Source organism: Armigeres subalbatus, chromosome 2 (genome assembly GCF_024139115.2).
Source record: "Armigeres subalbatus isolate Guangzhou_Male chromosome 2, GZ_Asu_2, whole genome shotgun sequence".
NCBI classification, from domain to species: Eukaryota; Metazoa; Arthropoda; class Insecta; order Diptera; family Culicidae; genus Armigeres; species Armigeres subalbatus.
This window is the reverse complement of record NC_085140.1, coordinates 183,458,300-183,746,657: the sequence shown is the minus strand read 5'-3', so window position 1 is coordinate 183,746,657 and position 288,358 is coordinate 183,458,300. Positions and strand designations below refer to the sequence as shown.

Below are 288,358 nucleotides of genomic sequence, written 5' to 3'. Positions count from 1 at the left end.
GCCTGAGCCTCTTGAAAGGAGGCTTCTGAGCCTCTTGAAAGGAGGCTTCTGAGCCTCTTGAAAGGAGGCTTCTGAGCCTCTTGAAAGGAGGCTTCTGAGCCTCTTGAAAGGAGGCTTCTGAGCCTCTTGAAAGGAGGCTTCTGAGCCTCTTGAAAGGAGGCTTCTGAGCCTCTTGAAAGGAGGCCTGAGCCTCTTGAAAGGAGGCTTCCTGAGGCCTCTTGAAAGGAGGCCTGAGCTCTTGAAAGGAGGCCTGAGCCTCTTAAAAGGAGGCTTCTGAGCCTCTTGAAAGGAGGCTTCTGAGCCTCTTGAAAGGAGGCTTCTGAGCCTCTTGAAAGGAGGCTTCTGAGCCTCTTGAAAGGAGGCTTCTGAGCCTCTTGAAAGGAGGCTTCTGAGCCTCTTGAAAGGAGGCCTGAGCCTCTTGAAAGGAGGCTTCTGAGCCTCTTGAAAGGAGGCTTCTGAGCCTCTTGAAAGGAGGCTTCTGAGCCTCTTGAAAGGAGGCTTCCTGAGCCTCTTGAAAGGAGGCTCTGAGCCTCTTGAAAGGAGGCTCTGAGCCTCTTGAAAGGAGGCTCTGAGCCTCTTGAAAGGAGGCCTGAGCCTCTTGAAAGGAGGCTTCCGAACCTTTGATAGGTGGCTTCTCAGCGTTTTACAAAGAGGCTCTCTTGAAAGAAGGCTTCCGAGTCCTTTGAGAGGAGGCTTCTCAACCTCTTGAAAAAAGGTTTCGCAGCTTCTTGATAGGAGGCTTCCGAGCCTCTTCAAAGGAGGCTTCCGAACTTCTTGAAAGAAGGTTTCCGAGCCTGTTGAAAATAGGTTACAGTTTCAGGAAGCTTATGAGTTTTTGGTAGAAGCTTCCAAGCCTTTTCAAAAAAGATCGGAGACCCATAGTGTTATATACCAATCGACTCAGCTCGACGAATTGAGGTGATGTCTGTATGTATGTATGTTTATTCTATATGTGTGTGTATGTGTACAAAAATGTGAGCTTTGGCCATACAAGTTTGTACTTTGAAGAAAGCTCTTAAATATATCTATCTGCTGATGGTATTAAAATGTATATTGGTGTTAAAATCGATCCTTACAAAATTACCTAAGAATTTAAAAAAAAAAAAAAATATTTAATAAGTCGTACGGAATGATTTTAACACTGATATCTGCTTTAATACCTCTGTTTCGAGACGAGCCAGCATTGGGCTGAAAGTCTCGATAATAAAGACAAAAAAAAATGCTCTAATACCATCTGCTGATAAGTATATTTATAAGCATTCGCCCAAAATGCTGAGCATCAATGTTCTAGAGAATTCCTAAATGATTTTCGAGAAGAATGCTTGGAGGAATTTTGGAAGAAATACTTGGAGGAATTTCCGAAGGAATACTCGGCAGCCTGAATGGGAGGTGAGTATAGCGGAATTCCAAGTAGTTTCACGAGAGCTCTTGCTCCCGGAGGAATATGTGGAGGAATTCTTGGATGAACTTTCGGTGGAATTTCGAGATGGAGTTTGATGCATATCATTAGCCCACGCTGCCACACGCCGCCGCCGTTTATCACCAACGGTGTGACAAAAATGATTTATCACGCCACCGCCGATACAATTTCAATCGACACACAGATCTATACGACAGGCTATCCATTGGTAAGAGCGTGATGGGGCATCTACTGACTTGACGTGACTTGAAATTATTTAGTGTAATAGGACCTCCGCAAAAACAATCAAAACCAAACTTGTTACAGATGGGTTGGGCGAAAAATTTACAATCAACTTGAAATAATATAAACCATAACTTTGACTACTAGTCAAAGCCGGTAGTCCTCTACGGACACGAGACCTGGACGATGCTCGTGGAGGACCAACGCGCACTTGGAGTTTTCGAAAGGAAAGTGCTGCGTACCATCTATGGTGGGGTGCAGATGGCGGACGGTACGTGGAGGAGGCGAATGAACCACGAGTTGCATCAGCTGTTGGGAGAACCATCCATCGTTCACACCGCGAAAATCGGACGACTGCGGTGGGCCGGGCACGTAGCCAGAATGTCGGACAGTAACCCGATGAAAATGGTTCTCGACAACGATCCGACGGGCACAAGAAGGCGAGGTGCGCAGCGGGCAAGGTGGATCGATCAGGTGGGAGATGACTTGCGGACCCTCCGTAGACTGCGTGGTTGGCGACGTGTAGCCATGGACCGAGCCGAATGGAGAAGACTCTTATATACCGCACAGGCCACTTCGGCCTTAGTCTGAATAAATAACAAATAAATCAAATCGTCCATGAGGTTTTCCTCCTATCATCCTACAATATCCAGTATGATGCTAATCGCTCGATTTCATAGAAGTAAAATCCCAAAAATCTGTTTTTTTAAAACATATTTGAAATAAGACATTATTTACAATCTATACGTCGTTTATTTTCTAGTTATATGATGTCATATACAGTTGAGATGAGAGTTCGATTTCCGCTTTAGTCGGGAAAGTCTTTGATAAAGGAAACATTCTTCATTGGTCTACTGAATGTTGTCCGTTGTCCATTGTCTTATGTAACTATCCAACTGAACGTCCGTTGTTCAGTAAACCCTCTAAAAAGATGACTTAATTATAATATGAATAGAATATCTCCTGCACTGATTTTGTACAAATAAATCTCGAAACAACTACCACTGAACTAACGCCATGTTTTGCTTTCGATTTTTGAACTACTATACAGTCGTAAAAAAATATTTTCAAGAGTAAAAATATAAAAATGAAAACAAAATAAAAATACCCTTAACCATAAATAAAAAACATTTCAATTGATGTGATGGCTGTATTGGTAGCACACATGCATTATGATTGTCGGATGAGATTAAAACCACCACCATGAGTAGGACAATGGCCACCACAGTGGTCCTAAGGATGGCGACCAGGCTTGGAACTCAGCAGCGTGTGCAGACCAACGGCACACTCTCAGCAGTAAGCACAAAGGTTACAATTCAATAGATTCCTGCGTAGAAAGCGATCATCTGAGGGATTTATTTGTTTTCGCAATGCGGCATTAAAGCACCGATTGATCATCCGACTCGTGGCTATAAAGTAATCATATGTAGATTTAAATCTTGAGTGTTTTATGGTTGAAGTGGTGGCTCGATATTTCTTCCTCGTGCGCGAGTCTGCTGCCGGTTGGAATGACTCCTTTCACTAAGAAAATTCCTCCTTATTACAATGTCTCTCGGGAAACATTCAAAATTGTCACGTTGATTCGAATACACTCTGATTTTCCTCGATTGAGTGGCGATACTGTCGCCAGCAAGGTGACAAGTACTACAACTCCGAAACAGACGGAGTACCCATGAGAACGCCTTGTTGATGGCTAAGATACAGATTGTTTGCCTACATATCGTGTGGACCGTGTTGGACACCACAATGCGACATGCTATTCGATTTACGACCGCGACATGCATCCTTCACAGGCCGATCGACCTGTTATTATATGAACTTGTTTCTAGACTAGTTCTTTGGGTTCATAAATTTGAGGTTTCACTTTCGTTCAGAAAGGTTAAGTAATACGAGATAGCGAGCTGCATTTTCCAGACAGGAAGCGTTCGAATTGCGAGGATTAGATAACGCTGATGTTTAGGTAACGAATAAGTATTTAACTAGTACTAAGCGATTGGATAAAGTTTATTACGCATTTGATTTTCATACAGATTTGATATATAACTTATTTTGACTATTCAAGAATAAAATTGTCTATAAACCATTTTTAGCTCTTGTTGCAATTCTTGACGTCAACACTTAACATAATCGATAAGATTTTAAGCCGAAGACTTACTTGATATCACAGCTTACTGTCATATTATGTTACCAAACAGCGTCTATTCCTCCAGTTCCACTCCCTCCACTTACGTAATATCAACCAACATATTATCGCCACCGGTTCCAATAAAAATACAAAATATATGCCATAAAAGGTGTACAAACTGAGTCAATATTGTGACCAGTGTTGTAAAATGTCATTTGCATTCGTTTGTATAATTTTTCCAGAACTTTTTTCAGAAGTTAGCTATTGATTCTTGATGTATGACGAACTTATAGCGCTTAAATGTGCCTACAACTTTGTCTAACAAGACATTGCTGTAAATATGTAATCTGAGGCGTGGGAGGCAAAATGACATTCAAATGACATTATGTCAAATGACACGTGACATTTCGGAAAGTTCTCACTCTCCAGCCTTAGATGTTATATTTAGAGCAATGTACCCTTGAATAAAAATATAGCCCTACTCAAGCTTTATGAGTACATCTAAAATTATGATGTATATTTTACTTCTGAAGAAAGTTATTAACAAATTAGTCAAATGACATGCAGATGACATTTTACAAGCCTGATTGTGACAGTTCCGAATGAAATTTTATGATACATAGCGTGCCGCTGCATTTTCATTCAGAAGAGCTTGCACTAACGTAGAAGGTGATGCTTACATAAATTAGATTCATCACTATCGGTCATCTGGGAGTGGTGATTGAATTGGTGGCTAAATGAATTCAAATCCGTTGATCAATTGATATGCTAATCAATCGATTTTGGTACAGTATTTATCAGCATATCGATACCTTAACGATACATTTATTTACATACTGATTTTTTCTCGATATTATCAATAAATTAAAATTTCCGTGTTAGGCACATGTTTCCAGATGAGCTTGATTGACGCTGGACACAATGTTTTGGATGTTCACATCACATCCCCGCTAGATGCTGGATTTTCCAATCTACGCCTCTCGTAGATATAAGTTTCTATTTAAGCAAACGATAGTACCATACAGAATCAATCGGTATGACGTGCAAACATGCTCTACCCAACCAATGCGGCACATAATTTATCGCGTTGCCTCGTCAAAACATGAGCAGACATTTAAATACATTTGTACAACACATTTCACACCATCAGCTTAGTGCGATGGGAGCTGCAGCGGCATCAGCCAGTAATCTCCGGTGAAAGAGATCGTTTCCTTCCTTGCTAACTGCTGGTTAATTACTGGACCACAAGAGCAGGGACGCCAGTTCATTTTTTTTTGTTTTCATTATGATCGTACAATTAGTAGTTGCTACTTCGTGAATGACTAGAACTTGCGAAATTGTACAGCAAACCAAATGAATTGGGCATGGAGTTAGCTATCCGTTCTCAATGTACACTGAAGTTTTTTTACGCGGTTATTTTTACGCGGTACCGACGTAAAAGTAAACCGCGTTATTAAAAAAAAACGATGTAAAAAACGAGCAATGGGTAATGTTTTCAACATAACCGTGAGTAGACGTAGGACTTATATAAACGTAGTGTTTACATTTAGCTTCTAACTTTTGGATCTATGGAGTTTGATTATAGTATTGAATTGATATTGGAAACGACAATTTGCAATGTGACAAAAGCAATTTGTTTATTCAAAACTTCTGGAAATAAAACTAATAATTAAATAAATAATTAGAATTGCTTTGTTTCTAACTTTTAAGCCCTTATTTACTCAAGCAAATGTAGGGCATTTGATTTATTGATGTTGGTTTTTGAAGTTTAAAAATTCTATTTATGAACTTGGGCAAAATGTGCTATTTTGGGGGAACTATCCCATTTTCCAAACAAAAAAATACAGCACCAATTTCGTTGCTTCTTTTTGCTAACATGCGTGCTTACTGCTGGAAAAAATCACAACAATAAAAAACAAGTCAAGGAGCAGTAACCCTACTAAAATAGAGGAGGTACTGCTAACACATCAACGAAAAATTATTTAATGTTTTGATTCCAAACTCCGAGTCTACATCAAATTCAATGAATAACAAAGAATAAGATAAAGTTTATTGAAATATTCTCCTGGAAATTATTTTTTGCGGCCTTTTTAAAAGATTTACATGTAATACAGCTAAATTTTCTAATCTTAAATGGATATTAACACTATTGCAGATTGTACATCTTTAATTGCTAAATGCTAATGCTAATCATGTGGATTATGAAACCAATCACTTTTCGTGGATTAGCAGACCAAATGTCTCTAATTTTTTTCTTCTCCATCCACCACCGCTGCCCCAACCATCATCGGCCTCTAGCCATGAACTCCGAGCGATGCGATGGACGATTGCATCCATCGCAACCGACACGCGACACCACTGCATCCGACCATCATCAAGCACAAAACGACAAAAAATACGCTCACTTCTTTTGTGCATATTCGGTGGGTCTGCGAATGGGTCTGCAGTTCTACCGCTGGTGGCTGCATGCTGTCGCTGTGCAGGTCAACAGCAAACGAACGAACGAAACAAAAAATGCGCGAACAAAAAGCACGTCAGTACGCGCTACTGTCAAGAATTGAAATGACTCGCACACGGCAGGCATTGCTTCTTTTATACACAAAAAAAATCTTGCGGTGGACCCAAAGGCCCGTGGCATACTGCATTCTGATGTCCGTGTTAGGAATGCACGGGATTGGTTACATATGAAATTTTACTTTTTACTGGGTAGCGTTCAAAATCTTCCCTTCCAGCGTAACACTCTCGATTTCCAAAAATCTAAATGGTACCCATTATAGTAAAGATAGACGTAGGTCCTAGGTCAACAAACCACGCTATTAAAAAAAACGACGTAGTAAAAACCTATTGGGGGACTTAGAAAATTTTATATGTTGGTGCCTACTGGGAACTTAGAAAATTTTAAATTGGTACTTATAATGGACGGGGCTTCTACCTATTTGTTCGCAGGTCATAGAATGCTAGTATGGATCATGATATGGTACATGGTTATTGTGACATGAAACCAGGAATGTGTTCCGATCTATGCTCAAACCCATCCAAGAATTTCCTGAAATAAGGCCTTGAGATCTACACGCGTAACTAAAGATCTGTCCGCCTGTTTCAAATATGGTACATGCTCTGTATGACTCATAGAATAGATTGTGTTCAAAGCCTAAGTTCTTGGTCATCCAAAAAAAATCCGAAGAAAGGCTTTTAGATCTATACGCTTAACCAAAGATCTATCCAACTGTTTCAAATATGGTGCATGCTCTGTGTGGTTCATAGAATAGATTGTGTTCAAAGCAGTGGCGTAGCCACGGGGGTGGTTTTGGGCATAAACCCCCCCCCCCCTGAAGACAAAATTTTTGGAAGTAATTTTTTTTTCGAAAAAAAAAATGTTCAGAAAACCCCCCCCCCCCAGACCAATTTTCTGGCTACGCCACTGGTTCAAAGCATAAGTTCTTGGTCATCAAAAAAATTTCCGAAGCAAGGCCTTTACTGCCGTAATCTAGAAAAGTGACGTAACAGCCATTTTACAACATGCATGTTTTCCATTTTTCTGTTAAAGAGCTCGATGAGTAATACTCATTAACACCATTTTTGGAAAATGGCGTATACGTTACTTTTTCAGATTACGGCAGTTTAGATCTACACGCGAAACCAAAGATCTATCCGACTGTTTCAAATATGGTGCATGCTCTGTGTGGTTTATAGAATAGATTGTGTTCAAAGCATAAGTTCTTGGTCATCCAAAATATTTCAGAAGCAAGGCCTTTAGATCTACACGCGTAACCAAAGATCTATCGGCTGTTTGAAATATGGTGCATGCTCTGTGTGATTTATAGAATAGATTGTGTTCAAAGCATAAGTTCCTGGTCACCCAAAAAAATCCCGAAGCAAGGCCTTTAGATCTACACCCGTAACCAAAGATCTATGCGACTGTTTCAAATATGGTGCATGCTCTGTGTGGTTCATAGAATAGATTGTGTTCAAAGCATAAGTTCTTGGTCATCCAAAAAAATTCCGGAGCAAGGCCTTTCGATCTACACGCGTATCCAAAGATCTATCCGACTGCTTCAAATATGTTGCATGCTCTGTGTAGATAATAGAATAGATTGTGTTCAAAGCTTAAGTTCTTGGTCATCCAAAAAATTTCCGAAGCAAGGCCTTTAGATCTACACGCGTAACCAAAGATCTATCCGACTGTTTCAAATATGGTGCATGCTCTGTGTGGTTCATAGAATAGATTGTGTTCAAAGCATAAGTTCTTGGTCATCCAAAAAATTCTGAAGAAAGGCCTTTAGACTTATGCGCGTAATCAAAAATCTATCCGACTGTTTCAAATATGGTGCATGCTCTGTGTGGTTCATAGAATAGATTGTGTTCAAAGCATAAGTTCTTGGTCATCCAAAAAAAATACCGAAGCAAAGCCTTTAATTCTACACGCGTAACCAAAGATCTATCCGACTGCTTCAAATATGGTTCATAGAATAGATTGTGTTCAAAGCCTAAGTTCTTGGTCATCCAAAAAAATTCCGAAGCAAGGCCTTTAGATCTACACGCGTAACCAAAGATCTATCCGACTGTTTCAAATATGGTGCATGCTCTGTGTGATTCATAGAATAGATTGTGTTCAAAGCATAAGTTCTTGGTCATCCAAAAAAATCAGAAGTAAGGCCTTTAAATCTACACGCGTAACCAAAGATCTATCAGCCTGTTTCAAATATGGTACATACTCTGTGTGACTCATAGAATAGATTGTGTTCATAGCATAAGTTCTTGGTCATCAAAAAAATCCCAATGTAAGACCTTTACATCTACATGCGTGATCAAAGATCTATCGGCTTGTTCTATATATGGTACATGCTTCTTCTTCTTCTTATTGGCATTACATCCCCATACTGGGACAGAGCCGCCTCGCAGCTTAGTGTTCATTCAGCACTTCCACAGTTATTAACTGCGAGGTTTCTAAGCCAGGTTACCGTTTTTGCATTCGTATATCATGAGGCTAACACGATTATATTTTTATGCCCAGGGAAGTAGAGACAATTTTCAATCCGAAAATTGCCTAGACCGGCACTGGAAATCGAACCCAGCCGCCTTCAGCATGGTCTTGCTTTTTGCCGCGCGTCTTACTGGCACATGCTCTTTGTGGCTTATGGAATAGCTTGTAATCAATTAAGTCGAGCAACAGGAAACATGTTTTTCGCCGATATATCTGTCAAAGTTGCTGAGAATCAGCAAATAATTTGCCGAAGCCCAGCTAACAAACTTCATTTTTGACGGAATATCAGATTTTTATTTTGCTGGGCACACGGCTGTGCGGATTTTGTCGAGCTACAGAAACAAAAACTGAATGTGTACAGTTCACGGTGGGTCGGCTAATAACCTTTAACTGATCGATTTATCTTGCTCGTTGTGTACCTCGCCTCCTTGTCCCCATAGTGATGGGCGATATTCAAAGGCGCGCGATTTGGTGGTGACCGATCAATGAGATAATGTGATCTAAAGATCTAAAGCCCTTACTTTGGAAATTTTCTGGATGACCAAGAACTTAGGCTTTGAACACAATCTATTCTATGAGTCACACAGAGCATGTACCATATTTGAAACAGGCGGATAGATTTTTGGTTACGCGTGTAGATCTAAAGGCCTTACAAGGGCCTTACAAGCCCTATAAATTTAATCAAACCCAAAAAGAAATCACCTGTACATTCATTATACCTAACGCATTTATTCCAAACGCTTTGTTAAATCCAAAGGCCATAAATAGCCGAAAACAAACCGCGTAAAAAGCGATTTCAGTGTAATGTCTATTTATTCATTAACATTTATAATACCCATGCTTGACTTTTTCGATAACGCGATTTGTGTATCTTCAAACAACAGGGCTGTTTCTATTGGCGATGTAGGTATAAATGAATCATGTGCTAGTTTAATCGCATTTTCCAGGCAATATAAATCCCAATGGTTGGTTGCAGCAACTCAACTGGTTATAGAGGTGTGCGCCGATCCGAAAATCGGCGGCGGCGTTTGCCAGAATTTTGGTCGGCGGCGGCGTTTTCGGCGTCACGCCGAATGCCATTTTAGCCGGCGGCGGCGGCGGCGTGAATCGGCGTGCAGTTTTTTAGGTCCGTTTCTAGAAGAATTTTTTTTCTGCATTTTTTCAGGATGTTTTCAAGACTTGAACGAAAAAATCTTCTGAATTTCGACGGAACAATTTGATGAACTACAATTCTTTGAGCTTCTTCAAAATATTTATTTGAAAATTATTTTCCATGGCTACTACTTTGAAGTTTTGAGAATTCTTTGGAATTTCCAAGGAAGCACTTTGGAATTTCTGAGGAAAATTGTTTCAAGTTTCCACAGGGAATGTTCGGAAATTCCACGGAAAGTTTCTGTTAATTGTTCTTCAAAATTTACACAGAAAATACCTCAAATTTTCCGCGGGAGATTGGTCAAAATGTCGACATTAACTTAAAAATTGGATTTCAACGGCAAATTGGTCGAAATTTTCATAAGAAAATCATTGGAATTTGCATGAGATTTTTATAATTTCCTATAAAAAAAATCTTCGGAAACGGTTATACAACGGAAAACAGTTTGGCCAAAAATTTCATTTGGTCAATGTGACATACTGGCGAATTGGTAATTTGGCCGAAAAAACACTCTTTTCTAACACGTTGTATGGCTGAAACGATCATTTGGCCGAATTGGTTATAAGGCCGAAAATGTCGAAATGGTTGTTTGACAGAAAGGGCCATTTGGTCGAAAATGGCATTTGGTCCAACAACCAAATGTTGATTACTGAACTTACTTACTGAATATGGTCAAAAATATCCACCATTTTGCCCAAATAACATTTTCGGCCAAATGGCCTTTCTGACAAACGACAATTTTGGGCAAACAACTTTTTGACCAAACGACTTTGCGGAAAAACTGCCAGTCGGCTGAATGTCATATTTGGCCGTATGTAAATTTCAGCTAAATAAAATTGTCGGCCAAATGAGTTTTGGGCTAAAGGCTACCTTACACCTCGGGAAAATTTTCCGCCGGATTTTGGTCCCCGTGCATTTTAAATGAGGCCGGTATTTTGATTTTCCGTGCGCAAATCCCGAAAACAACACATATGCAAAAATACATGGGGAAAAATCCGCGGACCAAATTCCCGAGGTGTGAGGCTACCTTAATGGTTTGTTCGGCCAAAAGACATATTCGACCGAACACCGTTCAGCCTTGTGTCTATCGGCAAAATGGCCCTACCTGTCGTTTGGACAAAAGTCAAGAATAACAGGTTAGGCCAAAAGTCATCTAACCAAATTCCATTAGGCCGAATTAAACGTTTGTCCGAAACGTTATTAGGTCGTAATGGTTTGACCGAAATTAAAAAAAAAAAACCCAATTTGGGTCTTAAAGCCCTACATCGTTTATGGTTGAAAACGATAGTGCATCGGTTAGGAATACAACCGATATTATAAAAATTCTGATAATAGTTAATAAAGTCAGTAAAAGTGACATTTTTATGTTTGAGACTTTTTAAGACATGTTTTGGACTAAGCAATGTTTGTTGCTAAAAAGGCAACATTTCAGAACGAATGAATCATCAACCCAAAACGTCAGGCCCATATATTTACTGTCAAAGGTTGAGTCAAGTGCCCTGTGTTTTTTTGCTAATGCGTTTCAATCATATTATTCCGTACGTCAAACAAGACCAAAAATGCCGAGGAAGCATTTTCCATCTATTTTTAAATTTCAAATAAAACAATGTTCCTTTCGATTTTTGAGTCATCGTTTCCTGAAAGAAAATCGAATTTTTATTCTTCATTTTAGGACCCAATCTGTCGAAAGGCTCATTCTGCTGAATTGATGAATTGACCGAAAAAGTTGTTTGCCCTAACAGTTTATTTGGCTGAAATTGTAATTTGGCCGAAAATGCCGTTTTGTAGAAATGGTCATTTGGCAGAAAGAGTCATTTTGCTCTGCAAAACAAACATTGCAGCCGAACGGCTTTTTCTGCCAGATAAACGGCTTTTTTGCAAAGTGACCAATTCAGCCGAGCGACTCTTGCCAAATGACTAAATTGCTAAATGAGGGGGGGGGGGGGGCGTACCCCTTCCTAGAAAAAAATAGCCCCTTCCTAGGTTTTGAAAAGATAATTAGTAGTGATATATATTTTCAACATATAGCATAATGAATTACTGAAAAAGTTTGAAGACATATTAAGCTTATCATTATGAAATGATTGGAAGACAAAAGAGTTTTTTTTTTCATTTCTATGAAAGATTCCTGTGTGGCAGTGAAATTGCACTTTTTGATAATTATGAAAGGCAATATCTAATTCATTTGAAAGCATTGATATGAACAACAGCGGAGAGCTACTAAAATATCAATCAAAGCAAACGTGATACTATGTCAGCAGTCAAAGACATGTGGTCAACCATCACGGACTGGAATGACAGTTTTCCAAAAGACTTCCGCTTGCCTAGCAGCATGATAATTTACACTGATCCCAACAGCATCCGAGAAGAATTCTCATAGCAATCTCTAAAGAATTCCTTTGAGAATCATCGAAGTATCCTAACCGGAATCCAGAAGAATTCACACTGGATTCCTTTCGGTATCGTTAGGGGATACCGTTGAGACTCTGTGGGAGATACCCTTTATAATCTATGGAGGATTTGTTTTAGAGTCTCTCGTTAATTTGCGTTGGAATTCCTTCGGAGTCGTTCGAAGATCTGTTTCGAAATTGTTCGGAGATTTGCTTCGGAGTTCCTTGACGATTTGTTTCCGAATACTTCAACGATTTGCTTAAGTATCCCTTGAATATTTATTTCGGAGTCTCTCGACGTTTTGCCTTGCAATCCCTGAATGATTTGCTCTGAAATCCCTTGACGATCGGAATCCCTCTGACGATTTGCTTCGGTATCCCTCGACGAATTGCTTCTGAATCGTTCGACAATTCGCTTCGGAATACTTTGACGGTTTGCATCGGAATTCCGAGAAAATTAATTTCGGACTCCCTCGTTGATTTACTTCGGAATCCCTCGAAGATTTGCTTCGGAATTCCCCGAATATTTGCTTCGGAATCCTTCAACGATTTGCTTAAACATACATGGAAGATTTCCTTCGGAATCGCTGGAGAATTCTTTACGGAATCTCTGGAGGATTGATTCGGAGTCCCTCTACGATTTTCTTCGGGATCCCTCTAAAGATTGCTTCGGAATTATTCGACGATTTGCTTCTACATCCCTGGAACATTGCCTACGAAATCCCTGAATATTCTCGTCGGAATTCCTGGAGGATTCTATTCGGAATCTCTAGAAGATTCTCATTGGAATTCCTGAAACATTTCCGTCGGATTCACTAGAATATTCCCGTTCAAATTCCTGGAAGTCGAAGTTCCTAGATGGTGTAGGATGTTCATAAGATTCTCATTGGAAGCCCTAGAACATTCCTGTCGGAATCCCTGGTGGATTGCCTTCACAATCCCTGGAGGTACTCTTCGGTCATCGAAATCCTTGGAGGATTCCCGTCGAAATCCCTGGAGGAACGTCGCATTTTTTCTCATTTAAGATAGATAGTATATTTATGAAATATGCAAAAATTTCAACTGCCTACCGGTGTGACCCGTAATATATTGTCCTTTCAGTGTGCGGGACAAACCGAGCGCTACTACCCTTGGATGCAAAGCCGTACGCTATCAACTTGAGTCGTTGTAGCAATCATCGGCTAGTAAACAAACATACTTCGATACTATACTGCCTATGGTTTCATAGTTGACGTAACAACTATTGCACTTTTGCACGTATTTCGAATAATTTAGGAACAAACATCACACATTTAAAACATTTCAACCCGTAAGCACTAAAATTAGGAACAAGCAACGTATCGATATTGCAGCGGCCGAATTACTTTAGTAAGCGCGTAATAAATCAAATTCGCTAAAATTTCGAAGGGTTGATACGTCAACTATGAAATCATGGGCAGTATGGGCTACAGCAGAAAGCACATAATTCAGAAAAAAAAGAATATGGATTAGTGTGATTGATCCGCAATTATCTTAGGTTTTGTGCTTAGGTGGTTGAAACGTATTTTATTTATCACATTATCAATAAGATAGCTTAATGAGGTGGTAAAATGTTCGAGAATTTTTGAAAAGAAGCTCAAACTAGAGAAAATAGATGCAATAGTTACGCCAATGCGGAAAAATCTACGCAAATTTCCATAAATCGTCATAACTTTAACGGGAAATTCTGCGGACTTCTTTAATTTTGAATCGGCGTGGAAAATTATAGACCAACGTCGAAATGCAAAACCAATTATAGACCAACGTCGAAAACGTCGATGCAAAAATACCGACGGAGGCGGCGTACCAAAAACTGTCGGCGGCGGCGCTAACCTCTAACTGGTTATAGATGAGTTTTGGAAACTGATTATGATTAAATATGTATATGAACTCTAAAACTTACCGTTAACAAAAGAGATGTTAATTTCGATTGAATATAAAGTAGTTTAAAGTGGACTATCAAACTAGTTCAAATGTTTAAGAAAAAGAGATTTGCCAATTAGATTTTATATTTACATTTAAAATTCTTTAACATTTGGCATCACTGCACTACGTGTACTCATCTCATCTCGTTGCACATGCGAGCTAACCAGCGGATGGTCTCTAACCATAACCATCCTCCACATATGCGAAGACCAAGGCGATAAGGTACCAACGGTTTGCCGTTTGTGCCTCTAATGGTGGGACATCCACACGGTTTCGCTAATTTTATTAGCCTAATCGTGTGCTGTCTCAACAACGCGGTCTGTGGGAAGCATCTCCTGCTGGTGATGCTGGCTCCTAGACTACAAGAAGCGGTAGCACCGGAGAGCTGTTTAGCGGGCGGATGTAGGATTGGCCACTGCAGCATCGCCGACGTGAACGTGGTGCGTGCCAAGTCAACCAACCAGCATCCACCCGGTCGGAGGCGATCATCGTCCACGTAATAACGACGACAAGAGACGAATCGGATCTCGGAGACATGCTCCACACATTACACCGTGTTTATGGGCATGTTTAGGTGGTCATTTTCTCAGCTTGGTGATTTCCAGGGATGCGTTGACTCCAATTAGGATTTGTAGGGTGGCGGTTGCTTGCATGCGATTAGGCCGTTAATGTATGTTATTGCTTGTTTATGGAGAAGTTATTATCTGTTTTGTTAACAATTATAGTTGATGGAACGAGACCAAATTGATTTTTTTATGTTTTCCGCAAGATAAATTTTAAATAAATCTATGAACTTTTTTCAAATGGGCGTAATTGATTCCGACGTTGATTTTTGAAACGTCGATTGTGCTCCTAATTCAAACTATTTTGTGCCCAACAGAAAGATTAGATTCCGGTCTGTCTGGTACTAACGTCAGTTGTTCGAAATACACTGAATGGTCGTTTGAAATTTCAAGGTAAAAAAATTACGCCTTTTTTGAAAAATGTTCTTGGAAATGCGTTTAGTTATGCATTTCTATGAACTGAGAAGGTACTCAGTTAGAGAGCCTCTAACGCAGCATGACATCATTATTTTTATCAATTGCAAATTTAGGTTTTAATTATTTATCTCTAGACCTGTCTACTCTTAAGCTGTTAATTAAACCTAAATGTATCCTATCCCCTAAACCCAATTTATTCTGCATATCTGGAAATATATAATAATAAAGAATAAAGAAAAAGAGAGGAAAAAATTATACTGCATTACTGTTGAAATCAAAACTGGTATCAGGTGCCATCAATATGCATAATCACCATTATCGTCAGAGGACTTTATATAGCGAGCCTCATAGGTCAATAACAGTGTCGGGACTATCTTGCTCAATGTTTACAATTCATGACACTCTGAAAAACTAACACCGGATGACGCCGATACACGCTGCAAACTGCCAAACTTTGTAGATTTCTTCTCATTTTTTCCATTAGCACCAGGTTTCCTCAAGTTCAAACCAACAGCTTTAATGAACTCCTTTCTCGGGGATTAGCCGGACAGGATAGAAGACCTTTTAACGTCACTCATCACAATTGTTGACCGTCACCTTGAACAGACAGAGGTCCCACCCCTATATGGCAATACCTTATCAGTGTCCGATCGCCTTGATCTGTTAATTGCTTTTCTACTAGTGTGCCGTATCAAATAAAAACTTGGTCAAGATCGATGAAGACATCTTCCTGATCGATCGATTGATTCGCGTGGTGCGAGTGATCTAGAGTAATCAACCAACACGGGTGTAGATCGTTATCTATCCTTGTTATCGTTGATTGCTGCCGGCCATACCGCTCGCTCGCCTGTTAACAACGCCTTTGAGTGAGATTGAACCTCGGGGCATTCAGCATTGCCGCCAATCGGAGATCGATGGGCCGTCCGGCAAAACAAAGCTGAAACGACGAACGAGAACTAGTTCAAACGAAAGTCCATTTTGTCCATTGACGGACGGTTTTCTCTTTCGGATCCGGCCGGAACAGACAACACGAAAAAATACGCTGGCTGATCGTCGTAACACACAAGAAGCGTAAACCTTTGCTGTTCATTGACGTTCGCTATCAAGTCTGGGTTTGGTTGATCAGAGTAAAGCTGATTGGCAATGATAACTGGTTCATCCTCCTGATTGGTGTAAATTAGCCATTTCACTGATTAAATTATCGCCACAATTAATTGAGTAAGGTCGCGGTCGAATGTATGAATGAATATGTATGATATGTATGAATGTAATATTCAGTAGAACTAATTTGTTCAAAAATTTCAAGCCGAGTCAAGTGCCAAACACTTTAGACGGCCTTACTGTTAAGATCGAGATACGAATCAAATGGTCAAAATAAAATGGAATAGTACTAATTCGTCTGGTGACAAGTGAAGACATTCCACTATATTATACGAATAATAATAGCTGAATTTAGCTGAAATTGGCTTAAACTGTGCAATACTTGAGATTTTTACTATCATAGGGTGCATTTGCTAATGTTGTTGGTCGTGTCGTGACACAGACAAGTAGGGTAAATCACTACTTGGCCCTATGGACCCGATTCCCGACTCACTGCACAGAAAACTAATGATTTATACTGTTTGGAAGCTGTGGGTTTATGTTTGATAATTTTTAAAAAGTCTCCCATTTATGTCGCACAATACTCAATATTTTTCAGCCATTTATTTTACTTCTCTTCGTTGCCACACCACTGAGCCGGAGTGATTCTTTCCAATTTTATAAAACGGTATTATCAAATAAACACCTACCTGAAAATCGACGATACAATCATTGCTTGAAGCATTCGAAAATGAATCATCAAACCGAACAAAAAATCACCTCGGCCCAAGATCTTCTAGCCATACCGTGCTGCCAAAAGGCCATGAGTATGAAAATAATTCTTCATCGTTGATAGGAAAACTGTCTAATACATTGACGCTATCATGTTATTTATAATTCTCTCGATTTCAAAAAGTGAAAAAAATATTGTTTTTAAGTGTTTGGAAGGAATTTGGATGAGTGAATATATCTTCTCAACCAAATAAAAATTATTATAAATAATACCACGTTGTCGTCTAAACTGCATATTTTTGTTTATGTCGCATTTTCTTCCGTCCCGAGAGAGAATGAGAGATTGAGATGTTGAGAGATTGAGTGAGAATCCGGGAATGCCGGGAATTAAATTCAAGTATGCCGGAAAAGCAATAGCTGTGACTGAAATACGTGCTTCTTCTTCTTCTTTTTCTTCTTTTTCTTCTTCTTCTACTTCTACTTCTTCTTCTTATTGGCATTACATCCCCATACTGTGACAGAGCCGCCTCACAGCTTAGTCATTAAGCACTTCCAAAGTTATTAACTGCGAGGTTTCTAAGCCAAGTTACCATTTCTGCATTCGTATATCATGAGGCTAACACGATTCCTTAAGGGAGAATTCAGGCAATTAGTTTTCGGGGAATCGGAAAATCTCATAGAACCTCGGATGAACTAGAGAATGGGGAATTTATTATGCCTTACGTTCATTATGTTTACAATGTTTTGAAAACTCAGATGTGAATATGTAGATTATGTTAAAGATTTTGATTTGAAAAATGTATTGGAGGTAACCACTTTCCTGCGATGGGACTTAAACCGATAACCCTCAGTACGCTAGACTGGTGCTTTTAACCAACTAAGCTACGAAGGACCTCCGTCGGCCTTCATAACAATGTGGTCGGGTATGAGCTTAACAACCGACTGGCAAATAGCACACACACAACCTCTACTTGATAATTGCATTTGCTGATGAAGAATGTGTGTAGCTGCCAGATAGTTTAAATACTTACGGTCACTCTAAATGTAAATGTGTACTACACACATGTGGAAGCGTTAGTTTGGAATATGGATTGTGAGTGCTTCGACTATGCGTCCGATTTGACTTAGCGGCTACTGGCTAAGTTGCGAAGGCTGACGGAGGTCCTTCGTAGCTTAGTTGATTAAAAGCACTAGTCCAGTATAGCGTTCTGAGGGTCGTGGGTTCAAGTCCCATCGAAGGAAAGTACATTAATACATACATTTCTCAACTCAAAATCTTCCATAACAGTAACGAATTATTCATTATTATTATTCAGCTTTAAGAATATCAAAATTTTACAAATTTCTTTTGCTTTGACTTTGATTTCCACAGTTTTCTTGTTGCAGCGATCATTGACGCTTTCTTGTGTTCTTTCAGGGCGGTTTTTTTTCTTGTCTGCTTCTATCTGAGCTTTTTGTTCTGCCTTGATCTTATGATACTCTAGCCCCGTAACGCTGGGTAGACACCTTTGCGTGGTGTGTTACGGTGTAAGATCTACCACGGTCACATTGTCAGCTACAGGCAAATCCTGACCCAACGAATACCTTCCCCTATTTCCAACTCCTTGGTACTTATGAGGGTGTCGCTGAGTCGGGGCCTCTCATTAAGTAAGTACTACATCAACACTTCCTTCCCCTCCCAAGTTACGGTGAAGATGGGCGTGGCCAGGAGTAGTAATCCTCATGCTTTTGTGATTTTTATCCTAGATTGAAATCAAGGACCACTCCCACCTTGATTTCTGATAGCAATCTGAATAAGGATTTCAAAAGAAAAACATGGGTATCACTAGTGTCCAATCTACGAAGTACACCGTAACTATGCTATGCCGCTATGCTATACTATGCCTTGATCTTATGATACTCTAGCCGTCGTCAGGACGTCAGGACTTTCGCGTTCCCTTTCTGTGTGGTATTTCAGAAGTATTCGTTTCCAGAAAGTCAACGAGTGATGCATTGTAATGTTCTCCTGGCTCGTTTCTGATTGAATGATGTATAGTAGGGGGTCAATGGAGCACATTGGGCCACGGGGCGGAGCTAGCCCGAAAAAAATACATTAGAGCTTAGGGGAAGCGTAATTTTGAGTCGGTGTCTTCGGAAGAGTGTCGTGTTTTGAAAAAATATGAATCCCAGCGTCGAGCATTAGTTCAAATTTTTGCCGCATGGGGGCGCTGCGATACAAACTTTTTTGTTTTACGGTTTAGAGCTTTGGTATCTTCAGCAAAATTGTAGAACGTGGAAAAATAATTGTAGTTGCCGAAGACACCTAAGCTGTATACCTTCTAATTGCAGTGATATAGTAAAAATCGTAAAATTTCATTTTTTTCGATTTTCTTGGACTATTTAAGAAAAATGTAAAAAATAACATGTTAAAACCTAGTAATCTGTCACAGTCGATCGTGCTCATGGTTTATGCAACAGTTTTTGATATTTCATCAAGTTGAAAGAGAAATATTAACCTGAACATTGAAACATATCATGTTTTTTTAGTATCAAATATAATAAATAGTTTTGAAGTTTGGATTAAAGGAGCATTAGTGGGTCAAAGCAAATAATGCATGGCTAACCAAGAAAATGAGTTTGCAAACACAATATACTGCTTCTTAAGAAACAACTCGACAATTGTTCGTATGGTGATACTGGATACTGATATACTAATTAATGTATGATATGTATAAACTGAATAAAATAACTTACCTTGAGCTATATCGATTATCGGATAAAAGCAAAAAAACACATTCGCTATAATAAACCACAATTAAAGAAGATGAAATGTTTTGATTTTGAAATCTCACCTGCATAACCATCGGTAAATATGTATACTAAGATCAACAGCATTCGCTTTGCCTACTACGATTCCTTATCGATATGTTGTGGCAAAGATTTGCAGAACACGTTACCGTGCATCGATTATTAACATAAACTATAATGGGGTTGTTTAGGGGTATATATGTTTTTACATATTCTGAATCTGCATAAAAAACTGAGCCTAACCTCAATATTTCAGAATTTTTAGAGCCCCGGAACTATTTTTAATTTGCATATTAAATTTATATGAGATTAAAAAAATGTTCTTATGCTGCATGGGCCAACTGTCATTCTATGAATGTGTGTGTCTATATGTCATTCTATCGATTGAAATGGCTTATTGTTTGCTGTATAAAAATGTAAATAAAAGGTTTAAAAACAAAATAAAAATTTGTGGGAGATCAGCTAAGCATGCTCTTTATGTTAGATTATAAAAAAATATCATATTTTTCTTTGCTAAACAACCCAATTGAACATCCTAGTAGTAGGACTGAATTTCTCGTAAACAAATATATATGACTAAAAATGTCAATTATGTTATGCCGGAGACGAGCCAGCCTCGGGCTAAAAGTCTCCTTCATTTCATTTATTTAGTTATCATCTAAACAGATAACACTGAATCAACAATTTGACGACACAATACACGGTTCGAGGCCGCATCTCTCCATCCTCGAATACGCCCCACGCTCGCCAAGTCGTTCTGCACCTGGTCTGCCCATCTCGCTCGCTGCGCTCCACGCCGTCTCGTACCTGCCGGATCGGAAGCGAACACCATCTTTGCAGGGTTGCTGTCCGGCATTCTTGCAACATGTCCTGGATACTGGGTTCGCCGTAGAGTTGGGCGAGCTCATGGTTCATTCTTCGCCGCCACACACCGTCTTCTTGCACACCGCCAAAGATGGTCCTAAGCACCCGTCTCTCGAATACTCCGAGTGCTTGCAAGTCCTCCTCGAGCATTGTCCATGTTTCATGTCCGTAGAGGACAACCGGTCTTATAAGAGTCTTGTACATGACACATTTGGTGCAGTGGCGAATCTTTTTCGACCGAATTTTCTTCTGGAGCCCGTAGTAGGCCCGACTTCCACAGATGATGCGCCTTCGTATTTCACGACTAACGTTGTTGTCAGCCGTTAGCAAGGATCCGAGGTAGACGAATTCCTCGACCACCTCGAAGGTATCCCCGTCTATCGTAACACTGCTTCCCAGGCGGGCCCTGTCGCGCTCGGTTCCGCCCACAAGCATGTACTTTGTCTTTGACGTATTCACCACCAGTCCAACTTTTGTTGCTTCACGTTTCAGGCGGGTGTACAGTTCTGCCACCTTTGCAAATGTTCGGCCGACAACGTCCATGTCATCCGCGAAGCAAATAAATTGACTGGATCTGTTGAAAATCGTACCCCGGCTGTTACACCCGGCTCTCCGCATGACACCTTCTAGCGCAATGTTGAACAACAGGCACGAAAGTCCATCACCTTGTCTTAGTCCCCGGCGCGATTCGAACGAACTGGAGTGTTCGCCCGAAATCTTCACACAGTTTTGCACACCATCCACCGTTGCTTTGATCAGTCTGGTAAGCTTCCCAGGAAAGCTGTTCTCGTCCATAATTTTCCATAGCTCTACGAGGTCTATACTGTCGTATGCCGCCTTGAAATCAACGAACAGATGGTGCGTTGGGACCTGGTATTCAGGGCATTTTTTGAAGGATTTGCCGTACAGTAAAGATTATGTCCGTTGTCGAGCGGCCGTCAACGAAGCCGGCTTGATAACTTCCCACGAACTCGTTCGCTAATGGTGACAGACGACGGAAGATGATCTGGGATATCACTTTGTAGGCGGCATTAAGGATGGTGATCGCTCGAAAGTTCTCACACTCCAGTTTGTCGCCTTTCTTGTAGATGGGGCATATAACCCCTTCCTTCCACTCCTCCGGTAGCTGTTCGGTTTCCCAGATTCTGACTATTAGTTTGTACAGGCAAGTGGCCAGCTTTTCCGGGCCCATCTTGATGAGCTCAGCTCCGATAGCATCCTTACCAGCTGCTTTATTCGTCTTTAGCTGTTGAATGGCATCCTTAACTTCCCTCAAGGTGGGGGCTGGTTGGCTTCCATCGTCCGCTGAACTGACGTTGTCATCTCCTCCGCTGCCTTGACTTTTACTGCCTGTACTCTCAGCGCCATTCAGATGTTCCTCGTAGTGCTGCTTCCACCTTTCGATCACCACACGTTCGTCCGTCAAGATGCTCCCATCCTTATCCCGGCACATTTCGGCTCGCGGCACGAAGCCTTTGCGGGATGCGTGGAGATTCTTATAGAACTTGCGTGTATCTTGAGAACGGTACAGCTGTTCCATCTCCTCGCACTCCGCTTCTTCCAGGCGGCGTTTCTTCTCCTGAAAAAGGCGGGTCTGCTGTCTCCGCTTCCGTCTATAACGTTCCACGTTCTGCCGGGTACCTTGCTGCAGCGCGACCGCCCGCGCTGTGTCCTTCTCCTCCAGAATCTGTCTGCACTCTTCGTCGAACCAATCGTTCCGTCGACTTCGACCCATATACCCGACGTTGTTCTCCGCTGCGTCGTTAATGGCTGCTATGACAGTATTCCAGCTCACTCTCTTCCGGCAACGCTGCCTCGGGATGCTGCGCGTATGCAAAGGCGACATCAGGTTGCTTCAGTCGCTCTAGGTCGTACCGCGGCGGTCGTCGGTACCGAACATTGTTGATGACGGATAGTTTTGGACGCAGTTTAACCATCACCAGATAGTGGTCAGAGTCGATGTTAGCGCCACGATATGTCCTGACGTCGATAATGTCGGAGAAGTGCCGTCCATCAATCAGAACGTTGTCGATTTGTGATTCTGTCTGCAGTGGTGATCTCCAGGTGTACCGATACGGGAGGCTGTGTTGGAAGTAGGTGCTGCGAATGGCCATATTCTTGGAGGCGGCGAAATCAATTAGTCGTAGGCCGTTTTCGTTCGTCAGCCGGCGAGCGCTGAACTTTCCAATAGTCGGTCTAAACTCCTCCTCTTGGCCAACCTGAGCGTTCAAATCTCCTATGATGATTTTGACGTCGTGGCTTGGGCAGCTGTCGTACTCACGTTCCAGCTGCGCGTAGAATGCGTCCTTATCATCATCAGTGCTTCCGGAGTGTGGGCTATGGACGTTGATTATGCTGAAGTTGAAGAACCGGCCTTTGATCCTCAACCTGCACATTCTTTCATTGATCGGCCACCACCCGATCACGCGCCTTTGCATATCGCCCATCACTATGAAAGCTGTTCCCAGCTCGTGTGTGATGCCGCAGCTCTGGTAGATGGTATGATTACCTCCCTCTAAACGTTCGCACCATTGATCCCTTCCAACAAACCTCCTGCAGCGCTACGATGCCGAATCCACGGTCCTTGAGCACATCGGCGAGTATGCGTGTGCTCCCGATGAAGTTGAGAGATTTGCAGTTCCACGAACCGAGTTTCCAATCGCTAGTCCCTTTTCGTCGCAGTGGTCTTCGCCGATGGTTCCGGTCCGTACTCTCTTGTTGATTGTTCGTTGCTTATGATTTCTTAAAGGCTGGCTTGCAGGGCCTGACACCAAACCCCCTAAATTTCCGGAGGACCATTCCTCCTTATTTCCGGTGGACCATGGTGCACAGTTTCACTTAGAGTCCCTCGCTGGCACTCGGACGATGATCAGCCGCCCCTAACATGGAGAACAGACGCTGTTGTGAGCCGATCCTGAAATGGAGAACAGACGCTCAATAAGATTTGCACCTCCGGAGAGGAGTTCCCACCGGGGTTGGTTACCCGATCTTCCCTAAGGTTGCTCGTATCCCGGCCAGCACCGCGGGGAGGTAGGGATAGGAGTTGCTGGGTAAGAGGCTAAGGACCGCGAGATGGGGTCTATTTTATTCCTTCAGGTACGCGAAGTACCAATGGTACGCTTTACCCAGCATTTGCCGTGCCAAAAGTCTCCTTAATAAAGCCAATAAAAAAATGTATGTTATGCGTTTAGATTGCATTAACTCATTGAAATCGAGTGTTTAATTTTTACCCGATGATTTGTAGCTCAATGTGTTTTGTTACTCGATAAAAATATGGACTACTCTGATCGGTTATTTATCATATTATGATAGTTTAATGTTTCGAATTCAATAACTTCCCTAACTCTATGATACTTTTGTACCAAGTTACAGTAAAAACAACTCAAGCATGGACCATAACCATACTCAGTTGTGTTAATCAGTTAGTTCTGTCGCGTGTTATTAGTTTTTTTTACAATTTTGGGTAAAATAGTGCGAGAAATATAAAAATCAATGGAATTTTACAATTTTAACTATATCTCAGCAATTTGAAGACACAGAGTTTAGGTGTCTTCGGCGACTACAGTTATTTTTTTACGTTCTACAACTTTGTGCCACCTATGCGGCGAAAAATTGAACTGTTGCTCGACGCTGAGCTACATATTTTTTCAAAACACGACACTCTTCCGAAGACACCAACTCAAAATTACGCATCCCCTAAGCTCCAAGGTATTTTGTCGGGCTAGCTCCGCCCCGTGGCCCAGTGTAGAATGTAGGGGAAGGTGGAGAGACTTGATGCCCGGAGAGACTTGATCACCCCCATCCAGTTTTATCGAGAACTAAAGTATTTTTGTTCTAGCGTATTTTTTAGTATAGAACCTATAGACAAATGACCTTTATGTGGTGAGTTATTTATTGGATTGACAACCTTATTTCTCGGGTACTTATTCAAAAGGACGTATGTGATTTTGTTTGTTTGACTGTTTTGGAACTTCGAAAATTTATCGAAATCAATTTTTTGTGCCGAATGTTTTAGAAATACATGAAACGTCGAGATCTGGTGTTATGTCAGAAAAAAAAATGTTTGAAAAAAAGTGGCTTTTTGGGAATTAAAAAAATTTTGGAACTAAGCAAATTTTTCGAAATCATTTTTTTTTTCGATGCCTAATGCCTTAAAAATTCATGAAACGTCAAGACAACACTAGATCTCGACGTTTCATGCATTTCTAGAACATTTGGCATAAAAAATCGATTTCGATTTTTTCCCATAGGCCCCCTCACCTCGTGTTTCAAAACAGTCCAAGTTCGACCGCTTTGGTCAAAACCTTAACGAAGTCCGATTGAGCTGAAATTTTGCATAGGGACTTTTCCCGTTTTTGAAATTCGAAAAGACGATTTTCATTGGCACGCTAATGTATTTTCGTTCGGCAATAACACCATTTCGAACGGATCATCATTCAAATCTGATCGAGGATCAATTTTCGGAGAATTGTCAAACGATTCTCAATTATCACCGAAATAGCAGCTTTTATCAAGATGCAGCGACTGTTCATCGTCCGAAGAATAGTTCAACTCTTTTTGAGCTGGTTCGATTTCGATGTCGTTGTAAATTTCCTTCAAGCTTTCCTCCGATGACAATGGTTGTGACTATTCATCTTCTCCACAAATTCGTACGGTTTCCACATGTTATGATAACTCGTTCAAGGGTTCATAAACATGAGATTTCAACGGTTCGCGCATGGTAAATAAGTAGGTAATACAAAATCATGTCGTGATCAGATGGTAAATTCTCTAGACTTGATGGTTTGCAACGTGATATGCGATCCTTGCCCAGCATCCGCATTCCCGGGTAGAGGTGAATAACAAACAAATAACATAATAATAACAAATTTTGCTATGATATCAGATTTAGTTATTCCTATGTTATTTATTAATAACATAAAATAGCATCCCAACAACAAATTTTGTTATAATAGTAAAATTAGTTATTTATATGTTATTGTAAGAAGGAGCAGAACAACAAATAAAGAACAAATTTTGCAATCATAGCAAAGTTTGTTATTCATTTATCATTTGCATTTTCAACATATCAATAATAACTGATTTTGATATTTTCTTTTCTTCAAATATTTTGCTATTGGTTTGTTATTATAATAGCAAAATCAGTTATTTATGAGTTATTTTCTAGAGCAATGTCTGTTATTATTTTTGCTATTTTAGCAACTATATCAAACAAACTAATATCATATTTTGCTATTCAGTTATTCATATATTAATAGTAAAATTTGATATTATTTTGCTGTTTTCTTCTACCCGGGTTATTTCTTTCGCTATGGATAGCAGAATGGGGAAAATAGCGTGTTTTCCGGAGCCAGAAACAATCTTCCTTGTGCAGTAGAGTGATTCAAATTTTGACTTTTTTGCCCCCCGATGCTTAAACGATTGTATTTGCCATTTTAATAATCCTCCTAAATTTTAAGCAATTTTGGATGAAATTTGACTGTGCACACGTCATTTGAAGTTTGTATGTAAATTACTGTGAAAACTGGCCTTATGTGGAAGACCGTTCCGTGAGGTGACCTATGAACTATTTAAATATAATCAACACATTGCCTACACAGAATACTTCTCAAGCTGAAAGGCAGTTGTTGTTGCGAAGCGATTTCTTGTTTGGAACCAAAGTTATGAAGAAAACAAAAATGCTCATTATTGATATTGATGTTATTCTTTTACGTGTTAAATTGAATTTCCCACGATTCAGTATTTTCTTAATAACTTTTCTTGTGAGGGTCAAATCGTTTCGCAACAAAGACGGCCTGTTTCCCTGTAAAATTTCTCAAACTTCAAACCGCGCGTGCTCACTCAAATTACATCCAAATTAGCTAAAAATTTAGGTGGGTTAATAAAAATGCAAATGCAATCGTTTAAGCATCGGGGGGCAAAAAAGTCAAAATTTGAATCACTCTATGTGTGCAGCCTCCTACATCGATTCCATTAGTTTTCATCACTGAATCCGCTGAGATTACTTTGGCAAGATATTCTACTCTACTACAATCTACCGTGGATAATCAAATTTCGGACACACTCAAACTTCGGACGCTTCAATTCGTATGGGAAATTTTCTGAAATATTTCATCGAAATGTTTCGTCAAGCTGAATCGGAAGGACTAATAGTTTTAGCTTGTTTTAGTATAGTCGCATTAAAATAAGATATGTTAAAACAATAGGACGAAATGATTAAAAGACAGTCTGAGCTGTGCAGTGAGAATTGTTTTCATTTATTCTTCCCGGTACTGTGTAATCAAGTGTCCGAAGTTTGAATCTTTGTGTCCGAAATATGAATCCAACTTCGCCGATGTCCGAGGTTTGATTCAAACAGAAGCCGGACATTTTCATAAATTGCAAACATTCTGCGCAATATTTTGCACATATTAGATACGAAGCTCAAAGATGAATACTATGCGTACTATGCTTTAAACGGTGTGATTTAAAATGTGAGTGAACAGGATGATTATATATCAGAAAGTGCTTAAGCGTCCGAAGTTTGAGTTTGCACGGTACTCTGTCCTCATTCCAAGGTAATATACCACAAACTTCAAAACCAATTTTGATTATTCGTCCATCGACGGCTGCCATTGCGGAATTAAGCAGAGGAGCAAAATTTCTGCTCTTCAAATATTTATTTGGGTTCGTACACTTCCAATAATCTACAGTTTTGAGCCATGTTCAGTGGCTTGAACATGGTGACGTCCAGTGGTTAAAGGACTCTAGTGCAGTTTGCGGCAGAACACATTGATCTACAAGCTGGGGATGGAGAATTTGTTTGACATCATCTTCATATTTAAGGAAAGAGTCCTTATTCATCCAACCGAAGTCTGTTCTTCCTATTCCCCACTTGCCAGGAACTACTGCCAGGTCTAGATAAAAACAAGCTTCATCACCATTAGCACTCCGTGAGTCCGTGGATCCTGTAGAACATCCGTGAAATCATATTCTTTAAGGATGGTGTGGACTTCTTTGAACCAACATCTTATATATATTCCTGTTCCGTTACATTTGCACTCGCACTCATAACACTCTCCGGTTTCCGAATGAGGAGTTCTTTAAATCGGCCCAGAAAACTGCGAATCCATTGTGAAGCTGTAATCAAAATAGAAATATTCTTTTATGTAAAATAAGTTTTATATTTTAGCACAATATTACTTACACGGCCTTCTTTTTTGAAGGTGTTGCTTGGGTGCTTCTCTAAATAAGTGGTGACGACATTTATCAAACGATATTTCGTCACAGGGAATTCTTTGCGAGCCATATTCTGAATCCATTGCGCCAAGGTTTTTTCTTCCTCCTGCTGTAGTACTGTAGGAGGGCCTGACCCAAGCAGCACACATGTTCCACATAGATCATAGCAACTTATATATGACCAGATTCAGTCACAATTAAGTTGCTGCGACCAAATTCACTTGACTTGTGCTGCTCGGGTGATCTGGGTTGGCGCTTGCACTTACTACTAAGCATGAATTTCACAGTGGATCGCGGGATCCCGTACCGCCGACAAGCAGTGACAAGGCATCTTGTCCCGGATCTCTCAAAAGCAGCTCTTTAAGGTGATTATACAATCAAGCCATGTGGTGAATTTCAAATTCACCACACGGTTTTCTACTCATATAATCAAAAGTTCAAATTCAGGGTAATAATTTTTGTACAATGCTGAAATTAATGTCGATTGCTTAACATGAGTAATCAAACGATCTACGGATGTTTCATCCTCATGGGCGTTGTTGTTCTCTCAATTCGTGCGTTTGAAAAATCACTAGAAAAAGCACGTGGTTTCCAAGATGGCCGAATTGTGGCTTTGTTGTATAACCACCTTAATGCTTCCTCCAAATATTTTTTCTTTCCCTGTGGTTTCAATATTGTTTCCATCTGAAGGTCAAAATTAAGATCAGTTTTAAGATAAATGATAAAACTAGATGAAAACTTACGGTGTGCAGCTGAGGTTGATCAGGAAAATCGGAAAGATTCTGAATAATTTGATTTTTTTGAACCGATCACCTCACTTTCTGGTTGAATCACATAAACAGAGAAATGTCAAAATAAATAAAACTAGACGTACTTATGAAAAAGTCCTGTCTGAATATTGTAAATGAGTATTTTTTCGTACCGTTAGATATTTTCAAAAAACTATTAATAAACTTATAAAAACAGCAGTTTTTTTTAAAACATTTTTTCAACAATTGTTGTATATTTTATTTTATTTATTCCGTCTTTGACTGGGTCGTATAGACAGAGATGTCCTACACAGTTGGCAAAAATTCTGCTCTTTAATTTTTCACAATTTTTAATTATTAAAAATACACGCGGGCGCGCGCACAGCCAATACACTGGCGTGTATTACACATGAATAGAAACGAGCTTTTACGCAACTGTCAATGGCGCGCGACATAAGATTGCGCCAGTGCCCACCATGTGCAATTACCGAGAGGGGAGTTTGCTGACAGACAAGACTATGGTGGCAGTTAGGTGGAAGAAGCACGTCGGTGAAAATGAAGGTGTATTAAGGAGCAGGATGAACATAGTCGGCGATGGTCAAGCTGTGAAACCACCAACGCTGGGCGAGGTAAAGAAAAACAGTAAAGCTGATGAGAAGGACGAGATCCAAGTCGAGCTTATCCAGCAAATATGGAATAATCTATAAGAAAGAGCACAGAATAGAGTGTGCCAATTACAGAGCGATCCTCCTTATTAACTCGGCGTAAAATTCTGTCGCGTATCCGGTTTAACAGACTGAGAGCACTTGAGGAGTCCTTCGTTGGCGAATAGCAGGCAGGTTTTCGTGAGGGCCTGTGTTTAGCCTGCGGATGATGCTTGATTAATTCCTGAGTACAACTTGCAGACTCACCATCTGTTCATTGATTCAGTACGATTCAGTAAAAAAAATGAGCTGGGCAGATAATGTCCGAACATGGTTTTCTGGCGAAACTGATAAGACTGATACGTGAAACGCTTGATGGCTCAAAATCAAGTATTCGGATTGCAGACAAAGTGTCAACCTCGTTTGTGACCTTAGGTGGATTGGAGCAGCGTGATGCACTTTCGAATTTTTTGTTCAAAATTGCACTTGGGGGCGCTATTAGGAAGGAAGGAAGGAAGGCCACAAAAACGCTGGCTCGGACCTGAGGACCATAAACGTTTGGGGAAACTGGAGGAACATCGGCCAAGAACGAAAAGCACACAATCGCTTTGGCGGATCCATGCAACATTTTATGAAAGTTTACTTCCCATGATCGCATATTTGTAACATTTGCATTTTGGTTGATTTTGTAAATCGTTTGTCAATCCTCCCCACAAACCCAATAATTCCCAGCTTACCTCAGATAAGCAAAAGCAAATTATGAAAGCCTATTTTAATGTTGTGGTGGGATTGAGCTTTCCGAACGATTCACAGGCTTTCTACGAAACGAACAAAAATGCGAGTGTTGCAGATATGCGATCAAGGGCAGTTTAACAGAGCCCACTATGTTAAGAAAATTATTTTGAGCTTTTTAGTGGAATGTCTTCACTTGAGTCGAGTCAAGTACAAGACACTGCAGACGACCTTACTGTTGAGGTCGAAATACGTATCTGTCAAGGTAAAATCATGTGGTGGGATTAAGAGGGATGGTACAAATTCGTCTTATGACAAGAGAACCCACTATTAAACTTCACCACATCCTAGGCAGGCACCACAACTCGCAGATAATCTGTGGAGGGGTCGTTAAGCCCTTGGACATAGTCCCTGCTGTCCCCAATCAATATGCCTCGAGCTTTGAAGGGAAACTAACAATTCCAAGTTTCTCATTATATTTTACACCGAAATTTTACACATTCATGTGAAAAAAAATCTGGCTCGCCAGCAGGTGTTAATATTCAAATTTGGCCCTTGCTAGAAAACGCTAGACAGGCCTGCCATAAAGTATACATTGCACATCCCAATAGCATGTAATCCAAAAGTTTGCAATCGTTTCAACGGACAACATTACTGAAATGCTCTCCAGCTTCCATCGCAGATAGTACCAATCACTCTGACAGCAACATTTGAGTTTGCTAATTAATGATTTAGTCTGTACCGATGCCAACTGTTGGAGATAACGAAAACAAGAAAGCCCAGCTTATAATGTGAAAATAAATATTCATCAACACCGTTAATTTACTGAATACAGCTACGTCCATAGAAGGACTACTTGGAGTCTGTGCGGAACGAGTTACACTTTTACTCTTCAACATCGGCAGCTTGAATTGGTGGTGGGCCGAAGCTTTCGGCAGGTCGTCACTTCACCGCATCAAAAGTGAACCATATACATAACATGTAGCACACTTTGCTCAACCCTCTGCCTCTTCTCAAGTTTCCCAAAAAGTCTCAGAATAATTAATTACCACCGTTGGTTTAAAATCAACACCGGAATAATCGCTACCAGTGGCAGTGGTTGCAACGGAAGCACGTTGTTGGCACTTTTTTTGCGATGCTGTCGACACGCGGTCGAGCGACCTTTCCAAAAGTGGGAAACATATTCGTTGGTGGTCCCCTGAGATATGAACAATGAACACGAATGGGTAAGCAGAAATTAAAAGGATACGGCGTTGGGTTGGAACCCATTTGCCACCGCTCTTGTCAGATTAATTAGCGCTTTCAGGGCGCAACGCAACATACATGTGATAAAGTTTTATGATTCCTGCTAGTTGCGATCGACCGGCTAAAGTGTTATTGGTACTGCACTGACTCACGCAGTCCAGTGCATTATCCACCGCAATCTATAATTTAATAACTTTTCTGACTATTTTTTTTTTCATTGCAGGTAAGCAGAACTTTGACTGCCGCATGCTCGAGATATCCTTGTGGGCATAATAATCATCAACATACTTGCCTCGAAGAGTCGAGTAAATAGTAGCCGTAAGTACGCATATAATGTGTGATTCAACCTAAAATGGAACTCAGACAACTTGGCAATGAAACCTCTTTCACATAGATACATTTTTCGAATGACAGGAGGAACATGAGAAATATTATTTGCCCAAGATCTTGACAATTGCAATTAACATGATTTAAGTCGATAATTCTTTAAGAAGGTTTTTACAAGCTTATGAAATAAAACCACACTTGCATCGATTTCTCGCTGAATTATCTCAAACGCCGATTAAACAATATGTTGGCCAAATTTTACCAATTAAGGTGATGTCCGTACTTTTCGTTTCGATGATTTTTTCGAAGTTTGTAGTGAAAAACATCTTTCTCCCACCCCTCTTTTCTCTAGAGCGAACCGAGAAGATAAACGAAAATCGTGCCTACTTGATGAATTTCATTTTTCAATTCTCGCTTAACTTTTCAAAAGGACCTAAGTAACATTTTTTTCATGAATTAATTTGAATAGCGCAATCAACAGAACAACATGAAAGCTTTTGATTGCAGTACTCAAATTAATTCATGAAAAAAATGTTACTTAGGTCCTTTTGAAAAGTTAAGCGAGAATTCATCACTTTTACACCTCACTCACTTTTCGCGAAAATTTTCGGTAAGTAATTACAAAAAAATTTATGACCAAAAAATTTATTACCACGTGGAATCGAGAGAAGAAAAATGGAACGCAGAATCAAAACAAACCAGCAAAAAGATCAGCCAGAAACCAGTTTTTCTGATGCTTATAGAGTAACCAGAAGTTCAAATTAAAAATAAACCCCGTTAATTAGAATGAGGTACCGTTAAAATTATCGGGGGTCTACGGTAGGGGAAGAGGCCCCAAAACGACCCCCCCCCCCCGGGGCAAAACGACTTTCGGGTATTCACTTATATTTGCCATGTTTGAGATAGCCTTAATGAAACTAGACGTGAAATTATGTAGGTTAGGCGAAAAAAGTGTCAAAATAATAGATAAGAATGTAGGAAAAACTGAAACTTTCCACATTTTGATGAAACATCTAACATTTCGGCGAGGCAAAACGCCCTAGTTGAACTATCCTACAATGTACTCGCGTCTCCACGCACTGTCCATACCAGAATGCTGATGTGCCGACGCGTGGTACGTTGTTCCGTTGTTCCCTAAGAGCTGCCGGCGAAAAGGCGTATTGCCTCATGAGTTTTTCGACAACGAAATATCACCACTCTTTTGAAATGTGAATATTATTAATATGATTGAGATTTCTAATTTTAATATGGCATCAGCTAGCTATATTGTTTAACTGTTGCGTGAGGTAGAAACACCCGTGAAAATCGTTATAGCTAAGGCATAAAAGCAGTCTATGCTTAGCTAGGGCATATTGCCCCTCCTTCCCCTAATTGTTTGAAACCGACAATGACTTAGAGACATTTGTGGAATCCGTAATATCTGCTGGAAGCTTGTAAACATGTTCGACAATCAGAAGCTTTCCCTGAGTGGATCGTGCATAGCATAATGTTATTTGTTTTGAAATCTCTATCAAGTTTGCGTGTGGATAATGAAACGAGTGTAATCCTTAAGTACAAGTAGTTGAACACAATTGCATTTGTAACACTCCATCCCACACACTTAAAATAAATCGCAGATTTCTGTGAAATTTCACCGAAATCTCAACAGCAGAAATTCGGTAAAAAAATTACAGATTTTTTGGTGGTTTTGACAGTTGAACAAAGGAAAATACCGCAGAAAATCGGTGAAATATTTACCGAACAAATCTGCTGTTGAGATTTCGGTGAATTGAAGCAAAATTCACCGAAATCTGTGAAATGATTTAAGTGTGCAGTAACATTTAAGTTTTATGTTGGTATTCAAAACCCTTGTAGAGCAAATAATGGTTTTCAAGAGCGTTATAAAACTAAAATTGTTACTTGGACACATAAAGGTGTCTACCCAGCAGCGTTACGGATACGATCATTCCTGTATGGGCCGTGGGAAAAAAATTAAGGACAAAACGTCGAAGAAGTTAGATGATGTGGTACAAAAATTCGAATGAACAACATTTTTTAATTTTCAATATTACAAACATGATGACCGAGGCAACATTTTCAATAGTAATTTTGAAAAAAAAATGCTTCTAAAGCAAAACCTTGCTCTTAACGTTCCTCGTAGAAATTCGTTAACAGTAAAGATGAATAATTAGTGCTTGACGGATCGTGCACTTGTATTACGCGTCGCTTCTGTCGAAAAAAGTGCAATTCTTCACTATGCTTATTAGAAACTAGCTTTATGTACCCGGCCTTGCTCGGAATTGCCAGTTTGGTTTGCAGTTTTTTTTTTCACAATCGGAAAATAATAAAACCAAATGGTTAACAGGGTAACTGTGTTTACTTGTTGATACTTCATCATTTGATTAAAAGAAGGCTTTTGGAAATATTGACTGATTTTGAAGAAGGGATTGTGGGTTTGAATAGCCTTATTCCGGGCAAACGTCTATTTCTAAAGAAGGGATAACATCTACCAATGTCTTATTCCGGGCAAACGCATATTTTTAAAGAAGGGATCATACCCACCATTGCCTTATTCCGAGAAAATGCCTACTTTTAAAGGAGCAATCACATTCACCATCCAGAAGGAAACACATTATTCATTACTTTTCAATGATGTTCAGCATTATCCCAAATTCACTTCATATTGAATGACCTTAGGCCAAATAGTGTTATGTTAATGGCCTGCTTCATTCAGGGATATTTCATTTTCAGGGAAATGTTATTGTCGAGGATTTGCTATTTTTGAAGAATTGTTTTCGGAGCATTGTACAATGTCAAAGAACCTCGGATGAACTAAATAAGAGGGATTTTAAATTAAGTCGTTTTCTAAACAATACCCAACCCCAACATCCTCCTGCATTTCAAAAACTCCTCCCAGCCTCTCTGAAATAATTTCCTTTGGGTAAACAATACGTGTTTAAATATTTGGTTTGAATTCACCCATGCGATAGAAAGGTATACTAAACTGTTCGTTTAATAAATATGCCCTCTCTTGTTCAGCTATGACAGTCCTACCTAGCCTGATATAGTCTTCCTTAGACAGAGAATATGGGTTCCAAATTTGGTGGACATCGGTAAATGGGTTCAGAAGTTATGCTGAATTGATCGCTAACTAAACAATACCCCTCTCTCACAACCTCCCCATTTTAAAAGGACCTACCAATATCCACTAAAATCGGTTCCTTAGGACAGACAATATTTGATACAAATTTGGTTCAAATCGGTCATGGGGCTCAAGACTTACATTGAGTTGATCGATTGCTAAACAATACCCCTCCCCACATACCATCTCTTATTTCCAAAGCGCATGCCTAACCCCTATCGTCTTCTCCTTAAGATAAAGAATGTGTGTTCCAAATTTGGTTGAAATCGGCTAAGGGGTTCAGAAATGACACTGAGTTTATCGATAACTTAGCAATACCCCTCCCCCTTACCCTCCCCCTTTTCCGAAGAGCATCCCTAACCCCCCTATCGTCGTCTTCTTAAGATAAAGAATGTGTGTTTCATATTTGGTTGAAATCGACCAATGGGTTCAGAAGTTACACTGAGTTGATCGATGACTAAGCAATACCCCTCCCCCCACACCATCCCTCTTTTCCGAACAGCATCCATAACCGCCCTATCGTCGTCTCCTTAAGGTAAAGAATGTGTGTTTTAAATTTGGTTGAGATCGGCCAAGGGGTTCAGAAGGTACATTGAGATGATCGATGACTAAGCAATACCCCTCCCCCTTTTCCGAACAGCATTCATAACCCCCCTATCGTCGTCTCCTTAAGATAAAGAATGTGTGTTCCAAATTTGGTTGAGAACGGCCAAGGGGTTCAGAAGGTACACTGAGATGATCGATGACTAAGCAATACCCCTCCCCCCACACCCTCCCCCTTATCCAAACAGCATCCATAACCTCCCTATCGTCGTCTCCTTAAGATAAAGAATGTGTGTTCCAAATTTGGTTGAGAACGGCCAAGGGGTTCAGAAGGTACACTGAGATGATCGATGACTAAGCAAAACCCCTCCCCCCACACCATCCCCCTTATCTAAACAGCATCCGTAACCCCCCTACTGTCGTCTCCTTAGGATAAAGAATGTGTGTTCCAAATTTGGTTGAGAACGGCCAAGGGGTTCAGAAAGTACACTGAGTTGATCGATGATTAAGCAATACCCCTCCCCCCACATCCTCCCCCTTTTCCGAACAGCATCCGTAACTCCCCTATCGTCGTCTCCTTAAGATAAAGAATGTGTGTTCCAAATTTGGTTGAAATCGGCCAAGGGGTTCAGAAGGTACACTGAGATGATCGATGACTAAGCAATACCCTCCCCACACCTCCCCTTTTCCAAACAGCATCCATAACCCCCCTATCTTCGTCTCCTTAAGATAGAGAATGTGTGTTCCAAATTTGGTTGAGAACGGCCAAGGGGTTCAGAAGGTACACTGAGATGATCGATGACTAAGCAATACCCTCCCCCACACCCTCCCCTTATCCAAACAGCATCCATAACCTCCCTATCGTCGTCTCCTTAAGATAAAGAATGTGTTCCAAATTTGATTGAGAACGGCCAAGGGGTTCAGAAGGTACACTGAGATGATCGATGACTAAGCAATACCCTACCCCCACACCATCCCCCTTATCTAAACAGCATCCGTAACCCCCCTACTGTCGTCTCCTTAGGATAAAGAATGTGTGTTCCAAATTTGGTTGAGAACGGCCAAGGGGTTCAGAAAGTACACTGAGTTGATCGATGACTAAGCAATACCCCTCCCCCCACACCCTTCCCCTTTTCCAAACAACATCCATAACCCCCCTATCGTCGTCTCCTTAAGATAAAGAATGAGTGTTCCAAATTTGGTTGAAATCGGTCAATGCGTTCAGAAGTTATGCTGGAACATACATACAAACATACATACAAACATACATACAAACATACAAACATTGAGTTTTATATATATATAAGAAATAAGAATATATAGATATATATAAATATAGATAGATAGATAGATGCAACATTTTTTTCACAATTCTGTTTGAAAGGTCCTTAGAAGTCCTGATTTTTGATATTGAGAACTGATTATATGTATAATGTGCATAGATTCTTAAACACCTGAACTGATGCCCTACTCAGCATTTTCCTTATTTGTCCTACCCACGATTTGCAACGTGGATACGCCTCTGTTTTCCAGTTATTTCCATCTTTCTGTAGAAAGTTAGAAGCATTTCTCGTGAAAACTCTGAAGAACTTTCTTGGGAATTACAAAGAGCTTCATTTGGAAATTCCAAAGAATTTCCAAAATGTCAAATTACCGTGGGGCATTCAAATCCGTACACTAGCACATCAGTATATAAAAAGTTCTCTAAAAAATAGGAATCGAATGCAACTGGAACGTTTATCGTTGATACAGGAGTACGAAGGTCTGTACTTTTGAAATGTTCCACATTTACACATTAAAAATACGAAAAACATTGTGTTATAATAAAATAAACCAACACATTTTGAACTTACATACTTATGGATCCTGTACACCTCCGGTGGTGCAAAGGGCCGACTTGAAAGATCTCCATCCTGAGCGTTGCCCGGCTATCGCTTTAACCTGTTGCCAGGTTAGATTTCGGTCGACTTCTTTTATTTCTTTATTGAGGTTTTGACACATTTTGAAGGTTTAAATCAAAGGTTTAAAATCCGCACAGCTATTTTTTTACTAATTATTCAAATTGAAGTATACTGATTGACTGAACTACAAATAGTTCAATACGCACCTTGAGAAGCGGTACCTTTAATATGTATTCCGCTTATCTCACTTAATATTTTGTAGTTTTCATTTGGTGCTTATGATCTACAAGCCAAACAAATAGCGCCAGAAACTCCGCGTTTGATGGGTGGTGAATTGTTTTTGATTTGTGTTATTTTAATTTAAAAGTCAATTTTTCGTTTTGATCTCAATGGTCGAAAAGCTTACTGTCAATTATAATGAAGTGGACGGATTTCGGTCCACTACGGTAGGTCCCGTGGAAAATCCGAAAATAATTTCCGAAAATGAATACTTTGAAAAAAAAAACTATCTAGAATAGATTTTTCCAACGATGTCTTTAAACTATCCCAAAGCAATGCAGAAAAAAAATCTTTTAGAAGCAAAATCTACACGCTGATTTCCGCCGCCGACCAATATTTTGATAAACATTACGCGCCGGTAATACAATGTAGTGAAGGGAAATACATTGAAAATATTGATTACCACAACATTGTGGATGTACACTAAATCGTTTAGTATTATCGCCCAATTTATTAGTTATTTAATCAGTTACCGGAAAATTGAGCTGCGCGGTGAAAATATCATTTAATTATGCATTTCAGTAATATATTCCATTGATTTGGAAATGCTTCTCCGTTTTCAATATGGCCATCATGAATTTAATTTAGAAAAATGTTGCGCTTATTGAACACCATCATAAAGTTTTCACAAAGCAATTTTTCTTATGGGGGTAATTGATTTGGCCACATTATGACCAAAAGTTAAGGCTTTATTCGAACGTTGAAAATTGGATTTAGGGTTTCTTACCCCATTCCCGGCCTAACATGTATACGATTGCATTATTTAATTGATATTTATAACAAGAAGCAACTTTTCCTTAATTTTGTGGGCCGTGCAATACTTCAATGGGGTTCACTTCTGCTTTAAAAAAAAGCTATTCCCCTGAAAAAATATTGTAAGCTCTTTTTAGTGGAATGTATTCAACCGTCTAAGAAGAGTTTAGTGCTCTCCATTTAATTCCACTACGTTTTGTTATCTTTGCAGATACGTATTTCGACCGCAACTGTGTGGTCGTCTTCAGTATCTCGTACTTGACTCGACTTACGACTTAGTCGAGTCAAATACGAGCTATTCTTACTAAACATCGTTTAAAAAAGCTTTTATTTTAGTTAAATTAACGAGGTGCTAACGAACAAATAGGAAGGATTGAAGAGCGCTAGCAATGATTCTATCGCGAACTGTGACGATTTCCAGGTAGGTGTTTATATGATGATACTGTTTTGTAAAAGTGGAAAGACTCACTCCAGCTCAGTGGTGTCCTAAAACGCCCTCCTTTTTGAATATTTAAAAAAAAAGTTGAATTAACAACTTTTTCTGTGGAAATTATAGTTTAATAAACAATACTGCAACTGAGATCTATTCGCAAATTAATCATGTTGCACACATTTGCGTTTTTTGCTTTTCAATATGGAACATTTTCCTTTAAGTTTTCGAATAAAATCAATGTTAATATCGAAAATTAAATGCTTGAGTTATAGTTGTGTCGAAGAGTTACACAGGTGTCGAAGATAGCAGAAGAATCGGAATTAGGAAAAATGGATTGAGAAAAATGCAGATGCCTTTCAAAATTTTCTTCGAGTAAACACCCATCGAATTGCCTTTGGAACACATCGCACGGTACGTTTCTTGAATATGTGAGGCAAAAAGCAGTCTCTATGCCATGCCTAGAATGGAATAGACATCTGAACAGTTAGGTTTCTTTAGTTTTAATCTGAAAAGTTTTGAATTTCTTCTGTCGAGAACTTAGTGATACAGTTAACGATATCATTATCATTCACATGACTTAATTTGTGATTCTCAATGGCATTCAAAAAAAAATCGGTCCTTATAGTACCTAATGTTCACTACCTATTGTCAAATGTTCAAAATTATATGCAATGTGCTTTTCTTATTAAAATTCTGTGGAATATCGCTGAAAATGGCAGGATAAAACTATTCACCATTTGTTGATTTTAAAAATAGTTGAAGCCAAAATCTTACCATTACAAAGAAGGTGCTTGCAGTTCAAAAACTAGAAAGTGACTAATGTAAACTATACCGACAATAGGAAATATAAGATGTAATGTTAATAAAGTAGAAGAAAATGTCATATCTCCCAGCATTTGCTAGCGAGTAAGTGTACGAGGTGGAGGCGATAAAGGTACATTCCTTTATTTGATTTCACACAAAGTGTACGTATATGAGCTCCACTTTGTGCACTTATTCGCATTGATACACGGTCTCTTGTTTTTTTTTAATCAAAAATCGATCAATATTTTTTATGTCCTCCTTTTTAGCTACTATTTGGGTGAATTGTCTTCTTTTGGGAAAAATTTATATGATCACCCTATACTAGTCGAACCTGCCCGATCTCGCTCGGGATGATTTTATTTTACCAAATTGACAATCCTTTTTTTGATTGTAGCATCGCACTCTAGATCGATTTCAGTTCGAGTTTGATGGCTTTCTTCAGAACACATGAAAACATTGCATCATGACATTAATTTTTCATTCAGCTGAACTTAAGACGAATCGATTATTAAGCAAATCGGTCTATCCGTTCGTGAGTTATATTGCTTCAAAGGAAATGCAAACTAATTTTTATATATAGACTATTCGAACCTGACCGATCTCGCTCGGGTTTTATTTTCAATCTGTCAATCATTTAATTCATTGCAGCGTCGTACTCTAGATCGATTTGAGTTCGAGATTGATGGCATGCTTTAGAAATCATGAAACCGTTGCACTTGAACAATGTATCAACTCTCCCCATAAAATTGATCTTAGTATATATAAACCTAGCTGAGTCCATAACGAATCGATTAGTGAGAAAATCTTGCCAATTGGCCCATCCGTTCATGAGTTATATTGCCTCAAAGGAACTGAAAGGTAAAGTTCAAGTTTTGCTGACAGTATAGCAGCGGCGCTTTATAATGTTAACCAACCAAATATTGAAAGTTTTATTACATTTTTAACTTTATGAATTTTACTATTATTTCCATTATGTAACACAAAAATAATTCCACAATCGCATAGTCTGATGGTTTTACAAATATTAAAAGGTACCAACTGAGTTCTAACTAGACCTATGCGTCGCCGCCGCTGACACTAATTGACGTACGCCGACGCCGGTCATGGTGTCGGCGGCGCGCCATACGCCGGTTGGCTCCACGCCGCCGAATTTCGTATTTCACGCCGATGTTTGACCAACACAAAAATCACATAGTGCGTTCGCATCTGCCGAACCAAGGGAAATTATCAAGCATTAATTAAATAGCTATTTTACCTTTAGCAGATTTGTTTGCTTTTATCCCTGTCACTTTAACCCGGTTTGGCGTGTTAATTGTTAGGTCATCCAAAAACTTCTTGGCTACAGATCAACAAATCAAGAAGCGTTTCGATGAACTTCTAATCTTATATGTAACTTCATGTGGAATAACCTCATTCTGGTCGCATTGGGTGGTTCATCATCTTTTTAAATGTTTGAATGTCACATATCTTAATAGGTCCAGTGCTTACAAACGCGGCTACAAATCAACACCATAATGAATGTTGGATTTGGATTCCCAGTCCCGTAGGATTGTTTAAGGTTCTCTGGGCATGAAGTATCATTGTGTTAGCCTCATGATATGCGAATGCAAAACTGATTTTTTGGCTTCTGGAGCTGGAGCACGATGGGGCACGTGACCCACCAAATTAAACATTTCCCTCACTCTTTTTTGTAATTGCTAGAATTGTTCTGAAAAAAAAAAAACATGTTTCGATTTATTTCGATTAACAATTCCCAAAGACATTTCTTGGTTTTAATCTTGCGTTTATTTGGAAGGCTCAATTGCCATTTGGTGTTACGGAGCCGGATTTTTTTGTACAACTTATTTTACAATTTCTACAATCTTCTTATAACTAGAGTTAGTTTGGGTAACCGACGTACACGCGGCTGACTCGAGGTTAGGGATTACAAATACTATTTCTTGGTTTTCTTAAAAAAAAAATCCAGGAAGTCCTGGAGGAAGTTCTGAATGAATATCTGAAGAAAATTCTTAGAGCTTTGAGGAATTTCTGGATTTATCTCCGTTGTAATTTCTGAAGGAATCTCTGGAGAAAATTCTGAAGGAATTCTTGGAGGAATGTCCAAAGAAATTCTTTAAGAAATTTAAGAATGTCGGTAATTCCTTTAGGAGGTCCTTTGGAAATTGCTCTAGGAATTCGTACGGAGATATCTGAAAATTCGTCCTAGAGTTTTGGAAGGAAATGGCGTTGGAAATTCCGAAAGAATTACTAGATTAATTTCCGAGGGAATGGAATGTCTTATGGAATACCTGGAAAAATTCCAGTGGAGTTAAAATAATGTCCAAAGGAATTTTGTAGGAATTTTAAAAGTATGTATGTGTGTATGTTGGTATCCATCACCCTGGCTTTTTGAGCTTTCCGAAGGACGGGTTCTTTGAGGATCACGTCGAATCCATTACTGTGGGGAAGTGTACCCATCTATTATTAGAAGTATTCCAAAAAAGAATTTCTGAAGGAATTCCTGATGGAATGGTCAGAATGAATCTTATAAGAATTTTTGAAGGACTTTGCAGAAGAATTTCTTAAGGTCCTAAGAAGTTCCGAAGCAATTCGTGAGAGGAATTTCAAAGAAAAGCCTGGTTTCATTTGTGGAGATTTTTTTAAAGGACATCCTGAAGAAATTCTCGAACGGATTCCTAACGGTATTTTGAAGGTGATGACTTACCGAATTGATTCCTGAATATTTTTCCTAGGGAACTATTTAAGGTATTTATGAAAAAAAAAATCTGTAGGAATTTTCGAAGGAACTCGTGCAGTAAATTCCCAAAGAATTCTTGAGAATACCGAATATCTGGATATTTTGGGAGTTTTTCTTGGCATGTAGTCTTGATTTTAGAGCCAAAACTGAGTTTGTTTTACTACTTTCCGGACTTTCGAAGAAATTCCTGTAGAAATATAGGAATTTCTGTGTAAATACTAACTAATAGCTATTTGTTCGGAAAATCCATTAAACATTTCTTCGTAAATCACTTTCAGAACTCTTTTGGATATTCCTTCAGAAATTCATTTTTTTTTATTCTTTATTATAGAGTTGATGTAACACTTTAGACTGTTGTGCTCAATTTTGTTTGACTATTATCGGCTCTTTCAGTCATATAAAGCCGCTGAAACGTTGTTGCGTCTATTTTCCGACGTTTCGGTGTATATTTCACCTTCTTCAGGGACTTAGAGCCTACTTTTTGTTATATATGTTTGTGTCCTGTATGACATAACGTTGTCAATTAAACAGGTAGATGCGACATCATTAGTGCGCGGGCGATAAATTCAGAGAAGCTTTTATCGAAAGTGTAGGTGGGAAATAGATTGAAACATTTCAGAAGCCACAGTGAAGTGCGAAAAAAAAATAGACTTGTGAACCTTAGTGGAACGCCATTGTTAATTGACAACGTTATGTCATACAAATACAGGTAGTAAACTATAGAGGACGGTTGTCGCTGAGGTTTCCTTTCTCGTTCCCAAACATGTTGGGTACATATCTGTCAAAACGTACTGAGTTTTTCTTTGTTGACATTTAGCACCCTTTCACCACCAGCAAAAGATGTTTCGTGACGACAGCGACAGTCTTCCTCTATAGTTTATTAGCTCTATTGTCATACAGGGCACAAACATACCCAACAAAACCTCTAAATCGCTGAAGAAAGTGAAATATACACCAAAATGTCGGAAAATAGACGCAACAACGTTTTAGCTGCTTTATAAGACAGGAAGAGCCGATAATAGTCAAACAAAATTTATTATAGAGGTTTTCAGCCCTTGACTGGTTCACCTCTTTAAAATTCATTTAAAAATTCTGTTAGAAAATCTTTTCAGGTTCTCTTTCGGTTATTCCTTCAAGAATTGAGTCGAAAATTCCTCAAGGAGGTAATTTTTTCAGAAATTCCTCCAGGAGGTCCTTAGGAAATTCCTTCAATAAACCATACAAAATTGATACAGGAATAATTCTGGAAAGAATTCTAATTTGGAGGAATTTTCGAAGAAATTTCCTAGGGTATTTGAGTGTTAAACTTATCTTCAATTAAAAAAAAAAACTTTAACAACGGTTCAAAAAATTAAAGGAATTTACAAACGAAATTCGATTTCCCAAACGATTTCCCAAAAGAATTTATGAAGATATTCCCGAAAGAATTCTTAAAGGAATTTTCGAAGTTCCACCGAAATTTCTTGAAGAGTTGCTAAAGAATTTCCGGAGGAATGTCCGAAAAAAATCCTATAGGAAATTCAGAAAGAATTCCTGGAGAAAGATCTAAATAGATTCCAGAGGGAAATTTCGAAAGGATACCAAAAATATCTTCTTAGAGTTTCCGAAGAATTTCTTTAAGGAATTACTGGAAGAATTTCCTAAAAGAAATTCTTGAAGGAATTAAAAAACTAAATCAAATTCCGAAGGATTTCTCCTAAAGAGATTTCCGGATATATTCCTATAACAGTGTCCGTAGGTATTCCGATGGAAATTCATGAAGGAACTTTTTGAGAAAGTTTGGAAAGAATCTCCGAAAGAATCTCAAATAAATTTTCAAGGGAATTCTTGGGGAGAAAGTTCTGAAAGAATTGATAGGCTGATTAGTTTTCCTAATTTCTTTTTCGAATTTTCTGAGAAATATCTTAAGGAATTTCCAAACGAATTTCTGGATTTATATCTGAAGTACTTTCCAGTGAACTTATGTGCTGTGATGCGGCAATATCCTAGTGTAGGATGTAATGTAAAGTTTTGCTGTGGAGATACAAGCTATAGCTATTAGCATGTTCACTCTATCAGTCTGTCTGTAGCTAGCAATTGACAAAAACCCTAAAATTCAATAAAAGCATGATAAGCCTTGCTGTGTGATTTTTTTTCTCATCTTAAAATTATTCACGCCGATTCACGCCACCGCCGCCGCCGAACATTGTTTACGGCGTGACACCGCCGACGCCGCCGCCGGTGTAAAAATGGCCTTACGCCGCCGCCGTTCTCAAATACTGCGGCGCACAGGTCTAGTTCTAACTTTAGTCAGATATAGTTTGCTAGAAATCACACAGGGACCTTTTGGCCAGGGGAGGCACATTACACCGTTTTACCTTAAATCTCTTTTGAAACGATTTCTTGCTTAACTTTTCAAAAGGACCAAAGTAACATTTCTTCATGAATTAATTTGAATAGCGCAATCAACAGACCAATATGAAAGCTTTTGATTGCAGTACTCAAATTAATTCATGAAACAAATGTTACTTAGGTCCTTTTGAAAAGTTAAGCGAGATTTGATAAGCTTTCAAAATATATAATTCATAAGGTGTCCTGGATTGGCCCAAGAATAATCTGGTCACTATTGTAACAAATTTCAGGACTTTCGCTTTTCAAAATGAATCATCGATTGATTAGCGCCTATCACTGAAGTACTTTTGAAACTGTAGAATCCATTGATACAAAGGCAGTTCAAAATAAGAAAACCAAAAATTTAAGAGCAATAACTGTAACTGAATGTATTGGATGTAACTTATGTGCTTATATCCTTTTATCTGCTATTATTGGCTTTTCTGTATATCCAAAAATGAAATGGTCTGTGTTCTTATCTGCGAAACTCGAAAACGGCTGGATGGATTTTCTTCATGCACTCAGCAAATAGGTATGTTTGTTATCGTCTCCGACGGGTTTATGTGATATTTCATCATGCGAAAATGACGTGTAAGGATGAATAAATCGTAGAAAACTAAAATAAAGAAACAACACGCATTTTTGCCTACTATGCAGGATAACGATTGCCGGGTGGACTAGTCTTTTATACATTTTACCTTAAAAATTTACAGAAAGTGTAACACATAGCAGAACATTTTTTTCAAAACTATATAGTTGACTTGGAAAACTAGTTTAGATTACTCATTCGCCAAGACGTGGAAAACCTAATTCGAAAAGCCATAAATTGCTCATAAAGCAATAATACTGACAGCAACAGAACTCATAAATTTGTTCTTGTCTACCTCGAAATTAAATTGCATCCTCCGCAAAAAAAAAACATCTCCCGCACAGCGGAAACCAACTAATTGAAAGCGAAATGCAGCAAAAATCATCAACAACCATTAGTTCCAGATGGTTAGCATTTGTGTTGTCATTTCTTTTTTCGCCGTGCTAAAATAAGAACAACTCACCGGGTCGGTGCAGTCACCATAAGCCCGAAAAAAAACTGCATTCCCTTTTCGACCGCCTTTCATCGTTTATTTATTTTCGTCAAAAAGTTATTTACCGCAACTAATTACCCGCCAATATGGTTTCTTCTTCATGTTCCCTCGCCGCCCGTCATGTCGGCTGCAGCGGACGTGTGCCTTATGTTGTTTATGCTTCTATGATTTTTGCAGCCAGGATTAGCCCACAGATGAATGCAAGCCTGTCTACACATCATAAACATCTCGATCTTTTGCGTCTGTTTTTTTGCATGCATTTTTTTATGGTTATTTAAAAGGTTGCAACGTATAATGTATGTGGCAGCAAATGCTGTTCGATGCTGGGTACTTTTCGCTGATCGTAGGGGAAATAATGACTTTGGCAGGTTTTTTAGTTCTATTGAAATAGTGTTTTAAGATCTATTGCGCTTACGCTTTTTAATTTAAATTTTTAAATCATTCGTCAATAAAACTGGCCATTTCCGGATGACAAGTAAGAATTGTCGCTGTAGGAAAGCGATTCAAATTACAATTGTTATACATTTTCAGTTATATACATCTAGATAAACTATATTTTTGGGGCCCTCCTTAGCCGTGCGGTAAGATGCGCGGCTACAAAGCAAGACCATATTGAGGGTGGCTGGGTTTACGGTTGCCGGTCTAGGAAATTTTTGTTTTAGAAATTGACTCAACTTCTCTGGGCATAAAAGTGTCATCGTGTTAGCCTCATGATATACGACTGCAGAAATGGCAACTTGGCTTAAAAACCTCGCAGTTAATAACTGTGGAACTGTTTAATGAACACTTTAATAAACAAGCTACAAGACGGCAATGTCCCAGTGGAGATGTAATGCCAATGAAGAAGAAGAAGAAGATATTTTTGGAATATTCGAACTACTAAGTTAAAGTCAAACAAATCAACTTGGAACACCAATCTATGTGCCACAAACACAACTCATATCTGTCTACCTTCAGTGTAAATTATCATTGGTGCTCGCATAATTCATCGGTGTTGCAAAATGCTCACCGCGCACCGCCACGAACCCCACCTTAGAGCTGGAGCACGTTCGCGCAGCGGAACCCACACTTTCAATTTAGCAAATGAAGTATCCACCGGTAATTTATTACAACCCGATAACAGCTATTTCCCACATCTGACCCACCCGGAGACTTCCGCAGCGCTAACCGAACGAATCTGCCACTTGTACGTACGTAGCACAATGTCTTATATGACTGAGCTGCGACCAAGCAGCGAAGCGGTAGCCGCTAGATTTGCTTAGTTTATTGTTAGACTCTGCCCAGTTGGCTGGCGGAGCAGGTATTCAGATATTATCCGTCTTTTATCCTGGTGAGGTTTTCTGTTTTACCGTGGCAGCACCTTCAGGGTTGGTTTAAAATTCGAGGGTATGCGATTGATTTTTTCTGCACCGATGACGATGTCGTCAATGGTAAATTTTATATTGAAAAGGCTATTATGAGTTAACACAATGCTAAAAATTACTCCATTCGAATATTTGAGCTGGGAGCTCAAAAATTAAAAAAAGTGCCTTTAGCACAAACAAAATGCCACATACCCTTCAGACAAATACCTGTGGTCTACGGTGGATGGCGCACAATACGGTAATGAACAGTCTGCGGTCGGTGTGCGGCTGTTGTTCGCCATAGCCAGTCGTATGAGGAATACGTGGTCGAGCTGTCTACTTTGGCCAGCCTAGGTCGTCCATGTATTTCACGAGGAGAAGACACATGCATCCGGTCGGACTGGCTACAGCCAGAGAGGATGACGGGTTCAAGTGTTTTCTTCGCCAGTTTGTGATACATAAGCTGCTATTTGCCAGGATGGAAAACAAACGATGAATGCCTCTCTTGGTCTTTGCGCGGCCGTAGTAAGATAGATGGTGTTCTATTCGAGAGCTCTTGCAGGAAGATTAATAAGTTAATTATTATAAATAATTAAAATTATCAACCACGAAGAATTATTGGAATTGATTATGTGTTGTAATTGAAATTAACGAAGATTTATGGAGTAACAAGTTTTCCGCAACGAACAATGATAGAGATTACGAAAATAACCAGCTACCGTAGACTTATTGATTCCAAGGTGAGTCGCGTAGCTGATAGTGAGATGAAAGTGAGATGAGTTTTCGAACAATAAATCAAGCAGTGATACTGAACCCCATGTTTGGTACACAAGATATGAATTTCTATAATGAGATGAGTCATAGTTTAATACCTCTATTTTAAAGGCTTCCGAGATAAAAATTCTAATCTATCTGCAAAACACTTAAACTCAATGGACCAGATTGAACACAACCGTCGTTCCAAAAATCAAGGTCATAATCTATTTATATCGCTTATTTGAAAAAATATCGTATAATTCTGAAATAAAGATAAGAACACTTAATCTGTAATGCAAGACTTGGAAACAGAGAAAGAGAAGCACAAGAAGGTGTTTGACACTTCAGTATGTGCATTGAAACATGATTGGCAAACTCGTTCTCTTTCCTCCATACGTCGCACTACGGAGCAAATAATCGGCTTCGAAGATCAAAGTAATTGAATAAGTGAGCGCAAGAAATCCAACGGAAACAAAACATAATTTGCATATTGGCGCCCGAGCTGCTCAAATTCAATTACAGTAGCAGAATAACGATCGGTTGATGCATCTACCGAACACCAATTGATCGTTTGTGTGGTTAGGGGAAAACACACGTTTCCGTTGCCACTCGCTGCTGCTTGCTGGTTATCTGCTACTGCTGCTAGGCTGAGTGATGTGAGCTCATCCTTTGACAAATGTGCATTGCCTTGATGTGCAGCACGTCGCCAGTGACTATATTTTTGCCTTTCTTACCTAAATGAACCGAAAGGCTACATAATCACTTTCCAATCGAAATTTTATTGCATGTCTAATTGTCTACCCTTGCCTTTCTAATACAAATAATAAAACCAATAACGAATGTTAATCCTAATGATATTTCAACTTTGCTAACTTTTTTTATCAAACCAAGCAACGATTGGATTTAATTACAAAACTAAGAAACACCAGCCCAGTATGCTAGACATATTAAATATTATACCTTTTGACTTGCTCTTACGTAAAAGGCTAAAAGTCACTCCAAAACCACTCCACTTTTGTATATAGCTCAAATATCTATAGTAATTAATATCAGTCGACATCGACGAATTGGCGTGATGTCTGCAAGTTTGTGAACGGGTGAGGGGGGCTTTGTGAATGTCTGGAAAAAATATGTAAATATCAAAGTGAAATGTTCACTTCTCTATGTGTTATTCTTTTTCCATTTTATGATGCACTAGAAAGGCAACACTACCACAATGTGGATCAATCTGAGTTTTTCTTATGCCTTTATTATATTAGCTACATCCTACTGCATTTTTATACTTTCTGCACTATTACCACATTACTTTTCATTTTTTCTGCGGTTATGATTGACAGAGGTGCAGCAAGTGCTTGCAAAAAAAATCACTTAGAAATTTTTCAAACAGACCGATTTTCATACGAATCTTTATTCTAGTTTTTCACGATTTACTTTACTTTACTCGCCATTTTTGCATAAGTAAATAGAGTAAATCACTACTTGGGCCTGTGGATCCGATTCCCGACGCACTGCACAGAAAACTAATAATTTATACTGTTTGGAAGCCGTAGGTTTATGATTGATAATTTTTAAAAAGTCTCCCATTTATCTCGCACAATACTCAATATTTTTCAACCATTTGTTTTACTCCTAATTGATCCAATTATAGAAAATAAAAATGTAGATTTCAAAATTTCGCTCTTCGTTGCCACACCACTGAGCCGGAGTGATTCTTTCCAATTTTACAAAACGGTATCATCAAATAAACATTTACCTGAAAATCGTCGATACAATCATTGCTTGAAGCTGTTAATCACCACGCCATAATGCTACACACACGCACTTCAATCTTTTCTAGGGTAAGACGGTATAATATGCCCCCCCTAAGGCAAAACCTTGATAACTTTTTACTTTTCATCGCAATTTATGCAAACTTTGTGTTATTTGGTAGTGCAAGAAGTCGCAAATGCATTGTCCGTGAGTAGTCATATAAAAATATTACAAATAACACGTAATAATGCTTTTTTGAAAAGTCGTGAAAAAATGGTTTTCAAAAGGTGCCTGGGCAATACGCCCCACCTTAGCCAAAGACGTTCCATAGCTCTTCATTAGTATTTCATCAATCCCATAATAAAAGGTTACAAATCCTTATGTGCTCGACATTAAAAACTAACATAAGTCCATTTAATCAGGTTTTAATTACATTTCAATAATTTCCATACAATTTGGAAGCAACTGCTGCAAGCTCACCGCGCTTGTGTCCAGTTGGTAAGGGCATATCGTCCTGCCTACACTGGGGCGTTTTGGCCAGTAAAACATATTTTCGAAAATCGTTACGTTTTTGAAGATGGAAGCAATTTTATATCATATTAACCACTGAGAAAAGTTATTTTGTTGCCCAACTGAGTGTTCCCGTGCAAGTTTTGCGGACAGTATGCTAGCGTCGCTCCAGAATGTTGAGCAAACAAACACGAAAAGTTACATCAAAACTGTCACTTTTTGTATTTTGCTATTATTTTCATTATGTAATACAAAAATACTTCCACATTCACATAGTACGATGGTTTTACAAATATTTATAGGTACCAACTGATTTTGACCCTTAGTTAGTTATAGTTTTCTAGAAATCAAAGAGGGGCGTTTTGGCTAGGTGGGGCGCATTATACCGTCTTACCCTATATGTTCAAAAGATATTTTAGTTACAAGATAAAGATTGTCGCTGTCCGGAACATCTTTTGCTGGCGAGGATAGGATACATACGATTTGACTGTTAGGTACCACACAAGTTTCGGACAGCAGAACAAATGGAACCGAAGCGACAATCTTTATCTTGTAACTAAAATATCTTTTATTTGTTCGTATCACTAGAACTTATATAAACATACATTTGAAAATGTATCCTCAAACAAAAAATCACATCTTCCCAAGGGCTTTGGGACAGTTCGTCGAATGACATTTCGTCGAATGACGTTTAGTCGAATGACATTTAGTCGAAAGTACATTTGGTCGAAGGGACATTTAGTCGAATGGACATTTAGTTGAATGGAAATTTAGTCAAATGGACATTTGGTCGAAAGGACATTTAGTCGAAATGACATTTAGTCGAAAGGACATTTAGTCGAATGTTGAAAGTGTTTATTCGGTAATAGGTAATTAGTTAAATGGATTATTCGTCAATAGATTTTTGGTTGAATTTGAATAAATAATCCACAAGATTCATGGATGAACTTTTAAGAGGAATTCAGTCGACGTGAGGAAGTTCAATCAGCAGCGGAAGAAACGAATGTGGATGTCAATGAGGATTTTTCATCTGAGCTAAAGAAGCTTCTAAAGACTCTGGTGTTTTATAGAAAAATTGAAAACCTACAGAAATAGAAAAAAATATTAGGTACTGATGGTGAAATACCCTCTATTTTATTTTTCAGCACATTATCAAAAAACAATGATATACTTCATCGTAGTCGGCTTTGGAACATTTCTAATGACATTTGGTCAAATGACATTTCGTCGAAAGGACGTTTAGTCGAAGGGACATTTGGTCGAATGAAAATGGTTTTCTTATTCTTTTCATTGAAACTCTTTCTTTCACTCAATATGTATACAATAATTTGTTCAGAATAAAAATGTCTTCCAACCATAATTCGTTTATTATTGGCTGAAAATTCAATTCCGACCTAATGGTCATATGAATTTCTGGTGAAATGGTGACTAAATTTCTTTTGACCAGGTGGTATAGATTCATCGCAGTCGGTTAGAGGGGTTCGCTAAAGTCAATATCCAGTCGGAAATACTCTCGGGATATTCACCGTTTTCGTATTATTTATTCTTTTTATGGACTCACCATTCTATGGACAATATTGGAGCAATAATTATGTGACTTTTAGAAAACCCGAATAAATCATTTATTGTTTTATTGTTATTGACTAAAGTTATTTTCTTTCAAATAGCCATTCGACGGTACGTTGTTAGACTAAATTTACCAAGATTTTTAATTTGAAAACTCGCTTTCGACCAAACGTCATTCGACCAAATGTACAGATTTCGACTAAATGTCAATTCGACCAAATGTCCTTCCAACCCAACGTCATTCGACCAAATGTCCTGCGTATCTAGTGGATTAAAAAAAACATTTTCGACTAAATGTCTTTTCGACCAAATGTCCATTCGACGAAATGTCTTTTCGATCAAATGTCATTCGACTAAATGCCATTCGACGAAATGTCTTTCGACGAAATGGTAAAGATTCTTCCCAAGAACTTCTAGCCAAACCATGCTGCCAAAAGGCCAGGAGTATGAAAATGATCCTTCATCCTTAATAGGAAAACTGTCTAATACGTTGACGCTATCATGCTATTTATAATTCTCTCAATTTCAAAAAGTGAAAAAAATATTGTTTTTAAATGTTTGGAAGGAATTTGGATGAGTAAATATATCTTCTCAGTTAACTAAAAATTATTATGAATAATATCATCTGGCATCTAGTTGTCGTCGAACGTGCAAATTTTTGTTTCTAACTTTTTCCGTCCCGAGAGAGAATGAGAGATTTATATGTTGAGAGATTGAATGAAAATCGCTTATGCCGGGAATTGAATTGAACTATGCCGGAAAAGCAATCGCTGTGACTGATATACGTGCTACACCTTGTTAATTTAAATCAAATAAAAGCTTTTTCATGCAGCCTAACATGCAGTCGTACGCATGTTAGGCCGAGAATGGGGTAAGAAACCCGTCAGAATCTATAACGAATGTTTCAGCCGAAGGAATGAAGGAAATCCATCCATCGAGTTATTTTTATATATGATTCCATAAAATACCGATATATGTAGTGGGTCACAGAATATCATGAAAATTGGTAGTTTTGTTCGTTATCACAAAATATTAGACACGTATTTTTTTATTTGTGCATTAGGTTCTAGAGCTGTTTCAAAAGTCGATTTTATCCAAAAATGATTTTTTTATCAATCATAACTTTTGAACCACTAAACCAATTTAAAATGTTAAGTTATGGAATGAATACTTTAGACCAAAAATATGATGGCATTGAAAAATTTGAATTTTGTATTACAAAACATGGATTGTATTTGTATTTTGTAATTTTCATGATATCTGACTAGAGGGCGTATATGATTTTATATTTTGTCTTGAAAATTAAGACTGTTTTACATAACATAGGGAGTGAGTGCTAGTAGTGGACCCCGTGCGTATAATGAACCCCTTGAACAAAATCCCAAACTAAACGCTGAAATCGACTATTTTCTGCAAACTTCTGTCGGGTGAAGTCGCTTCATGTAACAGGAAGTTATAATAACTTATTTATAAATGTAAATATGCTAAAGGGTCCATTACTAGCACACAAGGGGGGGTCCATTATAGACATAAGGAACATGTGAGAATAGAACATGTAAATCAAATGGGGTGAACATAATACGTATAACACTATAACAAACTCGACCTTGCGTATTATGGACCCGGGGGTGGCCATAATAGGCATGCTAGCTACATAATTTTAAAATGCTTTCTTTATTGGTAAAAATGAATGTTTTGTCTCGTTTTAGGCTCGCTCTAGCAGAGCGACTGAAGTAACCTTTTTTCGTTAAGGGGTCCACTACTAGCACTCACTCCCTATCTACACTTTTTTTAATTTCAGATTCTAGACTAACCTGAGACTTTTGTAAACAAAGATTCAAACGTCGATTAGACGAATCTGATAGGAAGGTTTCATCTACCTGTTGATGGTATTGGTTTGCGTGGGAGTCTCGCACTGCGTCAAATTCGTCAAATAGCATTCATTCGTCGACGTTTGAATCTTTGCTTACAAAACCAGACAAGTCGTTTTAAAAATGTTGTCTCGAAATAGAGTGAAATATGAAATTAACTTTATAGAAAATGCATCTTTCACGGACAACACTACACCTCAAATGCAAAAATGGTGCAGGAACCCCAAAAAACTAAAACGACATACGGGGAAGGATGGCTTTGGCAGGTTTTGTCTATTATTGTCAGAGGAGTTTTTGTTGACCAAATTTTATTAAATTTAGCCACAATATTCTTTGATATGCAAATAGTTTTTAAGCCAAATTTGAGCATAATTAGTTATAGAAAAACCCCTGACAATAATAGAGCAAAACCTGCCAAAGCCGTCATCTCCCCTACATAACTATTATGATTATACATATTCTACTTTTGCTTTTATTATGAATACTTCAACAAGTCAATTAGCATCGATTAGCATCACAGAAAAAAATAATGAAAACTAATCAGCGCGTAAAAAATACAGACGCGGAAAATTAAACTATTCTGAGCATACATGAATCTTTTCCATCAATTTCACCCTAAATGTATGCAATTTGTATCGCATTATACCACTTAATCGAATAAATATTGGCATAATGCTATACAAATTGCATACATCCAAGCGAAAATATCGTTTAAAATTACGCTCTTTTTCGCATTCCCTTTATGTGCATTACTTTCGTGTAAATTTCAACAACTTTTTCTATCTGTGATCGATTAGCATTTTGACTTTTATAAGACAATCTTATGGTTTCCAACTGAACATGTGTGTAGTTTAAAATAAAGCTGGGTTATTTGTTGAGGTTTACACATATTTTTATTTGTATAGACACAAAACACGCTTAAACCCCCTCACAGTTTGTGAATGTTCTCCTTCCTAAAATAAAAAAACATTTGACAATCATATAATTTTCATTTTGTGGCCTAAAACTATTATGTGTTCCGGAAATTTACTTTACATGATTATAACGGGTTTTGACTTTGCTTTATAATCTGATTTGGAGAAAAAACCAATCACATATTATTATACATTCCATTGCCTTCAAGTTGTTATTTACATATTTCAAACATTTTCCTTGTTGTTCAGCCATAAAATTATGTGGTAACAAGTCAAATAACTATTTCAAAAAGCGAAATCTTGAGTTTCCAATTCTACCAGGGTCCGCGACGTTAGGCGTAAGTACGTTAGGGATAATGAACGTTAGGCATAATAGACGTTTGACATAATTTTGCCTTCTTTATGTCATGAGGTGTTCTTTGGGTCATTTTATGCCTAACGTCAATTATGCCTAACGTCCGTTATGCCTAACGTACTTGTGCCTAATGTCCTTATGCCTAACGGGGTATACCCATTCTACCAAATCCATAGTACAACGGTCAACTTGACGCCATTGTTTAAATTGTAAGCATTCCACATTTTCATCGATCAGGATTTTTTTTCATCGGCTAAATACGGCTAAAGACGTCCTACCTAGCTTTCTTCTTTATCCTATACATTTAGAAATAATGATAGAAATCTGCCCAGGTAGTTATTAACTTATCTAAGAATTCATAACAAAGCCTATAACAGCCGAAGTAGAATACTTGAGTACATAATTATTACGTTTGTCGTTTCCATTTTTTGGGAGCCTGCACCTGCACCTGTTTGTGCACCTGCATCCCCTAAAGTTAATTTCCTAATACTCTATTTGGTACCCTATCCCTATGTATCTTTATTTACAATTCTATAAGTCCCTTTGACAATTTATTATTCTCAACAGCACAAACAGTCTAGAATCTGAAATTAGAAAAAGTGTAGATAAAAAGACTTTTTTGCAGTCACCATAAATCAATGGAGACACATGGTAGTTTAGCCCCACTGCCTTCGGCTTTCAGATTCTTCGAACGTTTAGGGTCCCCAGGACGATTCCACAGCGTGTTTGTGGCGTTCCACAAAGTCACTAACACTATCCGGTTCTTTGATGAATATTGTTTCCTCTACTATTTTTCCGGCATTCACACTAATTTACCGGGAGGGTGGGTCATTTGGCATAAAGGCCATTTAGCATAACGATCATCTGGCATAATTGCGAAATTGCGTCAAAAGTTAGGGTCATCTGGCATAACGGACATATGGTATAATTTTTTTGTGCCCACTAAATTAGTTGTTTGACTAAGTGGTGCGGAAAAAGAACGGAATAACATCGATCGATACTAATATTAAAGAGATATAATCATTTCGAAGAAAGCATTGATTATCCGAGTATTAATCAATGATAATTGTTATTCCTAAAATAGATGGCCAGTGAAAGCCAAGAATTATTATGTTTTCGTCTTACAAAATAACGCCTATATTTGGATGCGCTCGTCTGGTTTAAGACAATGACGGATGTGACTAAATGTGGCTGCCGTTGAAGATAAGGTTTAGCTCGAAATATGGCAATGGAGAATGTGATCACATCTGTAAATGTAAGCGCTTGCCCATATTAAGGCAATGATGGATGTGACTTCTTCAAAAGTAGGCATATGTCCGGGTTAAGGCAATGGTGGGTGTGAGTCCTTCTTTAAAAGTAGACGCTTGCTTGGTTTAAGGCAATTGTGGGTGTGATTCCTTCTTTCAGAGTAGGCGCTTGGCCGTATGATAACAAAAGCGGATGCGAATCCTTCTTAAAATGTAAGCCTTTTGCCACATTATGGCAATGGTCGAAGTAAATCCTTCTTTAAACGTGTACACTTTCTCGGTGTAAGGCAATGATGGAAGTTATCTCTCCTTTAAAAGTAGAAAAGGCAATGTTGGCTTTGATACCTTCCTCAAAAGTAGGTGTTTGTCCGGCTAATGTCAACGGGAAAAAAGATTTCTTTTTTGGAAATATCCGTTTGCCTGAATTGATGGATGTGATCCTTTCCTCGGAAGTAATTCTGCCGTTTCATTTGTCCGTCTACTACATCTGTGTGAAAAAATACCTCGAATAACCCTTTTTCTTTCAAAGTTCCAAATTATGCCAAATGTCCGTTATGCCAAATGACCCACTCTTTTATGCCAGTTTAAATTATTCCAAATGCCCGTTCTGCCAAAATGGCCCTTATGCCAAATGGCGTTATGCTAAATGACACAGACTCGTTACCAATCCGTTGGAGCCTGTCGTATTTTGTACGATTCACAATATTTTTTTCTTTGTACACTTGACTACAACATGCTTGTTTCCCCCTTGTACCTAAATATTTTGGTTTGAAACACATGTTCGCAAAGGGAAATGCTAGATTGCCATTTTCCGAAGAATATATTTTATGATGACATTGCACAATATGCAATCGGAAGTTTTTCTCCGAAGCTTTAAAAATGCTCTCGAATTTTTAAAAGCAATCAATCTGGCCTATTGTCCGGGCTGTCCAGGATGTTCTGTTAGTATTTTTCTATGGTCAACCAAACATAAAGCTTTGAGAGAGATAGCAAAGAATAACCTGAATTGGCTTTTCCTTATCTCCGGACATACGCACGAATAATTATTCTTAAGCATCTGTCAACGTTCCGGCCGTAGATATTCAACCAATTTTGGTTTTGGTTGCTCACCATATACCATCATCGGTAGATCCTAAGTTACACATCCAGTATTCAGTATTCAGAAGAAGGGGAATGGTTTTCTAATAGATGGTAGCCATATCACACTTTGTCCAGTATCTTTTATCTCAATAGTTTATATGTTTTGCCTTCTTCGTACACCAAGGTGTAACGAAAAGGCTATATATTCACTTCCAAGATGATTTTGTGATAGAAGGTCCGGAGACCCATAGTGTTATATACCAATCTACTCAGCTCGACGAATTGAGATGATGTCTGTGTGTATGTGTGTGCGTGTGTGTATGTATGTGCGCAAAATGAAACTCACTCAACTTTTAGGCACTTATCTTGATTTGTTTGCGATAAGTTGCATTCGACGGGGAATCTTGTCCCATTGTTTTCTATTGAAAATTGGCCAGATTGGACAATGGGATCAAAAGTTATGGCCAAAATACGATTTATATACAAAAACACGCTAACAAAATCTAACTCGTTTTTTTTAGTATATCTTATGTACGAGAAAGGCACAAACACCACTAGGTGGATCAATCAGGGGTTTTTTATGCGCTAGATTTAAATATACTGTCTTATTTAATTTCAATTTGTCATAATATTATATAGGAGATTTATTTTGAGCTCTTAGTGGAATGTCTTTACTTGTATAAGACGAGTTTGTACAATTCCATTTAATTCCACCACTTTATTGTACATTTGACAAACACATATTTCGACTTTGTGTCCGCCAGGGGTACATTGCACGGTGGCCTTTTGATCAATCCCCCTAAAGGTGAGATGAAAAATTAATTTTTTCATCTTTACAACGAGAGAGTTGTAGCAAAAATTCTCCTGAAAAACTTTGTCGAAAACAAGTTTGTAAATTCATTACTTTTGGAGATTTATTGCTTTTATGTCAACAAGCTTTAAACATGTTCGACGTATACACATACAAGCATATGGAGACGCATGGTGCATTGGTTCATCAACTCCTTGTGATGAGAGATTGATTTCTGCTTTGCATAGTAGGAAAGTAGGCATAGTAGGCCCTCCTTAGCCGTGCGGTAAGATGCGCGGCTACAAAGCAAGACCATGCTGAGGGTGGCTGGGTTCGATTCCCGGTGCCGGTCTAGACAATTTTCGGATTGGAAATTGTCTCGACTTCCCTGGACATAAAAGTATCATCGTGCTAGCCTCATGATATACGATTGCAAACATGGTAACTTGGCTTAGAAACCTCGCAGTGAATAACTGTGGAAGTGCTTAATGAACACTAAGCTGCAAGGCGGCTCTGTCCCAGTGTGGGGATGTAATGCCAATAAGAAGAAGATAGTAGGAAATGGTTTTTGATGAAACATTTGTTACATTCGCTTACAACTCTACAGTTCAGGTATTAATTTAAAGTTCATTACTTGTACTTTGTTATGCGTAGAGATTGATTGCCACAATTTGCCCGTTATCAAGTTGCAGTTAAATCAAATATGGCTAAAACTTCCAATAAAACTGTTATACAATTTTTATTTTTCAAGTTTTTAAGTCGCGATAGCCTTGATGGCGTATTATAATATTATGTCTCGAATTTATTATTATGTCTTTATTTGTGTGTTTTTTTAAGTTTTACATTAAGTTCAACACAATAATTATGTCTCGAAGGCACCATAATGCTAAATAACATAATAAAGGTACTATTAAATAAACGTGCTAAAAACACAATTTTAGCTAGTGTGCAGTGGTTGCGAGGCGCTGTCCTTGATTACCAGCAGTGGTGTTGCCAAGAACTCCACAGTACCCTGGGATCCGGGTAAACTACATACATGTTCGGGCGTTTGTCCGGTCCCAACGTCACAATATCGGACAGTTTCCTAGCAGCTGCAGCTGGACCTGTGATGATAACGTAAGCCGTATACAGTCCGATTCACAGAGCAAAACGTCTGCTCACTTCACGGGAAACGTTGTTCTCCCATGATTTCCAAGTTGAACAATTTATTCAACATCTTCAAACAGATCTCTATCAAACACTACCTCAATACCATTGTCACTTGGTTCACCTCTGTTTCTACCCGCGACCATGTATTTTATATTAGCAGAGTTAATCTTCACCGTCTCTTTCTTCAGTAGGACAAAAGCCTTCATCACTGCTCTACATTCGATCCCGATGAGGTCGATATCATCCGCAAAGCCCAGGAACATTTGCGATCATGATGATAGTGATGACATCCTTAACCGATTCACTCAAGTTGCAATCTTGTTGTTTCCTATTGAAAACCGACCCAATTTTTTCTCGTAACAAGTTCCATCCGACGCAGAATCTTTTCCCATTTTTTTCTTTTGGAAATCGGCCCGATCTCCCTATAGGATCAAAAGTTATGGCCACAATCCTTATCCTAAGCAAATTGTTCAAATAATTCATTCATTTTTAGGACACTTATTCTTAACTGATTTACTCGCAACAAATTGCATTCGAGGGGGAGTTATGTGCCATTGATTGCTCTTAAAAATCGGCCATATCGGACTATGGTCACGAAAGTGATGACCAAAATACATTTTTTATACGCAAAACTCGTGAAAAAAAAATACTCATTTTTCGGAAACTTAACCTAAACCCATTTGCTCGCGACGGGGCATCCTGTCCCATTGTTTTCTTTTGAAAATTGGGCAAGTCCAACTATGAGATCAAAAGTTATGGCCAAAATACACATTTCAAAACATGCATAGGGGAAATCACTTTTTTCGGCACTTACTTTCATCCGATTTACTTGGAATAACTTGCGTTCTAATCTAATCTAATCTCGTACATGCGTAGCCAATAGCATCCTGGAAAATGACGGTTTCTGAATTCCGTCATTTTTCTTTTCATATGGCCAGGCCAACTACGCAGTATGTACCGCAGAGATGACTCCTAGATATTGAGTGACTTCAGAAATACCTAGTCACTCAATAGCTTGGAATCGAGAGGAAAGGAAGAAAGCTTGGACCTCCCGTACCAAACGCTTCCAATAATATAGATACCTAATATATAATAAAAATCATGAACACGTACATTATGTATGATGTATATGAGCGTGTATGTGTATATCTGTGTGTATGTGTGTGTATATGAGTGTGTATGTGTGTTTATATGTCTACACTGATAGACGAAAGCGTTCGTCATGTTTTAATAGAGCTCCTATGAAAACATGACGAACACTCATGCCCATCAGTATATGTATGTATTTGTGTCTGTATATGTATGTGTGTATATATGTGAATGTGTGTGTGTGCTTTTGCGTGGTGCGCGCATGTTTAAATAAATTTATAGTTTATTAAAACCTTACCTATCCTCAATAATTCTGACGCTGAACATGTTCGAGCATTTACATAGGCTTGATCGCAATATTAGCAAGGGCATTGCCCTTGATAACATTCGATCAGCCCTTGCAAGCACAAACATGTGCACGTCTTCAGGATCTGCAGCACTTTTTTTAATACACTACACATTTGTTTCGACCGCGGTCACTGCACTGGTTCTATTGTTCTACTTTTAGACGAATCACCGCACAAAAGTAGAGCGCAAAAACCAACCGCACTGGAAGACGGTCGAAACGAGACTCTTTACTTGGAATAAGTTGCGTTCGGCAGGATATTTTACGATGATTAATTTGAATATTGCAATCAACTGACAAATATGAAAGTTTTTGATTGCAATGATCAAATTAATTCTTGCAAACAAAAAAGTTACTTAGGTTGTTTTGAAAAGATAAGCGAAAAATATGAAAAATAAACGCTATCTATCAATATTTTTCAATTATAAATAATTAAGCTATTGCTTTAACATGGTATTATAGGGTTTAAACGCTGTTCGATCTCTTGACACGCTTCTGAACGACAACAACTCACGAAACTCTTTTGTGCTGCTGCCTTATTTTATGACTTATTCTGTTTACACACCATTTGATCCAATCTATACTTTGTTTCGCACCGCTTGCCCGCCAGACGTCTTGATGACATCCTTCGTAGATACTTACAACTTCCTTTGTTTGCAGATGTGATTCAATCGAAGAACTTTTTGCGGTTTCGTGGAGTAAATAATAGTTTGAATTGATATTCCCGATCCATCATCGTCTCGCCACGCCAGTCATCAAGTTCTTTAAAAAATCAATCATCCCGGTGACATATGAGCTTCCGCACACAGTTAAATTACTTTGACTTCCTAAAAAAGGAATCATCCCTATCTGCTCCATGAAATCTCCCCTCTCAATCTGCCATATTCTAAGAATGGAACGGATCGAAATCCCTTCCGAAAACAGTCATCATCGGGGTGCATCCAGACTTTGAGTATCAAACTCCGAGATCTCATTTCCACATCCTCCATCGCTCACCTAACCCTATGATAGTTAGTTCAAACATGAGGATAAGACCTACCCACCTAACGAATGACATATCGCACCGTAACGATCTGCTACCTCCCAGCCTGTGCCCTACCTCATGCTCAACATATCGCTTACACAGCAACGTTTCATTTGTTTTCATTGGTTTCGTTTTTCATCGAATCTTATGCGGAGTACCAACCAAATTGATACCGAAGCGTACCGAATTTGTTCCAAGAACGTGTCCGAGAACGAAGAAAAAAGAGCAAAATGCATTAGAAAAACATACGCCGCACGCCACCGAACAAACGCCGGACGACGCGGAGACAATTTCTACGTAGGGTACAAACAACATAGCACAAAACATAGTGTGGCCCGAAGGTGCATTAAAATTATGTGAGTGAAATATTTATCTGTTTGTTGAACAACAGCACGGTAGGATCCGACTTTGTGAAAAGGTCCCCGCGCGTGAAGTAAAAATAAAACCAAAGGCCCAAAAAGGGACAAATATTGTAAGTAAAGACGATGATGGCAAAGAACTTCCACTTGGTTCGCTGCTGGGAACAACGCAATGACGGTGAATTTATTGAGGTTCTTCATGCGTTTGTTGTAGACGCCACCGTAAAGCAGTTGTTTCGGGATCAGTTTGGGATGAAATCTGACATGATATATTGTTTAGAATATAAAAATGTTAGAAAGTACTGAGATCAAACCGAGCACAAAATCAATTAATAATGAAAACGTTAAACGTTTGAAGATGTTCAGTAAAACATTCATATATGAATCAGACAGAAAATTCTGATAATTATAGTTCAAACACCCTTTTTTGGAAAAAAATACCGTGATTACCGAGCAGCTTGAGTATTTTATCGTTCAACCAAATCGATGAATCTTGCTTCCACCAGACTACAGTATATTGAAAATACGCCGCATCATATAGATATCACCCAAAACCTAACCACTCCTACAATGGCACTCGAGTGAACTTGAAGTGTGACGTTTTAATTGCGTGTAGTGCCGGTACGACTTTGGTGGTTTTACCAGAGTCGAACTGAATTTTGTTCAGTAAAATATGTGAATAAATGCCATACCCTAAAGATAGATTAGTTTTTACAAAAAAATTACATGCCAAATGGTAAAAGTATAGAAAAACAATTTATATAAGCGTTAGATAATTCAATAAGAGTATTCTAGCGAAACTGAAGATTTTCACAAAACAAGTGTAAATAAGAGGTTTTTGGCGTCACGCCGCTGCCGCTATTTTTGCATCGAAGTGCAGCCGATTTAATTTCTTGCTTAATATTTCCAAAACATTCTAAGATTTTTTCGTGGAAATACCAATGATGTTCTTGACAATTCCACACAATTTCCGTTAAAATTTTGATAAGCTCTCGTAAAAACTAAGAGAAGCTTCCAATAGAAACTTCTAAGAGTTATTCGTTGAAATCCAAAGAATTTCTCGAAAGTGTCGAATGTGTCGTTTGGCCGAACTGGCGATTTCATCGAAAAAGTCGTTCAGGTCAATTAACGGAAAATACTGTTTGGCCGAAATGTTCGTTTGGTAGAAAGGGCCATTTGGCTGACGGGTACATATTTTTGGCCATAGAAATCGTTCAGCAAACGAGATTTAAGGCCTTATGGCTCGTTCGACCAAATAAGAATTTTGCTAAATGGCCATATCTGCCAAATGATGTTGTGTAAAACGACCATTTCGTCCAATTGATCTGTTAAATCAATCAACTTTTTCGACCAAAGTATCAGTTCGGCCTTACGTCACTTTCAGCCAAATGACATTTTTGGTTATTAGTGATTCGGCATTCGACTAGATGACTTTCGGCTTATCATGTTATTCAACAATGTAGGAGTGCCGGTTTTGTCGTGTATCTGCTCAGTTAGTAGATCGAGTAGATAGCTCGCGTGGGCCGATACTGTTGTTCTGTGCAGCCGAAATGAAAATCAATCTGTGCCTGTTTTGTAGAGTTTCTGCTCAGTAAAAGCATCATTATGGGCGCGAGTATTTTGATCTCCTTCGCAGCGCTGTCATTTTAGTTAGTCACTATTTTACGTACCGGTCATTGTTCTCGACTATCAATTTGATTGCTGCATTTCGTGCCGGTGAAATTTGACGTTTGACAGTTAATAAAATAGCAGCGCTCTTACCACCCACAGCGCCACCAAATTTAGTCACCTGTCAGGTGCGCTACTGCCATAGCAGCATGTTTAGTAGCGACCGGTAAAGTGTCAAACGATGATATTGCGCTGCCAAACAACTAATACTCGCACCCGTTAATCTTGCTCTAAGCAAATAGTTCGCGCGGTCGAGTGACTAAATAATTGGTGTGCTATCGGACGTGTTTTAGGTAGGACGCAGAACATTCGTGGAATCCGAGTTTGTGGTTCTGTTTCTAACGTTCGGTGAATATGTGTGCGATTGAACGTGTTTTGTATTTGGTGTGAAATATTTGAAAGATCCGGATTTCTTTGATCTGTTTTGGACGGTTCGTAAGTAAATTAATGAATATATTTAATTTATATTGTCGAATAGCTCCCTATTATTCACCTTACCCACTAACACTAATTTTCCTTCCCGAGACATCTAAGAAAGTAGTATGGGTTCCCTGCATCTTCACTAGTAGATGTTGAATTAACATTCCTTCCGTGATTGTAAGGACGTGGCCAGGTATATAACTGCTACTGTATAGGAAAAGATACTAATCCCAAGTACCAATGCGATTGTAGATTGCTCAGTTGAGCTTTGTATAGCCACCCACGATTTGTACAATCACATATGCTATGCTATCATGTTATTCAACAATGTGGCATTCATTGTTTGGCTGGTTATGTTATTTAGCCGAAATGGACAACTGGTTATATGGCAGGTCGTTTGGTCGAATAGGTCATTTGGCCGTCAAGTTCATATGTTTAAAAATTGTTAAAAAACCGCAAAACCAGCACAAAAAAATCGAAAATTAAAATCCGTTTGGAGCGTGTCGAAGACAAACGCATTCGCCAACCACTCGCAATGGAATCTTGTGATTATGATTACACAATGGATCAACTAAACAGCTGACTGGGATTGTGTAAAACTGTGCACGTTTCAGTAAATCAATAAATACAAAGAACAATAACGGACCTACAGTCAGTTAGGAAAAAGGAAGAATATGAGTTGATGATTTTTGCTATTTTGAGACCGTGTATACCTCTGCGTCTCCATGAAAATCACAGGAAGGAACAATTGTCCATAGGTAGGTATTGTTGATGATGTGACCGTCAGATCTTTTGAACATTAATAAGAACACGCAATAACCAAGCGATTTATCGACCGCATTTAGCAGATCAAAACATCGTTCTCGGAGGTGAACTAGCCTTGGGCTAAAAACCTCTTTAATAAAGATTATAATAATAATAATAAGATCAAAACATTATTATGATAAGCGAACGTCAAAATAAAAAAAAACGAGCAAACGCTAACTGACCGCTTTACTTCCTAATTAAAGCTCACCAGCACAAAACAGAACCGAACACTTTTATCGGAACCACGTTCATTCCCGCACTGATTAGTTTATTTTCCAATCGCATAAAACAGAACTAATAACCGGGGTTCGTGTCCAATACGAAACATGTTCAATCGCGGAATATTTAATTTACCTTCCAACCGCAAAAAAACGAGCAAAAACCTGTATCCGCGTCTGATACAAAACACGTTAAATCGCGAACTAAACAATTTACTTTCCGACCGCACAAAACAAAACTAAAAATCCGGCTAGGCGTCTGGCTAGGCGTCCGGTACGAAACACGTTCAATCGCGGACTACACTTCTAGTTTTGTGTAAATTGGCATTGCATTAGCATTATCATTGAGCAATTCGCACAAATTCGTAGGTGGTACAAGCCAAGACTGTTGTATGAGAGTAGAGTCACCTTCATCCGTTACCACAGATATTGATTTGGGACTAATCACTATCTCTTAGATGGGAGCAATGCACTCTCCAATAGTCGAGATCTGTCCTGGCCACGTCCTTGCGAATGCTGAGGAAGAGGAAGGATGGTTGGTTGGACACCTACTTAAGAAAGATGCAGAGAACTCTACACAGATAGAAAGATAGATAGATAGATAGAAATATAAATTAGAAAAGGGACGAGTCTGGAATTGAACCCACGACCTCCTGTTTATAAGACAGAAGCGGTAGACCACCGAGCTCGTCTAGTTTTGTGTAAATTTACGTTTATTATGATGCACATATGTGTGTGTGTCTCCAATCTAACCCCACTGTCTGGCAGTGATGTTTGGAACAGTCCGATTTAATCCAGGAGCTAGCTCTATTGCAGCTCCAGTGACCCGTTTCAGACTGCCTGGTATTTCATAACCAGTCCGAGTTCACATTTGCTTACAATAAGCCCCGCCTGTTTATGCTACCATTATCAATTGGATAATGGAACCATAAACAAACTTCCGGATTGCCGAATCCAGCGCGTATTTGGTTTAGAAATAAAAATTCGTTGAAATGAAATAGTAGTAAATCCATAATGAAACAATCTCACCAAATTCGGTCGCAGGTTGCGACTGCGAATCCTGATTTTACATGCGGCGCATTATGACAAACATACGACACTCATCAGCCGAAGTAGATAGATATTCCTCGGAAATAGTTTAATTTTTCACTAAAACAGCGTACCACCACAATCACAAACGCACGTTATAATTCGAACTATTGTAAAACATCACTACACAAATTGGCTTTCGTTTTCTAAATAATCAGCCAAAACGGAAAAAAATCAAGTAGTGAAAAAATGACATCCATCGTGCGCGGCACACTACGATCCTTTTTCATTTATTATGACGCACATATTTGCTTTAGCTTAGCTTAGCTTTGACTGACTACACATATCTATGGTTGCTACTCCGTGATTGATCAGAATCAGTGAAATTGCACAAAGAATCAACTGAATGATTGACTGGGATTGTTCAAGCATTCTCAGTGTGCAAGTTTCAGTGACTCTAAAATTCAAATGATCAATAACGGCGCCGGCCACGTCCTTGTAGTCAGTTAGGAAGAAGGAAGGAATATTAGTATGACGCACATATTTGAAGCATCAATAAACATCTAAAATTTGGTTTGATGTTAATTTCACATGAATTTGAAATTTAATCAAGATCGTTGAGTTTTACATGTTTACATGGACACATTTGTGCCCATGTAGTTGAACGGCAAGCGCTCTGCTCTATATCTGAAATCTACGGCCGGCTGGGCAAACATAGCTGTAAAAATAAAAAAAATTAACTGCACATATTAAACAATTACACTTTTTATTTCTTACCATGAATGTAGCTGATCCATCGTTTAACCTTATCTTAAACGGATTAAAATGTAAGAAATTCTGAGTTTCGAACATACTTGTGCAACGTCTCACAATTTTCTTCGTGTAAATTATGTCCATTTTTACGAGCCTAATGCTCCTTGTTCTGAAACAAGTGTTGCATTTGTGCTTGGAGTGCATTATGGTTGCCGTGGGGGCCACCTTACGAAAAATCCATGAGTCGGGATTTTTATTCAATTCAATTCTTCTGATGCGGTGCATAGTCACCAATAACGAATTTTCTTTAGTTAGGAAAAAGTGAGAAATTCAGCCGAGAAAACGAGTGTACGCTACACTTGACTGGATGTGCCACCACCATTTTGTTTGACAATTAAACGATGCTGATTGAAATTTGCATGACCGTGTAAAATTAAAGTTTTACTAAAGGAAAAACTAATGCATATTAACATATTTTTACATAAATTTTAAAATAGGTGAGAATTTGTTTAATTTTATATCTTTTTTTAATGCTCTGAATATGTGCATCGATTTTAATGGAAAATTCAATCAAATTAAAATTTCAAAAACTGTTTTATTACAGAGAAGCCTGTTCGTCGTTTCATTCTAAGCTTTTGTTTCCGTGTAATTGATTTATTTTTTAACCCCACAAAACAAAACTAAACACCGGGATCCGCGCCCGATACGAATTCACTGGAAAAATAATTGATTTACTCTCTACTACAAAACTAAACTAAAATCCCGTTTTTGCGTCCGTTACGAAACACGTTCGCGAACTAATCAATTTACTTTTAAAAACAGAAGTAAAAACCACACCAGCATCCGATACGAAACACTTTCAGTCGCGAACTCTTGACTACATTGGTCGTCGTTTAACCAAATAATTCATAGGTATAGTAGGTCCGATACAAAACACGATCAATCGCAAACTAAATGATTTACTCTCCGACCGCACAAAACAGAACTAAAAAACCGGACCCACGTTTCGCCGAAAGTATCATTTCGCCGAGTGGGTCGACATTTCTGGCCATTTTATCCGTTCAGCATAGGTCACTCTCGACCATGTACCGAGCAGCACAAGTCAGACAAAATTGGTTGCAGTAACTTGATTGTGACTAAATCTGATGACATATGAGTATCAGTAATCTCTATGAAACATATGTGCTGCTAGGGTTGACTTGTTTGGCCAAATGAGCATGAGCACGATTGGCCTTCTACGGTTGCTACTCCCTTCAGCTGAAATAACACAGAGAACCAACAGATGAAGTTTGGGAATAACATCATCTTCAAAGTGTAAGAACTGGTAACCTAAAAATAAGCAATACCAGCGCCGGCAGTGTTCGAATTAGGTCAATTACTGAATAGGTAGAAGAATGGTGGCATGATGCTCGCTTTGATAGAAGCCGACGAATCATCTACACTTCCACGAGAAATCACTGGGATGTTGAAAAAATATGTCCGATTGCTCTACGTCCAGCACAAAACACGCACAAACTTGCACTCATCATTTGGCCAAAAAAGTCATTTGACCGAATAGGTCATTTGGCCCAAAAAGTCATTTGACCGAATAGGTCATTTGGCCGAATAGGTTATTTGGCCGAATAGGAGATTTGGCTGAAAAGACAACAGCTAAATGACTGTTTATTCCAAATGGCCATTTCGGCCAAGCGGTTTTTTGGACAAGCGGCTTTTTCGAGAGAATAACTGGTTTGTCCATTCGGCCGCATGTCGCATTCGGTTGAATGGCATTTTCGGTCAAACCATTATCCACTTTTTTTCAATTCACCCAATTTGAATTCAGCTTCATAACGTTAGGCTTAACGTGTTATTTCGCCAAGTAACAATCGGCCAAATGGTTTTCCGATGAATGTCTATCGACCAATTGACCCTTTCTCGTTTTGCACAATTTCACGTGGTAATTGTCTCGACTTCCCTGGGCATAAAAGTATCATCGTGCTAGCCTCATGATATACAAATGCAAAAATGGTAACCTGGCTTAGTAGAAACAACGCAGATAATAACTGTGGATGTGAATGAACACTAAGCTGCGAGGCGGCTCTGTCCCAGTGTGGGGATGTAGTGCCAATAGGAAGAAAGATTTCCGAAAAAATCCGGTTGAAATTCCGAACAATTTTCTGTAAGATTAAAAATTTCTCTTGGAAATTCTGGAGAAAAATTTTCTCCAAACCGAGTGTTCTCAATAATTTTCTTTGGAAGTTCCAAATACTATCCGTTGGAAATTTCGAAGAACATCCCCTGGAAATTCTGAACAATTTCACATAAAAAATTAGAGAGCAATTTCCCGAGGAAATCCTAGAGATGCTTCCTTGGAAAGTTCGTTTTTTTTTGTGAAAATTCCAAATAATTTTCCTTACATATTCCAAACATTTCCATTTGGAAATTTATATCTCTTATAAATTAATATCTCGGATGTGCATAAGAAAAGAACATGTTTCCGAAAAGGACAAATTAAAATTTCAAAGAGAATTTTCACAGCATTAATACAATTTGTCCAATTCGAAAACATGTCGTATGCATATGCGCAGAAACGATATTATATGCAAATGATTGTTCGTAAGAGAGAAAAAAAATAGCCGGGGATATTTCCTTGGAGGAATCCTGATTTACTAAAGTAAAAATTGAAAATTCGCTCGAAAATAATTAATAGAACACCAATTCTACAATATGATGTGTGCAGAAAAATACAAAAACATTATCAAGAAGCTACTATACTCTATTACCACAAAACTAAATCATTTTGAAGAAAATATTTTGATAAATTTAGAAACAGTTCTTCTGAATCCCTGTCTGTTCCAGAATCAACCGGTTGACAATGGCAAGGGAAAGATGAAAAACTAATTCCATCTTACCTTCTTCTACAGCTCGAATCATAAGAAGGAATCGACCACGTAACGAAACGATTGTCGATCTGATCACCGCCGACATCGAAACTTCATTCTTTCTTGCATTATTATTTTATTAGATTTATGCCGCGTATGCACCTTCTCAATGGCTGCACCAAAGAAAAAAAAATCCGAAAGATGCATTAGAATGAAACATTTTTGTGCATTTGTATCGTGCGTACAACACAAACACACGCAGTCACCCACATACACCCGTTATTAGAACCAGAGAGGGAAAAAGGACGCACTGTGTTGTCGGGTGCCGATTGCGACGATTGTTCTGTGTGGACGTGTGTGGTGGCTTTGAAAGCGAGAACCTCGCCCGGCCAATTCCGCATCAGCGTGTGTCGTTGCTACCATTCCCAATCAGGATAAGTTTATTTTCGTAAGCGGCACATTCTCGCTCAGTTTGCGATCGACTACGGGGCGGGCAGGACGATGATTTATGCTATCGCTCGAACAAGGCGCGGTTCGGGATCGGTTAGTGGTCACTCAGTTGGAACAACGGATATGACTTTTGGTGGCTCAGCACAGGACAAGCGAATCGCGAAGCGAAATTGTGGAAAATATCAAATTACCCAATGATTGTCCCGACTGGTAGAATAAAAGTCAATCGAGCCTCATCGAACCCGGTCGTGATAGTGAAAGTAAATTTAGACGACTGACCGGCCGGCTGGTCATCGGCCGACCTGTGTGCTGTGTTCGGTGGCAAGGATAAAGCCCGAAGGGATAAATTGGAAATAATTTTGGATGTTGGCCTTGTGGTGTTAAAGTTAAATTCGGTGAGAGGTTGAACCTGACGTGTGTAATATAGTGCTGTTGGAAATTTATTGAACTGTGAAGCTTTCAACGGAGGAATTCCCGATGATTACTATCACTGGGTGGTCCAAGTCGTGCGAGCATCGACCTGAAATTGCACGTTGCATATCTTAATAATCAACGTTCATAATTCATTTAGTCGCAATGCTGGAGGTGTGGAATTATAATGATCGGGGCAGTAAATTAATAGCCGATCGATAATTGAGGTAACTGGTATCACTTGTTTAGCTGAACTGTTGGAGAGTAGTTGGAGACTTGAATTGTTTGAATTGAATGTTCATTTGAAGGTAAGAATTTTTATCCATTATTTTTACAAGTAAAACTGAATGTTTTTCATTAAATAATGTGTTCTATATAGACTCATTAGAAATCTACCAATTCTCTTTTAAAATCTTCTTCATTGGCATTACATCCCCACACTGGGACATTGCCGCCTCGCAGCTTAGTGTTCATTAAGCACTTCCACAGTTATTAACTGCGAGGTTTCTAAGCCAGGAAACCATTTCTGCATTCGTATATCATGAGGCTAACACGATGATACTTTTATGCTCAGGATAGTCGAGACAATTTCCAATCCGAAAATTGCCTAGACCGGCACCGGGAATCGAACCCAGCCACCCTCAGCATGGTCTTGCCTTGTAGCCGCACATCTTACCGCACAGCTAAGGAGGGAGGGGCTCTTTTAAAATGTTTCATCTTAAGGTGACTCGGGGAGGCACTACACACCGTGATATTTTTCCTATCTTTTGTCTCTTTCTAGCATTTCCACCTCGTAATTTTGGAGCGGCGTATCTCGGGTTTCAGCTGTTTGATATAACTGTAAAAGTATCAGCATGTAGATTACGAGTAAGCACGCGCCTGTGATACTTTTTCAAAGTCATATTTGTTGTAGAAAAAAAATTAAGCATTCAATGATGAAATGATGACGATTTGATGATTGTTTGTGCTTCCCGTGTCACCTTAATAAAAATCAACTGTTTGTATTTATACTTTGATAAAGCAAATCTGCAATTACACGTGAATAATAAATAAAAATTTGAACATAAAGCCCCGATTTACCACTCGAGCACGCACGTTATTGCATCTTGTACAACACGGGTCTCCAGTTAGTCTTACGAGAAAAAGCGTAGGATTGCCAATCCGAAGATGACGAGTTCTATTCTCGGTCCAACCTAGGATGCTTTCGGGTTGGAAACATTCTTGGCTCCCTGAGCATATAGTGTATCCATTTTACTTGCCACACAAGATGCATATTCATGCAGTTGGCGGGCATAGAAAATCTGCTAATAGAATATGCTAATAGAACAGTTAAAAACATTTTTCTACGGAATGTTTGTTTTTTCATATTTCATAATGAATTTCGATGAAAATGAAATAACTGCATGACAATTAATCTAGAGTACAACGTCTCTATCTGTTCGGCGTTTGATATGAGAACTGAAAAACTAATTGGCGGTGCCGAACAAGGTCGGACATATTCAGGCTAGTTTTAAATCAATTTAGCAAACATAGAAAACATTCCTAAAATGGTTTACTATTTAATTCGTTGACTTATACAGATTTATGACTTAAAAATGTTTTATTTCTCTGAATAGTGTAGTGCACTCACGTGCACGCCAAAAAATAAGTCGGTAACAGGAGTTAACACCGTTGAAACTCCGTCCCCGTTGAAAAATGGAAAAATCAGAAGGGTTGAGTAAAAAAAACACAACCCCAAGGTAGCCGTTGGACAACGTATGGCAATCGGTGCGATTGATCATTCTGGCGTCACTAAGCGATTGTGTTTTGTACTTTGGAAAAAAAATCTTTTCGGCTCAACTGTCTTTTAAAAGATGGTCTTGAAATAAATCGATTTATTTTCAACGATGCACCTTTCCAACCAGCACGGGCAGCAGGGACTATGTCCAAGGGCTTGACGATCCCTCCCCAGGCCATCTGCGAGTTGTGGGACTTGCCTAGGATGTGGTGGGGTTTGACAGTGGACCCTTTTAAACCTCTATAAAAAGCTGCATGTATCCGCAAGTAGGCCCCACCAAAGCGACCGTGTGCCGCTCAAGCCCAAGTCCTGGCGCACAAGCCCAAGTCCTGGTGTTGGGTGGGACGCTAAACAGCCCTGACACGACGGCCTTCCGACGAGACAGGAGGTTTGCGCAGGCCCAATAAGCCGCCTGGAAAACCAATCATTACGAACAATATAAGAGATAATGCGACTCGATATAATCGGCAAATACCTAGGCGACGAATACAGGATCACGATTGGAAGCTTGGAACATGGAACTGCAAGTCGCTAGGTTTCGCAGGTTGCGACAGGATGATCTACGATGAATTACATCCCCGCAACTTCGACGTCGTGGCGCTGCAGGAGATTTGCTGGACAGGACAGAAAGTGTGGAAAAGCGGGCATCGAGCGGCTACCTTCTACCAAAGCTGTGGCACCACCAACGAGCTGGGAACCGGCTTCATAGTGCTGGGTAAGATGCGCCATCGTGTGATTGGGTGGCAGCCACACGAAGCGGGACCCGACGACGAGAAAGAAGCGTTCTACGCACAGCTAGAACAGACATACGATGGATGCCCACTGCGGGACGTCAAAATCGTCATCGGTGACATGAACGCACAGGTAGGAAGGGAGGAAATGTATAGACCGGTCATCGGACCGGATAGTCTTCGCACCGTATCGAATGACAGCGGCCAACGATGCATAAACATCGCAGCCTCCCGCGGAATGGTAGCCCGAAGCACCTTCTTTCCCCGCAAAATATCCACAAGGCCACATGGAGATCACCTAATCAAGAAACGGAAAACCAAATCGACCAGGATCTAATCAACGGTAAATTCTTCTCAGACATCACGAACGTCCGCACTTACCGCAGTGCGAATATTTAATCTGACCACTTCCTCATTGCAGTATGCCTACGCTCAAAACCCTCGACGGTGTACAACACGCGTCGAAGTCAGACGCCGCGGCTTTACATTGGGCGGCTACAAGACGGTAGACTAACCCAAGAATACGCGCAGCAGCTGGAAGTGGCACTCCCAACGGAAGAGCAGCTAGGCGCATCGTCTCTTGAAGATGGCTGGAGAGATATTCCATCCACCATTGGTAGCACCGCGGTTCTTACGCTCCACCACAGACCAGGTGTTCGCCATTCGCCAAGTACTGCAGAAATGTCGTGAATACAACGTGCCTACACATCATCAGACGCCGTGCTTGATCGATTTGTTCGGCAACAGGAGGTGGAGCGGCGGTCTGAATTCAGTGATGGGAAATGTCAAAAAAATGTCATGGGGTTGCTATTACTAATTTGCTAATAACTTTTTTCAAAAGTCTTTTACAACTCGGATTTTGTTATTAACATGTAATGCTTAAAGAATCCTACAACTTTGCCAAACAGGTCATTGTTCTAAATATACAGTGTGAGGCACGATATTGAAATTAAAAATATGCCACGGAATGTCATGACATTAATGTCATTTGACACTAATTCGGCTCTCACGCCGCCAATTTCAGTTTTAGAGCAATAACCTATTAGAAAAAGTTTTAGTATCCTTTGAGTGCTTTATGTTTATATAAAACATACGCTTGTAAATTACTTGTGAAAAAAGTTATTAACAAATTAGTCCCATGACATCGATATGACATTTCCCGTCACTGGTCTGAATCGTAAGGCTAGTGATCGTTGACCTTGTGTTGTAGTGCGCCAGACGTAAAGCTTTCCGCTTCGGCTGTTGTCGAGCTTGACGATGTTTTTCTACCGCCTCCTCGTCTACGTTTCCTTTTCGCTGCTTCGCCGCCGCCTGCTTTGGTGCCATGCCTCACGTCATCTCGTATCAATCCGGTGCAGTCCGTTCGGTTCAATGCGCGCGTGAAGAATGTCTCGCGCACGGCAAGCACTGCTTCTTTTATACACAAAGAAAATCTTGTGGTGGACTTACACCCTAGTAACACAGTTCAGTCCGATCTGGTCTCAGCAACTCCTATGTGACCTGTTTTGGTTGTATATAAGTCACATAAACTGCAATGAGACATATGTGTTGCTAGGGCATCGATCTGATGTCCGTGTTGGAAATGCATTAACAAGATTGGTTAGTTCTGAAATTTTTACTCGGTTTGACAAGAATATAAATTTTCAAAAGTTTATCGTAAAAAATCTTGAGTTTCAATAAAATTGAAAAATGGCTGGAGAGTTCCAAGACGATTGCGATATATAAATCTCCTAAATCCATCGAAAGAAAAAGGTGCTATTAACGTTCAAAATCTTACATAATTTCTTGACGGTCTCCAATTCCGATTCTGATTTGGCACCCAGTACCTTCGGGTAAGACGTTGTCCAACGTCAAAAAAGGTCAATGCCCAAAACTGTCAGAATTTCCAAAAATGTCAAATTTATTTTACTACGGTGCATCTGTATGGGGATGACAGCTACGCTATATCCCTGATTTTTACAATTTCTTTAATTTCTACCACTTGATTGTACCGTTGACAGATACATATTTCGACCCTAACAGTAAGGCTGTCTTCAGTGACTCGTACTGGACTCGACTCGATTCTGTCAATGGTATTGGTACAATCAAGTGGTGGAATTAAATGGAATTGTACGAACTCGTCTTATGACAAGTAAAGACATGCCACTAATAGCTCAAAACAATTTTCTTAACACTTTTTAAAACTTATCTGAATGGTCTGCAACAATTTGCGTACGACAGAGATTCTTGTAATGTGTATAATTAAATACGAATAAAGACAAATAAATTGCCTACATATCAGTGTTTTTTGTCGTTTATCGCACTGGGATTAGTACCTCAAGGCGGATTTCTTCTCAAAATTCTATATCTACGTATCTATCTGATTTTTTGCCTTTCTCGTATACTAAGTAGGGCAAACTGGACACAGCGAAACCAGCGCGATCTTCAATAGTTTGCAGTATATCGAGAAAGTATGTTTTACAGTGCGTGTTTCAAGCGTCGCGAAGTAGTTAAGATATCGAATCAGTCTTCGGGAAAATACGTTAGACACGCGTTGCTTTTCCGTTTTTGTATCATCATAAATGTGGCGACGTTCAAAATAAATAATTAGTCGCTTACCAAGGCGATATCCAAAAGATTTCCTTCCCAACTAACATATTAGGGGAGAATGGTCCAAAATGCACCCCTGGGGCAAAATGGCCTCACTCATAAAATCACTCATATAATCTGTTGTAGTACATTTATGAACGAATATTACCATTACAATTCATAATTAGTTATCCATCATTGAGCTCCATTGGAAAAAAATAGCAAAATCCCTTCATATTTACTCAAATTTAACGATTTTCTATTTTTCCACCACATCCGTAAGATTGTAGTTCAATCCATTAGGAAAAACAAATGCGTTACAAAGTCATGAAAACCTTATTGTTTTGAATAGGAGATCATTGTGAAATGTAGCTGGGTTTGTAAATTTTGCACCTATACGTTGAAATGGTTGGGTATTTTTGTTTATATGGACAAAAACATCGAAAAAGCTTAAGGGGTGCATTTTGGACCGTTCTCCCCTACTTATTTCCATGGAGATGCAGAGGATTCCTCGGTCTATTGTAGCAATGAGTGTCGAACTCATTTTTCTCCCCTTGTCCTAATTGGATGTGAGTACGTGGCCGGCATCGTTATTGGTCTTGAATTCAAGAAACTCCAAAGCATGTACTGTTCGTATACGACCAAAGGCATCAGCAGTGCTCCCTATTCGTCAGATCCAGCAAACTTCAAATTAGGTCAACTGCTCTCCGGAATCTACCATTTTGCCGTTGCCTCCTACACTTTCCGGGACGACCTGCATTGTATAGACCAACTATAAAAGGCCTCGACGATCCAGTGAGACTCTTCTTATGTTCCCGTGTTTTGCTACTACCATTCGTCAGTGTTGATTATTAAAAATAAGTTGAAATGTAGTTAGTAAAAGAAAATTAAAGGTTTAAAGTAGTTAGTAAAATCATTAGTAAAATAAAAGTGTTTTTCAAAGAACTCAAATAAACTATGTGCATGTGTGGAAAAGTGTTCTGAAAAGAAAATACTTACCTGAACCTGTAATGTGACGAACCTCGCCCGAGAAAGAAACTCACCTGTGCATGAAGAATCTGCAAGAAGAAAATTAGTTACCTGGGCAGTATTGTGGAAACCTGATCCTGCTGCTCTCGCTGATACTATCATGTACAGTGAGCAGGGTTTGCAGAAATCATTCTCAATAGATAACGAAGAAGGATAAAAGAGAGGCAAAAGCTGTTCCGATTCATAACAAGTCATGATAACAAATTTATCAAACTTCTATACAAGAGCGAAAAAACAGAATCGGATAGGAAGTCCCTACAGAAAAATGGTGATTTTCGCTTTGTTTTCGCTCATTTCGTGTTGGTTACTGCACAGCTGTGTAGAACAAGTTGAAATGCATCATCAGAGCTAGTGATCCCCGCATTTGGAGCTTTCTTAAAGAAATTTATCATGGGTTATAGACTCCCGAATTAGTTCTCCACCATGACAGCTTGCGAAAAAAGTCTCTCGCGGTATGCTACATATCGTATATGTATACAGAGATGATAAGTGAGAGACTTGTTCATTCTCTTTAGGATTCAATCCCTGACAGTGAGTCCCAAGAAACTATTCCATTGGTAAGCTGTGCATTATTTGTTGTTTCTCGGTCAATCACGACTAGTAACTACGATGTGTACACATGATATTACGGTTGAATGACATTCTACCAAGGCACCTGTGTATGCAATGATTACTTTGTCTCAACATCTCAGGTCCCAACTAAGATGAATACAGTAGTAGGTGCACCAATCTACCAAGTTTGTGGAAGAGAAGAAGGCGGGGTGAAAAATTCATTTTCAGTGCAAAACGAAAACAAACCGGCTGGCTCTCCCATACTAAAATCCAAGATGGCTGAATCGTGAATTTGGCAGATTGAGACACCCAGTGGTGTATTTATCTTGATCCCAACCAAGATGAATACACCACTAGGTGTTCCAATGTGCCAAATTCACGCTTCAGCCATCTTGGATTTTAGTATGGGAGAGCCTGCCAATTTGTTTTCGTTTTGCACTGAAAATGAATTTTGACCGTACAGAAAAACCGTAAATGAATTTGACCGTAAATGATTTGACCGTATCGAAGTATGGGATGGAAAGCTTTGGCCAAATTCGTTTGTTTACGCTAAAAACAAATAAAAAAGTCTCGCCAATTTTTCTGGCACTTATATTCAACCGATTTGCTCGATACAAACTGTATTCGGCACAGTATCCTGTCCCTGTTTCTTATTAAAAATTGATCGGATCGGACTATGGGATAAAAAGTTAAGCCCAAAATTGATTTTCTTACTTTCTGGCATTTATCCTTAACCGATTTGCTCGCAACAAGTTACATTCGACGCGTTATCCTGGCCCAATGGTACCGGATCGGACTATGGGATAAGTTATGGTCAAAATTCATTTTTTCCTTTCTCGTACACTATAGACCGTTCCGATAATAATAAATACACTTTGTTTATTGAATAATTCCAATTTTTTTCAAGTAATCTAATGGTTACATATGGCCCAAAATTTTATTTACTTTCATATAGCATCGAGTATTCGAGAATGTTTCGAATATTTATCATGTTCTATGAATTTTTACTTCCCATTGTTTTGAGGATTTTGCACAACATGTTTTTCAGGTTTTGTTCAGAAAATTACATAAATATTTCTACTTACTCCATACGATCTGTTTTTGGCACTCATTTAACAAGCATTATGGGTTTCGAAAATTAAATAATTGCAATCGGACGAGAATTAGCCTAAAAAAACATTAAAAATTGTTTCGAGCTCTCTTTTTAACTAATGCAACCAGTTTTCTAGTTTTTGAAGCAATATGGTCTGATGCTTAAACCATATCTGCACTCATGAGGGTTATTTCATTCTCGAAATATTTTTCGAGGTTTTTCGGAATTTTTAGGTCATTGAAATCATTTTTCGATAGTCGTTGCTCATTCAGACAAGACGTGTTGCTACTTACTGTGCTTCGTAAAGTAGAAATATGAGTGTTCGGGAAAATACTCTTGTGGTGGATTTCAACGTTCTTCCAGTACGACCTGATGTTGCCAAAGTCCATCAGTTTCTGGAAAACGAAATCAAGTTGAATCTCGCCAGACGTCAAAAGTATCCAGCTCCACAACACTCGAAATTGTGTTTACATTGAAATTGTGGACAATGATACGGCACTACGCTATCAAAAGGCGCATAATATAAAACGTGTTTTCATCAGCAACGGGAAACTGTTCAAGATTCCCGTGTATGTGGATAGCGAGGCAGTGACTGTGCGAGTACACGATCTTCCTCCTTCCACACCTCACGCCTCTGTAGGTTAATTCATGAAGAAATTTGGCGATGTGATGTCCATTCAAAGCGAGCGCTGGAAACACTACTTCCCCGGCGTTCCAAACGGAGTACGAGTGCTGCAGATGAGGCTTAAACAACCTATACCGTCGTACATCACATTCGGAAAAGATGTTTGCTTGGTGACTCATCCAAATCAGCCAAAAACATGTAAACGATGTTCTAAACTTGTTCATCCCCAACAAAAATGTTCGAACTTTGCCGTACAGAACAATATCGAAACATCCACCACCACCTAACGAAAAAGTATTCTCTGACGTCGATTTCCCGCCGATGAACAACAATCATCCCAATCCATCTACTTCTGCCCCGTGCGCACCTGCTGCAGCAGAAGACAATAACGACGATGATGACGACGACGACAAAGCATCAGCATCTAGCTCAACGACTGAATTGGTTTTCATCGAAGCAACGAACAAAAAGCGGCTATCAAAACGGATAGCAAATTTAAATAAAAAAAAGTTTTCACAGAGCAGTGTGTCCAGACCACCAGTCTTTCAGACAATGGTTCTGGAAAAGCATAATTATATTGAAATTGAAAATTGTAAATTAAAATTTCAAAGGAAGTCGGCTCCGTAATGCCTTATGGCGCATGAGCCTGTTAAATAAATAAGAGATTTAAAAAAAATCATTTTTCAACCAGATCTCGTCGCTTATGCAGAAAGACAGAAATTTTTATGTGTTTGTATTGAAAATTATATTGATTTAACAGTTATACGGTTTTCTCTAGGTAATTTACCAAAAAACACGTTCTAAAAATAACTCACTTTGTGCCAAAAAAAATTTGGTCGAAAATAAAACCTTCATCTTTTTTTTTTAATTTTCAGCAAATAAAAATCGGAACTAATATATCACGTGAAGGAGTAGGATGTAATGCAACGTACACACCAGTCAAGCAGTTTGACGAACATTGACTCCACCCCCAAGCAAACGCTTCGGTTGCTGCTTTGTTGGAAATGTGTGAAGTTGTTCGAACAACCATTTGACAGTTGGCAGCTCGGTTGGAAAAAATTAAAACGTTTTGATTTTGGTTTGAGTTGTCGGGGTGGAGTCAAGGTTCGCGGAGTCATAATCTATAATGAAACGTACACACGGTCAAGCAGTTTGACCAACATTGACTCCACCTCTCGTTTATTCAAACATCAAGTTTTACCAACAGCGACACGAACAATCAATTTATTCGACCAACAATATCCCACACGAACGACCGAAGCACCAACTCGAGCACCAACCATCAAAAAATATATGGGGGTTTGTTCAACAGCACTACAAATGCTCAAATGTTCAAACAAAGCAGCAACCGAAGCGTTTTCTTGGGGGCGGAGTCAATGTTCGTCCAACTGCTTGACTGGTGTGTACGTTGCATAAGAGGAATCGACATTTTGATGAAATATCAAGCGCCATTCTGATTGCCGACTATTTCTTAGTGTATTTATAACTATCGGAACGGTCTATAAGTACTAGCGTAATATTTGCTTCAAAAACAAATCTATTATAGGAGGGTCTAAGACCCATAGTAACCAAGACCCAAGACCAAACGACTCAGTTCGACGAATTGATGTGATGCTTGTGTGTATGTGCAAAAAAAGTTTCGATAATTTCATTGATACTTACCATTACCCGATTTAATCGCAACAAGTTGCATTCGACGGGGAATATTTCTTATTGGAAATTGGGCTGACCGAACTATGGAATCATAAGTTATGGCCAAAATACATTTTTTGACGCTTGAAAGACGCATACAAAAGTCTCGCCATGTTTAAGGCACTTGCCATTAACCGATTTACTCGCAATAAGCTGCGTTCGACTGGAAATCCTGTCCAATTGTTTCCTATTAAAAATTGGACTGAACGGACTATGAGCTCGGAAGTAGCAGTCAAAACAAACTTTTTATACGAGCCCCGGATTGCCGTAATCTGACAAAGTGTTGTAATTTGGCGCATATGTCACTTTTCAGATTACGGCAGCGGAGTCCTATTCACCTATTATAATTATTTTAGACTTTTCTTATATGTTTATCAACCTTTCTAAACGAGCGAGAAGGGCATCAAGGTGGATCAATTAGGTTTTTTCCTTTATTTTCATGAATTTTAGTTTTTAGAAACTAGTTCTTCACCATTGTTTTGAATGAAAATTCTTATTTTCAAGCAGTGATTTTATTACAATCGCAATTTAGTAGATTGACTTTGTGACTAATTTTAACCAATTACATACATTTAATTATCTCGCATCAGACCACACCTTATTGTATACAAAAAAAACCTGGACATGTGTTCTCGATCTTGATATGCACTTCACCACATTCGGCATGCTTCGGCAAAAGTAGGATGCTATAAAAGCACTCTCAACGCGTAACGCTTGCCCGGAGTGGCCTGGTCAGCGTAATCTTCACTCTCCCTCCCCGCCAACTCGGCGAAAACAGATGGTTCTACAACGCACAGCAGCGTCCACTCTGTGGCAGCGGTAGGGCAATAGGCCGTAACTGGAAAATGCATTTTTCGTGACTTGGTAATCGAACGAAATTAAAACGTTAAACCCGAGATGCGGAGTATGCTTGTAAGCTCGGTCCAGTGCAGGAAGCTAATTTGCTATGAGCGAAATTTGCCATCTATTATCCTTTGTACTTCTGTGGAACGTCAGTGGACGCAACCTGGAGCGGTGATTGAACGATTAATCTACGCACCAACTGCTACTATTGATACTGGTACCTCCTTCCTCATTACAGCGCGAAAGCAGTTACCAGATCCGATCAGAATGTCTTCAATATAATTTTCACATATTTAAACAGGCAACGGAGAGGGAACGTTATCGGCTCTAGTTGATATTCATGCGTGAATTGTTTGCGGCTATAAATTGATTTTAGAGCCTTTAGTGCTTTCACGCTTTGCCATTTACGGCCCTTGCTTTAGTCCTCTTCAACCCTCCCCTGATTCGGTCCCCTGCGGATCTCTTTCCCTAATTGAGGCCTATTATTCAATTTTGAAGGGTGTGCGTGTAGAATGCATCGTGACTTTCAATTACTCGAAAATAGCGTTCTTCTTGTTAATCACATGAATATGTATGCTAATGAATGCGTCCGATATGACGACTGATAACGGACCGCGTGCGGTACGCAAAACCATGCTGTGCGTTGCACGCTTGATGAGCTAACCTTCTTGTAAACATCGGTTCATTACAACGAAAGCCGGAGGGGTCTTTCTCAGACCAGCCTTACAAATTTAGGCAATAAGTCAAATTAACCGCGGCCTCCGCTGACCGACTCCACAAATTAAGTTATTGTCGACTCGGCTTGGGTGAGTTATGGATGTCGACCTTTGAGCGTCTGTATCGTACAGACGAAGGTCAACTTCCAATGTCGCCAATGCTCGATCATTTGCAGCGGTCAGATCCGCAGTCAATGACTCATGACAAGAAATTACCCGGGAAAATCTCGACCTTTATCCTAACGTTCATCAATTGCAGCAACTTCCGATCCGACCGTTTTGTTGTTGGATGGACGGAGCGGCTTGTCTAGTCATCCGCGGCACAATCCATCTCTAGCAGCTTGCCTGTGACTCGGACGGTTCAACCTGAAGGCACTCGACACCGTCTATCGACGTCACCAGCCGTGAAGCCGCGTCAAGCCAAGGGAAGAAAGTGAAAAATTTAATTTATGATTCCCCTATAATTATCATAATTGCTAATTTCAATTTTCCATTCATGCGCGCCCGGCTGCGCGTACTGCACCACTGTTCCAAGACCGCGCTGCGGAGTTGAGGTGTGTAAGGTGATACCTATTGGGAAATTGTTTTGAACTGGACATGGAGTTCACGTCTTGCAGGCGTAGGTAGAGGTAGAGCCGGGTAAGATGATGATGATGATGATAAGGTGTAAAACAATATACACATGTTCGGATAAGGAACATGGCAGAAGCCACAGAAGCATATACAGGAGGAACGTTTGGACGTTACTCCTCGCGCGCGAGGTCGTAATTAAGTAATGCAATGGTGGAGCAGCTACCTCGGATGAGATGACGTGACTGATGGGATAAGATGAGCTGGGTGTGATTACAAGCTGGAGTTGTGTAATATTGTACATTGCGTAATGGTGTTTGTGTATTAAATGGAATGATTCATGCACGTTAATGTTAGACCGACAGATTTATCTGACTCCTTGTATAAAACTGTTTGCTTTCTCCAGGCTTTGAAACTGGTTGGTTTATCGATATCAATTTATTTCAACATTAACCTTTGTGAATAACTATTTTATGGTACGCAACTATTCTTGGAATAATGGAATAATTTTTTGAAATTTCAATATAAACTAAAATATTTTAAATAAAACTTTTAAATCAATATCAGAAGTTATCAGTTTCAACAATCTTGAACATAAATTTCACCCCTCATGGTTCATTACTTGCTTCTCACTCCTCACTTTTCACTGTAAAAATTGATAAGTGGGAAGTGCCAAGCGATAAATGAGAAATAAGAAGAGTGTTGGTTCTCAGACCACCCTAATCAAACTAATTTCCAGAGAAGTGCTTCGTTTATACAACAGCTTGAAACTATTTTATTTCATTTTTTGTAATAAGCGAAATTTCATTATCTATATATATAAAAATGAAATGGTCTGTGTTCGTATCCGCATAACTCGAAAACGGCTGGATGGATTTTCTTCATTCCTTCAGCAGATATATTCGTTATCTGTTCCGACGGGTTTATATGATATTTACTCATGCGAAAGTCAAGGGTAGGATTGATTAAATCGTGAAAAACTAAAATTAAGATTCACACACTCCTATTCTTTCGCTACCCTATCGTCACGACAACATTATTTGGCTCGAAACGAATGCGTCATCGTCGGTAGGTTCGCCCAGTTCGGGACCTTGACCTTCCAGCACCGCTAACTTCGTCAATGACCTCCCAAACCTACCCTTGAGGCTACCAGGCGCTCGTGGTGGCGTTTCTTTCCGCCACTTCTGATTGATCAACAATAAATATTTGGACATCCACCGTACCAGTAGTTTGTCCGCCAACAATTGCGACCGCTTGTAACGGCCCCGCAATGCTTCGCGTTCGCTTGTTTGTGGAATGGCATGTTCCACGTTCATCGTTCTGACGCCGCAGATGAAATGATTTCTGCCTCAACGTGTCTCCTGCCTCTGATTCCATGACAATGACACGATCGCTGTCTCCCACTCGGATCCAGACTTCTTGGTTTCATCCATGCTTATGTACTGATTTTTCTTTCGCCTCTATGAATTTTTCGGTATTGGAGACCCAGTTGAGATCGAAAAATTAAAAAAAAGTTCAACAGCGGATTTGAACTCGAGTACACTGAGTGAAAGCCCGACTTGCTATCTATCAGCTGTTCTTACTTCTGGGGAAAAAAGTGTTCGAAGTATAACTGGTTATGCAGTTTATCGATTGATGAAGATTGCGTAGTACCTTGAATTATTATAATCATGATTTCATGAACTGACATGATTCATGATTGTGGGTATGCAAAAGTGGGTTGTGGTGCTCTTTACACCCATTGAAATTAATCGAAAATTTAGCTTGCAATTAGCGGTCCCTCGCTCGTTTAGGCACAACTGGCACAGACTCCATATGCGAACTGCTTCCCACCGATCAGTGTAGTGGAGTCTTTGGAAGTTCGCACAGTTTCGAATCCGATGATCCAATCCGTGCACGGAGTTCTCTCCCTAGCGTGTGGACACGCGTCATGCGCGTGCAGGTACGTCATGCGTGTCCAGGTAGGAATTAAAAAAATAAGGATGATAAGCATGGAATAATATTATAATTTATAAGCCTTACTGCCATTTTGTCCTGGAATAAATTGTGTACTTGGTCTGACTTCAATGTTGTTGTGTTCCGTCAAGGCATAATCTTCCGCCAATTTGAGTACAGCTGGCCATATGCTTTGTCCTGCCTTTTCGTAAGACACGTATTACGGGTCTTTTGAACCTGGAACCTCGTTTTGAATACAACCTGGAGAGTAATTGAAAAGGGAAAAGGGTCATAAATACATCGAATCTTGAAAATAATGCACCTTACCGTTTGTTTGTCCTAAAATCGGGCTTTGCAGCGATCGACAAATATCACTGTCTTTCCTTCGAGAGCCAATCTGAACCGACAATTCTATTGATTTTCTTTATTCTCATGGAAATTTTTGTGCTGACAGTCATGGGCTGCCAGTTACTGCTTTTTTTCTCTGTGTACGCAATTTTTCATACTCATTGAACTGTTTAACAGAAAAATGGAAAACTTGTATGTTGTAATTTGTCACATATGTCACTTTTTCAGATTACGACAGTAAACATATTTTTTAATAAATATCTTACGACTAGACAGATTTCGGCGTGCTCGTCTAATTATTTTCAGCAAAAGAGTAGGTTCCGGATAAAAGGGTTCGGCCAAATTGAGTTACAGTTAAGTGATGTATTCGAAACAAAAGCTTTTGGCCTTATGACATTCAGTTAACTGGCCTTCGGCCAAATGGGTGTAGTCCAAATGACTTTCGACCTTGCTTTCGACCAATTGACCCTTCCCTAAATATTCACTGACCTATTTTCATCGGAAATAAACACCGTAAAGCCGACTACGAAAATCGATTATGTTAAGTTTATGATTGTAAAATATGTTTTAAAAGAAACAAAACAAAGATTAGAACTATTTCTAACCAGCCTCATGGAATCTACATGCGCAACTCATACGATCAATAAAATCTCAAATGGCTAACCATAACATATAATGGACCCTAATATAGTAAGCATCACCGACACGTGCCATCTATCACAACAGAGCTAAAATATCGCCCAATTAATGGGAAGACCTGGCACTAATGTTCATAGTCAATTACTTCAAACTCCTCTGCCGCCGCATATATTCAATTATGGCATTTCTGGCGAAAGAAACAGCACACATTTTTCTCAGAATTCTAATCCTACAACCGTAGGTGAATCGGAAAACGTGCTCTAGCACTCAACTGCGCCCGCCTGTAACAATAAACACACGTTTGCCAATCAACCAATTCCGGACAGGAAAAAGCATCATAGATATATTCCACTCCATCGTGTGTAGGCGGAAGGAAGTTTCGATGAACGTGCGGATCTTTTCCTCTGCTTCTCAGACGAGTGGAACTAATAAGGATATTCCGTGCATTGTGTTTGGTGAAATAATATTATTGCTTCTAGTGGGAGTGCATCAGTCAGCAGCTGCCACTTGCAGAACGGAAATTGCTTTGTTGGTTGCCCTTTGCAACCGAAGTGCAAGTCGCCTGGTACTGGCATTGAGATTAGGTGCAGGATAAACATAAGGCTTTTAATCATGAAAATAATTTAATTATTTTCAGTTCCCAGGGAACGTTCCAAAAAAATGAGTTGAGCATGAGTTCTATTTCAATCCTTCTATTTACACAACCGCCGCGGTTTCAAAGGACTAAACCGAATAGTATCCACCAGAGGATTTCGAAGTGTTTACGACTGGATATGGAACAGTGATTTAGTGCACCAAAAAATTCGTTTACCAAAAATTTCCTATCACACAAATGCCAATAAATCACGTCCAATTATAGTGTTTTCGCGTCCAACGATTCGTTCTGCCCGGTATCGGAGGGGAAAACATTGCGATCCCTACTTTCTTTCCTACCACGCACTGCAGGAAAATTAAAAACCACCACTCGCGGGAAGGAAATCCTCCCAATAATGCGTGCCCGGCGAACGTACGTACGTTCTGTTGAATAAATATTTATCGAAGCGCGCCTTTTTTCTGGCTCAGCAACTTCCCATATGGTCGATTTGACTGGATTTGGGTAGTGAAAGTCCTCAACCAACGTAGGGTGCGTGTGTCAACTTCTATTCCCATGGCTGGTTTAGGGAGGGTAACCGATTGGGAGGGGTCGAAATGTAGCTAATGTTCTCGATTTGCCACATTTGTTTGGGTGTTGGATGGGTTTTGTCCATTGCATTCGTACCAAAAGGGAATAGCACGTGGTTCGATATCTATTGATGTGCTTTTCTATTCAGCCGTTGTATGAATTGGCCATTAAATTTGTTCGATGGCTATTGATTGGTTAAATTGTGAGTTAAGCTTTCATGTGCTTGTAATCGGATTATAGTAGAAATGTTGAGAGTTTTTCAGATATTTCAATCTGTTGTAAAGTGCTCAAGTAAGCATTAACAGTTCAGTGGAGAAAATCACCAACTAGTGCAGATTATGTCTAAATTCATAAATTCAGTACCAAAGATTACACAACATGGGTCACGTTCGTATCGCTAGTATGAGCCTATATCAGTGTGACACCTGACACCATTACTCAAAAGCCAAACACAAATGAATCTAGATGCTCAAGCTAGGAAAAAATCAATATACAATAAACACTAAACAGTTTGAATCGTGTAATTGGGTCACATGGGTTTGTGGATAAAGGAATTAGATTATGATCAGCATAATTGAAATACAACTTTCTCGACTTTCTCGGGCGTATTACAATTTCCGGTTGTTCTACCGCTGAGTTCTGAAAGGCTAAGTAGTCACAACGTAGTATTCAGACTTCATATTCATTACCCGGACAGAAGCCATGAACAGAATAACAAAACATGTTACGGACTCGATTGATATAAATGATAAAAAGACGGCAACAATATCAAAAATTTGCATAGGAATATCATTTATCATATTTGCACCAGAATATCAGAATATCAACATATGCAATGAACAAAAGCAAACTAATAGCATATGATATTGACCACTTCTTACAAGTAGCATAACTTGATCTCCCCCTGGTGTTTTTGTGCAAAATATTCATATTTTCGTCTGATCTTTTATCTCTTATATTAATTATTTCCGTGTCTCATTTTGATATCTAATCAAGATTATTGATCTGTTTTCACCTGCTCGAATAGTTTTATTCTTCAAATTTTAATCGGAGTCCCAAAAGTTAGTTTTATTTAATAAATAAAAAATACATTTTTTTCGAATTTTCTAAAACTTTCTAAAAATCAGATCTCGTGCCAGAATTATGTCATTTTTTATGAAAGATAAAGATGTAAAATAAATCACTTCTATAAACAAGAAAGGTGTCTCCGCATCAATAGCAGTTTACGATATCCAGTACGTTCCAGTTTTTTTTTTCAAAATATAATTAAAGCAAAAAAAATTCTCGCGCTTAGAATCATAGTGGCGTAACTGCATTCATCGATTTATCTTCGTCGATGTTTTCTTTTTATCAATATAACCAAATTGAGCTTCTTTTCCAAAGATTTAATAGTTTGGTGTGATAAAGAATGATTGCATCTAGCGCCAGAAGCAACAATTGCGGTTGTAGCTTTTGAAACAGCTGAGTCATTAATTAAATATGAAATAGATGAAGAGAAGTCGATCAATACAGTTGTACCCCTTCGATTCTAATTGCGAGAATTGCTCACCAAAGCTCGATCGAATGTTGACGGTCGTGATTTTGCTTGGGATATGCAATCCATTTGAAAATTTCCAATCTGGCTGTGAAATAAAAAAAAAACGATAACCTGACACGTTCGTTTCGAGTGTATAACAATCTAAAAATTCTCTCAGAATTTCAAGAAGAAATATAAAAACACAACGGAATATTACACATTTATAAATACAAATATCTTACCACATCAATCAAATTTTCATTTTTCTGATGTTCTTTCCCAAATGATTACGGACTTCAAAAGAAAAGTTTTGTCGTAAGCCGGAGTTTACATTTGAATTTGAGAATACATGAAAGGGTTATTTGGCTGAAAATCATTCGACTGAAGCCATTTAGCCGAATAACATTTTAGAAGGAAAGTCATCGAGCTTAATTCAATTTGGCCGAATTGGAGGATTGACCAAAATAGTTATGAGGCCGATAACGGTTTGGTCAAAAATGTCATATGACCTGAAGTCGAACCTAAAGTCATATGACCTACGGTCGAGCGGGTAACTCGACCAAAAAATTCGTTAACCTAAAATGTCGTTTAGCCAAAATGGTCATTTGGCCGAAAATGTCGTGTGGTCGAAATGATTATTGGGCTGAAATTAATAGTTTGGCAGAAAACGTTGTTTGGCCGAAAAGATCATTCGGGTGAAATAGTTTTTTGTCCAAATAAGTCACTTGGGCGGGCGAGAAAAGCGTTTGGTCCAAATGCTAGCTTTGCAGAGTTCATTTGGCCGAAAATGTCTTTTAGTCCAACTGACCATCAATATCGTTTGATGAATCAATAACAAATATGAAATGTGTCATGAATAATATGTATCATGGCATGGGAAGTGAGAAGTTATAAATACAAAGCGATAAGAGTGACGTTTTACTTCTCACTAGTGATGTGAAACTTTGTCAAGTATCCTAAATCACTTCATAATTTTTGATGAGCTCATATCGCTTGAGTAGTCCTTAACTGTTAACTGGTTTAAAACACAAAATCTGAAATTCAGATGTAACATGTTTCCCAAATATCACGTGTCTTTCGACATAATATCATTTTAACGATATTTTGTCTGGCACGCCCCAGGTTATATATTTACAGGAATGACCGGTTCGACAAAGCTGATCGACAAAGATACGTTTAAGCACCACATACCTCATAACTTGTTATGCTGCTTTTAATAACATTTTAAGTACAGCTTCCCATTTCTCATTCCTTTTTTTCACTTGGAGTGAAGTGAACCCCTAAGTAAGAAGTGATAAAGGAAGAATGAGAAAGCTCACTTCTCACTCCTCATTTCTCACTTCATACTTCTAGCATAGCATAGCAAAGCATGAAACCATTGCACAAATCTCGCTTAACTTTTCAAAAGGACCTAAGTAACATTTTTTTCATGAATTAATTTGAATACTGCAATCAATAGCTTTCATGTTGTTCTGTTGATTGCGCTATTCAAATTAATTCATGAAAAAAATGTTACTTAGGTCCTTTTGAAAAGTTAAGCGTAGAAATCGTAGATGGAGTTGCAGAGATGAATATATCCACGGTTATTATAAATTCTGCCATAATTTACAATTAGGTAAACCCCATTTTCTCCACAAACCTGGCCTCGTCCTTGCAAGTGTTTTTACATTATAAATGCCCTATCATCTGCTTAAGAAAGCGCTGGGAACAGCTTCCATAGACTAAGGAGATAATTAATTTGTCATGTAAAAACATTTCATATGAGTTTGAATCAATTATAAAATGAATATAATAATGAGTATAGATCTTGGTGTAGATAATCATTTTATAAGTGTATTGCGTATAATAAAAATATACAGTGAAAATGTAATACATTCACCTCCATGAGCCTCCAATATTCTTGCAAGAAAATGCGTAGAATCGCTAATTCGTGGATAATGGTGTGATATTTGGTCCGGTCCTAGATGTTTGATGTAATAATAATTACTATAAAAAGTGAGAAATTAGTAGTGAGAAGTAAGACTTCATCCAACTTCTTGCTTTTCACTTGTTATTTCTCACTTCTGATTTATCATTTCTCACAGGGAGAAGTGAAAAGAAACATGTGAGAAATTAGATGCGAGAAGTGAGATTTTGCACTTCTCATGAGATATGAGACGTCGCACTTTCTAATTCTCATTTCTTATTATTCAATTCACACATCGCACTTCACAATTTTCACAATGAGAAATTAGAAGTACGAGATGTGAAGAGAGTTCACCTAATGATAATGGTGCCTTTTTCAGAACAATTTGGTTAGTCATTACCAAGATACTAATTTTTAAACAAGTTTGAGAAAAATCTCCATTTTGGCACTTATACTCATTCGATTTGCATGCAACATGTAACGATAACTCCTGCAATGACTAAAACTAACTGTCAATAAAGCCAGTACAAATATGAATTCCTTCTTTTGTTTTTTCGCTGAACTTTGAAATAACCTCAGTTCTTCACTTTCTACACCCGTTTAGTGAAGAACTAGCTTCCTAATTAAAATTTACTATAATAAAGAAAAAAAAAACACTTTATACACCCTTGTTTTGTCCTATTGGTCTATGGACACTAAGGGAAAAGGAAATAAATAAAATAAAGGAAAAAAAAAAATCATCAGTTTTCTGAAGAGTTTTCTATGAAGGCTCAAATTTTTGTTATTTTTCCGTCAAAACTCTGGACTCCCTCTTCAAATAAATAAATGTGACTAAAAAAATTGTAATGAATGAGAAAGGCACCATTACCGCTAAGTGGATTAATCAGAGGTTTTTCGGCCAAACGACGTTCTTGGCCAAGTCACATTTTCGGCCTAATGGCCCTTTCAACCAAACAATCATTTCGGCCAAACGAAAATTCCGGTCAAATGACATATTCTGTCAAACAACCTTTTTCGGCCAAATGACCTGTTCGGCTAAACGACATTTCCGGCAGTATTACCCATTTTGTCAAATGGCCATTTCGGCCAAACAGCATTCTCGGCTAAATGACCTTTTCGGCCGACCGGATTTTACGGTCAAAGGACAAGTTCAACCGAACGACACACACTACTAAAAATCCACACATATTTATTGGCAAAAATCCATAGATTTAACTTATGATGTATATCAGCGCACACATAACCATTCTCCATGCGAACTACTAATAAAATATATGTCCAAATAACCTTTTTTTCTTTTTTTTTTTTTTTTTTTTTATTAGGCAATTTTGGTAACTATACACACCATCACGTAGCCGATACATCTATTAGTAGTATTTAAATTGTTAATTTGTAATATTGTAAAATATTAACATCTATAGCTTAATTTTAGCACGAACAATGAAATTATTAATTATCTGCATAGCTGGAATGTCCATCATTCCCAAAATATCTCTTATTGGAGTCTTGGGTTGTCTGCCTATACGTATCAGTGCGTCCTGCATTGTGATTCGAGGTTCCGTGTAATTATCGCAGTTCCATAGCACATGGTCGAAGTGGTGGTAGTCTTCTTGGCAATCGCACAAGTTGGATTGAGTGATATTGATTCTAAAAAGATGCGAATTCAGAGTGTAATGATTAGAAATTAATCTCGACATATTTTTTATAAATGTTCGGTCAAAGTTCAGTCCTGTGTACCATGGCTTTAGTTGAACTTTAGGGAGAATGCTAAAACAAAATCTTCCCAGGTCGCTCTCATTCCACTGTGCTTGCCAAGATTCTAGAGCGACACTTTTTATGACGGTGTTAAAATCTTGTGACTCTAGTTCCCGAGAGAATTCTTCTCCTTGTGTGGTACCTTTTTTGGCCAGAGTATCCGCATACTCATTTCCATGTATTCCGGAATGAGAGGGAACCCAAAGAAAAGACACTTTAAATTTTTGTTGTTGTAATTCAGAAATACAGTTTCTGATTTTTAATACCATGGGACTAGTTTTGGAGGATATTCGTATTTTACTAATAGCTTCCAAGGAGCTCAAGCTATCCGAGCAAATTAGGAAATCCCCCGGTAACAAAGATTTCAAATAGTTTAGCACATACCAAATAGCCGTTAATTCTGCCGTGTATACCGAGCATGGATCTGTCAGACTGAAAAATGCTTGGTGATTAGTATTGTAGACCCCAAAACCTGTCTTTCCCTCTAACAGTGAACCATCGGTGTAAAAAATATTTTGCTCATTAAATTCTGCCATTTTTTCGTTGCAAAGAGTTCGGACCATAGTCGGTACTAAACCCGGTAAATCACGAACCTCGTTTAGTAAAGATGTATTGACTGTAAATTTTGGGAATGCGTATGAGCGGTCGATATCGAAATAGTTCATGTTCGCTTTAGGTTTGGATGGTATCGTCAAACATAATCTGTAAGATTTCAAGAAAGGGGATTGAGGTTTTATTTCGAATAATTCATCAATATTTTTGAGAATGCATGAAGATGAGATGTGCTTTGAAACCAAATATCTTGAATTCAGTAGATGGAATCTAGTATTTAGTGGTAACACTCCTGCAAGAACTTCCACTGACATAGTATGTGTGGATGTCATTAGACCCAAACATATCCTAAGACTTTTATACTGAATCCTCTCTAGTTTTATGAAATGAACTTTCGCTGTTTGGTGGAAGACGAAGCCGCCATATTCTAATACCGACAATATAGTTGTCTTGTAAAGTTTAATCATATCCGTTGGGAGTGCTCCCCACCAAGTACTAGATATCGTCCTAAGAAAATTCACACGTTTGTGACATTTTTTCACTAAATATTCAACATGCATCTTCCAATTGCTTTTCTGATCGTACCATATTCCTAAATATTTTGTGGAAGACAGTTGTTTGATTTTATCTTCGCCGAGTCTTAGTTCCACGTTTGTAGGAGAACGTTTTCTAGAAAATACTACTACCTCACTTTTAGAAGGGGAGAATGTGAAACCAATGTTATTAGCCCATAACTTCAGGTTGTTTAGTGTTGATTGTAAATATTGTTCAGCTAGTTTTACGTTTTTAACGAAAGTCCAAAAGCAACTATCATCGGCGAATTGGACTAGAAAACATTTCTCGTGGATGAAATTGTCTATTTCATTTATGTATACATTATACAGCAAGGGACTCAAAACAGAGCCTTGTGTTAGCCCGACAAAACTATAACGAGTAAAAGCTATTATATTATTTTGTTCAAAATGCATTTTTTTGTACGAAAGTAATGAGTATAAAAAGCATGATAACTGTCCGGGCACTCCTAAATTATTGAGTTTCTCACATAGTATATCGATCAGAACTGAATCGTAAGCCCTTTAATATCCAAAAATACCGTGGCAAGTTCTTCTTTCAACGCATACGCCCGTTGTATGTCAGTTGATAATAATATTTGACAATCTCAAAATACCCTTGATTGTCTGAACCCATATTGAGTTGGAGACAGAACGTTGTTTTTCTCAGCCCAGCTTTCTAGTCTAAACTGAATCATTTTTTCCAAGGTTTTTCTATAGCATGAAAGTAAACCAATCGGACGATATGAGCTCGCAGAGCCTGGATGCTTTCCAGGTTTAGGAATGGCTACGATTTTAATGTCTGACCAAGTATGAGGGATTTCATTGTTCTGGATCATCCAATTAAATGACCTCAGAAGAAGAAGCTTAGCTGGTTCTGGTAACCTTTTGATTAACGAAAATTTGATGTTGTCTAATCCTGGAGACGAATTTTTGCAAGCTATTAATGCATGTTCCATTTCATCGAGAGTATAATCTTCCAATAAGCTGGTATTATAATTGCTTAAATTATGGAACACGGGTTTCTCTAACGGAACGAATGGAGGACATATTGTGGCGACAAAATCATTAATCCAATCAGAGTTGAATTTTTCTAAATTAGATATAGGAGGTACATAATTTCTCATTCTACGAGCAGTTTCCCATAGTGAACTAAGAGCCGTTTGACTATCCAAAGATTCGACATAGTTTTTCCAAAAATTCTTCTTCTTTTGTTTAAAAAGACGTTTACTTTTAGCTTCAGCTCTTAAATAGTTTACATAGTGTTCAACAGCACCTGATTTTCTAAACAGTTTAAACGCGTCTGATCTTTGTTTAATGATGTCTGAGCAATCTTTGTCCCACCAAATAGTGGGGGGTTTGCTACGGGCAATGATTTTTTGGGATTTCGGTTTAGTTTGACCTTTTAAAGCTGCCTCGTGTATAACTGAAGTTATAAACGGATATAACTGTTCTGGATGCATATTTAAAGTGCTATGAATTGCTTTCAGCACCGATGTTTTGTAGGTTTCCCAGTTTATATGACGACAAAGATCAAAAGGTATTTCAATTTCATCATGTTCGTGATTTCCATACGTTATACTGATGGGGATATGATCACTACCGGCAGGATCATCCATGACAGCCCAGGAAGTATTTAAAGCAAGTTCTGATGAACATATAGAAAGGTCAACGCTGCTACATTTATGAGGAGGACATGCTATGCGTGTTATTTCCCCCGTATTCAAAACCGAAAGATTATATCCATCTAGTATATCGTAAATGATATTCGCCCTTGCATCATCTATAGAATCTCCCCATGCTGTTCCATGTGCATTAAAATCTCCTAATAAGAAAGCCGGCTGAGGAATTTGATCTACCACTCGACGCAATTTATTAATATCAAGTTTTACCGAAGGAGCAATGTAAATTGACGCAATTGTTATTGATTGAGTATCAACCTTTATGGTGCAGGCCACAATTTCTATTGGAGAGCTATTTGTGATTACAACGCGTTCAAAAGAATAATCATTTTTTATTCCTATTAATACTCCACCTGCCCGATTGTTACGATCCAGTCGAACAATGTTGAATGAAGGTATACTAAAGGACAAACTATCTATTAGAAATGTTTCTGATAATACAAAGCAGTCTGCATGTACGGTATTAATGAAAGATCTGAGATTACCAATTTTTTTTAGGATGCTTCTACAATTCCACTGTAAAATGGAAAAACTTTTACTTTTTCTCGAATTAGCCATTGATAGACACAAAAGAGGCAAGGAGAGGCATTGATGTTATTAATTTAGAGAGGATACTTTTGAATATGGGAGTCAGTTTCAACAAGACGTCTGTCCACTTCTTGTCTAGGCCGAACATGTCTGTGAAAAGGTGAATCAGTTGGGTGATAGTGAACTTGTCTGTACATGTATTAGTGGTACTGTTTACTATTGTAGCATGATTTCTTATCACCTCACTAGGGAGAGAAGGAAAATTATCTTTATTGAAATCTGGAACTTCATGATGTGTCTTAGACTCATTACCATTCTTTCGAGAAATATTGAGAGCACGTGGACTATCCTCACTGTCAGGCTTTGTTCGTTTGACATTGCTGACTGATCTGAGCTTTTTTCGCTTAGGCGCAACGTAGTTGCTGTGGCACGGAAGTTCTTCTTCAACTTCAGACAATTCGCTCAATGTGTTGTATGGATTGTCATGTACGAAGCCTTCTGATCTATTCGTTTTGACTGTTTCGGCGTAACTCAATTTGGACTTCTGGATGACTCTAGCCTTAGCTAGTACCATCTGCTTTCTGTATGTAGGGCACTCATTTTTGAACACGTGAGCACCTTTACAATACAGACACACAGGCTGTTGGACAGAACATTCCCCTTCATTGTGGCGCTGCCCACACTTACCACAGCGCGCCTGATTCGAGCAATAGGACTCAGTGTGACCAAACTTTTTACACTTGGAACAAAGCATGACCTTAGGTGTATAAACCCGAACGCGAATTAGAGCCTTATCGATTTCAACATAGCTGGGAAGAATGGTGCCTTCTGAATGTAACACGGATTTCATTACTGGGGTAAAAGACTTCACATCGCCCTCCACTCTACCTTCGGCTAATTGTTGGCACTCCAGAATAGATACTTGAGGTACACGAGGATCTACGAACTTTCCATGTCCTTCTTTCGCAAGATAATTCAAATCCATTTCAGATTGATAAATTACCCCATCTATTTCAACCCGCTCACTTGGAATGTAAACCCGGTAAAGCCTGCTTAGAAGCTCATTGTAGACAACATTGTTGGCGTCGGAACGATCCGAAAAAATAATCCGAACCTTAGAGAAACCGATCTGTTTTACCTCCTTCACAGATCGAAAATGTTTATGCACCTCCGCTGAAACCAGGAGAACTTTAACTGGTTTATCTTTCTGACGTACGAAAACTTCATACGGACCTTTGCAAGCTTCTGGATAGCACCTGTGTCGTTTTACTAATGGGGACTTTGAGGTAATGGACTGCGATGATACATCAGTCGACGACGATGAGAGGGCGGACGAGGATGGAAGATGTGGCGGCAGAACAGAAGCAGAATCATTGACATTTGGAGACACCGGTGTATGGGAAACATGTGGAGCCGACTGTGACACGAGAATCGAGTTAGTATGTGGCAGATCAGTATTTTCATCGGGGGGTTTCATCTTAGGAGGAATATCTTCGCTGTGATCACTGTCTTCATCCATGATTTTCTGTGGAAGCTAGGCTTCCAAGGCGGACAGCAACACACTTTTGTTGTGCGGGGGATTGAATTAGATAGCAATAAAACGATTCAAATGGACACTTATCTGAACACAATGGCGTGAGAAACCAGCAACTGCAAATGAGAACCTCTATATCACAATACTTTTGTATACACTTCTGCTCTGAAATACCACTCGAAGTAACACACAACCGTTCTTGTCCAGAGGTGAGAAGCAACTGTCCAAATAACCTTTATGTGTGGTCTTGAACTAGCCATTTTTTAATTAATGTGTGGTTCTATATCGATTTTATTAGGGTGGAGCTATTGCAAAAATTTATAACGGCGACACATATATCTTATATAAATATTTTTGGCAGTGCATGTTATCGTGGTTCAGGTGATTTTTTCTCAAATATCATGATACATATTAAATAGAATCTTATTCGATGTAATGGAAATGTGTTGATGTTATGTGTGTTTATTGATATTCCAGACAACCACGTATGCGATAGCATGATTCAAATCGTTTACCGACACAAATTTGATCGAACTCGCATTGTGGTGCGAAGCTTATCAGTTTAATTATAGTTTTCCCGCATAGTAATCTTTTTTACGAGTTCATGCCAGCTTCCTTTGTTGACATCGCATATTCCTACAAACAAAATCAAGTTAAATCAGATTATCTGTCAAACGGAGTTTATTATCACAAACAAACATCGCAATGAATAACAAAATAACTCGCATGATAATCGTGCACATATATCGCCTCCGCTTTTGTACGTAAAAAGCGTTTTCGCGACTGATATACGATGAAATTTGTGAGCATAGGCATCGCATAACAGAAAACCAATTGTATTATGCATACATTCTGGTTGTCTGGGATATTAAATTTCATTTGTTTTAATCTTTAGAGAAGAGCCAGCCGTGGACTGAAAACCACTTCAATCAAGACAATAATAGTGAATATTTTAATAGATCATAGCATTGGAAATAGTCTGTGTAGTGTTGGCTATCTTAATTATCATTAATCACCTCACACTTCTCACGTTTACTTATTGGCCAAAGAATATTTTTGTTAAATGATCATTTTGGACAAACGACATTTTCGGTCAAATGACCTAATCGGTCAAACAACTTGTTAGACCGCATGAATAAATGGCCTTTTCTGCCAAACAGCAATTCTGGTCAAATGACCTTTGCTGCGAAACAACTTGTTCCGCCAAATGACTTGTTCGGCCAACCAACATTTTCGGCCGTATTACCCATTCTGCCAAATGGCCGTTTCTGAAAACGACCATTTCGGCCAAATAGCATGACTATCAAATGACCAGTTCGGCTTAACGTCATTTTTGGCCGTGTATTAATTCCAAATGATATGTCTATACAGGGGTTGGACAGGATGATCGGGACAGGCAAAATTGTATCAAAATTCAAATGACTCTACAGGGTGTTCAATAAGTTCGAATACAAATGTTTGATGATTGTGTTTGTAAGCCCAATGTACATATTCTGTATAAGTATTGGTGTCAGCGTTAGCGGTATATATACGCTAACGGATGTGTGTGGTGTTGATATTCTGTCACTTGTTGTTTGTTTATTACGCGCGCTGAAAATGGATTGGAGCATTTTTGAAGGTCAAAATCATTGCGGTGTACTACAAAACTGAGATTTTGGGGAAGATTAATACCCCCAGTGGCCCGGTGATAAGACGGTCAGTAACTTGGACCAGTTCAAGACGTAATTATCAAAATCTGGAACGAAATGCCCATGCAGACCGTGTGTGCCGCTTGCGATGGATTTCAGAAACGTTTGAAGCACATGAAGAAGTACATAATAAAGATTAATTATTTTAGAGCGTCTTAGGGGAAATGCTACAAGGTTAAAAGACTATTATTCTTCCATTTACTTCCACTATTAACTTTTTTATGTATCAACAAGCAGATACGCATTTCGTTTCCTACTTGGAAACTTCTTCAGTGTTTGTTATCGACTAGTGGAAGTAAATGGAAGAATAATAGTCTTTTAACCTTACAAAATAAAGGTCATTCCAGAAGAAATGTTCCTTATAAACAATACTTTCAATGAAATGTAACCGGGAAAAGAAATAATTTAATTACAATTTTTAAACATTTTTTGAAAGTGTATTCGAACTTCTTGAGGGTGTTCAAGTAAGTATGTGAAATATTAATCGATTCCTTTGATTCTGACAGGAAAGTTCATCTTGTTTTTAGTAACTGAGTCGAATTCATGCTCAGACCGGCGGTTACCGGAGATAATCCGATGCCGGTAAATTTTTAACGCTATTTTAAATAAATATTTTTTTAACGGTTTTACGTGGATTCTTTTATTTATGTAAACCCTCTAAAACCATCTTGTAAGAGGTTGACGTTTCGTTAATGCAAGGGATTGGAAGGAGAATCCTGCCCAAAAAGTTTAGACGTCCTAGGATATTTGTTCCTCTACAACATGCTCCTAAAATAATGTTTTTTTCCTTTTCGGGTGTGCCACTGCGACCAATTATTAGATCTATTGTAGCATTACCCTTATCCTTAGTGTTTAAGTGCATATCGAATTACTCCAGTGCTATTGAGAAGGTTTCGGTTTCGATACAGTTGTCGTTTTGTTTTCTCAAGACCCCCATGATAAGGTCCCGCTATTTAGACCCTTCATAGAGAGCAATCCCATTGAAGGCGCGCCCCTTATCAATAGGAAATCAATCCTTTCTTGAGAAAACAAAACAGTAATACTGTTTTTGGCCATGCATCGGAGCCCTAGCCACATCCTTGTCTTGCTTCTAGAATATCACCAGTAAAACAATGAAACCCGGGATTTAGCTCTGTCTACAAGACCATTTCAAGCAAGAGAATTTGTTCAGTAATAAGAACTTCCGTGTGTTCCTCTCACTACCATTTTTCACCAGTTCATGAAGAGTTAGTACGTATTTAAACCCCTAACTCGATTTTTCCAGCAGTCAGTTCAGCCTAGGACCGGGTACCGAGGTTTTTTAACTAATTGCTTGAAAAGTTGTTTCCGCTGCATACAGTTTAGCCTCAAACAAGAGGAATTCGAGTCTTTCAACTGTCTGCAAGGTAACATTAATTATGTTTTATTTCTGAGACTGCCGTTGGTAGCGGGGACTAAATACGATGAATCCTTAATTACCACAACTTATTGCCCTAGCTATAAAAATGGATTGAGCTAGGGCTCTGTGTCATTATGTATTGTTATCAAGCATGCTCACTACTGAAAACATTACAATAATGAGGAACAAATAAATGTGTGCTCCAATCTATCGTTTTCGATTATTATTGATACATGGGTTAGGGTGGCTCAAATTAGTATGGGAAAAACTTTGTTCAATTTTTTTGATGGGCCGCCCTCTTATTCGGTTCTATTTGATGCCCTGATGCTCTGGACAAAATTTCAGCCAAATCGGTCAACGTTTGGGCAGTGCTAAACTCGTTGGAAGTTTATATGGAAAAATGTATGCAGAAACATCCAAAAACAGTAAATTGCAGCTGGACTACACAACTTACGATGAAGAGCTATGATACTCTTTCAGATCTTGGAGAATTTAATACAGAATGTTATGCAGAAAATCGCGAGAAGATTCGAGTTTGCCCGGCTAAGTTATTAGCATTTCTCTGCAGTGGGGTTTGAGCAAATTTCGTTTCTTTTACCTTTGAAAAGAAATAAATTCACCCCTACAACACTCCAGTAAAATGCTAATATCTTTGCGTAATAAACTCTAATCTTCTCGCGGTTTTCAGCATAACATTCTGTATTTTATTTTACAAGAACTGAATGAGTACCATGGTTCTAGATCTTAAATTATGCCGTCCAACTGCAAATCACTGTTTTTGGATGTTTCTGCATACATTTTTCCATATAAACTTCCAACGAGTTTAGCACTGCCCAAACGTTGACCGATTTGGCTAAAATTTTGTCCAGAGCATCAGGGCATCAAATAGAACCGAATAAGAGGGCGGCCCATCAAAAAATTTGAAAAAGTGTTTTTTGAGCCACCTTAACATGGGTATATGATACTACTAAAAGAGCAGATACCCTACGAAGGAAAAGCGGGCATGGAAGAACATTGCAATAAGGACATTAGGCCATATTGGAATATCAGATAAGTTAGTAAAAACGTCGTGGATATAGACAAACGCAATATGAACAATTTTTTGACGATTTGTGTAATTTGTAATGAAAGAAAAGCAATGAAGTAAAAGACATTTCATGAATTATATCCTCGGCTATGTATGGAAACAAAGTAGAAAAAATAAATTATTCATGGGGTGAATTTGTTTGTTTTCGAATTGAAATACAGATATAAATAATCATGCTTTCTTAGCTTAGCTTATCTTAGCTTAGACTGACTGTACATATCAATGGTTGCGAAAAGAAAAGACGTGCAACAAACAAGATAAATCGATCAAATATATTGAAATGATTTGAGCGAACATGACTGCTACCTCCAGAGACCTTAGAAGGACAAAGAAGGGCCTCATGAAATTTGATAGCAAGCATAAACGTAGAGATGGCAATTGAATAAATTGTTATGGAAGTTTTTGATTTATAGACATCAACTAGTTTTCACATCGATTTCGACTACTTAATAACAATCCGACATAAGCCTCGCTGATTCATGAGTTTGTCTCACTTCTGAAGCGAGAGAAAAACCTGAGGTCACATCGTCGTTAACGTATCTTGATTTGCTCTGATTGGCAAGATTTGCACGCGAAATATAAGAGCGCGCGCGAAATACCGTCACTTCCGGGGTCGATCGTGACCGGTCGCGTCATGTTGGCACACGTACGCGCGGGCGTGTTTCGCTCATTTTGGCGCACACCATCAAACCAGCGCAGCGCGCAGCCGCGGTTGAAGATAAACCAATGATTAATTGAAATTGATTTCCATTTTGGCGCCCCCACTGTGTGTGTGCAGGATCCAAATCGCCCGCCTGGGAGATTTGCTTCTTCTGCAAACTCGGTTCAGCGCCACCAGCTGAACAGGCCACATTAGGGGGGAACGACGATAGTTTAAATCGATAATCGCTTCGATCGTTGTTGTCGTCTTGTTTCTTTGAATCGCTTGAAATTGGAGAAATGTGTTGACTTGCACCTTCCCCTCTGGACGGTGACGATGACGACGAACAACGGTCAGTGGGGCGGGATCGCGTGTCGTACTCGTTTTGTTTTCTTCTATTAACGAGGTGCCCCGACTATCATATGCGTCGCTAGGGTATGGATCTACGTGGTGCATAACTGGTATTGCCTGTAGAAAAAAAAGTATTTGGTGTATACTTCAGGTGCATGTCCCACAATATATAAATATCTGCTCCTATACAAGGTGCCCGATGCCTCACAATAATATATTTAAGGGAGTCAGCTCCCCTTCCCATGTACGTCAATGAGGAACCTTCCTCCCCTCGCCCGTTCCATAGCTGTTTGGTTGGGAATTAATGTCTTTTCTGCAACAACTCCCCCTTCTCATATGTGTATAAACTGCTATGCGAAAGCATTTAACTTCGTGACCTGCTCCTTTGTCGCCCATCGACGAGCCAAGTTGCAGGCAGGTGAAATTTAATCCAACGGGCGGCTGATGGGGATTGACCCGGGGGCGCTACCGAGAACCGAAAAATTGAGCAATTAGTATTAATAAATCACGCTACCAACCGTGAGACGATGGGTGCGGTAGCGGAGGTGGGAGCTCATGATTTATGAATGTGGAGCCAAAAAACACAATATTTTGGATTCAACGGCTACAGGACCAGTTCCAAAGCGAAATGTCTTAATTATGGATTCGAAAAATATATAGTCCGACATGAGTCTAATTGGAAGCAAGGATTAAATGCAAGTGCATTCATCATGGCTGGCGGGGTTCGTCGCTTATAGAAACAATCGGACTGTGGGCAGTCTTTCGATCTGGATTCCGAAGGAAGTCGAAATCGAAAACGCACCATAGGTATATAATTAGGGCAAATGATATGGTAGGGGTGCAATTCAATTTCTCGTTTTTCGGGAGATCTTCCCGCTGATATTCACGGGGATCCAGTTGAAGGCCGTTCGCGGCATAGTGGTCTCTCCCGCGGTGTTGCATCAAGAATTTTGATGTTGATGTGCAGCTATCAATCATGAGCTTTCGAATATTATCTCGGGCCCGAGACATGGTGCAGCTGACAAGATGTATGGCTCATCGTAGATTAATTTAAAGATTATTGGATTGTATTTAACCTTTTGTCTGTGCTCTGGGGTCAATATGACCCCAGGCCACTTTGAGTGGCTGCCATTTTTTAAGTTTTCAACCGATTCTCCTAATTTTTGGTAGTTTGGTAAAACTCGCCGAGATCTGCCTCCTAGGTGCAAATTCGCTTGAAAAATCTTGAAAATATGCGCTACAGTGTCATTTTTCAAAAACTTACGTTGTCTGTGCTCGGTCAAATTGACCCCAAATTGAAATTGCTATAACTATTTTAATGTTTGGCCAATTTTGGATTTTGGGGCTGTTTCGAAAGATAATTTAATCATCTTTCAGGTCGTTACCAAAGATTGACTATAGGTGGGCGGGTACATCGCGGGAGGGTTTTCGTAAAAAGGGTACAAAAACAGTGATTTTTTATGCTTATTTTATTATATCTGAAAATCCTACCCATTTTGGACTGCATCTTTTCAAAGGTTATGCAAGAAGGCGTCTGCTTTGACATGAGACATTGATTAGTTTAGCGCTTTGTCGCCAGGTGGCGGTATATTTGAATTCATTATTTTAGACTACTCAAGTAACTCCGATGTATGGAATTTTCCTCATTGTAAATATTCTTATCGCACAATTTTGAAATTTGTAAAGATGACGTCTGTAACAAAGTTCGTCTGGTGGAAATAGACTGTCATGTGACGGAATAAATAATAAGGAAATTTACAAATAGGCGGTGCTAGTGTACTTGCAATATTCTTGCATATATGAAATATTGCTTTAGCTTGAGATCCCTCATACCTACACCCAAGTTGTATTCGACAACATTGTTCAGGATGTCTAGCACTACAAAGCGGTGCTCAATATAATGAGCACTTCTTCCCATTTTTTAATTTGTGCGATAAGAATATTTACACTGAGGAGAATTCTATATATCGGAATATCTTGAGTAGTCTAAAATAATGAATTCAAATATACCAAAACCTGGCGGCCGAGTTCTAAACTTATCAACGCCTCATGCCAAAGCACATGCCTTCCTGCATAGCCTTTTTTTAAAAAGTTGCAGTTCAAAATGGGTAGGATTTTCGGATATAAGTAAAATAATCATGAAAAATCACTGTTTTTGTACCCTTGTTCACTAAAACCCCTCCCCGCGATGTACCCGCCCACCTATAGTCAATCTTTGGTAACGACCTGAAAGATGATTAAATTATCTTTCGAAGCAGCCCAAAAAATCAAAAATTGGCCAAACATTAAAAAAGTTATAGCAATTTCAATTTGGGGTCAATTTGACCCCAGAGCACAGACAACGTAAGTTTTTTTGAGCACAGACAGAAGGTTAAAGAGGATTCAATCGTGGGACCAACAGATTGGAATTGATTTCAGATGCATCAAAACAGTTTAGGTTGACTGTGATAGAAATCGATTTACATAACATATAGAATCGTTTATTATAGTTAATAAGATTAGAATCAATCATAAAATTAGACAGAGCTATTCAAAATTTCCCATGGACGTCAGACTAGAAAATTATTGAGGAATGTTAAGACTTGCTTTCAGTTTATCTTTACCTTTCGCGTATACTATACATACTAAGTATACGTAAAGGCTATGGGATCACTCCCAAACTGAACTTTTGATAGAAGGCTCGGAAATCCATAGTGTTATATACCAATCGACTCAGCTTGACGAATTGAGGTAATGTCTGTATGTGTGTACAAAAAAATGTGAGACTCACTTTTTTGTACTTAGCCTTATCCGATTGATTTGCTTGCACGGGGCGCATTCGTCGCGGAATCCTTTCTAATATTTCGCTATTGAAAATTGGCCCAATCGGCCATTGCTTTCCGGAGTTATTAAAAAACATAATTTATTTCCCCAATTTTCCCAAGGGTGCCTTGGAAAAAAATTAAAATCGATTTTTTTTCAAAAACTTCTGCAATGTATTCAAATGAACGCAAATAAATGTGAATTGATAGAAATAAATATATCTCCCTAAAGAGCAATTTTGACCTCTATTATGTGCGTTTCTTGTTACTTTTATATGTTTTCTTGTTTATAGTACACGAGAATAGTGCCTACTGCTAGGTAGATTATTCTATTTTGATTTTTGCTAGGATGAGGATTGGGTCTCCAGTTAGCCTTGCGAGCAAAGGCGTAGGATTGCCAACCCAGAAATGGCGAGTTCGGTTCTCGATCCAGTCTAGGATGTTTTTGGGTGGGAAACATTCTCGATTCCTAAGGCATAGTGTATTCAATGTACTTGTCACACAAGATACATACTCATGCATTGGCGGGCACAGAAAAGCTCTCAATGATTAACTATGGAACTGCTAGCGAACACTAAGTTGGAAAGCAGGCCAAATTCCATTTGAAATGTAGAGCCATAAAAGAAGAAAAAGGATGAGGATTATGGCATTCTCACCCATTTTTATGTATTGTAAGTAAAATGACTCTGATCAATTTGATAACTTGACCCTGTCGGTTAAATTACTCTGTCTATGAATAAACCAGTTGATAAAATTTCACTAATTGGGGTAGATTCAGGTGAGAGGCCACACCTTCTTAAAAATCGATGTTTCTCCATAACAATACGGTAAATTGAAACTCTACTAATTGTTTTTGCTAGTTTAGGTATCCTACTACATAGTGTAGAAGTTGTTTGCAAAACAAAATAAATCGAACTGTACTATTTATGTATATTAGAAAAATAAAGTAAAATCCTTGTGAGATGCCGCACCTCAGGAAGTTTTGGATAAATGGATACTATTTTTTGGGTTTTAGCGGTATTTTTTCAGCAAGCATGATTATTTATATTTATAATTATACTAATCGCATCATTATAAACCATGAATGCGAACAGGGTGTCCGACATTACGACAAGATCATAATGTGGTTATCCAAGCAAAGTATGCTTCATTATGTTTTTTAGCGAATTTTATTTCATTTGCACCATAGAAAGTAGCTGGAAGCAGCTGGAAGTGGCACTTCCAACGAAAGAGCAGCTAGGCGCAGCGTCTCTTGAAGATGGCTGGAGAGATATTCGATCCGCCATTGGTAGCACCGCAACCGCTGCACTAGGCACGGTGCCCCCGGATCAGAGAAACGACTGGTATGACGGCGAATGTGAGCAGTTAGTGGAAGAGAAGAATGCAGCATGGGCGAGATTGCTGCAACACCGCACGAGGGCGAACGAGGCACGATATAAACAGGCGCGGAACAGACAAAACTCGATTTTCCGGAGGAAAAAGCGCCAGCAGGAAGATCGAGACCGTGAAGAAACGGAGCAACTGTACCGCGCTAATAACACACGAAAGTTCTATGAGAAGTTAAACCGTTCACGTAAGGGCCACGTGCCACAGCCTGATATGTGTAAGGACATAAACGGGAACCTTCTTACGAACGAGCGTGAGGTGATCCAAAGGTGGCGGCAGCACTACGAAGAACACCTGAATGGCGATGTGGCAGACGAAGATGGCGGTATGGTGATGGACCTGGGAGAACGCGCGCAGGACATAATTCTACCGGCTCCGGATCTCCAGGAAATCCAGGAGGAGATTGGCCGGCTGAAGAACAACAAAGCCCCTGGGGTTGACCAACTACCAGGAGAGCTATTTAAACACGGTGGTGAGGCACTGGCTAGAGCGCTGCACTGGGTCATTACCAAGATTTGGGAGGAGGAAGTTTTGCCGCAGGAGTGGATGGAAGGTGAAGTGTCCCATCTACAAAAGGGCGATAAGCTGGATTGTAGCAGCTACCGCGCAATCACATTGCTGAACGCCGCCTACAAGGTACTCTCCCAAATTTTATGCCGTCGACTAGCACCAACTGCAAGGGAGTTCGTGGGGCAGTACCAGGCGGGTTTTATGGGCGAACGCTCCACCACGGACCAGGTGTTCGCCATTCGCCAAGTACTGCAGAAATGCCGCGAATACAACGTGCCCACACATCATCTATTCATCGACTTCAAAGCCGCATATGATACAATCGATCGGGACCAGCTATGGCAGCTAATGCACGAACACGGTTTTCCGGATAAACTGACACGGTTGATCAAAGCGACGATGGATCGGGTGATGTGCGTAGTTCGAGTTTCAGGGTATTGTCGAGTCCCTTCTAAACCCGCAGAGGGTTATGGCGAGGTGATGGTCTTTCGTGTCTGCTATTCAACGTCGCTTTGGAAGGGGTAATACGCAGCGCAGGGATTAACACGAGTGGTACAATTTTCAATAAGTCCGTCCAGCTATTTGGTTTCGCCGACGACATAGATATTATGGCACGTAACTTTGAGAAGATGGAGGAAGCCTACATCAGACTGACGAGGGAAGCTAAGCGGATCGGACTAGTCATCAACACGTCGAAGACGAAGTACATGATAGGAAGAGGTTCAAGAGAAGACAATGTGAGCCACCCACCGCGAGTTTGCATCGGTGGTGACGAAATCGAGGTGGTAGAAGAATTTGTGTACTTGGGCTCACTGGTGACTGCCGAAAATGACACCAGCAGAGAAATTCGGAGACGCATAGTGGCTGGAAATCGTACGTACTTTGGACTCCGCAAGACGCTCCGATCGAATAGAGTTCGCCGCCGTACCAAACTGACAATCTACAAAACGCTAATTAGACCGGTAGTCCTCTACGGACACGAGACCTGGACGATGCTCGTGGAGGACCAACGCGCACTTGGAGTTTTCGAAAGGAAAGTGCTGCGTACCATCTATGGTGGGGTGCAGATGGCGGACGGTACGTGGAGGAGGCGAATGAACCACGAATTGCATCAGCTGTTGGAGAACCATCCATCGTTCACACCGCGAAAATCGGACGACTGCGATGGGCCGGGCACGTAGCCAGAATGTCGGACAGTAACCCAGTGAAAATGGTTCTCGACAACGATCCGACGGGCACAAGAAGGCGAGGTGCGCAGCGGGCAAGGTGGATCGATCAGGTGGAAGATGACTTGCGGACCCTCCGTAGACTGCGTGGTTGGCGACGTGTAGCCATGGACCGAGCCGAATGGAGAAGACTCTTATATACCGCACAGGCCACTTCGGCCTTAGTCTGAATAAATAATACCATAGAAAGTAAGTAAAACAAATTGTATGGAATAAACGAGTGGATGCCCTTTTGGGATTTCCGCTGGATTTTTTTGGAATTTCCTCGAGAAATTCTTTGTAATTTCCTCGGAAAATTCTTTGATTTTTTTTCAGGAAGTCCTTTGGAATCTCCCCGGGAAATCCTTTGGAATTTCCTCATGAAATCTTTTGGAAAAAATGTGGCAAATTCTTTGAAATTAAAAAAATAAAGCTTGGAAAAGTTTCTTCTGAATTTCCTTGGCAAATTCTTCGGAATTTCTTTGGGAAATTCTTCAAAATTTCCTTAGGAAATTCTTCGGAATTTCTTTGGGAAATTCTGCGGAATTTCTTTGGGAAATTCTTCGTAATTTCCTTGGAAAATTCTTTGGAATTTCCTTGGGAAATTCTTCGGAATTTCCTTGGGAAATTCTTCGGAATTTCCTTGGGAAATTCTTCGGAATTTCCTTTGGAAATTCTTCGGAATTACCTTGAGAAATTCTTCGAATTTCTTTGAGAAATTCTTCGAATTTCCGTGGGAAATTCTTCGAATTTCCGTGGAAATTCTTCGGAATTTCCGTGGAAATTCTTCGAATTTCCGTGGAAATTCTTCGGAATTTCCGTGGGAAATTCTTCGAATTTCCGTGGAAATTCTTCGAATTTCCGTGGAAATTCTTCGAATTTCCGTGGGAAATTCTTCGAATTTCCGTGGAAATTCTTCGAATTTCCGTGGAAATTCTTTGAATTTCCGTGGAAATTCTTCGGAATTTCCGTGGGAAATTCTTTGAATTTCCGTGGAAATTCTTCGAATTTCCGTGGAAATTCTTCGAATTTCCGTGGAAATTCTTCGAATTTCCGTGGGAAATTCTTCGAATTTCCGTGGAAATTCTTCGGAATTTCCGTGGAAATTCTTCGGAATTTCCGTGGGAAATTCTTCGGAATTTCCGTGGAAATTCTTCGAATTTCTGTGAAATTCTTCGGAATTTCCGTGGAAATTCTTCGAATTTCCGTGGAAAATTCTTCGAATTTCCGTGGAAATTCTTCGAATTTCCGTGGGAAATTCTTCGAATTTCCGTGGAAATTCTTCGAATTTCCGTGGAAATTCTTCGAATTTCCGTGGAAATTCTTCGAATTTCCGTGGAAATTCTTCGAATTTCCGTGAAATTCTTCGAATTTCCGTGGAAATTCTTCGAATTTCCGTGGAAATTCTTCGAATTTCCGTGGAAATTCTTCGAATTTCCATGGGAAATTCTTCGAATTTCCATGGGAAATTCTTCGAATTTCTGTGGAAATTCTTCGAATTTCCGTGGGAAATTCTTCGAATTTCCGTGGGAAGTTCTTCGGAATTTCCGTGGAAATTCTTCGAATTTCCGTGGAAATTCTTCGAATTTCCGTGGAAATTCTTCGAATTTCCGTGGAAATTCTTCGAATTTCCGTGGAAATTCTTCGGAATTTCCGTGGAAATTCTTCGAATTTCCTTAGAAATTCTTCTGAATTTCCTTGTGAAATTCATCGGAATTTCCTTGAAATTCTTCGGAATTTCCTTGGAAATTCTTCGGAATTTCCTTGGGAAATTCTTTGCAATTTCCTTTGGGAAATTCTTCGCAATTTCCTTGGGAAATTCTTCGAATTTCCTTGGGAAATTCTTCGGAATTCATGTTCTTCGGAATTTCTTTGGGAAATTCTTCGGAATTTCATTGGGAAATACTTTGGAATTTCCTCGGGAAATTCTTCGGAACTTCCTCAGGAAATTCTTTAAAGTTTTCTCTGAAAATTCTTTGGAAACCCCTCGGAAAATTCTTCGGAATTTGCTCAGGAATTTCTTCAGAGTTTCCTCGAAAAATTCTTCTGAATTCCCTCGAAAAATTCTTCTGAATTCCCTCCAGAAATTCTTTAGAATTTCCTGGAGCAATTCTTTATAATTTCCACGAGAAAGTCTTCAGTTCTTCGTAATTTCCTCGGGATTTTTTTCTAAATCTCCGCGGAAAATTCTTCCCAGCGCAATATAATAAATCGCAATCGGATGAGTGTCGTCCCCTTTGATAAAAATGGTAACTTGGCTCAGAAACCTCGCAAATAATAAAAATGAAACAGCTCTATGAACGCTAAGCAGCGAGGTGGCATTTTTCCAGTGGGATATGTAACGCAAATAAAGAAGAGAAGAAGAAGAAATACTTGGAAGTAGATAACACTAGAAAAAACTTTTGTAAAAATGTACGAAACTTTACTGCTTCAATAGTCCTTTAAATACCACCGGCGTTGTAAAAAGAACGACGGTAAATTTTCATACGGTGACGCGCCAACTCATTTTTGACGGTTGCGGCGGTGTAAGAAAATTGTCAGCGGTGGCGGCGTGGCACGGAGTACCTGGTTACCGGATCTACCTTCGATGCTATTTGATGGTTTTACAAAATAAGCAAACCGGCAGTGTTGTTTTAACAATATTGATAGAGCATTAAATACATCAGAATACTGATCAGAAAATATCGTTAGATACCAACATTTATTCAATTATAGTTATCCAGCTGTTCCTGTCATTTCAATGAATTAAATTATATGTGTCAAATATTATCGGTTGGTATGTCAGGAACCTAGCAAATTTCTTATTGAAAGCTATGTGGTCCCAATCTGTTTTCAACTCATTCTTTGCTTGTTTTCAATGACCAGAAAGTTTTATTGAATATAAGTATACGATTGATGGTGAAACAATATGCAACCATCCATTCCGAAACAGCACTGCCAGTCAAGCATGTCTATTTCATTGACATATGTCAGCATACGTGCCATTCTTGAGCCCATTCCATAAATCTGGACACATCCCTCCTTTTTTTTCTTTTTCACCTTTTCGCACACCAGCAGCCCAATCTTTTCCCAAATCATACACCACTAGGCAGTCGTGACCTGATTATGCAATTTTCTCCCATCGTCGCAGCGCCGTGCTCCACCTCTTTCGCCGCCCACACGATGTACTTCAATTTCATCAACATCGATGTATACAAATATTGACTCGAGTGTTCTACTGCAACTACTGCCTGGACTAAGCGACTTGACGAAACCTCCTCGAACTCATGTCCTACTGCATGAGGGCGGCCAGGAGGCGTAAAAATCGAAAACAAATCTGCAACTTTGTTGCATTAGTTGTGCAGAGGAACCTTCATTCCATCAGCGAACAAGGGACCATTTTTCCAGAATGGTCAAAATTGTTTAATAGTTTTCGGGTAGGGTTTTAAAAACTTCAATAATATCTATTATGAGTACACAATATGGATTAACAAAATATCATGTTTTAGAATTTCACGAAAAATCAGATTTTGACCAACCTAAATTGAACAAATACCACCGCTAGCCATTGTCGTTGACTGCTCCTATTGTGCAATACATTGAGCGATTGAACTTTTGAAGCACGCGAAAGGCATGTCTTCTCGCGTTTGCGCTTGCTTGTCAGTCAAAGATTCAAGTTTGCCGATCGTCCGATGATGCTGTAGGTGCCCCTCATTATTCCGGTTGTTCTTTGAGCTCGCTTACGAATGTGTATCCTGTGAGTAGTCTACGGGTATGTGGGGAAGCCGACCACAGAGTCACAACAATGTAGAAAAAGACAACCAATTATTGGCAGTCAAATAATGCTGCAACCGGTACGGTGCAGGAAAAGGGCGTCACATTGTCGAGATAAGTTAATTACAACTTCCTGGCGCTGACTGTACGTACCCAACTGCTTGCCCTAGAAGCTCAGTCCTACCTAGCCAGGCAATATGGTGATCGATTTGACCTTAGTTCATCACAGCAATGACATACCGTCCGGACCGTCGAAAGATGTTGGATCCAATCCGGGTTACGTCACAGCGACCGACCACCACCGCAAACGAAAGTTAAACCTATTTCCCACGACCGCTTTCGTCTGGTTGAACTGAGACATAGTCCGATTGGATTATGAAATCTTTCTTGAATGAACGGACGATGAGTGGAGGCGAAAATATAGGCCACTAATCTATCAGGTCATGTGGTTTTTGTGGTCGATTCAGTAGGAGCTTCCCGTAAGAGAGAAAAAAGCGGTTTACTACCTTTTCTTCGGATGGACTGTGGCTACATATTTGGGGCCTGTGGTTTTTGTGCTCTACGAGTACATTAGTGAAAATTATAGTTTGAAATCCGATTGTGATTGATTGGTGTGTGCAGTTTGCAAAGGTCAACTTGAATAGAAATTAATTTGAGTCATGCGGTGCTTAACTTTCGTAACAAGAAATAATGATAAATCTACGGGAGAATTCATTGAGATTTTACTGGATTATGATTTATGTTTGGTTTGGTTACGTAATACACCATCCTTTGGGGTAGTCTTCGATCCGAACTCAATTCAAAACTGTACCATTAATCTTTCAGAAAAAAATGAAAGTAAAATTATCTGCAGGTCATTCATACGGCGACTTATATGGATAACAGTCAAAAATGAAGTAAGTAGGTGGTTAGACCATCCTTAAATTTTTCCCAACATTCCCGAGGAAAAAGTCAGTAGCATAACAGACAAAAGTTAGTCCTAAAACTTTATTATTTTTAAGCGATAGTCAAAGTTTGGGGCCCTCCTTAGCCGTGCGGTAAGACGCGCGGCTACAAAGCAAGACCATGCTGAGGGTGACTGGGTTCGATTCCCGGTGCCGATCTAGGCTGTTTTCGGATTGAAAATTTTCTCGACTTCCCTGGGCATAAAAGTATCATCATTAGGGGTGGTGGAAATTCGCGGCAAAATTTTCAAAATTTCGCGGACAATCAATTCAGAAAATTTGGAAATTCGCGGCCATTTCGCGGTAAATTATATTTCGGTACAAAAATTAGACAATGTAGATTCCATATGGTATTTAAATTGTTGAGTTTATTAATTTCATTTTTTTTTATTATTATTTCTTTGCATTACTGGTCAAAAGCACTTAGTTGGACCGCAAGACCACCTAAAGCAGAGCATCGTATGTAGGGGAAGTGGGGGTAGCACGCCCATAGGGGTTAAAACGCGCCACCCCTGAATAAGGTTAAATATCCCCATTTTGATTATTTTCAATACTCTATACGATAAAGCAATGAAAAATATTGCCATTGGATACATATATTTTTATGATTTTTCTCTAGTTATACATGAAAAACTCGAAAAAACGATTTTTGCGTGTTTTGATGCAATTCTAGCTCGGTGGAATTTAGTCTTTCTGTCGCTGTTATACATTGATAAATTAATAATTGAGCCATGAGCCATGCTGCTTACTCGTGTTCTTTATGTTCCACACGAAATCGTCGTCAAAAATGGTTTTAAAACGATTTTATGGGCCTTCAAACTTCTGAGGTCGGTGTGGGGCATTACGCCCATGCTCATTTCGTATGACCGAAACAGCTGAAACATTCGGTTAATTGCCTTAATGTAGGCAATTAAAATGAAAATCAGTACGATAAGCACATGCGCGTTTTAACCCATCCACTGGCGCATCTCACCCCGCATGGTTTCAAAATCATTTTTTTTCGGGTGCTTTTTAAAAATCAAATTTCTGTGCAATAAAATGGACAATTAGATATCTGTTATCGGTAGTCAGTCGCAGATATGCTGTTCTTCAGTATGCGCTGATGAAAACTGGCTGAAATGGTGGTTTTCATTGATAAAAATGGCATTTTCCTTAACGTGGGCGTCCTACCCCCAGTTCCCCTAGCCTTTATTCATTCGTGTTGTTAGTTATGTGTGCTTTGAACCAACAGTCCAAACAGCGTTCGGTTGGCAGTTTGCGCCGAATAATTGAATATTCTTTGCGGCCAAATTGACTTTTCCCGTCAAACAATTTTATTGATCGATTAATTCTCTTATTTAGGATAAACTTTCCTGAAGAATCCATATTTTTTACATCTCCAACTATTTTTAAAATTTGAAAGAAAAACAAAATTGCTCTTCAATTTAATTTTGGCTCAACATTCGACCAACTTCGGACTTTGCACTTTAAAAAAAAATTCGAGACGTCAAAAAATGCGTTGTTTGTCGAGTTGGTATTGACTAGGTCAAGAAATCGACTGATACAATAGAATGGAATAAAATAATTGATGGGAAAGGTTAATTTCGCGGGTTTTCGCAAAAATGTTTAAATTTCGCGGCTAACATCAAATTTTGCGGATTAGCCTCATGATGTACGAATGCATAAATGGTAACCTGGCTTAGAAACCTCGCAGTTAATAACTGTGGAAGTGCTTAATGAACACTAAGCTGCGAGGCGGCTCTGTCCTAGTGTGGGGATGTAATGCCAATAAGAAGAAGAAGAAGAAGTCAAAGTTTGTACTAAATGCAAAGTTGAACATCATTTTAATAGTTATATGGAAAATAGCTTTTATTACACATTTTTCAAATTGGATTGTTTGGGAGTATCCTGCTCCAAAGGATCTCCCGGCACAGAATTCGCCCGCTACTGCCAGAGAGTCGCGTTGATCTTCAAGGAACATTTTGCAATAAAACTACATGAACGGTTCACAGCAACGTATTGTCTCGCCAGCTATCGCATATGATAGTCAATACACCTTTTTATGGGACCTTCACTGAGTCGACCGTAAAGTCCTAAAGTCGTCGTTAAGTCCCGTTCATTTCATTTATTTAGTCTACATCTAAACAGATAACACTGAATCAACAATTTGACGCCACAATACACGGTTCGAGGCCGCATCTCTCCATCCTCGAATACGCCCCACGCTCGCCAAGTCGTTCTGCACCTGGTCTGCCCATCTCGCTCGCTGCGCTCCACGTCGTCTCGTACCTGCCGGGTCGGAAGCGAACACAATCTTTGCAGGGTTGCTGTCCGGCATTCTTGCAACATGCCCTGCCCATCGTATCCTTCCGGCTTTAGCTACCTTCTGGATACTGGGTTCGCCGTAGAGCTGGGCGAGCTCATGGTTCATTCTTCACCGCCACACACCGTCTTCTTGCACACCGCCAAAGATGGTCCTAAGCACCCGTCTCTCGAATACTCCGAGTGCTTGCAAGTCCTCCTCGAGCATTATCCATGTTTCATGTCCGTAGAGAACAACCGGTCTTATTAACGTCTTGTACATGACACATTTGGTGCGGTGGCGAATCTTTTTCGACCGCAGTTTCTTCTGGAGCCCGTGGTAGGCCCGACTTCCACAGAAGATGCGCCTTCGTATTTCACGACTAACGTTGTTGTCAGCCGTTAGCAAGGATCCGATGGAGACGAAGTCCTCGACCACCTCGAAGGTATCCCCGTCTATCGTAACATTGCTTCCCAGGCGGGCCCTGTCGCGCTCGGTTCCGCCCACAAGCATGTACTTTGTCTTTGACGCATTCACCACCGGTCCAACTTTTGTTGCTTCACGTTTCAGGCGGGTGTACAGTTCTACCACCTTTGCAAATGTTCGGCCGACAATGTCCATGTCATCCGCGAAGCAAATAAATTGATTGGATCTGTTGAAAATCGTACCCCGGCTGTTACACCCGGCTCTCCGCATGACACCTTCTAGCGCAATGTTGAACAACAGGCACGAAAGTCCATCACCTTGTCTTAGTCCCCGGCGCGATTCGAAGGAACTGGAGTGTTCGCTCGAAATCTTCACACAGTTTTGCACACCATCCACCGTTGCTTTGATCAATCTGGTAAGTTTCCCAGGGAAGCTGTTCTCGTCCATAATTTTCCATAGCTCTACGCAGTCTATACTGTCGTATGCCACCTTGAAATCAATGAATAGATGGTGCGTTGGGACCTGGTATTCACGGCATTTTTGAAGGATTTGCCGTACAGTAAAGATCTGGTCCGTTGTCGAGCGGCCGTCAACGAAGCCGGCTTGATAACTTCCCATGAACTCATTCACTAATATGGAGACATACGACGGAAGATGATCTGGGATATCACTTTGTAGGCGGCATCAAGGATGGTGATCGCTCGAAAGTTCTCACACTCCAGCTTGTCGCCTTTCTTGTAGATGGGGCATATAATTCCTTCCTTCCACTCCTCCGGTAGCTGTTCGGTTTCCCAGATTCTGACTATCAGTTTGTGCAGGCAAGTGGCCAGCGTTTCCGGGGCCATCTTGATGAGCTCAGCTCCAATACCATCCTTACCAGCTGCTTTATTGGTCTTTAGCTGTTGAATGGCATCCTTAACTTCCCTCAAGGTGGGGGCTGGTTAGCTTCCATCGTCCGCTGAACTGACGTAGTCATCTCATCCGCTGCCTTGACTTTCACTGCCTGTACTCTCAGCGCCATTCAAATGTTCCTCGTAGTGCTGCTTCCACCTTTCGATCACCACACGTTCGTCCGTCAAGATGCTTCCGTCCTTATCCCGGCACATTTCGGCTCGCGGCACGAAGCCTTTGGGGGATGCGTTGAGCTTCTGATAGAACTTGCGTGTTTCTTGAGAACGGCACAGCTGTTCCATCTCCTCGCACTCCGCTTCTTCCAGGCGGCGTTTCTTCTCCTGAAAAAGGCGGGTCTGCTGTCTCCGCTTCCGTCTATAACTTTCCACGTTCTGCCGGGTACCTTGTTGCAGCGCGACCGCCCGCGCTGCGTCCTTCTACTCCAGAATCTGTTTGCACTCTTCGTCGAATCAATCGCTCCGTCGACTTCGACCCATATACCCGACGTTGTTCTCCGCTGCGTCGTTAATGGCTGCATTGACTGTATTCCAGCAGTCCTCAAGAGGGGCCCCATCGAGCTCACCCTCTTCCGGCAACGCTGCCTCGAGATGCTGCGCGTATGCAGTGGCGACATCAGGTAGGTTCAGTCGCTCTAGGTCGTACCGCGGCGGTCGTCGGTACCGAACATTGTTGATGACGGATAGTTTTGGGCGCAGTTCCACCATCACCAGATAGTGGTCAGAGTCGATGTTAGCGCCACGATATGTCCTGACGTCTATAATGTCGGAGAAGTGCCGTCCATCAATCAGAACGTGATCGATTTGTGATTCTGTCTGCAGTGGTGATCTCCAGGTGTACCGATACGGGAGGCTGTGTTGAAAGTAGGTGCTGCGAATGGCCATATTCTTGGAAGCGGCGAAATCAATTAGTCGTAGGCCGTTTTCGTTCGTCAGCCGGTGGCGCTGAACTTTCCAATAGTCGGTCTAAACTTCTCATCTTGGCCAACCTGAGCGTTCAAATCTCCTATGATGATTTTGACGTCGTGGCTTGAGCAGCTGTCGTACTCACGTTCCAGCTGCGCGTAGAATGCGTCCTTATCATCATCAGTGCTTCCGGAGTGTGGGATATGGACGTTGATTATGCTGAAATTGAAGAACCGGCCTTTGATCCTCAACCTGCACATTCTTTCATTGATCGGCCACCACCCGATCACGCGCCTTTACATATCGCCCATCACTATGAAAGCTGTTCCCAGCTCGTGTGTGTTGCCGCAGCTCTGGTAGATGGTATGATTACCTCTAAACGTTCGCACCTTCCAACAAACCTCCTGCAGCGCTACGATGCCGAATCCACGGTCCTTGAGCACATCGGCGAGTATGCGTGTGCTCCCGATATTTCTAAATGTCTCGTGTTATTTTGAAATAAACAATGCAACAGTTAAGTGAATGTTATAGGGTTGGCTCATGTTCGATGTCATACTATTGATGTCTGTTTGGATGTCTACAGTAATGACGGAGCATCGGAGCATAGACACATATGTAATACGCATGACCCTAGACGGGTCACGCCAAGGTGGTGGTGGCTTGACTGGACCTTGGAATAGCTGTTCGAAGTGCTCGAACCAGCTAGCGCTTCAGCAGGTCAGTTGAGTCGGCCAAAAGCTGAACAGCCACGCCCTGCTCGCCGTATTCATCTTCGCTCTGCTCAGGCGTAGTGAGATAAGTACTTGGATAGGTACAATCGAGAAGGCAAATGTTGCTGCGGTTTTCTCTCCTTCGTCGACGAGAGCCCGCTCAGGCTCGCATGTTCGCTGGTATGAGCGTCTCTGTTCCTTCTTACAGAAGCGAGCAACGTTAACGAGGGCAACTCAGGCTCCTCTGGTTTTTGATCGGTCTATCGCGGCTTTGACATCACTTCGCTCCTCTATCTTTTTCCATGTTTCATCGGTAGTTATAATCCTTCCCAAGTAGCACACGCAACGATTGTACCCCGTTTGGCATAAAGTCATTTGGCATAATGCCGTTTGGCATAATGTCGTTTGGCATAAAGTCATTTGGCATAACGGCCGTTTGGCATAAGGCCGTTTGGCATAATGGTCGTTTGGCATAAGGTCATTTGGCATAATTGTTATTTGAGTTGTGTAATGGATAAGTAAGATTTGTTGAGCCATTCAGTTACGTGGTTTCCTTAATATGGGCAAAACAAAATAATTGGGAACGAAATTGTACGACGTGACAAGTTAAGAATAAAGAATCTGTCAAAACGGGACCATTTGAAATGTTGACGCACCTACCAGCAAGATAGATCAGTATTAAATTAAATTTAAAAAAATAAATACTGTAGGGTCATGGGTTCGAGTCCCATCGAAGGGAAAGTGGTTACCTCCAATACATTTTCCAAATCATTATCTTCCACATAACGTACATATTCACATATGAGTTTTCATAACATTGTAAATTAACGTCCAAGTCGGGTGGTTTAATCCCCGGAAATAGGCAATTAACTTTGATTGAATTGACATTTGTGGCTTGTTTTGTCTTTCATGTAAGGGCAAGCAAGAAAACTTGCCCATTTCTCCCTTTTATGAGCAAACGGTTTCTAAGAAAGGATCATATTTCCCCTTGCATTGAACTGAGCGTATCAAATTCTTGAATTGAAAGAAGGAGTCATATTCTCTTTGGCTTCTGCTGGGCAAATGCCCCCTTTAAAAGAAGGGATAATTATTTCCGTTTCCTCAAGCCGAGCAAATGCCTGAACTAAAGGAAGAAATCATATCGTCTTTTGCCGTCTGCCGGGAAAATGCACCTTTTGGAAGAAGGGAAATATCTTCCCGTGTCTTAAGCCAAGCAAATTCCTGAATTGAAAGAAGGAACCTTTTCGACTCTATGAAATTACCCATATATCCATTACCCATAACGCCATTACCCCAAAGACCACTACCACGAACGTCATTACCCGAATGAATGTCATCATCCATCACCCCGAGTGGGTCACTACTCCGAATGAGCCAGTACCCCCAGTAGTCCTGATTTCAAGTTAATAGTTTATTTCAGTGAAAAAAAAATTAATCAATAGAAATTTACAAGGCATTATCATCTCTGTACACATTAAACCGACCAATGCGTATTAAAAGAAGTTATTACCAACTCTGTTCGCCTTATATCCGGCAAATCTGTTATGCTAAAGAAGGCATTATCAACTCTGTTCGCCTTAAACCGTGCCAACGCATTTATTTAAAGAAGGTGCTATCTTCTATGTTCGCCATATACCGGACAAATGCGTTCATTAAAAGAAAGCATTATCAACTCTTTTCGCCTTGCATCGGGCAAATACGTTCATCTACAGAAGGCATTATCACCTGTGTTCGCCTTAAACCATCATCCTCTGTTGCCTTATATTGGACAAATGCGTTCATTAAAAGAAGGCATTATCATCTCCGTTCGCCTTAAACCGGGCAAATGCGTTCATTTGAAAAAGGCATTACTTCCTCTTTCTGCCTTGTAATGAACAAATGCATTCATCTAAAGAAGGCATTATATCCTATGTTTGCCTTATACTGGGTAAATGCGTTCATTTCAAGAAGGCATTAACTGCTGTGATTGCCATAAACCGTTACCGTTCATTTAAAGAAGGTATTTTTTCCACTGTACACCTATGTTAATAGAAAGAAGGTGTTATCTCTTCACTTACACCATTTCGTAGAATAGAACTTTTCCAGATGATAATGGCGTAGAATGATAATTTAAGTCAAAAATGTTTATTAAACATAAGCTTTATTGCGTTTATCTGAGTAACTCTAAGTAGTATATACTTTTATTCTAAACAAATTATTTTCAAAGATTGTCATTTTACGATTCATCGGTATCTGTGGGTGTTAAAAATAGTAATAGTAGAAAACTACAGATTCGAAATGTATTCGGGCTAATGGGCTTTCGGGGTAATGGATCTCGGGGTACTGTCCCATCCGGGGTAATGGCATTCAGGGTACAGGGGTACAGGGGTGGAGGGAAATCTTCCCGCATTAAACCGAGCAAATGCCCGGCCTTGGAAGAAGGAAGCATATCATATTTCGCCATTTACCGGGCAAATGTATCCTTTAAAAAATGGAACCATATCTTCTCTGATGTAACTGTCGGGAAGATGCATCCTTTGAAAGAAGGGATCATATCCCTCTTTGCCTTAAACCGAGCAAATGCCTTAATTGGACAAATGAATAAAATCTCCCTTTGCCTTCGCCAAGAAAATGGATTCTTTGGAAGAAGGAGCTATATCTTCCCTTTCCTAGAACTGAATATTGCATATATTGAGAATAGAAACCATACATATTCTCCCTTGTGTTATGCATGAAAAATGCATTACTTGAAAAAAAGAAGCTTATACTTTTTAGACTTATGAACGACAAAGTATGCTTTTAAAGAGATGAATATATGTCATGCAGAAATAACTCCATTTGCTTTTTATTGCACTTACAATTTTGCTATTTGACTTTCCGTATATTGTAGTTTGTTTTAGTCAACGACTATCTGGCAGAGGTAAAAAGATTTTAAGTGAAATAGACAGATAATAATAAGTCTAAATAAAGTACCTTCAGGCCCTCCTTAGCCGTGTGGTAAGACGCGCGGCTACAAAGCAAGACCATGCTGAGGGTGGCTGGGTTCGATTCCCGGTGCCGGTATAGGCAATTTTCGGATTGGAAATTGTCTCGACTTCCCTGGGCATAAAAGTATCCATCGTGTTAGCCTCATGATATACGAATGCAAAAATGGTAACTTGGCTTAGAAACCTCGCAGTTAATAACTGTGGAAGTGCTCAATAAACATACCAGTGTGGGGATGTAATGCCAATAAAAAAAAATAAAAAATAAAAATAAAAGTACCTTCAAGCAGTGATTTGATAGAATCTGAACTTTGAGTCGAAAAAATCAATTTAGAACATCTCTTTTATAATGTTAAAAATCATTATAAATAATTGAACATATTATGCATAAGTTTCGAAATTGATGATTACACAACTATTATGCCAAATGACCATTATGCCAAACGGCCATTATGCCAAACGGCATTATGCCAAACGACATTATGCCAAACGACCTTTATGCCAAACGGCCTTATGCCAAACGGCGTTATGCCAAACGACTTTATGCCAAATGACCTACCACCCACGCAACATCTTCTTAAAAGCACCTTGTTTCTATTCAGTTTCATTAAATGCATTGGAAAAACATCAAAGCACGAAAAAGTTGCATCAAGATGACAAAAACGTTCGAATTGTGATCAATGTTTCATTAAAATTTCAATGCAGTACGTGTTTGACATTTGGAAACAAACAAACCAAGAATACTGCACTTCATGTTGCAGACACGAAACAAAATCATCAAGTTGCATATTTTTATACCATGTAACTCCAATGCGTCTTTCAAAATTTTATTGTTTGTTTAAATTAAGTTGCAGATAAGTTGAATGTGTCTTCATGTTTAATTTAGCATAGTTCAACGTTTTGACAACTCACATTTTTTTCCTGTGAAACTTCATAATCGTATGGTTTTTATTGTGAGTCAACTTGCAGTCCCTTCAAAGTGTTAAATGGTGTTGTGGTAGAGTGAAGGACTATCTATCACAAGATCCATAAATCGAATCCAATTTGATATTTTTATTTTATTTTTTTCCGCTGTAGTATTTAGCAACATTATTGCAATTTTACTGCAATCGAAGGATGTTTCCGTAGGCTCCACCTCTTGCGCTTTTTAAATTGCAGAGAGTTATATTTGATGGCACATACGCAAAGATTGTTTCATTCCGAATAGTTGCAACAAAGTGAAAGGTTCAGTAATGAAACAATTTGTGCTGCTTGGGTTGTTGTCTCTGGGTGTCGCTCCGATTATTCTTACTGTTCGCGATGAAGGCGTTTTTTATAGCAGTCAATTAGGACGGTACCCCTTTTGACATAATGCCGTTTGGCATAAAGTCCTTTTACCCAACCAGAAAATGCATGATTTTATGACAATCTTGCATGAGTTTCATGCACAGATTGCATTAACCTGAGGCCCATGCACAGATTGCATTAATTCAATATAGCAAGCCATTGCATTAGATCTCTGATCACGAGAAAAAAGAACTGGGTATGTGTTTGTGTCTAAATAGAATCTATTTTTAATTTTTCGTCATCAAAAAATCTGGCCGAAGACGAGAATTGAACTTTAGCCTTCCATCAAGCTACCAGGCCATCCAGTTGAACGGATTTGTTACAAAATGCTTAATGCAAAGAATGTCACAACTTTTTGTTTTGGATGTTGGCTCAATGGCTGTTAGGCACAACGGTTGTTTATCAGAGTGGTTGATTGGCATAATTGTTATTAGAGCTGTGAATTGATGAATAAGAATTGTAGAGCGATATAATTACGTTACACCATATGGACAATACGTGATAAACTGATAATTGAACACAAGAAAAATAAAGAAGGTCCATGACAAAACGGGAATATTTCACACAATTAGTTAAACTTAGTTGGTATTGATATAGATGGGTATATAAAAGTATGGACCACCGGACCTTCTACCAAAATGCTTAGTTTGAAGTGATCGTATCGCCTCTATGTACACTTGGTAAGAAAAGGAAAAAATAATTTGTTCCTTCTTAGACAGGACTCATACATGTTTCAAATTTAAGAATTAACTATAGCATGTATTTTCATAGAAAGTCCTCTTTTGCCATTTTCCGGGCCAATGTGTGGATTGGAAGCAGGAACCATAACAACCCTTAGCAAGCCAAATATATTCTTCGATAGAAAGAAGCATCACACGACCAAAATTATGGATCATATTACCTACTGAAATTATGGATCATCATCACGCTAAAAATTGCGCAAATTAGAAGTTGTATGGATTAAAGTATAGTTTTTTATAGATTATGCCATTTTAGTCCAAAGTCCAATTCAGGTATTTCACTGACCTTTCTTTTGCTATTCCACGAATTATTTTAAACTACAGCTTGAACTTTACTACAGGGTGAACAGGGTTGCTTGTCAGTAAAACAAATATTCATAAAAACAAAAGCTTGAAAATCAACAAACGTTTTATTTTTACAAAAGTATATACCTATTCTTTGTAAATTACATGTATAGTTCAAATCTTTCTCCTTTTTCTTTAATTACCATCCGCAAACGCTTTTTAAATGAATCGCAACTGGCACGCACGGTTTCTTGGGGCATTTCTTCCCAAATATCGGTCAAAAGCTGCTTAAATGTCTCCAGAGTGTGCCCCTTTGTGCCTCCGATTTTACTTAGCATGTATCCCCATGCATAGTAATCCAATGGATTGAGATCTGGTGATGAGGCGGGCCATTCTTTTGATGAAATGAAATGCGGTAATTTCTGGCGACACCACTCCTGTGTGGCTTTTGACTGATGAGAAGGGGCGGAGTCCTGTTGAAAGCAGTAGTTACCACCTGGGATCAACTTTGAAGTATGGAGCAACAAATGGTTCTTCAAAACATGTTCGATGTAGTAGTTGGTGTTGATTTTTACGCCAGATTCGATGAAAAGCAGTGGTAACTTGACATTTCTCGAAATTCCACCCCAAACCATCACTCTCGACACATTTTGAAACCGTTGAATAGCCAACTTGTCCTTGGGAACATCAGTAAGCTTTGCTCCATACACACGATCATTCTGTTGATTGTGAGAATCTTGCAACAAGAACATCTTCTCATCGGAAAACAGGATTTCACAATCAGCGTGCCGCTGCAATAGTTCCTTACTCCGTACCACTCTTGCCAGCTTCTGCTTCTCCGTTAAGCCGTGAACTCGCTGTTTCTTGTATGCCTTGAGTCCCAAGTCTTGATTGACGATGGTCCTGAATGTCGTTTGGGAGATATTCAAGTCCCTGGCCATTAATCGTCCTGATTGACTGGGATTACGGCGAATCCGCTCCCTGACGCGCTTAATCATTTTTTTGGTCCGAACTGTTGGTAGAGGTCCATGTTTTTGGCTTATTTCATTCGTACCAGTCCTCTTGTATCTTTTAATGGTACGGAAGATGAATCTCTCGTTGACGCCGATGTGTTTGAGCTTTTTTAATATCTCACATGGTCTTGTATTTTTCAAGTACAAATCGATTATCAACTCGCGTTTTGCATCCATTGCTGTATCAAATCAAAAACGAACAATTTCCGAAAACAAACTACATCTGTCAAAATCTATATGAATACACTTTTGAATGGAAATAGTTAAATTTGATAAAATTAAGTGTACTAAGAAATACTTATGGTAGAAAATCACTGACAACCAACCTTGTTCACCCTGTATGCTATAGAATTCTTTAATACATGCTGCAAATGCTAATTCTTTCTTAAGGGCGTCCATGTTCCATATATCCAATACTACTCAAATTTCATCCATCATATTACAATTTCTTATCGGTTTAGACATTTTGATTGAAATATTTTTTTATAATTAAATAATTGAATATTTTTCATATGGCATACTATCCGAATGAATGTTTCACGCTAATATAAGGTAGACATGTACGCCGCCGCCGCCGCTGGTGGTTTTATTCACGCCGCCGCCGCCGATCATAATTTTGCCATGCCGATGGCTAATCGCAATAAAAAAATCAATTAACTTGAGTCGAGTCGAGTCATGTACGAGACAATGAAGACGGCCTAACAGTTGAGGTTGAAATATGTATCTGTAAAGCAATGCAACGTTGTGGAATTAATTGGAATAGTACTAAACTTGTCTTATGACAATTCATGTTAAGGTGGACCTCGTACCTCAAGTGATGGTATCTCTATGTCGGTGTGGTGCGATACATAGTTCTTGGTTAATTAATGAGTTGGTTGATTAGTTTGAGAGTTTGAATGAGGCTTTATCTACTAAAATAATACATTTTTATTTTTATTTCGAAACTAGCAGACCCGACGAACTTCGTTTCGCCTGAAATTGATTTAGTCTCTGATTAGCTCTCGAGTTATGCAGAAATTTCTGTTTCATTTGTATGGGAGCCCCCCTTTCCAAAGCGGGGAGGGGTCTCGAACCATCTTAAGAACCTTCCCCGGCCCCCAAAACCTCTGCACACAAATTTTCAAGCCGATCGGTTCAGTAGTTTCCGAGTCTATAAGGTTTAGACAGACAGAAATTCATTTTTATGTATATAGATAAATATTTGAATACGATTGACAAAACCACTTGGTATGTTGTGAGCATCAGTTGAAAACGCTTCTTCTTTTCTTATTAACTACCACAATAACCCGCAGCTGGGATGTTGTCGCCTCACCGCGCCGCTTAGTATTTAGTAAACTTATTTAGTTGAACGTCAAACATTACGAAATTTTAATTATATTTTATTTTCTTGAAATTATTCATACTTTATTGAATAAGATCTAAGAAATGTTTCTTCAAAAATTTCTAATTCCTTGAATTTCTGAGAATATTCGAAGAAGCATCGTATCGTCATTCAGGGATTTCTTCGGAAAATATTCCAGAAATTTCTTCAAAAATAAATCAAGAAATTTCTTTGGAGATTCCTCGCGAAATTCTTTCGTTTCCTTTAAAGAATCTTGGAAAATTACTTCAGGAATTCTTCCGGAAATTTCTTTATGTATATCTTCGGAAATTCCTTATGAAATTTCTATGAAGATTCCTCCAGAATTTCCATTACCTTTAGAAAAACCTTTACGATCTTCATTCGTAATTCTTGAAGGAATGCATACGAAAATGGTAGCATCAGTTCCTACAAAAATTTTGTTGGAAATTCCTTAAGAGATTCCTTAAGGAATTTCTTGAGAAATACCTTTGGAAATTTCTTTAAGAATTCCTTCGGAAAGTCCTCCTTTTGAAATTTCTTCGGCAATTATTCCTTGAATTCCTTAAATAAATTCTTTAGATATTGCATAAGGAATTCCTTCAAAATTTCCAAAAAAAAAATTCTTCAGAACTTCTTCCAGCAATTCCCTTGAAACGTTCTCCGGGAATTCTTTTTCAATTTCTCAATTTCTTTGAAAATGCCTTTATGAATTTTTTTCAGTAATCTATTCGCAATTTCTTCCAGAAATTCCTTTGGAGATTCGTCCGGTAATTCCCTCCGAAATTGCCTCAAGGAATCCTACAAAAACGATTACGGAAACGAATTCCAGAAATTTTTCGAAAATTATTTCGGGTAATTCTTGCAATTTTCTTTAGGAATTAGGGGAACGGTTCGCCACTTCATCTCATAGCTCCTATTTCCATCCCATCAAAAACAAAGCAATGGAAAGGAATTTGGTTTGTTTATTATTTTTGTGATTTTTTTCAGCAGTGAGCACGCATGTTGACAAAAAAGAAGCGACGAATTTGGTGCCGTATTTCTTTGTTTAGCGATGAGATGGATATATGTACAGTGAGATGGAGATCGGAACATTTCCCCTAGTTCGGAATTTTCTCCACGTATTCTTTCAGAAATTTTTCTAAGAACTGTTTTGGAATTTTTTGAAAAGGTCTAGGATAAAATTCCAGGAAATTCGTTAAGAATTCCTGACAAAGTTCTTGAAAAAATATCCGAATTTTCACAAAAAAAAAAACTCCTGAAGAAACTTCCGACAATCTTAGATGTCTTCAAGAATTCTTCGAAACATTATGTCGAGACTTCGTTCAGAAATTCTTCTAGGGGTTTTTTCCAAAAATCTGCCGAAATATGTTTAGGAAATAAATCCAGAAATTAAATAATTGTTGAAATTTCTCAAGATATTCCTCCAAAAATTAAACTTAAAGAAGGGTTTCTAAGAACTGTGTATTTCAGAAATTCCCTCAGGAATTCTTTAAGAACTTCCTCCAAGAATTCTTTAGGAATTTCCTTTGGAATTGCTTCAGGAATTCCTTAGCAAATTCCATCAGGAATTGCTTCGTAAAATCCTTCATAAATTCATTCGAAATTCCCTTCGGATTTGGCTTCCAAAAATCCTTCCTTAAGAGAATTTTTTTAAATATCTACAGAAAATGATTTAGAAGTTCCTTCGAAAATTGTTTCAGAATGCCTCCAATAATTCTTTAAAAATTCCTTCTAAAATTCATTTATGGATTCCTTCGGAAATTTCTTTAGGCTTTGGAAATTTGCTCAGAGACTTCATCAGAAATTAATTTTAGAATTCCTTCGGAAGGTTCTTTTAAGGATTCCTTCGGATTTTTTTAGAAATTACTTTGAAATTTCCCAATTTTTGGAGTAGACTGTGAGATTTAACCATGATCATTAATTAACGGCTACGCAGTCTTATACGATTCAAACAAGTTATTTTATTCGGACGAATAAAAAAAACTCGTATTAATCGTATGAGACTGCGTAGCCGTTAATTAATGATTTATGATTTCTCCTTTCAAGAGGCTCGGAAGCCTCCTTTCAAGAGGCTCGGAAGCCTCCTTTCAAGAGCTTCGAAAGCCTTTTCTCAAGAGGCTCGGAAGCCTCCTTTCAAGAGGCTCGAAAGCCTCCTTTCAAGAGGCTCGAAAGCCTCCTTTCAAGAGGCTCGGAAGCCTCCTTTCAAGAGGCTCGGAAGCCTCCTTTCAAGAGGCTCGGAAGTCTCCTTTCAAGTGGCTCGGAAGCCTTCTTTCAAGTGGCTCGGAAGCCTCCTTTCAAGTGGCTCGGAAGCCTCCTTTCAAGAGGCTCGGAAGCCTCCTTTCAAGAGGCTCAGAAGCCTCCTTTCAAGAGGCTCAAAAGCCTCCTTTCAAGAGGCTCGGAAGCCTCCTTTCAAGAGGCTAGGAAGCCTCCTTTCAAGAGGCTCGGAAGTCTCCTTTCAAGAGGCTCGGAAGCCTCCTTTCAAGAGGCTCGGAAGTCTCCTTTCAAGTGGCTCGGAAGCCTCCTTTCAAGTGGCTCGGAAGCCTCCTTTCAAGAGGCTCGAAAGCCTCCTTTCAAGAGGCTCGGAAGCCTCCTTTCAAGAGGCTCGGAAGCCTCCTTCCAGAGGCCCGGAAGTCTCCTTTCAAGAGGCTCAGAGCCTCCTTTCAAGAGGCTCAGGAAGCCTCCTTTCAAGAGGCTCAGAGCCTCCTTTCAAGAGGCCTGGAAGCCTCCTTTCAAGAGGCTCAGAAGCCTCCTTTCAAGAGGCTCAAGCCTCCTTTCAAGAGGCTCAAGCCTCCTTTCAAGAGGCCTGGAAGCCTCCTTTCAAGAGGCTCAGAGCCTCCTTTCAAGAGCTCAAGCCTCCTTTCAAGAGGCTCAGAAGCCTCCTTTCAAGAGGCTCGGAAGCCTCCTTTCAAGAGGCTGGAAGCCTCCTTTCAAGAGGCTCTGGAAGCCTCCTTTCAAGAGCTCAGGAAGCCTCCTTTCAAGAGGCTCAGAAGCCTCCTTTCAAGAGGCCTGGAAGCCTCCTTTCAAGAGGCTCAAGCCTCCTTTCAAGAGGCCTGGAAGCCTCCTTCAAGAGGCCCGGAAGCCTCCTTTCAAGAGGCCTGGAAGCCTCCTTTCAAGAGGCTCAGCCTCCTTCAAGAGGCTCAAGCCTCCTTTCAAGAGGCCTGGAAGCCTCCTTCAAGAGGCCTGGAAGCCTCCTTTCAAGAGGCTCAAGCCTCCTTTCAAGAGACTCGGAAGTCTCCTTTCAAGAGGCTCCAAGTCTCCTTTCAAGAGGCTCAAGCCTCCTTTCAAGAGGCTCAGGAAGCCTCCTTTCAAGAGGCTCAGGCCTCCTTTCAAGAGGCTCAGGCCTCCTTTCAAGAGGCTCGGAAGCCTCCTTTCAAGAGGCCTGGAAGCCTCCTTCAAGAGGCTCGGAAGCCTCCTTTCAAGAGGCCTGGAAGCCGCCTTTCAAGAGGCCGGGAAGCCGCCTTTCAAGAGGCCTGAAAGCCTCCTTTCAAGAGGCTCAGGAAGCCTCCTTTCAAGAGGCTGGAAGCCTCCTTTCAAGAGGCTCGGAAGCCTCCTTTCAAGAGGCCCGGAAGCCTCCTTTCAAGAGGCCTGGAAGCCTCCTTTCAAGAGGCCTCAAGCCTCCTTTCAAGAGGCTCCAAGCCTCCTTTCAAGAGGCCTGGAAGCCTCCTTTCAAGAGGCTCAGAAGCCTCCTTTCAAGAGGCTCAGAAGCCTCCTTTCAAGAGGCTCAAGCCTCCTTTCAAGAGAGCTCAGAAACCTCCTTTCAAGAGGCCTGGAAGCCTCCTTTCAAGAGGCTCGGAAGCCTCCTTTCAAGAGGCTCGGAAGCCTCCTTTCAAGAGGCTCGGAAGCCTCCTTTCAAGAGGCTCGGAAGCCTCCTTTCAAGAGGCTTGGAAGCCTCCTTTCAAGAGGCTCGGAAGCCTCCTTTCAAGAGGCTCGGAAGCCTCCTTTCAAGAGGCTCGGAAGCCTCCTTTCAAGAGGCTCGGAAGCCTCCTTTCAAGAGGCTCGGAAGCTTCCTTTCAAGAGGCTCGGAAGCCTCCTGTCAAGAGGCTCGGAAGCCTCAAAATAAAATAGTTTTAATTTACATAACATTTTGTATCAGGTACCAATTAGTGTCGTCAGCAATTGGCTATTGAATGTGCTGTTTGATGATCGATAAACGTATAATATTGCAATTGTAATTAAAGTCGATTTTTATACGGATGATTCGTACCATGTGAATCAAAAAATCCGCGTTCAAATTGATTTTTTAATCAATTGATTTTTTCATCCACCCCGGTTCACGCCGCTGCCGCCGATCATATGACCGGCGCACAGGTCTAATATAAGGTTCAATAGTGATCATGTAGAAATCACTTCAAATCAATGCAGTGGATTATTTACTAGGAGGAATGACTGCTTTGGCAAGTTTTATTCTATTATCCCCTGACAATAATAGAACAAAACCTGCCAAAGCCGTCATTCCCCCTACATAAACCGATATTATATATTTTTCAGTCAATTTTTAAACGATTTAGCTTTTAGTGTCTTCATTATTTTGTATAAACATTAATTATATTGACTTTTGCATTGATATTTTTGTACAAGTGCCAAAATACGTTGTTAATATAGTTAACACAATACAGAAAAGAACATACGGGAGAGAATGTACGTGGACCTGGAACAATGCGACTTTTGGAAAACTGTGTTTTAATGTCGAAATAATATAATCTGTTGATTAATTATTAATGCGCTGTGGGCGAAAACCCCTAACAATAATTTAAATCCTATTGACCGCATCGAATAGCTCTGACACTTTTTAATGCTGTTCGATAATTCATGCTAGACTAATACCATCACCACGGGAAATTAATTACTTCAAGTGTACACTCTAAGCTGCATTCCCGCGTCCCAGCCGCACATGCTGCTAATAAAAATGTTCCACGCCATTATAAGTCGACAATTTATCAACGGAAAGCAGCGGAGAAAACGTACGTCCAGGCTGTTTGCTATTTTTAATACACGACGATAGTGATAAATTGGGACCACCGCCAGCGCAGCAGCATCCAGTCAGTCCCGTTAATTAATTGGCCATTAAGCTTCCCTTCTTCAGATCTGCTGTAAAAGAATTTTCTCGGAACAAACAGCCCTTGAACTGTTAAATAACAAATGTGAAAAGGGTATTCATTCACATGTAATTTGAAATATCTATTTGGCGAAAATTTTCTTAGTGCACTTGAAACATGGAAGTAGTCAAAAATGGTATATTTTGTTGCTCAGTGAATTGGTAGCATGTTTCTACCGCCAGTTCGTATCTGTCGGCGGATTACCTTCAATCGATTCGCTGCAACTCGTATGAGGGTAGGCTGGTACAAAATGTACAATGCAAGTGCAAATCTCCAATTTTTGGAAGGAAAATCTTAGTTTTGGCAATTTAATCACAATAAGTTTTATGTATTTAAAAAAAACTAGATTTATCAACTTAGCGAAGATAAAGCGATTCTCGTGTTTAGTTAAAGATACAAACCTTTTGAAATAAAATCACAGTTTTTGGCTCAACGTAAAAATGTTGCATTTTAAAACGTACTCATACGCACGCACATACGGACGGATATATGTTCAGTTCTTCGAGCTGAGTCGACTACGGATCTCCGGGCCTTCTATCAAAGCTTGTTTTTAGAGTGAAGGCTTGTTAGAAATTGAATAAACTAACTACGGTCCATTTAAAGCTTACTTAGTCAACCGATGCATTTGAAACCATTCTCCCCTGTCTTATATCCTAACATCCGATCGGGAGTTTGCATCGCACATATAACGCACTTGCCAGGTATACAACGGTAGGTCGGATGAGGATCGCGATGACGGTGGAGTACTTTACAGTGTTTTGTGTGTTGATTGGAAAACGGTTTAAAGGATTGTTATCGGGTTGTTAAATTTATTACCGCAAATAGAAAGACCAAGATAACCTATTGCTTACCGCGGCGGAGGACCTGTAGCTGTGGATATTTATAAATGGTTGAAGTAAAACGTTTTCCCGTTTCGTTCTGTTCGGAAGTGAGATAAAGCGCCGATTGCATCCATCGACGATGGTCATACGTCGCGTTGTAGTCGTCCGTCAGTCGACAGGCGAACGAAAGACTGAGAGAATGGTTCACACGATTTTAGGACCCCGCGGGTTGAAGATGGTTGGCATACGTTGCTATATTGCAATATTACGTCAATTTTAAGAGGTTAGGTCATCAGATTTTCCTGAGGGTTACAAGTACGATGTTGTAGAAATGGTCAATATGGGAAATGACTGGTAATAGGTTGGTTTTAATGCACTTGGTTAGCGTCTCACCTCAATTATTGAAAAAACAGTGGGAATATGTCCTGACACATATTAATTTGGCAAGTGTGGAGGAATAAAAATATCCACCAAAATAAGAAACTTATATAAATCTAATCAAATGAATCTTGACTGGAATGGATCATTTATTTCAATTAGTTTAGTTTATAGTGAGATTAACCGCTTGTTTTATCATTTTCTTTACAGGACCTCTGCTGGCACAGTGGGTGGCCACTAGCAATAGGCGGAGCCCTCGTGCTCCATCTCGGCGCACTTGATGAGTCACTGGTCCGCATCCACGATTTCTACCTTTGCATTCGTCCCGAACCGGAAACAAATACACCCCGTCTCTATGCAGTTTGGCGCGGCGGAGGAACTCCCTCGAGTGATCAACACCGTGAGTCAACCACCGACCCACCACCACCAACCCAACCCACCACCTCTGTTATATACCGTCAATTGGATCCGACCGTAGATCCAATTACGCCCCTAGCTGTGGAAATGCTAGCTGAAGACTTGCCCGCTCTACTGCAAAATCTACTAGTGGGTATCGAACGAGCCATCTGTAGAGTGCCGCTGGAAGAACTATCCTTCCCCACGCAAGAATGCACCACCAACGCCGCTAGTGATGAAGCCGATGATCGGCAGAACAACAACGGGACTTCACCCCCGGATCCGACAGACCGACAGGACAAATACATCCTAGCGCCCGGTACTCCCAAGATCGGACTCAAGCGCCGTGAACTGATCACCAGAAACAAGTTGATCAACAACAAGTACGCCCTCAAAAGGATAACGTCAACGACAACACCGCCTAGCCCAAACCATAATAATGGCGGCAATCATAATAACACCAACGGCAACAGCTTTATAAAACCCAAGGAATCTTCGGTTGGAGGAAAAAGTGAAAATACTTCACGGATCAACGGTAATCAGTGTAATGACGGCCTAGTGACGCCAGTCGTCGACCGAAGAACCGAAAAGGAAGACGACGGCAGTGCTAAGCTCTGCGACACGGGTGGTATCACAGCTGTCGGGATCGTGGGCGGTGGAGGAAGCGATAATCACCAATCAACTGCCACTTCCAACGACTCCAACCCCGCTGGTGCAGCGGACATCAACTCGATGCCATTATTCTGCCTCGGCGGATCGTTTCCCCATATCGACAGCGATGAAGAAAGCGGTGACGACATGAGGCGGAGCGAGACAGGTGAGTTGAGTCGTTGTCCCTGAAAAGATCTCTTCTTCATCCCAGCCGCCGTTTGAAACGAAGTGCATCAACCACTAGGCGCTGGTTTGGGCTGCAGCATTTATGACCATCATACCACCGCACCATTCTTCGTCTCATACTTGATCGTGCGATTGTTCTGATGTAACTGAGGTGGTGGGCTCAGAAACATTATCTGCTGTGCGCGATGATGCGCATCAGCCCTAGGCAAAGCTACAATGTTGTGTCACGTAATTGTGGCTTGTCTCGAGGCTAGTGGGCTACAAGGTCATGATGATGCCTCAATCAAACTTTCTTGGATAACGTAGAATTAGATTTTATTTTACTGTCGTTATCATTCTGAATAGAACCAGTTCTTTCGATGGCTTCTATCTAAGAAGAGTGGAATGAAAAGGCTTCATAGAAAGTTTTAAATATTGCCAGCAAGCATATAACACATAAATCAACCTCAACTTTTTTCACGGTCGTATTTTTGATCGTCTGCGCAAAACCTTATAAAGTCGTAAGAAAAGTACATACACGAAACAATAACCATGAATAGTCATCGTTATTGGAAGAGTGCATGTTGGAGTGATTCAAAAATTGCCACTTATGTAAAAGCTCGTGCCGTGATGCGGCCTATAAACTATTTTAGAATAATCAACGCATCGACTTTACAGAACAGATCTTAGGCTGAAAGTCAGTTGTTGTAGCGAAGCGATCTGATTTTAGTAAGCAAAATTTCAAAGAAAACAAAAATGCTTATTATTGATATTGTTATCATTTTTTCATGTGTTAAATTGAATTTCCTATGATTCAGTATTTCCTTTATAACTTTTGTTGCCAGCATCAAATTGTTTCGCAACAAAAACGATCTTTTTCCTTGCTGAATTTCCTATGTTGCCAATATGTCTTCTTCTTCTTCTTCTTGGCATTACATCCCCACACTGGGACAGAGCCGCCTCGCAGATTAGTGTTCCTTAAGCACTTCCACAGTTGTTAACTGCGAGGTTTCTAAGCCATGTTACCATTTTTGCATTCGTATATCATGAGGCTAGCACGATGACACTTTTATGCCCCGGGAAGTCGAGACAATTTCCAATCCGAAAATTGCCTAGACCGGCACCGGGAATCGAACCCAGCCACCCTCAGCATGGTCTTGCTTTGTAGCCGCGCGTCTTACCGGCTAAGGAGGGCCCCGTGTAGCCAATATGTATGAGGCGCCAATATGTATGAATAATATTAGAGCTTATTAGGCAATGTTACGGGATAGTTTTCCACAAAAGCTACTGGTTTCATAGTAATTTTCATACAATCTTCAAAGTGCTTGTGCTTAGTCACATTACATCCAAATTCGCTGAAAAAGTTGGGACGATTATTAAAATAGCAAATGTCTTCGTTTAAGCATAGAGTGTCCCAAAAATACGCTATGTTCGAAAAGTCATGGTGTTCAATTGTCGTCTAATTGATTGGTGGGCGGTTCATAATAGGTTTAGCACCACTGCACTGTCCTTTGTCCTTTCAGTCAGCTATTTATAATATCGTAACTTGTGTGTGTTTCATTTTACAGTAATATTAAACATTCTACTTACGGTATGTTTTGCCTTTCTCGTACACCAAGGTGTAACGAAAAGGCTATATATTCACTTCCAAGACGATTATGTGATAGAAGGTCCGGACACCCAAAGTGTTATATATCAATCGACTCAGCACGACGAATTGAGATAATGTTTGTCTTTGTGTATGTGTGTGCGTGTGAGTATGTATGTGCGCAAAATAAAACTCACTCATCTCTTAGGCACTTATCTTGATCCGATTTCTTTGCAATAAGTTGCATTCGACGGGGAATCCTGTCCTATTGTTTCTTATTGAAAATTGGCTAGATCGGACTATGGGATCAAAAGTTATTGTTAAAATACGATTTATATGCAAAAAAACACGGTAAGAAATTCTTACTCATTTTTTTTTTAGTATATTTGATGTACGAGAAGGGGCCCTCCTTAGCCGTGTGGTAAGACGCGCGGCTACAAAGCAAGACCATGCTGAGGGTGGCTGGGTTCGATTCCCGGTGCCGATCTAGACAATTTTCGCATTGGAAATTGTCTCGACTTCCCTGGGCATAAAAGTATCATCGCGTTAGACTTATGATACATGAATGCAGCAATGGTAACTTGGCTTAGAAACCTGACAGTTAATAACTGTGGAAGTGCTTAATGAACACTAAGCTGCGAGGCGGCTCTGTCGTCCCGGCTCTGTGAGGGATGTAATGCCAACAAAGAAGAAGAAGAAGATGTACGAGAAAGGCACAAACACCGCTAGGGTGGATCAATCAGGGTTTTTTTGTGACCTTCTGACCATCTTCTACGCAACGCGATCGAAATTCAATAAACTTTACTTCTTAGAATCTGTTAGCTAATAAGTGACGTTTATCAACGTGCCTAATCGACCAAACGTTGGTTGTAGCGTATCTGCATCCGGGCAGTGTTGCCCGAACATCTTAAAAACCACAAAATTGGCAAATATATCGATATTTCACAATAGTTTAATAGTTTTTTTTTTTCATTTTTTTTGTCGTTTTTGACATCCCATTAATTTGTCCGTTCAACCCGTGGCTAAAATATTTTAGCAGTCAAAAAAATCTTAGCATACTAGAACACTAATCCCGAGCAAAGATGAACAACTAATTGATAACAAATTCTATAATCCTATTATAACATTTTGATAACTGAACTTGTTATCATTTTGGTTGAATTAACAGCCAACATAAAAAAATGGAGCCATAATTTAGTTTTTCCTGGAATAACCGAATAAAAACAAATTAAGTTATCACTGACACCAAGTTGATAACACATTTTGTTATACATGATATTTACCCAAATAACTAATTTAGTTATCAGCCATCACTGTTTCATCGACCAAAATAGTTAAATCTTCTTTGCCGACTTTGTTACCCATTGAAAAAAAATGCTGCCATTCATTGGGGTTCGAACTCGTATCGAGTGATTGTGCGGCGTAGTCTCTAGGCGCTCATAAAATTTCGCTTTCTTGAGGAGTAGAAGAGAAGAGCACTACCATAGATATAATTATCAAGATATTGGGGTCAGAGCAAATTAGTACTAATTTTATAGTTCCAATTGCTAAGTTTACGGTACCCAAAAAAATCGCGAAATCGACTTTTCCCTTGTAATGTCAACATTACATTCCTTATTTTAGTGAAAACTATTTTTAGAGTGTAATCATGGTGCCATGACCATTTTATGTAAATAGCAAACGGCTGAAGAGAAAACAAAGTAGAATAACCTTTTAATAACAAACTTTATTATCCAGTTATATTGATAACTAGAATTGCTATCATTTTGGCTTAATTGACCTTTCCCGTCAAAAATTGTATCTTGTTATATTATCTGAATGTATGCAATTTTTATTGCATCATGTCACTATTTATAAGGATTAGTGACATAATGCTATAGAAATTGCATACATTTAGGACGAACTTGTTGAAGAAGATTTAGGGGAACTGTTCCGTTTTCCATCTCACTGAACATATATTCAACTCATAGCAAAACAAAGAAATACAGCCCCAATCTCGTCGCTTCTTTCTGCTAACACGCGTGCTCACTGGTGAAAAAAATCTCAAAACTAAAAAAACAAACTAAATTCCTTTTTATTGCTTGTTTTTGATGGGATGGAAATAGGAGCTATGGGATGAAGTGCCGAACCGCTCCCGTATGTACGTCCAGAATAGTGCAAATTTCCGCGTATTTATTTTTATGCGCTGATTAGTTTGCATTATATTTTTCTGTGTGGATAATTTGTTCGTAAACTGATAGAAAATTTGGTTTTCCGAAAAAGAACAGCACGCAAATGCGCATAAACAACTGACGCTGCTAATCATGCGGCTACAAAACTCACGAGGCCATTTATTTTTTTTGTAGAAATTGACCATTTTAAGTTCCCAGAAAACTCCAAAGATTGATTATGGCACTTTTATACGACATAAATTAGGTTAACAGCTAAATCAAAAGCACATCAAACCAAGTTTTCAAATAAAATAGCCCTTATTTAAAAAAAAAAAAACAGATCAATCCGCCTAGCGGTGTTAGTGCCTTTCTCGTGTGATATGGAAGGCAAATCGCACATATGAAAAGAATTACGTAGTCGGCACTTGATTTCAATCCGCCCAACGTTACACTAATCAGCCGTATTAGTTTTTCTGGAAAACCATGTTCCAGCATCATTTGCCATAATTCATTCCGTTTCACTGAATCGTACGCCGCCTTGAGATCAATATTGTGCATTTAGACCAAGACTGTTTATATGACGCTGATGAACTGGCAGCAAGGCCCACTTCCGACGAGATTCACACGGAAAAAATAAATAAATATGCAGCACTGCACGGTTTTATCTGTCACAAAATCGAACTTTTTTGTCGCTGACAACGTCGCTGGCACCAAATTGAAGTTTGAACGTCGCCGGTTCCGTTTCGAGAGAAGGGGTTTGCCTATGATTCACAGGTAGCGACATAACGGTGTCGGATAATTTACCCAAAGCGGACATTCTTGATGGGGTCGGACACCACTTCGGTCCCCCTAGCTGACACCAAAACATGGATTGAAAGAATTGTCAGGATGGAGAGGACCAGTGGGTGGCTTCCGATTCCACTCAGCTACGGAAGATTAAGGGTACAACTGTACCCTGGAACGATGTGCCCAACAACAAGGATCAATAGATCGTTTCCCGTTTTCGCACCGGTCACACTCGATTCTGGCATAATTTCAATAATGGAGTATTATTGAAATTATGTGACTGTTTGGCTGTTTGCGAAATCCGTGGGGTGTTGAACTCCGTTGAACATGTGATTTGCCGATGTCCGAAGTATGACGTTACCCGATCTAACTACGGATTCTTCTCTAGTAACCTTGACTGAGAAGTGAAATTAAAAAAAAAACAATAATAAAAAAACATATAGCATAAAGAGCATATAGCCAGCTGATCAGCCTTTGCCTGTTTTCTCAAAGACGGAGGGCTATAGCAGCTTGTTTAGTCAAGGATTTCCCGGGTGAGGTAGTCTTCAATTTCCTTCACGCTTTATTGCTGAACAATATTTTATTCGATTTTATTGTGTTCGTCCTAAATTTCCTTTTCTGTTTATTTTTAATATGCTGCATGCTACTTGGAAACTAGCTTTTGAAAAGTCGTCGCACTTTGTGCCTTCTCCATTCTAGCTAACATTGACTTCCCTTCGTAGACCACTCCTTGAGACCTTTAGCTCTCATCCCGCTTCTATTGGGTTCCTCTAGCCTCCTCTAGCCATTCAGGTCCCGCATCGATCGTGACTAGTCAGATAGTTTCCGTCGGTGGATTAATCCTACTCTGACGGGGAGTACCCCGACGTTGGGGACTCTCCCGCAACCGACGACTCACCTCAACAGCTGACCGTTCGAGTATCGAGGTCGATCCAAACGGAGTTCCCCGGCAGCGGATCTATCCTACTTCGACGAGAAGTTCTCTATCGTTGGAAGCTCCCCTGCAACCGACCACCCTACGATCTAAGACCAGCATGTTGACGCGCGACGAACTATTTGAACTAGTCCCAGGTGGTGGATCGATCCAACTCCGATAACCGATTACCAGTTTCCTCCAGCCATTCAGCTTCCAACTTAGTCGTCGAACCATACAGCTCTCACATCGTATGGAATCCCTTCACTTGTCATATGACGAGTTCGTACTATCCCATTTAATTCAACCACTGGGTTGTAACATTACAGATACGTATTTCGACCTCAACAGTAAGGCAGTGAAATACAGCATTGGAATGCATCAAACATACACCACGGGTGAACATAATTTAGATCCAAACACATATTTCAAAGTCTAGGCTTCCATTTGAATAAGTTGTTTGTGTAAAAGTAGAAATATTTGCGGAATTATTAACCGAAACAAATGTGCGCCTGCGAAATCCTCTCCATTATTGTATTGCTAATGAAAACACAAAAATGGAGAACTTTTACTAATTGTTTTGGATCGTCTGTTTTTCTTCTTTGTTTATGTTTATGTAAGGGATGTGTTTTAGACCACCCACACGAGAGCAAAACATCTTCATCAACATAATTTCTATATTCTAACTACAGTAAGACTTAAATTTTATCGAAGAAAAACACAAAATCTAGGAAACATTTTTTATGATGCAATATTTTATGTTTAACTTAACATAACATTTAAATAATTTATTCACAAAAGTCAAGATCTATTTCGAAAAGTTTAAAATGTAGTAAATAAGAATTATCACATAATTCAAATAATGACCAACAGTAGCTTTACATGAGTGGCTGTACATTTTCGTCTCAAACAAGCAGCAGAATAATATACCGTGTAACCGACCCGAAAAATCGTGATCCGCCCCAAGTGACGCAATGACCGGCAAAATCGTGCTCTCGCGACCCACCAGCTTCTCTACCATATGATTTTTCCGAACTGAATCCATTCCCGACTTCAGACCGCTTATGACTGTTAGAGGTCGATCTTCACACGTTTCACCCCGCCAGCAAAGAATCTGCGTGTGACCTATTCACGTTTGCGTAATTTTTCTTTCTGGGTTACGTAAAAATGATCTAACGGGAGATACCTTCCAGGCGGTAATCGACGTTGAGCTCCTGAACTTGGCCCGACTTCCGAAGGCATCGTGAGATGCATCAATTTTGCAAACTTCTCATCCCCTCACCCCACAACGTGCTCCCGTCGTCGATAATTAACAGCAATTCTTGTAGCATATTTCTCAACGAGCGCGGCGAATCAAAATTCCTGCACAACCGGCCAACAACCAACGCAGACCAGCAGCGGCGCACTCTGAAGGCGGCTCAAGTTCAAAGTCATTCATTCATCAGCCGTATTTGAGGTTGGTTTCAGAGTGTCTGCACTTGAGCTGCCGGCTGTTGTTGTTTCCGCAATCAGTAGGTCACTGTGTACCGAAGAAAGCCCAGTCCGAGTGGGAAACCACAAACAGAATCAACAGAACTACGGCAGCAGCGTGCTAAACGAGTGTCATCGGGGGACTAATTAAGTCGAGTTCAAGCGGACAGATTTATCATTTCGCTCATCGAGATGTTTGTCCATTAAGAAGAAATGCATACCTTAACGACGTTGCCATCGTCATGTCGGCTGGTTTGTCGATCGGTTTGTGAAGCATCTCACGAGTATCGCTACTCAAGAACAAGCGCTAACTGCAGATGAATGGAACAATCATGAGGCAAAAAAGAACCGCCTTGAGAATGCGGTACCGCATGTAATAATCTCTCGTTCAGTTATGAATTTGAAAAATCTTCCGCTTATGAGTTGATGCTTGAGAGGTTCCACACAGTCGGTAGTTTAGTGTAGAAGATGCCCAGAAATAATTAAACTGTATTGGCGAGAAAGATGTTAGTGGAAGAAGGAGCACGGTAAGGTGTAAGAACATGGATGTTTGGAATCTTGTCCTCTTACTGCTCGAAGCAATGCAAGAGATAATATCTAGACCAACATTTGAAAAGGGCGTAACAGCTAAAATTTATTCTTTCCAGTTCCTTGTCTATATACATAGCCATATACATACACAAGGAACTAGAAAGAATAATTTTTGGCTGTTAGGGGAGACCGGGGCTGGTTGGCCGAATTTTGCTTTCGGAATATCTGTACTAATTCTGGTTCGACTTTTCATAAAACGGTTTTCACTGTCATAAATATACAAGTCTTGAGCACATTTGTGACATATTTTCATCCATGAACACAAATCGAGGAAAAAGATATAACAAAACAAATGCGACGGAAAAATTCGGCCAACCAAGCTCAGGGCTGGGGTAGGTTGGCCGAGTTTATTAAAATAAGTGAAACACATCAAATCAATCAGTGGACAATGTTTAGAAGTGGGAAAAATGTAGTGTTCATAGTTTTGTCATTTTAGGCACGTTAAAAAATCTTAACTTTTTACTTTATAGTCTTTTTAGAACATTTTTAGTGGACTTTTTACAACTCTCGCTACTTTCATTTCCTCTGCCAGAATGGTATATTTTGGTACATTTGATATAATTTTCTCGAGCAATTTCTCATTTTTTCAATGCTGCTTTTATAGGGGAATCGTTAAAAAATTGTGTCGATTGGTATTTACTAAGTTTTCAACTCTGCCAAACAGACCACACAAAAGTCGGCCAACCTACCCGACGAGATATTTTCGAGAACAATCACAATTTACAAATACAAAAGTGAGGTTACCCTAGAAACATTTTTATCACCTACTGAAATCGTTGCTATGGCGCCTATGAGCCACAAAGAGTTAGAGGATCAACAACGATCATGGCGAAAATATTACGCCGAAGAAGAGCAACGAATTGAGGATGAATATCAGCAAAGTATAGCAGATATTGAAAATGCATATCAAAAGGCCTTGCAAAAATTACGGTTGCAATACTCTGTCAGGAGACGGGTAATTGAACGGAAATCTAGTGTTGAAAGTGCTGATGAAAGATCAATAATTAGTGAGCCTAGTTCTGCAGCCGACGATAGCACGCCAGCTAACATACGCGAGGAGAAGTGGATGAACGCTGTCATCAGAGGAAAACGTATTGACTTGCGGACCGAAGCAGTATCGAAAGGTTGTTCACTACAACCAAAAGTTATCATTCCAATTGTATGTGAGTTTCGTGCAGCTAGGATTGTTCGAGACAACACAGGGAGAAATGACGATAAAAACTGTAGCAGGTTGTGTAATCGTTCCTATGTGCGTATGATTGGGATGGGAAAAAAGAACGCCAATAAACAACAAGCCAGAGGATTGAATAGAGGTGAATGTGGAATAGACGATAATGAATTAGCAATTGAATATCGCAACTTTAAATCTTTCATTGCCGGATTCATGATTTATGATCCTGGAGGATGTCAGTTTACCATTTTTGTTATCGGATTTGTACCATGTTTATTAAGTGCGTAAGTTATATTAGTTTAGGGAGCACATGAACTGGTTGTATGATGATGGATTTGACTTTTCGATAATACAGTTGATCACCAGTTTCACGGGCGGGAGTATGTTGGGGTAGTAATTAGTTCTGTGAAACTGGCAACACTGTTCAAGGTAAAATAAATCAGTATGAATTCAAAGTTGGTGTGAAACGAATCTACCTTTGGCAAATCGCGATTTGTGCACTAAAATGTAAGTAGTTTTAAGTAATATTGTATGAAAATTTGTTGTAATAAATCTATTAATATACAGCATTGAAGCTGCTCACAAGAAGCTGCTTTCAATAGGTGTTTCATTCGCGCCAAAGGTGACATACTCAACAATACCGTTTTGTAGGATTTTAATACCCTTTCCAGCGTACCACGTTTTTAGAAATCTGTTGAATATTGATTCTTGCTGCAAATATGACAAAAATTTACTTACTCGCACCAAAATAGCAAAAAGCGTGATCCTGAGCAAACGGAAACACTAAAATACCTGAAATTACATCCGTACATTCATTCATTCATTCATTTATTTAGTTTACATCTAAACAGATAACACTGAATCAACAATTTGACGCCACAATACACGGTTCGAGGCCGCATCTCTCCATCCTCGGATACGCCCCACGCTCGCCAAGTGCCCATCTCACTCGCTGCGCTCCACGCCGTCTCGTACTTGCTGGATCGGGAGCGAACACCATCTTTGTAGGGTTGCTGTCCGGCATTCTTGCAAAAAGTCCTGCCCATCGTACCCTTCCGGCTTCAGCTACCTGGGTTACTTGGATAATGGGTTCGCCGTAGAGTTGGTCGTGGTTCATTTTGCACACCGCCAAAGATGGTCGTAAGCACCCGTCTCTCGAATCCTCCGACTGCTTGCAAGTCCTCCTCGAGCATTGTCCATGTTTCATGTCCGTAGAGGACTACCGGTCTTATAAGAGTTTTGTGGATGACACATTTGGTACGGTGATGAATCTTTTTTGACCGCAGAATCTTCTGGAGCCCGTAGTAGGCCCGACCTCCACAGATGATGCGCCTTCGTATTTCACGACTAACAATGTTGTCAGCCGTTAGCAAGGATCCGAGGTAGACGAATTCCTCGACCACCTCGAAGGTATCCCCGTCTATCGTAACACTGCTTCCCAGGCGGGCCCTGTCGCGCTCGGTTTCGCCCACAAGCATGTACTTTATCTTTGACGCATTCACCACCAGTCCAACTTTTGTTGCTTCACGTTTCAGGCGGGTGTACAGTTCTGCCACCTTTGCAAATGTTCGGCCGACAATGTCCATGTCATCCGCGAAACAAATAAATTGACTGGATCTGTTGAAAATCGTACCCGGCTGTTACACCCGGCTCTCCGCATGACACCTTCTAGCGCAATGTTGAACAACAGGCACGAAACTTCATCACCTTGTCTTAGCCCCGTGCGATTCAAACGAACTGAAGTGTTCGCCTGAAATCTTCACACAGTTTTGTACACCATCCACCGTTGCTTTGATCAGTCTGGTAAGCTTCCCAGGGAAGCTGTTCTCGTCCATAATTTTCCATAGCTCTACGCGGTCTATACTGTCGTATGCCGCCTTGGAATCAACGAACAGATGGTGCGTTGGGACCTGGTATTCACGGCATTTTTGAAGGATTTGCCGTACAGTAAAGATCTGGTCCGTTGTCGAGCGGCCGTCAACGAAGCCGGTTTGATAACTTCTCACGAACTCGTTGACTAATGGTGACAGACGACGGAAGATGATCTGGGATATCACTTTGTAGGCGGCATTAAGGATGGTGATCGCTCGAAAGTTCTTTCACTCCAGCTTGTAGCCTTTCTTGTAGATGGGGCATTGGGGCATATAACTCCTTCCTTCCACACTCCGGTAGCTGTTCGGTTTCCCAGATTCTGACTATCAGTTTGTGCAGGCAAGTGGCCAGCTTTTCCGGGCCATCTTGATGAGCTCAGCTACGATACCACCCTTATCAGCTGCTTTATTGTTCTTAAGCTGTTGTATGGCATCCTTAACCTCCCTCAAGGTGGGGCTGGTTGGCTTCCGTCCGCTGAATGGATGTAGTCATCTCCTCCGCTGCCGTGACTTTCACTGCCTGTACTCTCAGCGCCATTAAAATGTTCCTCGTAGTGCTGCTTCCACCTTTCGATCACCACATGGTTGTCCCTCAAGAAGCTCCCATCCTTATCCCGGCACATTTCGGCTCGCGGCACGAAGGCTTTGCGGGATGCGTTGAGCTTCTGATAGAACTTCCAGGCGGCGTTTCTTCTCCTGAAAAAGGCGGGTCTGCTGTCTCCGCTTCCGTCTATAACGTTCCACGTTCTGCTTGGTACTTCTCTGCAGCGACCACCCGCGCTGCGTCCTTCTCCTTCAGAATCTGTCTGCACTCTTCGTTGAACCAATCGTTCCGTCGACTTCGACCCATATACCCGACGTTGTTCTCCGCTCCGTTGTTCGTCGGCTGCTTTGACTGTATTCCAGCAGTCCTCAAGAGGAGCCCCATCGAGCTCACCCTCTTCCGGCAACGTTGCCTCGAGAAGCTGCGCGTATGCAGTGGCGACATAAGGTTGCTTCAGTCGCTCTAGGTCGTACAGCGGCGGACGTCGGTACCGAACATTGTTGATGACGGATAGTTTTGGGCGCAGTTTAACCATCACAAGATAGTGGTCAGAGTCGATGTTAGCGCCACGATATGTCCTGACGTCGATAATGTCGGAGAAATGCCGTTCATCATTCAGAAAATCGTTACGTTATGTCGAACGTTATGCCGATTTGTGATTCTGTCTGCAGTGGTGATCTCCAGGTGTACCGATACGGGAGGCTGTGTTGGAAGTAGGTGCTGCGAATGGTCATATTCTTGGAGGCGGCAAAATCAATTAGACGTAGGCCGTTTTCGTTCGTCAGCCGGTGAGCGCTGAACTTTCCCCTTGGCCAACCTGAGCGTTCAAATCTCCTATGATGATTTTGACATCGTGGCTTGGGGATCTTTTAGAATACGTGTTGAATTATTCATCCATCGTGAGGATAAACAATTAATCACTCAAAATGAGCGATAGTTCATTTGAATGTGGACTAGAACGTCAACGCCATCGTTATTGTTACAAACGCAAGGATATTCAATGGTTCCTGCCAACAGTCTAATAATTAGAAACTATTTTTGAAATTTGAAACTAAGCAAAAAAAATGATCAATTATCAATAAACGACATCTAATAAGGTTAATTTTAAGTAAAAGTTAATTATTTGTTGAATTTCCTTCACAGTTTTATCGAATGGGTTAAGAATTTTTATGAGACCAAAAAATACATCATATTCAATCGTCTAAGACGAGTTAAGTAACTCCATTTAAGTCCACCAATTATTTTGATATCTTTGCAGATACGTATTTCGACCACACAGTTGTGGTCGAAATACGTATCTGAAAAGATATCGAAATAATTGGTGGAATTAAATGGAGTTACTTAACTCGTCTTAGACGATTGAATACATTCCACTAAAAAAGAGCTTAAAATATTTCTTCTGAAAATGGCATACATCATATTTCATGTGGAGTTAAACAAAAACTGACGAAACGACAATTTATATGTGTTTTCAAGAAAAATTTTTTAAATGAACAATACAGCTACAGGAGCATTCTCCTTGCGAACCAAAAGATTCAACGAGAAATTAACATAAAAAGGAGAATAAAAAAGACAAAAGAAATACGCAAGAAGAAAGCGAAAAATAATATGCAATCTGTAGTACACCCGATTCTTTTTTTACACGGGGGATGCGTTCCGTATAAAAAGAGTTTTCAGTTCAAAATTCGAAAATCCGTGTAAAAAAAGTTTTATGATTTCTCGACGAATTATGCAAAATGGAGCCACTTTGCAAAAAATTTGTATGGGATTTTTTTTTGCCCGGCCGTGTAAAAAAAATCCGTGTAAAAACAGAATCGGGTGTATTCTATTATTATGTTAAACACTAACAGATATCGATGAATCGCAACAGTTTTTTAACCAACCAGTTTAACCAACAGTTTTGATTTTTCTTCTAAATAACTTTAACTGTCATTCCTGTCATTATGACCTAGAAAAGTACTATTCTACGAAATGGAGTAAGAGATCCTTTTTTCTAATAGAACGCATTTTCCCGGTATAAGGCGAACAGATGATATGATGCTTTCTTTAAATGAACGAGTTTTCCCGGTATAAGGCAGACAGAGGAAATAATGTCTTCTTTGAATGAACGCATTTGCCCGGTATAAGGTAGACAGAGGAGATGATGCCTTCTTTAAATTGGCGCGTTTGCCCGGTATAAGGCACACTGAGGCAGAGATCTCCTACACAGTTGGCAAAAAATCTGCTCTTTTATTTTTCACAATTTTTAACAATCAAATAAAATTCATTCAGTGAGTGCAACCAATAGATGGATATTTGAGTTTTTAAAATTTCACTTAGATCTGTCAAAATAATACACGCCGTTGTATTCGCTGTTCGCACACCCGCGTGTATTTGGTGTGCACCATTTTGTCATATTGACATTGAGACATTTCGGGAGCTCAAATATCCATCTCATAGTTGCACTCACTGGATCAATTTTATTTAATTGTTAAAAATTGTAAAAAATAAAAGAGCAGATTTTTTGCCAACTGTGTAGGACATCTATGCACAGAGGAAATAATGCCTTCTTCAAATGAACGCGTTTGCCCGGTATAAGGCAGACAGAGGAGATGATACCTCCTTTAAATGAATTTTTATTTTCTTCCTTCCTTGAAATCGATCTCACATTCCCGAAGAGGGAGAGGAGAAACAACAGAGCTCACATCACCCAGTGCGCCACGAATATGAAATTCACCACAGTAAAATGTACACATTCACCCAGCAAATGACAAAAGTTCACCACGCGTTTAAACGGGTCACTTGCATTCATACGGTGACACAAGAACTGAGCAGTCTGTCAGAGCGACTTTGGGATGAATGGTAAATTGAATAGTTGGTACTGGAATGATTTTTTGGCTGCCCTACAGTCGCACTCACGACGGTGGCGATGGGATTGACCGAAAAATATGCTGAGATCCATGTTTTTCAATACATTGACTTTGACATGTTTCAACCCTGTAAGGCACACAGAGCAAATAAAGCCTTTTTAAAAGTAACGCGTCTGTCCGACAGAAAGCGAACCGAGATGATACCTTCTTTAAGTTGACGCAACTTCCCGAAGACAAACAAGATTTCCCTCTCTTTCTTACTCTCATACACACAAACCCTTACTCACTCATTTCCTCTGCCTCACTAATTATTACTCACTCACCCACTCTCATTCATTCACCCACTCTTACTCATTTAAACACTCTTACTCACTCATCCACTTTCACTTACTCTTTTATTCTCAATCATTCGCACTCTCTTTTTCGCTCACTCTTACTCATTTACTGTTACTTGCTCGCTCACTCATTCACTCTTTATCACTCACTCACTCTTACTCACTCATCAACTCTTACTCACCCATTCACCCACTCGTCGATTCTGAGCAAGGACGGAAATCTTCGTTTTACTATCAGCTGCATCGATGCTCAGTAGGCAGCTTCGTCATAGATTCGTGTTTGTTTTGATCAGACGCTCGGCGATGCAGGCACGAACATCTCGCAGCATGCTGTCAAACTTCCATACCAAATTTACCGCCCGATCTTCAATAGCCGATTGATAATCGAGCGCAAAAAATGAATATCTACCGGGGCTGGAATGAATATTTTGAATTGCGGTTAATTTGCACCGATAAATGATGATTATTTTACTTTATATACTAAACAGATGCATATATTTCAGGAATCTGACTTCAAAATGTTGAATCCATGCACCGCAGTATGAAATGATATTCATATTTTGAGATTTCAAATTGAATATCAATGTGCCAAGCTGAAGATTCATTTTGACACCGCACAAAACAACGCCGACACCGAGAGTCGACGCTTGCTGCTGTTCGTGCACATGCCGTCCTATTCATTCGCACATTCAAATTCGGGAAGGACTAGCAACTTGATTGTGTGTTGGATGTCAGCTGTTTGAGTGTAGTTGAACTGACTTTTTCTGTCCCTGATTCTGAGATTTAGACCACGCTTCATCCACAATTAGTTGCTTTTACTATAGCAACCAAGGAACAACTTCAACATTGCTGCCCTTGTAGTCATGCTGATGTGGACCGCAATTGCCTCAAAATCTCTGCATTGTGCATGAAAACGTGCTGCATAATCTCCCCCCTACCCTTCAGGACTCTTGAAGAGTGCCATACGAAGTGTAATGGGATCTTACGGAGTAAGAATACTTAGTTCTAGACTGCATTGAAACAGTTTCAGTTCCAGCTTGTGTGCATTCATATGAATTATGAATAAACTTTTATTGAGTAACATTTATGTCGTGGAATTAGTTGACCAATGGATTCGAAGGTCAGTTCACTAGCCTATAATAAAAAAACCCAGATTAATCCACCTAGCGGTGATGATGCCTTTCTCGTGCGGGAAAAAAATAGTATTTTGGGCATTACTTCTGAGCCCATCGGGCCAATTTTCAATGAGAAATAATGAGACAAGATTCTGCGTCAGACAAGAATGCAACCTGTTGCAAGGAAATCGGTTCAGGGTAAGTGCATTAAAAGTGAGATAGATTTTTTTACGCGCTTTTTTCTGAGAAAAAGTATTTTGGCCATAACTACCAATCCCATTGTCCGATCCGTCCAATTTTCAATAGGAAACAATGGGACAGAATACTGCGTCGAATGCAGCCTGTTGTGAGGGAATCCGTTTAGGGTAAGTGCATTAAAAGTGAGCTAGACTTTTTTACGCGCTTTTTTATGAGAAAAAGTATTTTGGCCATAACTTCCAAGCCCATAGTCCGATCCGGCAAATTTTCAATAGGAAACAATGGGGAAGTATACTGCGTCGAATGCAACCTGTTGCGAGTAAATTGGTGGAGGGTAAGTGCAAAAAAAGTGAGCTAAACTTTTTGCTCTTTTGGTGCGCACACACACACACACACACACACACACACACACACACACACACACACACACACACACACACACACACACACACACACGCGCGCACACACACATCTAGTCTATCGAGTAACCAGTTTGGCTTCCGAAAGGGTAAGTCGACCATAGACGCTATCTTGTCGGTTACCAATTCCGCGGAGATAGCTATCCAGCGTAAGAGGAGGGGAGTTCGCTATTGTGCAGTAGTGACTCTCGACGTGAGGAATGCTTTCAATAGTGCCAGTTGGGCAGCTATTGCAGATGCGCTCCTGCCTCTTGGAATTCCCGAGTACCTGTACAAGATTCTCGGAAGCTACTTCCAGAATCGAGTACTAGTATACGACACGGAGGCGGGTCGGAAGTGCGTTGACATAACCTCAGGGGTTCCGCAAGGTTCCATACTGGGTCCGGTGTTATGGAACGTCATGTACGACGGTGTCTTGAGGTTGAAGTTCCCGGTGGGCGTGGCAATCGTCGGCTTTGCTGACGATATTACGCTGGAGGTCTACGGCGAATCGATCGAAGAGGTGGAATTGACTGCAGCCCACTCGATCGCAATTGTGGAGGAGTGGATGAGTTCCAGGAAGTTAGAACTGGCTCACCACAAGACTGAGGTGGTTGTTGTTAACAACCGAAAGTCGGAGCAACAAGCGGTGATAAGGGCAGGCAACTGCACGGTCACCTCTGAACGCTCCATCAAACTCTTGGGGGTAATGATCGACGATAAGCTCACCTTTGGTAGCCACGTCAATTACGCCTGCAAGCGTGCCTCCACAGCTATAGCGGCATTGTCCCGGATGATGTCCAATAGCTCTGCGGTTTATGCTAGCAAGCGCAAGCTTCTGGCTAGCGTTGCTCTGTCCATACTGAGGTATGGGGGGCCAGCTTGGGGCACGGCCCTGCGTATTAACTGCTACAGAACGAAGTTAGAAAGTACGTATAGGCTCATGTGCCTAAGAGTTGCGAGCGCGTACCGTACCGTGTCGCACGATGCACTCTGCGTCATCACCGGTATGATGCCTATCGACATAGTTATCGGTGAAGACATAGAGTGCTTCGAAATGCGCGGCACGAGAGGCATCCGTAGGACTGTCAGGTTGGCCTCAATGGTCAAATGGCAGCGTGCGTGGGACAGTTCCACTAAGGGTAGATGGACACATAGGTTGATACCGGAGATAGGTACGTGGGTCAAGAGGCGCCATGGGGAAATCACTTTCCACCTGACCCAGGTCCTTACAGGCCATGGTTGCTTCAGACAGTACCTACACCGGTTCGGACACTCGGCCTCGCCCGAGTGTCCGGTGCGCGTAGGTTTAGAGGAAACGGCGGAACACGTGTTGTTCGTGTGCCCGCGTTTTCGCACAATGCGTGACCACATGCTTGCCACATGTGGTCTGGACACTACCCCGGACAACCTAGTCCGGAGGATGTGTAAAGATGAAGTTGGCTGGAACGCCGTTTTATCGGCTATCGTCCAAATCGTCTCGGAGCTACACAGAAGGTGGCGCGTGGACTCGAGGAATGACTAGTTCAGGCGCAAATAAGAGGTGGTCCAAGGGTTCGGAGTCGGCTTCATGGGTCATACCGGTGCCCTGTGGTCGAACTCGATCCTTTTATCGAACAAGTGGCCGCGTGAAGAACAACATGGTATCGTCGCTTTCGCGGCGTCGGTCAACCGGGCGGGTTCCGAGCCCGAGGACGGAAAGGGGTCCTCGTCAAGGCTGGGGCAGGCGTAGGCACCGCGTCGGCAAGTCCCTCTGTGTGCTGGCGAATAGGCCCTATCGCAGAAAGGTCAATTTGGGGTGCACGCGGCATCATCATTCTTGATATCAGTCGTGCAGAGGGAAGCAGGCGCGAAGTCGACCCTGCCCACCTTCCGAGGACATAGGGCGTGGTAAGGCCACCTGGAAAGCCGGCAATGCGCTGGCACGATACCATGGTGTTCTTCTAAAAAAGCGAGTCACGATGTTCGATGCTGCAAGGACACGCAGCTAACCTCGAGGGTGCGTTATGCACTGGCCCCCCTTTGAAGCATTACTTTCTGGTTGTACCGAAGGGACGATGGGCTTGGCGACAATGGAAACGGTTTAGCTGGTCGGGGATGCAGTCCTGCCTCCCTCATTGGAGGTGGCCCCTAACCCAGCACTTCCTGGTCAACCCAGGATGTCTGTTGAGCAGATTCCCCCTCCATTGTTTAGGAAGAAAAAAAAAAACACACACACACACAGACATCACCTCAATTCGTCGAGCTGAGTCGATCGGTATATAACACTATGGGTCTCCGGGCCTCCTATAAAAAGTTCATTTTTGGAGCTTAGTATACGAGAAAGGCAAAAAGGCAAACATTTATTTTAGCCATAACTTCCGATCCCATACTACAATCTGGCCAATTTTCAATTAGAAACAATGAGACACTATTCTACGTCGAATGCAACTTGTTGCGAGGGAATCGGTTAAGGATAAGTGCCCGAAAAATGAGTGACACTTTTTTACGCGATTATTTCGTAAAAAAAGTATTTTGGCCATAATTTACGATCCCATAGTCCGATCTGGCCAATTTTCAATAGGAAATAATGGGACACAAGTTTGCGTCGAATGCAACTTGTAGCGAGGAAATCGGTTGAGGATAAGTGCTCGAAAAATGAGTGACACTTTTTTACGCGATTATTCCGTAAAAAAAGTATTTTGGCCGTAATTTCCGATCCCATAGTCCGATCTGGCCAATTTTCAATAGGAAACAATGAGACACAATTCTGCGTCGAATGCAACTTGTAGCGAGGAAATCGGTTGAGGATAAGTGCTCGAAAAATGAGTGACACTTTTTTACGCGATTATTCCGTAAAAAAAGTATTTTGGCCATAACTTCCGATCCCATAGTCCGATCTGGTCAATTTTCAATAGGAAACAATGAGACACAATTCTACGTCGAATGCAACTTGTTGCGAGGAAATCGGTTGAGGATAAGTGCCCGAAAAATGAGTGACACTTTTTTACGCGATTATTCCGTAAAAAAAGTATTTTGTTCATAACTTCCAATCCCATAGTCCTATCATGTCAATTTTCAATAGGAAACAATGAGACACAATTGAATGCAACTTGTTGCGAGCAAATCGGTTGAAGACAAGTGCTCGAAAAATGACACTTTTGCTACATTTTGGTACGTGGGTGCGCACAGACGAACACACACACACACACACACACATACACACAGACATCACCTCAATTCGTCGAACTGAGTCGATTGGTATATAACACTATAGGTCTCCGAGTCTCCTATGAAAAGTTTGTTTTTGGAGTGATCATATAGCCTTTACCGTATACTTAGTATACGAGAAAGGCAAAATAAATAAAATAATGACTAATTTGGGGTACTGGCTCATTCGGGGTAGTGTCCCATTAGGGGTGATGGCATTCGGGGTAGTGACTCATTCGAAGTTGTGGCGTTCGGGGTAGTGGCCTTCGGGGTAATGGTCCCGAATCATCTTCTACCATTGATGCTCATTCACACTGTACAAGTGAAATTGTACGATCTGGATATATTGCTAGCCGTTGAGCAACATCTTATCGCAACACGTTTATTATACACCGCGTCAAACCGGAATCCCATGTACTGAATCCTTGCTCTTTCGGTTCGGATGTGCTCTAGACCGATAACGATCTTTCTTTGAGAAATTCACTACCGATTTAACCCTGTCTTCTGTTGCGGAAACGTTTGCCTAGTTGCCCGATAAGCGTCCCCAGCAGCAACAACGTCTGAGAGAGTTGCCTTAAGGTTCCCTAAAACACACGCGATGCAACTGTCGCGACGCGAATCAATCGCTTGGCGACAGCGATTATGTCGCCGTTAGTATGGAAGCGAAAATAAAACATTGCTTGCCGCGACCCAACAATAGAATCGCGGCGACTAGTTGTTTACACACGTATCAGATGCCAGCCTCAATATCTGTTATTTGTGTTAATACTTTACCGATATTAAGGGAATTTCCAAGCTGTTTTCTTCTATTTCGTGTTGTGACACATCAACTGATTGACTGACAATCTGGGTTGCTACGATTATTCCGTATATTTTCTAAAAAGTATACTGTTTAATGTCAGGAGCTCAAAACAGAACATACGATGGTAAAGACTCGCGTCTACTAGAACCCCTTCTGTATCCGGGACCTTACACCGAACAATTATTATATGTTCGCAGCGCCGTAGCGTGTGGTTGGCCAGGTTGGCCCCCGCCAAGGACGCCAGGCCTTGAGGGGGCGCCGAAATCAAGAATTTCGCTATGGGTAATGATCACAAATTATTCTTAAATTCACTGGTTCAAAGTAATTTAGTTTCAAGTGATTAGATGATTTCCTCTGTAATCAACCGTTTGACTATTATCCGGAGAGCCCTTTCCCGTATATAACTGCGATACAGGTATCAGAACGGCGGCTCAGGGGCACGTTTCCCTCAATTTAGGAGATTTGTGCCATCGCCTTAACTGTCTTTTTCATCATTTATTTGACGGATAAGGAAGTAAAAACAACATGATAAGCACAGGAAATGCAAAGAAGCATGGAACAGGCTATAAGAAGCTTTAGAAGGGGACTTTTCAATACGCTAAAGCCGAAACACAGAGTAGACTGTAAAAAACGTATACACGGAAGAAGTGATAGAGAGTTTGTGTGAATTTGAGATAAATTTACTCATTTTACGCAGACAAACTATTTAAGGTCTTGTATATGATTTCAATGTATGAATATATGAAAATATGAGGTTTGATTTTTCCTCTTGGTTCTATGTAAACTGGTTAAGCTTTAAACGTTAAATAAAACGAAGTTAATTGAAAGTCCTGTAGTTCCTTGAAACCACCGACCAAGCAACTCTAGAGTCGATTTTTTCACAATCAATATGGAGTTTCTGAAGGAAATCCAGCCCACTCCAAAAAAGGGGTTTTTATTTCTCTAGGTCCAACATTGCTTCAAGCTCCGGCCGACACATATTTTATTGGCTTAACTATTATTATTAATATCTTTATTAATGAGGTTTTCGGCCCTGGACCGGTTCGCCTCGTAAATGGCTTAACTAAATCCACTAGTGCGTGATTGCACAAAAAGGAAGTTCGGTATTTTTTGTCGAGAGTCCGCATACTACTAGTTTAAACTATTTTTGTTTGCGTAGATTTATTTAATTCATAAACTCGTAAAAAAATCAACGGATTTCTAGGAATTTTAGTAAGGAAAATTAATGCTTACTATTTCTATAAGGTTATAGAAGCTTGAGGAATCCATAAAGAAAATTCTACACCACGCAATAAATAGATTTTAAATCTCCCTGATTTTAACGCGCTCTTTGTTTTGAACATCTGCAAGATAGGCTCTGTATGTTCGCGAAATATTAAACCATTAAACATCGCATCAACAGCTTTTTTTAGAAATGTTCATCCACACCACACAGAGCATGCAATTTATCCAGCCGTCATCGAGAGAATCATCCCAACCCCAAGCCTCTTATAATTAATAAACGACCATCAATCCCAAGATCAAAATCTACAAGAATGATGCACCTTTTAAAATTCCTGTCAAGAAATGGAATTGACACCACTACGTTCAGCATACTAACTATGAAATCCCTGAAGGAGGTCAAACACGCCACTTCTCCCAGTGACCCACTTTTGTGTTGAAGGGAAACCCGAAAATGTTGTTTTGATGAATTTCTCATGTCACAACAATGTATGACAGCAATTTACATATCATAATGCCCTGATAGCGACTGCATACCTCAATAATATCTTACCGTCCTAGTCGCGCAGAGCAATGATCGATTAAACGATTGAGTGCGCACACTTTGGAAATGGATAAGCGAGAAAAAAAAATCGGAAAATTATAGCCTTCCGATACCGACTGACTATGACGACCTCATGCCGTGCGGGATCGGGAATGTGAACGAATGGGCGGCTTATTCGCTCGGATTGCCCCCCAACAGCCGTATGAGCGCCGACAGGTCTTTTCTTGAGCGTTTCCGCGTCTTGCGAGCCATAAATCCGAGGCTCATTCATGTGCGGACACCTTCTTCAAATTACATCGCGCTGCGATTACTTCTGCTGCTGCTGCTTTGCTGGGGCTGTCTGTCACGTATGAACCCGCATGGAGCTGGTCTTCGGTGTTGGCGGTTGGTCGGTCACAGTTTGAAATCGATGATCGTGAACATTTAGAGATCCCGTAGCCCGAGGGCCACACCCAGTGACCCGCGTCAATGCTTTCCGAACGGCTCGTGTCCCTTGCGAAGCATTGCGGGTGTCCACGAGGGAGAGGCGCTAAATTACCGGTCGTTTAGGGGGAAATTTTCGCAAAAAGGTGAGCGTTGCCAAAGGACGTCGGGGCCTATTCTAAGTAATAAATTCCTAACAGACGTAGTTACGGATAGACGTATTTCCTCGTTTCAAACTTCGGACGAGTTCATGATGGGCTGGGACTGCCGGGATGACTAATGGGGCACGGTGAATGGGATTTTGGAGAAGTAGATGAGCCGAAAAGTGCCGCAGGGTGAAGCATAGTAAAGGATATGTTGACAGATTTATTGCTTTGACCTGCTCGACTTTGATGGCGATTTATGATATAAACATCAGCTATACTTCCAGGATGAACTTGTACTATTCATACATTTTCTTTTATTTAGGTTTATTGGTGAACCGCGAAAGTATTTATTTCAACTCATTGATTGAAGCCAAAACACTTTTAAAAACAAACCATAAACAGCGTACGAGGACAAAAAATCACCAAGATAGCCCAATAACAAATAAATCTGTACTCTGAATAGGTTGTATAACATAGATTATCAAAATAAAACCAATAAAACCTTCCCATGACATAATATTATTTTCATTGAATCCATAAACAACAGCGAAGCTACCCAACTCTTGCTTGCTAATCATAATGATGTTTTCCTTTTAAAAATTCATTCGACTTACTCCACATCGAATGATATTTTATGTTTTCTTCCTCGCGTCGTAGGCGCGTTTAATGCACCCATCGATAATCATCTTCTGTCGAAAAGACAAGTTGAAAAAAAAACTTTCATCTTCTATACGAATCCATCTCGATTGCTGGCTGACTGTTGGGACCCAGGATGGTGTAATCCCTGCTCCAATTTATTGTTGTTTTATGTTTCTCGTGCAGTTCGATGTACTGAAAAATGAGATTGGATCACTTGAACAAGTTAATCAAAATTAATCACGTTTTTGATATTACAGAGTAGAAGTAATCAACTGTCTCCCTACATGGATATGAAAGTTTTCGTGTAACTCAATTCAATTTTTTGTAATAAATGTTTGCCTCATTCACACCGTCGCTAAGTGGATTGATCAGACGGCAGAGGTTTTTTTATTGTAATCTGATTACACCAATTAATAGCGCCGCGTACTTCTAGCAGTTGATTTACGATTTATTCGGTAACATCGAGACCTGGATGATGCCGCCAGGTTGATTGCCTCTAAATTGACCGCCCGATTGCGTGTTGCCCTGTGCAAAGGAAATGTCGAAGATGCACGCCAGATGAGCTGCATCGGAAAAGGTGTCTCGAGAGCGTTAATAGGACATTGATGTCGTTTTTATGGCACCTTCACAGATGTATCAATGGACGAAGAGATGAAACACGAGTTTATATTGAGACATAACCATGTTTCTTTGTTTTCTTTCCCGGCAATATGTCCGAAAGCTCTTTCAAAATACCATAAAGTTCAATCACCGAGGCGAGGCTAATCTATTAATATCAATATCTCTTTTTGATTCCAGCACCAGCCCATCCCCATGACATAGTGGCCCCGAGGTCGATCCAAGATCTACCGGAGAAGCACTTAACGTCAGGAATTTCGATACCAGGTACGTGCAGCAATCGACACCGTCGCACATTTTCCACGCTTCCACTTGATCGTTCCAACCTTCCGGAAGATCAGCAGCCTGATTCAACCCATCACGTCATATACCCGTCATGCCCGTCGACGTCGTGTCCATGACTTTCGATTTCTTTTAAGGGACTCTATGCTGCTGCATTCAGATTTCAGACACCAATCAGGCACCCTGACTTTTCGTTAGGGTTAGTAATTTCCAATGGAGGTACATACAAACGGCACGGCACAAAAGACTTCTTATTGGCCTACGACGACGGCAAGGCAGGACTGACATGCCTAGACTGAATTGAGACGTGCTAGAGATCACCGAGATCGACAATATACCTACGCCCGCTTGAATAGCGCAACGAACGAAGAAAATTGGCTCGAAAGTGAGAGTGAAGTGCAGTAACTGCTTACTGCAATTCTGCACAGAATGGTCCTAACTTTATGAGAATATCTGCTTCTTCAATGGCTGTACATTCCCACTGAAGCTTAGCCTTTTTTCAACTTAGTATTCTATTAGCATTTCCTCAGGGATTAATTGAAAGCTTTTCTATGCCCGCCAATGTATAATAGACTGGCCCAGGAAACAAGAAGTTGTCGAATTCCAGGGTGCATCCCCCAGGATTGTGTCATTTGGTGAGAAAAACAATCTCTCAAAATTTCAGCTCGATCGCTTGTGGCATAAGCTGGCGCATTTGATTTGAAGTTTGAATTGGGATTTTGGCCGAAATATATAGGAAAATACACCTCCGTCACTCATTCGATCTGGAAATTGGTTCTGATTGCTCGATTGAGCTCAGAATTGCAAAAAGGGCAGTTGGTATGTTACAGAACAATTTCACAGAAGATTGTATGATGATTAAATGAACTTTTATATAGTTTTCGGCTGATTCGATTCGATCAATAAATCCAAAAATACACAATCTAGCTCCTAATAAATCAGCCGAAAGCTAAGTAAAAGTTCATTTAATCATCGTACAATCTTCTGTGAAATTGTTCTGTAACATACCAACTGCCCTTTTTGCAATTCTGAGCTCAATCGAGCAATCAGAACCAATTTCCAAATCGAATAAGTGACGGAGGTGTATGCTCCTATAAATTTTGGCTGATATCCCCTAAGACTCGGAATTGTCCTCAGAAAAACCGCCAGTTTTTTACAATAAGTTCTGAAGCTCACGAAATTGGATAAGATTCAATTACACGAGCAATACAATTTCAGAACTGTGCATCCGATGCTTGAGAAAACATGCTGACCTATCTTTCTAGCGGCTGCTTTTAAAGCGTACAGTCAATTCTCTTTCATGCGTCGATGGTTCCTGAATGTGAACCTGGTCAGATATATGCCAATTTAGCGCTTGATCGTGATCGGGAGTTATTTAATTTTTTTAAAACATTTAGCCTGACCGCTTTTGCAAGGTGCATGTAGTGTTCGAGACTAAACAGTTTAGGGTGAAATGCCAGTATACCAGCTGCAACAACAGGAAGTAACTTTAGGAATAAATTAGAAAAACGAAAAATATATTAAGCTCTTTTAGTGGAATGTATTAAACCGTCTAAGACGAATTACCCAAGCAGCACACATGTTGCACAAAAGTTTCTGTGACCCATATGCAACCAAATTTAGTCACATTTGAGTTCCTGCAACCAAATCGGTTTGGATTGTGCTGCTAGGGTAAGTACTGTCCATTTAATTCCACCAGTTAATTTTCGTTATCTTTGCAGATACGTATTTCGACCACAACTGTGTGGTCGTCTTCAGTGTCTTGTACTTGACACGATTCGACAAGGCGAGTCAAGTACAAGACACTGAAGACGACCGCACAGTTGTGGTCGAAATACGTATCTGCAAAGATAACGAAAATTAACTGGTGGAATTAAATGGACAGTACTTAATTCGTCTTAGACGGTTTAGAAAAACGAATTGACATGCAGACATAAGAAACAACGAAAATTGGGGTATACCCAGTTAGGCATTAATACATTAGGCATAAGGACGTTAGGCATAAGTACGTTAGGCATAATGGACGTTAGGCATAAAATGATCCAAAGAACAGCCTATGACATAAAGAAGGCAGAATTATGCCAAACGTCCATTATGCCTAACGTATATTATGCCTAACGTCCGTTATGCCTAACGTCCATTATGCCTAACGTCGCGGACCCCGAAAATTGAATTAGCTATACATTGCATAAAATAAATTAAAAGCGTATTACAACTTTTAAAAAAGACGTATTTTTTACAAAAAAAAACGATTACAGCAGGATAAAGCAAAATTTTGGAGAAAATTATTAAGAAAAATAATCTAAATACCGTTAATTCCAAAATCCAGCACTTTTCAAGCTTATATAATATTTTCTGTAAAAGTTACAATGTTATTAAAGCGAAAACTTTTGTAATTGTTTTTAAACTTTTCGAAATATATGGAATTACATATGAGCATTTTACAAAAAATCTCTTAAAGTACTTCACGAGAAACCTCAGAAAAACTTGTTGAAATATTTCGAATATTTATGTGTTCTTAATGAGTCATCAAAATCTGTTCAAATAAAGTGATATTTAAAAAAAATTTCATCAAATGTTAAAGATGGGAATTGCTTTTATAACGTATTACGATCTATAGATCTGTTCACTTGTCATACACTGAAGAAAATGGACGTATGATTTTTAATCAAAAGTCCTATGAAAATTTGCCACAAGGAATCGGTATGAATTTCAATATGTTGCCTTATCAATGATGATTTTCATTTAAAAAAATGTAAAGTGCGGACTTTCGAAACCATGCAGGGTTCGAAACCATGGACGTCGGAGTCGGGAGGCTGGTATGTAGACCTCACGCCTATCGGCCCTTGAATATTTGGGAAGGTAACTGCGTGTAAGGAGCACTTTTGTGGAATAATCTGTAGAAGATTGTTAATGCGCCAGTTATGAATTTCGTTAGTCTAGTTTGCTGAGTATAAGACGAGTTCATACTATCCCATTTAATTCCACCACTTTATCAAGTGGTGGAAATAAATGGGATAGTACGAACTCGCCTTATGACAAGTAAAGACATTCCACTAAAAGCTCAAAATAATGATCTTATATCCATCTGTTGTTTATGATCCCATATTTATGGAATTGCTGGCACATTTTTCTCAACCCTGTACCTCAGAAATCCCAAACAGCAAATACAGGCAATTCACTGGGATCGACACATACTTCTGAAAAATGAATCTGACATCTCTAAGCAAACCGTCATCATTTCGTCATCATCATGTCATTCCATTTTCGCCAGTATTCCTTGGTTTGATGAAAAAAAAAGTAAATAATGGTCACTTGTCATAAGACGAGTTTGTACAATCCCATTGAAATTCCACCACTTAATTGTATCTTGACAGATACGTATTTCGACCTCAACAGTAAGGCCGTCTTCAGTGTCTCGTACTTGACTCGACTTACGAGACACTGAAGACGGCCTTACTGTTGAGGTCGAAATACGTATCTGTCAAGATACAATTAAGTGGTGGAATTTCAATGGGATTGTACAAACTCGTCTTATGACAAGTGAAGACATTCCACTAAAAAGCTCAAAATAATTTTCTTAACTAAATATTGGTGTTGATATATTTTTTTCACATTTTTCATAAATGTTGGCAGTAAAATATAATTTCCATAAAAAAATCCCATAAAAATAGGAAATTTCCAATCAGGGTATAAGCAATACATAAATATTATATTTCTCTGAATAATGCAAAATTTCCATAAACAATTAAGATCTTTCCACAAAACAAAAAAAAATTAGCGCTTTTAAAAGAAAAAACTGCAACTATAAAAGAAGAGTTTTTCCATAAACAATAAACGTTTTTAACGCTCAGCTTTATTGCTTTTTATGGGCATCTTCATTGCTCTTTATTGATTTTTTTTTGGAAATTTTTTATTCCTTTTTGAAAAAAAAAAAAAATATTTTGTGGAAGATTGTTTATTGATTTATTTTTGAAAATTTCATATTTTTTGGAATGGAAATTTTGTATTTTTCCTGTGCATCATTTTGATTTCTTTATGGAAAGTTCTTCTTTTATAATTGCAACCTTTGCTTTTTTTAATATTTTAAATATTTATTGTTATTTTAAATTTATTTATTGCTTATACACTGATTTTTAATGGCAATTTCCTATTTTTTACTGTAAACTAGCGAAAGAAACCCAGCTTTGCCCGGGTGTTGCAAATGTCACAATGAACTATTTGCAGCACCGCACACTAGATCAATTTCCGTGCATTTGTTTTGTTTTCCCCCAACAGCTGACCCAAAATTGTATTCTAATGTTTTTTTTACATTTCCCAGTTAAGGTCAAAGTTATCCACGTTTCAAAGTGCTCGCGTTGTCGGGGGCACACCACTCGATACGGAAGCAACGCACAACTGTCATTTTTATTTTTTCACGCATGCTGCGACGCAGCAAAGCTAAATCAACAATCGAGTGGTGTGCCCCCGAAAACGCGAGCACTTTGAAACTTGGATTCCGTGAGGAGTGACCTTAAACTCACCAACTTTTTGTTTATACAAACCTTGCGGATCCATAAACGAATCGATTAGGGAGAAAATCAACCCGTTCGTGAGTTCAATCGTCAGGAAGGAAATCTCAATTTTTTTATATTATAAATAATAATATGTACGGGGACTATGTCCAGGGCAGCAGGGACTATGTCCAAGGGCTTGACGATCCCTCCCCAGGCCATCTGCGAGTTGTGGCGCCTGCCTAGGATGTGGTGGGGTTTGACAGTGGGCCCTGTTAAACCTCCATCCAAAGCTCCATGTCACCGCAAGTAGGCTCCGCCAAAGCGACCGTGTGCCGCTCAAAGCGCACAAGCCCAAGTCCTGGTGTTAGGTGGGACGCTAAACAGCCCTGACACGACGGCCCTCCGACGAGACAGGAGGTTTGCGCAGGCCCAATAAGCCGCCTTTAAAAACAACTATTACGAACGACATAGAAGATAATACGACTCGATACAATCGGCAACGACCTAGGCGACGAATAAAGGATCACGATTGGAAGCTTGGAACATGGAACTGCAAGTCGCTAGGCTTCGCAGGTTGCGATAGGATAATCTACGATGAATTACATCCCCGGAACTTCGATGTCGTAGCGCTGCAGGAAATCTGCTGGACAGGACAGAAAGTGTGGAAAAGCGGGCATCGAGCGGCTACCTTCTACCAAAGCTGTGGCACCACCAACGAGCTGGGAACCGGCTTCATAGTGCTGGGAAAGATGCGCCAACGCGTGATTGGGTGGCAGCCAATCAACGCAAGGATGTGCAAGCTGAGGATAAAGGCCGTTTCTTCAACTATAGCATCATCACCGTGCACTGCCCACACGAAGGGAGATCCGACGACGAGAAAGAAGCGTTCTATGCGCAGCTGGAGCAGACATACGATGGATGCCCACTGCGGGACGTCAAAATCGTCATCGGTGACATGAACGCTCAGGTAGGCAGGGAGGAAATGTATAGACCGGTCATCGGACCGGATAGTCTGCATACCGTATCGAACGACAACGGCCAACGTTGCATAAACTTTGCAGCCTCCCGCGGAATGGTAGTCCGAAGCACTTTCTTCCCCCGTAAGAATATCCACAAGGCCACATGGAAATCACCTAATCAAGTAACGGAAAACCAAATCGACCACGTTCTAATCAACGGTAAATTCTTCTCCGACATCACGAACGTACGCACTTACCGCAGTGCGAATATTGCATCCGACCACTACCTCGTCGCAGTATGTCTGCGCTCAAAACTCTCGACGGTGATCAACACGCGTCGGAGTCGTCCGCCGCGGCTTAACATTGGGCGGCTACAAGACGGTAGACTAGCCCAAGACTACGCGCAGCAGCTGGAAGTGGCACTCCCAACGGAAGAGCAGCATCTCTTGAAGATGGCTGGAGAGATATTCGATCCGCCATTGGAAGCACCGCAACCGTTGCACTAGGCACGGTGCTCCCGGATCAGAGAAAAGACTGGTATGACGGCGAGTTGAGGAGAAGAATGCAGAATGGGCGAGATTGCTGCAACACCGCATGAGGGCGAAAGAGGCACGTTACAATCGGGCGCGGAACAGACAATACTCGATTTTTCGGAGGAAAAAGCGCCAGCAGGGAGATCGAAACCGTGAAGAGACGGAGGAATTGTACCTCGCTAATAACGCACGAAAGTTCTATGAGAAGTTGTACCGTTCACGTAAGGGCCACGTGCCACAGCACGATATGTGTAAGGACATAAACGGGAACCTTCTTACGAACGAGCGTGAGGTGATCCAAAGGTGGCGGCAGCACTACGAAGAGCACCTGAATGGCGATATGGCAGACAACGGTGGCGGTATGGTAATGAACCTAGGAGCACGCGCGCAGGACATGCGACTTCCGGCTCCGAATCTCCAGGAAATCCAGGAGGAGATCGGCCGGCTGAAAAACAACAAAGCCCCTGGAGTTGACCAACTACCAGGAGAGCTGTTTAAACACGGTGGTGAAGCACTGGCTAGAGCGCTGCATTGGGTGATTACCAAGGTTTGGGAGGATGAGGTTCTGCCGCAGGAATGGATGGAAGGTGTCGTGTGTCCCATCTACAAAAAGGGCGATAAGCTGGATTGTAGCAACTACCACGCAATCACATTGCTGAACGCCGCCTACAAGGTACTCTCCCAAATTTTATGCCGTCGACTAACACCAATTGCAAGAGAGTTCGTGGGGCAGTACCAGGCGGGATTTATGGGTGAACGCTCTACCACGGACCAGGTGTTCGCCATACGTCAGGTATTGCAGAAATGCCGCGAATACAACGTGCCCACACATCATCTATTTATCGACTTCAAAGCCGCATATGATACAATCGATCGGGACCAGCTATGGCAGCTAATGCACGAAAACGGATTTCCGGATAAACTGATACGGTTGATCAAGGCGACGATGGATCGGGTGATGTGCGTAGTTCGAGTTTCAGGGGCATTCTCGAGTCCCTTCGAAACCCGTAGAGGGTTACGGCAAGGTGATGGTCTTTCGTGTCTGCTATTCAACATCGCTTTGGAGGGAGTAATACGAAGGGCAGGGATTGACACGAGTGGTACGATTTTCACGAAGTCCGTCCAGTTATTTGGTTTCGCCGACGACATTGATATCATGGCACGTAACTTTGAGAGGATGGAGGAAGCCTACATCAGACTGAAAAGCAAAGGTAAACGGATTGGACTAGTCATTAACACGTCGAAGACGAAGTACATGATAGGAAAAGGCTCAAGAGAGGTCAATGTGAGCCACCCACCACGAGTTTCTATCGGTGGTGACGAAATCGAGGTGGTTGAAGAATTCGTGTACTTGGGCTCACTGGTGACCGCCGATAACGATACCAGCAGAGAAATTCGGAGACGCATAGTGGCTGGAAATCGTACGTACTTTGTATTAGAATATCAAACACGATTTTCTGTTGGTTCTCAGAGTATATTGTTCATTAGTTTCCATCGTCATATTACATTAACAAGTTATTCTACATTATTGATATATAAACATAATTCATAATTCAACTAGTATATTCCAGTGACTCTGGCAACACTTCTACCAATTCTGGTTTGTTTTGATTACTCATAAACATTTGTAGTGCAATCCAATATTGCTAGTGATGTTGCATGCAAGTCCAGGGTGGGGATAATATTCTGACGTTTATTTGACAAGACGTCATTCAGTCTGTTATCCAAATTGTTTGTTGTGATCGCATATTCCGCGACGATCGCGATCACCTCGCGAAAAGTTTATTTCGTTTTATCCGCCGGGATTTTCGCGTATTTTAACACTTCCCCGCAATTTGGATGTTGAGACGTCCCAATAATCTTCGATGTGCGTCTCTCGGGAGGCCCTTGGTGAATGCATCAGCCGGTTGATCCTCGGAACGGATGAATTTTAGTTGTAATCTTCCTTCCTTGATGTGATCCCGTATAAACATGTATTTGATGTCCAGATGTTTCATTCGTTGGTGTGATCGAGGTTCCTCCGCGATACTAATACATGGAACATTATCTTCCATAATAATGAATGGAATGCTACCCACATCCAATTCTTTGAGGAATTTCACAAGCCATATTCCTTCAGTTACAGCTGTGCAAAGTGCAATAAGTTCTGCTTCTGATGTTGACAAACTGACCGTTTGTTGTCGTTTCGTTGACCATGAAACTAAGCTTCCAAAAATTTCGAAAGCATATCCTGAAACCGATTTTCTATCATCAGGATCATTAGCGAAATCTGCATCCGCATATCCCTTGACAATGTGTGTGTAAGGTCTCTTATCATATTTTATCATTGTATCCGTAGTCCCTTTCAGGTATCTAAGAATTCGTTTCAAACCAACCCAATGAGCATCAGTCACACAACTCTGATATTTACTTAGCGTATTGACTGCCACGCTAATGCCAGGTCGAGACGTTAGTGTTAAATATTGTAAACACCCAAGCAGTTCCTTGTAGGGATGATCAGATTCTTGCTGATTTGTTTTAGATCATTTTACATTTGAATGGAGCGGTGTCCCCACAGGTTTACAATCAATCATACCGAAACGTTTCAAAATCTTCTCAACGTATCTTGATTGTGATATTTCTATCGTTTGGTTTTCAAAATCTCTTTTAATTTCCATTCCAAGAAAATATTTGACCTCATCAAGGTCCTTCATTTGGAATAGCCTTCCAAGTTCTTCTTTTATCCAATCCAAATTTTCCTGATCGTTGGCTAATATCAGTATGTCATCCACATACAAAAGCAAAATTATTCCTTTTGCTTTGGATCTATATACACAACAATCACTTTTAAGGGGAGAAAATCCCAATTCTTTGACTGCATCGTCAAACTTCTTATTCCAATTTCTGCTTGCTTGTTTCAATCCATACAAGCTTTTATGCAAACGAACAGTCTCGCTTTACCATTTTCGTCTGCTGGAAGTTTCATAAAAATATCTTCATCTAGATCACCGTACAAAATGCCGTTTTACATACATTTTGGTGAACAAGCATTTTGTATTCATTTGCAAGAGCCAATCATAATCGGACGCTGTCCATTTTGCTACTGGTGCAAATGTTTCACTGTAGTCAAACCCTGGGCGTTGTGAACATCCCTTTGCTACAAGTCTTGCTTTGTATCTCCCATCTTCTTTCCTTGTGAAGACCCATTTTGATTGTATTGGCTTGATGTTGTTTTTGTAGTTGACCACTTCCCATGTTTTATTATCGTCTAGTGATTTCATTTCATCGTCGATTGCCTCCCGCCAGTGCTCCCAGTCTTCCAGTAGTTTTAATTCAGTGATTGATTGCGGAATGCAATCATCAATAACTGGCGCTATTTTTGCAGAGAAATTATGAAACGTAGTCTGTTTTCTGTTTCTCGTGCTTCGACGTAATTCTAGCTGTTTCTCTGTGGGTTGTTCGTAATTATCTGACTCCGATGTATCATTTGCTTGTTCATGATTATCGTTTTCGACGATTTCTGATTCCGATTTTTCGAATATGCCATCATTTTCCACGGAAATCGTTTCTTCAGAATCTTCCCAATCCTCTGATGCAATTTTGGTTTCCTCGTTGCCATATTTCTCATCGGTATTCTCTTCACAAGTTTCTCTTGTAATTATTTGAGAGAAAACCAAATCATTTGAACCTGCAGACTCACCGATATATGGTGTTTTCGATTCATCAAATACTACATTCCTGGCAATTTCAATTCTCTTCAAAGCGCCATTCCATAGCCTATAGCCATTATTCGCGTAGCCCACGAATATCAATCTTTTAGATTTGGAATTTAATTTTGTTCTCTTTTCTTTTGGAATGAGTTTGTATGCTGTACATCCAAAAACTCTAAGATTTTTTAGTTTGGGAGTTTTCCAAACCATTTTCATATGGCGTCTTATTTTCTTGTAATGCTACCGTAGGGGACCGGTTTGTAAGATATGTCGCTACATAAACAGCCTCTCCCCACATTTTCTTAGGTAACCCACTATCATGAAGCATTGCGCGTACTTTTTCCATCAATGTTCTATTGAAACGCTCGCTTACTCCATTTTGCTGAGGAGTATACGGTACCGTATATATCATCTGAATTCCTTTACTTTTACAGTAATTCTGGAACTCTCTATTTTGATATTCCCCACCGTTATCTGTACGAAATTTAGACAGTTTCTGACCGAAATGTGCTGTACTAAATTCGTAATATTCCTTAAATTTTTCGAAGACTTCATTCTTTGATTTCAGAAGATAAACCACGGCGAAGTGCGTAAAGTCATCGATAAATGTTACCAAATAACGATAACCATCATGAGTTGCTACCTCCATAGATCCACAAACATCGGAATGAACTAGTTCCAATGGTCTAGTAGACCTTGGCAACTGCAAACTATTAAACTTGTTGCTAACTTGCTTTCCCGCAAGGCAACTTTCGCAAACATCTGGCAAACTGCCAACACTTTCTTCACCACAGTCGATACCTTCAACCATGCCATTTCTTACTAATTTCAGCATATTACTTTTGCCTAAATGTCCCAATCGTTTATGCCACGTTTCGACATTTATCTGGTCCTTTCCTACTAATGCTGAGGTTACATTGCCCTCCAACTCCAATTGCAAATAATAAAGACCATTCTCCATTATCCCATGGGCGATAACCTCCCCACCATCATGGATTACGACATCCTCATACATAAAAGTAACTTTCTTTCCCATAGAATTTACCCTTCTAACTGAAAGGAGATTCACATCTAGCTCCGGAATAAAAAGCACATTATAGAATTCGAGTTTCTTTATTTTGTTTTCTCCGACAACACTGCTCACTCGTACCTTACCTCTCTTCGTACCCCGAAGAGTTGTTCCTGATTTAGCAGTTGCAATGACGACTGGCTTCTCCAATTCTTCCACATCTTCCAGCATTCGCTCGTCATTCACCATGTGGTCACTGGCTCCTGAATCGACCACAAATCTCACTTTCCGTGATGTTTCACCGTTGCCGCTGGTTTGAGTCATCAGTGCATGATGGCGACTCGGGTTCTTTCCCTGCCATCGGGGATGTTGACATGCTTGTTGACCATTCCATTGTCCTTTCTTCTTCTTCAACGGGCATTTGTTTTTGTAATGGCCAGTTTGGTCACAGCCACAGCCAAAGCAAACGTTCACGTGCTTTTTGTTCGACTTCAGTGCAACGTCATTGAACCCTCTGATCCGCCTTCCACCCATTGTCTCACCATCGATCATTTCCGCATCCAAATACATGCGTTTTATCTCGCCTAGTGGTTTACGACACAACTCATCGTTTGGTAGCACAGTCAATGCACCCTCGACATGCTTAAATCGGTTTGGCATCCCAATAATTGGAGCATGGATCTTCTCCGCTGGCGTTAGTCCAGCTCGCATTCTTTCCAGCTCTCGAATGATCAGATCGTATTCATCAAACAAACGCTGATGGCTATCAAAACGTTTATGTTTGAGATTGAATAGACGATCTCGCATCGTGATCATTGCTCCAGTTCCAACTTTCTGGTATGTGCTGACCAACTCATCCATCACTTGCTTCGCATAATCTAGGCCAATCAATTGATTTAAAACCTGATTATTCACCATCAGCACTATTTCGTCTAAAGCGTCCATATCTTCTTCCATCCGTTTCTTCATTTTTTCTTTCCTCGCTGCTTCTTCTTCGGGTTTCGCTCCCGGCACCGGGTGGGCATATTCTTCTTCCACGGGAGTCCTCAACAGCGTATGCACCAGACGCATCTTATTGAGATGGTGCTCAATCCGCCATTTCCAAGCAGAGAAATTCGCTTCGTTCCCATCGAATACGCACGAACGGTCTCCACGATAGAGCGTCGCAATGGACGACGGCTCTCGCTCAAGAGGAATGCGTTCCTTCTTGTTGTTTACTACTGGTTGACCACCAGCTAGTTCCCCATCGGTAACCCCGAGGGCAATATCTTCCTTCTTACCAGGCATCTTCTTCAACTAATCGCTTTAGAATAATAAGTTCACTTGACTCGACTTTCTACCAGTTAACCACTGGGCCCATAACCTATTAGAATATCGAACACGATTTTCTGTTGGTTCTCAGAGTATATTGTTCATTAGTTTCCATCGTCATATTACATTAACAAGTTATTCTACATTATTGATATATAAACATAATTCATAATTCAACTAGTATATTCCAGTGACTCTGGCAACACTTCTACCAATTCTGGTTTGTTTTGATTACTCATAAACATTTGTAGTGCAATCCAATATTGCTAGTGATGTTGCATGCAAGTCCAGGGTGGGGATAATATTCTGACGTTTATTTGACAAGACGTCATTCAGTCTGTTATCCAAATTGTTTTTTGTGATCGCATATTCCGCGACGATCGCGATCACCTCGCGAAAAGTTTGTTTCGTTTTATCCGCCGGGATTTTCGCGTATTTTAACACGCCGCCGTACCAAACTGACTATCTACAAAACGCTTATAAGACCGGTAGTTCTCTACGGACACGAGACCTGGACGATGCTCGTGAATGACCAACGCGCACTGGGAGTTTTCGAAAGAAAAGTGTTGCGTACCATCTATGGTGGGTTGCAGATGGCGGACGGTACGTGGAGGAGGCGAATGAACCACGAGTTGCATCAGCTGTTGGGAGAACCATCCATCGTTCACACCGCGAAAATCGGAAGACTGCGGTGGGCCGGGCACGTAGCCAGAATGTCGAACAGTAATCCGGTGAGAATGGTTCTCGACAACGATCCGACGGGAACAAGAAGGCGAGGTGCACAGCGGGCAAGGTGGATCGATCAGGTGGAGGACGACTTGCGGACCCTCCGCAGACTGCGTGGATGGCGAAGTGCAGCCATGGACCGAGCTGAATGGAGAAGTCTTTTATGTGCAGCACAGGCCACTCCGGCCTTAGTCTGATGATAAATAAAAACCCAGATTAATCCACCTAGCGGTGATGGTGCCTTTCTCGCGCAAAAAGGTAATTAATGTAGCCTTTACGCTTACACCTCGATGATGTACAAGAAAGGCAAAACAGTTACACCGTCTAATGTTATGATAGAAAATTTACACTAGTAGACGACAGATGGCGCTGCCAAAAGTTTCCCTATGTTCGAATTTTGACTTTCGGGCAATTTCATAGTACTATGAAACTGAACGAAGAGCATGCTTACGCCTAAATGCGCGCAACACGAGCACCTTTATAGTACGATGAAACTCGTAATGGGAGCAAGCCACGGATAAACACGGAGCAAGGAAACGGATAAAAAATATTCATAGATGCAAGGCATTTTTCATAACACATTATTGTTCTATGTGATTATGTCTCATCACTATTTTAATATTATCTATTTTTTACAATTCGCAATTATTATGAAATTCAATAGTGATCAACAGCGTTTTAGTCTCTGCCGGATGCAACTTGTTGCAAGAAAATCGGTTAAGAGCTTCTATGTGAAAATTTGGCTAATGTTTTTTATGGCATTTTGTGCACACACACACACACACATACACACACACACACACGCACACACGGACAGACAGACATTTGTTCAGCTCATCGAGCTGAGTCGAATGGTATATAACACTATGGGTCTCCGGGACTTCTATCAAAAGTACGAATTTGGAGTGAAATGAAAGCCTTTCGGTACAACTTAGTTGTACGAGAAAGGCAAAAATGTACGGGGAACGGTTCGGGCTTTTAAAAAACACTAACGCGACATTTATTCATTAAACGGATTGATATATTGAATACTAGAACTTAACACCTAGACGTCTGAACTACAAAAGAGTACGCGTGGTCGATCGATTGCACCTTTTATAATATTGAACTGCTGATGATGCAGATTCCTTGGTGACCGGATGTTTATAGCTGATGTGGCAATGGATTGATGGTTGGCCTGGATGTAACTATCTTCTTCTATATAATAAAAATGAATTGGTCTGTGTTCGTATCCGCATAACTCGAAAACGGTTGGATGGATTTTCTTCATCTCTTCAGCAGATATGTTCGTTATCGTTTCCGACGGGTTTATATGATATTTCCTCATGCGAAAATCACGAGCAGGGTAGAGTAAGTCGTGATAAACTGAAATATAGTTTCGCATGGGCAGTTTACAACGCGCATTTTCGCCTACTATGCAGGACAACGTCTTCCGGGTCGACTATTATATTTATAACTTTTTAGGGTTTTTATTCTAATCAAAAAATTTCTTTCCCTGAAACACATGTTTCGGTCTTCAGTATTCTTTTTCATAAAGTATATGAAAGACGAATATCGATATAAAGTACAAAAAAAACTCCCCCTATAAAATCAGACATTTTCCATATTTTTATTGCCAACAAATAAATCGGAGTATTATCTTATATATAAAAATGAAATGGTCTGTGTTCGTATCCGCATAACTCGAAAACGGCTGGATGGATTTTTTTCATTTCTTCAGCAGAAACATTCGTTATAGTTTCCGACGGGTTTATATGATATTTCCTAATGGGAAAATTACGAGTAAGGTTGAGCAAACCGTGAATAACTAAAGTTGTGATTCCTATGCGAACTTTGCATGGGCAGTTCGGAATGCACATTCTCGCCTACTATGCAGGACAACGTCTGCCGGGTCAACTAGTCTATGATAAATATAAAATAATTCAAAATGTCCATAATCAATTGGTCGGGGTTCTGCCAAAAAGTACCAAGCGGCTTATTGACTGGCTTGTGATATTTTGATCGTAAAAGTTAAACGGAATTAATTGCATATCAATTCATCCACACATTTGTTGTAGTATATCCTTAGTTATGGGGTAGTGGAAAATCTAATACGATTTTGAAACAATTAAATCTGCCATTGGTAGTTTTTTGTTGGCGCTTGGTGCGATTTGGAAGAACCTCGATAAATTAAGAATTTTCCACAAAACAAAAATAAATTCACCTGTCATAAGACGAGTTTATACAATCCCATTGAATTCCACCACTTAATTGTATCTTGACAGATACGTATTTCGACCTCAAAAGTAAGGCCGTCTTCAGTGTCTCGTACTTGACTCGACTTCGAGTCGAGTCAAGTACGAGACACTGAAGACGGCCTTACTTTTGAGGTCGAAATACGTATCTGTCAAGATACAATTAAGTGGTGGAATTCAATGGGATTGTATAAACTCGTCTTATGATAGCCATGTACTGGGAGGGGTGTGTTCAATTCTCACTGGTAAGCAATGGTTATTTTTCGCATATTTCATGAATATTATTCTCCTCAAACACATATATTCAGTCTAGAGTATCGTTCTCCACAAAATAAGAGAAAGACGAAAGTGAATAGCCTAAAACTGTTACAGAAAAGTAGAGCGCTGGAGCTCTGTCATTAACACTTTTAATAATAGTCAAATAACAAAAGTTATTGGAAAATATTTCCAATGATGATCATTCGATGGCAACTTTGCCATGCATTTAAACTACACCCATAAAGTACCCTGCGTAAACGTGCTACAGGACCATATCTAATGGTCATATTCAGTTGCGATTGTCATACATACGTGCAGAAACATTATCATCCTGCTGCGTATGGACCGCGATGACAACAGGTTTCCAGATAGTCATCCAGCGCTAGACTAGAGGTTTCCATGTAACGACCAACGGTCGCGGCGCCCAGTAGCAGTTGGGGCCGATCGTTCAATTGATTTGTGAATTTGAAATTATGGAATACAAATTACAAACATGCCCATGCCGGGTTCCTATTACAACATTCGATCGCTGCTGGTCGACTGTATTAGGTTTGATCGATTGTTCGGGATTGATGTAGTGCTGTCGTTTTGGAATAATGGTCCAACAACGCGCAATGCGTACTCGCTTGATCAACTGCCATGATTCGTTTATCAATGTCATGTAATTTCGAAATTGGCCTCAACAACAATAAGACAAGCAGTTGTCGTACTTTTCACAACTCAAACGAAGTAGCTTGCCAGCATATATGCACAACAAAGTATACCACCCACAAGTTTTGCAAGTCCAGCCGGCGTACAACGAGATCGAAATTTCCCGATTACAGCATCGACATTGCATTGGAAGAAAGTGAAACTAAGCTGCTAACCGATATGGTCGGCTGCAATTCCCACGGCGCTAAACTGCGTCCTCGAAACGATTCGCACCGATTCAGGTTCGTTTCTCTTGCTGTTCCAGTTGTAGAGCTTGATCGGTGCAAGGAACAATACTGGTTCCAAATATCCTACGGGGAAGCAACAAACCGCGATCGGTTCCTCACGCAGCTGCTGCGAGATTTATGTTGTCATGAGGACAGTCACGGAACTCACGGTACGTACTACATCAACGTATTTCCTATAACGATTATCATCTACCTACTAACTCACTCCAATATATGGGAGCTTTTCAGCGCGTAAAAGCTTCAATTGCAGTTGACATGCAATAAAACGAGCTTTATGTGCGAATCATCAACAATTATCGGTTGAAAAATACGACCACCAAACTCATAAAGTCATAAAACCTCATGAAATCTTACTCTCTCAATTCCAATCGAATCAAATTTATATTCTCGCGACCGGTACAATGATGAAAATTAATATAAATCACTTTCGCGCGAAAATTTTATGGCTCTGCCGATCATAAATAATCTCGACTTTTTTTTCCCTCAGTACCCCTCTCGTCTTGCGCATCGAAGCCAAGTCCGAGGAAACAGGAAGCGTGAACCTCCTGCGCCGAAGATCACGTTGGACAGACTCGCACTGTTCGCCTCTAAAAGACCACTGAAAAAGTGCACTGATAGGGGGTGCGTTGTAGGACGGTTTCCCGCGTGTTTTGATTTATTCTGGTGAAATGCTTCGCAACTGTATGTCTTTGTACAATTCACTAAATTATAGTAGTTTTAATATAGAAGTACTATTCCAGATGAATTGTATGAATGAACATATAAAAAAAAATTATAATCGTCTCGCAGAACAGATCATATCCCTATTCCCCATAACATTCTGATTCCCTCTAGAAGACTACTATCAAGTCCTCTAGTTCTAAACAACATTGTTTCAATATTATATCTTTTGTGCTATTGTTATGCTAGTTATCGCAAAATTTTAATCTTTTCATAGACATCAAATCAAATTAGTCTAATTCATTTCGAAGCTTAAAATAGCGAACTACTGTACCGCTTGCCTCATCATTTGGAGAACGGATTGCGCAACCAGCCTTCTTGATTGCATCGTTAGTCAGGCCATTAATTTCTTCAACCTGTTCGTCGTTCTACTTTCACTGTTTAACCTATGCCCAACTAACCCAGTAAATGCTGGCGACCATGGTGAAGTTTTGCATTTTCCAATTAGTTCGACCCGAGCTAATGCAGAGCAAGATTTCATCATTAGTTGGCGGGTTTGCGTTCCACAACGGTTGTCCACATACGTTCGACAACCTAAAATTCCTTAAATGGAACATCCCTGCATCGGCAACAGAGGCCTAGACTAGAGTTGACGATTTTCTTACATAATCCGGTTCGTCAATAAATTTCAGATATTTTTTGTTCAGCCATTTCATAACCTTATGTCTGATAGATTCGAATATGACATCGCCGGGTGCGGAGAGGAGTCCGGCCCGTGAGATCCTTATCGGCTTCTGTGCTTAGTTTTTGTACTGCCATACATGTCAAACGCCTCTTTTTGTATCGCCCATTCCGAGGCGGTAATAAATTTCCTTATGTCTCGAACACCGATTGACGTTTCAGCGCACCTTAGCTTAGGACTAGGACGACGGATTGATTGAATCAAGCAAGAAAATTAAGACAGTTGACTCTTGGTCAAACAAATGATCTGACAGTTTTTTTTTGCAATATTTGTTCAATAAAAAGGTTCGCTAACTATACCGTACTGGATATATAAACTTAGATTATGCAAGTGACAATTGACACATCTATGTTACCGAAATAAAAGGCGATGTCAGCTGAACATGACAATATTCAATCTCTATCCACCTCATTGCAATACTTTTTGCATGAAAGATCTTGAGTATACCTTGTTTGTACTCTTACCAGAAACCTCCTGCACTGACGACATTAGCCAACCTTCCTAGCAACCGCGATTCGAAAAGTGCGTGCGTGGGCTGCAATCGAGAAGAGCGAGCAACAAACAGCAACGGACAACTGACGACATGCACAAGAAATACGACGACGGCATGCATTCCTCAAAGCTGCGCTCCATCTCTGGAGTAGAACATGTGTCCGCTAATGGTTCGTGTGGGCCTATCGACATGTTTGGGCGAACGTTTAATCGGTATCGGTTGGCTCTGCGAAATCACACACCGGCAAACGCATGTAAATTGTGCGCCGATTGTGTACTACACATCCAGCCCGGTGCGGAACGGACCTACGCGGTTCATATTAATGTCGTGTTTGCCATTTTACTGCTACCGCCGCCGATTAGTCGATTAGTCGGATGCCGACAGTGGTTATGGTGACATGTGTTTTGTAAAAAAAAGCTTTTATTAAGGGTAACCGAACGGAAACAAAACACCCAAATGAAACCACCTAACGACGATGGTGTCTTAACTTATTTATTAACTTCGTAAATATCACCGTATCCAAAAACTTGGAGCAGCAAAATGATTATCTCGGCTATTCTTAGTTTAATCACCATAACTTTCTGACATTACAACCTGTGGGATTCAACAAATTGGAACAGATTGAGATTCTATGCACAGGCCATGGCAGCAGAATAAAAATTTCTTGAAGAATTAGAAAGAATACAAATTAGAAAATTGCCAATAAAAAAATCAGAGTATGAGTACTAAATCAATTGAAAATTTTCACAAATAACACAAAATTTCCATAAACAATTAAGAATTTTCCATAAAACAAAAATACATTAGCACTTTTGAAAGCAAAAAATATAAAATTTCCAATAAACAATCAAAAAAATATTCACTAAATAATCAATAAAAAGCAATAAAAAATAAGAAAATTTGCATAAAAAATACAAAAAGCAATAAAGTTGATAAAAAGAAGAGGTCATCTATGGAAAAATGCCCAGTTTCATTGCTTTTTTATATTTCTTTGAGGAAGTTAACATATTTTTATTGATTTTTCGAGGAAAGTTTTTAATTTATTTGTGGAAATTTTCTATTGTTCAGTGCTCATACCCTAATTTCTTAATTGACAATTTTCTATTTTTTTAGGAAAGATTTTATTTTAGTCATTGGCCGCTAAGATTCAACCGGAATATGCTGTTCCACATTTGTTGCAGCCTTTACAAGTTGTTTTTTTCGGAGATGACTTTTCAGTCTTGACAAAATCAAAACTCTGTTATTTTAATTTCGTCCAACCTTTCGGTCCGTTTGGGACAAAATTAAAACACAGATATTTGGGATTAAAATAACAGTGTTTTGATTGTAATCAAACATTGTCATCAATGTCCAATTGTCCATGTCGGGTGGCCAATACCCGGAATAACGGCAATTAACTTTAAAAATTCAAATATCACATGAAAAAAACTATTCCGGTGAAAATCATGGAATTGGAATGGTCACTGGCATTAACCAGATTATTGGCTGCGGCGCATCCGCACTACCATCTGATTTTCCGATATCTTCAAAATTCAAAATGGGAAAATATAAAATTTAGAAATAAAGGAATTTAGAAACGTGGGAATTCAGGAATTTAGGTATTTGGAAAATTAGATATTTAGGAATTCAGGAGGAGTTTCGGAATTTAGTAATTTAGAAATTCAGTAATTCAGAAATTTGGGAATTTGGGAATTCAGGAATTTATGAACTTAGGAATTTAAGAATATAGAAACTTACGCCTCATTATGTCTCCAGTTAGCGAGCAAATGAGCAGGATTGCCAACCCGGAGATGGCGAATTTGATTCTCAGTCCGGTTTGGGATGCTTTCGGGTGGGAAACATCCTCGACTCCTTGGGCATAATGTATCCATTGTACTTGCCACACATGATACATACACAACACATGCACTGGCGGGTACAGAAAAGCTTTCAATTAATTACTGAGGAAATGTTAAGTTGAAAAGCAGGCCAAGTTCCAGTTGGAATGCAGAGCCATAAAAGAAGAAGAAGGAGGAACTTAGGAACTTAAGAATTCAAGAATTTAGGAATTTTGAAAAAAATGAATTGCGGAATTCAATTTAGGAATTTAGGAATGCAAGAATTTAGGAATTTACTAATTCAGAAATTAAGAAATTCAGGAATTTGGTAATTTAGGAGTTTAAATATTTAGGATTTTAAGAATTTGAAAATTTGGCAATTTTGGAATTTGGATATTAGGAAATTTAGGAGTTTAGAAATTTAGGAATTTATAAATTTAGAAGTTTAGGAACCTGTGCACTTCAGAATTTGAAAATTTGAGAATTTAGGAATATGAGAATTTGGAAGTTTAGGAATTTAGAGATTTAGGATTAGGGATTAGGAATTACTTAGTAAAGAACAGTGATCCTTTCGAGGTGATAAACTTGACATAAGATTTTAAAATCACTTCAATGAAGAATTGGCAAAGTAGTTCTAAAATTTACTACCGTTTTGGCTCAAAACCCGGCTTGACTCATGTTTTTGCACCCTAAAACTAAAAATTCCATCAGTTTTCAGTTCTGAGGATCAAGATTACAAATTAACTCAAGATCATATGGAGAGAATTACGCGAATAAAGCCAAAATGGTTATTTAAAAGCGAGTGTTCGAAATATGAGTCATGTTCGGAATTTGAGTCAAAACGGTATAAAAAAGACAATAAACTTTCAAATGTAAGGTTGATAATTATATAAGAAATAATGACTCACGAAACAATTGCAGTTTATGTAGTTGTTCATCTAAAAATGAATTTCCTATAACACATGATAAAAGTCGCTGTGACGCTATTAGTGGCACTCTCGATAAAAATACTAAAACAACCTTACGAGCGTTAATAACGTGGTAACGTTAATAACAAATAATAACGTTAATAACAAAATGATAAACAAATAACAATATAACAACATAAATTACTGATACATTTCCCCTGAACAATATATAAAAATGTCAATATTACGGCTCATACACTTTGGGAAAATCTCACACATAATAAACGGTACGAGAAGAGTGGGGGTAGAAAGTTATATATTTTAGCGTTACGTAATTTTCGAATGAACGTTAACTATAAAGATATTATCCAGCTTTCCACGCTCGGTAATTGCAGCTTATTGATGTGTAAAAATCAATTGCTCACTGTATTTTTTGACACTAGCTGGAGGAAAACTCACTGGTTACTGGAGTTGTTTGTTTGATTAGTAAAACTCCGAGATTATTTGGTCACAAAATAGGAAGGAGATCATCGCTTTAAGGTCACTCCTGACGGAATCCAAGTTTTTTTTTTTCCAAGTTCGTTTATTTGGTAGGCTCAGGCGTGTATAACACTTTACGGAGCCATATTTCTTTGTGATATATACAATCAATGTCATTTTTTCAGTTAGTAAGAGAGGGATAGGAGCCAGCGTACTCGTGGTGACTCGAGGTTAGTTTACAATATTAAAGGATGGACGAGGCTTAGGATTCGGAATCAAGGAATTTCGGCTGCTCATCCGGGCATGAATCCAAGTTTAAAAGTGCTCGCATTTTCGGGGGCACACCACTCGATACGGAAGCAACGCACAACTGTCATTGTTATTATTTCACGCATGCTGCGACGCAGCAAAGCTAAATCAACAAAAATGACAGTTGTGCGCCGCCTCTGAACTGAGTGGTGTGCCCCCGAAAACGCGAGCACTTTGGAACTTGGATTCGGTCAGGAGTGACCTTAACGGTGTTGAAGTCACTTGCATGTTTACATGATTGCGTGTTCAGATAAGTTAAAATACTAAATTATTACGATAATCTAAGTTATTTTAATGTCCCCATGAGTTTTTTTCAGGCAAAAATAGGCCTCAGGGGAAACGATAGGTAGTAGGGTTCCTAGTACCGGCCTCTTTTTGTAGTTTTTTTTTTGTTGTTTTAATTGGCTTTTTTCGGTGACAATTAAATCAAACAGCAGTTTAGCGTTACGCGTTTCGGCTTACTACGCTTCAGCCATCATCATACGCCTAAAATCACATTTATTACAATTTTCACAATCAAACAATAATTCACACAAAATACACTTACTACTAGCTGGAAACCTCCTAGCTGTTCACTCAGACAAACATAACTATTTTTTCTTTCTTCCCTTTCTCGCTAATCTCTACCACCCAAATCACAACCCATCGATTACTTATTTTTTCTCACTCTCAGTCGTTCTCTCCTCTCAGGTACTCTTCTCAATTCCGCCAATAGACCGTTGTAGGTTGTATCAAATATACCACACTCCCGCTGTAGGTTGACCGTATGCGCGTCGCCTTGTTTTTTTATTTGGAATACTTCCGCAATTGTTCTGCTCGCCTGGTCTTGTATTCGATTCAAAATTTTAGTTTTATTGAAGTCGAATACATGTCCCTCTTCCATGAAGTGGACTGCCAACCCCGATCGCGGATTTCTGTTTTTGCAGTCATTCCTGTGTTCTGCGATCCTCACTTCACTGCCTCACTGCCCTTTTTGTAGTACCGGTAATACGGTACTAAGAAAGTCCAGTACCGGTAGTACCGGGAAAATACCGGTACTAGGGTATTTTTTATTGATGCTGGATTATAATCTGAATAATTTCCTTTTTTTTTTATTGTCTTTATTAATGAGGTTTTCGGCCCTTGACCGGTTCACCTCAAGATAATTTGCTCCTTTTACCTTCAATTTAGAATGACTTACATGTACGTCCAGTCATGTATAGTATACTGTTTTCCGCGAGCGGTAATGGCCGCCAATTTAACGGTTAACTGCACCTGCATTCTGTACAAAGTAGTAAATAATAAGGTGTTGATGAAGTAGATCCACACATAAGATATTTTAGTTACAACATAAAGATTTTCGTTGCTGGCCGAAACATGTTGGGTAGAGAGGTTTCAGTGATGAGCTTAATAATAATTTGGAATCACTTTAATAAAGTTAAAAAAAAAATGTTGGGTACAAACTGTTAAGTAGTAAATCAAAATTCAGGGCGCTCGCCAGCAAAAGATGTTCCGGACAACGACGACTACGACAATCTTTACCTTTTAACTAGTTTATCGTTTATACACACGTTTTTTACTTCATTGCTGAGAATACTCGGCACATCATGTGCAGTAGACCTCCACAAACGCCAAATCAGAAACTATCTCACAGGCAAGTTGGTGTCCATTACAGCACGCGCGGAAAATTAGATTGAACATTTTCTGAATTTTTCAACATTATTTTTCAACACATAATAATTATTTCAATAGTATAACATAGTATAACATGATTGCCAAAGGCCGTTTGTTTGAGAAACCGCATAGGAGACATTTTTGAACAAAATAATGCTTCGAAATATTCTAAAACTAATTCTAAAACCATGCATGATCTAAAATATATAAATAAGTGAAACGTCTATTAATCAAATCCCGTGAACGTATCGCATCTAGAACTTCATTCTTAGTCAACTGTTGCAGCGCCATACAACTGCTCAATTTTCCATAGAATTGTTTATGCAAAATGAAAACATAAGTCAAAATAATGTTTTCTAGAAATAGGTGGTCACTTTTAAGCATTTCTCCATATTTATATTTTATTCCAAATACTGGTACCTCGGTACCGTAAATACCGGTTCTCATTTGTGTTTGGTATCGGTATTTTCGGTACTGGTAGTACCGGTACCACATCTCTAATAGGTAGAGATTGTGAAAACTGTTCAGCAGCATATAAGCATAAAAGCATATGGAGACGCATGGTACATTAGTGCGATGATTCATCTTGTGACTAGAGTTTTTCCGTTTTATTAAATAAATAAGCAAGTATGCAAGCATTTGTATGGAACCTGTATCATGGGAAACTTGATCCATTGCATGTTGAAACCTACATGTTCTTGGTTAACATGGCATATCATGATTTCAAACAGCAGATTCCCGGGCGTATTCTAAGAGATTTTCACTTGTCATAAGACGAGTTTGTACAGTCCCATTTAATTCCACCACTTAATTGTCAGATACGTATTTCGACCTCAACAGTAAGGTCGTCCTCAGTGTCTCGTACTTGACTCCACTGGGACTGTACAAACTTGTCTTATGACAAGTAAAGACATTCCACTAAAAAGCTCAAAATAATTTTCTTAACAAAAGAGATTTTCACATTTTTTCCGCGATTGTCTTATCCACCAAATCTAGATTCCTGTAGTTTGCTATTTTTTGCATGATCAACTGGAAAACGGATGCTGTCATTTGAAATGTAGAAAATACCGATTTACCATAATCAATATGAGTAAAATTTATTAAAATTAGCATCACAGAATCCAAAACAAAACTAACTCATGTTTTCAAGGGCTCACCACTCAATACGGAGGCATTGGACAACTTTTGGTTTTATTGTTTTGAAATAAAGGAATAATGAAAATGACAGTTGTGCGATGCTTTCATATTGAGTGGTGTGCCCTTGAAAACGCGAGTGAATTTTGATTTGGATTCCGAGATGCTTGTCCTTAAGACGAACTTCAAAATGAAATACAACCCAGCTTGTCCCTACAAGAACCTCAAGCCCTTGCGTTTCTTGTTCAAATTAGTTCAATGCAGATGTCCTAGGTTCTCCAAATTGTTCTGAAATTCAGATCAATTGTTGTAGACCACTACGTCTGGTATTAAACCAAAATCAACCCAACATGTCCACACAAGTCCCTTATCGAAATTAATTTATTGGCTTTTTTCGGTGATAATTATACTACTCAAAGCGAAAGGGAGTAGATGAAAGTAATGAAGATACAGATTCGATTGACACCGCAAGCGAGCGGCAAGTGTGAAATGAATAGAAACTGAAGATTAGCAGAGGGCCATATGAGAGAACAAAGTCCCTTATGTCTTTACCTATCATATGCAGTTCAAATTAGTTTGATGCAGATGTTATAAGATCTTCAAACTACTCTGGAATGCAGATCAATTGGTCTACAAGGTAATCTACGCCTGGTATTAAACAAAAACCAACCCAGCATGTCCATACAAGTCCCTTATGCATTTGCCTATCATATGCAGTTCAAATTAGTTCAATGCAGATGTTCTAGGTTCTCCAAACTGTTCTGGATTTCAGATCAATTGGTCCAGCAGGTCAGCTCCGCATGATATCCATTCATGCTGGTATCCAGACATGCTGGCCCAAACAAGTCCTTAGAACCTGCATTATATGTGCAGTCCAAATTAAATTGATGCATATGTTCTAGGTTCTCCAAATTGTTCTGGAATTCAGATCATTTGGTCTATAAGGCGAACTACGCCGGGTATATGCAAGAAAAATCAACCCAGCGTGTCCATACAAGTCCCTAGAGCTCTTGCGTATTATGTGCAGCTCAAATTTGTTTGATGCAGATGCTCCAGGTTCTCCAAATTGTTCTGGAATTCAGATCATTTGGTTTAGCAGTTACGTCTGGATTCAAACCGAAATCATCCCAGAATGTTCATACAAGTCCATAGAGCCCTTGCGTTCTATGTGCAGTCCAAATTAGTTTGATGCAGATGTTTTAGGTTCTCCGAATTGTTCTGGAGTTCAGATCATTTGGTTTAGCAGGTCAACTACGCCTGGTATCCAATTGGAATCAACCCAGCATGTCCATACAAGTCCATAGCGCCCTTGCGTATTATGTGCAGTCCATAATAGTTTGATGTAGATGTTCTAGACTCACCAAAATGTTCTGGAGTTTAAATCAAGGGCACGAGGGTATTGCAGGAACATGCTGGGTTGATTTCGGTTTGAACCAGAAGCAGTGGACTTTGTGAACCAATTGGACCGAATTCCAGTACTTGTGAATTTGGAGAACCTACAACATCTACATCGCACTAATTAGAACTACACATAATACGCAAGGGCTCTAGGGACTTGTACGGACATGCTTAGTTGATTTCGATTGGATACCAGGCGTAGTTGACCTGCTGGACCAATTGATCTGAAGTCCAGAAAAATTTGGAGAACCTAGAACATCAGCATCAAACTAATTTGGACAGCACATTAAGCGCAAGGGCCCTTGTACTTGTATGGACATGCTGGGTTGATTTCGATTGGATACCAGGCGTAGTTGACCTTGTGGTCCAAAAGATCTGAACTCCAGGACAATTTGGAGAACTTAGAACATCTGCACCAAACAGGCAAAGGCATAAGGGACTTGTATGGACATGCTAGGTTGATTCGGAATGGATACCATGCGTAATTGACCTGCTGCACCAATTTATCTGAAATCCAGAACAATTTGGAGAACCTAGAATATCTGCATTGTACTAATTTGAACTGCATATGATAGGTTGGTTGGTATATTAGCGCAACAAATTTGGCTACATTCAATACCTTCAACCTCCACTATGGGGTTCTTTTTGTGGAGACGGCATACTGCGCGGGCTCCGATACAACAATAAAGCTTCAACTCATGACCTTGAAATCTCCAGAGTTTCTAGTCAACCGATATCCACTCCATCCCCTTCTATCAATCTTTCGTTACACGTGCAAATCATCCTGCTCCACCTGCCGATCTTCCTTACTGAAGAAAAATCTTGCAAATATACCCTCCGCTTGCCTCCGCAAATTCAACAAAACCTTACCTCCGAGCAAATCGTTTTCATATCGACCAGACCAACAGACCAAGGATTGAAATATGTCACCCAGCTGTGAATTGGAAGCGAGTGTGGTTGAACATTAGCAGCAGGAAGATGACATCAGATGATATCAGCCCAGCGTAGCAGTTGGTACCTACTCGTAAACGAAAAGATCGTACACAGACAACTTTGGCCCGACATTAGGCGAGCAGATAGTGAATATTTCCTACACTGCAATAATATGACTATCGAAACGATCAAATACAAGTAGAGTGAATGTGGATGAGTGACGGCAGCGTGGACACATCTACAATGAATGTTAACAATGCAATGGTCATTGATAATCGTAGATTCTTATTCGAAGACTTAATCTATCCAGTGTTAGCAGGAATAACAAATAGAAACAAAACATTGTTTATTAATTATATCACCTTTGTCATAAATTGTGATAATGCAGTAGATGTAGGTGAGTTAGATTTTTACCTACACGTTGTAATTGTATTATAACTAGTTTTAAACAAAATCAACTTCAAATAAACAAAATTTTATGAAGTCAAAAAAAAGGTTGATTTTGGTTTGAAACCAGGCGAAGTTGATCTTGTAGACCAATTGATCTAAATTCCAGAACAGTTCGGGGAGCCTAGAAAATCGGCATCAGACTAATTTGAACTGCACATAATTCGCAAGGACTCAAGGGACTTGTATGGACATGCTGAGTTGATGCCGATTGGATACCAGGCGTAGTTGACCTGCTAGACCAAATGATCTGAACTCCAGAACAATTTGGAGAACCTAGAACATCTGCATCAAACTAATTTGGACTGCACAAAAATCGCAACGGCTTTAGGATCTTGCAGGGACAAGCTGGGTTGTATTTCGTTGTGAAGTTCGTCTTAATCGGTAAATTTTACAAATATTGAATTTGGTAAATCGATGTTTTCTACATTTCAAACGACAGCATCCGTACTCCAGCTGATCTAGCAAAAAAATAGGGTCCTCAGAAACATAAAAAAACTAGCAAACTGCAGGAAACTAGATGAGGTGGATAAGACAACCGTGGAAACAATTGTGGAAATCGCTTAGAATACGCCCGGGAGCCTGCTGTTTGAAATTATGATTCGACATGTTAACCAAGAACATGTAGGTCCCAACATGCAATTAGGATCAAGTTTCCCATAATACAAGTTCCATACAAATGCTTGCACATTTGTTCATTTATTTAATAAAACGGATGAGATGAAAGTTGCGTAAAAACTTTAGTCACAAGATGAATCATCGCACTAATGTATCAATGCTTCTCCATGCTGCTGAAATGATTATACAATCCCTACCTATCGTTTCCCCTAAGAGGAGTGTTTTTGCCTTAAAAACACTCATGGGGACATTAAAATGCCGTAATAACTTTGATTATCGTAATAAATTAGTATTTTAACTTATCTGAACATTCAAACATGCAAACATGCAAGTGACTTCAACTTCGTTAAAGCGATGATCCCCTTTCTACTTTGTGACCAAATAATCTCGGAACTTTCCCAATCAAACGAAAAACGTCAGTAACCAGTCAATTTTAGAGGTCGAGAACTACAAATGCAACACATGAGCATCGCGAATACAAACTTTTTTTTCTGATTTTGTCGTCCAGTGTAATTAATCAATCCACTATTACTAATATATTTTTTAATTTCCTAATGTTTCTAAATCTATTGTGGCTAAGGCCAAAGACTTGAGTTTCATTCAGTGTCTAAATAATCTACTCGGGAAACTATTGAAAACATTGATTTTCCTTAATACCTATAGTGAAACAACTGTACGATGAAAATCGTAGTGTGCCGCGCGCGAGTAATGACATTTAAATTTTTGCTGCCGTGATTTTTTTTCAGCTCCAATCAGCGGTTTTTAACTAGCCAGTGGCTGGGAGTGTTAATTTAGAATGTGACTTCTTGATTTTCGATCCGATCGATAGATTCATGTTTTGTACGGTTTCGAACACCAGTTCCGGTTCGAAAGTGCTGCTAAAGTGTGGATGTGTTATCCAAGGAGGAATATTTTTTCCATATGGAAAGTATGGATTTTGGTGCCACCGCCGACAGTTGAATGAATTTCGGTAGCGGAGATGCGATAGATATTTTCACTCGAGCGTGAAGTGTCTGGTTTCCGCATTTGGACTAATTTGGTGAGATTGTTTCAAAATATTTATTTAAATGCTTCTAATACTGCATAATACTAAATACGCGCTGGATTTTAAGAATCCGGAAATTTGCTTATGGATACATTATCCAATTGATAATGGTAGCATAAACAGGCGGGGCTTATTCAAAGCAAAAGTGACCTCGGACTGGTCACGAAATACCGGGCAGTCTGAAATGGGTCACTGGAACTACAGTACAGCTAGCACTCTCTAACTCCCGGATTAGATCTGACTGTGAAACTATGAAAAACAGACAGCTTTCTTCCATAACATCAATGCCAGACAGTGGGGGTTAGTTTGTACACACACACACACACACACACACACACACACACACACACACACACACACACACACACACACACACACACACACACACACACACACACACACACACACACACACACACACACACACACACACGCCCTGATAGGTCAAAACTTTGTAGAAGATGCGGTGAAGAAGGTCATAAGGCACAAAGCTGCAAAAAGCCACCGAAATGCCAGATCTGTAGAAGCGATGAGCGCAGAGACCATGTTACTGGTGGTCAAAAATGTCCAGCGTTCAAACAGGCGATGTCAAGTAAATTACAGTGGAGGTAATACAAATTAACCTCAACCACTGTGATACTGCACAGCACCTGCTGTGGCAATCTGCGAGGATTCGAAATGCGACGTTGCAATCATCTCTGATCCATACCGGATCCCACCAGGAAACGGTAATTGGGTAGCGGATGAAGCAGGAACCGCCGCTATATGTACGGTAGGAAGATACCCATACCAAGAAATTGTGTATCGCGCAGCTGAAGGCTTCGTGATCGCCAAAGTTAACGGAATCTATATATGTAGCTGCTACGCACCGCCACGTTGGACGATTGATCAGTTCAACCGGATGCTGGATAAGGTAGCAGAGGAACTTATCGACAGGAGGCCAGTCGTCATTGCTGGGGACTTCAACGCCTGGGCAGTAGAGTGGGGCAGTCGTTGCACTAACCCTAGAGGTTGGAGTCTACTAGAAGCATTTGCCAGGCTCAATGTAGACTTGATTAATGAAGGTTCGACGAGCACATATCGAAGGGATGGCAGAGAGTCCATCATTGATGTTACCTTCTGCAGTCCTGCCTTAGCAAGGAACACGAACTGGAGAGTCTGCGAGGACTATACGCATAGCGACCATCAAGCGGTCCTGTATTGTGTCGGAGGAGGGTACACTCGGAACCACGCGAGAGCAGTATCAAGGAGCGAAAGTGGAAGACAGTAGCTTTTGACATGTTTGTATTTGCGAAAGCATTGCGGTTTGAGCGCAATCTGCTTAACATGTGTCCGGACGAGTTGGTTGCAGTACTGACCGGAGCCTGCGATGCAACCATGCCGAGAAAGGTACAGCCACGGTATGCACGTAGGCAAATCTATTGGTGGAATGAAACGATCGCAGAGCTCCGTCGTAGCTGTTTTCGAGCAAGGAGGAGGATGCAGAGAGCCCGCAGCGATGTAGAAAGAGAAGACCGCAGACCAGTGTTTAGGGCGGCCAAAGCCGCTCTTAAAAAGGAAATTAGGCTCAGTAAGGCAGCTTGCATGAAAGAGCTCTGCCACAACGCGAATGCAAACCCATGGGGGGATGCATACAGGGTCGCTATGGCTAAGATTAAAGGCCCAGCGATACCGCTAGAGAGGAGCCCAGAAAAACTCAAAGCAATTATTGAGGGACTGTTTCCGTATCACGAAGCACCAGTCTGGCCTCCCACACCTTATGGTGAGGCCAACACCAGCAGAGATGAAGCCCGTGTCACTAACCTCGAACTAGTTACGGCAGCAAAAAGCCTAAAAACTAATAAGGCTCCGGGACTAGATGGCATCCCCAATCTGATCTTAAAAACGGCGATCCAGGTCAAGCCGGACATGTTTCGCACCACATTGCAGAATTGCATAGACGAAGGAAACTTTCCCGAGTGCTGGAAGCGGCAAAAGTTAGTACTGTTGCCGAAGACGGGTAAGCCACCCGGAGATCCATCGGCCTACAGGCCTATTTGCCTGCTAGACACGGTCGGAAAACTCCTTGAGAGAGTCATCCTTAACAGACTGGCGATCCACACAGAAGGTGCAAACGGATTATCAAGCATGCAGTTCGGGTTTCGGAAGAGCAGGTCCACAGTTGACGCCATCCGGATAGTCGTCGAAGCAGCTGAAGCAGCCAAGAAGCAAAAGAGGAGAGGAAACCGTTACTGCGCTGTGGTAACCTTAGACGTTGAAAATGCGTTCAACAGTGCCAGCTGGGAAGCAATAGCCAGCTCCTACACAGAATGGGGTTCCAGGGTACCTGTGCAGAATTCTGAAGAGTTACTTCGAGAATAGGACGTTGGTCTACGAAACACACGAAGGCCTGAAGAGAATAGGCATAACAGCGGGTGTTCCCCAAGGCTCCATTCTGGGGCCGACGTTGTGGAACGCGATGTACGATGGGCTGTTGCAGCTAACACTACCAAGAGGTGTGAAGATCGTTGGGTTTGCGGACGACGTGGCTCTCATGGTATTAGGTGAAACAATAGAAGAGGTAGAAGTACGAGCAGGGCAGGCGATAGAAATAATCGAAAACTGGATGTGCGGGAAAAAGCTGGCATTGGCCCATCACAAAACCGAAGTGATGATGATCAGCAACCGAAAAGCAGTACAGTATAGTACGATTACGGCCGGAGAAGCCACCATCACCTCAAAACGAGAGGTAAAGCACCTCGGGGTAATGATCGACGACCGGCTCAATTTCAATAGCCACGTTGATTATGCTTGCGAGAAGGCAACTAAAGCGATCACAGCTTTGACCAGAATCATGTCAAACAGTTCCGCGATTAGTAGCAGTAAGAGAAGACTCCTGGCCAGCGTATCTACGTCAATTCTCAGATACGGAGCTCCTGTCTGGGCGGCTGGTGAAATCACGAGAAGGAACCTTACTCGGCTCAATAGCACCTATAGGCTGATGGCCATGAGAGTGGCAAGCGCATACCGTACCATATCGATGGATGCGGTCTGTGCCATAGTAGGAATGATTCCCATAAACATCTTATTGGAGGAGGACTGTGAGTGCTACAGACTGCGAGGAACGGTTGGTGCTCGCATGATTGCGAGAGCCGATTCGATGAGGAAGTGGCAGCTGGCTTGGGACAGTAGTTCGAAAGGAAGGTGGACATATCGGCTCATTCCGAACCTGTCGCTGTGGGTGGACAGAAAACACGGGGAAGTGAACTTCTTCCTGACACAATTCTTGTCGGGCCATGGATGTTTTCGGAAGTATCTGCACAGATTCGGACACGCAGAGTCCCCCCTTTGCCCGGCCTGCCCGAACTGCGAGGGAGACACCGGAGCACGTGTTCTTCGACTGTCCTCGATTCAGGACAGAGCGAAGTGTGCTCTCAGTAGGCAGCGCTAGTAATATAAACCCCGAGAACATCGTGCAAGAAATGTGCAAAAATGAGAATACGTGGAACGAAATAGGAAGAGTGGTAACGCAGATCATGAAATCGCTGCAGCGAAAATGGCGTGAAGACCAGAGGGTGTCTGGAAGCGATCATAATCGGTCGGTCGGTCACGGGGAAGCTTCCGTCGTCGGGGAACTTCCTGTCGGTGTAGGATAGATCCGCCGCCGGGGACTATCTGAGTAAATCGCGATCCAGTTGGGAGCTTAATGGCTCAAGAATACAGAAGATTAATATCGAAGAGTTTCCGCCGCCGGGGAGCCTCTAGTCGGAGTAGGCTAGATCCATCGTCGGGGACTAGGCCGAGTAGAACGTGACGCGTTGGTAGAACTGGTTTCGGGTCGTCGGAGCACCATTGAACCGGACGCTATGCTCCACCCGGAATCTCGGGATCGACTTCGGCACTCGGACCGGTCACTCGCTGAAGTAAGAAAGGCCTTCCGTCCTGCGCTGATCTGGAAAACACCAGAAATGTTAAAAGTGGTAAAAACAAGTCTTACACAGAAGCGAGTCGTCGGTTCCGAGGGAAATTCAACGTCGGGGAACTCCCTGTCGGAGTAGGATAGATCTGCCGCCGGGGATCATCCGAGTAGCCCGCGATTTAGCTGGGAGCTAAATGGCTCAACGAAAAAGTGCAGCAAAAAGTCAAGGAAACTATGCTGGGAGCCGAACGGCTCAATGTTAACAAAAGTTCCGTTCGGGAGAGTTTCCGCTACCGGGAAGCTTCTAGTCGGAGTAGGCTAGATCCACCGCCGGGGACTATGCTGAGTAGTTCGTGACGCGTCGAATAATCGGTTTTGGGTAGTCGAAGCGCCAGTGAACCGGACGTTATGCTCCACCCGGAATCTCTGGACCGACTTTGGCACCCAACCGGTTTCCCGTTGAAGTGAGAAAGTGCCTCGGACTATCTAGGTGAGACATTAGTGTTGGACACGCAATAAACTTCCACGGGTCGTCGGTTTTCGGGAAGCTCTCGCCGCCGGGGACTTCCGTCGGAGTAGGATAGATTCGCCGCCGGGGACTATCTGAGTAGACTGCGAACACGTCGAGAGCTAAATGGCTCAAAGATCCAGTGGTGCTGAATGGCATGCGGACGAGTGACCGTGCGCGCCAAAGATTACGAGCCGCGCAAACCGAATAAAAATGCTTCGATGAGAAAATGTAGCGAACTAGCTGTGCTAGCTAGAGGCTGAACACGTGAAGTGCATGAGCACAGCCCCTCCGAAGTATTGACATCCAGTAAGTCCCGGGGGGAACAGGGCATGTGAAGAGAGGGTAACTCAAGTAACCTTCTGTTACTTGGGTGGGTTTAGTGGGTTCGGCGGGCCGGCCTTCTGCCGACCGCGCCAACCCCACTCCCTGAGTGATAATTTCAGGTGTCTGTAAGCAGATTTGCCTTCATCCCTCTATAAAAAAAAAAAAAAAAAAACACACACACACACACACACACACACACACACACACACACACACACACACACACACACACACACACAAACACACGAATGCGAATGAATTGACAGCGACAGCGACCACGCGAAGATAGGGAGAGTGATACAATCGGTAACTGGGGAGGTTCCACTGTCGGGGAGCCTCTTGTCGGAAAAGGATAGATCCGCCGCCGGGGACTATTCGAGTAGTCCGCGATTAAGCTGGGAGCTTAATGGCTCAAGGTTATTGATTATCAATCTCGTAATAACTTTCGTCGCCGGGGAGGTGCGTCGGTGTAAGCTAGATCCACCGTCGGGGACTAAGCCGAGTAGACCGTGACGCGTAAGAGTACCGGGTTCGGGTCGTCGAGGCGCCATTGAACCGGACGTTATGCCCCACCCGGAATCTCTGGATAGACTTCGGCACTCGACCGGTCACTCGCTGAAGTGAGAAAGGACTGAAGATTGGAGAAGACAAATTAGATGTTAAGAGTAGTTCAGGCTACGCAACAGCCTTCCACGAAAGCGGGTCGTCGGTTTCGAGGGAAAATCCTTCGCCGGGGAACTCCTGACGGAGTAGGATAGATTCGCCGCCGGGGATCATCTGAGTAGTCCGCGACGGAACTGGGAGCTAATTGGCTCAACGTTGATAGATGATGATGAATGGCACGAGAATGTTGTTAAAAGACTATGATTAGACCTATATCAGGCTAGGAGCTGAATGGCTCATAGACAAGGGAGAACAGATCCGGGGGAGATACCGCCGCCGGGAAACTTTTCGTCCGTGTAGGCTAGATCGACCGCCGAGGACTAGGCCGAATTAGATTGTGACGTGTCAAAGGACCGGTTTCGGGTCGTCGAGGCGCCATTGAACCGTACGCTATGCTTCTCCCGGAACCTTTGGACCGACTTCGGCACTCGTCCGGTAACCCGTTAACGTGAGAAAGTGCATAGGACCTGCTGACCAGGTGTATTAGTGGTGTTGAAAAGAAACAGCCTTCCACGGATGCGGGTCGTCGGTTTCGGGGAGCTTCCGCCGCCTGGGGACTCTCCGTCGGAGTAGGATAGATCCGCCGCCGGGGATTATCTGAGTAGAGTGCGACCACGTTGGGAGCTAAATGGCTCGAAAAGGAGATGGTGCTGAATGGCACGAGGAAAAGATAAAGAATTTTGTGTGCTTACTGGTACAAACAAGAGAGCCAAATGGCCCAGAAGTAAATAGAACATCGAAGAGAGGCGCCGTGAAACGTGCCATTTTGGGAGGAGTACATTTAGTACTGCTTATCCCCAGAAGTAATACTGGAAGGTAGTCCCGGGGGGTTCAGGGTATTAGGGGAGAGGGTAACTCAAGTAACCTTCTGTTACTTGGGTGGGTTTAGTGGGTCCGGCGGTTTGGCCTTCTGCCTAACGCGTCAACCCCACTCCCTGAGTGATAATTTCAGGTGTCTGTATGCAGATTTGCCTTCATCCCTCTATAAAAAAAAAAAAAACACACACACACACACACACACACACACACACACACACACACACACACACACACACACACACACACACACACACACCTATAGTGAAACAACTGTACCAATAGTGGCGAGTCTCATAAGAAATCAATGGATAGCACCACTATGAGAACCTAATTTATTTTTAATAACCACTAAAGGAACAGTGTTCACATCAGTGGTGCAAGCATTTTTCGGTTTGTGTTGGTGAATTTATTAGTTTGACTATTGGATAAGACAACAAGTCTGTAAATTTCGCCTAATTATCGATTTAAAAAAATCTTTGTGGATCTACTAATACCTCCACTATTGGTACCATTATCCTAAGTATTATTCAGAGATACATAAGGATTTTGAAAGATTGTTTTTAGACTCTGCAAGCGTCCCAAAAATGGACCACATATGGTTTGATGAATCACATGTTCAATTATGTCATTGTTATTGTAATTTGTTAAATTTCTATTGTTGGATGTATTTTAGTTTCAAATACCATTCTAGGTGGTAGGTATTTTTTTTATCTATTCGATCGAAATGACAAAATATTCCTGACACTCTTCAGACTAAAAAGTAGTTCATCCAAGCTTTTCTCTGTTCCATATTATTTTTGCATCCAAGCTGTGCATTGTAACTTGTATGAAACTTGCATAGATAGGCCAAAAACAGTGTGCCGCTCATTCAGCAACTACCAGCCACCAAACGATAGACCGAAATTTCACTTGTTACCGACATAGCCCCTCGATGAACTGTGAACAAACGATGACTGTGAATTTCCGGAGATAGGTAGGTGCACTGCCTTTCTCGATTCTCTGTTGGACTTGACTTAGTGTAGTTTGCATACCAAAGTTAATTGCCTACATTTTGGCGATGAAATACTAATTTAAATGCTTAAAGCGCTAATAAAGCGCTTCATGTTAATTTTCAATAATTGAACGTTGTTAATTAAAAGTTTCAAAAAATCTGGTACAATGGTGGTGAATTTCTGAATCAATTGATATATAAATTTCAAAAATCCATCGGAACATAAAGGCTCTAGGGAAGATCCATTAATTACGTAACGCAAAAATTGGGCATTTTCAACCCCCCCTCCCCCCTATGTCACACTTTTTGTATGAAACGTCTGAAAATTTTGTATGGATCGTCACACTTTGGCCAACCCCCCCTCCCCCCTCAAAGCGTTACGTAATTTGTGGACGCTCCCATTAACGTTTAAAATCTTACGTTATGGTGTTAACGAGTAGTACTCATCGAGCTTTTTACAGAAAAACAGAAAACGTGTAGGTTGTAACTTGGTGCATACGTCGCTTTTTCAGATCTTTTCAGTGTGTCAACTAACTCCAGAGGTGAGCCAGCCAAGGGCTGAAAACCTCTTAAATAAAGACGATAATAATAATAATAAGTGTGTCAACTAATGTAGTACATTACATTACTGTGTTACTGTGAGTAGTAACAAAATAATCATTTGTATGCGAAACCGCATATATCCATTTTACACAATTTCGAGAAAACAACAAAAAACTGTTTTGATACAGATTTCGATTTATTCGATACAGATCAATAGTTTTTGGCAAAACTCAACACCCTGGGGAAAGTCCAGTGCAAAAACTGCAAGCAGTACTCCATAATTGCTCTTAAAAGTACGTGCACATATGTAGTTTCTCAACCAAAAATCAAATCATGATTTCCAGAAAAAAATGTATTTTTGCCAGAATACTTATTTTTGGACGAGGATTCAGAATATATAAAAATCTAATTTTGGTCAAAAATGTCACATATGCAGTTTCTCAAACAAACGGTTCAAATGCCGTCAAAACCAATATAGAATCATACAAAACCAGTAAACGAATTCACCACACTGATCAAATAACCTCCGATCATTTCCATCAGGTCATTGCGAGATATTACTGTTATTGCAATTTTGCACATATTTCCCCAACTCGTACTGATTCGTTCCAAATGGTAACACTGGTGAGTGTCAACAGCGCGTGATGAAATATCAGTTCCAAGGTTAAGCCATGTCAATAGACCAATTTATAGTTTCGTGCCAAATGGGTATCCAGGCGTTGTCACCCGCCCCGGTCAGACTTCAAATGGACATTCGCAAAACTAATGCCATTCCGCGCGTAGTAGCGTGTATTCGAATGTCAATTGCTTTTTAGAGCTCAATCGATACACGTGACAACGCGTAATATGTACGGTTCATACCGTTGCATTGAAGTATCGGGCCATATCCACCCAGAGGAGCGAAAGGGTCACAAACGATCGCCAGCAGTCTGGGTACTCTTGGTAGCAACCAGCACCCACTATTAACGGAGCAACGCTCCATCCTATAAGGGTTGGACACGGTGGCTGCTGTACGTTCGTTGGTAGCAATGCAGATAGACACCGGCATTCTTGAACGTCATCTCAATAGTATGCGACTGCTAGCAACAACACCCGCGGCACTTTCACACGGAGCTCAGCGCTCGACCACCGGACACTCCAGCCTAGAGAGAGAAAGGTTAGATGCCGACCAAACAGTGTGTACCATACCGAACAGCAGAATAGACGCCATAAATGGGACCTTGATGACCCGACAATTTCCTCCGGGCCAAAATCGGTATAAGTTTTTCGCGGCAGCCAGTGGCAGGCGGACATAGGGGTTGTTGTTACAGAGCGCACTGATGATGGCGGGTGCGCGAGAACCACGCTTGGAGAGTTCATTGACGTCACATTGCGATATCAGGAAACAGATAACTGTAGAAACTGAAAGTAAATTGGCAGGAAATTGTGTTAACGATTTAGCTTAGATAGAAATAGTTGTTTGTTTCCTAAAAAAAATCTAAGTTTCTTGAATAAATTGATTCAATGCAATGGAGCTTTGTTTTGCCCAAACGCCACAATAACAGCAAACTTTTACTTTCAATTACTGAATAACATTCCGGTTGAATTGACGCACGCGTCACACAGTCTGCATCAAGATTTTTTTTTATGTACGTCTGTATCTGACTCCACAACATGCGTGGAGATTTCAATTCACTAACCGCTTCATCCTATTGATCTTATTAGACACGCACGAAATAGGGCCTCCCCGTTGACGATGGCCGAAATGACACAAACAAACAAGCAGACTGAAGAATCACCTCGCACACTGCAACAGAACCGTATTTTCATTGAACAAAACCACCAGTCACTTACAGTAAACAAAGAGTAATAGTAATTAAATTTACAGCCAAAGAATAAGATTGCTTATGTCGCCCTTGGGACTTGGGAGACCAGCATCTAGCGTGCTTCGAAGTAGCAGCAAAAGTACCCGTTCTAGAAATGTCACACCGATGCTGGTGATGAATCCGTTGTACTATGTTGTACACTGGGGTCGCTTTGAACGCAGTTTTTTTTACGCGGGTCGTTTTTTACGCGGACTTAGGAATTTTCGCAGTTTTTTACGCAAATTTTATTTGAGCTTTTTAAGTGTTGAGCTTGCTCTATCGAAAAAGTTCACTATAACGAAGACCGCAAAATACGATTTTCGTTGAAGTCCTTGTCAACGTAGATTTGGGTATGCAACAGTGCCACAGATATTTCAAGGAGATTCTGAGAATACATATTTCGTTGATAATGACAGCCCTTGTTTTGATGAAAAGTGTCAATAAATGATGCATTATGCAAAGATCGATTTTTCATTTTTGGTATGATTCCTAAAATTAAAATCAATGCATCCTAAAATTAGGGGCCCTCCTTGACCGTGCGGTAAGACGCGCGGCTACAAAGCAAGACCATGCTGAGGGTGGCTGGGTTCGATTCCCGGTGCCGGTCTAGGCAATTTTCGGATTGGAAATTGTTTCGACTTCCCTGGGTATCATCGTGTTAGCCTCATGATATACGAATGCAAAAATGGTAAACTGGCTTAGAAACCTCGCAGTGAATAACTGTGGAAGTGCTTAATGAACACTAAGCTGCGAGGCGGCTCTGTCCCAGTGTGGGGATGTAATGCCAATAAGAAGAAGAAGAAGCATCCTAAAATTAAAATCAATCAGTTATTTCGCAATCATCAGGACCATACACCAATTACGTAAAAACTGAGAGAAAGATACACATAATAATAAAAATGAGTGGAATTTCCAAGGAAATTATTTATAATATCCACTGAAAATTGTTAGGAATATTCATATGACATTAATCAGAATTTCACTTACATTGTTTTACTTTTTTACGTAAAATTGTTCATAGTTTCCACGGGAATTTATACTTAGGAATTCCTACAAAAAAAAAACTCAACATTTTTTTTTTTTGAATATCAGCGGGAAACTCTTAGGAGTTTTCGCGAGAAAAACTAGAATTTTTACGAGAAATTCTCCGGAACAACCACAGGGAATTCTTCGGAAGTTCCGCGAGAATGTGTATTTCAACAAGAAAACCTTTGGAATTAAGCGAATTTTCTTAGAATATGGGAAATTTTCGGAACTTCCACGTGGAGTTTCCCAGAATTTCCACTGAAATTCTTCAAAATTTCTATGTGCATTTTGAAAATTTTCTGTAAATTGTTTGTATTGTTTGTATATAAGAGCGGCAAATTCTTTGTATTGTCAATGCGAAGCTCTTCGGAAACTTTACGGAAAATTGTTCAAAAATATGAAAGGAATATTTGGCCGATAATCACTCGGCGGAAAGCCATTTGGCTGAATGCTATTTGGTCGAATAACAATTTAAGCCAAAAGTTATTCATCCGAATTTCATTTGACTGAATTGAACGTTTGGCCGAAACGGTTATTAGGTCGAAAGGGACATACGGCTGAACTGATAATTTGGTCGAAAAAGTCATTTTCGATTACAGGTTATTTGGCCGAAAATAATGTATCGCCCGATCTAACGGCATTTTTAACAAAGTGACCTATTCGGTCAAACTACTTTTTTGAAAAAATTAGCAGCGCGACAGAACGACACTTATGTCCATTTCGGGTAAATGGCTCTTTGTGCTTAACGACTAGTTCTGCCAAACGGCATTTTCGGACGAATGACCTATTCGACCAAACGATTTTTTTAGCCAAACAATCTGTTCGCCCGATCCACATTTTCGGTCCTATGCCCAAATAGGTTTTTTTGCCTTTCTAGTATACAAAGTATACGTAAAGGCTATATGTTCGCTCGTTCGAAGAAGAAGAATAATAATAAGAAGAAGATGTTCGCTCCATAAACCAACTTTTTATAGAAGTTCGACGATACAAATGTTGTGGTTTTCAGCCGAAGGAAAAACTTTCCAAGTTTTCACGGAAATTTACTCGGGATTTCAACAGGAATATGCAATATATTCCTAAAGAGAAAGAACAAGTCTCTCACTTATCATCTCTGTATACACACGCTTAAAATCAATAACACAGAGATGTGTTTGCATCACACAAAACGGACCTAATGCGGAACATCCCCTAGATGAGCGATAGTTACACAGCCACCAAAATAGCTCGTGTGGTTTTATTGAAGCTTGGATTTCAATATTTTCAACAGTATTTGGTTCCTCATGAAACAAGGAATCTGTACAAACGTTTACATGCTGAAATGGACCGTTATCACGACCGTACGAGGCATTTTTGTGCCTGTGTAACTGTCGCTCATCTAGGGGATGTTCCACATTAGGTCCGTTTTGTGTGATGAAAACACATCTCTGTGTTATTGATTTTAAGCGTGCATATACGATAGGTAGCATACCGCGAGAGACTTTTTTGCAAGCTGTCATGACAGAGAACTGATTCGGGATGCTATACCCCATGATAAATTTCTTTTAGAAAGCTTTAAATGCGGGGAGCACTGGCTCTGATGATGCATTTCAACTTGTTATACACAGCTGTGCAGTAACCAACACGAAAAGAGCGAAAGCAAAGCGAGAATCACAATTTTTCTGTGGGGACTGCCTATCCGATTCTGTTTTTTCGCACTTGTATACAAGTTTGATAAATTTGTTATCATGGCTTGTTATGATTTGCCTCTCCTTTATCGTTGTTCGTTATCTATAGAGAGCGATTTCTGCAAACCCTGGGAATATGTATTTCCGAAAATCCGGAGGATATTCTTTAGATTTCCACTCGAAGTTCTTCTTACTGTTATGGAAGACTTTTCGAAATTTCAATTAAAATTTTTATAGAATGTTTAAGAAAATAATTGGTATTTAGACGGAAAATTCTCAGGAGCTTTAACAGGATGTCTAGGGGAGATCAATTCTGCAAATTTGATTCGGCGTGGAAAATTATAGATCAGCGGCGCGTCGATGCGAAATTGTAGGCGTGATGCCTAAAGCTTTCAGTGGCGTATCGCGCACACCTTTACCTCCAAATTAAATATTATACCAAAAATTTGGATATAAATCCAAAATTGTTCTGAACAAAAAAAAAATCCGCAAAATTTTATTAATCACGTTTTTGAAGAAAATCCTGGAGCAAAAAAAACTAAGTATTTCTTCGGAAATTCCATTATACATTGCACCATAAATTCGTTTGAGAATTCCTTACGAGAATACCGGAAGTACCTTGAAGAACTTTTTTAGTGATTCCTTCGGAAATTCCTTTCGCAATACTCTCAGAAAATTTTTAAACAATACTTCTCGAAATTCTCTTCAGGTTCTCCTTCGTGAAGTCCTTCCAAAAATCATTCAATATTCTTCTTCTTCTCGAACTATTTTCGAGGGCTCCTCCAGTAATTCCAAATAAATGTTTAAATAACTCGCCAAATGGACAATTTTTCCTTTAAGTTTCTTCGAAAAATTCTTGGTAAATTTCTCCAAAACGGAAGTTCCTCCGGGAAACCCTTTAAAAATTCTAGAAAACCCTTCGGAATTTCCCGCAGAAATTCCTTTTGTAGAATCATATAAAATTCTTTTCGTAATTTCTGCAAGAAAACTTCCGAAAATTTTGTTGGAAAAAATCCTCAGGAACATTATTCAAGAATGAAAAAGTTCCAAAAGGAAATTCTCATGGAATTTTCAAATGAAATTTCCGTAGGATTTCTGAAAATTGAATAAAGTTCAGAAGTGATTCCCAAAAGGTGATTAAGGTTGCTTGTCAATGTTCAAAAACAATAAACTTTTTTATTGATTTCAAATGACTTTCATATTTTTTTTCTTTTTGAGTAAAATAATGGAATACTCAATTATTGCTGGCGATTGTTTTATGAGTTTACTTTTGATATAACCATTATTTTGGTCTTTTCTATCAAAACGGTGAAAAATATTTATTAAATATTTCAGACCACATAAACACAAACTGTTTCGAGGTAGGCGCCGCCGCCACCGACGATAGTTTTTGGCACGCCGCCGCCGCCGCCGCCGACAATTTTGCATCGGCGCGCCGCCGTTTAAAAATTTATCACGCCGCTTAACTATGATTTTCCACGCAGATTAAAATTCGAAGAAGTTCGCAGAATTTCTCGATATCCCCAACTCATCACGTTGAAACTGAATTTTTCGTGAAAATACCAATGATTTTCTTGAAAAAAAAAATAAAAAGAACTTCAAGTGAAAATTCTGAAGGAGAATTTCTTGTTGAGATTGATTTTTTGAACGAAGAAAGGTTGTTTGACAGAACGCTATTTGACCGGAAGCCAAATGTTGTTTTGCCAAATATGGCATTTGACCGAACAAACCATTTAGCCGAAGCCCATCTAGCCCATCTAAAGTTATTTCGCCGAAAATGTCATTTGGCCGAAAGGTACATTCTGTCGAAAATGTCGTTCGACCTAACCATTCTTTTGGCTGAAAAAATCCGTTGGGCGATAAGCGCAATTTACCGAAATGGTCCTTTGAAATTTAGGCATTTGGCCGAAATGGACATCTGGCTCAAAGTGTCGGAGTGTTTCGGGCCAAATGGCTCTTTCTGCAAAACGACAAAGGGGATTTTTCGGTTGAATGATCTATTCGGCATTACGACATTTTCATCCAAACGATTATTTCGGCCAAATGGCAGTTTAAGCCTAAAGGGTTCTTCTTCTTCCTCTTCTTAGCATTACATCCCACACTGGTACATTGCCGCCCGCTGCTTAGTGTTCATCCAGCACTTATTATTAACCACAGTTATTACCCGCGAGGTTCTTTTCTGAATTTGTATATCATGAGGCTAACATGATGATACTTTTATGTCCGGAGAAGTCGAGACAATTCCCCAACCGAAAATTGCCTAGACCGGCACCGGGAATCGAACCCAGCCATCCTCAGCATGGTTTTGCCTTATAACCGCGCATCTTACCGCTAGGCTAAGAAGGGACCCAAGCCTAAAGGTTTGCTAGGGCAAACAGCTTTGTTGTCCGAATTACAGCTCGGCCGATTGCCCCTTTTCGCTGTATGTCGCTTTCGTCCAAATTACATTATCTGTTAAATCATTTTCGTCTCAAAGAAACAACGAAACAACGGATAAACGTTTCCGCCGAATGTAATTTGGCATACCATGTTATTCGGCCAAGCGGCATTCGAAGAAATGGTTTTTCGCCTAATGGCTTTCGACTAAACGACAGGCCGAAAGGTGTATGGTCATACAAATCATTAGTCCCATTTGGCCGAAAATGTCATTTAGCCGAAATAAATATCGTTTGGTCGTTTGGTCGAAAAATTCATTTGGGCAAATTGGTCATTTGACCGAAAATACCGTTTGCTGAAAAGGTCGTGTTGCCGAAAAGGTTAATTGGCTGAAATGGCCGTCTGGTTGTAAGGCCATTTAATCTCCGACGGACCGACGTGTCACCCCATGGAAAACAAATCAAATTTGCTGCCCACGACGCCATGATGAAAAATTATCGAGCACTACCGCCACCCCCATAATGGCTCGCGAAGTTTTCGTAGCTCATCCACCAACCTACCGGTATTAACATTTCAGTGGAGTTATGTCCTAGCTCTTTTTTATAGGAGCGATCGCCCGCAAAAGTGAATGACCATTAAAAAGTGTGGGACAATCAGAGAGCGTCAGTGACACGTCGGTTCGACGGTGATTTAATCGTATGATCCACTCAGCCAAATGGCCCTTTCTGTCAAACGACCATTACGACTAAACGGCATTCTCGGCCTGTTGACTCATTCGGCAAAACGACTATTTCGGCCAAACAACCTGTTAGAGACAACTGTTTTTCCCACCGATCGTCGCTTTTGCCAAATTAAATTTTTGGTCAAGCCGTTTTTAATTTATAACTGTTTCGCACGAAATATCTTTCCGTCGTATGATTTTCGGCCAAACGACCCTTTCCCATTTTTTTTAAAGTAATTTTCTGAATAATTTTTGAAGTATATCCTATGAGCAAAACAAACAATTTCAGTTTTTCGTAAAAATTTAAAAAATAAATGTTCAAATTCTGAAAAGGTTTAGTGAAATTTTATTGAAATTCCTCGTCGACTTTTTGAAGAGTTTTTATACACGCAGAAGAATCTTGTACGATTGGAACAACTGTTTCGTTTGTTGCATCAAACATCGATTACAGGTCTGAAAGAAACAAGAATAGTACCTACTTGATGAAATTATTTTTTCGTTTTAGCATTCTTAGCCTCACTTGTTTTTTGCGAAATTTTTCAGTGCGCGTTTATAAAAAAAATTAGTCCGCAACGGGGTTCGAACCCAGAGCAGAGTTGGTGTAAAAATAAACCAGTGGAATAAACCAGTGAACTATCGCGTACGGTTATTGTTGCAGAATCCGGTTGATTCTAACACATTTTTCTCGGTATAAAAAATAAAAAAAAAATCAAAGTCCATTAAATTTCCTATGGAACTGTTTTCCGCGGAGGCTCTGAAATTTTTTTCTTGAAAACTCCGGAGCATCTCTTAATGATTTTCCCGTTCCCGAATTTTCTGATTATATTTCGAAAACTATTAAACAGAAATTCCAAAAACTTTCCTTGGGTTTTCTGAACATTCTCCTGTTTGGATCAATTTCTCTTAGAAATTCTGAAGATTTTTCACTAACAATTTTCCTTGTGAGTTCTAAAGGGCTTCCCTTGAAAATTCCAAAGAATTCTCGAAACTTCAAAGTGGTTTCCGTGGAAAATTCGAAAATAATTTCCAAATGAATATTTTAGAAAAAATGTTTTGGAATTTTGTGAGGAAGTTCCTCAGACTTTTCCCGTGAAATTCTGAAGATTCTCTTGTTAATGCCTTGAAAATTTAATAAAAAAATGCAAAAAAAAACTTGAAAAAATGAATTTTATAAAAAAAAATAGCCAGGCCGAAAACGCCGCCGCCGCCGACAATTTTTGGACCGGCGCACACCTCTAAAACTGTTATCACTTACACACTTAAAAATATAACGCAGTGGCAGCATATAAATAAAACTGGAACAGTGAACCGCTAAATATGATTTGCGCCAAAAATTAAAGAAGTTATGTTGAAAAATATTAGAAATCAGCATTGTGCAGTTCCTTTTTTTTCGTTTCAAAAAATGGGTGAATGTCCGCTAGAAGAAAAAAAAGTTCATTTCATCCCGAAATTTACAAGTTGTATAAATAAATATAATAATTTTAATTTTTTGAAGAATTTTCCTAGGAATTTCTGAAAATATTACTACAGGGTTTTTCAGACGATTTTTGGAGGATTTTTGGAGGTCTTCTTTAAAGAATCCTTAGAAAAGTTTCCTAAACACTTATTTTTTTTTTAACCGAGATTAGCATAGCCGTGCCCCAGCAAACATGTTTTTTGCCGAGATTTCTGTCAAAATTGCTGAAAATCAGCAAATATTTTGCCAAAAATCTGCTAACAAACGTCATTTTTGCTGAAATATCAGTTATTTATTTTGCTGGCGCACGGCCGTGCGGATTTTAGCCGAGCTGCAGATATAAAAACTACACACAAAGTGTAACTAAGTCTTATTTTTTTCGCCGAAATTTCAGCATTTTTTGTTTATTTTCCCAAGGTGGGCACCGCCGATTTTCATTAAACATGATTTTTGTCGAGATCTCAGTAAAAGTGACGTTTCAGTTGCTGGGATATGGTAAATATTTTGTCAAAAATCAGTAATAAACCATTTTTTCTGCCGAATTTCAGTTCTGAAATTTACTATGGTACAGCGGTGCCCAATTTTGCCGAGCTCGAGAAAGAAAAACATAGTGTGTAAGTGTGTAAGGATTTTTCAAGGAAATTTCTGAAGGAATTCGTGGTGGATTGTCCAATTAAACTCCTGAAAAAAATGGAGGTATGGCGAACCAGATTCTTTGTTGGTTAAAAACCGTCTAATTTCGTTAAATCGAAACGATAAGTCAAAAAGACTTGCAACAATAATTGATCATCAAATACAAGAATCTAACCCAGTGTGTATCTAGCGAGTAGGCTATCTTCGGGAACAACCTCCGGCGTGGCGCTTGAACGGAACGATCTAGCAAAAAACCTAGCAGCATAGCTAATCAATCGATAATACCGATTTACATTGGTTTCGATTGTTACTGCTCGGCAGGGCTGATTTTTTGTTGCCGATGTTTTCCTGCACGATGTGTGTCCAAATAATCAATGAGTTCACGTGATTGCAGAGCTTTCGAAATTGCCTTCTCAGGCAGACGAAATTGATTAAAATCAGCCGCAGACATTATTTGAGATTTAGTGGTAGGAATCTGGATTGTCATTGGTGCATCTTTTCCAATTCGTCCTGACACTTCAAGGTGGCATGCATTAAGAGCTTGGTTAAATAATTGGAGTAATTGGAGTGGAGACTGCCTTCGACTATCAACGGCTGTATTCTACAGCATTTAATAACATGAATATATCAGTACGGTATACATCAAATGATATAAATTATTGCCTGTATTGTTCGCTTCCAAGTACACTTTCTGGCTGTAACTTGAAATTCATAAACCATATTTATCGACACCAGGCGAAATAATTCACGTCCAGATATCAGCGCGCTGTAGCTTCGAATTCAATATCGATCAATAATCGTAAAGTTTAAATGCCTGTAATACACGTCGGTTGGTTGCCGATCGCCAACGATCAGTGGTGCAGTTTGGACACTTGCTCTATCTGCTGCACTTTCTTACCGGCTGCTGCACGAAATAGCATCCGCCAAAGATGAAGAGGAAAGCGATCCACTGCGCTCTCACCCCGGCCAGCGCGGCGGTGCGGTCTTTCAGAGCAGTCGAGTCACTCGTTCCAATATTATAAGTGACCGCAATAACAATAATATTACAATCAAATCGACTTGCGGTGAGCAGTAAATTTGACCCGAGCGATTCGACCCGAAGACCTGAGCATGGGCGCGATTCGATCTGAAGCAGAAAACGATCGGCGGGCTGACTGCTTCGACTTCTTACGGCTCGCAGATTAATCGTTCAGTATCGAGACGATTGCTGTTAATTATGAATTTATTTATGATTTAAGACCATAAGACAGATAAATTGGGTTTCATTAGCGAAGTTTCGTAAATAACATCTTGAACACGGCCACGGACATCCTTGGACATGGCATTTGCAAGTCTACAAGAGCAAAAGAACATTCGAGAGAACTTTCCAAAGGACAGGAAAATTTCGAAAAATCAGTGTTCTTAGTGGACCACGCATCACTCCCATTAGAGTAAATAAAGGGGGCAGGGTCAGGCTGGCCCACTCCAAACCCACTTGTGGCCCTCTCCAGGAAAATTGAAAAGGGAATTCCAAAACAGTCAACAACAATTTTCATTTATCATGTATATATTCCCGCATTCAGATTTGGAGTTTTATCAAAAGTCTATTATTTCTATGCACAGCTTCGCTTCAAAATATTTGCTGAAAAAATGGAATTGGAAAAATGGAAGAATTTTAATTATTCCTGAAGAGTCTTCAAAAGGAATTCTAGGAGTTTTTCTAGAAAGATTTTTTTTAGGCGTGTTGGAAGTTCTTAAAAATTCCAGTAGGTATTTCTCCGGATAATGAATTAAAACTTCCGTCGAAAATTTCTTTATAAAATCTTTTCGAAAATCTTTCAGATTTTCTTTGGAATTTTCTTCAAGTAGGGAAACTGCTCCTGGAATTCATCTCATGGCTGCGATATTCATCCCATCAAAAACAAAGCAATGGAAAGCAATTTGATTTTTTTTCTCAGTTTTGTGATTTTTTTCAGCAGTAATTCCGACAAGAAGCGACAAAATTGGTGCTGTATTTCTTTGTTTCGCGATGAGATGAATATACGTTCAGTGAGATGAAATCGGGACAGTTCCCCTATTTCAAAAATTTCTTCAGGATTTTTTTTCGGTAATTTCTTCTGAAAATCCTTTAAAAATTCTTTCCACTCCACGAAATTGCTCCAGCAATAATTTAGAAAATTTCGCAATAAATTTCCTTTCAGTAAAACCATACAAGATTAATACCGAAATTCCGGAAATTTTGTTGGAAGATTTTTCCGGATAAAAGCATAAAATAAGATATCCTAAAGAAACTTTCGGAAGAGTTTCTAACAAAAATATCAAAGGAATTTCCAGATGAAATATCCGAAAGAAATCTTGAAGAAAATTCTGAAGAATTTCTGAAGGAATATCCGATGGTCTTAAGGAATTTCTTAATAAAGATCATCGACCCGTCTAGTAGAGTATTGGTCACACTATGAATTGTCAAATGGCTCATCTAAACAGGTTAATTTTTTTTCTCCACTAAACAGGTTAATTATTTTCGAGCGCTGATAATGATCCAAACTTCTGGATCGAAACGTTGGACACGTTCACACTTTCATGTGACTGAAAGCCGAAAATCCTGATTAAAAGCAAAAAATCCAGTCGAAATCCCTTTCTTAATAAGTTTCCGGAGGGATGTTCGAAAGAATATCTAAAGCAATTTCCAAAGGAACCCCTTCACACAATTCTAGTAGGTATTCTTAATAAGATTTCCAAATAAATTCCTAAATTAATGTAAAGGAATGGTCAAAGGAATCCCCCTACAGGAATTTCTGAAAGAATTTGCGAAAAAAGTTGAACTTTTCAAAGAAATTCCTTAAAAAATTCGAGAGATTTCTACTGATATATTTGATTAAATAAGTTTGCAGCCCTATCATTATCGTGTATGAAGTTGAACGTCTCACTTAAGTGAGTCATCTTGATATACTTGTTCAATTACCACAAAAGTTCGACTAGATTCCTGATTCTCTGGTTGAACCACAACCTTGTATTAGTTTTTGATTTTTTTTTCAGTTGGTTTAACTGAACCCTCAAATGCCGTCCTGTTATGTGAATCTCCGTTTTCAGCATTGTCACTGCATTTTGACATGAGTGCTTTTAAGTTGGGTTGTGGCCCAACCAGCGGAGGTACATATAACCAAAAAGCGATCCATGTGTTGAAATCCAAACTAGTGAATATCGTCTGTACTATCAACTTGATACCATAAGCTTCTTATACAACAATCTAACAAAAACAATACTTTCCTTTTCCAATATTCATAATTGGTGGCAAATAAGCATATAAAGAGTTTTCCCACTTGGCTGACACGCTTCCTAAAGGTGTATAAATTCCAGATGAATCATTTTTTAGATACTTTTTGATAGAACATTTAAATATTTCTAATCTGGATAAAAAAGCATTTTACTGTGCAAGTTGCATTCGGATTTTGATTGGATTGGCAACAGAAAAGCGCAAACAGCTGATGATCCATGCAAAAATGTGTGTCTGAGGATCCTTTGACTTAATCTTCGGAGAGATCCCTCATAGATAATTTTTCGAGTGGAATTTGAGAATCCGTATCTCTGCCGCTTTTATAGTATTTGGCTCTGTGGAAAAACTTGTTAGAGAATGTCTGTCCTATGTTTAAAAACCATAGTAGGAAATCTTACGAAAAATCATAAAGGATTTTCAGATTTGTCAGATTTCATAGTGATGAAAAATGATAAAATTATAGACTACAAGATCCAAATATCAGTTCACTAAAAATAAGAATAATCTTAGCCTCGACTGAAGCAGACGAATAAATTCAAAACGATAATTGATATTTTTTCTGAACAATGATAGATATCTTTATGAATAGAAGGTAAATGAAATCCAATAGTCATTCTACCCTGTGAGATTCCAAATACATTTTAAGGTCACTCCTGACAGAATCAGAAGTTTTAAAGTGCTCGCATTTTCGTGAGCACACCACTCGATACGGAAGCGCTTTGCTGCGTCGCAACATGCGTGAAAACATAAAAATGACAGTTGTGCGTTGCTTCCGTATCGAGGTGCCCCCGAAAACTCGAGCACTTTGAAACTTGGATTCTGTCAGAAGTGACCTTAAGGCATATAAATGATTGAAATAGAAGCGTATTTGAAAAGAATATGAATTTTCAACTAAAATACTTAAGGAGTACGACAAGTAATGCCAAGATCTCAAGGGGTACATCTCAACGAAAAAGATACAGCCCAATCGGGTTGAATGCAAAGGTGACGTAGGACTCCCTAGCCTCATGTAATGATTTTTATACGTAGTAGCAGAACGGATCCTGCATTGCTTAGGGGCTGACAGTAAGTGTAACGGTATGTCAATTCCTTCCATCGTGGAACGTTAAATCGATTTCTGTTAGATAGATGTTTGTATTGGATTTATACTTTCTAATAGAGACCGAAAGACCGAAACATCAAATAAAAGTTTCTCAGGAGATTCCGACTTTGGATTTGTTAAAGTTTGTGATTGGAAATGCGCATTACTGAAAATAAATCATCTTAGCAAACACCAGAACAGCACCAGATTTTGAGTGAGTTCACTAAATTGAAAATTAATTCGGAATACCAGAAATTTGAAAAAATTGATTTTTTCTTGCTAATTAAAATTCTACTTGAATTTTTTTTTTTTTTGTGCCTTTTCCAAGTTTGTCGTGGCGATCCTAATACCTAAACTAGGTCAGCTTTATTTTTAACTAGCGAAAGAAACCCAGCTTTGCCGGGTGTTGAAAATGTCACAATGAACTTTTTGCAGCACCGCACTCTAGATCAATTTCCGTGCGTTTGTTTTGTTTTCCACAACAGATGACCCAAAATTGTATTCTAATGATTTTTTACATTCCCCCGTTAAATTCACCAACTTTTTGTCTATACAAACCTTGCGGGTCCCAAAACGAATCGAATAGGGAAAAAATCTTGCAAATCGGTCAACCCGTTCGCGAGTTAAATCGTCAGGAAGGAAATCTCAACTCATTTTTATTATTTTTAATGATAATGAGATACATACAACATACAACATTATTAACAACCAAATGACTAAGTCATTTTCTTCATTAATTATTTAGACTAATTCTTCAGGAAACTTCACTTCCTATTCATAAATGGATGTGAAACTTATCGCAGCGAACAACTTTACTGCCACAACCACCACTGACGGCCATAATCGCTACCTACGCTATCACTGTTATTGCATTTTTCGTCGATTTGAAGAAAATTCATCTTGATTCAACTCTCTCCTGTTAAATATTGGATACGTCCGTAGCCATTCAGAAATATATTATCTTTTGCTGAATTGCTACTGACGCTATCACATCACGACATCCCGACGGTCGTTTGGGCCGCAAAGACATTATTACTGATAATTTCTGCTGCAAAGAAAATTACAAATAAACTTCCGTTTATTATGGTGGTCCTGGCAAGATCCTATTTACGCTTCTTGATACCCTTTTATAACCACTAACAGCAACAGAAGTAGAATATTTTTCTTGCTACCAACAATGGCCACTCGATGATTCGCCACAATTTTTAGACAAATTTCCTTTGAGTACTGCTGATGACGTCCACTTTCAATTAATATCTAATAACTGAGGAAATGCTAATAGAATACTAACGGCTGAGATTTTAAAGTTCAAGGTCTATCATATTTTCGTGACGGTCTCCAACAATCGTGAAGTATACCCTAAAGTGATCAGACGTCCCGGATTATGCAGGACTGTCCCGGATTTAGCCTACCTGCCAGGCGTCCCGGAAAACGTCCCGGATACTATGGTGAATCTGTTAAGTCCTGTGAAATCCATAGAAAATAGGATATCTAGAAAATCTGTAACAAATTTGAACAAATAAAAGAATGATCGTTAGAGGGTCTTTTTGAACCTGTAGAATGAAGTTTTGATTATTTTTAAGAATCTAGTCAGGGTAAGTATAAAAAAATCTAGGGATTCTAAAGGATCGACAAAAGTTAAGTTGATTTCTCAGACTCTGGATCACGCAGAAATATTAGGAAACTGAAGCATGTGAATAGCCTGTATGGTCTAAAGAATGCGAAAATATAAATCTGTATAATCTACGGAAACTAAAATATCTCGTAAGGACTTAAGTTTGCTAAAAAAAATTGAATACCCGAAAATGTGTAACAATTAGAGCATCGTTAATTCTGCAAAGACCTCAGAAAAAGCAGGAAAACTGACGGACGGTACCCAGTAGACAAGTGAAGAATATTTCCCTATCGCTTATTTCACGACTGAAGCGGGCATCGAATCTTCTCCTCATAGTACAACATTATACTAAACACTGAGAGAAATGGCCTCTACGATTTTCATAGTACTGATCAAATGAGTGGAATGGGTCGTTTGATCGAAAGTCATTCAACCAGAAGCCATTTGTCCAAATGCCACTTGGTTGAATATCGCGTTTGGCTGAAAATCATCTAGCCGAATCCAATTTGGCCGAAATGGAGATTAGGCTAAAACGGTTTGGCCGAAAATGTCATTAGCCCAAAGAGAACCTACAGCCGAAAGGAAAACAACAATTTCGATCAAATGCCCCTTTCTACCAAACGACTTTTTCGGCCAAATGACATGTTTGGCCAACTGCAAATTTCGGTCGATTGGCCTTGTCGGCACCGCACTATATTTTCGTCAACTGTAAAGAAACAATTGCTGGTTCAGTTCAATCAAAGTTAATTGCCTATTTCCGGGGATTAAACCACCCGACTTGAACGTTAATTTACAATGTTATGAAAACTCATATGACACATTCCACGCACTTCTGCGCCAAAGGACCAACATTTCAAACTGAAAATTAGGGTCCAGTATCAATATGACACGAAAACATATATATTGAATTATAAGAAAAATCATTTTTCCACTGAAAATTTAGGAACATAGTTTAACAGCCAATCAAAGTAGTAGACTTTTAGCATGAGAAAAAGACTTCGTAATCATTTTTTTTACAAATGTGCTCCATCGCACCTATTTGGGTTCAAATGTATTAATGAATACATGATAAAGTAGAGCTGATAATGACATTTTTTTGTACCAATTGTATTGTTTCGAACATTTTTGTTTTCATGAAATATTTATATTTTAAAAACAGTGACATTGAAATGGTGTCGTGACAGATACGACTCGAGTCAAGTCGAGTCAAGTATGAGACACTGAAGACGACCTTACTGTTGAGGTCGAAATACGTATCTGTCAAGGTAAAATTAAGTGGTGGAATTAAATGGGATTGTACAAACTCGTCATATGACAAGTGAAGACATTCCACTAAAAAGCTCAAATTAATTTTCTTACAATGGCAAGAAGTTGATTTTATATCTTGTAGTCCCCCTAAACTTCTGGCTTCACCTGTCGGTGTCGGTACTGAAGAACGTTGAAGACACAAATCGCAAAAAGTCCTCCTAGACGTCATAAGATCCGTCTAGACGTCATGCTTCCGTCACCGACAGGCCCCTTTTCAAACGGCATTTTCGGCCAAACGACTTTTGGTTTAATGGCCTACGGCTAAATGGCTTTCTGCCGAAAGTCTTTTGAAAAGATCGACTCTTCCCCGGCTATCCAACAAGATTATTTTTTGAAACGTCGATGGGTGTGTAGAGTAATCACGCACCTCTAAATCTTTTGTTCTAAATAAGTACAATACTCGAAGCATTTTATAAGTATGTCTTATTAAATGCATTTAAAAAAAAAGATTTCAACACGTTTTTCGTTCGAAAAACCAAAAGAAAATCTTATGATGCTCATATGACCAGTTTGCCTAGTGCACACATCTTCTTCTTCTTCAATGGCTCTACAATCCAACTGGAACTTGGCCTGCTTTTCAACTTAGTATTCTATTAGCATTTCCTCAGTTATTAATTGCAAGCTTTTCTATAACCGCCATTGCATGAGTATGTATCTTGTGTGGCAAGTACAATGGATACACTATGCTCAGGGAGTCGAGAATGTTCCCAACCCGAAAACATCCTAGACCAGACCGAAAATCAAACTCGCTATCTCCGGATTGGCAATCCTACGCCTTTGCTCGCAAGGCTACTGGAGACCCTAGTGCACATATAAATTTATATTTAATTTTTTTCAATATGCAAAGATTTCAATGTTTCTATGAAATCGAATAATTAGAAGACTGGATGTTTTGGTTGAGAGGAGAATAAGCCCTTTTGAAACGAGTTTACGCTTTCAAAATTTAAAGTGCGTAAGGTTAAGCTGTCCCGGATTGTCTGGTTCTGGTACCCCAATAAAGAAAAACTGAGAACTTCTGCACCCAACCGGCGGTTGTTAGATTTCCTAACAATTCTATATCATAATCTACCAAAACATGTATAAGACCTGGGCATATGCGAAATTGTTAGATTCTTATACAAAATACGAGAAAGGCAAAAATATAAGAATAGCTTACAAAATTGTTAGATTCTTATACAATATTTGTATAAGAATCTAGCAATTTCGCATATGCCCAGTTCTTATACAAGTTTTGGTAGATTCTTATACATAATTGTTGGAAAATCTAACAACCGCCGGTTGGGTGTGCCTAAAACGATTTACTCACATTTGCTTTCGACAGGAAATTCTGTCCCATTGTTTCCTATTTTTAAAAAATATGCTAGATCGGATGGGCTCAATAGTGATGCCCAGGATACTATATGTTTAATGCACTAGAAAGAATGTATTATCGCTAGATGAATTAATCAGGTTTTATTTACGTTTTCCGATCTACTCCAAAGATCGAACCGTACTGACTGTTTATGTCACAACTCTTGGTGATTACATTTGTCAACATCAGCATCAAATACCACTAGTGAAACGAGTGAAACTCTATTTCTCTTCGATATCACATCCAAATATAGACAACTAAGCGGCAGTGACTTTCAGGCTTAGACGCAGCTCCTGCGACAATCCGATTGTGGCAACGATCCTCCGCCAATACGTCTACAGTAGTTCTGCGGCGTTGTTTGTAATCGATGCAAATCTCTGCAAGCTACCGTGTGCTTCACTATAGCTTACCGCCATCGTTGCATTCCTGCATTGAAAGCGAAAATATCTCAAAGATCAACAAACACCGTCTCTACGCGATACTTGCTCCCTCGTAAAGGTACCTTCCTACAAGCTAGGCACCCAATCAATGCGTCGGCGGTCCGGCTGCCGCCCTTCTCACGATCTCCACTCCTCCTTGCATGTCTTGTGCATTCCAACCAAAAAGTGCAACCACACGCAACTTCTTCCTCACCGCCCGGACAACCAAACAAGTTGACTGCGGTCCATTGCGTCGGATCTGCGATGCACGCCGGTAGCGTTGTCAATTTTGTGCCACACTACCAGACACTTACAATCGATAGGTAATCAAAATAATAAACAATAATTACTACCATAAACAACTTATCGGTAATGAGCTTCATTGTACCCTTCATAGCTTGATATTTGATTTTATTCTTTTAGTATGAAGACAGAAGAAACAGAGCGCACTATTTCTGTAGATCTTAGACGCAAAGTGCAACAATACTGAAAACCGCAAAAAAACGGCTTCGTCGAAAATTGGTTTTTGTAGTTTTCTCGAGTTTTACGACTTTTTAAGAAAACCGCCATAAAAAATGACTTTTTTAGAAAAGTACGCGTAAAAAGTGACTCCAGTGTACCGTCATCGGGGGTGACAATAATGGGACATCGCTCTCACCGACAGTCTGGAGGTCGGATAACAAAACCGTTCAAAAAGGTCCCTTATAATTTAGTTTCCTTGGCCTCAGATACATGCAATCTATTCTACAAGCTATCTAAGGGGCTGTCCATATACCAAGAGGATAGTTTAGGGGAGGGTGGGTATGGCAAATGTCCACGGTCCATACAAATTATTGAACATTTATATTAGCAAATGGGGGCTGGGGTATCTGAAACTGATCAAAACCTGTCCACGTGGTATGTGGACAGTCCCTAAGATAGACAAAGATTCCTACGATGATGTAACGCTGGTGACCAATTGAAAGCGTGAATTTTATTATTTTCTAATAATTCAAGAAGGTGCCGGATTTCTGCCAATTTGCCAATTTCTGTCTGCGGTGACTGACTGGTGCTTCGTGTGAAGGCGTACAGTGGAGATGGCTGTTCGCTTTGCGATAATGCTAACCGGCAGGTGAAACTCGATACAGCAATCCCAATCCCGTAGGAAAATATCGACTACTGTTTAAGCCGTTTAAGCTGTTTACTGTTAAGGTTTAAGCTCTAAGGGGACGTACCGTGGGGCATCGAAATCCGTACACTTAAGCACCTTGATATATGAAAAAGTCATTAGAAAATAGGAATTGAATGTAAATAAAACGTTTTTCATTGACATAGGAGCATGAAGGCTTCTACTTTTGAAGTGTTTCACATTTACTCATTAAATAAAATCAACTACTTCTGACTCGAAATCCGTCCACCGTGGACGGATTTCGAATCAAAGGATCAAAATCCGTACAGCTATTTTTTAACTAAATATTTAAATTGAAACAGTCTGATTGACTAAACTACCACTGTAAATAGTTCGATACGCACCTTGAGAAGCGATCCCTTTGATTTGTATTCCGCTTATCTTATGTAATGATTCGCAATTAGCAAAAAAACACAATTACTTTTGGTGCAATAATGCTCTACCCGAAAACAAAATGGCGGAAAAAACTCCGCGTTTGGTGGGTGGCGATTTGTTTTTGATTTTTGTTGTTTTAATTTCAAAGTCTTCTTCCCATTTATATGCCCTAAAAGCTTACTGCCATCCTTCTGAACAGGATAAGATAAATTATTTCTACATAAATTACCTTAAACCCCCTTTAATTTATTGATATCTCATGAGGTGGACGGATTTCGGTGCTGTACGGATTTCGGTCCCACACGGTACTTGCATGCTACTCATTACAAAAGAAAATTGTTGGAAAGGAATGCTATGCATTCAGTAACGGAAAGCGAGAGTAGGTATCGGCAAATAAAGTTGCCTTTGCTTTATGTGGAATTATATATTTTCACTAACATCATATCCGTCCATCCTGATCGAGTAGCCAAGAATAAGGGAGACTACGTATTTGCAGCTTACAGTCCATTGGTTGACTCCTACAGATTGTGGTGGAGGCGAACGTTCATCATCCTCAGCTAATGAGGATCCAATTCCTCGCGATCGTTACACGGTTGCGTTGATAGCTCACGATTTTACAGATTCCATTTGAACTACCAATTTCGATTGCGGGCAACTTATACGTGGACGTTCGCATTGCTCATTTGTTTAAATTTGTTTGCCTTTGCTTTCTGTTTGATCATGTAACTCACGGCAGTCGCCTATAAGCAGTTCGTCGAGTTTTCCCACCCATCAGCATAGTTAGATGCTCGACATGGATTTGCGGGTCGACTAATTATCACCTTTCCCATTTTGTCTATTTCTAGGAACGTACGACCGGTCAGGTTCCCCGCTGATCTACATCGAAGCCGAGAAGGTGCTCGCATCGGGACTCAACTGTTACGAAATCGCAACCGTTCTGCTGTATTACAACACGCTACCAATCCAAAGGTGAGTGACTGAGTGCTATAATTTTCGCTTGCCACCAATAAAGCAACGCGTGATCGAGGGTGAGATTTATGGCATCATGCCGGGGCTTGCGTTCAAGACCCAACGACAGCTTCGGCGGCACGTGATTTGCGTGATCGCTCGCCGGGGCTTCCCAAATTAAGGGTATGCGATGTTTGAGTTTTATAGATTGTTTAGGTGATTTTAGGGTCCACAAAATAAACGAATAAATGAAGCAGGCAATGGACGGTAACTATCTAGACGTCTTATCTACACACCGCGAAAGTTTTCAATCAAATTAGTTTGATATAACCCGACAATGTTGTTACACGGAAACATGTTCGTTAGGACTGAATCTTACATAACGTTTTAAAATGCAATTATAGCGTACAATTTATGGTGGTTGTAGATAAAGTAAGAACATCAAAATCAGAATCAATTTCTGATTCATAAGAGAAATACCACATTCCCTGAATACTCCCATTGTGTGATTAAATGCGTAAAAGCTACTGTTAAATTGATTTCATTGATACAGTAAATCATTTTTGCACAGATGTGCCTCACAACATCACAACCGAGCCAATCGATCGGATAATTTTCGAAAGTCAGCTGGTGCTGTTGGGTAAAGCCGCGATATAAATCACAGTTCTTACGGGAGAGCTTTTAATTCACACGCTTGCTCCCATATGCCTACCTACCAATTTCCAACCCAGAAAGATTTATGTCCCCGCTCAGGTTTGGAACGCACTTTACTAATCCGACATCGACAGCATGTGCGGCTTCGATGGGAGATTCCATAATTTTTCATTATTCGCCCCTCAGCCTCGGCCCCAAAACTGTGCGCGATCATGGCAGATTCTTGTACCTCATTGATCGGTGCAAATTACTGAATAAATCAGGTACAGTTAGACGTACGCCGCGACGGCGGTCTAATTTATTAACTCTTATTGACTGTCGATAGGAAGTGACCGGATTGGTACGAATAAGCACAGACGAACGGACGTGACAATAGAGAAATATTCGTCAATCCCGAATTAATCGGTTTCTTGGATTAAATTGTTGCATTCCAATAAACTTGAATTTAAAATTTAAATTACAAAATAACGTTAGTTGTGTACAAACTAAATTGAACCGAACGTTCAAATTTAAGAGGATATTTCCAATCAGCTTCCTCTGGTTGTCTGTGGTTTGAGTATCGATGTAAAAGATCGCAAGAGCTACGCGGTAACGAGTTTCGAATTGCACTAAAATCAACACCACATGTGATCTAGTTTCGCAGCCATTGAAAATAAGCCTGTCGGTACTTAGAGACGCGAGGGATATTGCATCGATTAACAGCATCTTAGTTCGTTGGATATGCATATAGATCCCATCTGCGGTACACTTGCCCGGTTTGATTGCCTTCTACCAAGCGAGCAAAGGGATATGTATACGTTCTTTCTGATTTATTGGTGCATTTTCCGCATTCTTGCTGTGCGATTTCCTGTGAGTAGTGTAATTATTTATTTTCCATCTTTCGCACATTTGTGTGATTCTTAGTGAAGTTTTATTATGTGTTATGACTCCAGAGTTTTAAGATCTGTAAATCCTCTCATTTAAGCCTACATACGCTTTAAAACATGTTTTGAGCTCAATCTTTAAAATTCATTGATATTTAGTATATCCATTTACATATGGACATCAGAACATCTTCAGGGTTTACTATATGATGCATCATGCAGAAATCCCGGGGTAGAAGTTTGGGAAAATTTCGCATTTTTCTAGACTGTTGTTAAAATTGCGGAAATTTATTTAGTACTCCATAGTGTTTCAAAATATCAAAGTTCACACTTTTTCTTAAAAATTTCTGAGTTTTACCTAGAGATAATATTTTTTTACCACACACCACCACCACGGATTTACACCACACTTTTTTATAAATCACAAGAAATAAGAGGCTAAGAAAGAGACACAGGAAACACAAGGCTTGCTTTTCGTTGCACCGTTTGAATAAATATTCATTCATTTAGTGAATTTAAACTAGGTCACGATGGGGCACGTGACTCGCCAAATTGAATATTTTTACTGAAATTTAATTATACACGCCAACATTTTTTCTGATATCACGCCAATTTTTATCAATTTTATTCGAATTTCCGATGGAATTTCTAGAGAAGTTCCTGAATAAAAGTCAGGGGAAATGTAGGATTTTTTCATCGGAAATTCCTTTAATATTTTTTCTTCAATAAAACCAAACAAAATACCTGAATGCTATCCGATATTTTGTTGGATGTACTTTCTAGAATTTTTAATACTTCCTTGACGTTATTTTCAAGAAATAATCAAAGATTTCCTAAAGGGTTTTCCCAAGAAATTCCAAATGGTATTTCCAAACTATTTCCCTCAGAAATTCCTAAAACGTTGATAATATTCTCCGAAGGATTTTCCGCTGGTATTGCCAAAAAACATTCGAAAGGAGAAATAATTAAAGAAATTCTGGACATTCTGAAGCAAATTCCAGGAGAATTTGCAATGAAATTTTTGAAAGAGTTGCTGAAAAAACTGAGTAATTTCCTGCAAAGAGTTCTGAAAGATTTGCTGGAGAAAGTTCTAAAGCAATTTCTGGAGGACTTTTGAGAAAAACCTAATTTTTAAAATTTTTATTAACGCCTTTTTTAATTTAGAAATTAAGTTCAACGAATTTCTGAGAGAATTTCTGAAGAAATTTCTATTTGGGAAAGGATCTCCATTGGGATTTCCAGTGGAATTCCTGAAGGAACTCTTAAATGAATTCCTAAAAAAAATCCAAAACAAATTTTAAAGCATCTTCCGAAGAAATTCCTACGCGAATTTCCAGAACCCTAATAATTTTCCGATGGAATTTGTAAAGGAATTCCAGAACGAATCCCAAAGGAATTTTCGAAGGAATTTTTGAAAGAATTACCAAAATATTTTCCGTAGATATTTCAAAAGGAGTTTCGGAAGCTATTTTCGAAGAATGAGAAATTCGTCGATATATTTCAAAATGAATGATTTGAAGAATTTCGAAAGAATTCCAAGAGGAAGTTTTGAATTCCAAAGGAACTCCTGAGGTAAATTCTAAAGTTATTCTTAAAATTATTTTTTTCAATTTTCGAAGAAACATTGAGGAGGAATTTAAAAACGATTTAAAGATTTATCCCCGAAGTTGTTTCCGGAAGATTTTTCAAAGAACCAAAAAATTTGTGGAGAAATCTAAGAATATCGGAAGTTTCTTCAGGAGCTCAATTCAAAAATCCTTCAGGAATTTGTAAATATCGGGTAAGTATGCCCAGCGCTATGCTGAGACTCCCTGAACCAATGGCTTCCACACACTTTCTTCTCTACTCTTCAACTTCCAACTTTGTAACATCCGTTTGCTTCGAAATACTTAAGAATAGTGATTCCAGGGTCATGACCTTCTTTTCCAGTCAGTCACCTCGTCTCATAGTACCGACCCAATTTAGTTTTACCTGCCATTCACAAACAATTCACGCATTAGACTACATTTTCATGAAGTTCTCGGCAACACTCATCACATAACATAACCAACACTTACAAATTCGTTTAGAAATTCCCCAGGAGTTTCTTTGAATTTTATTCTAGATTTTTTGAGAAATTCCTGGGATAATTTCTAAAAGTATTGCTCAAAGAGTTTCCGAAGGGATTCTTGCAAGAATTTCCGGTGGTCTTAGGATTTTCTTGAAAGAAATTATAGAAAGAATTCGATGTGGAAGTATTGACCTAATCTCTAAGGAAAATTCCGAAGGAATTCCTGAAAGAATTTTCGAAAGAATTACTGAACCGAATAGCCGAAGATATTCCTGGAGCATTTTCCGAAAGAACAACTACCTGTGGCTATTTTCGAAGGAAATCCAGGAGAAATTCCAGATGGAACAATTCTAGAAGAAATTCTGAAAGGAGTACCTAAAGGAATTTCCGAAGCAATTCCGGTCTTAATGTTGTAATTTCTTCGCAAATTCTATTTGTAGTTCCTTCCTAAATTCCGTTAGGAATTGCTTAATGCAAAATGCATTCCTTCAAAAATTCGATTGGACATTCTTTAAAATATTTTTCAAGAAACTACCTTACGAATTGGTTTCTTTAGTTTCTTCTAATTCCTTAGTGAATTCAATCAGACTTTTTTTAATTTGTTCGGAAATTCTTTTTGGAGCTCGTTTAGAACTTCCTACAGGAATTCCTCCACAAAATGCGCCAGAAATTATTTTGGGAGCTCCTCTAGGAATTTCCTCTAGGAATAATAAAAATAAAAATATTCTGGTACACATTTCAAGCCTGGATCTACAATACCAATACTATACTCGATATTGTCTAACTTGCACCTAAAAACAATTCTGAGGATAGTGTAAACTGGGGAAAACAGTAATTAATGCCTCTAACTGATTAAATTAGACTCCACACAATAATGTCATCCCTACATGAGTTATCATGACAATTAAATAAATAATTTTGGAGTAACTAGCCAAATTAAAATTATTTTTCAAAGTGTACGTTATATCGGGGAAAATGTTATATCGAGTATACGTTTTATCGGGGGTACGTTATATCGAAAATTATGTATATGTATTTTGGCATCTTAAGTTTCTCTTCAAAATGGGAAACTTAACTCAACATTTTCTTCCGAGTCGCACAGTTTGTTCAGCAATCCCAAATTTCTCTACGGCAGATGTTCCAAAACTTTTTGGATATTTGACCCACCTAGCAGAATCCCAAATTGGTTGCGACCCACCAGGTACAAATGCATTGATTTTTATGAATTGGATAAAAATGAGTTCGCGTTAGATTGTACAAATCATAATAAATTCTAAGACGAATTAAGTACTCTCCATTTAATTCTACCAATTAATTTTCGATATCTTTGCAGATACGTATTCCGACCACAACTGTGTGGTCGTCTTCAGTGTCTCGTACTTGACTCGACTAGTCGACTAGACTAGTCGACTCGACTAGACAAGTCGAGTCAAGTACGAGACACTGAAGACGACCACACAGTTGAGGTCGGAATACGTATCTGCAAAGATATCGAAAATTAATTGGTAGAATTACATGGAGAGTACTTAATTCGTCTTAGACGGTTGAATACATTCCACTAAATAGCTAAATATATTTTTCTCATAATAAATTGCTTCATATCCCATCATTGTATTTTTTCTATTTGAATTGGATGTGGAATTTAATTGGATTTGAAAAGGATTTGAATTGGATTTGGATTTGAATTTGGATATGAATAAGATTTGGATTTAATTTTGACTGGGTTTGGATTTGAATAAGATTTGGATTTGATTCGGATTGGATTTGGATTGGATTTCAATTATATTTGAAATTGAATTAGATTTGAATTTGATATGGATTGAATTTGAATCAGATTTGGATTGGATTTGGATATAAATTTAATTTAGTTGGATATGATTAGACTGCTGATGGGATTTGATGGAATTGGATCGAATTTGTATTGCATTCAGGGTTTGAATCCAAATGAGAATGAGAAAATCGCTCACTTATCATGTCTGTATACACTCTCGATATGTAGCATACCGTGAGAGACGGTTTTCGGTAGCTGTTACGATAATGAACTGATTCGGGGGGCTACAACCCATGATAAATTTCTTTCAATAAGCCCCAATTGCGGGGGGCACCGGTTCTGATGATGCATTTCAACTTGTTTTGCACAGCTGTGCGAAAAAAATATGGTCCTTAACATGAAATAAGCGAGAACAAAACGTTTTATCAAACCCCATCGGTGGGGGCCGCCTAACCGAATCAGTTTGAACTGATTTGAATTAGATTTGGATTTGAATTAGAATTGGATTTAGATTGGATTGGATTTCAATTAGATTTAAAATTGAATTGGATTTAAATTTGATATGGATTGGATTTGAACTAGATTGGATTGGATTTGGATATGAATTAAATTTTGATTGGATATTATTTGGATTTAGATGGGATTTGGATTTGATTTGGATTAGTTCTGGATTGGATTTTGATTAGATGTGGATTGTATTGAACTTCATTCTATTTGTTTTATTTTTTATTTTTTATTTTTGGAGCAGGGAAAAGCCCGCTTGAGTAGAGCATATCCCTTCCTCAAACGGGCGCAAAACCTTCTCTTCTTTTCATATCCACAGAAATTACATTTTCCAACAGATACAATGTTTACTTAAAACTATTACAATTTGTAGATTCTTATTACTAAATATCCTGACTAACTAAACATTAAAATTAGAGTGTATTGGTTTGGGGGGCGGCAAGTATTCGACAAAACGTTTTCCGAAGGTTGGAGAGAGATATGAAAATCAAATTCAGTTGCACAACGATTAAAAATGCGACACATACAAGTGAATGGTTCATTATGCCCATAATTTGTGCGTGCACCCTGGAGAATCAAAAATGAATTGAGTCGAAGCTGGCGGTAGGGAACATTTAGATTTATCAGGGAGAGCAAATGTGGGCAATCAATTCTGGATTGTAGAAGGTCCGCAACAAATAGAGCCCTGGATACGTCACGACGCTCACTTAACAATTCTAAACCAATAAGCTTACAGCGGTCGGTGTAACTGGGTAGGTTATTTGGATCGTTCCAGGGGAGATGCCTTAGGGCGAAACGAACAAATTTGCGTTGAATTGCCTCGATACGCGAAACACTGTTTAAAACGGTGCCCAAACGACTGAAGAGAATTCTACAATCGACCTTACTAAAGTACAATACAGGGCTTTCAGACATTGGATATTCCTAAAATCTTTTGATAAACGGAAAATGAAACCAAGCATCTTGGAAGCTTTGGAGGATACGAAAGCGACATGATCGATGAAAGATAGTTTTGAATCAAATAGTACACCTAGATCCTTAACGACACATTCTTTTTTAAGATTTGCTGTCCCTATCTTGTAACAGTAGTCGATAGAAGAGCGCTTGCGTGAAAATGAAATCACTGTGCATTTATCAGCATTGAGAACCATACGATTTGTTTCACACCAGTCGATGAACACATTGAGCTGAGTTTGTAAGAAATAAGCATCCTGAACATCATTAACAATCCAGTAAAGTTTAAAATCGTCGGCAAAGGAAAGCTTCTGAGAATCAATTAGTCGATTAACATCGTTGAGGTAAACAAGGAATATTAACGGTCCTAAATGACTTCCTTGTGGTACACCTGAAGTAACAGAGAAGTACGATGAGGTGCAATCGCCAATCTTAATAGCCATTTCACGACCGCTTAGATAGGATTTAAGCCAACAAAGGAAAGATCCTGAGAAACCGAGACGTTCAAACTTTGCAATAGTAATATCATGGTTGATTTTATCGAAAGCTGCCGAGAAATCAGTGTAAATTGAATCAACTTGTTGTCTTTTCTGTAGAGCTTGTGCGATGAGCGATAAGGTTGGTATTTGTTGTGCGCTTCGGCATGAATCCATGTTGATGCTCCGAGATGAAATCGCGACAGTTATGGAATATAAAGTTATAAACTACTTTTTCGAATAAATTTGAAACAGAACACAATGCGGCTATACCACGATAGTTGCTAACCTCGCGTTTGTTTCCTTTTTTAAAAACAGGGAAGACATAAGATTTTTTCCAGTGGTCAGGGAACATTCCATTCTGTAGGGATAGGTTGAATAGCTTAGAGAGAGGTTTAGATAAGCTTTCTGAGCACTTCTTCAAAGCAAATGCAGGAATACCGTCGGGTCCAGGATTTGTTGAGGCCTTAATTGAGGAGCAAATATTTTCAACCACTTCAGAATTTACAATCGGATGATGTCCAACCGGAGGACGAACGGGAACGTTAATAGCGGCTTTGCGAACTTGTTGCACATCCAGAGATTCGCTAACAAAAACACTTGCAAACTGACATTTGAATAGGTCACAGATCCCTTTGGTAGATGAGCATTCAACGCCACCTTTGGACATGACAGCAGGTAGGCCCGATTCTTTCCTTTGATCGTTGACATAATTCCAGAATCCTTTAGGATTATGCCGTAGTTTTAATTGAACTTTCCGTTGATATGAAGAAAACAACCTTTTGTTTAAACGTTTGTAACGGGAGTTGGCAAAGATGTAGATTTGTTTACAATACGGAGACTTATGCTTCGAGTATTTTCGCAGAGCAGTTCGTTTAAATCGTTTGAAACGTTTGAGGCGGTTGTTACTCCAAGGGGATTTGGCACAGATTTTCGGGCACGCTTTGGAATGAATTGGTCGATTGCATACAACATAATATTGCTGAATGAAATAACTGAAGAATTCAGGTCCTGATCGATAATGTTGAGCCAATCTACGTTCGAGAGAAAGGTATTCATACTGGTGTAATCACCGTTTTTGTATTTGCCCAAATATCTCACAACAAAAGAAGGCCATTGGCCTCGTCAAGTTTGATGTTCTCTTGTTTTTCTTCTTATTGGCATTACATCCCCACACTGGGACAGAGCCGCCTCGCAGCAGTGTTCATTGTTCATTAAGCACTTTCACAAATATTAACAGCGAGGTTTTTCAAGTCAAGTTACCATTTTGCATTCGTATGTCTTGAGGCTAAAACGATGATACTTTTATGCCCAGGGAAGTCGAGACAATTTCCAACCCGAAAATTGTGTAGACCGACACCGGGAATTGAACCCAGCCACCCTCAGCATGGTCTTGCTTTGTAGCCGCGCGTCTTACCGCACGGCTGAGGAGGGCCCTTGATGTTGTTCTCTAAACATCGAATTATTCATTAGATCGTAAACTAAAAGCTGGTATAGATTTGTGAGACAAAATAGTGACAAAGGTATGAATCAAGATTTGTCTTTCGCGACCCACAGTTTGGAAACCCATGCTCTACGGCATTCCAAAATTAAAAACACAAATTCAAAATACAAAGATTCGTTTCAGAACCCTATGAACCTTTTTAGAATCCCGTTCTTTATGCTCTTCCTAATCACAGTAATGGTGGGACACCAGCATTTTTGACTTAATTGGTTCATTTACTCATTCGAAAATTATTTCAGGGATTCCTTTGGATACCATCGGGTTTTCCAATCTCCCGTGGATTTCCCTAGTAATTCCTCCGGAATTTTTAACATTCTAGGACAAAATTACAGGAATTTCCTTACAGATTTCTAACGGATTTTTTGAAGAAACTCCTGAAGGAATTTCTGGCATTCTTAAATTTCTCCAAGAATTTCTTTGGACATTCCTCCAAGAATTCGTCCAGAGACTTCCAGAAATTCTTTTGGAAATTCATCAGAACATTTCTCTAAAAATTCAAAAAAGTAATTTGAAGAAAATTTCTTCGGAAATTCCTTCGCGATTTATTTCAGATTTTTTTTCAGAAATTGTTTTAGAAATTTCTTCATAAATCCTTTAAAAAAAATGGGGGTATTATCCCGAGCAAAGTCTGCCATCGTAATGAGGGAAAATAGATAAATATTTAATATTGCTTGAGATTGAGCTTGATTGATTGCCTGTAGGTTGACTGCCAGATCAGCTGTTCTTGCAGAGAGAACCAACAAATGTTTATTTGAGACTAGCAATCATCTTCAATTTATAAGTACTGATGATATTATTTGTTAGGTCAAACTGGCACGTTACAATGCAAGTCAATGTTTTTTTATCATGTACTTCAATGATGTCCATCAAGGGTCCACAAATTTTCTTTTGCTGATGATCTAAAGATATTCCTACGTATCTGCTCGGTTACTGATTGCCATACTCTCCAAGGTCAAATCAATGCTTTCGATGATTGGTGTACTACGAACCGGATGGTTGTTAATCCGACAAAATGTTAATCCGTTATCACATTTTACGCAAAAAAGAGGCGATTATCTTCGATTACCATTTGCTGGGAACTACAGTCTAACGGGTGAATCACGAAAAGAATTTGGGTGTGGTTTTAGACTCAAAACTGACATTTTCACACCACCTTTCATACGTTGTCGACAAAGCGTCTAGAACCCTGGGCTTTGTCATGAAAACAGCGAAAAATTTCACGAACGACTATTGTCTGAAATCGCTGTACTGTTCTTTGGTGCGCTCTACATTAGAGTATTGTTCGTCAGTATGGAGCCCATATTACAACAACGGCGAAGAACGTATTGAATCCAGGCCTGGGAATTGTCGCGTTTGTCAGTGACACCTGACAAGATACATAAAAACATGGTCAGTCAAAAAAAACTTGTCAACTTCCAGTTTTCCGTCGCACGACTGGATCCCCACGACCAGATGATAGTTATGTGAAGAATTCCGCTGCCTGTTGATGGTGTTGGTTTGCGTGGGAGAGCTATCAGATTCGTCAAATCGTCGTTTGAATCTTTGTTTACTAAAGCAGATAAGTCGTTTTGAAAATTTTGTCTTGAACTGAACCATTTAACGCAACGCAAGTTTGCTCGCTTTTCACGCGGTTTATGGAGTTGTCGTACTTTTCAAGCGGGTTTTGTATTGATGCTGTTTTCAACCGATTTTGTTCACGTGGTTTTGAAAAAATCGGAGCACGAAACAGCGATTTTTGATAAAGTCATTTTACGCGGTTTTGTAATTTACCGGTTTTGACTTACGCAGTACAATCAATCGTCCGCGTAAATATCGACTTCAATGGATTTTAACCGGTACACCGTTTGTAGCAATTGCCTGATAGACGGTTATTTGACTGCAATATTTTATGTATAAGAGAAATACGGAATTTTATTTATGCGTATATCCTACATTAGGGCCAATTAAGGAACATTCGATACATTTTTGATTGATTGGAATTACTGCACGTTAACTTGGGTGGAGTATTAAATTTTAATCGCTAGCCACGCGCTGTTGTGGGGCCGTACAATTATTACGGCGCATTTTTCTGTGTTTTTCGAAACCCCCTCCAATGTAAATTTTTTTTCTTACACATTATTTTTTATTTATATGGAGAGTAAGAAAATTATAGTACTCCTTCCATAAGTGCTTACGTAATAAGTGTACGGTCACGAAACGCTCATGCGGGTTTGTTTATGCTATGTACAGCGTGATATGTTTTTCGGTTTATGATGTTCAAAATACAACAGCTTGTGTGCTCGAGTATTAATGGTCCGCTTAAAAGATTTCCGGATATAGATAATTTCAAACCATTCGTGATTTTTAAACATACATTTTAGATATGTAATTAAATGACGCATTTTGGTTAAACAGGAGGAGCTGGACTAAAATCACCAAAATTCGACACATTATTATTATGCCGTACATATTAGCCGTTTTTATAACGAGCTCGACTTCAACTGCTGTAAAACCCAGAAACCACACCATTTCAGTGGTTTCCTAACATTTTGTCATCAATTCATAATGACAACATTTTGCTGACAACGACAACAATTTTTGTCGCGACAAAATTCAAAGGTGACATGACGAACTTTTTTGTCAATAACCATGACAACTATTCTAATCCGTCTGGTTGTGCAAAACCTTAGTCGCGATGGAAAGCGTCACACGACAAATATATCGTAACAAAATAAGTATGTGACAAGATTCAAAATGTCTTGTCGGAGCGAGAGACCAGTAGTACGCTGTATCGAGCTACGTTGGTTAGGTTGTGTTGTCCAGAGTATATTATATAGAGTTGCGCAAAGAGCATCTTCTTACACTTATTCTGAATGATCTTCTTGTTATTATGTTTGCAACTTTCATTTTTGTTCAACCCTTAAAGTGACTTCACGGGAGTGTTCACTGCTAAAGCTTTTTAATTCGATAACCAAGTCACCCACAGAGTGCAAACACGTGAGTTTCTTGTTGCTACTTTATTGGGGGGGTGTATTGAAGTTTTTGAAGCTTTTTCTAGAACCAATCTAATACATTTCAGTTCATGCGTTTTTATTCGCCATAAAAATCATTAGGCGATAACAATACTTCCGCCTTACCAACAAGCATGTGTTTACTTTGCTCGATAGGTAGACGATTTGACAGTTCAATAGGTAGATTTGGCTTCACTCTTTGCGTAACTCTATATATGATAGACTCTGGTGTTGTCTAGTTTGAGGTGACTGTTTTCTCTTTGGTTTTGTCGCATGGTTTTTCTGTATGAAGGTGAGAAATCCCAGGCCTGATTGAATCTATTCAACCGGGGTTTCCTGCGGTTTGCGCTTCGAAGACTAAACTGGAGAGACCCGCTGCACATAGGAGTACGCAGTGTAAAAGCGTGGCCAAAACTATTGTCTGTAAATGCCTTTAATTAACAGCAAAGCGTATTTTTCTGTTTTAGTGCTCTTTGTATTAAACTAGTAGTGAAGTATGACCACCGGCGGCGTCAGTTTTTGTTATTAGGTAGAGAACCACTTGGCGTAAGAACGCTGCCTTTGGGAACTACAGCGTGCTTGCGACGAGTGGTGTCCTCCTCTGTTTCTGTCATTGAGTATGATTTTTATGTTAATTTTCATTCTTTAATTATTACTTACTAAGATTTCTGATTATGTGCTTTGTTTGTTCACTTCGACTATATAAATTTGTTATCGAATAATGTTAAAGTCCCTGGATATTACAATCAATGGACCAGATCAGATAAATTCGTTGCACTTCTACCGCTTTATTTCTTAACAACCTTTTACATCCGAAAAATGCGTATGCTTTTCATCAAAGTCCAGCTCTTCTTTGAAAGCCATTTTATGAGCTTTGTCGCTAAAATCATAAATATTTATTTTTTCGCCTAACTTTTCTTAGAAAACTTCACTATATTCAAATAAAAACAACTCACGATTGCGTGAGGATGCGTGAAATGTTTTTCATGGAGCTTATTGAGGAAACTCCAATCTTTCCAACGCTGACAATTTTGTTGCTTGATCGGGTTTGGAACTTAATCAAAAGTTTTATTTTGTAAAACATATTATTGTGAAAAAGATAAAAAAAAAACTAGTATCAGTATTTTATTTATTTATCATCAGACTAAGGCCGGAGTGGCCTGTGCTGCACATAAAAGACTTCTCCATTCAGCTCGGTCCATGGCTGCACTTCGCCAACCACGCAGTCTGCGGAGGGTCCGCAAGTCGTCCTCCACCTGATCGATCCACCTTGCCCGCAGTGCACCTCGCCTTCTTGTTCCCGTCGGATCGTTGTCGAGAACCATTTTCACCGGATTACTGTCCGACATTCTGGCTACGTGCCCGGCCCACCGCAGTCTATCATCATTATGGATCACCTAAAAACAATTTTAGATCGAATCATGCTTGGAAAGGATTTTACATACCCTCATTATTGGTACCTATATTGATTTTCATCTTAAAAATCAATAAAACCCAGAAAAACACGATAAAACATGAACATTTTTCCATGTACAATTGCGATAAAACTGGCATGTAAATTATGGTGAAGTTTTGACAGCCAGCGTTGCTCACAATTAATCAATATTGATCCAAAAATCCCAGGGCAAGTTAGTATTACTATTTGAGAGTACGAAAACGAAAAATAATATGGAGATATCTAAAAATATTGTTTTTGACTTTTGGCCATGATTTGGGCTGAAATACTCCTTAGTGCGCTGCATCTTCCTAGTTACGAAGATCGCTGTCGCTTGATTACCTTAGAAGCGACGAGATTGGTGCTGTATTTCTTTGTTTTTGCGAAGAGATGAATTTATGTGCAGTGAGATGGAAAACAGAACAGTTCCCCTATATCGCTAGTCGTCGGTATGATGAAATTACGATCGGCGGCGCTTTGACCCAAAATCGTCTGTGGCAGCAGCTTGAGTAAAACCAGCGGCGCGGCGCTCAGCACTAGACGAAAATCGATAACTTAAACTTGTTAATGTGTAACGTCAAATTAAATGAAGATGAAAATTGTTTAAAATTTCTCATTATTGGAATTTCGGTCCAGGTAAAGCCTGTCCACGTTAAATTTCGGACACCATGCGATTTTTTAAAATTTTCACAAACCACTGAGAAGATCAATTTACACGACAGTTGAATCTTTCCGCTTTATGTTATTCTTTCACTGGGTGGTGCGGATAGAATCGATTTGGTTGTCAAACTGAAGCCAAAATTTTCTATTGTGCCGGAGCCAAACATTGAAGATTGTGGTTATGTTCGTTTCTGATCTAATATTGAGAAGTATTGTTATTATTTGGGGAAAAAATAAAAATAAACTTTGTTTGAGTTGTGTATTTTTTGTAACAAATATTCTTACATCATATTTCGAGTGGAAATTTAGTAGGAATGCAACTAAAAAGCACTCGTAACGAAATTTCACGAGATTCAGCAGCTGATTGGAGCATGAATGTATGTAAACAATCGTAAAGTCATGTAGAGTCTAGCGCAATTGTGCGCCCTCATGCAGCGTGGAAAGAGAAATTGGAAGAGCGGGAAATGTTTGACAGCCAAGTAACTGCAAAATAATTTTGTTTATGGGAGTGATTTCAAAATATCCATCTACTCGCTTGAGCGCAGAAAAGCGGCTCTATCCGCAGCACCCAGTTCTTCCAGCGGGTTTTCCTTCTTGTCCAAAGAGATAAAATGGCTACAAATTGTCTGACATTGTCTCAGTGTCCGAAATTAACGTGGACAGGCTTTAATCCTATCCAAATTCTTTCATTTGATACTTTTTTGTGATTTGTTATCAAACGAGATTTTGTTTTGCTAACAATAGGCTGAATTAAAGTAAAAAATCAAGTTCATGATAAATGATCAAACTAAATTTTCAGTTACAATAAAATTGCAAAAAAGAAAGAGCCTAACGAGAAAGCATTCAACAAGCCCGGAAGGACAACGCAGCCAGAATAAATATTCACTTCAATAAAAAAAGAACGATAAAACCGACGAAGAACTGACCGATGGGCAAACGTTCTGCTGGTCATATCATAAATTTGCGCAATTTTGCTTTGAAACGAAATTTGCGCCCGTCAGCGGTACCGAGCTTCGTTTATTCCAGACCAGACAGGTGATTCTGTAGGAACAACTTTAAAATAAAAGTCATTTCTATGCTTTTTGAGATCTGTCTATTTAGTTTATCAAACCTTATAAAAAAATGAATCCACACATTTAGGTCATAAGGGTCATATATCCAAAATCAATACAAAATTGTGCATTCCACCGCCGCCCGTTGTTCAAAATTTATTACGCCGGAAGGAATCTGACTTGCAGAAACTATAATTTACATAATGTGACCAGCAAGCGTCCTGCGAAATGCGGGACGGGGCTGGGAATCGAACCCATGACCAATCGCTTGAAATTGGAAATTATTTTGTTGGACATTTGTTGCAATGTCTCAATATAGCAACTATCTCAATAATATAGCAACTAGTCCATATTGGCACAGCATACAATATGGCAGGTCTAAAAATTTGTTTGTAAATTGAAAGTTTGTTCTTAAGACAAAGTTTTGATTTTCTCTTTATAAGTGGATATAGACACTTAATATATTTGTTACATTTGGCTTGAAGGCCTTCAATGTGATTTTTAAAAGTTAATTTTTGGTCCAGCAGAAGTCCTAAATATTTGGCTTCGCTAGACCAATTAATTTTAACCTCATTCATAGTGACAATATGTCTGCTAGAAGGTTTCAAATAAGAAGCTCTCGGCTTATGTGGGGAAATTTTCCATTTTTGCAAGTAAGTGGAGAAAATATCCAAACTTTTTTGCAATCTACTACAAATGACACGAAGGCTTCGCCCTTTGGCTGAGAGGCCCGTACCGGATATAATGATGTCTTCGTTATTGGTTGATGTATTTTTGAAACAAAAATACTTACTCTATCCAGCTGAAGACTGCTTTTTCTCCTCGGTGGGTGGTACGAGCACGTGGCTGTCTTTCTCGTCAACGACTGGATGACGGTAATTTGAGCCATGCGATATTTATGTAAATTTTAACGAGGATAAACTCTCTGCTTTCAAAACAACTTCAACGTCGTGGATGTTGAGTTAATAACTATGTACAATAAAAGTACTTTAAGTTTGGAGAACGAGAAGATAGCTAACACGATCATCTTTTTTATCATTCCAGCCCCTCACAGTACTGCATTCACTTATTGTTAACCGAAAGCTCTCAGCTGGCTTTTCTGGAAACTCTGGACAGCGCACTGCAACTTCTAAGTGGCCATATATCCTTCGGATCGATATACGTTTCCGGGTCGTACGATCCGGCGGACAACAAGCACCCACCAAAAGAACTCATCCGGAATCTGAACGTGCACATCAAATACCTTAACAATGAGACCGTTAAGAACTTCATCGGCACCGACAATTTACCGATCCGATGTGCGGGCTTCCACGTGCACGATCAGCGCGAGTGGATCGATTTTTTCCGTACCCTGGAACCCCTTCAGATCCAATGCGTGGAAACAGGCCGCCGGCTGGTAACCGTGCTGAACGACATACGAAACCTGGAGGTCCAGGCCACGACACCGACCCGTAGGCAGCTCCACTCGCAGCATCGCGCCCTAAGCCGCGCGCTGATGGATTCGGAACTGCAAGCCCTCCGTCGGAAAGGACCAAATACCATACAACGACTCCAAGACAAACTCACCGTTATCAACAACAAACAAACGCTTAAACAAACCAAAAATTTAGTTAGGAACAGTAGTCTAGATAGTACTAGTAATAGCAATCGCCTCGTGAGCAGTAGTCTAAACGGAAACTTCACCCTTCACCACAAGCAGCAGCGGACCGTCGTCGGTATGAACGGTGCCGCCGAGCAGGATCTGATCAACGCTCGCCTCGGAGAAGTGATCACCATCTTCCAGGAGGTGGATCGAGCCGCCCGAAAGCTCGAACAGCTTACCGAACAGAGGAGAGAAAGACTAAGGGAGATGACCCGGCAGCGTGCCCTGGACGATGAGATCAATGAGGTAAGCTAGGGAAGGCCTAGGCTTTCGTGGAAATTTAATGAGACTGTGACGTTTTCGCTACCCCGGACTGTCGACCATTGGCCTCCATTTTCACAACGTGTTCCGCCCATCTATTTCCACTGTCTGACATTCTAATAAGATATTTTATACAAACTGCGTGACACACTTAATCGATCTTCACAAGTACGTCATACTTAGTTCATTGATACTCACTCACTCGTGAGTTCTGAGCACCCCTAGGAACAACATGAAAGATCGCCAACCCGAGGCGGCTGGTCGTTTTAGCTTGGACCTGGGTCCGTTTCGGATTCCCATTGCTTTATTTGTTCATAGTTTGTTGCGGCTTCGTCGCCATGAGCCCCGAACCTCTGCTGCGATGTTCTGCCGGATTCCAGTCTAACACTTGCTTGTAGATTTCGTCTCCACTCTTTCGTAATGTGTGACCGACCCACCTCCATTTACGCTCTCGATGTTCCTTTGATATAGGGTTCTGAAGGCATCTTCGATGGAGCTCAGCATTCGAGATACAGTTGTGAGACCACCAGGCCCGAATTATGAAACGTAGACACCAGTTGAAGAATTATTGCAGCTTTTGCGTGATCTCCGCTGATACACGCCATGTCTCATTGACGTTAACATCACAGCTTTCACGTTAGTGTTGATCTGGTGCAATGATTAGGCTGATTGGATCTTCATATATTTCGTAAACTCGTAAAAGCAGCCTTAAGCCTTCTTGATCTGCGCTCCGATGTCGATCTTAGTTCCGCCGTACAACGCTAACTGGCTGCCAAGATATTGATAGCTTTCGACCTTCTACACTGCTTGTCCGGCTACCGTTAGGTTCTATAGGTTGTTGTTCGTGTTGTCATCCAACGATTAGGTTTTGTTTACGTTGATGATGAGACCCGCCGCGCAGAGTAATTAATTTACTTTCATTTGTGTCCCATGTCAAAATGTGGTACGTAGCCCTGAAGCAAACTCTTCAACACGTTTTACGCCTGCTCCATCGTTTCAGGATTCTGATTTTCTTGCTGTCAAGTCTGTATGTAGTGTGTCTTATTTGCAACAATCAGAATTTTTCGCATATTTTCTCTCTGATGTAAATTCAATCTTTTGTGATGCTGTTCGTATCTATTCGTCTTTACCTCCAATGAGTTTGATGTCCTGAAAGTAGATACAATGTCAATGTTTTTGGCAACGAAATGCTTGTATGAAACACATCGTCCGGAAAATGCCTTTGGAATAACAAGCATTTGCGTTATTTCCAAACCAACGTTTCGATCTTCTGAGATGTGTCTTTGTGAAAAAGCAGTTTCTAATAAAGTACTCTGCTTAATATGTTCAGACCGAAATATTGTTTTTTTTTCTGACAAGTTATGGTTATGCTCCAGAGCAGGTAAGTATAAAAAAATGACTGGTATTGGTTATGGACAAAACATATACTTTATAGTTACAAACCCAACTAGTCATGTAGAAATGTTTATTATTACTCTTGATAGATACGTGGATGGTGAAATCAATCGTACATATTCGAATTACTCTGTGTACATACAACTTATAATATTTAGTTTCCTTGTAGAATCCTGAAAAAAGATATTAAGCCCTGTCTTGCACCGTCCACTAATAGTTTGACAATTTAAACTCATTTGAATTAATCGCAAATTAAACAGAATATGGGTTTCCTCTTAATGTTGGCCAAGGAACAATGTAGATAGACTGAAATTGTACTACTAATACTCGGACGTTATGTTTTTCAATTTATTTTGTTTATGATACTAAATGTTGGCCATTCTACCCGCAGGTAATATCATGGATCCGGAACGATGGAAGTAAAACTCTACAGAACTTCAACGAATCGTCTAGCTTAGAAACTGCCGATCGCGCCAAAGTAGCTGGTCAAGAGTTTGAAAAATTCTACTTCATCTCACTGAAGTGCATCAGCAAAGGACGGGATCTGTACGATGCTTCTGCCGAGTTAGAGATTCTCAAGGATACGCTGAAGATATTGAAGGACATTGTTGACCAGTACAAGGAACGTTTAGAGAATACCAGGGAACGGATTGAAGGAGCCGTTCGACTGCACGACTTCATAGAATCTCTTCGCTTGAAGCCCCACGATGAGGCTGTTCAAATCGAAATGATCGAGCTAGCCGAGAAGGTTGAAATCCCCGCTTTAATTGAACACTGCAGAAACCTCCTGCAAACATCAGCCAGTAACAATAGTAACAGAGATACCAACACTACCAGTACCAGTGATAACATCAGTTTAGATATAAGCTTGTCCGATGACACGATCACAGCCACCAGCACTCCGGAGAAGAGGAAATACGGTCAATCACTGGCACCACCATCCCTGATCGAGCCGAACGGGAACCACTGCAGCCACCACAATCACGGCCGACACCACCACGATGAAGACGAAGAGGAGCAATCGAAAATGGCCGATTCCGGTCTGGGAGGTTGCGATCGCTGCGAGGGTAACGAAAAACTCGAACGAACCTGTTCCTGCCAAAGCCTCAACGATCCGAAGAACGGATGGTGAGATATTCTAATATTGAATGAAGTTCTCAGTTGGATACTGATTTCATTGGTTTGCTTTTTCAGTAACAATGGTGATGACCTAGATGAGGACTGCTTTGAAGCCAATTCAAAGCCTTCCCTAGATCTACAGATACCGCTGCAGGCAAACGCTCATCTCTACTGTCACGCGTCGAATTTGCAGCTAGATTACGAAGAGAACAACATATTTGACCAAAAGACGCAGAAGTACGTTTGTCTCAAAACCTCCCATATCTCAGATCCTCGAAACTAACATGTGTACGCCTTTTCAGAACGCTTCTATTGATCATGCGCGAGATGATTGGAACAGAACGCGACTACGTGCGATCGCTGCAGTACGTAATCGAGAACTACACTCAAGAACTTCTGCGCGATGATATTCCACAAGCGCTGCGCGGCCAGCGGAACGTCATCTTTGGCAACATCGAGCGAATATGCGAATTTCATCAGCAGCATTTCCTCAACGAGTTGGAAAGGTAAGATTCAATAATTGACTATTCGTACAAAAATTTAATCGGATTCTCCGTCGGCAGTTGCGAACACCACCCACTCAAGGTGGGAAGCGCTTTCCTGCGGCACGAGTCCAAATTTTACCTGTACGCGTTGTACAACAAGAACAAACCAAAAAGTGATTCTCTGATGAGCGAAAATGGAACGCAGTTCTTCAAAGCGAAGCAGTTGGAGCTGAACGATAAGATGGATTTGGCATCGTATTTGCTGAAGCCGGTGCAACGGATGGGAAAGTACGCGCTGCTATTGCAACAGCTGATGAAGGCCTGTTCCTCAGCGCAGGTAAGACATAGTTAGATTGTTTTGAGAACTTTAGCCGCGAACTTCAATTCCTCCAGGAAACAACTAATCCAGAGATTCTGGAAGACATGGAAGAGCTGCAGAAAGCCGAAGAGATGGTACGTTTCCAGTTGCGACACGGTAACGATTTGCTGGCGATGGATTCGCTACGAGATTGCGATGTGAACGTGAAGGAGCAAGGTCGATTGCTGCGACAGAATGAGTTCCTTGTTTGGGAAGGAAAGGCCGGCAAGAAATCTCTGCGACAAGTGTTCCTGTTTGAGGAGTTGGTCCTGTTCAGTAAAGCTAGACGGTTTCCGGATAGGAAGGTTTGTTACGAAACCTTGTTCCATATCCCACATGTAGTTAACGAATTATATTTTACAGAATTTGGATATCTACATCTACAAGAATAGCATCAAGACGTCGGATATTGGTTTGACGGCACACGTTGGAGACTCGCCGTATAAATTTGAAATTTGGTTCCGCAAACGCAAACCCGGCGATACCTGGACGCTACAGACGATGAGCGAAGACATAAAGAACGCTTGGACAGAAGAAGTATCCAAACTGTTATGGAAACAGGCCAAACGGAATCGGGAAATACGTCTGGCCGAAATGTCGTCGATGGGTATCGGTAGCAAGCCCTGTCTAGATATTCGCCCCAGTCAGGATCAGATTAATGACCGATCAATCAGTATTTCGATGTTCGGTAAAAGTGAGTTATTGAAGCTTCGATACCTCAAGGCAATATTTCCACTAATCTAATCTCATTTCAGCTCCAAAACTACGAAATTCCTTCATCGGCACGCTACCGGAATCGAAAAGTTCGAAACGCCCACAGTCGATCATTTCGGTTAGCAGTTCATCGTCTGGAAGCTCGGTTGTCAGTACCGGAACCGGATCAACGGCCAGTGGCTGTGAAACGAACGCCGTAATCAAAAGCAACGGGAGTGCGGTCGGGAGTAGCTCGGCCGTATCGTCCGGATGCAGCACCAGTAGCACTAGTAGCAGTAGCACCACCGCGAGTATTACAACCTGCAAACGCCTCACCCTCAGCATTACCGACCCAAATGCTCCAGCGCCTCTGAAGGCCAACTTCAAGAAACATCAACGATCGACCACGCTAGTGAGCCAATGTTCAATGGGTAAGTTGAATATTACCTCTTTTGTTTTCTTGCAATGTGCATAAGTAAAGAGTTTTTTCTCTATTTGACACGATCCTAGATGGGTCAAGGATACTTGTTAACAGTTTTCTGTATGTCCTTTTAACCGATTCTCATATTTCGGGCAAATGCAATATTCGCCCATATGTCACGTTCATGGTTCATGCCATGTTCTGGCTGGGTCTCCTATAATTATTGCCCTTCTCATTTCTTTTAAAGTGTTGTTATCCGTTGTTGACAATAATCCATCTCTAGGATTAATCACCTTTTTTACGTTACTGTTTTCTTGTTTACAGAAAGTGGCATCATAGCCGATATTTCTTTGAGTCCGGACGAGGCCCTGGAGAACCCACTTTGGCCCCAACAAAAACATCACACTCTTTTGAAAAAATCTCACAGCGTCGCATCCACCAGTCAGGAACATAACAAAATCCCAGAAGATATACCAAAACCAAAAGAACTACCATGCAGTGCCAGCAGCAGTAACAATGCATCATCCAACGCTACCGGATCCACCAAAAACCACTCCAGTTCCATCAACTCAGACACCATAACCGTCCATCTTTGAAAGTTGTAGAAGTTCGTTCTAAGCTCCTCTATGCCATGTGTGGTCTTTTTGTACAAAATAATTTGTCTAATCTTTTACTGCTCGTGTAAGCTCCTTGTTCTACCTTTGCAAGTGGAAGGTGTTTTAACCTCTAATCGATAGTAAGAATTATCAATATATGAATTTATGCACATGGTACTTTATCGATTAATTTGATACGAATGTGTGTACCTTTGGAATAATAGCAAAATTAGAAGGGACATGACCGTCTCATTGAAGATAATCGAAAGCAGACAAAACATACATAATTGGATAATCAATTGTTTGATTAGAAAAGGCAAATTAACAAAACTGGCTTGAAAATCATATTATTTATGAGACATCATCACATTATTATAAAAAAAACGCAAACTACCTAAAACCTAAATGTTAAACTATGTACATGCATATATTAGAACAATATGTCCAGACGTGTTTAAATATTAAAATATGACAGAGGAATTTTGAAAAGACAAAAAAAAGTCTAAATATTAATAGGTCTTACTTATGTTAGTGTCGCGAAAAGCCATTACTATTATTTCGATAAATGAAAGCCCTACCGCAAAAAAATACATATAAGGTTGGAATGTAGTTACTTGAGTGAAATAAAAGCTTTATTCTAAAACCTGCTGCATTGATACATTTGACACTGGTTAACCAGAGTTCTTTCGAAGTCAATCGCGTGAGAGTATTCCTTGAAGAAATGTATTATTTACATTAAATCAGATTATTTTTTGGATAAATTGTCTTATTTAAGTAATAATTTATTAAGATTATATAATATACATATTAGTCATAAACAGTCTTCACGAAAAAATAGCATACGAATCTCCAGATTGAAATTACCGAAAAATACTAACATTTTTCGTTCTATCACCTTTTAGTCATGTTTCGATTTGTTTTGTTTTTTTTTGTATTATATTTTCAAAATGTATGTATATTTAAACTGTACCTTAGATTTAACCATATAAAAACTATTAAATATTTTATTTACTACTAAAACCGAGTGTTTCATTTATGATATGCTACCAGCATGCATCCACGGCAGTTTTTCGATATACTGCTCAACTTGTGCATCCAAGGGGCTGTCCATATACCACGTGGACCAGTTTCGTTCAGTTTCAGATACCCCCCTTCTCCAGCGTAGACATTTGCTCATATACATTTTCAAAAATATGTATGGACCGTGAACAAACGACATATTCCTTCTCCCCCTAAACTGTCCACTTGGTATATGGACAACCCCCAAACTTTTGCACGCTGCCTTTTCTTCATAACCTTTATTCCAGGATGGCCCTCATGTGCTAAATATAAAATTTCCTTTCTCTACAGTTCCGGGATCACTATTCTAGTTCCTCGTCGGCCAGTGGAGATATATCGGCTGCCACACTTATATTCTTCCCTCCCCCTTCATACGGGAGTTTGGCAGAAGGAAGGTCGTGCTATATATACCATCACAAATATTGCCCTCCGCTCGCTTTCAAATCGACTTCTATAAAAAAAAACATTCTTCCCTGCCTAAGTTGACCTGATAGGCCGAACGAAATTGTCGGCCTTACGTCTATTTTCCCCAATTTTTTTTTCCAGGCGGGTTTCGGTCTAATGGTTTATTCGGCCAAATGACATACATATTATGTTAAGAAAACTATTTTGAGCATTTTAGTGGAATGTCTTCACTTGTCATAAGACGAGTTTGTACCATCCCATTTAATTCCACCACTTAAGTACGAGAGTCAGTAAGTCAAGTACGAGACACTGAAGACGACCTTACTGTTGAGGTCGAAATACGTAACTGTCAAGGTACAATCTAGTAGTGGAATTAAATGGGATGGTACAAACTCGTCTTATGACAAGTGATACATATTATGCCAAACAACTTTCGACTATGTGGCCTTCGGCTAAACGGCCCTCCTCAGTCAAAAAGTTTGATTTCCACGTGAAATTCTTTAAATTTCAATGGGAAATCCTTGGGAATTTACACAGGAAATTGATTGAATTTCCAAGGAAAATGTTTAAAGTTTCCACAAGAAGTTGTTTAAAATTTGCACGAATATTTTGTCAAATTTGTAATGGAAATTGTGCATAATTGTCTCGGAAAATTTCCGAGAATGTGCAAAAGGAATCAAATCAAATGAAGTCGAAATACAATCCAAATCAAAACCAAATCCAATCCTAATCCTATTCAAATTCAGCCCAAATTCTTTTCAAATACAATCAAAACCCAATCTAAAACAAATCCAAATCAAATTCAAATCCAACCCAAATTTAATCCCCTTTCTCTGGTGCCAGTTGCCAGACTCGTGATAGTAACAGCTGCAACATTTTAAAACTCTGCGGATCTGAATTGAGGTCAATTATCCGACGTGATAGACCTTGGAATTCCGAAACTGCTGAACATCCTTAGTAATGCGCCGATGACGCTTTGTGTAGTTGCGGGCTTCATTGGTTCGACTTGAACGTATCGACTGGTGTAACATATCACTACTAAAAGTGATAGATTATCCGGCAGCCCCTCTTTAAAATCAATCGCTAAGTCTTGCCACGGTTCTGTTGGAATTCGTTGGGATAGCGGATTGGGTTTATCTGGAATCGATGCCATAATACACGACTTACAATTCCGAGCTACCGCATCCACTGCCTTGTCCATCTGAGGGAACCAAACCTTGCATCGTAGTTGAGCTTTCATCACTGTGCTTCCTTGGAGTTCCAAATGTGCAATATCTATCACTTTTGTTCTTAGCTGTTTGTGAATCAAAATCCTGTCTCCACGTAATACGAGATCTCCATATAGGGTCAATTCATTACGGATGGTTACGGTTCTATATTCCGATAGATGGTTCCAATCTCCTGAATGAATAGCCTCTTTTACTTTTTGCAATTCTTCGTCTGTCATGGTTGCTTTCTCAATTTCGTCTATTGATATTGCTGATGGCTTTATTTCTCCCGATAACCAATCATATCCGTTTCCTCCTTTGAAGCATCATCGACCTTTGAAAGTCTAGACAACGAATCCGCCAGATTTTCTCCGCCTGGTTCATATTTGACCGTAAAATCAAAACTTTGTAGGCGCAGGATCCATCGTTCGATCCGGGCTGATGGTTTAGACTGTGCTTTATTGAACAGGTACTGTAAAGGCTTGCTGTCGGTAATGAGTGCGAAGTTCGTAAAGGAACATGAATAATTTTTCCAACGCGATCGCGAAACATTCTTTTTCGGTTTGACAGTATTTTTTTTCGTATACCGTCAAACTTTTAGACACGCACGAAACTGGTCTAGGGATGCCGTTTTTTATCTGAATCAGTATGGCACCCAGCCCTATTGGGCTGGCGTCTGTTACCAATAGCGTTTCATCCTGTGGGTCAAAGAAGGCTAGAGATTCCACTCTACCTAGGAGGTGTTTTAGCTTGCTTAGTTCCCAATCATGTTGTTCTTTCCATTCCAATGAGTTACCTTTGACAAGTAGCTGTCACATGTGGAAAGTAAAATCTGCCAAATTAGGTACGAATCGACTCAGAAAATTGATCAACCCTAAAAAGGATCACGATTGGAAGCTTGTAATTCCTTGATGATAATCTGATGAATTACATCCCCGCAAATTTTACGTCGTAGCGCTGCAGGGCATCGAGCGGCTACCTTCTACCAAAGCTATGGCACCACAAACGAGCTGGGAACCGGCTTCATAGTTTTGGGGCAAGATGTGCCGACGCGCGAATGGGTGGCCGCCAATCAAGGATATGCAAGCTGAGGATAAAAGGCCGTTTCTTCAACTATAGCATCATCTACGTGCACTGCCCACACGAAGAGAGACCCGACGATGAGGAAGAAGCATTCTATGCATATCGGCGACATGAACGCCCAGGAAGGAAGAGAGGAAATGTATAGACCGGTCATCGGACCGGATAGTCTGCATACCGTATCGAACGACAACGGCCAACGATGCATAAACCTTGCAGCCCCCGCGGAATGGTAGCCATAAGCACTTTCTCCTCCCCCCCTCCAAGAATATCCACAAAGCCACATGGAAATCACCTAATCAAGAAACGGAACACCAAATCGACCACGTTCTAATCGACGGTAGATTCTGCTCTGACAACACGAACGTCCGCACTTACCGCAGTGCGAATATTGAATCCGACCACTACGGTATACAATCACGTATACGCACGAAATTTCTATGAGAAGTTAAACCGTTCACGTAAGGGCCACGTGTCACAGCCCGATATGTGTAAGGACATAAACGGAAACCCTCTTACAAACGAGCGTGAGGTGATCCAAATGTGGCGACAGCACTACGAAGGGCACCTTAATGGAGATGTGACAGACAACGGTGGCGGTATTTTAATGATCCTAGGAGCACGCGCGCAAGACATACGACTTCTTGCTTCGAATCTCCAGGAAATCCAGGAGGAGATCGGCCGGCTGGAAAACAACAAAGTCCCTATTTAAACGCGGTGGTGAGGCACTGGCTAGAGGGTCGCACTGGATAATTACCAAGATTTGGGAGAACGAGGTTCTGCCGCAGGAGTGGATGGAAGGTGTCGTGTGTCCCATCTACAAAAAGGGCTATAAGCTGGATTGTAGCAACTTTCGCGCAATCACATCACTGAACGCCGCCTACAAGATACTCTCCTAAATTTTATGCCGCCGAATAACACCAATCGCAAGAGAGTTCGTGGGGTAGTACCGGGCGGGATTTATGGGTGAACGCTCTACCACAGACCAGGTGTTCGCCGTACGTCAGGTATTGTGCCCACACATCATCTATTTATCGACTTCAAAGCTGCATATGATACAATCGATCGGGACCAGCTCTGGGAGCTAATGCACGAGAACGGATTTCCGGATAAACTGATACGGTTGATCAAAGCGACGATGGATCGTGTGATGTGCGTAGTTCGAGTTTCAGGGGCATCCTCGAGTCCCTTCGAAACGCGCAGAGGGTTACGGCAAGGTCTTCCGTGTCTGCTATTCAACATCACTTTGGAGGGAGTAATACGAAGAGCAGGGATTGACACGAGTGGTACGATTTTCACGAAGTCCGTCCAGGAAATTAGACTTAATTCACGAAACAATAACTCTAGGCGAAAAAAATATTCAACGATGCAATCTAGTTGGAGATTTAGGTGTTATTCTCGACTCCAAGCTAACTTTTGTTGATCTCTATAATCACATAACATATAAAGCAAGGAATATGCTCAGATTCATCAAACGTTTTAGTTTGCATTTTAATGACCCTTATACAATAAAAACACTTTATGCGAAGTATGTGAGACCTCTTCTTGAATATTGTAGTGTTGTCTGGGCCCCATATCAAGATACACATATTAATCGTTCAGAGTCAGTTCAAAAACAATTTTTGTTGTTTGCTTTAAGAAAATTAGGCTGGACGTACCAACTTCCGTTATCACCTTATGAGTCACGTTGCATGTTAATTAATAAGGATGGGCTCAAAAAGCGAAGAGAGTTTGCAATGGTTGCTTTTATAAATGATGTTATATCAAATAGAGTATGCTCTTCGGAAATTTTAGAAAATTTAAACTTCTCTGCTCCCATTCGCTCATTAAGAAATAGAAACTTGTTTTGTATAAGTAATCATAGAACAAACTATGCCAAACATGCGCCTCTGAACAAAATAATGTCTTGTTATAACTTGTAGCTGGCCCTGGCCGATCTCGGAAAAATTTGCGGCTTAAGCGCCACTCCGGTAAGGGAGACCGCACATTCCTTTTTAATTTGCCCGGTGAGACTCCGCTTTGGGCGAGTCCATTGATTATTTCCGAAAAAGAAAGTGATCGAGCCAGCGCACCTACTTCCTACACCTGAACTGGGTATTTTACCTTACGCAACCAACCAAAACTGTCACGCTACGAACTGTTCCTCCAAAGATCCCGGTAAGACGTCACCCATGCCCAACAAGCGATACAACTTATGCTGTACGTTATTTTCTCATCATCGGAGATTCCACCCGTTTCCGCAAGAGGCGCGACTAGTATGGAAGAGACAACGCAAATACGCAAGACGCCACATTCATTTGCGCCACGCAACACTTGGGCTTATTCTACGAGTCGAGTGACATGAGGTGAGTCGATTTTAGCAATTCTCACGTGAGGTGACCATGTTATTCAAATGGGGCTATACTTCTCTTCTCACGTCATTCGAGCAATCTCACGTCACTCCCTTCGTAGAATAATCCCGACACGCAGTGACTAAACCATATTTCTAATATCTAAACTGAACAAACTACGTAGGTACTAGATGTATTGCTGGTAATAAATAACAAACATTTATTTAGGGAAAATCATGGCCAAAAACAAGGAGATTTATTAAAATAGCATGCTTCTATTTCGTGGTGTACGTACAACGTTTCTACCTCTAACCTACTCTAGTGCTTTTCTGTGCGTTTCTATTCGTGTTTCTTCTCTGCTTGTGCTACTCCATTCACATTCTTCAATCGATCGATCGACCGATCTAGCTAGCCTTGCAACCGAGTGGCTTACACAATAGGGTTGGGGGTGTTACGAAAACTACGTGTACACGTTTTAATTTTACTCCCGCTCAACCGAAATGGTTATTGGACGTCGGGACGATTGTCCATTTGTCGTGAATCCTCGACCTATGGTCGGCAAAAAACTTTCCTCCGAGGCGTCCTCACCGGACGCCGCACTCCACAAAATAAAGATTGGTTGGATAGGCGACTCACCGATTAGCTGCAGTAATTTGATGATGTGCTGCTGTGTTGTATGCGCTCCTGGTACGTTACGCGGTAGGGAGGGACTAGATGCCGGTTTAGTCGCGGTCATACGTGGATAGATACTTTCACGGTGGGCCTTTGGCTCACTCTGGTCTCGCTGTGGCTATTGACGACCACTGCGATGGAATAGCGGCGCGTTGGCGGGCCGCCGTCTTCCGGTGGCTGCAGAAAGCCGTACTCTTCGCGTCGAACGGCAGGAAAACGTCGCTAGCAAGTAGATATAGCCGGGGCTAATCACAGAACATTTAGCACATTCACAAGTTTCTTGATCAGCAGATTAAGCACTTTACCTGTTTCTTTTTCTTAAACTCACACACTTTGTAAAGCCCTATTCTGAAGACAACTTTTGTTCTAAAGACTAACAAAGGAACAATAAACAGATCAAAATTAAGAAATATTGCCATGTCACTTAACTCACATTCAACGGATATTCGACTCGGACAAGCTCACGACACTTCTACACTAATCTGCACTAATTAAACGGAAGTTCAATTTCCCGCGATCATCTTCGAAATAGCTCGGTAGTGTCAAAGTCTAAAGTCGGTTGCTCGCTCAGTTTCAGTTTTTATCGTGAATCTTTTCCCAACTTTCTCAAAGATAACAAATGGCCCTGACCTTCGCGAATGTTCTCATGGATTATTACCGTCCTCGCGAGCTTTCCCTAATGATTTTGTTTTATCTAATTTATGGCGCTGAATCTATTACCTCCTTGTCTATGGTGTCGTACCAGTTGATTCGATCAACGGCGTTGTCTAGTCAACGGCGACTTTTGATCCATGATTATGAATTAATCATTCTATAGTTTCTCATTCAAGCATATCATTCAAAAATGTGATCATTTTATAACTTGTAACGAGGTTACAAAACAAAAAGATATATTTAACCCCAACCTACCCTTATTATACCTTCTTTAAAAAAATACTAAGCGTTAGCAATCAAGGACTTTCGTGTCGACTAGAGCGCCAAAGGGAGCTGTCAAAATCATACATGACATTCATGTTTAGGCCACCGGAAAAAGGTTTCCGAAGGCGAAATCAACCGATGTAGGTACTCGGGTGTAGAATAAAAGGCAATATATGTGTATAGCCAGAATATTCCATCTGAGTAATCAGATATCATTCCGACCACGAAGCAGTGAAAACGTGACAGGATAACTTAGTTGTGAGCACCCAAAACCGAACAGTAGCTTAGCATAGAAAAGTAGAGTTTAGTGTAAAGGTTGAGCGAGCTGGTAATAAAAAGTAGTCGAGTTTCAGGAAAGCATTGACTAGAGTCTGTGAGAAGGTGGTACGAGAAAACCTAACCAAGACTGCTCAACACTGCGTGAATTGCAGTAAACTAAAAGGTATGGAAACATAAAAAGAAAAGTACCAATGTTAACTCCTAAAATTCCCACTCTAGTCCCACTCTAGGGCTAGAAGTTTGGCCGCGAGCCCACTTTCTTTGGTCAGCAGGCCCAACCTACACGTGTCGACAAAACGAGTGGCACCCTGGACGGTGGTACGTGTCGACCCGAACGACCCGAACCCTCTCAGCTAAAGCTTCCTAGTTATCGTAGACCACCGTACTAGCCGCCTGCAACCACGATCAATACCGCCGCTCTGTAAGCTCGTATGCGGCCAGCCGCCGTTCGGTAAGCTCAAACGGCAAGCAACCGATATAGCATCGCAGCCAACGTTCGACGGCTGATGGTGTATGTCCAGGGATTTAAGCTACCACCCACCAGCATTATGCAACAATCGCGCGCAACGAAACCCACCACCTGTGCAGCATTCATCTCGACAGTGACGTACGCAGTAAGCGATACCCGATACTAACCCCTAGAAATTAATGTATTGGAGAATGGATGGCGTTCATTGATTAAAAACCTATGTTTGAATGAAACGTTGAGTTGTGAAGGGGAAGGTTTATTGAAAGACACGCAAATCGAATGTTTTTTTGTTCTTTGCGGCAATTTTAGTTGTTTATTTCCAATTATTCTCCGTCTGTTGGTTTCACACGAACGGTTCGCAAGTGTATGATTTCGGACAACCCGCCCTGAGGTCTCTAGCCGGAACGGAAAGTTTATAAATTGTTAAAGCGCTCGGTCGGACCTCGGTCACCTGGCGCATAAGTGAAGGTCGTGAGCTCCCTTTAAACCCTGAAAACAGCCCCGCCCGTTACAAACTAATCAATCACGACGATGGAGCGTAGGCTACAAACTCACATAGCGACAAAATTGATGTGACAATGAACAGAAAAACATTTAAAAAAGCATTTTTTGATATAAGTTAAACCGACCAAGGATAGTTAAAATAAACTAATGTGCTATAGTATAGCGACAGCCACATATATGTATGTAACGGTCTACGAAATGATTGACGACAAAAAAAATAACAAATTCGAGTTATTTGATTTCGCCGACAACATTGATATTATGGCACGTTTGAGAGGCACACTTTGATAGGATGGAGGAAGCCTACATTAGACTGAAAAGAGAAGCTAAACGGATTGGACTAGTCATCAACACGTCGAAGACGAAGTACATGATAGGAAGAGGCTTAAGAGGGGACAACGTAAGCCAGCCACTACGAGTTTGTATTGGTGGGGACGAAATCGAGGTGGTTGAAAAATTCGTGTACTTGGGCGGTGACCTCCGATAACGATACCAGTAAAGAAATTCGGAGACGCATCATGGGAGGAAATCGTACTTCGGACTCCGCAAAACACTCCGATCGAATACAGTTCGCCGCCGTACCAAACTGACTATCTACAAAACGCTTATTGGACCGGTAGTTCTCTACGGATACGAGACCTGGACAATGCTCGTGAAGGACCAATGCGCACTAGGAGTTTTTGAAAGAAAAGTGCTGCGTACCATCTATGGTGGGGTGCAGATGCCGGACGGTACGTGGAGGAGGCGAATGAACCACGAGTTGCATCAGCTTTCAGGAGAACCATCCATCTTTCAAACCGCGAAAATCGGAAAACTGCGGTGGACTTGGCACTTAGCCAGAATGACGGACAGTAATCCGGTGAAAATGGTTCTCGACAACGATCCGACGGGAACAAAAAGGCGAGGTACACAGTGGGAAAGGTGGATCGATCAGGTGGAGGACGATTGGCGGACCCTCCGCAGACTGCGTGGTTGGCGATGTGCAGCCATGGACCGAGCGGAATGGAGAAGACTTTTGTGTACTGCACAGGCCACTCCGGTAATAAATAAATAAATCCTGTTCAACCAACTAATACCGCTTGAGGAGTCCTTCGTCGGCGAATACCAGGCAGGTTTTCGTGATCCGATCAACGACGGATCAGATGCTTAGCCTGCAGATGCCGTGCACGCACCATACTTTGCGCAGTTAAGGAAAAGCAAAATTTAATCAACTTGTACAACATACAGAAAGCAGCTATCCGCCTGAAACAGTTTCCATGCTTTAGTATTATTATCATATTATTGTTTGAGAACTAAATTTGGTACAAAAATTGGAAATAACTAATAAATTGATCTTCAAAGGAGACCCCTTATTATATGCCTAACTTTGCGCACTTAACTTGGAAAATTTGTAACACGGAGCAAGCGTCTATCATACATTTTTTCATCCAAATTTTATTTTTTCATCTAATACTACTATTACAAATCATGTTCATTCCATTTGTAGGCATATATGAGCATATTTGAGAAAATGAGGATGCCCGGCATTATTTTCTTATGATTCGACAAACTTAGTATGTTGTCTCGTCTGTTGGTGTATGTACAGCCTCATTTATGTACATTGACCACAGCTAACAAAAGTTCTTTTTTGCGCAAACCCTTTTCTGATGAGGTATATCAAAACTGTTGAAAATATCAAAGAAATACAAGTTGTGCGCAAAATTAGGTACACTGTGTTGAAAAATGGTTCCTAACATTGCGCATAATATATTTCAACGAAAAATATAAATAACAAACCAAATTCTCTTGAGATGGCTTTAATAATATTATAATTATTGTATCCATGTGTAATCGTTGTCACCGAATGTAAAAATTTACAAAAAATACAGTTTTTCGGGTAGACCGTCACTAGCCATTTGTGCTAAGAACACGCCATTTTGGTTATTTTCACTGTTTTCAGTACAAATTTCAACTAATAAAATGGAAAATGTGTCATTTGGCAGCGGCAAAATGAATGCACTGTTATAATAACATGTATATTGTGTTGACCAGTTGTAATTATATTTCGAATTACAATTTAAACGCGTTCTATAACAAAAATAACCGCAAAATGCGCAAAGTTAGGAGCTGCGCAAAGTTAGGTGCGTGCACGGTATTCATTTATTTAGTTTACATCTAAACAGATAACACTGAATCAACAATTTGACGCCACAATACACGGTTCGAGGCCGCATCTCTCCATCCTCGAATGCACCCCACGCTCTCCGGCATTCTTGCAACATGCACTGCCCATCGTACCTTTCCGGCTTTAGCTACCTTCTGTATACTGGGTCCGTCGTTTGTAGATGAATTCCTCGACCACCTCGGTAGATGAATTAGGTAGAGGTTCCTCGGTAGATGGTAGATGAGGTAGGTAGATGAATTCCTCGACCACCTCGAAGGTATTGTTTGGCCAAATTCTGCCGAACGAGCAATCCGTTGATGTGATCGCTTGTGTACTGTCTTCTCGAAAGTGCAACTCCGGAAGTGCCCGACGAGGAAAGGTACAAAGTCATGGCCTACTATTCACTGGTCAATGTTGGCAACCGAACTGTTATACGGATGATATTTACATGTCTGTCATCAATGCACGCTCAGAGTGGATTGCCCCATTTCTATTAAATCTCACCCTCACAGGTGTCCCCGTCTATCATAACACTGACTTCCCTACCGCGCTCGGTTCCACCCACAAGCATGTACTTTGTCTTTGACGTATTCACCACCAGTCCAACTTTTGTTGCTTCACGTTTCTGCCACTTTTACAAATGTTCGGTGGACAAATAAATTGACTGGATCTGTTGAAAATCGTTCCCCGGCTGTTACACCTGGCTCTCCGTATGATACCTTCTAGCGCAATGTTGAACAACAGGCACGAAAGTCCATCACATTGTTTTAGTCCCCGGCGCGATTCGAACGAATTGGAGTGTTCGCCCGAAATCTTCACACAGTTTTGCGCACCATCCACCATTGCTTTTATCAGTCTGGTAAGCTTCCCAGGGAAGCTGTTATCGTCCATAATTTTCCATAGCTCTACGCGGTCTATACTATCGTATGCCGCATTGAAATCAATGAACATACGATGCGTTGGGACCTGGTATTCACGGCATTTTTGAAGGATTTGCCGTACAATAGAAATCTGGTCCGTTATAGAGCGGCCGTCAACGAAGCCGGCATGATAACTTCTAACAAACTCATTCACTGATGGTGACAGACGTCGGAAGATGTTCTGGGATATCACTTTGTAGGCGGCATTAAGGATGGTGATCGCTCGAATTGCACACTATTGTAGATAGGGCATATAACCCCTTCCTTCCACTCCTCCGGTAGCTATTCAGTTTCCCAGATTCTGACTATCAGTTTGTGCAGGCTAGCTTTTCCGGGCCCATCTTGATGAGCTCAGCTCCGATACCATCCTTACCAGCTGCTTTATTGGCCTTGATAATTCCGGGAGTACAACTTGCAGATTCACCATCTGTTCATTGATTTCAAAGCAACGTACGATTCAGTGAAAAGAAATGAGCTGTGACAGATAATGTCCAAACAAGACTTTCTGGCGAAACTGATTAGACTATTGCGTGCAACGCTGGATGGCTCGAAATCAAGTATTCGGTGTGCAGACGAAGTGTCAACCTTGTTTGTGACCATACACGGATTGAAGAGGGACGGCATTATTATCATACGATCACATATGCTCCTGGGGTTTGCGGACGACATCGTCCTTAATGGAATCGATCGCAGAGCAGTAGTGCAGTCTTTTGTCCCACTAAAGAGGAAGATGGCGAGGATAGGCTTAGCCACTCTACCAAGACAAAGTACTGACTTAGTGTTGTTGGTGTAGAGGTAGTGCTTGATGGGGATGTGACATGTGATAATGACGTTTCCCGTGAAGTGAAAAGACGTATTGCTGCTGCGAATAGGGCTTTGTACGGATTATGTAGCCAGTTTTAAACTTTAAGGACCTAAGTTAGGTCAAGCAACATGCAGAAGGAAACGAAATTTGCTCTATATAAAACTCTGATTCTACCAGTGGGCCTTTAAGGACATGAAGCAAGAACGTTAAAAGTAGCGGACTGGAGAGCTTTCGGGGTTTTCGAGCAAAAAGTGCTGCGAAGCGAACAATACTCGAAGAAAAATTAGAAAATGGTGTGTGGCGCACACGCATAAATCATGAGCTGTATCAAGTATACAAAGAAGAAAATATTGTGAATATTGTATAAAATAAGGCAGAATTCAGTGGGCTGGTCATTTAGTGCGGATGTCGGAAGAAAGAATAGCGAAAACAATATTCAACAGAGGCCGGCTACTTCGTGGAAGGTCACGAACACGCTGGCTACACGCGGTGGAATCGGACCTGGGGACCCTAAACGTTCGGGGAAATTGGGGGAACATCGCCCAAGATCGAGCTCTACAATACGCCAGGCATAGGATCAACGGTGTAGCCAACCAGGTATACTAGAGCTGTGAAATCTAAAAAGGGAATCATGCCACTCTGGCCACTTAGTGCTTCGTTCTTGGAGGTGATATGTTTTAACGTTATTTATTGGTCACATGGAAAATAATTTAAACAAAAGTGGTATATATTAAGCAACGTCACAGCTCTGACTTTTTTGTATACTTCCAGAACTTACCCTAATGGACCCAACACACGTTCAATGTCCACAATCACGGCTTCCATCGCTTCGATCTTCTCGGTTACGTCTTTCTGCATTCGCTTCTTCTCCATCAAAATTTGATGACACTCTTCCAAATTTTGTGCCATCAGTTTCTGTTTCTCCACCGTCAACATCCCAATCGCTTTTCTATTCCGCTCACACTGTTCCTGGAGCTGGTCTATTTCTCTACACTTTTGAAGCCGCTCATCGTCTTTCCGCTGACTGGCCTGATTGTTTTCGGCGGAAATAGCGTTCAATTCTCCGATCAGTTCTTCACGTTGCTTTTTAAGCTGTTCGAAGCGAAACACAGTTTCCTGGAGAGACTGGTCTATGGTGGTATTGCGCATTTGCAAATCGGATAACTGATGCTCCAGTGCACATTGCTGTTCGGTCAACTGGGAATATATTGCAGCCTGTTTGGATAATACTTGCTCGGTCTGAACTTTCATAGTTTGAAGATCATCATATAGTGTGGCATAGTTCTCGGTTTTCAAATCTAGCATAGGAACTTCGAAGCTTATCAGTGGCTTCAGGTTATTCGCCATTCGATGCAGATTCGTATTGAGATTGGAAATTACGTTGTATTTTTGTTTTATAAGGCGAGACACAGCAATTTGTTGGTCATACGAAGATTGTTCCAATGTACTAACTGCAAGTCTTTTTGCTATTAGCAGATTCTTATTTGCTGATATCGAATTTATGATTTCGTCTCTTTCAGAGGCATCAACCTGCTGGGTTTCGATTTGCTGCTTCAATTCTTCTATTTTCTTTTCTCTGGCGTAATAATCTTCCTGCCTGAGATAGTACTCCTCTTCAATCTTGTTAGCTTGTTTTTGGATAGCTTTAACTTCCTCATGAAGCTTCTTTTTCAGTTGTTGCTGGTCCTGGATGTTCTCGACAAATGCATCCATACTTTGCTCACGGCATTGCTGCATAGTGCTGTTACGCAAACTCTGAAATTCTTGTTCGAGATGACTGATCCGTTCTTGAACTTGATGCTGGTTCAACCCATTGGTTCGTGCTTCCACCAGTTTATCAGTGAGAGCTTCCACGACTGCTTCGTACTCGTCCATTTTCTGTAAATTCCACACGCTGAAGCCATCTTGGGCCTTATCAAGAAAAAAATTCTGGAATTCGCAATTTGGGAACTCTTCTATCAGGTCTACGTCATGTTTAAGGGGTGAAATCTGAAACCAAAGGTTATTTCAAGGCATCAATCATTTTGGGAACAATTTGTGCCTCAGTCGTATTTCAACCTAGATTCGACATTTATTGCACATGTTAAGCTATGTTCAGTATTCTGTATTTTCTAGAAGTATCATTTCTTTGCTATATATGCTTGAAAAGATTATTATCGCATGTTTAATTGGAATAATAACGTCGACGCAAAATTTTAATTTTTTGATTTTCTCAATTGTAATGTTTAAGGGAAAAATTAGGAAATCTAAACTAAACAAGTTCAACCTGATATGAAACACTCACCTCGTGACTGACTGGTGGTGCCAATTGGACCAGCCACCCGATCATTGTGATGATGTGATTTATCGAGTGCGGTACGTTCGGAGTTTTCAGCATCGATTTGTTAACCGTATACGGATACTCCAGCTCGGCCATCGTCTTCATGATGTCGTCGATAAAATTGGTGCCCAATTTGTATCGACTGCCTCCGATTTGCCGAAACAGGTGGTTCATAATCACCAGGAACTGTTTTGTGGACATTGTTCTCAAATTTCGTCGCTCCACAAATTCCTGGGGTAGATCGGGTATCGTTTCCAGATAGTCACAAATTCTCTCACATTGTGCCATCATCCATTCTCGGTTCTCCAATGGGGGCTTGTCCTTTTCGACTGTCGACGGAATTGGAAAATTCTCATTGCTTTTGAGGGGTGTTCGACTTGCCGGAGTCACACTGTGGCTCCGCATTTTTCTAGCAGTTGCTGGAGTTTGCTGAACTATGCCAGTTGAATGGGCACTGAGACGGTCATTGGAAGCAGAGCGACGATTTTCATTTAAACCAAGATTGGATTTCGAAGCTTTTCGTACGGGTTGGGCGATGCGACTCATCCTGAAAGTTTAAATATATAGCGATATGAGAACCACTCTGTAATCGAGTACTTGATAGTCAATCCAAAATTTTAAGATCTTCGGTCATTCTCATTCTTAATCTATTCATACTCCATGCAAAATTGAGAGGCAGTGGTGTTGGTAAAATCATTCTGTAATATCAATCATCGAGCCCTCAAGCACGAGTAAACTTGTTTTCAATTATAAAGGAAAGCATCACGCAAATGTTCATTCTGTCAAAGACCTCTAGTCGAAGACTATTACCCCTTCTATTTTAAATTGTAATTGTAATTTTTATTGGGTACGACAACTTTTTAGTTTACACTGTACATTAAGTCAAGGAAGTCATTATCCATAAGAAGTTTTTAAATCAAACAACTCGCAATTTAAAGATTTTTCAAACCATCTTTTGCAGTATCAGGTATAATTCATCATGGATCAAAATTTGATTTAATCTTATAACACAAACTGATAACCGTTATTTCATAATTCACCCCGAAGTACCCTAACATTCGCTTACCGTTGGGCGGGCGGTTTTTTCACCGATGATTGCGGAGCAGGAAAATCAAAATCTTCCGTCCGCCGAGGCATTGTGGTCCTATGTTTTTTGGTAGACATTTCAAACGCTTTTTTGTGACAATCAATCGTATTACTTTCACAGAAATTAAAAATTACTAATCAGCAGAAACAAATAAAAACGACGGTTGGTTGCGCGTGAGGGAATTGTTTTGTGTTTTGCCTCGCGTAAATCTTCTTCGCTTCATCCTTCTCTTTTACTTCTGTGCTAGTTGCAGGGCTGCCACTGTAAATAAATATCGATAATGCTACACGGATAAAACAAATTAAGTTAAATAGATTATAATTTAATCAAAAACCATATTCGGTCCTGGGTATGGTGCGGATCTGAGACGAGACCTGCAAAGAGGAAAAAATGTACACTCTGAAAAATCTTCACGTCATATTTACCTGAAAACAAATGTGGTTCTTATCCACCCGACTTTTCACGTAAGAGTGACCTGAATGACAAGTGAGCAAAATTTAGTTTCCTTGAGTTACGTGATTTATCCGGTGGCTCTGACTGGATCTTCCAGTAGTAATGACGTGAAGTTTGAAAGTAGTTACGTGTTTGATCAGGTGAACCTGACGTGATTTGTACGTACAGGTTACGTGAAATTTTAATGAAAGCTACAAGACAGCAGGTAACCACTACATGTTTTGAAATGTATTGCAATAAAGTGATTTTGGAATGAATGAAAAAATGGACAAGGACTGCCCATAAAAGAGAATCTTTTTCGCGTTGTTGATGCATTGATACAGGGAATGCCGTCATTTTGTCATTGCGCTTTGGAGTTATCGTAATGAGAATTATCAATGAGAATTTGAAACCAGCTGCTTGCTCAAAAATTGCTAATATTGCCGCTGTTAATTAACCAAAAATAGTGGAACCTAGACTATAATCTTTATACTAACACGACCAGAAAACTGTAGCTGTAGCCTTCTCTTTCACATAATTTTTCAACGAATCTAATAAATTTTATCCAACCTCCATTGCTTTTTTTCCAAAGAGGAGAAATGCAGGCACGGAAAATATCCGCCTAGATGCACCTGAAATATCACTTACCTCCGCCCGCGAAGCCTCATTATGTTTAGGTTATGTATCATTCATTCTTGTTTACAATGCCGGTGCTGCAATCACACTAACACAATCTCACTTAAATTGTTTACGTGGATATACAGTCATATTCACCAAGATTTTTAGTAAAAGTTACGTGAATTTCAGGTGAGCATTACTAACGTCACGTAACAATCGTCGTTTGTTCAAGACAGATCAGTTACGTGATTTTTCACGTGAATATGACGTGATGATTTTTTAGAGTGTAACTTCAGCTGCTGCCAGTCAACTGCTGTCACGAACTGTCAGGTGCAACCAGCAGCTTTTTGAGTGAAAGTATTGGTATCCCAAATAAAATATTCCACATCATTTTTGTTTTACCAAGACTTTTTTACTTTAACGTATAGATAGTGGAATATATAGATGAGCGAAGATAAATCCTCTGTCTCCAAACGAACTGTCAAACGTGTCTCCAAACGAGCATGACGTCACGATTTCAATGGAAACGTTAAGGGCTGTGACGTCATATGCGCGTGTGCACGGGCAAAAAAATCGACTCAGCCATGCTTTCGCTCATCTATACCCAGGAAACAATTTGTGAGATGTTAGGGTTTTGTTAGGGTGTGTTAGATATGTTGCTGATCGAAACATATCCATTTTTATGCTTTTATGTTGTTGAAAAATTATTCTTGTTTATTTTCAATTTTGACAGTTTGTTTCTTGATTAGTTTTTTGTTGATTGACGCACGAAGTGCAAAACTAAAAGAAAGTTGACTCAATTTGGAAATTGGGAAAAGTGAACTCTGATCAAGTTTGCGGATCCCGTCAAGTAGTCCGGATGGGCTGCTGCTGACGGTCACGAAAATTTTAATTTAAAGACCGCCATTTATAAGTTGCCCCGGAATGCATAGGAGAAATAAGAACGGATAAATGGCAAACTCCTTTGATGACGGATGCTGACGATTTGCTGGATAATAGGTTCCAATAAGCTACCCGGATATACGGCTGTTGACGAATTCTATCGGGTGAGTTTTGTTGTTATAAGGTCATGAAAATTTTAATTTACAACGAAATTGAATTTGCCTTACACAGAGGCCGTGCTGCTGGTGTCACCAAGTTGCCTCCGGAAAACATAACCTGATGCGGAAAGCGAAACGGTACCGACAATTTATGGAATGAATCCTGAATTTCAACAAAACGAGCGGATGGTCTGCTGCTGATCTGACGTTGTTTACTGGTGAGTTTTGCGTTGCTCTTTAAATTCATGAAAATTTTATATCATATACCATTCACAGCGATTGTGGGGATCCCGGTATTAGGCATCCGGAAGGCATGGGCTGCAGGAAAGAAATCTGTCCTTTGAGTAAGGAGATTGCCGACAATTTGCAAACGAATTCAATTTTCAAGATACCTTCCGGATGTACAGCAGTCGAGGATGTTTACCGGTGAGTTTTGTGTTTCTGATTATGTTCATACAAATGTTAATAAACGTGAATTACCAATTATCAGATTTCGTATGGATGCCGATATGAAGCTGTCTGCGGAACGCATATACCGCTGAAAGTGAACTTGCACCAGTCGAACAGAACTTCAACTTTGATGCCGTTAATGTTTGGCACCAGTCGAACAGAACTTCGACTTTGATGCCGGTAATGTTTTGTGAGTTTTGTGTTGATGTTCGTTAAGTTTATTCCAATTGATAAAGATTTTTCCATTCACAGACATTATGGCCAAGCTGACTCCGGAATCATCCGAAAGCATCGTAAATGTTAAAATTTGAGCCTTTCAAATAATGATTTTCTATTTTCGATTGTGGATCAATTTGATTTTGATGCATGATTTTTTCCAGCCGGATTTGATTGCGGGTTCATGTTGGGAAATTTCTTGACTTCCCTGACCTTAGTATTGTCGGGCCGCCACCAAACCGGACCGCGCGATTGAGCACTCGCGCTGCGACGCGAGTCGCGACAATTTGAAATATTTCATTAGTAGTGCGCATCATGCACGCATGGATGTACTATCATGCGCACTAATCAGAAATGAGTTGCGACGTCTGATAACTGCAGATATTTCATTTTATTGAAAACAAATTTTCGATTTTCTACTATACACGGAATATCATCATGTTAGTCACATAATATAAAAGCCAATTTGCTAGCTTGGCTTAGTAACCCTGTGATTAGTAACTTAATATATTAACACTGAGCTGTTGAGGCCCCAAAACCCAGAATAGAGATGGAATTGTCAGAGATACCTAGAGGAATTCCTAAAGAACTACTTGAAGAATACTCAGAGGCACATCTGAAAGAATTTAAGAACACCAAGAGTAACTGCCACCAGAAGTTTATCTATAGACAATCCCTCCAGTAGTTCCTTAATTCCGCCAGAAGTGTCTCTGGGATTTTTTTTTCTAAATTTATCTATAAATTTCGTCAGGAGATCTTCTTGGTATTTCTCCAGTGGCTTTTGAATTCTGTAGAAGTTCCTCTGGAAATTCTTCAAAAAGTTTTTTTTTCTGGAAATTCTAGAAATTCAGGAGATTTTCTGGGTATTTCATCAGTTGTTCCTGAATTCTCTAGCAGTTCCTCTTAAAATTCTTCCAAAAGTTTTTCTGAGAATTCCTTCAAAAGTTCTTCTGATATCCTCTTTATGAGTTCCTCTGATACTCGCTACAGGAGTTCCTCAGCGAAATTCCCAAGAAATTTCTTCAGGAGATCATTTGAAAATTCTTCCAAAAGTTTTTTTTTATCTGAGATTTTCTTCAGAAGTTCAGAGAATTTCTCAAGGAGTTCCTATTAGAATATCTTAAGCCGTTCCTCTGGAAACTCTTCCGAAAATTCCTCCGATAATTTCTTCTGGAGTTCCTCTGAGAGTCCCTCCAGGAAGTCCTCTGATAATCTCTCCAGAAGTTATTCTGGGGAATCTTCAGAAGTTCTAGATTTTTTTCAGGAGATTCTCCGGTTATTCTTCCAGTAGTTCCTTAATTGTTTAGAAGTTCCTGTGGGAATTTTACCACAAGTTTTTTTCTGAGAATTCCTCCAGAATTCCAAAAGTTACTTCAGCAATTGCTCCGGAAGTTCTTCTGAGAGCGTCTTAAAGAATTCATTCGGGAGTTTCTTCCAGAAATGGTCAAGAAGTTACTCCAGGAAGTTCCTCCGGAAGATTCTCCAGGAATAACTTCGGAAGTTCCTCCAACAATCCCTCCAAAAGTTCCTCCCGGAAATTCCTTCAGAAGTTCCTTCAAATATTCCTCCAGGAATTGTCACGGAAGTTTCTCCAGCAATTGCTCTGGAAGTTCCTCTGAGAGTGTCTTAAAGAATTCATCCGGAAGTTCCTCCAGGAATTCCTCCAGAAGTTCCTCCAGGAATTCCTCCGGAAGTTCCTCCAGGAATTCCTCCGGAAGTTCCTCCAGCAATGCCTCCGGAAGTTCCTCCAGGAATGAAACCGAAAGTTCCTCCAGGAATGCCTCCGGAAGTTTCTCCAGGAATGCCTCCGGAAGTTCCTCCAGGAATTCCTCCGGAAGTTTCTCCAGGAATTCCTCCGGAAGTTCCTCCAGGAATTTCTCCGGAAGTTCCGCCAGGAATTCCTCCGGAAGTTCCGCCAGGAATTCCTCCGGAAGCTCCGCCAGGAATTCCTCCGGAAGTTCCGCCAGGAATTCCTCCGGAAGTTCCGCCAGGAATTCCTCCGGAAGTTCCGCCAGGAATTCCTCCGGAAGTTCCGCCAGGAATTCCTCCGGAAGTTCCGCCAGGAATTCCTCCGGAAGTTCCGCCAGGAATTCCTCCGGAAGTTCCGCCAGGAATTCCTCCGGAAGTTCCGCCAGGAATTCCTCCGGAAGTTCCGCCAGGAATTCCTCCGGAAGTTCCGCCAGGAATTCCTCCGGAAGTTCCGCCAGGAATTCCTCCGGAAGTTCCGCCAGAAATTCCTCCGGAAGTTCCGCCAGGAATTCCTCCGGAAGTTCCGCCAGGAATTCCTCCGGAAGTTCCGCCAGCAATTCCTCCGGAAGTTCCGCCAGCAATTCCTCCTGAAGTTTCGCCAGGAATTTCTTCGGAAGTTCCTCCAGAAATTCCTCCGGAAGTTCCGACAGGAATTCCTCCGGAAGTTCCGCCAGGAATTCCTCCGGAAGTTCCGCCAGGAATTCCTCCGGAAGTTCCGCCAGGAATTCCTCCGGACGTTCCTCCAAGAATTTCTCCGGAAGTTCCTCCAGGAATTCCTCCGGAAGTTCCTCCGGAAGTTCCTCCAGGAATTCCTCCGGAAGTTCCTCCAGGAATTCCTCCGGAAGTTCCTCCAGGAATTCCTCCGGAAGTTCCTCCAGGAATTCCTCCGGAAGTTCCTCCAGGAATTCCTCCAGAAGTTCCTCCAGGAATTCCTCCGGAAGTTCATCCAGGAATTCCTCCGGAAGTTCATCCAGGAATTCCTCCGGAAGTTCCTCCAGGAATTCCTCCGGAAGTTCCTCCAGGAATTCCTCCGGAAGTTCCTCCAGCAATGCCTCCAGAAGTTCATCCAGGAATGCCTCCGGAAGTTCCTCCAGGAATGCCTCCGGAAGTTCCTCCAGGAATGCCTCCGGAAGTTCCTCCAGGAATTCCTCCGGAAGTTTCTCCAGGAATTCCTCCGGAAGTTTCTTCAGGAATTCCTCCGGAAGTTCCTCCAGGAATTCCTCCGGAAGTTCCTCCAGGAATTTCTCCGGAAGTTCCGCCAGGAATTCCTCCGGAAGTTCCTCCAGGAATTCCTTCAGAAGTTCCTTCAAATATTCCTCCAGGAGTTGTCACGGAAGTTTCTCCAGCAATTGCTCTGGAAGTTCCTCTGAGAGTGTCTTAAAGAATTCATCCGGAAGTTCCACCAGGAATTCCTCCGGAAGTTCTTCCGGAAGTTCCTCCAGGAATTCCTCCAGGAATTCCTCCGGAAATTCCTCCAGGAATTCCTCCAGAAGTTCCGCCAGGAATTCCTCCGGAAGTTCCTCCAATAATCCCTCCAAAAGTTCCTCCAGGAATTCCTTCAGAAGTTCCTTCAAATATTCCTCCAGGAATTGTCACGGAAGTTTCTCCAGCAATTGCTCTGGAAGTTCCTCTGAGAGTGTCTTAAAGAATTCATCCGGAAGTTCCTCCAGGAATTCCTCCAGAAGTTCCTCCAGGAATTCCTCCGGAAGTTCCTCCAGGAATTCCTCCGGAAGTTCCTCCAGGAATTCCTCCGGAAGTTCATCCAGGAATGCCTCCGAAAGTTCCTCCAGGAATGCCTCCGGAAGTTCCTCCAGGAATGCCTCCGGAAGTTCCTCCAGGAATTCCTCCGGAAGTATCTCCAGGAATTCCTCCGGAAGTTCCTCCAGGAATTTCTCCGGAAGTTCCGCCAGGAATTCCTCGGAAGTTCCGCCAGGAATTCCTCCGGAAGTTCCGCCAGGAATTCCTCCGGAAGTTCCGCCAGGAATTCCTCCGGAAGTTCCGCCAGGAATTCCTCCGGAAGTTCCGCCAGGAATTCCTCCGGAAGTTCCGCCAGGAATTCCTCCGGAAGTTCCGCCAGGAATTCCTCCGGAAGTTCCGCCAGGAATTCCTCCGGAAGTTCCTCCGGAAGTTCCGCCAGGAATTCCTCCGGAAGTTCCGCCAGGAATTCCTCCGGAAGTTCCGCCAGAAATTCCTCCGGAAGTTCCGCCAGGAATTCCTCCGGAAGTTCCGCCAGGAATTCCTCCGGAAGTTCCGCCAGGAATTCCTCCGGAAGTTCCGCCAGGAATTCCTCCGGAAGTTCCGCCAGAAATTCCTCCGGAAGTTCCGCCAGGAATTCCTCCGGAAGTTCCGCCAGGAATTCCTCCGGAAGTTCCGCCAGGAATTCCTCCGGAAGTTCCGCCTGGATGTCCCCGCGAAGTTCCGCCAGGAATCCCTCCGGAAGTTCCGCCAGGAATCGCTCCGGAAGTTCCGCCAGGAATTCCTCCGGAAGTTCCGCCAGGAATTCCTCCGGAAGTTCCGCCAGGAATTCCTCCGGAAGTTCCGACAGGAATTCCTCCGCCTGTTCCTCCAAGAATTCCTCCGGAAGTTCCTCCAGGAATTCCTCCGGAAGTTCCTCCTGAAGTTCCTCCAGGAATTCCTCCGGAAGTTCCTCCAGGAATTTGCAGAAGAACTCATGGAGGACTTTCCGCAGATACTTCCTGAGGAATTCCTAGAAGAATTTTCAGAGAAACTCTTGAACCAATTCCCAGAGAAACTCCGGAAGGAATTCATAGAGCAATACCTAAAGCAGTACCAAGCGAAACTTCCAGAAGAATTCCTGATTTATTTTTTAGAGTAACTCCTGGAGGAGTATCCATAGAAACTGTTGGAGGAACTTACAGATGAACTTTCGAAAGATTTCTCAAAAGAAGTTATTCCCCATGGGAATTATAGAGGAATTCCCTGAATAACTTTTAGAGGAAAATGTAGAGGAACTTATGAAGGAATTTCCGGATAAACTTCTGAAGAAAGTCTCAGAGGAACATCTGGAAGAATTCCAGAGGCTTTCATCGAGGAACTTCTGGAAGAATTTCCAGAAGAACTCCTGGAGAATTTTCCAGAAATACTTCCTAAGGTATTCCTGTAAGAACTTCCAGAGTAACTCCTGAATGAACTCCTTTAGAAACTCCTGGTAGAATTTCGAGAAAAACTCCTGGAGGAATTTTCTGGGCAGCTTTGGGAGGAACTCATTCCCAATGGAACTCTTCCAGGATTCCCTAGAGGAACTCCTGTAGTAATTCTTAGAAGGACTCATGGAGGAATTTTCTGACCAATTTTGGAAAATTTTTTTTAGAAGAAATCATAAAGGGATTCCCAGAATAATTTCGAGAGGAACTCCTAGTGGAATTCCGAAATAACTTCTTGGCGGAATTACAAAAGCAACTCCTCAGAGGAACGCTTGGAGCGAATTACCAATACACTTTGCAGGGGAGTTATTGAAAAATATTGACGATGAATTTTGCAGAAATTTTCGAAGGGAATAATGTAGAATCTGTGCATGCATAATTTCTCAGATTCTAGGAGAAATTGCTAGTATTCTAAAATATAAGTTTCATTTTATTTCCTTAAAATCAGTTACATTTCATTTTTGCAATATATCCTTACTCCTGGCCATCAAGGCCACACAACGCAAAGACAATTCAGGACCGAAAAAACAGTGCGGCATCGGCATAAGTAGCGGATACATTCTGAAAATTTCCTGGTCTTCTAAACTTCGGACGATGAGGTACGTTCTGGACCGGAAGACCTTACTGAAAATCCAGAAATTCTCGTTCTGCAGTGCCACTTGGAGGATTCCACCCATCGCTGTTTTGCTTTATACCTTCACCGGATGTGTCAGAAGCAAACCGAAAAGTGCCACTTCGGAAAGGGCGACAAATGCAGCCTGGAATAATGGAATACGTTTTCAGTTAATGTTCTCGCGCGAAGAAAATACGGCTCCGGATCGACAACAGCAGCATCGGAGCAGGGAGCAAAAACAACATGACAAATAAGTTTCAATTTACTTACCCAAATATGATTCGATGTAAATGTAGTCCAGATAATTAAATATTTAATGATTATTCTGCAGAAAATACACCTGCAGGGTACAGATTTTTATTAATACTTTATTTACATTTGACTGTCATTCAAGGCAGTTATGTTTTATGTACTTTCACGGTACATAATAATTCTGCCTCGGATGACAGCTGAATGTAAATAAATCAGGATGAAAGCCCTTTCAAAACAACCCTCACAACTCCCTAACCGCTCACTGCAAAACATTGCTAACGTTATACTAAAGTGAGGCTAACAGGTTAGATAAAATTATGCAACTTACATAAACATATCTAACAAAAGTGTTGCAGATCTGTCTAATTTTAGTCTCATTTTACCCTAACGTTAGTGAGAAAATTAGAGTAACTTTCTAACAGGTTACACTCATGTTAGGGTCAAGTTAGAGTAACCTTGTTTGCTGGGTACTTTAACGAGTATTCCAAACCTTCCGTTTAGCTTGTTAATATTGTCGGCGTAGCACCAAGTTAGAATTCGGAAGTCGGGACTTCCGAACCGAACTTTCTTCCGCAGTTTTATTTGTCAAACTAATTGATGCGTTGTTTGGCGCATCTTTAGGCGAATCCAGCGCACTACTTCCGAAGTTGGGAAAGTTGCCTGTATCTGGAGAAAAATCCAACTTCGGTATAAAAAGCGGTATAAATTTATTCCGGATAGACAATAATCAGTAATGAACCTGTGTTTTGTTCCCGGTATAAAAATCCTTATGAAAATGAATTAACTATTTCGTGAATTGGATACACTTTTATTGTGCTCAGAAGGGTCCACCTGGGGCTTAGGTGAAACAGTCAAGTAAACAGTTGAAACTCGATGGTCAACTGTGATGAAAAGAAGAACAAGTGTCAAAACAAGAAAAAAGAAGCAGCGTCTTTGCAGGTCTCGTCTCAGGTGCGGATAGAATCGATTTGGTTGTCAAACTGAAGCCAAAATTTTCTATTGTGCCGGAGCCAAACATTGAAGATTGTGGTTATGTTCGTTTCTAATCTAATAGACCAATGCAAACTCTATAACTTAACCTCACTTATTTTGACAGTTCACAGAGCTTGTTTACAAGGTGTTAGAAGAAAAAACGATGAGAGGAAAATTAAAATTCATATTTTAAGTTTACAATTTCTGTGATCCGAATATTTCAGTGATATTCTTTGCATTCAGCATGAAATCAATTGCAACGGACACCTACATCCAAATAAAATGACGAAACAATGTTATCGGAAGCTTCGCCGGAGACTAAGTCCTGGTGAAAAAGCTCTGTGAACTGTCAACCTACGTCATCATGCACTGGTCTATATTGAGAAGTATTGTTATTATTTGGGGAAAAAATAAACTTTGTTTGAGTTTTGTATTCTTTGTAACAAATATTCTGACATTATATTTCGAGTGGAAAATTAGTAGGAATGCCGCTGAAAAGCACTAATTACGAAATTTCACGAGATTCAGCAGCTGATTGGAGCACGAATGTATGTAAACAATCGTAAAGTCATGTAGAGTCTAGCGCATTTGTGCGCCCTCATGCAGCGTGAAATGAGAAATCCGAAGAGCGGGAAATGTTTGACAGCCAAGGAACTGCAAAATAATTTTGTTTATGGAAGTGATTTCAAAATATCCCTCTACTAGCTTGAGCGCAGAAAAGCGGCTCTATCCGCAGCACCCAGATTCGTATTCCAAAAGATATTTTATTGCGAGAACAGAGAAAACTTCTAATTTTGCGGAGCAAAGAAGAAGAAGAAGACTGAGTGTCGGAAACTTCAAATGACATGCACTGTGCGAAAAGTGTTGATATTCTTTGATATCAAGAATATTCGAGAAGTCTAAAGTGTTTCAAAATCGCATAAATACGTTCCGAAATGCCTTGAAAGTACCATAAAACTTATTTAAAATATATAACGGCATGTAACACTCGTTTAAAGTTACATATTTTCTTTGATTTCAATAATCAACATTCTCACCGAAAAAATCAACCAACATTATTTTCCGTGCATCAAGTGATTTGACGTTTGCGGAACAGCTTTCCGACGGTCGACCGTCGGACCCTCGTTCGAATTTTTCTATCTTCTCGCAATAGTTACCAGATAAAGATTGTCGCTTCGGTTCCCTTTGTTCTGCTGTCCGAAACATGTGTGGTACCTAACTGTCAAATCGTACGTATTTTTCCTTCATTGACATTTAGATCCCCTATCCTCGCCAGCAAAAGATGTTCTGGACAGCGACGACAGCGATAATCTTTATCTGGTAAATAACTAAAATATCTTTTGTCTATCCACTCATTATGCAAGCTATTGCAAGGATTATTTTTTATTTAATCTATTGAAGAATAAAATTGATTTAATCATTGCAATAATTTATTGAGCATGATTTTTTGGCGACGATGTGCGTGTTATTCACAATCAAATGTCAACATCTTGGAAATAATAATCGCTGCACATTCATCACTTTTGACGTAGAATTACGTCCTTCGGTCATTCCAAACGACATTCGGGTTTCAATTATAAAAGCCATAACATGGATCCAATTAACGAACAAATTAACCGCAGTTGACGTTTTATATGTTTGCATTAAATAAGATCAATATGAAAATGGTGTAAAGTGGGAAATAATTCCTCTATATGCAAGTGATATTCGAGCCAATTTTTTGTTCTTGTTGATAATTTTGACAGGTCGATAAAGTAGAAGTGGTCGGGGTTCAGCCAAGGCACACCAAGCGCCAACGAAAAATTACCGATCTTTTTGCTCAAACTTTCGTTTTTCAGATTTAATTGATCGCAAATCCCTCAATCCCATAACTGAGGCAACTGAAAGCTTAAATTGATATGAAACAATTTCCGTTGTGCTTGAACGAACAAAATATCACAAGTCAGTTGAAAAGCCGCTTGGGGCGGTTTGGCTGGTATCACAATAATACGTCTACACTACCCCAGATTGTTTCAACAATACGATAAATGGTATTCCACCAATTTACAATATGTGGAAAGGGCGGTTAAGTTATGTTACTATAAAAAATCGGTCATTTTCTCGAACAAAATTTTTCACATATTATACAACATAATGTTGAGATATCATCCACTTTAGGAGATTCGAACAATAATACTAATGACACACTGATGGTATTCGTACCATGGTACAAGTTGTACCACAGGTGTGTCGCCTTGTACCATGCTGGTACAACGTGGAAAACCATGGTACAATATGTACTAGGGTATATAACCGTGGTATACCACGGTCCTTGTACCACCAGTGTGTCTTTAGTATAAGTCTTATTTTGAATTTATAATCGGAGAATATCAGGAGAATTTGTGCAACGGTCCCCCTTGCGTTTAATTATTACTTCAGATTTTAATTTTCAATTTCTTTCAATGAAATACTTATTTATATCTACTTACAGATTATTTTCAATCCTGTTTATTAACTATTATCTATATACATAAAAATGAATTTATATCTGTCTGACTCTTATAGACTCGAAAACTACTAAACCAATCGACGTGAAATTTTGTATGCATTGCAGAAGTATTTAGGGCCGGGGAAGGTTCTTGAGATGGTTCGAGACCCGACTTTGAGTTTCTTTTGTCGTTTTGTTTCACTGAAATTTAAGCAAACCGTATACACCATTGAAAATTTAAATGCAGATCACGACAAATGATTGGTAAACCTTACCATTGGTACTTCACGCACCTGAAAGAATAATATAGACACATCTCGCGGTCCCCAACCTTTTACTCTGCAACTTAAGCTATCAGTACACTGTTTGTCATAATGACAAATATTTTTCAAGTCAGCCTGATAGGTATCCATGTCGATTTCTGGTCAGTCTGATAGATATCCGGATAAACTTGACAAATATTTGTCATCATGACAAACAGTGTACTGAGGGCTTTACTATCCCTACTAACCCGTGTTGCTGGCCGGGCTTTGAGCAACCTCAGGGATGATCGGGTAACTATGGTCGTACGCTGACAGGGAAGGAGTGGGTTGATTTTGCTCCTCTCGGGGGTGTAATTCAGATCGAGTGTCTTTTCTCCATGTTAGAAGCGGTTTACAACAGCGTCTGTTTCCTATGCTTCAGCGGCTCACAACAGCGTCTGTCCTATGTTTCCTATGAAAATTTAGGCGGAATGGTCCTCCGGTTGGTTGGGGTCAGGCCCTGCAAGCTAGCCTTGAAAAAAAACAAGCAACGAATAATCAACAAGAGGAAAATAAGTGCAGATCAATCAACCTTACCATTATTAATTTCATCCGGTTGAAATCTCAATTACAATTACAAACACACTTTTCTACTGCTTACATTAGTTATTTGAACTGAACTTGTTTTTTTAACAAATAAATATACTTATACTGTTTTTTTTCAAACAAAAAATGACACGGAATGAAAAGTGTCAATATCTTTTGATAGACGGAGTATATACAATTATTCATCAACTGTTCTCTGAATTTTAACAATATGTGTTGGTGTGCAAATGATGTAGTTCATAATCCAAAACTGAAAAGCAATTATCGTCTTAAGTTAACTGAACAGCAACGTGAATGTTAACGGTGTGTATTAAAATGAATTTATAATCAGTACATTAAACGAAATGGTTTTTTTCTATGCGGGTGGTTAGATTTGACAGTTCGATAGTTAAACCATAGATATAATTATGGTTAAACTTTGTTTGCGAGAAAATTGGCCCCAAATCCATTTCGTTCCGAATAACTATCAATCTATCAAAATTAAAATGGGTCGGCTTCGGAGTAGAATTTTAAACACGATGGGAAAATAACCATCGAAGTGTCAAATTTTAACTAAAAGTTAAACGAATCGTTGGAATGGTTCACAGCCTTAGGGCCGAAGCCCACGTAGCGGTTTTTCAACGCCACGTGCACGCAGCGTTAAAATAACGCTGGTGTGCATCGGCGTGGTGACGCTGCGTTACCGCTTTTTCCCGGTGCACACCTGCGTCTTTTTGACGCCACGTGCACTCTGCGTTGAAATGACGCTACGTGGGCATCGAGCCTTAGGGCCGATGTTCACGTAGCGGTTTTTTAAGCTGCGTGCACGCCGCGTTCACGCAAGGTACCCAGCATCAAATGGGGTAATGCACACGTAAACGTGTGCACGACTTCATTTGATGCTAGGTACCTTGCGTGGATGCGGCGTGCACGCAGCTTGAAAGAAACGCTACGAAAATTGGCGCCAAATCCATTTCGTTCCGAATAACTATCAATCTATCAAAAATAAAATGGGTCGGCTTCGGAGTAAAATTTTAACCACGATGGGAAAATAACCATCGAAGTGTCAAATTTTAACTAAAAGTTAAACGAATCGGTGGAATGGTTCACAGCCTTAGGGCCGATGCCCACTTAGCGTTTTTTCAACGCTGCGTGCACGTGGCGTTGAAAAAACGCAGGTGTGCATCGGTGCGGCGACGCTGCTTTACCGCTTTTTCCCGATGCACACATGCGTCCTTTTAACGCCGTGTGCACGCAGCGTTGAAAAGACGCTACGTTGGTATCGGGCCTTAATGTGTTTTTTTAATTCTAGTATTATTTGGCGGTATCAATTGATATCGATATTTTGGAAAAGATCGATAACAATTTTCCTTTTTTTGATTTTTGACTAATTTAAAATTCTTCTTGATGCCATTCCAAGAAGAATTTTAAATTAGTCAAAAATCAAAAAAAGGAAAATTGTTCTCGCTATCGACGGTTGATATGAAAACCTGGATGCTGCGGATAGAGCCGCTTTTGTGCTCTCAAACGAGTAGCGGGATATTTTGAAATCAATCCCATAAGCAAAATTATTTTGCAGTTACTTGGCTGTCAAACATTTCCCGCTCTTCGAATTTATCTTTCCATTTTGCATGAAGGCGCACAAATGCGCCAGACTCTATATGACTTTACGATGGTTTACATACATTCCGGCTCCAATCAGCTGCTGAATCTCGTGAAATCTCGTAACGAATGCATTTTAGTTGCATTCCTACTAATTTTCCACTCGAAATGTAATGTGAATATAGGGTATCTGTTCCATTATTAATAACATGCTCCTATATCAATAACATTCGCAAAACGGGCAATTTAGACTCAATTTGTGTCGTGTTTTGTTGTTTTCCGGCGTGCTCACTGCTGAAAAAAATCACAAAAATGAGAAATAAAACAAGTAGCGCACCAATTCTTTGTTTTCGAATGGTATTGATTTGGGTACATGGTATGAATTCAAGGAACAGTTCCCCTATTTGTTAAGAAGAATCCAAAACTCAAACTACATAAGTTTATTTTTATTTTTTCCCCAAATAATAACAATACTTCTCAATATAAGATCTTAAACGAACATAACCACAATCTTCAATGTTTGGCTCCGACACAATAGAAAATTTTGGCTTCACTTTGACAACCAAATCGATTTTATCCGCACCACCCGAATAAAAAATATTATAGAAAAACAATACAATTTATTGTAACATCACTATAAAACACAATAAATTTACAATAGATTTTATTGTAGATGAAATAATAGAAATACATTAGAATGCATTGTTATGAACCATTCATTAAATTGTAAATGAAGTTTTCGCATTAGAACGTACGGGTTGTTAAGTATCGTAACTATACAAAATCTGAGATTTTTTCATACACTTTCTTTTGTCAAACAATAGAGTGTATCGTAAATATATTGTTGAAATATCCGAAGAAAACCGTTCAAATTACATTAGATTGAATTGTATTTTTATAGTAAAACAATACGATATTGGATTTCTTAATTATGACGGTTCTACCGTTCAATAATGAAATTTTAAGAAAAATAATGCATATTTGCTACAATTGGATAAATATTATTATATGGCTTATATACAATTTGAACAAAATTTTCAGAAGTTATCAATGATTAAAATGTATGCACTAAATCAAGCAAAATTTTTCATAACGACGTATGTAACAAAAGTAAACAGATCTTAAAATTCTTTAATTCGATCTTTTTGCGAATCGACGTATGTAAAAATTTCTATTTTTGAAGTCTCACTGTTACATACGTCGCTTTAACATATGGGAACTGAGAGCGACCTATGTAACAAAAAAAGCAAAACAAAACAAAACTGCAGTTGCGTCAATCGTGCAACTATGGAAAACCGACCAATGTACACCGAGGTACGTGTAGCATACCGGTGTATGTATAATTTTATCGTTTTTCACAGTGAATTTGAATGAACTGAGCTTTGCTGTGAAGCACGCTTATTACGTGTCATGTAATGATGCATGCCAGCGGAAAAAAGTATTGAAAAAAAATTTAGTTTTAAAACAGTTTTAGAAAAAGTTTTGCCAGCTTTCTGCAAAGGATTTCTCGAATCCTCATAATTGTTACATACGTCGTTATGAAAATTATGCTTGAAATGTTCTAAAAACAATTGGAAGTATTGTTACATTAGAGAACTATGTTGACGTATTATATCCACGGTGTTGATACAATATGGACAACCATCAAGAAACTATATATCCTATTGTATACCGTAGAGAGCATGGTTATTCAATTGTTTATACTTGAAACGTTATGACCCCGGGATTCCTCGCTGTCCCGGAAGGGGACTCGCCTAGACCCCAAGCTGCTGGTCTGACCAACGGCAGCTTCCGGGGTGGGCGCGAAAGGCCTCTTTTATCCCGGGTCCCAGGGGGTGTGAGCGTGGGGAGTTTTCGAAGAGTGGAAATCCTAGAACAATCAAATTTAATTGAACTTTACCTTTCTGGTTTATTGACCGATCGGGGCGGGCGATTGAGTATAGTGGGGCGACCGATTCCAGCAGTAGCCTCACGATGAAGCACGTAGTGAGGCGCCAGGCGCCGCGTTGCAGCTGATGCGGAAGGTTGGCACGACGACTTGTCTTGACGGGGATACTGGGACTAGCGTCGGAGCTCTCAGCCGGTAGCAGGGCGACAAATTACCCGACGTTGGTGGGACGTTAAGGATGGTTGACACGAAGACGAAAGCTCAACGATGACCGGTGCGGGCGGTACGGTACAGTGGGAAGGCCGGGACCGGTACTGGTACCACGATGGAACACGTAGAAAGGTAGCGTGTTGCGGATGATGCGGGGTGCCGGTCGGCAATTGCGCGATGATTTATGTCGTCGAGTCTAGCGTTATTGTGTCGGAGATCACCGCCGGTAACCGATCGCCGGTAATTCGGGCACCGGTAATCGAGCGTCGGATCCCACGAGGTGGTCGATGGGCGGGAATGGCCAGCACCGAGCGCCGGTAATTCGGGCACCGGTAATCGAGCGTCGGATCCCACGAGGTGGTCGATGGGCGGGAATGGCCAGCACATACAATGATGACGGGTGGCAGGAGGGCGGTCTACGAGATGGAGTTTGCTTTGCCGAGATAATAATGCACGGAGGCCGGTGATGGGAATCAGGTGGCACGAAGGGCCAACACGGCGAGCAGCGTTGAGTATTCGCTGGGCTGCGTCACCAAACACCACGGACAAGATGGTGGTCGGATACCTTGGTGGATAAGTAATAAACTTATTGCGGAATTCCCCGGCGGCTAGTAGTTAGTGGGAGGTCGCTGGTTTATAACTTTCCGAAATCTCCACTCCTGGTCTGAAACTAGATTTCACACGCGGACTATCGAATTATTGGGAAAACGGTCGAAGCACTTCTTCTTCTGACGAACGTATCTCTAATCGCCTCTTCTTTTTTTTTCCTCCTTCTAGCCCATCGGCTTTCCAGTGAAGGTTAACATATTTCCACCTCTATAGCTGCATATTGTTGCTCACTTTGGTAGCCAAATTTGGCAACCAACAAGACCACATCATCTGGTTCATCCACATATTCATCGCCCGCCCAATTTAAATTGGCGGTTGAATCTAACTTCACATCATTTTTCCCTATCTTTCCACTCTATACAAATAATAAGTAAATGTTACCGTTCGGTAACACACTGTTGGGCCTATGGTACACTTTTATCCGGGCACCCAGATGAAAACCTTTAAAGATCTAAATGAAGAATTTTGAAGAAAATTGAAGAAGTCGCAATAGACTAACGCAAAATGAACTCCCCCAAGAAATTATGACGTTTGAGCGGGTCGCATAATGAACGCAAAATGAACTTTTGTTCGAGAAGACGACCCGCTCAAATGTCAAAATCCATCGGGTGAGTGAATTTGATGAACTCCTGCACAGGTCTATTGCGTGCGATTGCGGTCTTTATGTGATCTTTGTTTACACTGAAAACCAAAACTACCCAAAAGTGGATTGTTTTCACTCAAAACCGTACTTTGGGCCAATAACCCAAATTTGAGTAAAATGACTTTTCTGGCACTAGGTAGTTTGCCTTTAATTACATGTAAACAATTTACCCAAAGCTGAGTTTAATTTATCCAAAGTGGACCTTAATCAACTCAAAATTGAGAATATTGAATTTACTCAAGTTATGGTTATTGGGCTGAGCTACAGTGACTATAATAACAGTGTCGTCAAGTGTCAGAATTGGAACAGAATCGTCTGTCAGTTCCATACAAATGCGCGTTCCAAACGAGCAGGAGACCTGTCAAACGTGGCACATGACGTTACTCTTCTTATAGGACTCTACACGGAGAAACACGTTTACTCATTAATGGGTACTTTTTCTTTGCTATCTCTTTCCCTCTGCTGAAAAATTTACCCATTTTGAGAGAATAAGTGGATCTACTCATTTAAATGAGTAAATCCACTTATTCTCCCAAAATGGGTAAATTTTTCAGCAGAGAGAAAGAGATAGCAGACAAAAAGTACCCATTAATGAGTAAACGATTTTTACCGGGTAGGCTGAGCAACCCCAGTGCACGCCCGTTTCAAATCACTCAGACACTGAGTGAAATTGTATTGTCGTCTCTTTTTTGCCCACGGAAAAGTTACTCAATTTTCGTGAAAAGTGGAACTACTCAAATTTTGAGTAGTTCCACTTTTTACGAAAATTGAGTACCTTTCCAAGGGAAAAAAGAGACAGCAATACAATTTCACTCAGTCTCTGAGTGATTTGAAATGGGTGTGTGAGGTGCTTGCATCTTGCTCTAGTTTTGACAACAATCATGGGAAAGAAAGGGAAAACTACCCAAATTTGGGCAAATTTTTACTGCGAACTCAGTGCGTAAATTGAACTTAAATTTTGTGTTGATTTATCTGTCCGTGTATTTTCATTTTTGAAATCCGATTTGAACGTCAATACGGTCAATACGCTTTACGCGTATACGCATATACGCATAGACGTCCATTTTAACCTGTTGCCTGTTATTTATTACATTGCAGGAGATTCTTACAAAACTGTATAAATATAACCGTTCTAATTACACCTGTTATGGAGTACTGGAAGTGAATCGTGACATTGAAACGTTATAAAGTGCAATTAATCTATCGCTTACTGTGGCAGTGATGCAGAGCACTGCACTTTGTACGCACACACATCGCACTATTCGACCGTATTTATGATGGCTATCCAGCTGGGATCGTTCGTGTTCTTCGACTTGGAAACCACGAATCTACCAACCCTCAAAACACCCAAAATAACCGAGATTTCTTTAATAGCATGTTCCAGGGAACATCTGCTGAGTACGAAACGAGGCAAATTGCCACGGGTGCTTCACAAGCAGACGTTCTGTTTGAATCCCCAGCGCATGATTCATCCGCGCGCATCAGAGAGCACAGGGTTATACAACGACTTGCTGGAACATGAAAGTAAATTTGACGAGAGTACAGGTAAGTGCAGTTATTGATAAGCAGCTTACTCAAAAGATTTACATATATTGGCTTGGCCAATTCGATATTTGTCAACCTCAATAATTCGATTTTTTATTTTTAAGTAAAAGAAAAATTTAAATTGCAGCCATTGACAAACAAAAAAAGTCTAATACGTAAACCAATTCATTTTAAATTTTAGCAAAACTTATAGAGTTGTTCTTGCGACGCCTTCAAGCGCCGACTTGCCTTGTAGCACACAATGGAAACCGGTTCGATTTCATTATACTAAAAACGGAACTAGAATCCTTGAACGCACAATTGCCAGACGACACCTATTGCATCGACTCTTTGCCCTTGTTTCAGGCTTTGGAACATGCTAGAGAAGAGAAACAAAAGGCTGTCCAAGAAAATGCCGATAACGAACTGGCTGATCTAGAGTTGACTGCGCTGACAGCAATGGAAGAGCTCGAGGGTAGCCCAAGCACGCTGTCTCAGATGCAAAAGCTCAACGAAACAACCCCGCAGAAGACCAAAAATGCGGAAAATTGGAAAAAAGCATTGCGATCGTACCTGGATGTGACCCCTTCACAGGATAAAGGCACCGATGAAGAACACGGTAAAGTAACGAGCCTGCCACGTTCCAAGCGACAGCTTTTCCCCGATGAAAGCGGAGAAAATTCAACCGATGTAGCTGTGCCATCGACACCACGGAGCAACTCGTTGACCAAGAAACGATATCGACTGTGCGACGTGCACGAACGACTGCTTGGTCAACCTCCCAAAATGTCCCATTATGCGGAATGCGATGTGAAAGCAATGCTGAAGTGCGCAATCGTCGAAGGGCAGCATTTTGTGACGTACGCTGAGGAGCATATGGTGAAATTTCGAGATTTTTCCGGAAAATTTTAAATGTATTAGTTTTACGAGGACCGTGATATTCGATGTATTATTTAACGTACATTCGGTAATTAGGGCATGATAATTTTCTTTGAGAATGATTTTAATTGTGATACGGATGTTTTATGCAGGAGGTATAACAAATGTTCAAAATACTTTCAAAATGCTTTCTATTTTTCAACGATTTTGTGTCTTTTTAATGTATTCAAAATTAAATTTTTAGAAAATATTATGCTGCGAAATCTACAAATAAATTGATTAAAGGGGTCAAAAGTATTTCATTAAAATTTCAATCAAACTAAACTGATCTGCATTTAAATAGGGCCGGGACATAATAATCACCACCATATTCTGAGCACGTAGGGCCTAGTTCCGCGCATTCTTTGGTAATTTAAGGAAAAAAATCAAATATTAAAGGTGTGTTTCGTCAACCGTTTCGAACCGCGATTGGGACGCAACCTTTCATGGTCTGTCTGCTGTTTGGAGCACTACTTTCGCGTTTTTTGAAAAGAGAGATTACGAGATTCGCGCCAAGTCCTTCAGGACGTTGGAGTTGATTCCATCGATATTTTGGTAGCAGATAGTTAAGTCCTTTTAACGGCATCCTTACGACAGAGGATAGTTTGTTGACGCATTGTAGGAAGAGCAGCGCGGAAGCCAACTTCACCCAACAAAAAAACATGATCGGGTTGACTGTTGTGTGGGCTAGTGCGCCCCAGTAGCATTACCGGCTGTTATGATGCGATTTATGGTAACAATGGCACATAGCTTGTAGGTATCTGATTTTTTTTTATTGTTGCGTACATTTTGAAATATTTCATGGTGTGAACAGCTCAATAAGATATAGTACTTGTCTGGCTTGCGGATGATCAATCTTGACGCCGACGCCATAACTATATGGAATGGCCGCTCTTTGAAGAGTAAGGAAGATGAATTATTCAACTTCCAATCAGTTCATAATGTGCACATTGCCATTATAACTGAAACATATTTAAAACCTGGACTCTTCATCAAAAAAGATCCAACTTATTTTATTTACCGAAATGATCGTCTTGACAGCGCCTGTGGTGCAGTCGCCATTGTCATTAATAGACGTATAAAATATAAATTATATTCTTCGTTTGAAACCAAAGTTTTCGAAACCTTGGGAGTTTCTGTTGAAACAAATTTTGGACAATTCTCTTTTACAGCTGCCTTTTTGCCTTTCCAGTGCAATTGTCAGCAAAAGAATTTGTTGAGACCTGATCTTCGAATTCTAACTCGCAACAAATCCAAATTTTTCATAATTGGTGACTTCAATGCCATATCCCAATGGACCAACTTGTTTTCTTCCAGTCGAAATCCTTCTACAATTGATTTAGTTTTAACGGATTCAAGTCAGCTGTGTGGCCAATTGGTAACTCATGCTGACTTTGACTCTGATCATCTTCCTGTGACGTTTGAAATCTTACAAGAAGCCATTAACAATCCAATCAGCTCTACTTTTAATTATCATAGAGCTGATTGTGATTTATATAAAACGTACATATATCGATAGGAATTTTGATGTTGGTATTCCTCTCGATACCAAAAGTGATATTGATAATGCTCTCGTATTTTTGACAAATTTAATTGTCGAAGCCAGAGGCATTGCAATTCCTAAATGAGAAATTAAATTCAACTTCATTATTATTGACGACGATTTTCAGCTACTGATCCGTTTTAAAAATGTGAGGCGAAGGCAATATCAAGAACTCGCGATCCCGCGACGAAAGTTATTTGGCGAGATTTGCAAAATGAAACTAAAAAACGTTTCGCTATTCTGGCGAAAAGGCTCAAAAACTTGCTCAGCAGTTCGAGAGTGCCCAAAATTTTAGTCTAGTCTAGTCTCACAAATCCAATCGAGCTTCGAAGACATTCTTAATCAAGAGAATGTTTTTTACCCTTCGTGGGGAACTAATTTGGATGAAGTGAGATCTATTACTAGAAAATTTGAAAAATATGAATGATGGTATTTTCTACACACTCATCAAAAAAAAACTTCCTGAGAGCTCTGTATCCTTTTTGGTTAAATTATTAAACAAATGTTTTCAATTGGTATACTTCCCAGATTGTTCCAATTTTGAAGCCGTACAAAAATCCAGCTGAGGCGCCCAGTCAGTTTGCTTTCTTCAATAAGCAAACTGTTTGCAAAGATTGTTTCAAATATAATGATGGTTCATATTAATGACAATTCTATTTTTGCTGATGAGCAAAGTTTTCACCATGGGCATTCAATCACCCATCAGTTATTGAGAATTTAATAATAGAGAAAGCATTTGACAGTGTTTGGCATGAAGGTTTGATTGTAAAATTGATGAATTTTAATTTTCCTCTGTACATTATTAAACTGATCTAAAATTATTTATCAGATCGCTCACTGCAGGTAAACTATCACATCTGATAGATTACCTGTAAGAGCTGGTGTTCCCCAAGGCAGCATACTGGGGCCCATATTGTATAACATTTTTACTTCTGAATTACCTGATTTACCATCAGGGTGTCAAAAATCTTTGTTTGCAGATGACACGGGCCTTTCAGCCAAAGGGTGAAGTCTTCGTGTCATTTGTAGTAGATTGCAAAAAAAGTTTGAATATTTTCTCCACTTACTTGCAAAACTGGAAAATGTCTCCGAATGCTTCCAAAACTCAGCTTATAATTATAATACAATTTCTAATTTGAAACCTTATAGCAGACATATTTAGGATTTCTGCTAGATAAAAAATTAACTTTAAAAAATCACATTGAAGGCATTCAAGCCAAATGTAACAAATATATTACCTACCTGGATACCTGGTTGGCTACAGCGCCGATACACCTATGCCTGGCGTATTGTAGAGCTCGTCGTCGGTATTGGGGGATGTTCCTCCAGTTTGCTGGAACGTTTAGGCTCCCCAGGTCCAGCCAGCGTGTTTGTGGACTTCCACGAAATCGCCGGCCCCTATGGTTCTCTGTTGAATATTGTTTTCACTATTCTTTTTTCCGACATTCGCATTAAGTGACCAGCCCACCGAAGTCTGTCGATTCACAATATTTTCTTCTTTGTATACTTGATACATGATTCATGCGTCTGCGCCACACATCATTTTCTAGTTTCCCTCCGAGTATTAGACGCAGCACTTTTCGCTCGAAAACCCCGAAAGCTCTCCGGTCCGCCTCTTTTAATGTCCATGCTTCATGGCCATAAAGGGTCACTGGTAGAATCAGAGTTTTGTATAAAGCAAATCTCGTTTCCGTCTACATGTTGCGGGACCTAAGCTGGTTACGTAATCCGTAAAAGGTCCTATTAGCAATACGCAGCAATACGTCTTTTCACTTCACGGGAAACGTCATTGTCACATGTCACAAGCGCTCCAAGGTAAACAAATTCTTCAACAACTTCAAACAAACTTCAAACCCATCAAGCACTACCTCTGCACCAAGGCCACTAGATCATCTCCTATCTCTACCTGCCACCATGTACTTTGTCTTGGTAGAGTTAATGGTTAGGCCTATCCTCGCCGTCTCCCTCTTCAGTGGGACAAAAACCTCCACTACTGTTCTGCGATCGATTCCAATAAGGTCGATGTCGTCCAAAGCCCAGGAGCATATGCGACCGTGTGATGATAGTGCCCTTTCCTCTGCACGCCAGACCTCCTAATAGCGCCTTCGAGTGCAATGTTGAACAATAAATTCAAAAGTGCATCACCCTGCTTCAATCCGTCTAAGGTCACAAACGAGGTTGACACTTCTCCTGCAATCTGAATACTTAAATACTTAATTTCGAGCCATCCAGCGTTGCACGTATCAGTCTAATAAGTTTCGCCGATAAACCATGTTTGGACATTATCTGCCACAGCTCATTTTTCTTCACTGAATCGTACGCTGCTTTGAAATAAATGAACAGATGGTGAGTCTGCTGCAAGTTGTACTCCTGGAATTTATCAAGGATCAGGCTAAACATCTGATCCGTCGTTGATCGGCCCTCACGAAAACCTGCCTGGTATTCGCCGACGAAGGACTCCTCAAGCGGTTTCAGTCTGTTAAACAGGATACGCGACAGAATTTTGTACGCCGAGTTCAGAAGAGTGATCCCTTTGTAATTGTAATGTAACAAATATATCAAGTGTCTATATTCACTTATAAACAGATAATCAAAACTTTGTCTTTAAAACAAACTTTTGATTTACAAACAAATGTTTAGACCAACCATGTTGTATGCTGTGCCAATATGGACTAGTTGCTGCAATACCAGAAAGAAGGTACTTCAGAGGATTCAAAATAAAATTCTGAAAATGATTCTGAAGTTGTCTCCGTGGTATAGTACCAATGAACTTCATAGAATTTCAAATATTGAGACATTGCAACAAATGTCCAACAAAATAATTTCCAATTTTAGACAAAAATCGTTGCAATCTTCTATTGCAACGATTAACTCCTTGTTCCCTTAGTATAAAATAGGTTAAGTTTAGTTTAAGTTGAAAACATTGTAATTCCTACATGGTTCAATTAAACCAGAGGAAAAACTGCCAGAGGCAATTGAATTGTATTAATAATAACTAAAAATGTAACATAGCAAATAAGGATGATAGTGTTAAGAAAACACGGAACACCTAGTCTATGAGACTAATGCATTAGGATTAGATAATTAGCAAATAAAATTAATTAAAAAAAAGGTAACTACTGTGAATGGAAGTGTAGTTGAATTTGAAATTCGTTTTTTGTTCTAATTAACTTATCTTTGCAGCGTGGCAAGTGATGGCACCTTTACCTTGTTTGCTGTTATTCTTTGGAAATCGATGTTTGAAGACATCCTCCAACTGGAAGATTGTTTTGTCATCATGATCAAAAACAAAGAAGACGTTATTTTCGATTATTTTTTGCGTTTATTGGAAACATCAATAAACTGATATATTGTCCGAATTGATTTTTTGTTATTCTTATGCGCATGAGAAAGTCGTTCTTATTAGATTATAAGCCGCAATCTTGGTTTTTGGATTTCGGTATTATGTTTTTTTCTGGGACATTAACCAAAGTGGTTCTGCTGTTTAAACCGTCGAAACAAACCCGGTGATGCATAATGTTAAACTTTGAGTTATCGAATAAGACATTTACAAGCTTCACTACCTTCATGAGAGTATGTACTAACAAAAACAATTACATATATGTGTAGGAATATTATCTCTTAAAATCATTGGATTTGATTGGGCTATCAATAATATTTTTGTGTAAAATAGCGCAATATCGAATATTTTACCGTATTACCATTTGCCAGGATCTATGCTTTCTGGGCTAAATTTAAAATAGTGCCTTTATCTTGGATAACATTAAAAAAATTGACATACATCTTGTTTCAGTCATGTCACGTGACATTATCGGAAATTTGAAATGACATCGAATAGGAAAGACGATGGAGTGAAGAATAAACATTCACTGAACCTTTCAAAACGTTGATTCATATTTTGTCACTGCTATGAGAACCACACCCAGACGGAAATATCAACATTGCCGCACACACGAAATAAGCGAGAATTTAGTATACTAAAATAGTGAATATTGTTGGATTCAATTCCAACAGTCTATATGACATAAGGAATTATTGGACTCCATGGTTCCAAAACTACTTCGATGTTTAATTTGTTGTCATATACATGATTCATAATAAAGTGCATCAAAACTAGCACCGCAATGAAGATCATCGTTGATGAATAAATCAATTATAATTGGTTTGATCAGTTCTTAAATATTGACGCAATTTACGTAATCATAATAACCTTCCATCTTTATTAAAATGCCATTTGAGAGGCCTTACGACAAATTAATGCCAGATCTTTCACCGATCGTAAGTCAGGTTGCACTGGCACTTGAAATGTACCATTAATGTCGTTTTCGGTTTTAAACCTGGGTCAGGTCCGACCCCGACTCTGAATAACCGAACGAAAAACGAATCGGGATCGAGTCAGTATGATGGTGTTAGTGAGAACTCAAGCCCTATCATCTGTTTTGTTTTCAGTTCGCACTTTTATCAGCTGGCAGAAATATAAATATTTTATCAGATTTTATACAGATTTCATCTTTTGAATTTTGTTACTAATGTTATTTTGTTTCTCATTATATAAATTAAATGGGGAAGTCAGATTATTCTTCTGATAATTGTTTTTTTTAAATGACAATTAATCCATCAATAAATTTATGTGATTTGAAGCTTGTGATGAATGGCGACGGCAATGTGGATTGCCGTGAAGGAATTTTGGCGCTCTGGAACATTTCCGGTAATTATGCCAATCCGTGTTTTCCGATAAACTGTTATACTGATTCTATGTGGCGTTCTGGGTAACAGTGATTGTGTTACATTTGAATTATCAATTATGCCATTCAAATGTAATAGAACAAGAAAATATGGAAACACTTTGTAAACAATTTAATAGAAAAATTATTGAGATTTGGGGCCTTTTATTTTAAAACAAAGAATCAAATCGCACAAGAGTTGACTAGCATTTTTGTATTTTCCTCCCAAGAGGGGACCCTTTGGGATAAACCGCGATTTCACCAAAATCAAATATACAAGGCAAAAACCAAATATACAAGAAAGGCAAATAATTTTTTCTCTACATAATTTTCCACTACATAACAGGAGATTCAACATAATAAATATCAACGGGGTAAAATATGTCTTTGTCGGTTTTTTAACGAATTACAACTAAAAATCCTGCTTCCACTCTAAAATTATGCTCAATTCGTATAAAACTGTTCCTAAATTTATATTTGAATTTATTTTCTGGCCAAGTATCATCGGGAGTGTTACTAGGTAGCAAATATACCCTCTACAAGGTGAATAATTAATAAAACTATTGTAAATAATCAAAAACGTATCATTTGTTGATGGCAATATAGTTATCACTGCCTTATAAAGGGTTAATATCAAGGTTAATACATTATGTTTATATTCTTCAAATCCGTAACCTTAAACAAATTATTCACAGAGCTGCAAAAACGAATAAAATAATGGTATAATCATTTTGGTATAAATAATACTCCGATACTCCGGTACGCTATTTTCCCACTGAGAGAGCAATTATAACTAAAGCATATCATCGAATACACAACGTAATAGTGAATAAATAGCAGCTACAGCTACCTTCTCGTCACTGCATTTATCAATCACATTTTCAACAAAATTTTTAACCCTCATTTTGTTAATAACGGAGATACCGTCTGAAGTAATCAGCAAAAATATGTTAGTATCTGAATCCATTTCACAATCAGAGAAACTTGAATTAAAATAATCCATTTTTACGTGGAAGACAGCAACAAAATTTATAAATTCAACAAATGAAACAAAAACGATTAAAACTCAAATACCCATCCGCACCCTTCCGTGTCTTACATGTTTTCATTTTCCTTTAATAGCGTAAACATAAACACCTGTTTGACAGTTTTGGTATTGGTGAACCTAGGTTCGATCTCGATAAATCGGCAGAGCGAACCTCATTCGTTTTGGGTCAGATCTGGTGCGGATCGCGATCCAACCTGAACGAATAACCGAACGTTTTGACAGCTGTTAGAGCGGATCCGGGGCAGAACTAGGTTCGACTCAGCAATAACCGAAAACGACATAAGAGTGCATGAAAGTTTCTTTACAGTTCAAAATATTATCGATAAAGATTGCTACGAATCATTTGATCAATAAATAAAAGTATAACCTCTTTATCTTCTCAAGATGAACAAGAAAATGTTAATAATATCCAGGTAGAGATTGAGCGCCGCAAAGATGTACTCCTCCGGGCTGATCGAGTACTTGTGATTTCCTCCGATCATCAACTGCGTATCGTAGATTAGATACAACGAAAACAGCAAGGCCCCACATGCCGAGTAAACCGAGCTCGCGACACTGCCGGGGAAGAATGCCACAACGATGCCGAAAATGAATACCACCAACAGGGCAACGAACAGGAAGCCCCCCATCATGGTGAAATCCCATTTGGTTTGGAACGAGAACAGGGTCAGTCCGATGCAGATGGCGCACGTGATGCCGACTGCCTTGAGCACCTGAAATTTAATAACAGTGATTGTAAGTAACATTTCCATATGAGCTGCACAATATAATCATCCTTGCCTCAGAAGAATCGTACGCAGTGGCCACGATTCCGAGCATCAGTCCTTGGGCCGCGGTAAACATGGCCAGAAATATGAAATTGTGAGGAGTCTTCCTTCTCATTTCTCCGCAGCAGGCCATTATGATGAGCACGGCGAACATCGTCACAAAAGCTATCATTCCGATCCATGGGTTTTGTACCGTCCAAATCCTAGCCGGTTCATGGAACATAAACAACGAAATAAAAGCCATGGTGATGGCCAGTTGAACCTAAAGGCAATAGCAATCATGTTCGTCTATTAGATTGGATTCGGTGTTTCCTGACCAGCGCTACTGACCGTTAGAATGAGATACACTTTGCGGATGAAGGCTTTACGGATGGTTTCCTCGGAGAACGACATACCACGGATTTCCACCTGGCTTTCCGGATCCAGGTGAACTGTTTTCGGCATTTGGCTGGAGTTGTCCATTGTTTGATACGGTACCTCCGACATGTTGTATAGATCTATAATAGATATATTTGAAATTATTTTAATAAAAAATGATACAATCCTGGTCGATGATTATCTACTGGTGGCAATAAATAAAAGATAAGCCTGACTTTTAAACAAAATTCCCATTTGCTATAAGATCCCATTTGATTCAACCACTTGATAGTAACTTTACAGATACTGTGCTTCGATAGTAAGGCGCACTTTAGTATCTAGTTCATGACTGGACTAAAAATTTACCTGGATATTTTTATTTCTATAAAAAAGTATGAAAACATATTTCATTATAAGTCATACTATGGTTATTATTTGTCGTTTATGGATGGCAACGCAAAAATTGAGCTACAAGTTAAACCAAATTGGGCCGTTTACACATAGCTGGATTCCACCAAGTGCAAATAATTAATATAAACAGTGTAGATGCTAATTATTGCATCGTATAACACACATTTTGCGCATTTCAGGAAAGTCGACAACACTCACATCGATGCTCTTATAGGTAGTTATATGTGGTACTAAATGCAATCAGAGCTTTTGCAAAATTAGTCACAGGCATACTTATTTCCAAGAATAATCCCAATATCAATATACAAATATAACTGTACAAGTTCTGCATAATCGACATTATCTAAACAAAGTAATTTTTTTATTGATTTTGTGTCGTAGGTGCACAATGCACCGTGATGACAAGATCAGCAAAAGGCACAGATAAGTCCGCACTTACCAAATTTGGACGATTTTCTTATTTCAAAATGCACACTCGGGACCAAACCGGTCGAATATTACGGGATTTTCTGCAATAATTGTGTTGCGTCAGCTGAATTTACGTATCTAAAATGGTTGATGGCCAGCGGTTTTGACTGGTTTGTTGTTGGGGATTTACAATTTTTTTCTACTAAAACTAAAGACTCCGTTATTTGCAGTCTGGCGAATTTCTGTCAGAAAAGTTAGACAAATGTCAGAAATATCGACTGTCAAAGTGCTTGCAGGGCTGCTGCAGACAGATTTTATTTCAATGCTATACACGCTTAGTTCAGTTTACCTATAAATAGGTAACTGATTCACGCATATTTGGGTATTTTATAAGGTACCTATAATATGAGTGAAATTTACCAAGAATATTAGTAGAGTTTACTAATATTATTGGAAAAATTCATTTACCTATATATGGGTAACTTGATTTACCCATATTTGGATGAAAAATAAAACATTTCAAAATTGATACTTGACAATAAATATCAATTTTCTTCCGTGATATTTTCCTGACATAGAGTGTGTAGTTTTAACAAAAAATAGTTCCATTATATGCTAAAAAGATGTTTATACGTTCGGTTGAGTTATTGCTGCAGTCGTTCCCAGAAGTTTGAGAACGAAAACGGCAAAAAACATATCGATATGGAAAAAAGACTCTTGAAACTGGTGTTGGCCGAAGCCGAAGAAATGCGTGATCTATGTTGTTTACTATATCGGTAAGTGCGTGTAAATTTACTGGTCAAAATTATTGTTATTAAAAGATCATTTTTTTTTTGTTTTCAGATTATGTTGAGGCTACTTTTTCGGAACTGCACATACACAGCGATTTGTTTCCCTGATGCTCATTTCCGGACAGCATCAAACCCGCGTCGATTTTACCGACCTGTACGTGCACCGGACCGGTGAATGCAAGCTCATCTGGAGATCTTTACAAGCAGAACTATCGATAAAAGAGATAGAAACTGATTAAAGTGCTGTGGACGCAGAATGTCGAAAATACGAATCTTCTCCGGAACCTGAGTGTTTGCATGCAGTAAGAGGAGCTACAGGTTGTTTCCGAGAGAGCACACCGTTCCGGACCACACAGAAAAAGGAGGGAATCTAAAAAGTAAATTGTGATACGTGAAGCTGCGTAACCCGTCGTGTTTTCGTAGGTAAGCTTCATTTTTCGAGAAAAAGAATTTCGTCTAATAACTGTTTCGTTTTTTACTTCCAGTTTATCAATTCCATCTGGGATGAGATCGGCACTTATTCGACATACCCGCCGATCTGCTAAAATCTGGAACTAAAACGAAAGCATCATCTGTAGAGGCGTGGAAATCCTTTGCGTAGTGGGTCTTCAACCGGCAGTATAGCAGCGGTGGCGTAATTCCCATTATTCTGTCATCAAACAGGGTGGAGCGCCTTTTATTGTGTTTCATGTTTATATTGTTATTAAATAAAATCAAAAACATGTTGAATAAATTAATATACAAGAATAAATATGTTGTAAATAATTTATTATTGCAAAATATTTTAAGATCCCAAATAAAAAACACGAAAAACTAACCCAAATATGGGTGAAATTCACCGATAATTTTCTCGTATTAAATTACCCAAATATGGGTGAAACCTCGAGTGAAACGTGTTTACTTATAAGTAGGTAAATGTCAGTTCACCCATAAATACGTATGTGCACTTTTTGGTGATTATAGGTATTCTTCACCCATATTTGGGTGAACTGAAGTAAGCGTGTAGAGATGTCATTAATTTATTTTCAATATGGTATTCGAATGAATTTATTCTACACATAAAAACACGCACGGAGATGTTTTAAAAACACCCACTTCTAGAATCTATATGAAGCTGTCAAAAAGACTTTTGCCAAATGGGTGAAAAGTGCCCGTCTTACAGCAGTTTCATTCAGTCAACGAGGTGGGTTGATTTTCATCCATTTATGGGTGAAAAAATAGTTAGTAATTTTTTGAGAAACTTCAGCATGGAGTTTTTAGAAAATCCATTGCCCGTAATTATATGGCAAATAAAATAATTCATTTGAAAAACCGAAGGACAAACCCATCCATCCAAATCGAAACAGCAAACGTAAGTAAAATTCGAGTGTTTTCAAAGTACAGAAATTTATTAGAATACAAAAAGTAGTATACAGAATCCGTTTCAAAACTGTCTCGGTCTCTTATAATGTTTCGCCTTTTCTAGTTTACTTCGCGATGGATTGCGTGATGATTGGATATAATGGAATTTGGATGCCTAGATTAGGACCTAAACGACCCAGAAGTCTAGCAAACTGCATGCTACTGAAACATCTTTGGACTTTGAAAAACAAATGGCTGAGAATTTGATGTGATTCAGTATCTTGAAATTGTGACATGCATAGAATTAAGAAGAGTAATAAATAAATATTATGTTGTACGTCCAATTTATTTTTAAATTATAAATTCGATAGAATTATCAGCGCTGAAGTTATTTGACTGCGGATGGGTGTTTTTCACCCATCTAAAAGCATTTTTTGATTCGAGAAGGTGAGTGAAAAATACACATTTATTTTGACGTATATAGCAACCCTATAACCAGAGACCGGCGGAGTGAAAAACTGTCGAAATGGCAACGTATGAAAATGCATGAAATCGTGAAAATGATACTGGCAGCACTTGAACTTTTTGCTTGCTTCTTATGGGCGCAAAAAGTAAACAAGTCGAAATGGAACCGCTTTTGACGGTTCGATTGGAAACAAGATGGCGTCTTCGCCGATCTCTTATTCTAGTATTTCTAGACGTATAAGCCTTTTTTCCCATTTATGGGTAAAGCCACTTTACCCACCTTATGGGTTAGTTCACTTATCTCGAAGATGGGTGAAAAAACACCCACTTCTTGGTGTTCCCATTTCTCCGTGCGGAGATTTTTGTTTATACTCATTAATGGGTACTTTTTTGAGTACTTTTCCCCTCTGCAGAAAAATTTACCCATTTTTGGAAGTTCGGCGGCAAACTCATTAATAAGCTATGCCGCGAACTTGGGTAAATTTTGCTGTAAAGTACCCAATAATGGATAAATTGAGATACTCCATGTAAATAGACTCTGTGTTGGTGATTCTGACTTTATGCAGTACTGTTGCTGTTCTCCTCGTTGTCCTTCACTCAAGAAAATCGACACATACTTTATGGCAAAAATCCATGTATTTTGAAATATGCATATCATGCGTCGGCACATACTTAATGAGTTAATGGCAGTCGCCGATTTTTAACCCACCGCTGCCACATCCAGGAACTATAGTATATGAGTAAAATAGCCAGCATGAGTTAACCACCTGAAATTTGTATGGCGAAAGACATCTAAAGCGGGTTTTCTCAAAATTAGGAACCTTTCATGAAAAAATATTTGGTACCGGTTATGTAGAAAGGTGTCCACTACTGTGTCCAAATATTTTTTCGATGAAGGTGCTTAATTTTGAGAAATCGAGCCTTAGATGCCTTTCGCCATACTGATTTCAGAAAGTTAACTCCTAGTGTGCCGCTGTAAGCACGCTCAAAGCAGGCGATTCATTGCATGCAAATTCACACATGGATTCTATGACCCACATGGACAGTATGTGTGAACACTCATGCAATTCATGTGGGCGCATGGAATAGGGCACTGCACGGACTGCTTTGTCCCTTTTTCGCTGCAAAGAAATTAGAAAACAACAAGGCCAGTAAACGTCAAAATATAGAAGGAACGAAAGAGAAAGAGATGTTTCCGTGCAGTGCCCTATAGAGCTTGCTGACGTTAATCATCTTTCTCTTGCACGCGCACCGTGGGGATAGGATTTGTTTTCATCGGGAAACGCTTCCGAAGCGTTTCCCGATGAAAACAAATCCTATCCACTGTGTGCGTACAAGAGAAAGATGATCAAACGTCAGCAAGCTCTATATATGTGTCGAAATTATGGAATCCATTTCGCTACACGGTTGTTTGTGAAAACCCATTAATGGGTGAAAAAATACCCATTTCTGCCTCTCTACATTTAATTGGTAAACCCTTGGGTAAACCCGATTCACCCATTAATGGGTAAAATCAGATTATGTCACGAAATGGATATTTGTTTACCCATTCTGTAAAGCAAAAATTACACAAAATGGGTGAAAAATACCTATTTTTGCGATCAGATGGTTTAGAATTTTTGATAAATCAAGCTCTATCTGGTAAAAGGGCGAATGTCGCAAGAGAGAATTCTCTTCGTCGACTTCCCCTCATTTGAATAAACGTGACAAGCAGAGGATTTCCTTGCAGTTTATCACCTCAGAATGCAAGTTCGCATTGTTTTCTATCGTTCTGAGGTGATAAACCACAAAGAAATCAGCTGCTTGTCACTTTTATTTAAAAGAGGGGAAGTCGACGAAGAGAATCCTCTCTTGCGACATTCGCCCTTATTCCAGATAGAGCTTGAAATAGTAAATTTATTGTACATAAACATTATCATAATCTGGAAAAAAATAAAAAACGCTTTTTTTTACTAATTTCTGATATGGTTAAGGAGACAACAAATCTATTAAAATATCAATATTGAGCTTCTTGCACCTCGTCCTCCAACCGAGCTTCCACATAGAGGATGAAAAGCAACCACAAGATCATCCTTCCGGCTTGTATTGAGGTTGAGTTTGCTGTTACAAATAGAGATGAGTGACGTTTGGCGCCCGCACACTAATGTGCAGTTCGGCATGTGTAAATACATGTTTGTTTTCCTTCTGCTCATAACCTCAAAAATGATCGGGTCATCACAATGATTTCAAAAGAGTCAAAAAATATATGGAAATATACTCATTTTTACCCAATGTTTGCTGAGTAGCACCATCTAGGAGTGTTTGTTTTCCTTTTATCGCCACTCACACATTCGGACGTGAGAATCTCAATTAGGCTTTCAGCGATCGTGTACGTACACGCACGTTTCACTCACACTTTTACTCGGTTTGTTTGCAACCACGAGCAGCTGTCACGGCAAAATCAAATGGGATTGTTTGCAACCACGAGCTTGCGTTCGTGTTGGTGATAAATGTCGGCGAGACCCTAATAGCCAGGAGTGTTTTCTCCGTAAACGCACATTATAGCCATTAACTGAAAAAATATTATCTTTAATATTATTTATATTAGAGAAATCAATTGGGGATAAAAATGCTTATCGTTCAGCTTTACGTATGACTCTGCGTCTTTTTTAGTTTCTCCATTTTCCGATCTGGAATATTTAGATAATTTAGATGTATTAGAATATTTATCTACAAGAAATATCATTGGCCTTACTTGTGTTGTCCCGAGAGTGTCCCAATGCAGATCTTAACTTTAAGATCTAAACTTTAAAGCAGGAACAAGCTGCTTTTTACACCAACGGTGTACTGGATACGCTTCGTTGTCAAACTATTTTTTAACCCATAAAAATATAACCGTTTTATTAATATTGACTTCTCCAAATAAATAAAAGTGTGTGTGACTTCGCTGTATTCCTGTCAATGTATGCTGTCTTCCTCCAAAAGTATTCGTTATATTTTTGCCGCAACGAGATTACCACCCACTTTTATTTTGTATATCTTATACAGTGACGTTAGTGTGCGAGAAATTGTGCTTGGAGAACTCAATAAGGTTTTTACTCTAATGGGTATTTTTTACCCATCGCATGATTGTGAAATTCCCCCATTTTATGACAGATAGGTGTGCTATTTGAAAATGGTTGATTTGAATGGTGTGTGCTATTTGAACGTGCTAGCTTGATCAACGGGTTTTCACCGTGTGTGTGAACTCAGGAATATAATGCGGAGTTTTTGTGCACGTAAAAAAATTTAATGTTATTTATTATTAATATTTCTAATACTTTTTTGCCAAAGCAGGCGCTTAATGATATGTCTCGCTTAACTTTTCAAAAGGACCTAAGTAACATTTTTTTCATGAATTAATTTGAGTATTGCAATCAAAACCTTTCATGTTGTTCTGTTGATTGCGTTATTCAAATTAATTCATGAAAAAAATGTTACTTAGGTCCTTTTGAAAAGTTAAGCGAGATGTATAAGAAAAAACTAATCCAGCTTTCCACGCTCGGTAATGGCGGCTTGTCGGTGTGTAAAAATCAATCGGTCGCTGTACTGTTTGACACTAGCTGGAGGAAAACTCACTGTCGAAAAGGCCTTTTTTCCATTCCCCTCACCCAGGAACGCCAGTGGGCTTTCCTCCAGCTAGTGTCAAACAGTACAGTGACCAATTGATTTTTACACACCGATAAGCCGCCATTACCGAGCGTGGAAAGCTGGATACATCGCATTAGTCACAATACATTCCGAAACTTATAC

At 40.0% G+C, this 288,358-nt stretch overlaps 4 protein-coding genes and 3 long non-coding RNA genes across 7 annotated transcripts; 4 read left to right on the top strand and 3 right to left on the bottom strand.

Moving 5' to 3' along the window:
• The first annotated feature begins 69,988 nt into the window (after nt 1–69,988).
• Nucleotides 69,989–237,353, top strand: LOC134211360 (uncharacterized). Its single transcript, XM_062688148.1, has 13 exons — nt 69,989–70,692; nt 131,837–132,839; nt 156,580–156,666; nt 214,354–214,477; nt 230,414–231,257; nt 233,059–233,795; nt 233,862–234,023; nt 234,089–234,292; nt 234,350–234,608; nt 234,665–234,934; nt 234,993–235,323; nt 235,385–235,753; nt 236,068–237,353. Exons 2-13 carry the CDS (start codon nt 132,131–132,133, stop codon nt 236,337–236,339), a joined length of 4,368 nt encoding a protein of 1,455 aa, XP_062544132.1. The 5' UTR covers nt 69,989–70,692; nt 131,837–132,130; the 3' UTR covers nt 236,340–237,353.
• Nucleotides 237,354–249,802: 12,449 nt separating this feature from the next.
• LOC134215600 (kinetochore protein NDC80 homolog) lies at nt 249,803–252,761 on the bottom strand. The gene is made up of 3 exons (XM_062694752.1): nt 252,518–252,761; nt 251,416–251,998; nt 249,803–251,120 (listed from the first exon to the last, which is right to left on the bottom strand). The coding sequence occupies exons 1-3, from the start codon at nt 252,613–252,615 to the stop codon at nt 249,906–249,908; spliced, it is 1,896 nt and encodes a 631-aa protein (XP_062550736.1). The 5' UTR covers nt 252,616–252,761; the 3' UTR covers nt 249,803–249,905.
• A 1,779-nt stretch (nt 252,762–254,540) lies between these two features.
• LOC134215599 (uncharacterized) lies at nt 254,541–255,048 on the top strand. Its single transcript, XR_009980237.1, has 3 exons — nt 254,541–254,634; nt 254,702–254,846; nt 254,905–255,048. It is a non-coding gene; the product is annotated as an uncharacterized LOC134215599 (long non-coding RNA).
• A 5,568-nt stretch (nt 255,049–260,616) lies between these two features.
• LOC134215598 (uncharacterized) lies at nt 260,617–261,529 on the bottom strand. Its single transcript, XR_009980236.1, has 2 exons — nt 261,091–261,529; nt 260,617–260,965 (listed from the first exon to the last, which is right to left on the bottom strand). It is a non-coding gene; the product is annotated as an uncharacterized LOC134215598 (long non-coding RNA).
• Nucleotides 261,530–271,315: 9,786 nt separating this feature from the next.
• On the top strand, nt 271,316–273,017 carry LOC134215597 (uncharacterized). The gene is made up of 2 exons (XM_062694750.1): nt 271,316–271,835; nt 272,017–273,017. The coding sequence occupies exons 1-2, from the start codon at nt 271,565–271,567 to the stop codon at nt 272,724–272,726; spliced, it is 981 nt and encodes a 326-aa protein (XP_062550734.1). The 5' UTR covers nt 271,316–271,564; the 3' UTR covers nt 272,727–273,017.
• A 7,353-nt stretch (nt 273,018–280,370) lies between these two features.
• LOC134211359 (protein lifeguard 1-like) lies at nt 280,371–282,199 on the bottom strand. The gene is made up of 4 exons (XM_062688147.1): nt 282,022–282,199; nt 281,145–281,311; nt 280,828–281,076; nt 280,371–280,760 (listed from the first exon to the last, which is right to left on the bottom strand). Exons 2-4 carry the CDS (start codon nt 281,298–281,300, stop codon nt 280,419–280,421), a joined length of 747 nt encoding a protein of 248 aa, XP_062544131.1. The 5' UTR covers nt 281,301–281,311; nt 282,022–282,199; the 3' UTR covers nt 280,371–280,418.
• A 391-nt stretch (nt 282,200–282,590) lies between these two features.
• LOC134215596 (uncharacterized) lies at nt 282,591–283,533 on the top strand. The gene is made up of 3 exons (XR_009980235.1): nt 282,591–282,766; nt 282,834–283,204; nt 283,267–283,533. It is a non-coding gene; the product is annotated as an uncharacterized LOC134215596 (long non-coding RNA).
• Nucleotides 283,534–288,358: the final 4,825 nt, after the last annotated feature.

Bases quoted from the DNA above. Each gene is read 5' to 3' on its own strand.
- LOC134215600 (XM_062694752.1), bottom strand. From the start codon at position 252,615: ATGTCTACCAAAAAACATAGGACCACAATGCCTCGGCGGACGGAAGAT. The intron at 251,999-252,517 runs GTAAGCGAATGT...TTAAACTTTCAG, and splicing joins AAAAAACCGCCCGCCCAACG to GATGAGTCGCATCGCCCAAC. The intron at 251,121-251,415 runs GTGAGTGTTTCA...CTTTGGTTTCAG, and splicing joins CACCACCAGTCAGTCACGAG to ATTTCACCCCTTAAACATGA.
- LOC134211359 (XM_062688147.1), bottom strand. From the start codon at position 281,300: ATGTCGGAGGTACCGTATCAAACAATGGACAACTCCAGCCAAATGCCG. The intron at 281,077-281,144 runs GTCAGTAGCGCT...TATTGCCTTTAG, and splicing joins AAGTGTATCTCATTCTAACG to GTTCAACTGGCCATCACCAT. The intron at 280,761-280,827 runs GCAAGGATGATT...ATTAAATTTCAG, and splicing joins CTGCGTACGATTCTTCTGAG to GTGCTCAAGGCAGTCGGCAT.
- LOC134215597 (XM_062694750.1), top strand. From the start codon at position 271,565: ATGATGGCTATCCAGCTGGGATCGTTCGTGTTCTTCGACTTGGAAACC. The intron at 271,836-272,016 runs GTAAGTGCAGTT...TTTAAATTTTAG, and splicing joins TAAATTTGACGAGAGTACAG to CAAAACTTATAGAGTTGTTC.
- LOC134211360 (XM_062688148.1), top strand. From the start codon at position 132,131: ATGCTAGCTGAAGACTTGCCCGCTCTACTGCAAAATCTACTAGTGGGT. The intron at 132,840-156,579 runs GTGAGTTGAGTC...TTTTGATTCCAG, and splicing joins CATGAGGCGGAGCGAGACAG to CACCAGCCCATCCCCATGAC. The intron at 156,667-214,353 runs GTACGTGCAGCA...GTCTATTTCTAG, and splicing joins GTCAGGAATTTCGATACCAG to GAACGTACGACCGGTCAGGT.